At 39.8% G+C, this 288,358-nt stretch overlaps 4 protein-coding genes across 7 annotated transcripts in view; 2 read left to right on the top strand and 2 right to left on the bottom strand.

The window, feature by feature from the left end:
* sult1st6 (sulfotransferase family 1, cytosolic sulfotransferase 6) overlaps positions 1–10,433 on the bottom strand; it is a 14,041-nt gene extending 3,608 nt beyond the window's left edge. The window contains exons 1-6 of one of the 2 annotated variants that reach the window (XM_079388569.1): positions 9,801–10,433; positions 8,928–9,056; positions 8,717–8,814; positions 8,349–8,475; positions 7,889–7,983; positions 7,597–7,777 (exon numbers count right to left, since the gene is read on the bottom strand). In XM_079388569.1, the coding sequence (XP_079244695.1) occupies positions 7,597–7,777; positions 7,889–7,983; positions 8,349–8,475; positions 8,717–8,814; positions 8,928–9,056; positions 9,801–9,984 (814 nt within the window). In that variant the 5' untranslated portion in view covers positions 9,985–10,433. The remainder of the gene's footprint in view (positions 1–7,596; positions 7,778–7,888; positions 7,984–8,348; positions 8,476–8,716; positions 8,815–8,927; positions 9,057–9,800) is intronic. The other variant, XM_079388570.1, reaches the window with a different exon arrangement.
* Positions 10,434–67,160: 56,727 nt separating this feature from the next.
* On the bottom strand, positions 67,161–143,465 carry pkmyt1 (protein kinase, membrane associated tyrosine/threonine 1). The gene is made up of 8 exons (XM_079389378.1): positions 143,324–143,465; positions 142,166–142,629; positions 141,588–141,825; positions 141,209–141,506; positions 134,686–134,792; positions 117,409–117,581; positions 91,390–91,595; positions 67,161–68,572 (listed from the first exon to the last, which is right to left on the bottom strand). The coding sequence occupies exons 2-8, from the start codon at positions 142,529–142,531 to the stop codon at positions 68,287–68,289; spliced, it is 1,674 nt and encodes a 557-aa protein (XP_079245504.1). The 5' UTR covers positions 142,532–142,629; positions 143,324–143,465; the 3' UTR covers positions 67,161–68,286.
* A 4-nt stretch (positions 143,466–143,469) lies between these two features.
* LOC306852512 (elongin-B-like) lies at positions 143,470–146,283 on the top strand. The gene is made up of 4 exons (XM_079389413.1): positions 143,470–143,537; positions 144,916–145,050; positions 145,164–145,272; positions 145,487–146,283. Exons 2-4 carry the CDS (start codon positions 144,928–144,930, stop codon positions 145,597–145,599), a joined length of 345 nt encoding a protein of 114 aa, XP_079245539.1. The 5' UTR covers positions 143,470–143,537; positions 144,916–144,927; the 3' UTR covers positions 145,600–146,283.
* Positions 146,284–146,765: 482 nt separating this feature from the next.
* Positions 146,766–269,227, top strand: LOC306852500 (transforming growth factor beta-1-induced transcript 1 protein-like). 3 transcript variants are annotated; one of them, XR_013782617.1, is made up of 12 exons: positions 146,787–147,010; positions 175,304–175,458; positions 176,528–176,589; positions 198,807–198,943; positions 199,429–199,501; positions 201,423–201,507; positions 204,065–204,265; positions 207,841–208,014; positions 217,433–217,514; positions 236,104–236,252; positions 261,295–262,198; positions 268,217–269,227. XR_013782617.1 is itself a non-coding variant. In XM_079389392.1 (12 exons), the coding sequence occupies exons 1-12, from the start codon at positions 146,998–147,000 to the stop codon at positions 253,464–253,466; spliced, it is 1,428 nt and encodes a 475-aa protein (XP_079245518.1). In that variant the 5' UTR covers positions 146,788–146,997; the 3' UTR covers positions 253,467–253,912. The 3 variants fall into 3 exon arrangements, 2 of the variants coding, with proteins under 2 accessions (XP_079245519.1, XP_079245518.1); XM_079389392.1 differs by lacking the exons at positions 261,295–262,198; positions 268,217–269,227 and adding exons at positions 168,247–168,276; positions 253,200–253,912 and having other exon boundaries at positions 146,788–147,010; XM_079389393.1 differs by lacking the exons at positions 261,295–262,198; positions 268,217–269,227 and adding an exon at positions 253,200–255,083 and having other exon boundaries at positions 146,766–147,010.
* Positions 269,228–288,358: the final 19,131 nt, after the last annotated feature.

The following is a 288,358-nucleotide window of genomic DNA, read 5'->3' as shown; positions in this document are numbered from 1 at the left end:
ACCACTGATCAGCCTCATTCAGGACGGAGACGAGTCTGCTTACAGACAGGAGGTTAAGGAGCTGGCTGTATGGTGCAGCCTTAACAACCTGGAGCTTAACACGCTCAAAACTGTGGAGATGATCGTGGACTTCAGGAGAAACCCCCCTGCACTCCCCCCACTCACCATCATGAACAGCATTGTAACAACAGTGGAGTCATTTAGATTCCTGGGCACCACCATCTCTCAGGACCTGAAGTGGGACAATCACATTGAGTCCATTGTGAAAAAGGTCCAGCAGAGGTTGTACTTCCTTTGCCAGCTGAGGAAGTTCAACCTGCCACAGGACTTGCTGAAACAGTTCTACTCTGCCATCATTGAATCCATACCCTGCACTTCAATAACTGTCTGGTTCAGCTCAGCTACCAAATCTGACCTCAGAAGACTACGGAGGGTAGTCCGGACTGCTGAGCAAATCATTGGTCGGCGCTGCAAACGGAAACAAAGACGGAAACAAAAACTCAATCCGCATCGTCCAGCTCTACCAAGCATCTTCCTCGCTAACGTCGATGAGCTACGACTTCGGATCACTCAGCGAATGTTTATAGACTGCAACATTATGGTTTTCACAGAAACTTGGCTCAATAACATCATTCCTAATAGCGCGATTGAGCTAGAGGGGCGCAACATCTACAGGGCTGATAGAACGGCTGTGGACTCTGGTAAAAGCAAAGGTGGGGGTGTTTGCCTCTATGTAAACAGATCCTGGTGCTCCGATGCTATTATTACTAAATCCCACTGTTCTGCTGATATTGAATACATCTTTATCAAGTGCAGACCCTTTTATCTGCCCTGCGAATTTACAACTGCCATAATCGCTGCAGTGTATGTACCCCCGAATGCTAATGCTAAACTAGCCATTAAAGACCTATCTTCTGTTGTTAATAAACTGCAAACAACACATGCGGATGGAGTTTTTATTATTGCTGATTATTTCAATCATGCCAATCTGAGAACAACTCTCCCCAAAACATTGCTTGCCCTACAAGAGGAGACAATACTCTTGATCATGTTTATACAAACATCCCTGATGCTTACAGAGCAACTCCCCTACCCCACGTTGGACAATCTGATCACCTCTCCCTGTTTCTGCTATCCAAATACACCCCCCATCATCAAACGTGTGAAACCCACTGTGAGGACTGTTAAAGTTTGGCTGGAAGAAGCAGAATCTTCACTACAGCAGGAGTTCCTGAACACAGACTGGAATTTGTTTGCTTCTCGGGCCACACTGGACTCCCACACAGATGTTAACACCTACACCAGCTCTGTTCTGCATCATATCAACAGATGTGTTGACAAGGTAACCACCCATAAAGTAATTAATTTGGACCCCAATCAGAAACCCTGGATGAACAAGGAAGTCCAGCTCCTGCTGAAGGCACGTGACGCCGCTTTCAAATCTGGCGACCGTGAAGCTTATGGTTTATCCAGGTCCAATCTGAAGAGGGGAATTCAATCAGCTAAATACAATTACAAGCTGCGTATTGAGGACAGATTTAAAAACAATGACCTTCGGTGAATGTGGACAGGCATCCATGCCCTCACAGACTATAAACCAGCAAACAGTACATCCCCAAACAGCAATGCCACCCTCCCTGACGAACTGAACAACTTTTATGCTCACTTTGATCGTGGAAACACAGAACCACCCATCAAAGCTGTGCTCACGCCTGACGACCTGCCGCTCACACTTTCCACCAGTGACATGTGCGCCACCTTGCGTAAGGTGAACTCACACAAAGCTGCCGGCCCTGATGGCATCCCTGGCCGAGTGCTTAGGGCCTGTGCAGAACAGCTGGCTGAGGTCTTCACCAACATTTTCAACCTCGCTTTGGCCCAAGCCATTGTTCCCAACTGCTTCAAAACAGCCACCATTGTACCTGTACCAAAACATGCTGGTGCAGTGGCCCTCAATGACTTCCGACAAGTTGCTCTTACTCCCATTATTGCAAAGTGTTTTGAGAGGCTGATTCTTTCCCACCTGAAAACATGCTTGCCCCCAACACTGGACCCATACCAGTTCACCTACAAATCCAACAGGTCAACTGAGGATGCCATCGCCTCAGCTCTCCACTCTGCCCTGACACACCTGGACAGAACCAACATATATGTCAGGATGCTATTCATTGATTTCAGTTCCGCCTTCAATACAGTGATCCCATCCACACTGATCTCCAAGCTCATTGATCTTGGCATCAGCCACTCCCTCTGTAACTGGACCCTGGACTTTCTCACCAACAGACCACAGTCTGTTAGGATCAGTAACCACACCTCCTCCGTCCTCACTCTAAACACTGGGGTACCACAGGGCTGTGTGCTGAGCCCAATCCTCTACTCCCTTTTCATCCACGACTGCATACCTGTACATGACTCTAACTCCATAATCAAGTTTGCAGATGACACCACGGTGGTAGGCCTAATCAGCGGCAATGACGAGACGGCCTACAGGGATGAGGTCAAGCATCTAGCAATGTGGTGTGCCAACAACAACCTTGCACTCAACACCCAGAAGACCAAAGAGCTGATTGTAGACCACCGGCGGACTAAGAAGGACCACACACACACTCCCATCTACATTGATGGGGCCGAAGTGCAGCACGTGGCGAGCTTCAAGTTCCTTGGTGTCCATCTCTCTGAGGATCTCTCCTGGACCCTCCATACCTCCATACTGATCAAAAAGGCACAACAGCACCTTTACTTCCTTAGGAAACTAAGGAAAGCTCACCTGTCCCCCCACATCCTGCTGAACTTTTACCGTTGCACTATTGAAAGCATTCTCACAAACTGCATCACAATGTGGTATGGCAACTGCACTGTTTTGGACCAGAAAGCCCTCCAGCGGGTAGTGAAACCTGCCCAATACACCACTGGTGTCGTGCTACCCTCCATCAAAGACATTTACCACAAATGCTGCCTAAGGAGAGTGAAAAGTATCATCAAAGACTCCTCTCACCCCAGTCACAGACTGTTCACTCCTCTCCCAAAAAAAAAAAAAACCTGCACTGTTCAATAACCTGTCTGCACTCCTCACTCACAATGTTCTTATTGTTTCCTCTGTTATTTTGCACATTCCCTTGCACATTTCTACCTCCGGATGCCGTTAAGGTCATTGGCCATATATAAACATATGCTACTTACATACCTCACTTTATAATGCACCTTCTGTTTATACGTCCTTGCAACCTAAGTTGTATGTACAGTCATTTGCACTGAGCTAGTCTCTCCCCCTCTACCTCATAACTTGCACTATATGTCATAAAACTTAATGTACAGTTGGGAAAAAAAGTATTTAGTCAGCCACCAATTGTGCAAGTTCTCCCACTTAAAAAGATGAGAGAGGCCTGTAATTTTCATCATAGGTACACTTCAACTATGAGAGACAGAATGGGGGGAAAGAATCCAGGAAATCACATTATCTGATTTTTAAAGAATTTATTTGCAAATTATGGTGGAAAATAAGTATTTGGTCAATAACAAAAGTTCATCTCAATACTTTGTTATATACCCTTTGTTGGCAATGACAGAGGTCACAAGGTTAACAGCCTACGTCTACAGTGAAGTCTTCACAAGGTTTTCACACACTGTTGCTGGTATTTTGGCCCATTCCTCCATGCAGATCTCCTCTAGAGCAGTGATGTTTTGGGGCTGTCGCTGGGCAACACAGACTTTCAACTCCCTCCAAAGATTTTCTATGGGGTTGAGATCTGGAGACTGGCTAGGCTTCTTACGAAGCCACTCGCGGTCCTCCGGGCGGTGTTGCCCGGGTGGTGTGTTTGGGATCATTGTCATGCTGAAAGACCCAGCCACGTTTCATCTTCAATGCCCTTGCTGATGGAAGGAGGTTTTCACTCAAAATCTCACGATACATGGCCCCATTCATTCTTTCCTTTACACGGATCAGTCATCATGGTCCCTTTGCAGAAAAACAGCCCCAAAGCATGATGTTTCCACCCCCATGCTTCACAGTAGGTATTGTGTTCTTTGGATGCAACTCAGCATTCCTTCTCCTCCAAACACGACGAGTTGAGTTTTTACCAAAAAGTTCTATTTTGGTTTCATCTGACCATATGACATTCTCCCAATCCTCTTCTGGATCATCCAAATGCTCTCTAGCAAACTTCAGACGGGCCCGGACATGTTCTAGCTTAAGCAGGGGGACACGTCTGGCACTGCAGAATTTGAGTCCCTGGCGGCATAGTGCGTTACTGATGGTAGCCTTTGTTACTTTGTTCCCAGCTCTCTGCAGGTCATTCACTAGGGGTGAGATCTTGCGTGGAGCCCCAGATCGAGGGAGATTATCAGTGGTCTTGTATGTCTTCCATTTTCTAATAATTGCTCTCACAGTTGATTTCCTCACACCAAGCTGATTGCCTATTGCAGATTCAGTCTTCCCAACCTGGTGCAGGTCTACAATTTTGTTTCTGGTGTCCTTCGACAGCTCTTTGGTCTTGGCCATAGTAGAGTTTGGAGTGTGACTGTTTGAGGTTGTTGACAGGTGTCTTTTATACTGATAACGAGTTCAAACAGGTGCCATTAATACAGGTAATGAGTGGAGGACAGAGGAGCCTCTTAAAGAAGTTGTTACAGGTCTCTGAGAGCCAGAAATCTTGCTTGTTTGTAGGTGACCAAATACTTATTTTACTGAGGAATTTACCAATTAATTCATTAAAAATCCTACAATGTGATTCCCTGGATTCTTTCCCCCCATTCTGTCTCTAATAGTTGAAGTGTACCTATGATGAAAATTACAGGCCTCTCTCATCTTTTTAAGTGGGAGAACTTGCACAATTGGTGGCTGACTAAATACTTTTTTGCCCAACTGTATATACACATATTTTTTTATATTTATTTATATACTTTGTTATTTGCACTTCTGGTTAGATGCTAACTGCATTTCATTGGCTCTGTACTTTTACTCTGCACAGTGACAATAAAGTTGAATCTAATCTAATTTAATCTTGTCACGGAACACTGAGAGGAGCGCCGTGGAAAAGACGAGGGTCCAAATGCAGGTAAGGCTCTCTTTAATAATGAAACAAAAAGGCCAACAAGGCAAAACAAAACATATTAGGAACGGGATACATTAACGGCAACACAGTGCATGTATCCCCAGAGTTTCCACAGTGACAACGACTAGTACAATAAATTACAATTAATTAACCCAGACAGAGCAGCGGGAGTATGGTGTATAAATAGTCCATGACAATGGGGAACAGCTGGGAGTGTAATTTGTGACAGGTGTGTGTAATATGCGGCCGGTGTGTGGAGTTAGGGGAATGGAGTCCGGGAGGACAGGAAATGGTGACCTCTAGTGGAGAAAGGAAGAACTGCAGCCTGGACTCGTGACAGGACCCCTCCTCCAAGCGCCTATCCAGGGGGATGGCAGAGCGGGGGCAGAAACGGTGGGATCGCGGGGGGGGGCAGATCCGTGTGCTGGAGGGGGACCTGGGGCCTGAGGCAGCGCCGGCGGGGTGGAGACCCAGGGCAGAACCAGCGGCCACCACAGCGGTGTGTGTGGAGCTGCCATCTTGGAGCGGGTAATGGCGGGCTCCACCGCTTCGGGAGGCACATCAGCGGACACCGCCACCTTGAGGGAAATTTGAGCGGACACTGCCACTTCGGGAGATCTGTGAGCGGGAACCACCGCCTCGGGAGGCCCGTGAGCCTGCACCGCCGCTTCGGGAAAACCTAAAGCGAGCTCCACCGCCTCGGAGGGAACATCAGCGGGCTCCGCCGCTTCGGGAAGGCCTGAAGTGAGCTCCGCTGCCTCGGGAGCTTTGTGAGCGGGCACCGCTGCTTCGGGAAGGCCTAAAGCGAGCTCCGCTACCTCGGAAAGGCCTGAAGCGAGCTCCGCTGCCTCGGAGACAACATCAGCGGACTCCGCCGCTTTGAAAAGGCTTGAAGTGAGCTCCGCTGCCTCAGAGGGAACATCAGCGGGCTCCGCTGCTTCGGGAAGGCCTGAAGCAAGCTCCGCTGCCTCAGAGGGAACATCAGCGGGCTCTGCTGCTTTGGGAAGGCCTAAAGCAAGCTCCGCTGCCTCGGAGACAACATCAACGGACTCCGCCGCTTAGAAAAGCCCTGAGGTGAGCTCTGCTGCCTCGGGAGGTTCGTGAGTGGGCACCACCGCTTCGGGAAGGCCTAAAGTGAGCTCCGCTGCCTCGGGAGGATCGTGAGTGGGCACCGCCGCTTCGGGAGGATCGTGAGCAAGCACCATCGCTTCGGAAGCCTTGTGAGCGGGCAACGCCACCTCAGAAGGATTGTGAGCGAGCACCGCCGCTTCGGGAGGATCGTGAGCGGGCACCGCCGCTTCGGAAGCCTTGCGAGCGGGCACCGTCGCCTCAGGAGGACCGCGAGCAAACCACGCCGCTCGCACCGACATCAGCGGGGGTTCCTGAACGCTGCGGATCAGCCTGGGACGCTCCGGGAACGGGCGTGAGGTACTGGGTGCGGCCAATGAGGCCTCTGACGCCCCTTGGATCGCTGCGTCGGGAGAACTGTGAGCGGGCTCCGCGGCTACCTCCACCCTGAAGGTTGAGCCTCTCAAGTACAGAGCCCGATTGACATACTACTCCAGTGATTCCTCGGGGTGCCAGTAAGGCATAAGGGACTTGAAGGGCTCAGCTAGGCCTCCCCAGAAGAAGACCATGAGACAGGTCTTCTCAGTAACCGACCGCCGAGCTCCTCCAACGAAGTCCCTGGCATACTCCTCAATGCTCCGGTCTCCCTGGCGGATGTTGAGTAACCTCCCTGCTGGACCCATGTCTGCTGGGTTAATTCTGTCACGGAACACTGAGAGGAGCGCCGTGGAAAAGACGAGGTCTGGGTCCAAATGCAGGTAAGGCTCTCTTTAATAACGAAACAAAAAAGCCAACAAGGCAAAACAAAACAGATTAGGAACGGGATACATTAACGGCAACACAGTGCATGTATCCCCAGAGTTTCCACAGTGACAACGACTAGCACAATAAATTACAATTAATTAACCCAGACAGAGCAGCGGGAGTGTGGTGTCTAAATAGTCCATGACAATGGGGAACAGCTGGGAGTGTAATTTGTGATAGGTGTGTGTGATATGCGGCAGGTGTGTGGAATTAGGGGAATGGAGTCCGGGAGGACGGGAGATGGTGACTTCTAGTGGAGGAAGGAAGAACTGTAGCCTGGACTCGTGACAAATCTAATGTCGCAACACACAAGTATGAGTAACTGTTTTTATTACGTGATCACTATTGCTTAATCTGTTAAATAGATAATTTGATATGAAATTTTATGCGGTTTTACCTAAATCACAGCAGCGTCCATCTGTGAAGGACGTAGGCTGTCAAACATACACAAGTGTTAGCCAATCATAGCAGCGGGCGTTTACTTCCAGTATACAATCCACCACGCCTATTCAAAAAGAGCATTCCGATGAGGGCGGTACTTCTAAATTATATGATTATGATAATAAGTGGACCTCAGAGAACTGTGCAAAAAAAAAAAAAAAAAAAAAAAACAGATGTAGTTCATGACCCTTTTCATCTAATATGGGATATTTAGTATGGTTTTTAAATGAACCTTTTCTCATGAAGGCAGAAATTGACTGATCAAACACAGGTTTTGGGATGTAGGAGTAGTTAGCCATTGGATTGTCTTTCATGACTTGGAAGGACGTCAGCTGCACAATCCTCTCTATGATATCTTCAGAAACAGACAGGTCCAGATAGTGCATGATCCTCTTAATCTCTTTAAAAGGATTCTTGGAAAAAAGGAAAATATGATACAAGAAACTCAGAGAAGCAGACATAAAATAAAATAAATACAATTTTATTAAATTGGCACAACTAAAGATATGTGGTACTAAAACTACCTCCTTCATGTCTTCATAGAGTATGTAGAGAATATTCCTTTCCTTGCATTCCTTCCAGTAACCTTTTACATGGTCATACCAAGAGCCCCAACCTACTGTAAAAACATTAGAAGACAGACAGAGTAAACAAAGATTCCAGATTAAACATTTCATTCTACGTTACTGGAAAAACAAGTAACCTGAAAAGTTAGAAGAGTATTTATGTTAGTATAGGTATAGTTCACCCAAAAATGGAAGACTGCCTCACTTTTTGTCCATACAATGGAAGTCAGTGGGTTGAATATAGTTACATAGCATGGACAAAAACAGTTGAAACATTTGTCAAAATATTTGCTTATTGTTTCCCAAAGAAAAAAGTCAGTCACACAGGTTTGGAATGACTTGAGGGTGATTAGATAATAATAATAATAATTATTATTATTATTTGTGAATTACATTTAAATATATAGTTTTGTCTCACATTGTCCCTTCATGAACTTGTGAATGTATCCATCCCAAGGTCCTGGCTCTGGCTGGGTAAAGTTCATGCGATCAAAGTGGAAGTAGCTTACAAGGTTATCCTTAGCATTCCGGGCCATATAAATTACCTGGAAAAACAGGAGGACTAGTAGACATGATTTGCAGTACTCAGTGGTAAGATACAGTTCAAGGTGTTTTAACATCACAAGGCTGGGTGCATTTTATGACCAATACATTCCAGAGAGAAGTCATTTTGTTGTATCTGCTGTGTTGGGGAGGAGAAGTGAAAACCCAAATTTGACCTTTTGTTTGAAATTAATCATTTTTTTTCAATTTTTTGTTAAAAAGTTGTTTTAATTGAAATATAACCTTGCATTTATTTTCCCAGAATCCTTTAGGCACTAGCTGAATGGGCAGATGAGTTTTGATGACTCTCGGTGGTTTCATCTGTCTAAGTAAGTCAAGCCCTAAATAAAGGATAAAGATAAATGAATTGTGTATACACAGGTGCAATGACTTATTCTTCATTTTACAAAAACCTAGTATGAGATGAAACATGCACTGATGTGTTAATGTGTACCTGATGGTATGGGTGGAGGAGCGCAAATCTCCAGAAATGGAATACGAACAGCTGTTGGTGCTCTCTTGCACACCTCAGCATCTCCACTGTGCTGCAGAAGATCTACTATCTCTTGAGTCCAAGTTGTGCCTCAACACAGAGACAAATATTAGACCAATATTTCTTAACCAGGGGACCACAGCCTATTAGGGGGACTCAACAAACCTCTATGAAATTACTTAAAAATTTAAATGAATAAATTAATAATATGTTACAATATATTACAATTAATAATATGTTATTAGAGAGTAATATGTTTTTCTAATCCAAATTATGCTAAACAATTATTATAAATAATGGTAACGAAATATGCTTTATTTTATTCTTCTGTAATTGTTCTTAAAATATCAAGAGAGTTTTTTTGCTATTACAGCAGTTAGAAATCCATACGTGCTGGATATATAGGTCCGGGTCGCTAAAGACCAAAATATGTAGTAGTGATTGGCAAAACATTCATGGATTTAAGGGTTAATTTAATGCCATCATGTTCACATTAAATGCTCAACACAACATACTTCACTTTAGTTTTTTTATGGGATGCTATGTCAGGACATAGAATCAGCCAATCTAAAACAGATTATTTAATTTGTCTTAATCTTTAATTTGTATTCCAATAAGAGATTATAGTAATTTACAATGAGAGTGAGTAAATAATGACAGCATTTTTATTTAGGTTGGACTGTTCCTTTAAATCTATTGCTCAAACAATGTCAAGAGGGAGTGCAAAGTAAACATTTCATTATACAGTGTAGTCTGGTCATACAATAACTGCACATAAAAAAACCACATTTGACTTTAGGATTATTAGCAAGTTATTTTTTATCTGTATTTTACCTGCTTTGGGGTAAGTAGAGATGAGTAGGTCTGATGGGTCAGGACAGAATTCAGAAATTGATTTCCAGTTTTCAGCAATGGTGCTCATGAGAGGGACACTCTGGACATCTATTAGAGGAAAACGATGAATAGCATCACCTGCCCTCCAAATGGCTTCTTCATAGCTCAGCTGTTCCTTTTCCATCACCACACAAACGTCCTCTGGAATATCCTCTTATTCTTTTCAGTCCTGCTTTCTTAGGTTTTCCAACCTTTTTACTCTTGTTGAAATCTTTCTTTTTAGTATTCTTAAAGGATACTGAGTATGTGTTCCTGTCTTGTTCCTTTATCCTTAGGCTCTGCTTTTGAAATGTCACACATAAATTTTCTTAATTGAGCTTTTCCCAGTTTAGTCTTAAAGTTAGATGTTGTTTGTTTAACCTCCCTGAGTTCTTATCAGGTTTTGTTTGCTTTCCAAAGTTTCTTGCTACTAGACTTTCAGCATTCTTATTATCGGTATCCTTGTGATTTTTAGTGTTCTCTCTCAGACTTTGTCTAACTATGTCCTATAACTATATTTCTATCTACTCTGTGTTGGGCATTACTGTAATGAGTTCCTGAGGACCAGGGCACTTATATAACTCATGGACAGCTGGGGCTGAATTCCAAACTTTCAGCAATGTTATCTTAAGTTCAAGGGAGTGTCTGACAAGTATCACTTTAAATGGAAAAAAGGGACAGACCAGATTTCCTCTTAAAGCACTCAGAATCAGTTAAACTTAGTAAGAAATGCCCAAATTAGTTCAGCACAGCCATTATTTTATAATACTTGATTTAGGTGACCATTTAGAAAACTTTCTGTGTATACAGAGCTAAGTAGTTAATATTCAAATAAAATGTGGTGAGTTTAAATCTGTCTCTCTGTCTGTCTATCTATCTATCTTTGCAGTAGTTCACATAACTGCCCTTTAGCATTATGCACAGCTGCAATTTTAAAATAATGCTGCTACTGTAAGACACATAGGGCTAATGGTGTTTTAACATCCTGTTCAAATTTAACAAACATGAAAATACCCTCTGCAAATCAATAGTGTCGATTTATAGACACTCCCTCATCTGGCATGGGTTAACTTTGTACTGCAGGGTTGAGTTACGAGCTAAGCAGATACTTACGGTGGCCGAGAAGTGCAAAACAAATCACAATTCTGAAAACAAAATAACAAATTACAAACACAAATGCAAATCTAAAAAACTAAATATCAATTCAGAAAACACAACAACAATTCAAAAAACATATTAACAAGTCAGAAAACACAACGACAAATCCGAAAACAAAATAACAAATAAAAAAACACAACGACAAATCCGAAAACAAATTAAGTCAGAAAACACAACGACAAATCAGACAAACCGGAAGAGGTAGGTATAGTTTGAGACAGCGCCATTGGTTTGGGAATAGATTACTCCCCGCTGACTGGACGAGACATCTGTCAATCAAGGTGTGCAGGAAGAACGAGAAGAAGAACAACAGAGTCAACTATTGGAAGCATCAGCTCCAGTGGTGCAGATGGTAGATTGTGCGTCATCGTGTGTTTTGACGCTATCGACCCGGGTTTGATCCCGCCTTTTGCCAAACTTTTTTCCCTCCCTTTTCAAATCACATATCACATCGGAAAGGCATTTATTTTCAATAAAACTTAAGGAAATAATCAAAAAGTTGAAAATAAAGTATCGGGTAGGGTTAGGGTAGGTGTAGGGAGGGCTTTATTGTACCAATAAGGTGGCATCAATTTGAATTAAAATTATAATTTACACTCAATACGTTATTATTGCATACTGTTTTTTTTTACTACAATACTGAGGTGCAGATAATTGGCACTATTTGCAACAAGTAGTATACATAGCACAAAATCCTGCTAGCACAAAAACCAATGGCGCTGTCTCAAACTATACCTACCTCTTCCGGTTTGTCTGATTTGTCGTTGTGTTTTCTGACTTGTTATTTTGTTTTCGGATTTGTCGTTGTGTTTTCTGACTTGTTATAATGTTTTCTGAATTGTTGTTGTGTTTTCTGAATTTATATTTTGTTTTTTAGATTTGCATTTGCCTTTGTAATTTGTTATTTTGTTTTCAGAATCGTGATTTGTTTTGCACTTCTTGGCCACCGTAGATACTAGCTATAAGGAATGTTAAAAAGTATAGTCACCCAAAGTATAGTCCCACAGGAAAACAACAAGGCCAACCATAAACATATTGTACAAACTCATTCATTACACTTGCTAATTTTTAAAAAATATATTTAAGAAAACAAACAAACAAAAACAGCTTTTGGATTGTTAATCATCTAGTGCTTTATTAACTACAATCAAATGAACATCTTTGTCTCAGTAAGATATTTCTGAAATAAACACATCCACTATAGCTTATTGTTACCTGAGAATTATCATGTTAAAATGATAGTTTACCCAAAAAGGAAAATTTGACTCAAGACTCAAATTGACACAGGCAAAGTGAAAGACTTTTTTTTTTTGATCAGGTGAGGTATAAGTGATTTCAAAACATTTCATCCGGTTTATATATATTGTGTAGATATTATTTATATTGTATAAGATGCATTTGTTTGAATTAAGATGCAGTAAAGTGCTTCATTGTAGCACTACGGTGATTATCTCTTCAGCATGCAGCGAGAGCAGGACAAACAGCAATGCAGAATATTAATAACTATGACTGGGACTGTCATATACATAACATAAAAATGAGAACACGATTATAATAAAACAAATCCTGTCTATGAACTTCCGCTAACTCACCACCAGAGGTCACTCGCTCACCACATGGACTCTTGCACCACACTAACTGTTGCACGCCACCTCAGACTACAATTCCCATCATCCATTGCACTGACTTCACACTGCTGATGACTGATCACACACCCTGCATAAACCATGGACTTCCATTTCCTCTCTGCCGAGTATTGTATTGCGTTTATCACTCCCCTAGTGTTAGCTGCCTTACCGAGCTATTCTGTGTTTTTCTGTTTAGTTCCAGTATTGTTCTGCATTTATAACTCTCCTAGTTTTAGCTGCGATACGGAACCCTCTTTGTTGTCATAGTCTTGCCTAGTGTGTTTTTCTAGTGTTTTGATTCTTGCCTGTATTTCCTGGATTTACCCTTTGCCTTGCCATTTGGACTCGGTTTGCACCTCTCTTGGATTACTGCTCGTATACCTGGATTATCTCTCTGCCTTGCCCTGTTGGATATTGTTTGCCGATCGTCGACTCTCCCTAGCCCTAGGATTGTTCTGTGTCTTGCCCGTACCATACCTGTTTGCCGTTGTTTGACCCTGCCTATTTATTGACTATGTTTATAAATAAAAGCTTGAATTTAGATCCGCACGTCTCACGTCTTGTTCGCCCCGTTACAAAAACGCTGTGAATTTTTAGTGTTTAGTTGCCGTGTTTCTGCACATTCAGAGCAGCGCAGACACGTTCACTTGTACATTCGAGGCATTTTGTTCAGATAGCCTATAAGGCGTAATATTAATATTGTATAAATAACGAAGCGTGTTGTATATGAGATAAATTATGAGTTAAATCCCATTGATTAAAAACCTGCTATCAAATGCTTCACTCTACTGGTCATCTTCCGTGCGTGCAGCTGTTACGAGGCATGAGTCCTGGGGATCCATTTGCAAGCTTTTATTGGTAAACATGGTCAGTTCACAGGCTGGGTCAGACAACAGCAGACAGGATTGGCACAGGCAAGACACAAGGGTATTCCTAGGGCATGCGTGGGTTGACGATCGGCGTACAGTATCCAAAGGGGCTAGACAGAGGGGTACGAGAGTAATAATCCAATCGAGGAGCAAACAAAGTCCGAACGGCAAGGAAAAGGGGTAAATCCAGGAAACACGGGCAGGTATCAAACACAAGTAAACAGGCAAGGCTAGACTAAGACAAGAAACTGGGAAAGGCTTGGTAAAGTAGCTATCAGCAGAGACTGTGATAAATGCTAACCAATACTCGGCAATGACAGAGAGGAAGTCCAAGGCTTATAAAGTGTGTGTGATTGGGTGATAGTTCTCAGCTGTGAGTGTGATTAGTGTAATCAGCTGTGTGTGTCGTCAGTGCAATGGATGATGGGAAATGCAGTCCAGTGTGCTGTGTAGTGAGAGAGATGCTAGTGTACCTTATGTCAAAATGGTTGATTTATTACCCTCATAAAAATTCCACCCCCCTCCCATAACTGGACACCTGTTTGGACACCTGTTTTGGACACCCCCACCCCCGTCTAAGTGACCATCTGGTTATTCACCCCAGTGAACTTAAAGAATTTATGACGATGTGTTTTTGTGTGTGTGTGTGTGTGTGGCCAATGTTATGTGCTTTAAACTTTAAATGATGAATTTGTGTTAAATGGTATAAAAGGATTTTTTTTTATTAAAGTGTTTTCACATACATATCAAGAAAAAACATCAAACATGTACGTAAAACGTACAAAGACTGTTTATTTCCCTACAAGTCGAGACCTGCTAGTGTTGTTAAAACAGGAAAAACGTAGAAACTAAAACAAAAAAGCATTGACGTTAGTTAAACAATACGCTAGTTTTTTTCTATCATTAGAATTTAAAACTAGTTCGTTTGACAAAGTTAAATAGAAGAGGCGAGCACGTTCGTTTATCTAAAACAATAAGATATATTTATCAAAATCTATGTTGTGGTTTTTAAAAAGTATGAATTTATAACAGATACGAAGTTAAATAATATAGAATTGCTACCATGGTACGCCTGTTTTTCCCTACAAGTCGAGACGTGCTAGTGTTGTTAAAACAGGAAAAACGTAGAAACTAAAACAAAAAAGCATTGACGCGTTAGTTAAAACAATAAGATACATGTGAAAATCTGTTGCACTTTTAAAAAAGTTTGAATTTATAACAGATACGAAGTTAAATAATATAGAGTCGACTTCTCTTACCGTGGTGTGAAATAAAAATGTCAGACCGTTAAACAATAGTACAAGATACTTGTAAAAATCTTCTGACATTACAATTTAAAAGCTAACTTTTGTCCCAACTTAGAAAATTAAAAGAACAGACTATTTTACGCAGCGTCCGTCAGATAACCTCTCGCTTCTGTGTCAGACTCAGAATGAGTTTACGAGCACTGCGGTCAGACCACACCCACTAACCGCCCTCTAACGCCGGAGGAGAGACCGGCCTGAAGATTTAAAAAGTTAAAAGAATTAAACAAAGTAACGTTTTTAAGTTATTTTTAAATAAATATTTTACATTTCTTAAAGGTGCCATAGAATGAAAAACTGTCTTTACCCTGGCATATTTAAATAATAACAGGTCTGTACATGGAAATGACATACAGTGAGCCTCAAACACCATAGTTTCCTCCTTCATATGTAAATCTCGTGATTAAAAAAGACCACTGAAAAACAGGTGAATCAGAACATAACACCGACTGTGACGCAACAGATACGTATTACAGATACCGTCAGATTGTCCAACCATGTCTGACGGAGAAGCGGAGCGGGAACTGCGAACTGTGAAAATGGAGCTACAGTCTTTAGAAAAACAGATACAACAACTTCTTGACCGCCAAACCGCCCTCAACGAGCTAAAGGATCGCCTGGAAGCAGCGCAAATGGAGCACTCGACGAGCTTCTTCGGAGTCCGGAGCGGCGGTCCGGAACGCAGGAACACCGAGGCCATACTGACTTCAACCCCGCGCAGAGAGAGCCGAGACCGGCGAGCCAGGCCGCGACTCATCCCGGGCAATGTGCAGTTTACTCCAGCACCCGCGACGAAGGGAGTTTGGGAGCGTCAGCGCCGACAAGGGAGGCCGAGGCGGAAGCCTTCACCAATGCCCCAGCCGGTTTTTACCACCACTAACAGGTTTGAGAGTCTTAGTTCCCCCTCTGCTGCTAAACTGAACAGCGTGTTGGTCATCGGAGACTCCTTTGTCCGCAACGTCGATTTTGGAGGAAAAGCTGTTTTATCTTGTAACCCTGGAGGACGTGTTTTAGACATTGGAAAAATCATCCCGGCCATTTTTAGACGTCACAAGGACATAAACACTGTGGTGATTCACGTCGGAGTAAATGACATGAAAAATAAACAATCTGAAGTTTTAAAAACGCATTTTTCATCGCTGCTGAATACTATTAGAACTGAGAACGCTGCCACGCGAATCGTTCTATCTGGTCCACTGCCCACCTTCAAGAGGGGTGGTGAGATTTTTAGTCGACTCTTTGCATTGCATAGCTGGCTTAAAACATGCAGTGTGCGTGGTGATTTTGAATATGTAGATAACTGGAATAGTTTCTGGGAAAGACCTCGGCTGTATCGCAGAGATGGTCTGCACCCAAACCGCTATGGCGTCGCTCTTCTAACTGACCAGATCAGAGCGGTACTGGACAATAAGACGGAACTGTGACAAACATATCAAGGAGGGAACAGCTTAGACTCTAATAGATTCGATCTCAGCCTTATAGACTGTTTCTCCAGGATCCCCCCTATACAGGAACGTGTCAAGCATCGTACGAATAGACACAAGGAAAACAGAAGGAGACCCTCCAATCTCATTAGTATTAAGACTAATCAGCATCAGAGTCCACAACGCCAACAATCATGAAAACTCAAGATGGCCTTACTGAATATTAGAGCTTTGAATAGCAAAACGTTCTTTGTGAATAATTTGATAACAGATCATAAACTAGATGTTATGTTGTTGACTGAGACTTGGTTGAGTACAGATGGATCAGTATCTTTAATAGAAGCTGCACCACCAAACTATAGTTTTAATTTTGCAAATCGTAACGGGAAAAAAGGAGGTGGTCTGGCGGCTGTCTATTGTAATTCTTATAATTGTAAACACATTGTACTTGGTACTTTCTCCTCTTTTGAGTACTTAGCAATTGTGATGAATGCTCAGTCAAAAATGATGCTTTTAGTAATTTATAGACCACCTACATACTCAAATGCTTTTTTAACTGAGTTCTCAGAATTGCTTTCTATATGTATTACCACGTATGATCAGGTTCTATTAGTTGGTGATTTTAATTTGCATGTAGATAATGCTTCTGATGAGAACGCTATGGATTTTATGCAGCTTTTACGTTCTATGAACTTCACACAACACATCACTGGAGCGACACATAAACGAGGACATACATTAGATTTAGTTATCTCAAGAGGACTTAATGTAAACATTAGTCGTCAAGTTGATGTAGCAGTTTCGGATCATCAGTGCATATTTTTTGAAATTGAGACCCCTACTTCTAAATTAGAGTTAGAACCCAATTTCATTAAAAAACGCTACATTAATGAAGCAACTGCTGAAAGGTTTGCCATTGCTTTGAACGAATTGCCCGTTCCCCCTGAGACATTAACTGTTGATGAAAAGGTGATTTATTTTAACAGTAATATGAGAACTGCGTTGGATATAGTGACACCAGAAGTTATTAGGAAAAAATCAGTTAAAAAGAAAGTACCGTGGAAAAATGAGCATGTGCTAGACCTTAAAAGAGTTTGCCGTAAAGCAGAACGTCTGTGGAGGAAAACTAAATTAACGGTTCATCTTAATGCTCTTAAACAGTTGATTGGTAGTTATAACAAAACAGTACGCAGTGAGAGACAAAAGTATTTCTCAAGTATGATTAGAAATAATAATAATCCGAGAATTCTCTTTCGTACAATTAATCAGCTTTTACATTGTTCCCCTGCATCAAATGGACCTGTCAATGCATCTCTGTCTATATGTGAAGAATTTACTAAATTTTTTAATACAAAAATTACTGATATTCGATCTAGTATATCTAAGACATTAGGTCCATTTCACGATTCTTTACCTTTTAGCTCTCAATATACAATGAACTCTTTTAATAAAATAAACAAAGTTGAGTTAAATAAAATATTAAGTTGTTTAGGTAATGCCACATGTGTTCTTGATCCTATTCCTACTTCTTTTTTTTAAAGAAGTTATTGAAAATATATTTTTAACGGTTCTCGATATTGTAAATCTTTCATTAGCAACAGGTGTTTTCCCTGAAACACTTAAAACAGCAATTGTTAAACCCCAACTTAAGAAGCACAACTTGGATAGTTCAATTCTTAGTAACTATAGACCCATCTCCAATCTACCTTTCATGAGCAAAATTTTAGAAAAAGCAGTTTTTAAACAGATAAATGACTTCCTTATGGGAAACAATATCTATGAAAAGTTTCAGTCGGGTTTTAGACAAGGGCACAGCACTGAAACTGCTTTAGTGAAAGTTGTAAATGACCTGAGAATCTCTATGGATATAAATAATATTTCTATACTTGTACTCCTTGATTTAAGTGCTGCGTTTGATACAGTTGACCATGATATACTTCTAAATCGTCTTAAGGAATATATTGGTTTAACAGGGACTGTTTTAAATTGGTTTAAGACATATTTAAAGGGAAGGAAGTACTTTATTAGCATAGGGGACCATGTATCAGGAGTACATGATATTCATTTTGGTGTACCACAAGGTTCTGTACTTGGCCCCCTGTTGTTCTCTTTATATATGTTGCCATTGGGTAAAATTATTGAAGAGCACGGAGTCTGTTTCCATAGCTATGCTGATGATACCCAGTTATACATATCTGTAGGGCCAGAGGATCCCGGTGCGGTAAATAAATTGGTGAATTGTCAAGCAAGCATTGTTAGCTGGATGAATAGAAATGTTCTGAAATTGAATGAAGACAAGAGTGAAATTCTCCTTGTTGGTAATGAACTACAGAGAAAAAAGGTTCTTAATAGTCTGGGAAATCTGGCACTACAGACTAAAACTGAGGTTAAAAATTTAGGAGTTATTTTTGATTCTGAGCTTACATTTAAGGCACACATTGATAATGTTGTGAAAACTGCCTTCTTTCACCTCAGAAATATAGCTCGTGTAAGACCATTTATTAATCTTGAAGATGCTAAGAAGCTGACTCATGCATTTATTTTCTCACGTTTAGATTATTGTAATGCACTCCTCATAGGACTGCCTAAAAAAACAATTGAAAGACTACAGCTTGTTCAAAACGCAGCTGCAAGAGTTGTTACTCACGCTAGAAGATTTGAACATATAACGCCTATTTTAGCAGGTCTACACTGGTTACCAGTCTCTTTTAGAATTGATTATAAAGTACTTTTATTAGTTTGTAAAGCTTTAAATGGACAAGCACCTTCATATATTTCAGAGTGTCTAACCGAGTATATTCCAAATAGACCCTTAAGATCATCAGGCTCCACCTTGCTAAACATCCCAATGGCAAAATATAAGAAATATGGACAAGCAGCCTTTTGTTTTTATGCTCCTACGATTTGGAACAAGCTGCCCATAAATATTCGTCAGGCCTCCTCCCTTAATATTTTTAAAAAGCAGTTAAAGACACACTTTTATACTCTGGCTTATAGTTAGGGTGGTGCCGTTTTTGATTTTGATTTTAAATTGCTGTCATTTTTAAATTTGTATTATTCTTTTCCTTATTGCTTATTGTGTTTTTTGTAAAGCACTTTGAGCTACATAAAAATGTATGAAAAGTGCTATATAAATAAAGTTTATTATTATTATTATTATTATTATTAACAGTCGGGATCACTACGCCCCCAACATTTGCATAAACCCGCCCTTGTTCTAAGCCGGCCGAAACATCAGAAGCTCTGCAGGTATTGTAAATAAACCAGAGGTGGGGACAAGTCACACATGGTCAAGTCCAAGCAAGTCTCAAGTCTTAACCATCAAGTCTCGAGTCAAGTCTCAAGTCACAGTTCAGACAAATCAAGCAAGTCAAGTCAAGTCAAGGGTTCACCCTAAGCAAGTCAAGTCAAGTCGTGATAAGTTTCAAGTCAAGTCAAGTTACAGTACTAAAATAAATAGAGGTTAATTTTTTCGTTACATATTTATTTTTGCACAGAAAAGATTAACTTGTATACATATATTATGTATCTTATTCATTATACATTTGCTATATATGAATTATATGCATATGTGTGCTACATTAATATCTGAAAATAAAATTGTGTTGCTTACACAAAACTTTTAAAATCCAGTCTAAAATTTATAATCCAATCTGTCTAATTCAGTTTAATTGAAACAGTCTAAAATGTGTTGCATTTACAGAAAATAAGGTTTGCCAAGATGTTAGCACTAAGCTATATATATATATATATATATATATATATATATATATATCTTTTTTTTATTTTTATTTTTTTTATATGAAGGCCGTAAAACATGCGCTGTCCATTATAGGGCATCCTATAGGTATCTAGTGATGGGAATCTCAGATCATTTTACTGACGCGCATCTTTGAATCTCGTTAATCAAAATGAAAGGATCTTTTTTCGAGTCATTTAGTTCATTTCAGCAGAATATGTATGATAATAGCCCATTCACGAAGAAGTTATGACGCTTAATCGTCATCTCTGCGATGGACACGTAATACACGTTTCATACTGATTATATAATCTGAGAATATTTGTTTTCTATTTGAACTGGTTCATTATAAAAAATATCTCACGTTCTATATATTTATCCTGTTTGGTTTATTTTCATTATTTTACAGTGCACAACATTTTGTTGTTATTGTGAGTGTACACACACACACACACACGCACACACACAAAGTAGACACTTAATAGATTCGAACGATGTAATTATTCTTGTCTGTAGGTCCAAAAAAAAAACTTTTTAAGTGCAACCCAGACAGCACACATTAATCTCGATAATCTACCCAATGCGCCTCCATTAGCGCACTGCTATTCAGCTTCCACACGCAGTCCACACAAACACTTGAAAATGCGCACATTTAATATTGAATTATAGCCTACGTTACATGCCCGCTCATTTTAAGATGCCCCTCAACATTAAAATTCAGGCTACGCCACTGTTATAGTCAAATTCCCCACATCTACAAGACGTATCAATGATGATAATGATCACATCTAATAAGAAAAAATAAAACATAATATGCAACCAAGGCCAAATTATGACAAACATAAATTATTAATTCATTAGATGAATCGTTACTGACTAAAAAGAAATGACTTTCCTTGTGGTTCTTGAAATGTCGGATAAAATTTGACGTCGTGGTTGTCGTGTCGGATATTCTTGCGTTGCATACTCTGCATCTGGCAAATCTTTTTTATTGGCACGGTCCAGTTCAAAGTCCTTATAGCCAAACGAGACTATTTGTGGAGCTCGACTACTGTCTGCCATGTTTGACGCGGTTTCAATTGTGCAGCGTTAAAGGCACAGACGCTGATTGGTGCTGACGTCACAATAGTTATTTTTTAAAACGAATTTTATTGCTGTTTGTTTATTATAAATTCAAGTCATTGTCGAGTCTTCCACTTCAAGTTAAGTCAAGTCTCAAGTCAAGTCTCAAGTCACTTGCTATCAAGTCAAAGTGAAGTCAAGTCATTTTCATACTTTAATCAAGCAAGTCGCAAGTCCTGAAAATTGTGACTCGAGTCAGACTCGAGTCAAGTCATGTGACTCGAGTCCCCCACCTCTGAAATAAACAAGCGTGGACAACAGCGAAAATAACAAAATAAATTTTATGTTCCAGGCCGTGCAGGGGGTGTGAAGTACAGGGATGGGTTGGTGTCTGTATTCAGAAAGGCACAGAAAGCAAATAACGCAAGCCACTAAAGGGACATGGTTAGCTCCTTGCTAGCGGTAGCCTGTTACAGTACATAAGATTTCACTCTCAGTAAGGAGAGATGAGGATGATGGCGAATGACTTACAGATCCTGAGCACCACTGACAAGCATCTGATCTTGTGAAATGTGTGGTAAGTACTGTTGCTCCATAATGTAAACATAGTTTGTGTGATCGCGTCTCTTGAAAGTGAAACTATAACGCGATCGATGGATCATTCAAAAGCAGTTTCAATGCCTCGCATATTAATAACGGCTCCCTGATGCCCGCGTTTTATATACAGTATAATTAACCGACGATATAACTGCGAGAGAAAGTATTTAAATATATATTTTCCTCCCTGTGCTTCCTTCTTGCTGATGAGCCGTACTGTGAAACAGCCAATCAGAGCAGAGCTCAACATTGAGCAGCACTGTGAAACAGCCAATCAGAGTAGAGCTCATTATTATTCATGACCCTGCCAAATAAGCCAATAATAGACCGTTTCATTCTAGGGAGAAATCCTAGGGTTGTAAATGGACATGTAAAATCGTTTCTGGAGATTTTTTGCCCTTACCTAAGCCACATACCTTCTGTGTAGATATCAGAGAACAATTTAAAATACTGTATCAATGCATTCTATGGCACCTTTAATGAATGAAACCATTCAGTATTCATCTTAAAGCTTTTCACTTTAAAGGTTACACAAGTTTTCTTCTAAACAAACGCGCCGCAGGAAAAATGTTTGTTTTGTCTTATTTTATTTAAGTGCCATAAGTCCTTTATTTATCCTTTGATTTTTGTCAAGCTTAAGACTTCTGTCGTACTATATAACCCAGACTTTTTTCGTTTTAAAAATTAGTTTACACAAGTTTTCTTTTAAACATTCAACTCTAACCCGCAGGAAAACGTCTCGGTTACGTACGTAACCCTCGTTCCCTGATGGAGGGAACGGAGACGTTATGTCGTGACGACATTAGGGGATTTATTTGAGAGCCCCGACTGCCTCTGATAAGAGAAAACGCCAATGAAATTTGGCTAGTGGATTTTGCATACCTGAGCCACTCCCCGTGCATACGGGTATAAAAGGGCGACAGGTGCATCCACTCATCAGGTTTTCCGCTGAGGAGCCGAGAACGTGTCCCTGGCAACCAGCGATGGTTCAAGATTGTGGCATGGGGACATAACGTCTCCGTTCCCTCCATCAGGGAACGAGGGTTACGTACGTAACCGAGACGTTCCCTATCTGTCGGTCACTACGAGTTATGTCGTGACGACATTAGGGGTCTATGGAAAGCGCCACAACCTGAACCCCGTCACGACCTTGTGGCATGCAGATGTTGACAAGCTAGCGCGTGACAGACAAATGCGATGCGAAGGTCGCAACCTTCCCGTCGCCCCAGCGCAAATTCGCTAACCTTGGTGCCCGCAGGGACCACTGAGTACATTGCTGCTGGAGATAGCCAAGCCGCTGTTCCTTTCCCCAGAAATCGGAAGGGATTTCGACCTTCTATGAAAGACTGCTTCAAGTCTTTCCTGTTTGTTGTTACAGCCCGGCAGTAACGACGGGGAAGCGAGCCTTCCGGAGAAGGGCGCTACGGAGGCCACACCCTGCCCGAAGGGAGGTAACGTGTGGAGACACTGGTATGGACTGGCCCAAGCCTGGGGCAGTGCTACATACGCCTGGACCCTGGGGCAGATCCTACCTAGGAGAAGGGAGGAAGGCTGCCAGCAGGGTCTGACAGAGCTCTGTCAAAGGGAAGACACGGGTTTACCGTGAGGGAAACCGTACCGTGGATGAATACACATGTGGGATCACCCGAAGGGAATCAGGCCACACGGGCACCTAGCCGAGTACAGGGGCTGACCGGAGACCCTAGCTAAGTACTGGGCCTGGCGTCAGACTGCTCCGCCCAGCCTGACTGCCGGGGGTGCTGGAGGAACTCCGCCAGGGTTCGCCGTCCGGGGAACTAACTGGAGGAGAGAATAGGCGCTCGTATCCCCGGGTAAGGGGGAATGGCGCAGCAAGCGTGACACCGGCCAACTCTTCCCGCCACTTACCTGTTACCCAACACACGGGAAGAGACTGGCTCAACGCGGAGACTGTAAAATCTCGCCTTGGGATTGGTACGTCAAGGCGATGGCATCCACTATCCAGTGGGCCAACCTCTGCTTGGAGACAGCCTTCCCTTTCTGCTGACCTCCGTGGCAGACAAAGAGCTGCTCAGAGCTTCTGAAGCTCCGGGTGCGGTCCACGTATATGCGCAGCGCTCTTACGGGACACAGCAACGCCAAGGCTGGGTCTGCCTCCTCCGAGGGCAGTGCTTGCAGGTTCACCACCTGATCGCGGAAAGGCGTGGTGGGAACCTTAGGCACGTATCCAGGCCGGGGTCTCAGGACAACGTGAGAGTAGGCCGGCCCAAACACAAGGCACTCTTCGCTTACCGAAAATGCTTGAGGGTCCCCGACCCTCTTGATGGAAGTGAGCGCGGTCAGGAGCGCTGTCTTGGCCGACAGGAATTTCAGCTCGACTGAGTCCAGCGGCTCAAAGGGACCTCTCTGAAGTCCAGCCAGGACAATAGAGAGATCCCAGGAGGGCATCAGGGGTGGCCTAGGAGGATTTAACCTTCTGGCACCCCTCAGGAACCTCACGATGAGATCGTGCTTCCCCAGGGACCGGCCGTCCACTGCATCGTGATGGGCCGCAATAGCAGCCACGTACACTTTCAAGGTGGAGGGCGACAGCCCGCGCTCCAACCTCTCTTGCAGGAAAGAAAGCACCACTCCAATCGTGCATCTTCGGGGGTCCTCCCGCCGAGAAGAACACCAGTCCGCGAACAGACTCCACTTCAGCCTGTGGCAGGCCACTCAAGTCTGCCGCGTCCCATCCAGGAGCCGCACATGGCGGTTCCACAGAGCCGGACGCGGGTGCCGTATGGTGCCGAGCCCCTGAGAAAGAAGGTCCTTCCTCAGAGGGATGCGCCAGGGAGGGGCTGTCGCGAGGAGGGTGAGTTCCGGAAATCAGGTCCGGGTGGGCCAATATGGCGCAACCAACAAGACCTGCTCCTCGTCCTCCCTGACCTTGCACAGTGTCTGTGCGATCAGGCTCACTGGGGGAAACGCATACTTGCGCAGAGCCCGAGGCCAGCTGTGTGCCAGTGCGTCCGTGCCGGGGGGGGCCTCGGCCAGGGGGAAATACAGCTGGCAGTGGGAGGACTTGCGGGAAGCAAACAGGTCTACCTGAGCTTCCCCGAATCGACTCCAAATCAGCCGGATCGTCTCGGGATGGAGTCACCATTCTCCGGGGAAGTGAGCTGTCGTGAGAGCGCGTCGGCTGCACGATTGAGCTCCCCCGGAATGTGGACGGCGCGCAGCGATTTGAGCTGTGACTGACTCCAGAGGAGGAGATGGCGGGCGAGCTGTGACATGCGGCGTGATCGTAGACCTCCCTGCCGGTTGATGTACGAAACAGCCGCAGTGTTGTCCGTGCGGACCAACACGTGCTGGCCTAGGAGCAGTGGCCGGAACTGCTTTAAGGCCAGATGCACTGCCAACAGCTCTAGGCAGTTGATGTGCCAAAGCAGTCGAGGCCCCATCCAGAGCCCCGAGGCTGCCTGCCCGTTGCATGGAGCTGCTGAAACTGTTTCAGCGGAACCACTGTCCTGCCTCTGAAGGAACTCAGGCAGTTCAGCACTGATTGGGCATGCTCGTCCGAGAGACGTGCCGTCATACTCACAGAGTCTAACTCCACACCGAGAAAAGAGATTCTCTGCACAGGGGAGAGCTTGCTCTTTTCCCAGTTGACCCGAAGCCCCAACTGGCTGAGGTGCCGGAGCACCAGGTCCCTGTGACCACCCAACTGTTCTCGCGATCGGGCCAGGATGAGCCAATCATCGAGATAGTTGAGGATCCTGACGCCCACTTCCCGTAACGGGGCAAGGGCGCCCTCCGCCACCTTCGTGAAGGCACGGGGAGACAGGGAGAGCCCGAAGGGGAGGACCCTGTACTGCCATGCCCGCCCCTCGAACGCAAACCGTAGGAACGGCCTGTGTCGAGGGCGAATCGAGACATGAAAGTAAGCGTCCTTCAGGTCGATCGCTGCAAACCAATCCACGGAGTGAACTCATCTGCGTCAACGTCTTGAACGGGAGCTTGTGTAGGGCCCGATTCAAGACTCGCAGGTCCAGGATTGGCCGGAGGCCACCGCCTTTCTTGGGCACGATGAAGTAGGGGCTGTAAAACCCCTGCCTCATCTCGGCTGGAGGGACCGGCTCGATTGCACCCTTTGCCAGAAGGACAGCAATCTCCTCGCGCAGGACAGGTGCATCTCGGACTGCCACCGAAGTCTCGAGGATGTCGCTGAACCTGGGCGGCCGCCTGGCGAACTGAATCGCATAGCCGAGTCGAACTGTGCGAATGCGCAAGCCACGCCCCCAGATACCGTGCAAGCGGCACCAAAGGCCCAATCGACGTGCCCGCAGTGGTGCAGCGAGGGGGAGTAAGGTTGGATGGAACAGAAGGCAGTGCGTTCTGACTCATCCCCACAAAACTCCCTAAGTCCCCGGGGGGACTGGCTAGAGGTGCGCGGGGAGGCATCGCGTCCCCAGACCGCACTCTCTTGGCCACTGGCAATATGGGTCTCGGGTGAGAGTGAGGAGGCATTGCGTCGCACACTGTCAGCCCGCAGACCTGGGAACCCGGAGGGAAGGGAAATTGCTCTTTCTTTGACAATGTGGGTACCACTGGCCCTTGAGCCAGTGGCGGAACAGAAAGAAAAGAAAACACAGGATTCTCCACCCGGCCCTCCTCCGGGGGAAGGAGCGACGCTAGCCTCGTCGTCTCCTGGGAAAGAGCAAATTCCTCCATCTCCGGGTTGTGCGCGTCAGGGCCGCTTTGTCGTCTTCCTGGAGGACTTGGCGGCCGGCTGAGGCGCAGGGGGCGCCGCACTCCTGCGAGAGGCTCGACGCACCGGCCTAGGTGACGACTCAGCACGGGGCGGAGCAGCTCTGGAGGACGCAGGAGGGCACCCACGGCGACCAGCAGACTGGGGCCTGGCCCTTGGGCCAGCGGTGGCAGCTGGAGCATCCCGCCGTTTAGGGAGGATGTGCTGAATTGACTCCGTCTGCTTTTGTACTGTCGAGAATTGCTGGGCAAAACCCTCGACAGTGTCGCCAAATAGCCCCGTCTGGGAGATGGAGGCGTCGAGAAAGCGTACTTTGTCGACGTCCTTCATCTCGGCCAGATTGAGCCAGAGATGGCGCTCTTGGACCACTAACGTGGACATCGCCTTCCCGAGGGACCGCGCCGTGACTTTCGTCGCCCGGAGAGCGAAGTCAGTCGCCGTGCGCAGCTCCTGCATCAACCCCGGGTCGGGACTACCCTCGTGCATTTGTTTTAGTGCCTTGGCCTGGTGAACTTGCAGGATGGCCATGGCATGCAGGGCAGAGGCGGCCTGGCCCGCAGCGCTGTAGGCCTTGGCGGCGAGTGCGGCCGTCAGCTTACAGGCTTTGGACGGGAGACGCGGACGATTCCTCCAGGTGGCGGCGTTTTGCGGGCACAGGTGCACCGCAACCGCTCTCTCCACCTGGGGAATATCCACGTACCCCCTGGCCGCCCCGCCATCGAGGGTAGTGAGGACGGAGGAGGGAGACGAGCGGCTTCTGGCCGAGAAAGGGGCCGTCCACGACTTCGTCAGCTCCTCATGCACCTCCGGGAAGAAAGGCACCGGGGCAAAGTGCGGCCGCTGGTCGCGTTTTGCGCCGATGAACCAATCATCCAGCCGCGAGGGCTCGGGACTGGGCGGTCTGTTGACCTCCAGCCCGATACTCACGGCTGCCCGGGCAAGCATGGCCGTCAGCTCTGGGTCCGGATCGGCAGTGGCGACAACACCCGAGGGGGGCAGCCCCGCCGATCGTTCATCCTCAGAGGACGAAAGCCCATCCCCCGATGCCGCGATCGACATCTGATCCTCGGGCGGCGCACCGAATGAAATGCTGGCGGCCCCGTGAGGCGAACCAGCGAAATCACTCGGGAACCGGACGGAACAAGCGCTGCGGGAGGAGTAAGAGGTCCGCGGGGACGTGCCCGGCGGAGAAGCTCTTACCGTCACCCTCAGATCTCCCAGAGCGCCAGCCGGCGGTCCTCTGCTCGAGCCAGGGTGGCGGCAGAGGGTGCCAATCCTTTCAGAAAGGAAAGGCGAGAACGCAGCGTTGCCATGTTCATACGCCCACAACAGGCGCATGACTCATCCACAAACGCATCTTCAGCGTGCTGGATGCCCAGACACTGAAGACAACGCTCGTGACCGTCATCCGAGGACAGGAAGCGACCGCAACCAAGAGAACACGGACGGAACGGCATCTTTAAAAAGACGCGAACCGCCCAGTGTTTTAGAAATTTGCTCTTTCAGGTGAAGTGCCCAGGGGAATCGCTGCTGCAGGGACACCGCTGTCTGCACCGTAACGCCACCCAGGAACAAACTTCGAGGCAGACGGCTTTGTGGAGATCTGATCTGTTTTGAAGATTTCTCATCCACTCGGCTCCGAAGCAAAAATCTGATGAGTGGATGCAGCTGTCGCCCTTTTATACCCGTATGCACGGGGAGTGGCTCAGGTATGCAAAATCCACTAGCCAAATTTCATTGGCGTTTTCTCTTATCAGAGGCAGTCGGGGCTCTCAAGTAAATCCCCTAATGTCGTCACGACATAACTCGTAGTGATAGGGAACATTATTTGTTTTGTCTTATTTTATTTACCCCCTCGATTTTTGTCCATCTTAAAACTTCTAGGGTCAGTTAAAATACACATGTGCGAGAACAAACTGAAATGAAAGCAAATGTTTTAGTTAATTACCCGTAATTTAGACGGGGTAAACTTTTCTACAACATCTTACGAAATGTAAATATTTGTCTCACGCAGAGCTACCAAATGAGAAAGTGCGCTGTGAGTCTGGCGGCATGGCCACTGAAACATGGTTATCTGATCGACAAACTCGTTGTAAAATATCTAAAGTTTCTGGGGTTCGACTCATTTGCAATCTAATGAGTTTTTGAGGCGCTCTGGCGTCGTAAACTTTGTTAGAACGTGGTTCATTGATCAAAACAGATCGTCTTTCTAAGATGTTCAGCGATCAAAGGACATCCGTGTTAACCATTTTATGACGTGCACCTGCGCGTGTGAACTCTGTCGAAGGTTTAGGCAAAAGTTCGCTGACCGGTCAAAGGATGTGTGCCCTATTGAACCTTTTTATGACACATATCTGGTGAAGTTAGGTATAGTTGAGAATTGAGTATTTATAATGTATTTATAATCTATTCGAATGGCGGGGTTTAAACTGATGAGATGGATGAGATGAGATTGACAAAGAAGTCGATAACAACAAACTTAAATAAATAGAGGTGATTGTTTTAATAAGATGGTCTGCGCTGTTGGAAAATCTTGTTTAATTTACTTCATTTTACCTAGTTTTGTTATTTCTTTTTTTCACTCATATATTTTTCAACCGTCAACACAAACACACACACACACACACACACACACACACACTCAACACATCTACACATAAACATCCACATAAACAACCATACATTTAAATATTTTGACTTTTATGATGTCTCATACAAACCTTTTTTAAAAACTTTTAGAATCACACTGAGTATCTTTACAAGGTGATGACAAGTAGCATGATTAAACAATGATATAACTTTTGTTTTAACAAATAAGTTTTTAGATCTTTCAAACCTAAAACCACAATCCTTTAGACTAGAGCAAGGATTAGAAGCAGTCAAACGATCCTCTGAGTAACGCAAGACACTTACAGAGATTTTTCTTTAGGAATTGGACTTAAATTAGATAGATAAAGAAGGTAGGAATTAGATAGATAAAGAAAACACACACACACACACACACACACAAATACATTTTTTAAATACGAGCTAAATCATATATGTTGTTTTTACTTTTTGTTGTTATTTAAGAAATGTTTTCATTTTAATCTAGACTGTAGATAGTATGTGAACTGTAAAAGAACAAATGTACATTTCACTTAAAACTTCAGTAAAATAATTACATCGACAGTTTTAAACATGATTAAAAAGTTTTAAACACTTTATGTGTCACTAAAGTAAGTCATGATGTCAATTGTCTTTAAATTAAACTTTAGTTTTATTCTTCAATTTCTTTAAAATAGCTTGATGATAATGTGTCCCAAGTGGTTTTCTCACATGAGTAGATAACTCTTTGGATGTCTTTGTGACAAACACATAATTTTTTACTTCAGAAAAGTTTTCGAAATGTATGACTGAACTTTTACTCATTTGACAGACCTACGTTTCAAATTATTTACCCGAGGCGTTTAACAGCCAGAGGGGATACATGTTGTTTTCTAATGTTCATGGGAACCTTTATTGGTGTAAATTTCTCACCTAGAACACAAAACTTGTAAATTTTTTGGATTGTGTATGTTTTTAGGTGAAGACAGCTCTTTGCGAAAGACAGCTCTTTAAGTCTTGCTGTTTTAACCTTAAAACTATTACAGCTGAAACAAATCAAACTATTGCACTGAAAGCTGCACATTCATTCAAGTTTGAACATGTTAAAATTTCCGCACTCTTGTAAAGAGCATCAATAAATTTCATCCATAACCTTTCGTACATCCAAGAGACAAAATCACTAAGAAAGAGAGTATAGCAAGACAAGAAAATATTTATAATGCAGATAGAATTCAGAAAATCTGTTTCATAAATAATTGTGAAAGTTTGTTAAACGTGGATTTGTAAATTATATTTTTATTACTCCACCGGATTTAGTCATCTTGCTCAGATAGCAGATGGCACAATTCACATTTTTATTCAAACTCTCTTACGCACACCCACACACATATATAGTATAATAAAACATAAGCACTCACAGATGTTAAGTGTGTAAAACATATGCAAAGTTCAATATTACTGTTAAAAATAGTATAATAAAACACAAACACTCACATAAAACACACACACACACACACACTAAAACAGAACCCTATACAGTCAAACATTTAGACTATTATGATGTGTATTTATGTTTTCATCTCTACAAGATGAGGAAAACGGCATGATTAAACAATGATATAACTTTTGTTTTAACAAATAAGTTTTTAGATCTTTCAAACCTAAAACCATGATGCTCTAAAGCAAGGATTAGGAGCAGGCAAGACACTTACAGAGATTTTTCTTTATGAATTTGACCTATATTAGACTTAAAATTACTTGTCATAAGGTTGTCTGCAACAAAAGTTTAAGGTGCCACAAATGCTTCTCAGAATCTTTACAACAGATTAGACTGTCTTTCTCACTTTAAAAATGGTATTATTAACCTCAGGGTTTAAATGTAGCATTTTTCACAGTATAATGTTTTATTAAAATAAAAACAACTGGTCTACATAGGTTTATTTGACTAAGACTTGATCAAATAACTGATATAAGAAACATGCAAATATTCGATAAGTTCATCTTATCACACCACAAACTGACGTGTCTGATGGTTTGTGATAATATAAATATCTTCCTGATACAGATGTGTTAAGTGTCTGTAAAATAGTTTAAAACGTCATCCTTTTTAGCGTTCATGTAGGATTTGTGTCCACGCTCAAGTGGTTTTTGTGTAACAGTATCCTGAGACAAATGAAAACAGAATGTGTGAAAGGCTTTTCTCTTTAAGATATTTGTAATGACAGACTAAAAACTTTATAAAACAATTGTGTGTATGCATTTCTCTCGTACATGTATACAGTAACCGGTGAGTACACGAAGCAGTATTAATACATAACCTCATAAATTCAGCGTGATTCTATCATATTAATCAATAATAAAAGATTTAATTCATATACCGTATCTGGCTTTCTCTTCAAAACACGATAAACTTTCTTACGACTTTTTTAAATGTGTTGAACAACCGGTTTTGGGGGAAAACCGTATAGTGTTGTGTTTCTAAGTAGTTTATCATGTCTTTACCTAAAACATTTTTTATTCAAACTCTCTTACTATTACATTTCCGTGTTGTGACGATGTAAACCCTTTTTGTGGTTTCTGTTAGCGACGCGAAGTCCGATTCATTTTTGCGGATCTTGTATCTTATACCTGATACAATAATGTAACGTAAATGTCTCGAATGAAGACGCAATATTTTATTGAATCAAAAAAATAGCAGAAATATCAAATTATATGAACAGCAAAAAAAAACTAGCAAGCTTAAGGGGTAACAAATACAATTAGTCGGGGGAAAATAAGATAATGATGGTGAAACTGCGCTAAACAAATTCAAGCAGAAAGAGCACACAAAGTCATGGAAACTTAAAAATTGTTCTGGTTTCAAAGCTTAACGCTATGAAAAACTTTGCAGTTTATATCTCACAACGGCGTGAGGAGACCTAGAACAGTAGCGCCGTTAAACATGTAGGTAGAGGAAAAATGTTAAATATAAACTAGAATGCAGCTCTGATGTGACTTATCTCAGTAATAAACAGTCGCATTTGCTAACTAACTATTGGAATTTATGACGTATTAAAACGCATCGGTATACTGCAGACGAGGACAAAAACTGTTTACCACACGTTTTCATAAAAGAAGAACAAAATATTGAGACATCTGTTTTCTGGGGTTAGGCTTAAAAGACAGACGTCGAAAACGTGAGTATCAAAGCATTGGTGTGGACAAAATAAAAAAAGACATGAATCGCCCTGCCTTAAAATGACGTATCGCCTGTAAGTCATTTATCTAACTATTGTTTAGAGACATACGCAAAAGAAACGCGCATCTGCGTATGTACTGTGAAATGCGTAGCTTCAAGCGTAATAGTTAGAAAAGTTTGAAGTGAAATAGTTGTATGTAGCTAACAGAAAGACACAAACGTCCCGTTTTTCGTGCTCGGTTTGTCTTGTGAACGCACACATCTTAGACAGACCAGAAACATGTCCTAAAAGAAATATCATTTGTTTAGTCTTAAGCGGTGTCATGTAGAAGGACTGTCATTTAATCGTTGTTGTATTTCTTTTGAGAATTTAACCCTGTTAACCCTAATTACAGAATAATGCAATATCGGAAAACAATCAGACAAATCTGAATGTAAAACACAGGATTTCATTTTTTCCACTTAGAGAATTTGTTAAAATGTTATCAATTAAGGAATTTTCTTTAACTCTTGCAGGTTTATGATTGAATAAGAGGAAAATAACAACTAGAATAAAGAATGTCGCGAAAATCTGCAGTAAGGTATCAAATTTCTCGGACCCGGTATGTTATTGTGGCGAATAATAATAATAATTTTGTCCTCCCTCCCGATCCATCTCAGCTATCGTTGAGGTTTTGTCTGTCTGTCTGTCTGTCTGTCGGTCGTGTTTTTGATTGAATGTACAGAATACGTTAGATCGACGACATATTTTCAAGCTCGGCATAAGCATGTTTTTCTTTGAGAACTTGTTGGTAATTTACACGGTGGGAACTTGCAGACAACGTTCTGTTTGACGGTATTCGATTTTAACCGTTTTCATAAGAGGAATGTATTGAAGCAAGTTTATGCATTGTTTAACAAGTTTGAAATGTTGTAATGTTTCTATTTAACTGTATTACATTCAGCATGCTGTAAATAAAGCTCGTAGTAGGTTATTATTTCGATTAATACCGTGTTAACAAACAGTGCGTACTTCAGTGGTTCTTTGTGCGATTTCATAATAAAAGCATCTAAATTGTTAACAGACTATTACCTTTTATATTAAAACTTAATAAAAACGTTAAGTAACACGCAGTTGTGTAAGACACGTTCCAAAACATCACGTTAATATTTTATCCCACCTTTCACACGCATTTTGATTACAGCGAGATGACTTAATGAGACAACGAATTGGTGATTTGAACCGAATCACTGAACCGAACTGTGGGAAAGAATCGTTTCGCAGAAATGAATCGGACTTCGCGTCGCTAACAGAAACCACAAAAAGGGTTTACATCGTCACAACACGGAAAGGTGCGTGTACTTCACAAAAAGTGTGGAAATGCGTGTCTTTTTATATAGGCCATCTGAGCGCCCGTATAATCAGAAGTCCAACGGTTTAGAGCGCTATCACGCACAAGCATTTTGGGATATGGATCCCCGACGGCCACGTTTGTAGTCTGAGGTGTATGCTGGGTATTGTGGTTCGCTGACCTGAAAGGCCACAACGTTTGAATGAGGTATTAGTTACACGCGTTCAATTTAACATCTTTGTAAAAACAAAAACAAAAAGAAATGTTAAAACGTATTTAGCCTAAACAAATATATATATAAGAAGAATACGATATACTTAGGGTAAAACAGATTTGACATGTATATGTTGAAATGGAGCACCCGTTGTTGCGTTATTTCGTGAAATAGTGTTAGGATTTGGTTGTGTTCTTATATTTTTCTAGTTTCATCATAAACTATAAGCAAGGCCTTGTAATAATATGTTGAACGTCTGATAAGTCGATCAATATCACATCCGGAGTTTACTGCGGTGCTATAATACGTTTTCTGCAGCGGTTGTACTTGTTGTTAGAATGCTTCAAATCGGTTCCAGACTTGTCTTATGAGCGTACCCTTGTTTGTTAAACTAGTCATTAGCGACATTGTTCACATTTTTAGAGTTAAACAGGTTAATGAGCTCTTTATAAAACAATGCTATAATGCATAAAATAACTCCGTTATAGGGTTTTAGCTACAGCTGAATGATAAAACAAAGTTAAGAATTTGTTGCCAATTTGCAGCTGTCCGGCAAAGCTCTGTGTGTGTGTGTGTGCGTAAGAGAGTTTGAATAAAAAATGTTTTAGGTAAAGACGTGATTAACTACAAGCATCCTAACTTAGAAACACAACACTATACGGTTTTCCCCCAAAACCGGTTGTTCAACACATTTAAAAAAGTCGTAAGAAAGTTTATCGTGTTTTGAAGAGAAAGTCAGATACGGTATATGAATTAAATCTTTTATTATTGATTAATATGATAGAATCACGCTGAATTTATGAGGTTATGTATTAATACTGCTTTGTGTACTCACCGGTTACTGTATAAATGTACGAAATGCATACACACAATTGTTTTATAAAGTTTTTAGTCTGTCATTACAAATATCTTAAAGTCAAGTCAAGTCAAGTCAAGTCTGCTTTATTGTCAATTCTTCCACATGTACAGCACATACATACAGAGAATTGAAATTGCGTTACCCTCAGACCCTTGGTGTAAACAGTTAACATTAAACACATTCAAATACAGATAATACGGTTTAAACATATGTACATACAACTCTATAGCTATACAAGTAAGGACATTGTAGAAAAAATAAATAAAGAAATGGATGAAGTGGCATAAGGCGCATGGCAGATAGAGCATAAAGAGAAAAGCCTTTCACACATTCTGTTTTCATTTGTCTCAGGATACCTGTTACACAAAAACCACTTGAGCGTGGACACAAATCCTACATGAACGCTAAAAAGGATGACTTTTTAAACTATTTTACAGACACTTAACACATCTGTATCAGGAAGATATTTATATCATCACAAACCATCAGACACGTCAGTTTGTGGTGTGATAAGATGGACTTATCGAATATTTGCATGTTTCTTATATCAGTTATTTGATCAAATCTTAGTCAAATAAACCTATGTAGACCAGTTGTTTTTATTTTAATAAAACATTATACTGTGAAAAATGCTACATTTAAACGCTGAGGTTAATAATACCATTTTTAAAGTGAGAAAGACAGTCTAATCTGTTGTAAAGATTCTGAGAAGCATTTGTGGCACCTTATACTTTTGTTGCAGACAACCTTATGACAAGTAATTTTAAGTCTAATATAGGTCAAATTCATAAAGAAAAATCTCTGTAAGTGCCTTGCGTTAATCAGAGGATCGTTTGCCTGCTTCTAATCCTTGCTTTAGAGCATCATGGTTTTAGGTTTGAAAGATCTAAAAACTTATTTGTTAAAACAAAAGTTATATCATTGTTTAATCATGCTGTTTTCCTCATCTTGTAGAGATGAAAACATAAATACACATCATAATAGTCTAAATGTTTAACTGTATAGGGTTTTGTTTTAGTGTTTGTGTGTGTGTGTGTGTGTGTTTGTGTGTGTGTGTGTGTTTTATGTGAGTGTTTGTGTTTTATTATACTATTTTTATCAGTAATATTGAACTTTGCATATGTTTTACACACTTAACATCTGTGAGTGCTTATGTTTTATTATACTATATATGTGTGTGGGTGTGCGTAAGAGAGTTCGAATAAAAATGTGAATTGTGCCATCTGCTATCTGAGCAAGATGACTAAATCCGGTGGAGTAATAAAAATATAATTTACAAATCCACGTTTAACAAACTTTCACAATTATTTATGAAACAGGTTTTCTGAATTCTATCTGCATTATAAATATTTTCTTGTCTTGCTATACTCTCTTTCTTAGTGATTTTGTCTCTTGGATGTACGAAAGGTTATGGATGAAATTTATTGATGCTCTTTACAAGAGTGCGGAAATTTTAACATGTTCAAACTTGAATGAATGTGCAGCTTTCAGTGCAATAGTTTGATTTGTTTCAGCTGTAATAGTTTTAAGGTTAAAACAGCAAGACTTAAAGAGCTGTCTTTCACAAAGAGCTGTCTTCACCTAAAAACATACACAATCCAAAAAAATTACAAGTTTTGTGTTCTAGGTGAGAAATTTACACCAATAAAGGTTCCCATGAACATTAGAAAACAACATGTATCCCCTCTGGCTGTTGAATGCCTCGGTAAATAATTTGAAACGTAGGTCTGTCAAATGAGTAAAAGTTCAGTCATACGTTTCAAAAACGTTTCTGAAGTAAAAAATTATGTGTTTGTCACAAAGACATCCAAAGAGTTATCTACTCATGTGAGAAAACCACTTGGGACACATTATCATCAAGCTATTTTAAAGAAATTGAAGAATAAAACTAAAGTTTAATTTAAAGACAATTGACATCATGACTTACTTTAGTGACACATAAAGTGTTTAAAACTTTTTAATCATGTTTAAAACTGTCGATGTAATTATTTTACTGAAGTTTTAAGTGAAATGTATATTTGTTCTTTTACAGTTCACATACTATCTACAGTCTAGATTAAAATGAAAACATTTCTTAAATAACAACAAAAAGTAAAAACAACATATATGATTTTGATCGTATTTAAAAAATGTATTTGTGTGTGTGTGTGTGTTTTCTTTATCTATCTAATTCCTACCTTCTTTATCTATCTAATTTAGGTCCAATTCCTAAAGAAAAATCTCTGTAAGTGTCTTGCGTTACTCAGAGGATCGCTTGACTGCTTCTAATCCTTGCTCTAGTCTAAAGGATTGTGGTTTTGGGTTTGAAAGATCTAAAAACTTATTTGTTAAAACAAAAGTTATATCATTGTTTAATCATGCTACTTTTCATCACCTTGTAAAGATACTCAGTGTGATTCTAAAAGTTTTTAAAAAAGGTTTGTATGAGACATCATAAAAGTCTAAATATTTAAATGTATGGTTGTTTATGTGGATGTTTATGTGTAGATGTGTTGAGTGTGTGTGTGTGTGTGTGTTTGTGTTGACGGTTGAAAAATATATGAGTGAAAAAAAGAAATAACAAAACTAGGTAAAATGAAGTAAATTAAACAAGATTTTCCAACAGCGCAGACCATCTTATTAAAACAATCACCTCTATTTATTTAAGTTTGTTGTTATCGACTTCTTTGTCAATCTCATCCATCTCATCAGTTTAAACCCCGCCATTCGAATAGATTATAAATACATTATAAATACTCAATTCTCAACTATACCTAACTTCACCAGATATGTGTCATAAAAAGGTTCAATAGGGCACACATCCTTTGACCGGTCAGCGAACTTTTGCCTAAACCTTCGACAGAGTTCACACGCGCAGGTGCACGTCATAAAATGGTTAACACGGATGTCCTTTGATCGCTGAACATCTTAGAAAGACGATCTGTTTTGATCAATGAACCACGTTCTAACAAAGTTTACGACGCCAGAGCGCCTCAAAAACTCATTAGATTGCAAATGAGTCGAACCCCAGAAACTTTAGATATTTTACAACGAGTCTGTCGATCAGATAACCATGTTTCCGTGGCCATGCCGCAAGACTCACAGCGCACTTTCTCATTTGGTCGCTCTGTGTGATACAAATATTTACATTTCGTAAGATGTTGTAGAAAAGTTTACCCCATCTAAATTACGGGTAATTAACTAAAACATTTGCTTTCATTTCAGTTTGTTCTCGCACATGTGTATTTTAACTGACCCTAGAAGTTTTAAGATGGACAAAATCGAAGGGTAAATAAAATAAGACAAAACAAATAATGTTTTCCTGCGGGTTAGAGTTGAATGTTTAAAAGAAAACTTGTGTAACCTAATTTTTAAAATGAAAAAAGTCTGAGTTATATAGTACGACCGAAGTCTTAAGCTTGACAAAAATCAAAGGATAAATAAAGGACTTATGGCACTTAAATAAAATAAGACAAAACAAACATTTTTCCTGCGGGGCGTTTGTTTAGAAGAAAACTTGTGTAACCTTTAAAGTGAAAAGCTTTAAGATGAATACTGAATGGTTTCATTCATTAAGAAATGTAAAATATTTATTTAAAAATAACTTAAAAACGTTACTTTAATTCTTTTAACTTTTAAATCTTCAGGCCGGTCTCTCCTCTGGCGTTAGAGGGCGGTTAGTGGGTGTGGTCTGACCGCAGCGGTCGTAAACTCATTCTGAGTCTGACACAGAAGCGAGAGGTTATCTGACAGACGCTGCGTAAAATAGTCTGTTCTTTTAATTTTCTAAGTTGGGACAAACGTTAGCTTTTAAATTGTAATGTCAGAAGATTTTTACAAGTATCTTGTACTATTGTTTAACGGTCTGATATTTTTATTTCACACCACGGTAAGAGAAGTCGAGTCTATATTATTTAACATCGTATCTGTTATAAATTCAAACTTTTTTAAAAGTGCAACAGTTTTTGACGTATCTTATTGTTTTAACTAACGCGTCAATGCTTTTTTGTTTTAGTTTCTACGTTTTTCCTGTTTTAACAACACTAGCACGTCTCGACTTGTAGGGAAAAACAGGCGTACCATGTTAAGATAAAAACAATTCTATATTATTTAACTTCGTATCTGTTATAAAATCATACTTTTTAAAAACCACAACATAGATTTTGATAAATATATCTTATTGTTTTAGATAAACGAACGCGCTCGCTTCTTCTTTTATTTAACTTTGTCAAACGAACTAGTTTTAAATTCTAATGATAGAAAAAAACTAGCGTGTTGTTTAACTAACGTCAAAGCTTTTTTGTTTTAGTTTCTACGTTTTTCCTGTTTTAACAACACTAGCACGTCTCGACTTGTAGGGAAATAAACAGTCTTTGTACGTTTTACGTACATGTTTGATGTTTTTTCTTGATATGTATGTGAAAACACTTTAATAAAAAATATCCCTTTACACCATTTAACACAAATTCATCATTTAAAGTTTAAAGCACATAACATTGGCCCCACACACACACACAAAAACACATCGTCATAAATTCCTTAAGTTCACTGGGGTGAATAACCAGATGGTCACTTAGACGGGGGCGGGGGGGGTGTCCAAAACAGGTGTCCAAACAAAATTTTTTATGAGGGTAATAAATCAACCATTTTGACACAAGGTACACTAGCATGTCTCTGTAGTGTGAAAGTCCATGTGGTGAGCGGGTGACCTCTGGTGGTAAACGAATGGAAGTTCATGGCCAGGATTCGTGACAGCAGCTCAAAACAGTGTTTAGACTTTGCCAGAAAACATCTAAAAAGCCAGACCACTTCTGAAAAAGCATTCTTTGGACAGCTGAAATTAAGATCAACCTGTACCAGAATGACAGGAAGAAAAAAGAAAAAAAGTATGGAGAAGGCTTGGAATAGCTCATGATCCAAAGCATAGAACATCATCTGTGAAACATGGTGTAGCGGTGTAATGGCATGGGCATGCATGGCTTACAGTGGTACTGGGTTACTGGTGTTTATTAATGATGTTACAAAAGACAGAATCAGCCGGAAGAATTCTGAAGTCTATAAGGATATGCTGTCTGCCCAGATTCAGCAAAGTTGATTGGACGGCGCTTTGTAGTACAAATGGACAATGACCCAAAACATACAGCAAAAGCAACCCAGGAGTTTTTGAAGGTAAAAAGGTGGATTATTATGCAATGGCCAAGTTAATCTGATCTCAACCCGATTGAGCATGCGTTTAACTTCCTGAAGACAAAACTAAAGGCAGAAAGACCCACAAACAACAACAACTGAAGTCAGCTGCAGTAAATGCCTGTCAAAGCATCACAAAGGAGGAAACCCAGTCTTTGGTCATGTCCATGGGTTCCAGACTTAAGGCAGACATTGCCTGCAAAGGATTCTCAACAAAATATTAAAAATGAACATTTTATTTTTTATTATATGTATTTGTCCAATTGCATTTGAGCAAATGGGGGATTGTGTAATAAAATGGTTGTAATTCCTAAGCTTTCTATTTTTGTTCAATCCCTTGAATTAAATCTTAAAGTTTGCCCTTTAATTTCATCTTGATTGTTTCATTTTAATTCTATTCTGGTGGCATACAGAGCCGAAATTATGAAAATTGTGTCAGTGTCTACATATGGAAATAACTGTACATACTTACTAAGTTAAATGCAACTGGGCATCGCTGGTAGGCTTCTGTTGCCCCTTACAACTTAGTATTGACCTGGAAAGCCCAATATAGATACTAATTTATTGTCTCGCAGAGTGGTTGAAGACAAGGAAGATGAAAATTGGTTAGGCATATCAGAAATAGGTGTCAAATCCATATGCCAGAGGGTCTGTGCAGTCAACTGATAGTTCACCTAGATGAGTAGAGCAATTAGGGCCTAAGGGGCGAGGCCATAAATGTTTAAATGGGTGGGCCTACATCAGGGGTGCCCAACCCTCTTCCTGGAGATCTACTTTCCTGCAGAGTTCAGTTCCAAACCTGATTAAACACACCTGTCTGTACTTATCAAGTGCTCCTTCAGATCCTATTTAGTTGGTTCAGCTGTGTTTGATCAGAGTTGGCGCTGAACTTTGCAGGAAGGTAGATCTCCAGGAATAGGGTTGGGCACCTCTGGTCTACATAAAACTGGGTGGGCAAAATGTAGCGTATAAAAACTTTATATAAAATCCCAACAGAAAATACAGTGCAACAGATCAATACACAATGCTTATAAAGCAATGATTAACATTAATTTTTAATTTCACCATTTACTATAAGCCTACATTATTAAATTTAAATGTAGTGTCCTTAACATTCGTACCTGAGCTGACACAGATAACAATGAACAGCTGTATTTTTATTAACTAACATTAAAGGGGGCATAACACACACAGTTTCACCCAATTTCATCTTAATCTTGAGTACGTATAGAGTAGTACTGCATCCTTCATCTCTCCAAAAAGTCTTTAGTTTTATCATATTTATAAAAAAAAGATACAGCTTTACGATTCTCTCCGAAAAAAGCCGAGCTCTTGGAGGCGCACTGTGGGCAGAGCTAAAAAGTGACGAGCACTTGCGCTGATCGCGAAACAAAACAGAGACATTTGATGTCGTTTCACTTACCATCTGCAACTATGGATCATGACTGGGATCTTTTATAGCTGGGACTGCTCCATCTTCCAGCATCAAACGATGTGCAAATCCAGCATTGAACTGGGCCTTGTTTATAAAACGTTCATCAACAAACACACTTGTGAACTCCATTGCTGACCCGGAAAAAACAAACTGCATCCACTGTTTACATAATGCTGTGTCCTTTTGGGAAGCTGAACAAGGTTATCTTTCCCTTACAACCAGAAACACACTTCTTTTAGAGACTTTCTTCCCGAGAGAGTCCCGTGCAGTGCAATCGAATGAAGCGCGTTGATAGGCGCACTCTCGCTCTGGTCAATACATGCACGGGTGAGTTCTTCCGGGAGAAATGCCCAAATAAGGAGTTCCACCGTCGTTTACGTCAGCAAGAGCCATGATTGAAAAAAAAACTTTCTGAAACTTGTATGAACCTGGAAGGAAGATTTATGCTACAGAAATACTCAGTCATACTTCCAAATCGTTTTTTGAAACTTTGGCCATGCTTAGCATGAGAATCCAACTCTTTAACAGTGTGAATAATTCTGAATGGACGAAACAGCATTGTACCCCCTTTACCTTAATCCTTTACCTTAATGCTCTTTGTTGCATTAGTAAGATCTTGAATATTGCCAAAGATAGGATCTTTCATTATTTTTGCCTGCCTTTCAATGAAATCAACCACATCCAGCAATTTAGCTCTACTGTGTGTTCTTTCTAGACTGTCACATGCAGTATTTCTCCACTTTTCATGTAACTTTTATGGAAGCTTGGATATTATTTTCTTAAGGTTGGAAGGCAAGTCAAGATCAAACATGTTAGGGAGGTCTTCAGCAGCATTACAACAACCTCTCAGATAAAGTGCATAAGCTTGAAGCGCCTTTTCATCATCAGCCTTGATATTACTCCAACTTAGGGCCTTCTCCATATAGGCACTTGTGCAGTGGTGGCTGGCCAATAGAGGGTGCTAGGACGCCGCCCTCCCTGAACCACACACACAAAATAATAATTATATAAATGATTTAAATATATATTTGTATGATGTGATATATTAGAAAATCTTCTGTGAAAAATATATGTTTTCACCATCACCATACAGGGGTCGCAAAATTTCGAAATCCTTGGTAGCCCTTCGGGCAGGTACTCTTCAGATTTTGGTAGCCTGAAAATTTATTTAACTAGCCCAAATAAAATAAAGACCATAAATGTCAATCAGAAACATTTTCAATACACAAATATCAACGAATATCAAGGAAAGAGTTTTATTTTACTATTTACAAGGTATCTGCAGAATTCTTAATTTAAGGCAATTTGAAAAATTATTTCTTATACCATTTAATGTATTTAAAACTGTCTAAGGCCTAAAAAACTCTTCAGTTTAGTTGTATGAAATTTAAGGACCCGTGGGAGCAATGTTCCCTCTAATTTTTTTTCTTGCTGAGCAAAACTTTTCTCTATTGGGCGGACATTTCGGGCACCTGAGCAAAAGCATTCTTTATACCAGACCTGTACAGCATGCACACAAAAAAGTGTGTAACTTTTAACTTTAATGTGCTATTTATATTTGATTTGACCCTTGATGTAACTAAATGATGTACATTTTAGGTTACCTGAGAACACATTTTTACTGTACAATACACTGCAGTTCAAACGTTTGGATCAATATTTTTTTTTAAAGAAGTTTCTTATGCTCATCAAGGCTGTATCTATTTGATAAAAAATACTGAATATTATTTCACAAAACAATAATATTGTGAAATATTATTGCAATTTAAAATAAATGTTTTCTATTTCAATATACTTTAAAACTGAATTAATTCCTGTGAAGCAAAGCAGTATTTTCCTTTAGAAGTCATTCTAATATGGCTGAGTAGGCGACTGATGGCTGAGTAACGCGAGAACCCACGAGACCTGGTGCGTGATCTAAGATGGCGGCTCCCGTCTGCTAGATTGTAAACCTCCTTCTTTCTCTCGTCTTTTCATAAACTTCTTTCAACTCGTTTCAAAACTGGACTATACTGTTTTACAACCTGGATTATCTCGAGGAGTATATCGAAGCACACTACAACACACTCTGCTGCACCATGAACAGGGACAAACCAGATCACAACAAAAAAAGCAAAGGTAACCCCACTCCAATCTCCAAGAGACCTCGTCCCGATTCACCTTCCAGTCCAAGCAAAACACCATCCACATCACCTAAACCGCCGTGCTGCACTGAGGTAAGCGACATTCTATTCTCCATCGAAAATAAACTTTCCGGACTTGACACCAGGATCGCACTGATAGAAGTCATACACAAGGATCTCCAGGAATTGCGGCACAGTTTAGAATTCAGCCAAGAACAGATAGACACTCTCACTAAAGAAAATAACTTCTTAAAGGATTCAGTTCACGCACTTACCACTCAACTCACCTCCGTCGCCGCAGAAAACAAAATCATGAAAGAAAACAATTTGGATTTGCAAACGCACAGCATGAGGGACAATTTAATCTTCACAGGCATCCCGGAACAAACTCCAGACGACCCCGAGAAATCAGTCAAGGACTTTATGATAAAACAACTCAAATTACCAGCCGAATCTGTACAGATCATCACCTTTCACCGTGTTCACCGTATCAGATCTCAAAACAACAACAATAGACCACGACCTATCATCACAAAATTCGAACACTACAAACACAAAGAACTGGTTCAGAGACAAGGCAGACAACTTAAAGGAACAAACTATGGTCTCAATGAGCAGTATCCAAAGGACATTCTCGACCGTCGAAATCAACTTTTCCCAATCCGAAAACAGAAAATAAATGAAGCAAAAAGAGCAATCATTACAGTAGACAAATTATACATGGACAACTATATCGCGATAAGGACATTACTCCCTGGCTTTTCTGAACATTTCACTCCCGATAACTGTCATTAGGACAATCTCTCTCTCTCTCTCTCGCTCTCTCTCTCTCTCTCTCTAATATATAAGATGTGATTTTGTTTTTGCACCTAGGTCTCGTGCCCCCTCCCATATTCCACCTTATGTTTGTATTTAATGGTTTTTGTTTTGTTAGTGTTGTCCTGCTGTGTACATTCTGTCAATTATGTATCTGTAGTTTTGTCAGTTTGCCAACAACATTGCACTGTTATACACACACACATATGTACTGCTGTATCCTTTCAAATACATACACACACATTTATACATATACAGTACTAACAGGCCCACACATTAATATTTATTTCTGTTCACTCTCTATTAAAACATGTCAACTATCAATTTTGTAACCTGGAACGTTCGTGGTTTTGGCTCTCAGACAAAGAGGATTAAAGTTTTGAATCATCTAAATAAACTACAAGCCGACATATGCCTTCTGCAAGAAACACATCTATCAGAATCTGATCATAACAAAATTAAATCATCAAAGTACAGTCATTTATTCTCGGCTCACTACAACACAAAACAGAGAGGAGTATGCATTTTAATAAGTAAAAAAAATCTCATTTGTTCATAACACTACCATTATAGACCCCGAGGGACGTTTCATTATCATAAACATCTCAATTAATAATAGCCCAGTTACAATTGGCAATTTATACGGCCCAAACATAGATGACCCATCTTTCTTTCAGACATTTTTTTCCACCATTTCAAACTTTTCTAGCTGCCCAGTCATAATAGCAGGTGATTTCAACACAGTTCTAGACCCTACAATAGATAGATTTAACAGTTCAAATTCAAATTCAAATTTTATTTGTCACATACATATACATACATAGTACGACATGTAGTGAAATGTATTGTACGACTGTCCAACAAATTGTCCAACAAAATTAAGAAAAACCTCAAGTTTACAAAAATACAAATAGAAAAAGTATAGTAAACATATATATAGAAATAAACTAGCAATAAAATAAAATAACAAATAGATATGAGAATAAAATAGATATGAAGAATAAAAATAGAATATGATTCTATATAGATTCTATAAAAAGTAAAGTGTATGTCAGTGATAAAGTGTCCGTGTGCTGTGCAGTGCAGTAAAGTGTATAAGAGAGTAAAAGGAATACTAAAGACAAAAGACAAATGGTATGTAAGTCCCACTCATTTATCCTTACGTAACCTTCTACAAATTAGTGCAGATTGTAATTGAAAAATGTGCAAAGTGGAAGTGTGGGGTGATGTGATTAGAGTGGAGAGAGGTTAAGACTCCAAATGGCCTGCGGGAAGAAGCTCCTCCTCATTCTCTCTGTGTTCGCCTTCATGGAGCGGAAGCGCCTCCCTGAACGCAGCAGAGAAAAGAGTCCATTGTTGGGATGGCTGAGGTCCTTCACTATCTTCCTGGCCCTGGTCAGGCACCGCTTGCTGTAGATGTCCTGCAGGTCAGGGAGCTCGGTGTGGATGGTACGTTCCGCTGAACGCACTACCCTCTGGAGGGCTCGTCTGTCCTGCATAGTGCAGTTCCCGAACCAGGAAGTGATGCTGCCCGTCAGGACGCTCTCGATGGTGCAGGTGTAAAAAGTCTTAAGCACCCGAGAGGGAAGTCTAAAGTCCCTTAAGCGTCTCAGATGGTACAGACGCTGCCTGGCCTTCTTCACCAGGGTGCTGGTATGACAGGACCAAGTCAAGTCCTGCGTGATGTGAACACCCAGGTATCTGAAGCTGTCCACTCTCTCCACTGGAGTCCCGTTGATCGTGATCGGCTGGTATGACCGCTCCTGCTTCGTACTGAAGTCCATTATCAGCTCCTTAGTTTTGCTGATGTTCAGGTGTAGACTATTCACCTGGCACCAACTTTCCAGGTTCTTAATCTCCTGTATGTAGGCCGTCTCGTCGTTGTCTGAGATCAGGCCCAACACAACAGTGTCATCAGCAAACTTGATGATGGTGGTGGAGTTGGAAGTGGCCACACAGTCATAAGTGTACAGTGAGTACAGCAGGGGGCTCAGAACACAACCTTGAGGGGCTCCAGTACTTAGGGTGATGGAGGATGAGGTGTGTTTACCCATCCGTACGGCTTCCTGTCTGTCCTTCAGGAAGCTGGAGATCCATTGGCACAAGTATGTGCTGAGACCAAGGACCTCCAACTTGGAGGTGAGTGTGGAGGGAATTATGGTGTTAAACGCTGAACTGTAGTCCACAAACAGCATTTTTACATAATTCCCTTTTCTGCAGTCCAGGTGACTTGTTGTGGTGTGGAGGAGGTGTGAGATGGCGTCCTCCGTGGAGCGGTTATGCCTGTATGCAAACTGTAGTGGATCCAGTGTGTCTGGTAGTGATGCAATGATGAAGTCTCTGACCAGTCTCTCAAAGCACTGATGTGAGGGCTACAGGGCGATAGTCGTTTAGGCAGGTGGGCTGGGGTTTCTTGGGGACAGGAACAATGGTGGACTGCTTAAAGCATGAGGGGACTATGGACTGTTCCAGGGAGAGGTTGAAGATCTCAGTGAACACCGGTGCCAGCTGGTCAGCGCAGGCCTTCAGAACCCGACCTGTGATGCCATCTGGTCCTGCTGCCTTCCTGATGTTCACTCTCCTGAATGCCCTCCTCACGTCATGCTCCGTGATGGTGAACACGTTGTCCTCACCGGCTTCCTCAGCGTGCATGCAGTTAGCACTGCTAGCGCCGCTAGCGTGATTAGCTACAGCCTCGAAGCAAGCATAAAAAGTGTTCAGCTCGTCAGCCAGAGAAGCGTCCGCATTCCCCGATCTGGAGGGTGGTGTTTTATAGTCCGTGATGGTTCTAAGTCCCTGCCACAGGCTCCTAGAGCCGCCATGTTGGAATTGCGACTCTAGTTTCCTCCCGTAGCGCTGCTTCGCCTCCTTCACCGCTCTGCGCGCGCTGTAAGATGCAGCCTTGTAGTCATCCATGTTCCCGGTGATGAGCCCTGTGTTGTAGGCAGCGGAGCAGGATCTCAGGGCGTCGCGGATGGTTTTATCCACCCACGGCTTCTGGTTGGGAAACGTCCTGATGATGGTTTTCTGCACCGTATCATCCATTAGTTTCTCTATAAATCCCACAACCGCTTCCGTAAACAAGCTGACGTCATCAGAGCTGCGCCGGAACATGTCCCAGTCTGCGTCGTCTAGCGCGTCCTGCAGAGCGGCCACCGATTGGTCCGTCCAGCGTTGGACCTCCCTCTGCACCGGGGCTTCCTGTTTCAGCCTCTGTTTGTAAACAGGCATGAGGAAGATGGCGGCATGGTCCGATTTCCCAAACGGTGGTTGTGACTGTGCCTTGTAGCTGTTCTTGTATGGGGTGTAACAGTGATCTAATGTCCTTTCGCCCCTGGTGGGGCAGCCGATGTGCTGATGGAAGTTCGGCAGTGCACGCTTGAGGTTGGCACTGTTGAAATCTCCCAAAACAATGAATGCGGCGTCCCGGTGCTGTGTCTGGTGAAGGTGTAGTGTTTCATGTAAATCCCATATCGCAGTGTCCGTGTCCGCTTGAGGTGGAATATAAACGGCACTGACGATGACCGAGCTAAATTCCCGAGGGAGATAAAAAGGGCGACATTTGATGGTCAGAAGTTCAAGATTCGGTGTGCAGGAGCGTGAGAGGGGAACAATGCTCGCGCTGTCGCACCAGTGTTTGTTCACCATCAGACATACTCCACCTCCCCTAGTCTTCCCCGAGTCCAGCGTTCTGTCCATGCGGTAAACCGAGAAGAACTCGGCCGGCTGGATGGCGTGGTCTGGTCCCGCTGGGTTCAGCCATGTCTCGGTGAAGCAGAGAAGGTTGCAGTCCCGAATGTCCCTCTGGAACTTGACTCTTGCCCTGAGGTCATCGAGTTTGTTATCCAGCGACTGGACATTGGCGAGCACGACACTTGGTAAGGGAGCGCGGTGTGCGCGTGCCCTCAGCCTGTTCCTGACGCCGGCTCGTTTCCCTCGAGGACGCCGGTACGGGTCGCGTCCTTTGTTCCTCCTCAGGATCTCGCTCGGCCAGGATGGGTCCGGGTTCAAAAACGGCGAAAGGTGAGTGCATTGTGCACCAATAGAAATAAGAGTGGCCCTGTCGTATGTAAGAATGGCCATCTTACAAAAAGAAACCGGTGTTTATAGTTTACAATACGAAAAAATAACAAAAGAAGACAAGGTTTGGTCGGAGCAGTCGTGACGGCAGCCGATCTCACCGGCGCCATCTTAGCTGTTCAGACAATACACGTATCTGGAAATCTGCAGAAACCATAAAACAGTTCATGAGTGATTTTGGTCTTGGCGATAGTTGGCGTACACAGCATCCTAACGTTAAAGAATATTATTTTTTTCTCACCAGTCCACCGATCGTATTCCCGCATTGACTTCTTTCTCACCAGTAACTCTATCATATCAAATATTTCGGAATCAAAGATCCATCCAATAGTTATTAGTGATCATGCCCCAGTAACATTAAAATGGAACATAAATAGTCCACATAAACCCACTACTAGATGGCGATTTAACATATCCCTTCTGAGAGACCATGACTTCGACAGTTATTTTAGAAGAGAGTGGGCATGCTTTCTAGAGATGAATGACTCCCCAGAATTATCTCCTTCTCTTCTGTGGGAAGCAGGAAAAGCAGTACTAAGAGGAAAAATCATTTCATTCTCCGTTCACAAAAAAAAGAAAGAGAAGGAACAACAAGCAGAATTGGAACAAAAAATCAAAGAACTAGAAGACTCCAATATAAATAATCCAACTGAAAAAACACAGGACACATTAAGGAAATATAAATTTCAGTTAAACGAATTAATCAATAAACATACCCAATTCTTAATACAAAGGCTAAGACAAGAAAACTTCCATCACAGTAACAAATCTGGTAAATATTTGGCAAATCAAATCAAACAAAATAAGGAAAAAACAACAATAGCAGTTATTACAGACACAGCAGGGAAGTCCACCAATTCACCAGAAGAAATAAATCAAATTTTTCACAATTTTTACAGTAAATTATACTCTTCAGAAAAACACCCGACTCAGAAAGACATCAATTCATTTCTCAACAATATCAACCTACCTCAACTTAGTAAACATCAAATAAATACTCTTGAATCTCCTTTAACAGAACATGAATTTTTTAATGCCCTCAAACTTATGCCGAATAATAAAGCACCAGGTCCTGATGGATACCCTGCTGAGTTCTACAAACACTTTTGGTCCATCTTATCACCACTCTTTATCCGAATGACAAATGAATCAAAACAAAAATCAAAACTCCCAGATAATATGAACACAGCTACAATTTCGCTTCTTCTTAAACCCAATAAAGACCCAACACTACCGTCAAGCTATCGTCCAATTTCCCTAATCAATGTAGACATTAAAATCATCGCCAAAGCACTAGCCTATAGATTAGAAAAAGTCACACCATCTATAATACATCCAGACCAAACTGGTTTCATTAAAGGTAGACTTGCATCTAACTAACTTAATGTATTATTCATCAATTCACAAAGCCAAAACCATCATAGTCACTCTTGATGCAGAAAAAGCTTTTGATAGGAATTCTGTTTTCCACATTAGAGAGGTTTGGTTTTGGGGAGTCGTTCATTAATTGGATTAAAATTCTATATACATCACCTTTAGCCACCGTCATCACCAATGGACTAACATCACGTAGCTTCACACTGCACCGCGGGACTAGACAAGGATGCCCACTCTCCCCCTCACTTTTTACCATTTTCATTGAACCATTAGCAGCAGCCATCCGTCAAAACAGCAACATAAAAGGTATTCAAACACTAAATATACACCACAAAATAAGTCTTTACGCTGATGATATATTATTATATTTACAAGATCCTCCATCATCATTACAAGAAACGATTAAACTCATTGACTCTTTTTCAAATATCTCTGAATACTCAATCAACTGGAGTAAATCTGCTACACTTTCATTACATTCCACTAGTTTGGATGTGACATCCCATACATCACCAATTCCTCTGTGCACCGATCATATCAAATATCTAGGTATTAATGTTTCCCCCAGGCTGTCAGAGCTGTTTGGACTCAACTACACTCCACTACTTAAAACAATAGACGAGGATCTTCAACGCTGGATGAACCTACCACTATCTATTATGGGCAGAATATCAACAATTAAAATGACTATACTCCCTAAATTAAACTATTTATTTACAATGACACCAACACAACCCACCCTTTCCTGGTTTAAATCACTAGATTCAATAATTACCAAATTTTACTGGAAAAACAAGACCCCAAGAATCAAATTGACCACCCTACAGAAACAGAGAACACAAGGAGGACTGGAAGCACCACATTTTTACCACTACTTTCTGGCCAATCAGCTCCAAAATATACACAAATGGATTCAACCTAACTCATCAGAAAGCACATGGCTAGATGTTGAACAAACAATTTGTAAGGACATTAATACTTCAGATTTACCCTTCTACAATCAGACAATCAAAAAGCATCACTGTTTTAAAATGCCGACAATAGCAGCAGCTCTGACAGCCTGGTGGAAATTCCATCAAATCACAAACTCTCCTCTTGCACCATCTAAATACACCCCAATTTGGAATAACCCAGATTTTACAGCCAACAAGAAGCCACTCAATTTACGCACATGGGCAGAAAAGGGAATCACACAACTTCAGCATATCTTTCATAATAATAACCTGGCACCATTCTCCCATTTGGTTCAGCGATACGGCATTGGGAGCAATTGTTTTTTGGAATACTCACAAATCAAATCATCAATTCAATCAAAAATTGACACTAGGACAATTAATCTAGACCTCCCCCTCCCAATATCAGCGCTATTAAATGTTTCTTCTTCTAAAAAACTACTCTCCAAAATATACAGAATTATATAAAAATCAGACAATACATTAGGTATACCAAATGTTAAATAGGAATCAGATTTATCTATTGCCCCCGATGCCACTTTCTGGACACAAATCTGCAAAAACATTTACTTCATGACGAAAAATGCCAATCTTCAACTTATACAATATAAAGTACTTCATAGATTTCACCTTACTGGACGAAAATTATTTAAAATGGGTTTTACTTCAGAAACATGCTCACACTGTACACAAAACACCCCAGACACCTATCTTCACGCCTTGTGGCATTGCACCCCAGTTAAAGAATTTTGGGAAAATGTTACTGAGTCACTATCCAATCATATGGGATGTCACATCCCATTGTCTCCTTCCCTCTGTATATTAGGTGACACATCCATAATCAACTCAAACGATACAGATAGTAAATTACTCTTAGTAGCTCTAACTATCGCCAAGAAAACTATCCTCATGAACTGGAAATCAAGGAATAACATACAGTTGTGGTCAGAATTCTTGGAACCCTTGGTAAATATGATCAAAGAAGACTGTGAAAATTAACCTGCTTTGTTAATCCTTTTGATCTTTTATTAAAAAAAATCACAAAAAGCTAACCTTTTATTAGATAATAAGAATTTAAAATGGGGGGAAATATCATTATGAAATAAATGTTTTTCTCAAACACACGTTGGACACAATTATTGGCACCCCTAGAAATTCTTAAGAGTAAAATATCTCTGAAGTATACTCCCATTCATATTCACAATTTTGAGCACTCTAGGGTGATTATGAACATGAAATTATCCTGCCATGGCTTCCTGTTTCACAGAAATATAAATAGGAGGGAAAACAAAGCCCAAATTCCCTTAATCATCCATCACAATGAGAAAAAACAAAGAATACATTTCTGATGTGCAGCAAAAGATAATTGAGCTTCACAAATTAGTGAAGTGGCTTTAAGAAAAGAGCTAGAGCAGTGAAAATCCCCATTTCCACCATCAGGGCAATAATTAAGAATTTCCAATCAACAGAAAATGTAATGAAACTGCCTGGAAGAGGACGTGTGTCTATATCGTCCTAATGCACGGTGAGAAGGAGAGTTTGAGTGGCTAAAGACTCTTCAAGGATCACAGCTGGAGAATTGCAGAAAATAGTTGAGTCTCGGGGTCAGAAAACCTTAAAACAAAATTGTCAAACAGCCCCTACATCACCACATGTTGTTTGGGAGGATTTCAAGAAAAATTCTCCTAGCTCATCCAAAAACAAACTCCAGCATATTCAGTTATCAGACAGGACTGGCACTTCAAATGGGACTGGCTTCTATGGTCAGATGAAACTAAAAAATGAGCTTTTTAGCAGCAAACACTCAAGATGGGTTTGGTGAACACAGGGATAAAAAGTACCCCATGTGTACAATGAAATGTACTGCTGTATTTGTGATGTTGTGGGCCTATATTTCTGCTGGAGGTCCTGGACATCTTGTTCAGACACATGGCATCATGGATTCTATCAAATACCAACAGATAAAAAATCAATAAGTGACTGATTCTATTAGAAATCTTATAATGGGCCATGTTTGGATCTTCCAACCGTACAATAATCCAAACACAAACCTCAAAAACAACACAAAAATGGGTCACTGAGCACAAAACCAAGCTTCTGCTGGCCATTCCAGTCCTCTGACCTGAACCCTGTAGAAAATGAGTGAGGTGAACTGAAGAGAAGAAGCACCGTCATGGAGCTGTGAATCTAAAGGATCTGGAGTGATTCTGGATGAAGGAATGGTCTCTGATCTCTTGTCAGGTGTTCTCTAACCTCATCAGGCATTATAGGAGAAGATTTAGAGCTGTTAAACAGACAAATGCAGGTTTCAAAAAGTATTGAATAAAAAGGTGCCAATAATTGTGTCCAACGTGTGTTTGAGAAAAACATTTATTTCATAATGATATTTCCCCCCATTTTAAATTCTTATTATCCAATGAAAGGTTAGCTTTTTGTGATTTTTTTAAATAAAAGATCAAAAGGATTAACAAAGCAGGTTAATTTTCAGTCTTCTTTGATCATATTTACCAAGGGTTCCAATAATTCTGACCACAACTGTACATATTTCATCTTGGAAAAACTTAACAGACTACATCTCCATGGAAAACCTATCAACTTCCACTCAAAATAATACAACAGAATTGAACCCCTCTTTGTTATCTCTCATAAACTTCCATCAATCATGAATCCGTTGACCCTCTCTGTCTGAAGCCACCCTCAACAACACACCATTCATCAATATCTACATAAGATTTTGGGGGGGGGGGGGGGGGGGGGGGGGGGGTTAGGAAGAGGTAGCAACAAAGGCTAATATCAAACTAAATCAAAAACTTTAAATATTTTTCTATTATTAATATTATTTTTTTTTTATCTTTCTCTATCCTTTCTTACGGTCGCTTTCTGCTCTCTGCACTTTTTTTTTTTTTTCTTCTCTCTCTTTTATTTTCTCTTTCTCTTTTCACGCCTCTGGGCCTCGGTTGGCTGTGGCCTTGTGTGGTTGGGTTTAGTGGTTGGTGGGTGTGCTGTGGGGCCGGGGGCCTTGTATCTCCAACCTGTACCAGCTTTGGCCTGGTTTTCTTGCCTCTGGCAGGTCCAGCACTACATGCCTTGTTTCTTTTAATGCATCACTAGACGGTATACATACATCTATTTTAAAACAAGCAAGGGAAGAGGAGAGAGGAGGAAGGAGAGGAGGGGAGAGGAAAAAAAAGAAAAAAAAAAAAAAAGGGGAAAAAGAGAGAAAAAAAATAAAATAAAATGCATACATGTATATTAGACACACACGGGGTAAGTGGGACGTGAGCATGGGGGCCTGGGCTTTGCACTGGGCTGGCTCCACTCTGCACGTCACACTTTTTTAATGCATCATACACTTAACAATACATATGTGAGGTAAACATGGCATGTGAGTGGCGGCCGGGGGTGAGACTTTGGTCCTTGTGCCCTGCAGCTCCTCTCCTAGATGGCTCGTCCTGGGCCTAAACTATGCCTTGCCCACGGAGGGCCCAGAGGCAGCCTTACAATATCTTACTCTTTTTAGCTTTATTATTATTATTATTTTCTCTCTATTATTAATATTATTATTATTTTGTTATTAATACTATGATTACTACTATTATTATTATTACTATTTTGTCCTCGTTCTAATCCTCCAACTTTCCCCACATTTATTTTTTAATTAATTACTATCCTCTAATTTTTGTTATTAATGTTACTATTATTATTATTATTACTGTTATCATTACTGTTGTACTTTTCTTTTTTTTTGGATTAATTTATTTAATTTTTTTATTATTTTGTTTAGTTATACTTCCAAACCCAACACCCAGTCACACACACACACACACACACACACTCATACTCACACAAACCATGTTAGCTGTCATGTATGTTTTGTTGACCCTGATTACTCTGTATCTGATTTGTCACCTGTAAATAGCATGTTTGTTTGCATAATAAAAAAAAGAAGTCATTCTAATATGCTGATTTTTAATCAATGTTGGAAACAGTTGTACTGCGTTTATTGTATTTTTATACTATATTTTTTGAGACACGTGATATTTTTAAAAAATAAAAAGTTAAAAAGAATAGTTTAGTCAAAATAGAGATTTTGTGTTACAATATAAACTACTCAAAAGTTTGGGGTCAGAAATTTTTTTCTTTCTTTTTTAAAGATACTTAAAGATACTTTTTTAAAGATACTTTCTTTTTTAAAGATACAATAAACTTTATTCAGCAAGGATGTGTTAAATGGATAAAATTGATAGTAAAAACTTCTATTGTTAGAAAATATTTCTATTTTGAATAAATGCTGTTCTTTTAAACTTTTTATTAATCAAAGAATCAAAGAAAAAAGTAACGCAGGTTCCAAAAAAATATGAAGCAGCACAACAGTTTCAACACTGATAATAAATCAGCATATTAGAATGATTTCTTAAGGATAATGGGACACTGAAGACTGGAGTAATGATGCTGAAAATTCAGCTTTGATCTCAGGAATAAATACTATTTTAAAGTATAGGTATTAAAATAGGAAACCAATATTAGAAATTGCAATAATATTTCACTATAACACTGTTTTTTCTGTATTTTTGAAATGAATACAGCCTTGATGAGCAAGATACTCAAAGTCAAAGACTCAAAAACAAAGTCAATTTTTTATCAGGTTTATAATATAGCCCTAACATAATATATTATCAAAACAAACTATTTAAACTGATAGAATAGAATAGAATAGAATACAAACTGAAGCAAAACTTAAGCTGAGATCTGTAAGTTAAATATAAAAAAAACGTGAACATATGAATTCTTCTATAGCTGTCTAAACATCGTTATGAAGTACAGTTTGTACAATACTCTTGTGTGTGACTGTACATGTTTCAGAGTTTTGTTACTGTTCTTTGCCCATCCTCCGCTGGCACTCACTATTGTTATTCGTCATACTTATTTTCTTCTTCTTCTTCTTTATTCCGCCGAAAGTTTGGCGCGTAACTCCTCCCGCAGCTTTTGTCACAGACCCACGAATGAGGCGTCAAATCGTGAGGATTATTCGGGAATGGTGTGCTATGACTTTCATAAGCGATCGGGGGTACGGTGTTCGCCCCGGGGGCGAAAAAGCGGCCCAAAAATTCCATAGACTTAACATTGCGACAAACTTTGACAAGTCATAGCTCAGAGCGAGGAAACTTGTGATTTGCCACATTTGAAGAGGCTGGTAGGCTCTGTGAGAACATACCTTACAATGGGGTAAAAGTTGCACCCCTGGGGGGCAGGAGCTGCCCAAAATTTCCCATTGACTTACTATGGAGCAGGACGGCCCATGAAACGCATGCGTTTCACCTACTATGGTAAATTGCATAGGGATTTTGTATTGAACATGGATCACAGTGTCATAGAGACAAGGGGGTGGGCTCATTTTACTCAGATGACCAATCAATCTCTCAGGATCATTGTGAAGCTATCAAGCCACGCCCTAGCAACCATTTAGCGCACCTTAGCAACAAGTTCCATAGACATCCACTGAAAGAGATTAAAGGGATATCTCCGGACTGAATTGTCATAGAAACATGATGGTGGTCTCATTTGACTCGGGGCAGCAAACAGCCAATCATGAATCACCTCAACAGTTCCTCGCTAGCAACCATTGTCGAGCACCTTAGCAACCAAAATCCAAAGAGGGATATCTTTAATTCTGAATGTCACAGAGGCATGGGAGTTGGTTTATATCATTCATAGTGACAAGAAGCCTTTGCAGTTTCATCATTGGCAGCTACCAAGCAACTCCATAGCAACCAAACAGAGTAACCTAGCAACCAAAATCCAAAGAGGTATATTTTTAATTCTGAATGTCACAGAGGCATGGGAGTTGGTTTATATCATTCATACTGACAAGCAGCCTTTGGAGTTTCATGATTGGCAGCTGCCAAGCCACTCCCTAGCAACCAAACAGAGTACCCTAGCAACCAACATCCAAAGATTTGTGACATTCAAAATGGATATCTTCCATTTTGAATGTCACATAGAAATGGGAGTTGGTTTATATCATTCATAGTGACAAGAAGCCTTTGGAATTTCATCATTGGCAGCTGCCAAGCAACTCCATAGCAACTAAATAGAGTACCCTAGCAACCAAAATCCAAAGAGGGATATCTTCCATTCTGAATGTCACAGAGGCATGGGAGTTGGATTATATCATTCATACTGACTATATACTGATTGTATCTTTCTATCTTCCATTCTGAATGTCTAGGGTACCCAGGATGGTTGCTAGGGCCGTTGCTAGGGTACCCAGGGTGGTTGCTAGGGTTTTTCTATGTGGTGGCTAGGGTACTTGGGGTGGTTGCTAGGGTGTTGCTATGCGGTTGTTAAGGTAATCAGGGTGGTTGCTAGGGTACCCAGGATGGTTGCTAAGGTGTTGCTATGTGGTTGCTAGGGTACTTGGGGTGGTTGCTAGGGTGTTGCTATGCGGTTGCTAGGGTACCTTGGATGGTTGCTAGGACCGTTGCTAGGGTACCCAGGGTGGTTGCTAGGGTGTTGCTATGCGGTTGCTAAGGTAATCAGGGTGGTTGCTAGTGTACCCAGGATGGTTGCTAGGGCCGTTGCTAGGGTACCCAGGGTGGTTGCTAGGGTGTTGCTATGCGGTTGCTAAGGTAATCAGGGTGGTTGCTAGGGTACCCAGGATGGTAGCTAGGGCCGTTGCTAGGGTACCCAGGATGGTTACTAAGGTGTTGCTATGTGGTTGCTAGGGTACCCAGGGTGGTTGATTAGGTGTTGCTATGCGGTTGCTAAGGTAATCAGTGTGGTTGCTAGAGTACCCAGGATGGTTGCTAGGGCTGTTGCTAGGGTACCCAGGGTGGTTGATAGGGTGTTGCTATGCGGTTGCTAAGGTAATCAGTGTGGTTGCTAGGGTACCCAGGATGGTTGCTAGGGCCGTTTCAAGGGTACCCAGAGTGGTTGCTAGGGTACTTGGGGTGGTTGCAAGGGAGTTGCTATGCTGTTGCTAGGGTACTTGTGGAGGTTGCTATGGTACCTGGGGTGTTGCTAGGCAGTTGCTAGTTTCACAGATCGTTACTATGGGTTACTATAAGAGTGATATCTTCCATTCTAGCACATATAAATGCTACTTACACCCTAGCAACCGAGTGGCGAGTTTTGCCACTGCAAGCACCCACTCACATTTTCTTCAGGAAATGTACATTCTAGTTTTCTTCTTTATTCCGCTGAAAGTTTGGCGCGTAACTCCTCCCGCAGCTTTTATCACAGACCCACGAATGAGGCGTCAAATCGTGCAGATTATTCTGGAATGGTGTGCTGACTTTTATAAGCGATCGGGGGCATGGGAGTTGGATTATATCATTCATACTGACAAGAAGCCTTTGGAATTTCATCACTGGCAACTGCCAAGCAACTCCATAGCAACCAAACAGAGTACCCTAGCAACCAAAATCTAAAGAGGGATATCTTCAATTCTGAATGTCACAGAGGCATGGGAGTTGGATTATATTATTCATACTGACAAGAAGCCTTTCGAATTTCATCATTGGCAGCTGCCAAGCAACTCCATAGCAACCAAATAGAGTACCCTAGCAACCAAAATCCAAAGAGGGATATCTTCCATTCTGAATGTTACAGAGGCATGGGAGTTGATTTATATCATTCATACTGATAAGCAGCCTTTGCAGTTTCATGATTGGCAGCTGCCAAGCCACTCCGTAACAACCAAACAGAGTAAAGGAGCTACGTCCAGATCAGCCTGACCTCTTAAGCAGACAGCAGACAAGTGAAAAAGGGAAGAAGTACACGCAAAGCTACTCTTCCCATTGGTACACCAAAAAGGCCTGGCTATGTGGATGCATTTCTGCTAATGCCTTATTTTGTTTCCCGTGCTTGCTATTTAAAGCAACTGGAGCAGATCCAGCATGGACAGTTGCGGGAGTGAGAGATATGAAGCACCTGTCCGAGAAAGTAAGAACACTTGAGAACACCAGGGCACACATGGATAATTCCGTCAAACTAGCCATTTTGGGAAGAGTAAACACCCACTAATAATAAGTATGAGCAATAACAATAGTGAGTGCCTTGTCTTTGGCAAGCACCCACTAATAATAAGTATGAGCAATAACAATAGTGAGTGCCTTGCCTTTGGCAAGCACCCACTAATAATAATAAGTATGAGCAATAACAATAGTGAGTGCCTTGCCTTTGGCAAGCACCCACTAATAAGTATGCAAGATAACAATAGTGATGCCTTGCCTTTGGCAAGCACCACTAATAATAATAAGTATGTGAGATAATAATAGTGATGCTTTGCAGGGCTCGACATTAACGCTTGTCCGCTTGTCCGGGACAAGTGAATGTTTTGGACGGGCAAGTGAAAGAGAAATTTACTTGGCCAATCGGACAAGTAACTTAAAAAAGTCAATACCAAAAACAATAATAACTGCCTTTATTTATGATTTAGCCTTTGTTATAGGGGTGTGCGATATATATCGTTTGCGATAATTTCGTAATTGTTGTTTTAACGAGTGTATTGCAAGAATCAAACAAAACACATACAGAGTGCACGCGTAAAATCGTCTAGGTTAGACTAGCTCACGTGCAAGAGCGTTCTTTCGCTGCATGATTCAGTATTACAATGCATGAAGAATGATCAGAAAATTCAAGATGGGAGCAGAAAATGTATATTTATATAACTTCATACGGTTTCACACGAAGATTGAGCGCCGTTTTTTTGCTCCAAAAACCATCATGATTACGAATGTGAATTTATAACAGTTCAATAAACAAGAAGTTAACATTAAGAGACTTACGTTTTAGACACCCTATTGCCTGTTTTTGCGCTATGTCAACAACTCCAAACACAGCCACAGCACTGTGCTGCGTCTCTGAGCAACATGACCTTAATGAATCAACTGTTTAAATGATTTGGTTCAGTCGCAATGACTCACTTATAAACAGTGACTTGATGCCACCTACTGGTGGTTTTAATTTCACATTTACAGTATTTTTTATTTTTTAACTAATTTAAAATATCAGTTTTCAACGTTTTATTTCAGATGCAGTTTCTGTGTTTCCTCTGCATTGCAAAGATGACTTTTGTTGATACTGATTTCATTAGTTTGGTAACAGCCCAAATGTCTTATTATACTAATTGTCTGATTAAATTGAACTCCAATTAAAAAATTTAAGTTTGAAAATTCATATATAAAAAAGAAGTAAATATTATCATTTTATTTTTAAGTTTAATATAAAATAATTGTATTTGTAATTAATACTCACTTTTTATGTTAAAATATAACAGTATAATCACACTTTATTTTTTTTCATTATTTTATTTAAAAAGAAAAACTAACTAAATAAACTAAATTTGTTTTGTATAACCACAATAAATAATTATATTTATAACTCAATTTTTTTTTTTTCTCTCCGGGCAAGTAACTTTTATACGCGGACAAGTAAATGACAAATTTACTTGTCCGAAGGACAACCACACAAGAATGCTTAATGTCAAGCCCTGCTTTGCCTTTGGCAAGCACCACTAACTAGATATGTACATTTCCTGAAGAAAATGTGAGTGGTGCTTGCAGTGGCAAAATTCACCCCTCGGTTGCTAGGGTGTTTCTAGGCAGTTGCTAGGGCGATGGTAGGGTGTTCTGGGTGGTTACTATCGTGTTGCTAAACGGTTGGTAGTTGTCACACATCATTACTATGCAGTTTTATAGAGTTCTTAGTATGTTCTTAGCCTGATTTAACACTTAGCTAGTCACTATTAGCATGTAGCTTTTCACTGCTAGCATGTGTAGCATGCATGAGATAAGTCCTGTTTGTGATCATGAGTCAAAAGAGCAAAACCTGCATGTTTCTATGACATTTCTATGCAAATAAATCCTTTTTGATCTGTTTTCAATGGAGGTCTATAGAGTGGTGGCTAGGGTGCTGTAAGTGGTTGCTAGGTTGTGGCTATGAAGACCATAGGTCATTACTTATTGGTTACTTAAAGGATGAGTCAAATGAGTGTGGGGGGTTACAGAGAGAGAGAGAGAACGGGTTCTTAAGGGCCTGCGTGTGTGTGTGAGAAAGTGACAGTTGAGATTCAAATTCACGAACATTCCGCCACTGTAAGTCAATGGGACTTACAATGTGCGAACATCGTAGGTCCGATTGCTTAGAAAAGTCAGAGCACACCTGTCCTCAATGAGCCGGTCAATTTGACACCTCATTCGTGGGTCTACGACAAACGGTGCCATCATTGAATCCGTCCTCTGCACTTCAGTAACTGTCTGGTTCAGCTCAGCTACCAAATCTGACCTCAGAAGACTACGGAGGGTAGTCCGGACTGCTGAGCAAATCATTGGTACAACCCTCCCTACTCTCCAAGAACTGTACTTATCCAGAGTGAGCAAAAGGGCTGGCAAAATCACTCTAGACCTCTTACATCCAGCACACTCCCTCTTTGAACTGTTGCCGTCTGGTCAACACTACAGAGCTCTGTGCACCAGAACGGCCAGGCACAGGAACAGTTTCTTCCCTCAGACAATCCATCTCATGAACACTTGACAATACTTGTAGAACACACACTATTTATACACTTATTTATCTAACACACATACTTAGTCTACATTTCAATTTGCACATAATATACCTGTACATTCAAAACTGTCTATTGTAATATACCTGTACATACAATTGTCAATTTGTATATGGTTACTCCCTATTTACTTGTTCTATTTTTAATTCATCTTTTATTATCTGTGTTTTTGTTCTGTCACTGTCAATCTGTTGACCTGTGGATGCAAACAAAAACATGAAAACAAATTCTTTGTATGTGTAAACATACCTGGCAATAAAGCTCATTTTAGTCATTTTAAAGGCTGTTGTTGGCTTAGGTCTATTTTTATAACCACAAAAATATTATCTTAATACTTCTTTGTAATTATTATTTGAAGCAACAAAATCATGGTTAATTTGTGGTTACCTTGGCTACAAGAACCATGATGTTTTTTTTTTTTTTTGTTAAAACCATGGCTAATTTTCGTAAGGGAACATGGAAATTCAGAGAGAATATTAGATGCGTTGGTGGTGGTGAAATTATTACCGACATTAAAAGACTTTATTATTGTCAACAGCCAAAAAGGTTTCGCAGGACTTTATGAATGTACCTGAAAATGATGGACAGACTTCGATTTCATCTTTTTTTGCACCGGATTGCTGATGTCTTTTCACAAGTATAGTTGTCCATCAATCAGTAATATATTGGATCACTGTTACACAACAATAAAGGACGCATATCACTCGGTTTCACGAGCAGCTTTAGGACTCTCTGATCACTGTTTGGTTCATCTTATTCCATCCTACAGGCAGAAACTTAAGTCTGCGAAGCCTGTATTAAGATCTGTTAAAAGATGGACTAACGAAACAGAGCGGGATTTACAAGCCTGTTTCGACCTGACTGATTGGACTGTTTTTGAAGCTACAGCAAATGACCTGGACGAGCTCACAGAGACTGTAACATCTTATATCAGTTTCTGTGAGGACATGTGCATTCCTACCAGGACTCATCTATTCTACAACAATGACAAACCATGGTTCACTGCCAAACTCAGACAGCTCCGTCAGGCCAAAGAAGATGCTCACAGAAAGGGGGATAAAGTATTGTACAAACAGGCCAAATAGACACTGGAAAAGGAGATCAGAGTGGCAAAGAGGAATTATTCTGACAAGCTCAGGAACAAATTCTCTTCCAGTGATCCGGCTTCAGTGTGGTTAGGATTGAAGGACATCACCAGTTACAAAACACCACCCCCCAGCACTCTGGAGAATCAACACCTGGCAGACGACTTAAACAAGTTCTTTTGTCGTTTTGAACGATCACCCCACACCCGCCCAGAACACCCCTCCACACAACCATTCACACCTCCAGCAACCCCTCTCTCCCCCACACCTACAATTCAAATCAGCGAAGATGATGTGTGCCAGGTCTTCAGGAAGAACAAAAGAAGGAAAGCACCTGGTCCAGATGGTGTGTCACCAGCCTGCCTAAAAATCTGTGCTGAGCAGCTGGCCCCCATCTTCACACAGATCTTCAATAGATCACTGGAGCTGTGTGAAGTCCCCTCATGCTTCAAACGCTCCACCATCATCCCCGTCCCAAAGAAACACAAAATTACTGGAATTAATGACTACAGACCTGTGGCCCTAACGTCTGTAGCCATGAAATCATTCGAAAGACTGGTTCTGGCTCATCTGAAGGACATCACTGGACCGCCTGCAGTTTGCCTACAGAGCAAACAGGTCTGTGGATGATGCAGTCAACATGGGACTGCATTTCATCCTGCAGCATCTGGACAGACCAGGGACTTATGTGAGGATCCTGTTTGTGGACTTCAGCTCTGCTTTTAACACCATTATCCCGGAAACCCTTCAAAATAAACTAACTCAGCTCTCCGTCCCCACCTCCGTCTGCCAGTGGATCAACAGCTTCCTGACAGACAGACAGCAGTTAGTAAAGCTTGGCAAATTCACATCCAGCACTCGAACCATCAGCACTGGAGCTCCTCAGGGCTGCGTACTCTCCCCACTGCTCTTCTCCCTCTACACCAACGACTGCACATCTAAAGACCCCTCTGTCAAGCTCCTGAAGTTCGCAGACGACACCACACTGATCGGCCTCATCCAGGACGGTGACGAGTCTGCTTACAGACAGGAGGTTAAGGAGCTGGCTGTCTGGTGCAGTCTCAACAACCTGGAGCTTAACACGCTCAAAACTGTGGAGATGATCGTGGACTTCAGGAGAAAACCCCCTGCTCTCCCCCCACTCACCATCATGAACAGAACTGTGACTGCAGTGGAGTCATTCAGATTCCTGGGCACCACCATCTCTCAGGACCTGAAGTGGGATATTCACATTGACTCCATTGTCAGGAAGGCCCAGCAGAGGTTGTACTTTCTTCGCCAGCTGAGGAAGTTCAACCTGCCACAGGACTTACTGAAACAGTTCTACTCTGCCATCATTGAATCCATCCTCTGCACCTCAATAACTGTCTGGTTCAGCTCAGCTACCAAATCCGACCTCAGAAGACTACGGAGGGTAGTCCGGACTGCTGAGCGAATCATTGGTACAACCCTCCCCACTCTCCAAGAACTGTACTTATCCAGAGTGAGCAAAAAGGCTGGTAAAATCACTCTGGACCCCTCACATCCAGCACACAACCTCTTTGAACTGTTACCATCTGGTCGACGCTACAGAGCTCTGAGCACCAGAACGACCAGACACAGGAACAGTTTCTTCCCTCAGTCAATACATCTCATGAACACTCAATAAATAAACGTGGAACACACAACTAATACATTATCCATTCACCACACTCACATATTTTATTTTTATTTTCTCATTTCTAATTTGCACATACTTGACCTGTACATACATAGTCGCCTATATTATTAATATTAATATATTATATATTGTGTTTTTTTTTTTTTTTTTTTTGCTGCTTTGTACATTGGTTATTGGCTATTTCCTGTTATTTTGTTTCATTACCTGTGTCCTGTCCTGTTACTGTCTTTCTGTTGCACTGTGGAGCTTCTGTCACTATAACAAATTCCTTGTATGTGTAAACATACTTGGCCAATAAAGCTCATTCTGATTCTGATTCTGATTATGATCAACAACCGCAAACATGAGCTGCGAGCGGGCGCGGATGCAATGTTTTTTTTTTTTTTTTGAGCAACTGGCAAAGTGTCATAAAACAAAGTCTCATAAAGCTGACTCCAGCTTGGTAGTTTCAGTATTATATTTTGTACAAATAAATGATATAATTAAAACCATTTTGCAGTCTAAAATAATATACAATCTTCAATCAACATCTGTTGCTTTTGTATAGCAGAAGCAGTTTATGTGTTATCAAACGACAAAAAAACACAAATTTAAAGGTTTAAAGGCAGTAGAAGTGAAATTATGGTAAGAAAAGTAATCAATATAAGCTGACATAGGATATAGTAAGTTATATAAAGGGACACAAAATGTTCATCATGAGTTTATAATGATTTATGACAAGAGGAATAAGTTACTCCTATTTAGGTACTGAAAAAAGGGGACCAGGTTTGTTTGAAGGAATCAGTCAAATGTACAAATGCAGGTAATTTCTACAAACCCGATTCCAAAAAAGTTGGGACACTGTACAAATTGTGAATAAAAACAGAATGCAATGATGTGGAAGTTTCAAATTTCAATATTTTATTCAGAATACAACATAGATGACATATCAAATGTTTAAACTGAGAAAATGTATCATTTTAAGGGAAAAATAAGTTTATTTTAAATTTCATGGCATCAACACATCTCAAAAAAGTTGGGACAAGGCCATGTTTACCACTGTGTGGCATCCCCTCTTCTTTTTATAACAGTCTGCAAACGTCTGGGGACTGAGAAGACAAGTTGCTCAAGTCTAGGAATAGGAATGTTGTCCCATTCTTGTCTAATACAGGCTTCTAGTTGCTCAACTGTCTTAGGTCTTCTTTGTAGCATCTTCTTCTTTATGATGCGCCAAATGTTTTCTATGGGTGAAAGATCTGGACTGCAGGCTGGCCATTTCAGTGCCCGGATCTTCCTTCTACGCAGCCATGATGTTGTAATTGATGCAGTATGTGGTCTAGCTTTGTCATGTTGGAAAATGCAAGGTCTTCCCTGAAAGAGACAACGTCTGGATGGGAGCATATGTTGTTCTAGAACTTGGATATACCTTTCAGCATTGATGGTGCCTTTCCAGATGTGTAAGCTGCCCATGCCACACACACTCATGCAACCCCATCCCATCAGAGATGCAGGCTTCTGAACTGAGCGCTGATAACAACTTGGGTTGTCCTTGTCCTCTTTAGTCCGGATGACATGGCGTCCCAATTTTCCAAAAAGAACTTCAAATTTTGATTCGTCTGACCACAGAACAGTTTTCCACTTTGCCACAGTCCATTTTAAATAAGCCTTGGCCCAGAGAAAACGCCTGCGCTTCTGGATCATGTTTAGATATGGCTTCTTTTTTGACCTATAGAGTTTTAGCCGGCAACGGCGAATGGCACGGTGGATTGTGTTCACCGACAATGTTTTCTGGAAGTATTCCTGAGCCCATGTTGTGATTTCCATTACAGTAGCATTCCTGTATGTGATGCAGTGCCGTCTAAGGGCCCGAAGATCACGGGCATCCAGTATGGTTTTCCGGCCTTGACCCTTACGCACAGAGATTGTTCCAGATTCTCTGAATCTTTGGATGATATTATGCACTGTAGATGATGATAACTGCAAACTCTTTGCAATTTTTCTCTGAGAAACTCCTTTCTGATATTGCTCCACTATTTTTCGCCGCAGCATTGGGGGAATTGGTGATCCTCCTGCCATCTTGACTTCTGAGAGACATTGCCACTCTGAGAGGCTCTTTTTATACCCAATCATGTTGCCAATTGGCCTAATAAGTTGCAAATTGGTCCTCCAGCTGTTCCTTATATGTACATTTAAATTTTCCGGCCTCTTATTGCTACCTGTCCCAACTTTTTTGGAATGTGTAGCTCTCATGAAATCCAAAATGAGCCAATATTTGGCATGACATTTCTAAATGTCTCACTTTCAACATTTGATATGTTATCTATATTCTATTGTGAATAAAATATCTTTATGAGATTTGTAAATTATTGCATTCCTTTTTTATTCGTAATTTGTACAGTGTCCCAACTTTTTTGGAATCGGGTTTGTACAAGTTTGAGTGTATTACTAATAATTTGAGCCAGTGATTTATTCAGAGTTTTGTTCCATTTTTCCAATTGAGTAGGATGTTGAATTTTGGTACTGTCAACGATTAATAAAAATGGTTTGAGATTATTAGAAATATGTAATGTAGACAAGGACAAACTGGGATGCTGAGCCCAAGAATGTCTGACAGCCAGCTAATGACCTCCAACAAAAAGTACTGAAAAAATGGACACGCATTTATTTATCGATTGATTATTTAACCCATCCACTGAAGTATATTGTATGTTGTGATGTGTGTTCTATGGATATATATTGAATCATTTAAATTTTGGTATAGCAAGACATAGAACAAACATTATTGCAAACTTCTTGCCAGTTAATATTTTGGTCTGTACCTATGTAATTAGCTCATTGATGTATTGAAGTGACTAATTTTCAGTAGATATGAAGAATGTATATTTTTGTGTAGTATTTTATTTAATTTTATAGATTTAATAGTTTGGTTTATGGGGAAATTCTCATTTCTCTGACTACCAGAACCAATTATGACTTTATTTAACTGTATACTGAAAGTAAGTATGATAAATTGTTTTGATAAATTAGTAAAATGAAAGAAATTGTATTTTGACTGAATATGATCAAAGGTCATGAACAGGCCTTCATTGTACAAGTGGTCCAGGATCATTCTACCCTATCAAAGACCTTTTCTGCATCTAGGCATTCAATGAAAAATTGTATTTTGTTTGCGTTAGATGAACTGTTCCCTTTTAACAAGTATAGTTCCTGTTTCATAAATTTCACAGATAACTTTAAAGGATTGTCCAAAATAGTTTGTAGCACTCTGCTGGGAAACCATCTGACCAAGTGATTCTTTATTTGGTATGTGATGTCTATAAAGCACACAAATTACCATCATATTAAATCTGGTCATTGCATATTATATGAAAAATGATATAGACTCCACAGAAAATCATTTTTATATGCACTATCAATTTAATACTTTTTAATATTTTTTTATATTATATTCCTAAAACGTCAATTCAAATCTGGAAATATAAGATACAAAATGGATGCCAAATTAAAACATTATTCCATTAGCTTCTACACGAACATCACATCACCAAATACAGATAACCGAATAAACAATTTCATTCAACCTTACAAACTAAGTAGGACTGCAATATTCAGCAAAATTATAAAGATTTTGACAGATTTCACTGGTTAATAAAAATATTGCCCTTGATCTGCAAAACAAACTAACAAGTAATGTATTTTGTTAACAGGATATTCACACTTGATTCTTTAAAATAACCAATTCAGCCTTTTTCGGTGGCTATAAAATATAAATTAACATCTTTACTAAAATTGTTTTGTTTTAAATTGTGTAAATGTAAGCATTTTATTGGAAGTTTTAAAAATAGTTCTATAAAATAAAATGGTCCTGTCCATGTTCTAGGAAGATAAAGCAACATTGAAACAATAGTCCCCTGAGAAATTGTTAGAATTGAAGAGGCCAATGATTTATGCATATCATGAATTTGCAGACTTCAGTGATTAACAATAGATGTCAGCTGCCGCCATCAGCCCAGATGAGCATAATCAATCAAGTTGTAGAAACTGTTCAGCTCATGCACACCTCATATAACTTGGTTATTTTTTAACAAAAAACAGCAAGGTTAACAGAATGTTAATACAACTTATTATAGCAATGAATAACTTAGAAGTGGTGTATTGATGCTTTTTCCATAGATCCTTTTTAATTCAGTTTCAAATAATTGAACGAGTTGGTTTAGACTTACAGAAGTACCAACATTTTGAAAAACACGTTGCAAAATGTCTGTACAATTAACACAGGATATACTTTTCTCTTAAAGATATCATGTATCTCAAGTTTTCTGAGGTCTCGGCAAACAATTACATACTTGCACCAGCCAAAAAACCGAAAAACCAAAAAAAACAACAACAACAACTATAATCAAGCCAGGTTTAAATGCCTTTAAATGTTTCCGCAAATAAAGGAAAGTTATCTTACAAAAATTCAGATGGCAACTAACCTTGAAATTATACATTGGCTATATAATGATAAGAGTGTTGCATTCACAACTCAAGGCTTGCTTTCTAGGGTGGTCTCATCAAAGAGACTAAGCAAGTTCTTTGGCTCAAAGTTACTTTTATCAGACAGTTCAGCAGTGATCCAGCTTCTCTCTCGGCTGCAGGGTGAGTCTGTGATACTGTGCTGGGAGCTGTGATGAATCAGGCTCAAGCTGCTGCTGGAATGGATTCTGGAGGGGGAGTGCATGCGCTCGCTGTGCGATGATGTGTGTGTGGCGTTGATGTGTGCGGTTGGCATTGGCGTAGAAGTACTGCCAACAGATATGCGTGTCTGGACTCTGTACAAAGAAAACAGAAGATCAATAATGTTGAAAGCTGTTTTTATATTTTCTGAAAAAAATGTGAGTGTGCCTACAGTCAGGTCCATAAATATTGGGACATTGACACAATTCTAACATTTTTGGCTCTATACACCACCACAATGGATTTCAAATGAAACGAGCAAGATGTGCTTTAACTGCAGACTGTCAGCTTTAATTTGAGGGTATTTACATCCAAATCAGGTGAACGGTGTAGGAATTACAACAGTTTGCATATGTGCCTCCCACTTGTTAAGGGACCAAAAGTAATGGAACAGAATAATAATCATAAATCAAACTTTCACTTTTTAATACTTGGTTGCAAATCCTTTGCAGTCAATTACAGCCGGAAGTCTGGAACGCATAGACATCACCAGACGCTGGGTTTCATCCCTGGTGATGCTCTGCCAGGCCTCTACTGCAACCGTCTTCAGTTCCTGCTTGTTCTTGGGGCATTTTCCCTTCCGTTTTGTCTTCAGCAAGTGAAATGCATGCTCAATCGGATTCAGGTCAGTTGATTGACTTGGCCATTGCATAACAGTCCACTTCTTTCCCTTCAAAAACTCTTTGGTTGCTTTTGCAGTATGCTTTGGGTCATTGTCCATCTGCACTGTGAAGCGCCGTCCAATGAGTTCTGAAGCATTTGGCTGAATATGAGCAGATAATATTGCCCAAAACACTTCAGAATTCATCCTGCTGCTTTTGTCAGCAGTCACATCATCAATAAATACAAGAGTATTTTCCACTGGCAGCCATACATGCCCACGCCATGACACTACCACCACCATGCTTCACTGATGAGGTGGTATGCTTAGGATCATGAGCAGTTCCTTTCCTTCTCCATACTCGTCTCTTCCCATCACTCTGGTACAAGTTGATCTTGGTCTCATCTGTCCATAGGATGTTGTTCCAGAACTGTGAAGGCTTTTTTAGATGTCGTTTGGCAAACACTAATCTGGCCTTCCTCTTTTTGAGGCTCACCAATGGTTTACATCTTGTGGTGAACCCTCTGTATTCACTCTGGTGAAGTCTTCTCTTGATTGGTGACTTTGACACACATACACCTACCTCCTGGAGAGTGTTCTTGATCTGGCCAACTGTTGTGAAGGGTGTTTTCTTCACCAGGGAAAGAATTCTTCGGTCATCCACCACAGTTGTTTTCCGTGGTCTTCCGGGTCTTTTGGTGTTGCTGAGCTCACCGGTGCGTTGCTTCTTTTTAAGAATGTTCCAAACAGTTGTTTTGGCCACGCCTAATGTTTTTGCTATCTCTCTGATGGGTTTGTTTTGTTTTTTCAGCCTAATGATGGCTTGCTTCACTGATAGTGACAGCTCTTTGGATCTCATCTTGGCAGTTGACAGCAACAGATTCCAAATGCAAATAGCACACTTGAAATGAACACTGGACGTTTGTTTCATTTGAAATCCATTGTGATGGTGTATAGAGCCAAAAATGTTAGAATTGTGTCAATGTCCCAATATTTATGGACCTGACTGTAGATTGTGCAACACTCACCACCATTTTGCTAGCATGCTGTATAGTACTTGTAACAGTGATGCATTGCTAAGTGGTTGTTAGGGTGCATGGTTCCCACTCTTTTATGAACACCAGATTCAAGGACTGTTCCAGCATAAAAAGCCTCAATGATACTAAATCAAGTATTTCTGGGAATATGACTTATTTTGTATTAAATTAATCAGAAAACCATCATATATTATTGTAAACAACTGCACTGCATGTAGAATATGACAGCACAATTTCTAGTGAATAACACCATCCATGACCATGCAGTGTATAGAAAACTCCACCAATCAAAAGCATCACTGTTTACCTAAATTGATTTATGTTTGATAAAAAAAAAAAAAAAAAAAAAAAAAAAAAGTCACAAATCATTTTGCATTCTAACTATAGATTAGTAGTTCTCAATCTATTTTTTTTTTTTTTTAGGCCAGCACCCCCTGTTCTTATTTTAATTCTGTTTAGCACCTTGGGCCTGGAGAAACACTGTTTTATTTCACTGTATACTAACTATATAGAGCTAAAATAACAATAAAGCTACAGTGACTGTGCAATCCCTGATTCTATGATTCTATCCATCATCGAGGTCCCTTAGCACCCCCTACACAAAAAAGGGATAAATATCTTTGCTGAATAGTAATGTTGTTTATTACTCTGTTTTTACAACAACAATAACAAGTATGTATTTATGTTCTTCTTAATATATAAATAAAAATAGCCAAAAAGCACAGGCAATTTTGTTTAAAAAATGCTTTTGTTGTGAATTGCTTTAATTCGGAGGAAGAGAAGGAGAGAAAATGGCTTTATTGCTTTAGATATACGTCACATAATACATGTGTTGTTTTTATGTTACTGTTATTAATTTAGAACAATTTTTTATCATTTAATTACTTCATTTATTCACACACTCATTTATATAATTTATGCGTTCATTACATTACTTCTTTTCCTTGCTTCTGCAATGCTTGCTAGTGTTTTATCCTATGATAGTATAATTTATTGGGACATTTGTCTTCACAAGTTAGAAATAAGGATAATGCCACATCCAACAATTTTAGCATACAGTTAGACAACCAGTGTGCTTTTTACCGCCGTGGGTGCCACCGCTTCTGCAAAATACATTTGCAGCTTTTGACCGCTGAGTGGCGCTATATAAGCTATATAAGTTATCAAGCAAACGCTTCAAAGCGCATTTTCACAAACAGCCGTCAACTTTGCCTCACCGATGTGTTACATTTGATGGCTGCAGTCAGCAGGAAGTGAAAGAAAAACACGGTAGTTAAAATATGTCATACTCAAAGATGCAAATTTAGTACTTATGAAGTTATGTGCGCTTCTCATTTAGAACAAATTCAAGCAGGATAAATGTCAAGTCTATGAGCCTACTTATATTTATGCTAAGCTAAATATTACACCATATTTTAGATTTGAAACATTTAACAGGTGTGCAGCATTATTTATATAATATGAATCATGTGTTATATTACCTTAAAGAAATGTTTTTTCGGAGCATTAAAAGTGGTAGCCTATTTCAGTAGGCTAGGCTACATACATGGATTAATATGCTAAATGTCAATATTCCCCCATTACTTAATATTTGTCACAAATAAATTTTTAATTTAGTAATAGCAAATAGATGCTATTTACACTAAGACTGCCACTACACCTATTATTGACGGTCTTCGCCTTCTGATTCATACATTCAGCTTGAATTATCATGAAATAAGTCTAATTTTCATATTTTTGTGTTTACTCTAAGTTACATAAACAATTGCATAAAATATCAAATTTTTACAATATTTGTAATTTCATTAATAAAAAAATACATTTTGTGTCTGTCCCTACGTTCTGGTCAACTCAGTTACCTCAGTTATAAAAAGGCATAAAAATCTTTAAAGCATTTATAGAAAAAACGTGACTTGCACCAAGTGATGTTACTTCCTTCGGTAAGAATCTTTGGAAGGCATTGATGTATGTTTTTATTTTTATTCTCATTAATTTGTACAAAATGTTTAGGATACACCAATAGTAGATTAATTATTTGTCAAATCTGTTTTTGCAGTGAATCTCTCATTCACTTTTTAAAAACAATAAAATGATGGAAATCCATAAAATTCTGTTTTAGACATGCCATGTGGTATCTGGTTTGAGGGTTAGCATCTTGAGCTAAAGCACAAAATGGTGGAAAATGTCAACTCTGTTAGTGGTTTAAAAAGTTAAATGAAAACAGAGTTGACAATGAGTAACAGAGTCAAATGTTCCCTGTTTTGCATTATTATTATTATTATGTTTATTTTAGATTCTGGGTCATTTTACTGTAAATTATACATTTGTTTGATATCATTACAGGCTAAAGAAATTACATATACGATGAACATGTAAGAATTACATGTAAATTAAACTCTCGGCAGCAGAAAGGCAAGGGCAACAGAGGGCACAGCGACATGCTGACCCTGTAAGGAAGGCAGAAAATAGACAGATAGACGGCACAAAAGGAAAAAAAAAAACACCACTACTCAAAATACAAGCTTGTTTTGCTCTACACTGTAAGCCCGTTTTTATATCTAATTAAACAATTTAATTACAATATATCTAAATGTTTAAGTTTTACTGCATTACTTATAAGATATAAGCATATTCTACTAATTTGTAAAGATATTTGAACCTATGAAGAAATTTAAGTTAAATTGACTCATATTATGAAGTTTATCTCCTGACCACACCTCCCTCACACTGGTGCTGCAAGTCAGTTAACGACGCCATTTTCATTGACATTGTGAGTGAATTCAAGGAGCTGTGGATGAGGAGGTGGAAATTTTCTGCTATTTACCTTTTATCGTGCTTTTCTTTCCCTTGAGAAACTGTTTGTGATCGCCGAAAATTGTTGTTTGTCTAAACGACGGGACATTTCTCATCCGTTAGCTAGCTAGCTTTCTCACTCGCCAGTTTTATGTTTTATGGGGAAATGTTTTCAGGATATGAAAAATTCATGTTTTGTTGTGTTTTCAAATTAACATTTGGAATTGAATAAAAAAAACAGTCCCTTTATTTGTTTGCTTTTTTCTTAATTTTCAACAAAACTAGTTTAAAATTAGTTTAACATATTGTAAAAATAAAACAACTGATATAGGTTTAACTTGGAAAGTAGTACATTGAACTTAAATATACTAGGTTTAACTTGGAAAGTAGTACATTGAACTTAAATATACTAGGTGTAATAACTGCAAATGAACTGACATTACAAAACATATTAAGTTAAATAGACTGAACTTTTTAATTGATAGCACAAAACATTTTAAATTAAATCAACTTAATTTTTTTTAGGGCAACCAGTGTCATCAAATTTTTTAAGTAAATTCAACTTATCCGGGTTTACAGTGTAATGTTTATGAATATTAATGTAAATGGCTTCAAAGTAAATCTAAAATTCTTGAAAAGTGCTATTCCTTGAATCAAGAGCTCTGTCTTTTATTATGTCTACAAAAAACTTGCATAGTGCACATTTAAATACTAAATAAAGACATATGGGCAGAAATTGACAATAACTGCTTTGCATGCCCAGGGTGAGGGAGCAGCTATGTCGTTTTATTTTCCAGATCTTCGGACACATGAAGTTAATTTTCAATTACATGAAAGATCTGTAATTCACATGTATTTTATGAAATTAAATAGTTGTTACATTTAAAATGGTTTTATTTTCAGAATCTGTTTTTGGTGGTCAACTGTTTTCTGATATCAACTCTGTTTCCATCAATGTCAACTCTGTTTGTTTAAAGTTTTGCTTTAAAAATTATAATTATATGTGTTTCATTGTTAACAAATTGATCAGAAACTAATTAGCCTAATTAGAAAACAGCTCACCATGTTGACAACTTTTCAATTAAATGTGTTGATAATTTTACTTTTATTTTTACAAAAAGTCTATATATTCTTAGGTTTACAGTTGAATTAATGGATGAAGAGACAGAAGTTCTCCCAGGGAGGACAGGGTTTTAAATTGTGTTACATTTGTTAACTGTATATGTTTGACCCAATTTGTCTACAACAGAGTTGACCGACTTTTCTGTTAGTACATCGATTTTCAGAATAAACATTTAAAATCTTACAAGTTTATAGAAAATATTAAATTTAAAGTGTGTTCTATGAAAATAAAAAAAGTTCCTATTTTTTTGTTTTCTTTTTCAGCTTGAAATGTACCCGCGATTCTAGAATGAGCCACATACATAAAAAAAAAAATAATAATAATAATAATAAAAAAAAAACTATAAGGTCCTAGAAATGCGGTCCTGAAACTTCAGCTTCTGGTACAGCAGGTATACCCTTCTCACAACAAAAGCCTTATTCATTTTCTGCCAGCAGGAGGTACTTTTGGAACTGCTTTCCCGGTAAAGGCGGTAAAAAAAGCAGCTAGAGGTCTTCACAGGTCCAAAAATTCGTACCCAAACCCGAAGAGACCCGTAAACGTGCTGCGCCGGAACCGACCCAACCCCATATTTCATTTGAAAGTGGGACCCGAACCCGTGCAGACTCGAGGAATGCCTTAAATGTATTACCCGGACCCGACGATTATTCGAAAGTTGGACCCGAACCCGGCTGGGAAGACACAGACCCAACTGCACCCGATCGGCACATATTGCACAGCAAACTGCTATTAAGTCAATAACAAGTTGCGAAAAAAAATAAATCCCTTACTACTGTTATTAGCCTTCTCCCTGACTGTGACGCATACAATCCTCCTAGCCAATAAAAAATTCCATCCGTGGTAGGCTGTTTTTTTTTCTTTCTTATTTCATCTCGAGTCATCTTCAACTGTTGCGTTTACCCTACAATAACTTTTTGTTGGTTGTAATAAAGACTCGGAGCAATTATTTTTTAGCAAAAAAACGCACAGAACAAGAAGTGCGTTACACTTTACTGCATGCGTGTTCAATAACAAGTTCAGTTTTGTCTCAGCTTTTTTTTTTTCACATCACCAATGAAAGAATCCATGATCACCATCCGAGTGCAGTACTACTAACTCCGCCCGCGCTCTGCTTCCCTAAAGGCCCTTTCACACAGGATGCGGCATGCGCTGCGCCGGCCGCTGGGTTACGCTCAACCCTTCGATTTGCGCTACGCTGGCCAGAGCGAAGTATGCTGAGTTTTAAAATTTTTTAGTGGCAGTTCTATACGTCTAGTTATTTGATCGTTTTTCCACCTTTCGGTCAGCAGCAAAACAAGTATCTGTCCCATGCTAAGAAGCGAGCAATAGTAATAATAAGAGAGCAGCAAGAAAAAAAAGTGTATAAAACCGCATTATTTCAGCGAAGTAGTGGAGGAGGCAAGAGGAACGGCTTTTAACACAATGCTGTTGCTGCCCGTGTGTATTTCATGTGACAAACTGTTACATACTGCCCATCTACAATAAGCTACCTGACTTTAAACACACCTGACATGCCAACTTGAATGGAGATGTGTCTCTATGACATTTCTCCCGACCGCAAACTTATCGTATAGCTCTGGAAATTCGGACACAGAGAATCAGCTGTTCATCCATTTTTATTTCAGCGTTTGTTTGGATGCCCCGTTTCTATTGGCTGCGCGGGGAAACGTCTCAGAGCGCAGCGGCAAAAATTGAACTATCTTGAACTTTGACGACGGCGGCGTGAGCGCAAGCTCGCCGGTGGTGCGCTCCGCTGCGTGTGCGCTTTGGTCAGCGCAGCAACGAACCGCCCTCGCACGGCGCAAGCCATTGAAATGAATGGGTTTCATAGCGCAACGCGTGTGAAAGGGCCTTAACGCGTTTTTTTTTTCTTTCACATTTCACACTTTTCTCATCCTAATTTTACAAACTGCAAGTTACAAAACTGACTGACACGGATCACTGGCGGGTGCGGTGTTATTCCAATCGACTCGGGTATTACACACAATGTTAGAGGTCCTCCGTGAAGACCTCTAAAAGCAGCACAGCACTGGTCTTTGAAATGTGCAGCGCTCATGTTTATTTAATAAAATCATAGCCTTTTGAAGTTTAAGCATCACATTAAGCTGTATGCAATTTTACCAAAATTTAAGACCTTTTGAAATCATAATTGACCATTCGCAAAGAGCTTGATTGACAGGCCATCTAACCAATAAGAAAGCGGATATTATGTGCCGCCACTGTTATCCGCCATCTTGCCCGACATCTACGGCTGGTCTCCATAGAAATCCTTATTAAACCGGGGTAAAAATGATCGACTGAATTTAAACTTTTCAATATAACTAAATATAAATATGTGCAGAGTGTTAAGCTGTGCTGTTGTTGGCTGCCACACTAACGGCAAAAAGATAAGGTTTTCTGGTACCCAAAAAAAAGTACTTTAAAGCAATTCCTGTCATGCCCGGCGCTGTATGCATGACTTGCAGCATTATGATACTGAGTGTGAAATAATAAAATATGTTAAAACGTGTGCTCTTATCATTCAGTGGACAAAATCCCGTGAACTTCGCCGCGATCGGGAGCTGTTTATGCACGTGTGCTCATCTGTTTTCAATGCAGCTTACCTCGCGTCACTGCATGTAATCTTCCCACTCATCAAACTATGACAGGTCCTTTACTGCAAAAAGACGGTCACTGCGACACTCTAAAGTGATGAAACTAAGGCACCATGTACTTTTTTTTAACCATTTTCATAGGTTTCACGTTATATTGTTGGCTTGGAAATTATGTAAATGCGCAGCTGTATCCCTTCTAGCCTTTAACCACAAATCAGACAGAAGAGCAGATTAACTTCGGTGGACTTAGTCTTGAAAAATGGTGTGTTCCGCGGTTGACAATACTTTCTGATGTTTATTTATCTTCATTTCATTCATTAATATGAAAGGACGGTGGGTTCACGTGTTTGAACTGAAACAATACAGTGATCTGTCATGACACATTAAAGAGCCACAAAACGGTATTTATTGTTTTAATTTATTTAAAAATTACAAAATCTGAAAGCTGAGAATCCTGAGACCTTGTTTCATATCAGAAGTAACCCCGTGTTTACTCTGCCATTATGTTAGGGGAGCAACCAGTCCCCCTTGAAGGTCAAGTTAATTTTCTTTAATTATATTTTCTAGTGCCAGATCACAACAGAAGTCATTTAAAGTTACCTTTCCTATAGAACAGGTCTATACCTTGTTCGTTTATTAAACAAACTAAATAGCCTTATGTTATTTAATTATCTTATTTACACAAATCAAGTCAAGTTGAGCTTTATTGTCATTCCGCTACATGTGGGGACATACAGTGGACGAAATGTCGTGGGGGAAAAAGCTGTTGAGCAGTCTGGCAGAGCGGGCTCTGATGCTCCGGTACCGTCTTCCTGATGGTAGGAGCTGGAAGAGACTGTGGGAGGGATGGGTGGAGTCCTTCACGATGCTGTTGGTTTTGCTGGAGCATCGTGTAAGGAAAATGTCCAGGATGGAGGGGAGAGGGGCACCGATGATCTTTTCAGCTGTGTTCACTGTCCGCTGGAGGGTCTTGCGGTCAGCAGCACTGCAGTTCCCGTACCAGACACAGTAATGCAGCTGGTCAGCACACTCTCAATGGTGCCTCTGTAGAATGTGGTGAGGATGGGTGGAGGGAGACTTGCTCTTTTCAGCCAGCGGAGACAGTGTAGGCGCTGTTGTGCCTTTTTGGAGAGTGGTGTTGGTGGTCCTCTGTGATGTGCACCCCCAGGAATTTAGTGCTGCTGACTCTCTCCACAGTCGTGCTGCCGATGGTCAGTGGGGGGTGGTCAACGGAGTTTCTCCTGAAGTCCATCACAACCTCCTTTGTCTTCCCCACATTGAGGGACAGATTGTTAGTGCCACACCATTCAGCCAGCTGTGCCACTTCCTCTCTGTAGTGCGTTTCATCGTTGTTGCTGATGAGACCTACCACTGTTGTGTCATCAGCACACTTGATGATGTGGTTGGAGCTGAACTTGGCAGTGCAGTCGTGGGTCAGCAGTGGCATGTCATTTCAGTCTCTACCTATGATCGCGCTCTGTTATCACGCAGAGAGGAGTTCCGCAACAATGTGCGCGCACGTACATGAGCACACTCCCACTCCCACTAGTATGTGTAAATATTAAGCCGCAAAACAACTATTTAAATATGAATTCTGCATGTCTCTGTGTTAATGAATGGTGCAGACGCACAGTTTTGTGTATTATTGTTAGAAATTGCAACAATATAAAAATAGAAATAATACATTTAAAATTTTTATTAAAACATAATATACGAATATGAAAAATGAATAAATACATTTTAAAATAATAAATAGTATAATATATATATATATATATATATATATATATATATATATATATATATATATATATATATATATATATATAGTGGTGTGAAAAAGTGTTGACCCCCCCTTCCTGATTTTTTTTTTTTTTTGCATGTTTGTCACACTTTAGTGTTTCAGATCATCAAACAAATTTAAATAATAATCAAAGATAACACAAGTAAACACAACATGCAGTTTTTGAATTAAGTTTTTTATTATGAAGGGAAAACAAAATCCAAACACATATGGCCCTGTGTGAAAAAGTGCTTGCCCCCTAAACCTAATAACTGGTTGGGCCACCCTTAGCAGCAACAACTGCAATCAAGCGTTTGCGATAACTTGCAATGAGTCTGTTACAGCGCTGTGGGGGAATTTTGGCCCACTCGTCTTGGCAGAATTGCTGTAATTCAGCCACATTGGAGGGTTTTCGAGCATGAACCGCCTTTTTAAGGTCATGCCACAGCATCTCAATAGGATTCAGGTCAGGACTTTGATTAGGCCACTCCAAAGTCTTCATTTTGTTTTTCTTCAGCCATTCAGAGGTGGATTTGCTGGTGTGTTTTGGATCATTGTCCTGCTGCAGAACCCAAGTTTGCTTCAGCTTGAGGTCACCAACAGATGGCCGGACATTGTCCTTCAGGATTTTTTTGTAGACAGCTGAATTCATGGTTCCATTTATCACAGCAAGTCTTCCAGGTCCTGAAGCAGCAAAACAGCCCCAGACCATCCCATTACATATGGCGTAAAAGTAACACAGCATTTCAGAAAAAGAACATCATACCAACAGTCAAATATGGTGGTGGTAGTGTGATGGTCCTGAAGCAGAAAAACAGCCCCAGACCATCACACTACCACCACCATATTTGACTGTTGGTATGATGTTCTTTTTCTGAAATGCTGTGTTACTTTTACGCCATATGTAATGGGACACACACCTTCCAAAAAGTAAAATTTTTGATTTCGTCAGTCCACAGAATATTTTCCCCAAAAATCTTGGGGATCATCAAGATGTTTTCTGGCAAAACTGAGACGAGCCTTTATGTTCTTTTTGCTCAGCAGCGGTTTTCGTCTTGGAACTCTGCCATGCAGGCCATTTTTGCCCAGTCTTTTTCTTATAGTGGAGTCATGAACACTGACCTTAACTGAGGCAAGTGAGGCCTGCAGTTCTTTAGATGTTGTTGTGGGGTCTTTTGTGACCTCTTGGATGAGTCGTCGCTGCGCCCTTGGGGTAATTTTGGTCGGCTGGCCACTCCTGGGAAGGTTCACCACTGTTCCATGTTTTCGCCATTTGTGGATAATGGCTCTCACGGTGGTTCGCTGGAGTCCCAAAGCTTTAGAAATGGCTTTATAACCTTTTCCAGACTGATAGATCTCAATTACTTTCTCATTTGTTCCTGAATTTCTTTGGATCTCAACATGATGTGTAGCTTTTGAGGATCTTTTGGTCTACTTCACTTTGTCAGGCATGTCCTATTTAAGTGATTTCTTGATTGCGAACAGGTGTGGCAGTAATCAGGCCTGGGTGTAGAAGAAGAAACTGAACTCAGGTGTGATAAACCACAGTTATGTTTTAACAGGGTGGGGGGGGACACTTTTTCACACAGGGCCATGTGGGTTTGGATTTTGTTTTCCCTTCATAAAAACAACCCTTCATTTAAAAACTGCATGTTGTGTTATCTTTGATTAATATTTAAATTTGTTTGATGATCTGAAACAGTGTGACAAACCTGCATAAAAAAAAAAAAAAAAAAAAAATCCGGAAGGGGGCCAACACTTTTTCACACCACTGTGTGTATATATACACTCACCTAAAGGATTATTAGGAACACCATACTAATACTGTGTTTGACCCCCTTTCGCCTTCAGAACTGCCTTAATTCTACGTGGCATTGATTCAACAAGGGGCTGAAAGCATTCTTTAGAAATGTTGGCCCATTTTGATAGGATAGCATCTTGCAGTTGATGGAGATTTGTGGGATGCATATCCAGGGCATGAAGCTCCCGTTCCACCACATCCCAAAGATGCTCTATTGGGTTGAGATCTGGTGACTGTGGGGGCCATTTTAGTACAGTGAACTCATTGTCATGTTCAAGAAACCAATTTGAAATGATTCGAGCTTTGTGACATGGTGCATTATCCTGCTGGAAGTAGCCATCAGAGGATGGGTACATGGTAGTCATAAAGGGATGGACATGGTCAGAAACAATGCTCAGGTAGGCCGTGGCATTTAAACGATGCCCAATTGGCACTAAGGGGCCTAAAGTGTGCCAAGAAAACATCCCCCACACCATTACACCACCACCACCAGCCTGCACAGTGGTAACAAGGCATGATGGATCCATGTTCTCATTCTGTTTACGCCAAATTCTGACTCTACCATCTGAATGTCTCAACAGAAATCGAGACTCATCAGACCAGACAACATTTTTCCAGTCTTCAACCGTTCAATTTTGGTGAGCTCGTGCAAATTGTAGCTTCTTTTTCCTATTTGTAGTGGAGATGAGTGGTACCCGGTGGGGTCTTCTGCTGTTGTAGCCCATCCGCCTCAAGGTTGTGCGTGTTGTGGCTTCACAAATGCTTTGCTGCATACCTCGGTTGTAACGAGTGGTTATTTCAGTCAAAGTTGCTCTTCTATCAGCTTGAATCAGTCGGCCCATTCTCCTCTGACCTCTAGCATCAACAAGGCATTTTCGCCCACAGGACTGCCGCATACTGGATGTTTTTCCGTTTTCACACCATTCTTTGTAAACCCTAGAAATGGTTGTGCGTGAAAATCCCAGTAACTGAACAGATTGTGAAATACTCAGACCGGCCCGTCTGGCACCAACAACCATGCCACACTCAAAATTGCTTAAATCACCTTTCTTTCCCATTCTGACATTCAGTTTGGAGTTCAGGAGATTGTCTTGACCAGGACCACACCCCTAAATGCATTGAAGCAACTGCCATGTGATTGGTTGATTAGATAATTGCATTAATGAGAAATTGAACAGGTGTTCCTAATAATCCTTTAGGTGAGTGTATATATATATATACACATATACACATATACACACATATATATATATATATATATATATATATATATATATATATATATGTATGTATATGCACACACACACACACACACACACAACAGAAATATATTAAATGAATTAAACTATAAATTAAAATGATAATAAACAAACAAATATATATTATAAAAATAGACCGAGAAACAATAAATGCATTAAACTATACATTACAATTATAGCAAATGAATAAATCATACAAATGAAAAACTTCAAATAATGAATAACACACAAAACTGCGGGTTTCATCTAGCCAGAAGAGAACTGGCCCCCCAACTGAGCCTGGTTTCTCCCAGTTTTTTTTCTCCATTCCGTCACAGAGGGAGTTTTGGTTCCTTGCCGCTGTCACCTCTGGCTTGCTCAGTTGGGGGCACTTAATTTCTAGCAATTATCATCGATTTTGATTGCACAGATACTATTTAAACTAAACTGAGCTAGACAATGACATCTCTGAATTCAATAATGAAATGTCTTTAACTGAAAATTGAGTGTTTAATCTTATCTTTATACATTACTGACACTCTGTCCTCCAATTTGATACTGTTAAGTGCTTTGACACAATCTGTATTGTTAAAAGCGTTATATAAATAAAGGTGACTTGACTACTACTTGTACTGAAGCGTGCGTGACACTTCCGATGATATTCACATCTGCCTTCTCACTAATGAGGACATACATGTACAACATCTCCAGAACTGCTCTGAGAGTCACTTCATGAGCATTTGACCGTTTCATTTGAGTAAAACTGTCCTCATATCATATACACACAGAAATGTGACGGTATTCACAGCAACCCGTCAAAATAAAAGTTTGGTTTAAACTTGAAGGCATTGCGGCAGAAATTGTTGTTCAGTAGAATGTACAGACTACTACTGAAATTATTTATTAAACTTAAGGAATAATCATACAATATTTCTTCAATGTTTTAATTGTAATATTAAATTACCTTTATTTTCCCAAAAATTAAATGTTTAATTTTCGTTACTTAAAAGATAAATTCAATGAAATAATGTAAATACACAACACAGAATTTCTGAGGAAAAAATCATAAGGCTATTGTAAGAATAAATGAAACTTTTTTTATGCTTTCAAATAATTAAACATGCTAAAATAGAATTTGGTAAAAATAAAACAAATGTTGGAAAAAAATAAAACATTTCCCCATAATTTTTGTTAAACTTTTAATAAATAAATGCCAGTTTGCAGATAGTGGTGGGGGATTTCTCGCCACTGGATTCACCGCTGACACCCAAGCATGAATAAATGTTTTATTTATTAGGGATGATGACGACGATCAACGGCACAAAACATGTCTAAACAGCGCGCACACGAGAGAGAGAGAGAGAGAGAGAGAGAGAGAGAGAGACTGCCTGAATGACTGAGCGCATCCTCCATCAGGTTAAGTCATATATTCATGAAACAAATTAGTTTGCGATGTCCTAAGAGTAATGTTGTAGTAATATCCTAATATATTTTCATTGTTTAAGGGTAACGCACTCCCTCATGACTGAAGTGAAGTGACATTCAGCCAAGTATGGTAACCCATACTCGGAATTCGTGCTCTGCATTTAACCCATCCAACGTGCACACACACAGCAGTGAACACACACACACCGTGAACACACACCCGGAGCAGTGGGCAGCCATTTTATGCTGCAGCGCCCGGGGAGCATTTGGGGGTTCGGTGCCTTGCTCAAGGGCACCTCAGTCATGGTATTGAGGGTGGAAAGAGTGCTGGACATTCACTCCCCCCACCTACAATTCCTGCCGGCCCGAGACTCGAACCCGCAACCTTTGGATTACGAGTCCAACTCTCTGACCATTAGGCCACGACTTCCCCTGGTGTCAGTGCTATAAAGTGAAGCATCATCTTTAGCTTTTCCTCTGTCGTTTATCCCTGCGTTTACCCCTTACGTCACTAGCTCCACCCTTGCGCCATTACTCGTGACCGGAAGAGTAGGAGAGTCATTTTGAGGGCGAGGGTAGGATAAAGTTTTTTTTAAAGATTACTAGGGCACATGAATTAAAAAAAAATAATGAAGTGCACAGATAAATTATTATAAACACTACAGTATTCCATCAAAAAATAAGAATTGTCAATTTTGATTTAATGCTGAATTTAAAGGACCTGCGGTAACCCTGTAAACAAGAAACTAATAAATTAAACCAGGCCACGATTCACTCTATAGTGCTGTATTCTGTTTCAGGCTTTCCGCATCATAACATTTTAGAAATTAATTCATGCTAATAACTTTGTAAAAATTGCATTGTCAACGAGAACAATGCAGAGATTTAGCCCAAGTCTGCATTTGCTGAGCGGGTCAGAAATGCACAGGCGGACTGAAGGACAAATCATCAAAACTATTTTAAATGTCATATAATGTTCATTGTCAATATTATCTTATTTAAACCCTTTATGTGTTTCACATAACTTAATTATGTCGCTATCTGCGCTGCATTCATTCAGAGTGCAAGATTTGGTTGTTTGGCACGTATGCTGCTGAGTGCGACGCTCAAGAGATGTGCAGTGGGGCTATCATTTATTCTTATGTGTCTACATATTTTTTCTTCATTACAAATCTTGTTTGGTTTTATTTGGTATCATTGGATGTAAAAATAATAAATTTTGTTATGAATATGCAAAATGTGAAACTGCAATCTTATTCGCAGTCTATAGCATTTTACAGGCTAATTATTTTTTACAATATTTAACTTAACCTGATTTGTATCTTTATTATTTAATACAGTCAGGTCCATAAATATTGGGACATCGACACAATTCTAACATTTTTGGCTCTATACACCACCACAATGGATTTCAAATGAAACGAGCAAGATGTGCTTTAACTGCAGACTGTCAGCTTTAATTTGAGGGTATTTACATCCAAATCAGGTGAACGGTGTAGGAATTACAACAGTTTGCATATGTGCCTCCCACTTGTTAAGGGACCAAAAGTAATGGGACAATTGGCTTCTCAGCTGTTCCATGGCCAGGTGTGTATTATTCCCTCATTATCCCAATTACAATGAGCAGATAAAAGGTCCAGAGTTCATTTCAAGTGTGCTATTTGCATTTGGAATCTGTTGCTGTCAACTGTCAAGATGAGATCCAAAGAGCTGTCACTATCAGTGAAGCAAGCCATCATTAGGATGAAAAAACAAAACAAACCCATCAGAGAGATAGCAAAAACATTAGACGTGGCCAAAACAACAGTTTGGAATCCGGTTTAATTCAACCAGTCAGATGACGACTTCGACATTCCTGAAGTGTTTCCAGAAAAGTGTGCCATATGCATCAGACGTTTAGCCAACGGTCAGTAGGCGTGACGTCTGAGGCTGAGACTAACCCGCACCAGGACACCGGCGCACTGAACGCTCTTTGTTTGTACATGCCATTGTTTACGAATAGAATAAATGAAACTGGACAAAGTTAATCTTGACGATCTATATATCATTTGGAAGGTCTAAGCCTCAAGCTTTGATGATAGATTGCTGTTTTTTGATTGAAAACTTATAAGGAATGTATTTGCTAAATTTGTGTAAGCAGTACACATCAAAACATGCATAATAAAAATGCAGTACATAGCAGATTCGTCTTAACAGTCACAAATGCATCCATTTCTGAAATCCCGGTTTAGTTAGAAAGGCAAGGGTCCACAGAACAACATCCCATAGAGCACTTTTAGTCCAACGAAACAATAACGTTGTAATATGGATGGTAATTCCTTTGTTATTGTGACAAACTTGAACACATTACTAGTTGGGTTTTTCCCAAACGACAACATGATGAATGTTCACAAATAGATTTTAATAACGTACTAAACAATATTAATTAGTATCTCAGATATAAAATGTCTTTTTTTACGATAGTACAAAGCATGCGTGAGCCTATGGCTACAAAACACACACACACACATATATATATATATATATATATACATACAGATGATCCTGATATTAACATGCTCAATGTTTTTTTTTATATATATTTTATTGAATCAGATACCTGCACCACTGATGATGAATCCTGCTGACTTTCAGTCTCTTCCAACTGTTTTCCTCTGAGAGCACTGTACCAACATCAGATGTTCAACTACACTGACATTCTATGGTAAAACAAGCTACTTGATTACTGATTATGTTTTTTTCTTCATAAATCCATGGAAAGAAGCAGAAACACTTAAATAACACACATAAATATCAGGTATGATTTACTTGTTTCACTTGTTGAACAGAATCTGTTGCAGGAATGACTCAAAGTCTGTTCACATCTCTGTGGTTACCACTATGACCTTCATAATGTATGATTTGATTATACTGTGTTGTAAATAAAATACAAATAATTAAAAGAAAAAAAAAAAAAAATTTTTTTCAATCTCCTCACATTCTGTCTTATCTGCCTCAAAGTCACAATCTACATGACCTTGACCTTCAAGGGGGCCGGGGGGTGCGTTGGGAGGTTGGGCCACCCTCCTAAGATAATGGCAGGGGAAACACTGTTACTGCTTTTGCTGTATTTTGGATCAAATCAATGCAGGCTTGGTGAGCAGAAGATCATTCTTAAAAAATAAAACATTAAAAATCTTACTGTTCAAAAACTTTTGACTGATAGTGTATATATTCTTCTTATGAAAGTTACAAAAGTGATTTAGTCAAGAGCAGTGAGAGATTTTCTCTATTTTTTTTTTATTTTTTTATTAGAGGCAGGTTAGGTGATTTGGTTTCAAAAACATTATTATATTATAATGACATGATACATCATTAGCCCTTTCCAAAGAGAATGAAAGGCATGATTAATGTAATAATGTCTCTGTCACCACTGAATCTAGATCTGTCTTTGTCAGAAAGAGATGCATTAATGAGAACACTAGTGCGCTATTAATGAAGGCTATATCTTTAACACCAAGCATTTCTGCAGACTGTGTTGATCTTCTCCTGGATTCATTTAACTTAAAAGTTAAGAATGTTATTGATGATATTGCTCCGATAAAGGTCAGCAAGAAGACTGGCAGACAAATATAATTTTGGAGAAAATCAACAGCAGTTCAGAGTATGAAAAGACAAGGCAGAAAAGCTGAGCGGATGTGGTGGAAGACGAAACTCGAAATTATAGCATCTATAAAGACAGCCTTCATGCTTTCAATGTGGAACTAGCCACAGCTAGACAGACCTTCTTCTCAAACCTTATAAGCAGTAACTTAAACAACACTCGCACTCTGAAAATCCCCCAGATTCCAGATTGAAATGCTCTCCGACAGCAAATGCAATGAGTTTGCTTCCTTCCTTTCTGAGAAGATCAATAATATCAGAAAGGAGATGTGCACATTCTCAAGTTATGCAGAGGTCACACAGATTCGAGCGCAATTTCAAAAAGAAGTGACTATGTCTGTTTTTGTAGCAATTGATAGCAAAATTTTGGAAGAAATATTACAGCATCTTAAATCGTCAATCTGCTATCTTGACTCACTTCCCACATCTTTTTTCAAAAGTGTGCTTAACTGTTTAGAAGCTGATCCCTTAGAAGTGGTGAATGCCTCACTTCTTTCTGGGACTTTTCCAAACTCCCTTAAAACTGCAGTTGTTAAGCCTCTTCTGAAAAAGCGCAATCTTGATAACACCATATTGAGCAACTACAGACCAATATCAAATCTTCCTTTCATAGGTAAGATTATTGAAAATGTGGTTTTTATTAATCAGCTGAACAACTACTTCAACTCAAATGGATATCTGGACAAGTTTCAATCTGGTTTCCGAGCACATCACAGCACAGAGACAGCACTCATTAAGATAATAAATTATATTTGCTTTAATTCTGATTCCGGAAAAATATCAGTGCTGGTACTATTAGATCTTAGTGCTGCGTTTGACACTGTCGATCATAACATACTTCTAGAGAGACTGGAAAACTGGGTCGGGCTTTCTGGGATGGCACTCAAATGGTTCAGGTCATACTTAGAAGGGAGAGGTTATGCTGCGAGTATAGGAGCACATAAGTCTAAGTGGACGGCCATGACATGCGGAGTCTCACAAGGTTCAATTCTTGCACCGCTCTTGTTTAGCTTGTATATGCTCCCACTAAGTCAGATAATGAGGAAGAACCAAATTGTCTATCACAGCTATGCTGATGACACCCAGATTTACCTAGCCTTATCTCCAAATGACTACATCCCCATTGACTCCCTCTGCCAATGCATTGATGAAATTAACAGTTGGATGTGCCAAAACTTTCTTCAGTTAAACAAGGAGAAAACTGAAGTCATTGCATTTGGAAACAAAGATGAAGTTCTCAAGGTGAATGCATACCTTGACTCTAGGGGTCAAACAACTAAAAATCAAGTCAAAAATCTTGGGGTGATTCTGGAGACAGACTTAGTTTCAGTAGTCATGTCAAAGCAGTAATTAAATCAGCATACTATCATCTCAAAAACATTGCAAGAATTAGATGTTTTGTTTCCAGTCAAGACTTAGAGAAACTTGTTCATGCCATCACAAGCAGGATGGATTGTTGTAATGGTCTCCTCACCGGCCTTCCAAAGAAGACCATTAGACAGCTGCAGCTCATTCAGAAAGCTGCTGCCAGGATTCTGACTAGAACCAGAAAATCTGAGCATATAACACCAGTCCTCAGGTCCTTGCACTGGCTTCCATTTACATTTAGGATTGATTTTAAAGTACTTTTACTCGTTTATAAGTCACTCAATGGTCTAGGACCTAAATACATTGCTGATATGCTTCTTCCGCTACGCTCTGCTCACATGTGCTGATAATAGCTTTGCCAGGGTTTTTATATTTTTATACACGTTTACTTGATATTTCTTTACACAGAATCATCATTTCTATTAATTTCCCACTGATTTACGCGATCTGATGAGCATTAACTCATATTACGTGATCATATCTCTGTATGAATGAATGGCAGAGACGCGAGTTTTCCTTTACCACACACACACATACACTGAAGTGGCGCACGCGGTGATTTCAGCTTCTGCCGTCTCAATGAGGACATAAACACACAAACAACATCTCCAGAATTGCCGGTACATTGTGTGCACATGATCAGGATGGTACCACCTCTGCCGAATTTTGAGAAAGGAAAAACCGTTTGCAGGACTATACATTATTTGGATAATTAGTCACACAACAACAACAGTTATGTCTGATTCTGTCGCACAGAACTGAATAAAAATAATACATTGATATTTAATATTAATATATTTTCTCTCCAATTTTCCAAATAAAAGTGTGGTTATTTTATTGGCTTGTTTTTTAAATTCAGTGTCATTAAAATTGAGTTAAATTAAAAAAGTCTTACAAAATTACTTTATATTATTTAATAAAATAAATAATTATTACAAAGCATTTTCCGTTTTGGTTTTCGACCAAGCACATCCAGAATTCTCAGTTTCGGCCCAGGATTTTCATTTTGGTGCATCCCTACTATTTACTGTAACTGCATATGGAGCACTGTGTTTGCAACTACATGCTCCTTTAAAGGATTACACACACACCAGTATGCAGAGAGACATTTAAGAGGGTTCATTCTCCACATAACTTTAAATTCACTCTTGTTTTTGCTCCCCGTTAGCTTCCTGTCCACTAATTTTTGCCTCTTACAAAAGCCACAAAGCCTTCTAAGAATACAGAAAAGTCTTATGTGATGTCTGGGCTGTAGTTAGGCTGAAACTTGAAAGTTAAGTTTCACATTGTTTAGGTTTTATTATTATATTTTTATTACTATTATTTTTATTTATGTCGAGTTTTAGGTTGTACTATGTTTTTTTAAAGTAATTTGAAATTGATTTATATATATTTGTATTTGTATTTTGAATGTAATATGACAATTAAATGCACTAAATGGGTTTAGTTTTCACAGTTATCAATATATGCAATTTCAGCAATAAAAATGTTAATTTTTCTAAAAAGGAAACAAATTACTTGTTCATTGAAAGAGACCCATCTTATTTTCTCTTGTATATTTAGTATTGCTCTTTAGTAAAGAAAAAGTACTTCTTATCCGATTACTCGATTAATCTATGGAATTTTCGGTAGAATACTCGATTACTAAAATATTCGATAGCTACAGCCCTAGTTCACACAAAACAAGGGGAGTCCGCTTTTAGCTATTATGCTGCCCAGTTGGAACCAGCTTCCAGAAGAGATCAGATGTGCTAAAACATTAGCCACATTTAAATCCAGACTCAAAACTGTTTAGCTGTGCATTTGTTGAATGAGCACTGTGCCATGTCCGAACTGACTGTACTGTATTTTATGTATAATCATTTTCTCTTAACTGTTTTTAATTGATTTTAAATCAATTTCTATATCATTTTAAAATTCCTTGTTTTTATTATTATTATTTAATTCCTTGTTTTTATTGCTGTGATTATTATTTTAAATGACCATTTCACTTTCTTTTATGTAAAGCACTTTGAATTGCCACTGTGTATGAAATGTGCTATATAAACAAACTTGTACTGCAATGTTTTCTCAGCGGTGAATGAGATATGACGTAATCTGACAACGTTGCATTCAACCCTACACCAACACAGTCTCTCATCGTGTCGCTTGTTAGCAGATGGTCTGCCTGTTGGGGTTCATGTGTTTTGAAGGAGGTGTGGCTTTGCAGAGTGATTATTAGGACTGGGAAAATAAATCGATGCATTGCGAATCGAGAAATGATTCAGCATTGATTTGAGATTTTCCGAATGCATCGCGATACCTCTGGAATCGATTCTGAGCTTAATTTTTAATAGCAGATGGCACTACAAGCTTTAGAAACAGCCGTACTCTGTTTGTTTCCAAATCCTTACACACACTTGAACCTAAAATAATCATTCATAAAATTTGAAAAAGTTGAAGCAATTTACAAAGGTGTTCATAATAGGATGTATTTACATTAATCGTGTGTCATAAAAGCATTCTGAGCCGAGGTGAAATTACAGACTCGGCTGAACGCACAAGCACTCTTCAGCGCTTTTCTTCATGAGCATTTGAGTGTGTGGATAAAAACTAAATTAGAGCTCCATCTGCTGTTAAAATCTAAGCTCAGAATCGATTCCAGAGGAATCGCGATGCATTCGGAAAATCTCAGAATCGATTCTGCATCGATTTATCGTCCCAGCCCTAGTGATTATGCAGATAGGGTGGGAATCTTGCTTTCAAAGCTAGCTTGCTATTGCTAGCCTATCCAACCTTTAACATGATTGACAGACACTGCTGTCACTTTAAGAGCTGTCCGGATACAATACACTGTTACACATGTGTTTTCTTTCTCAGCTGTTTGCTTTTACTTAAGACCTACTGTGTTTATGAGGACACTTGCAAAGATGCATACTTGCAAAGTCAATTTTGAGATTCATACATCATCTGAAAGCTGAATAAATAAGCTTTCCATTGATGTGTGGTTTGTTAGGATATGACCATATTTGACCGACAACTATTTGAAGATCTGGAATCTTAGGGTACAAAAAGAAATCAAAATATTGAGAAAATTGCCTTTAAATTTGTCCAAATTAAGTTCATAGCAATGCATACTACTAATCAAAAACAGAGTTTTGATATGTTTATGGTACAAAATAACTTTACTTAATATCCTAATGATTTTTGGCATAAAAGAAAAATCTATAATTTTGACTCATACAATGTTTTGTTGGCTATTGCTACAAATATACCTGTGCTACTTATGACTGGTTTTGTGGTCCAGGGTCACAATTCTTACTTTTATAATAAATCAATTCACTAAAAACTTGATAATACAGTTGATAATATAAATGGATAAGCAATGCTAGAACCTTTATGTTGCGTGTTTCTTTCGTTCATTCAATGACATTGACACCGCAAATAAGCAAATAAAAATGTTAACCCAGAGTTTAGGAATGTACAATGTGAAACTGTACTTTAATTTGTCATTTGTGTGCATTGTACCTGTGGGTGAAGGTAGGAGAGTCTTCAAGACCGTCTGGAGGGAACACATAGTCAGGAAAGGGGCTTTCTGAGTCCGAGGAAATGTTGCTTATGACTGCATCTCTCTCCCATCTCTCTTTTGGGGGAGTACAGGTTGATGAGGACTTATAAACAGATGTACACAGCAAATTGAAAGATATGAAATTCCAACCGGCTGTAAGAAGGGACTGTTGGAGAAAAAAAAACAAAAAAATACTTGAATGTCTGTTCACACCAAGTACAAATAATTTCCACAAAATTCATCCAATGACAAAGCATTGACATTTTCTAATAGGAAAATAATTTTCTATGAATAATAATAATAATAATAATTAAAAACCTAACTGACTCACTTCAGACTTTGAAGTGTATAGAGGAAAGACTACAGCACCAAATAATTACAGTTACATTTTAAATTACAAAATGATCATTCATTACAAGTATCAACATTTAAAAAGTATGGTCATAAGATGGACAGATGTTGAAAGACTGGTTGATATTTTAGAATAAGAATCCCTTACCAAACTTTTAAATCAGCTACAGTCTACAGACTTTCCATCTACTGTAATGTAAAACCATCAAATTTGACAGTTTTTCAATTAATTTTCTTTCTTTTTTTCAATAATTATTATTATTATTTTAGTCCACTAATGTATTTTATTTATAATTTTTTTTCTGTCTCTCTATTTCAGTTAACACACAAGTATATGACTCAGCATATGGTGACTTTGTGTAATGTTTGAATTCAACTATTCCCTATTCAGTCCACACTACACTTGTGTACATAATGTACTGTATATCTAGGCTGACATACAATATGGTAACCAAGAAGGACTTGCTGACAAATATGGACATAATGCATCCATTTATTTTTTAACAGCACTGACTGAATGATGCAAATTATAATGTAATGTAAATAATACAGTGCCCTCCACTAATATTGGCACCCTTGGTAAATATGAGCAAAGGCGGCTGTGAAAATAAATCTGCATATATAATATAATATATTATAATAAAGTACTATAATACATTATAGTAAAGTACATTGGTATATAAATTGTTATTGTTATTAAAGTACCTGCCAAAAGTTTGGAAACATTACAATTAATGATTCTGAAATAAATATCTTCTGCTCATCAAGGCTGAATTTATTTGATTAAAGTAAAAATATAAATAAATAAATAAATAAAAAACAGCAATATTGTGAAATATAATTACAAATTTTAAAAAAAGTTTTCAATTTTAATGTATTATAAAATGTAATGTTATTCCTGTGAAGCAAAGCAGAATTCTCTTCATCATTACTCCAGTTTTCAGTGTCACATGATCTTATAGAAATCATTACAATTGATTTGCCTCAAACATTTCTGATTATTATCAATGTTGAAAACAATTTTGCTGCTTCATATTTTGTGTGGAAATGGTGACAGTTTATTTTTCAGGATTTTTTGAGAAATATAAAGTTTAATGAACAGCATTTATCAAATATATTAATTAAATTTGTTAATGCATTTATTAAATAGAAATCAGCATAGCTGATTAGCGTGTCAGACTACAGTCTGTTATATAATTACATCACAACCGCTGGGAGTTTTATGACAACATTGTCATATTGCTCCCATTTTAAAAAGTTTTTTTTTTTTTTTGTCTCTAAATTATGTCTATTTTTATATATATTTACTCAAAAAGGAAGCATTATAATTTATTCTTCTTTTTTTTGTAATTAATGTAGATATTTCATGGAAAATGTGTCATGCAAGGGGAAGATTTCTGCCGCCTGGTTGAAAAACACTTAGCAAAATGAAAATTACTTGATATTACCACTATGACCAGTAGAAGGCTGCAGAGGATCCCTCATTGGTACATTTGCCATTTCTAATACAGTTATTTTCACTGTTTCTTTCAGGATTTATATTTAGACATTAAAAAAAAAATTCACTATTATAACAAAAACAAAACATTTTTTGTCAAAGTTTAGCACTGTTTTGTACTAAAGGATAAACAGTATGAAGAGTTTTCAAAAACAGAAATGACCTATTTTGAATTCAAAATTTTCTACGAAATGGGACTAGTTGAGTGGGACTAGTACTCATTTTAATGCATTGTTTTCCCCCCTTTGTCTTTTTCTGTTCTGCACCCCAGAACATTTCCCTCCTCTATTAATTTTATTTAGGATCAGTGTCTGTAATGTCAAATAAGTGATTGATGCTCACTTGATAATAACACTTCTTTCATCTTTGTTTATTTGTAACATGTAATCTTTTGGTTATTTATAATGTTTTATTAGAGAAAATGTTCACAGCATGATTTCGGCAAAATCGATCTCATAGCCCATGAACACCACAAAAATGTTTGGTCTCTATGTTAATTGCATTGTGGTTTGCTTTGGATAAAGTACATGTAGCTTAAACGTAAGAGCCCTTGAGCAGATCTGATAAGACAAAAAGGGCTATTTGTGTTAGGCTATTTCTTTTCTTTTAGTAGGCTAGGTGCATTAAAAGATTTACCATGCTGTTATCAGCATTAAGACGTTAAATCTGTCATTGTAGCGTTTTGAAGCCCAAATTTTGTTTGGAAGTCTTAAAATAACAGTACATTTTAATCAGTTATTGTATCAATTATTCAGTCATACAGATAGAGAAGCTCAATAAGATTACATTTATTTGAATGCATTTGTGAGAGCGCAATTACATTAGTCCCGCACGTCTGTGCAATGTCTCTCCAGTGAAGCTGGAGTTAACGGTGAGTTTCCACTACAGCATCAAATCTGCGCTCAGTGGACTACAACTCTACAACGCCACTGCTTTAGGGTGTGTCAAGTTTAGGGCAGGGCATGCCTCTGACAATGTTTACACCCTGCTTGTGTTCCATATTCTTTTAACAGCGATTGGTTATCACCTGGCGTTTTTTTGCTCGATATTTGCATACAGTTGAGGAATGCCCAACCTATTTGATGCTCTCGGCCGCTCTCAATGCTTTCATAATGTATCACGTGAGCGTTTAACCCCTAGGAATGAATTGAAAAAGCTCACTTTGCTGCACTCGCTGAGTGCCAGTTGAAACGCACTGTTAGATTTATAAGCATTTAGTGGAATTCTCTCTTAAATTTAGCTGTTGCGTAATGTTGTTATATGAACTAGAGGGCTGCATTGGGTTTGGCAAATCTCGCGGGAGCGGGCGGTTTTACCTTTGCTGCGGTGTGCGGTCAGAAAATTTCGCGGGAGACCCGCAGGGAACGGTGGGATTTGGTGTGTAATAGAAATGGAGTAAACATATTGAGTTGAAAAGAAAATTAAAGTGGCTGTTTACTTGACAAAAGCAAAGCAAAGCAAGGCAAGGCAAGTCAGACATCTGGAAACAATTCTCAATTGTCACAGAAAAAAATGGGAGTTAAACTTCGTAAGTTGCGATAAATGTGCACAAGGACATAAACCTGGCACCTCTGCCCTGAGGCGACATACCTATTTTCTAAGTTCTATGTGTTTATTTACTTAAGTTAAAGTTATTTCATATTTTGCTTTGGCTTATTTAGCCTACTTAAACTGTTTGTTAACAAGTTAAGGTCATTGCACACTGAGTCTGAAATCTTATCGTGCGTTTTTCCAATTTTTCGTATTCCTCATCCTTTCCTATCAAAATGCATGCTACGGATGCGAAAACACAGAAACTCGAACCTGATCCGGTTTTGTTTTTTTTTTAATGATGGACAAAAGTTTCGGAGGCAGTGTGTAAACGTGTTTATTTTTTAACGTGTGAAAATTTCGGACTGGGTGTGAAATGACCTTTAAACTGTTTGTTTGGTAAATCGTTCGGTGCTTGTGTATCAAGCAGTAGGCTACTTTTAAAAACTGAGGTGTTGCTATTTGTGCTTTTGTTTCAACGGTTAATGTTTTATAACGCTAATAAAAAAATGCCCAATGTCTTTGTCAGGTTTGGTGCTTTGGTTTAGCATTACTTCATCTTATTTAAACGCAATCATGTTTAAAGCCTGTTATTCTGGATGTTAAGTTGAACGAATATTTGAGTATTAGTGTAGCCAACATTTCTTACAAGCTCTGAGAGAAAGTCTGCGGGAGCGGGCGGGAATGGACACAAACATTGCGGGTGTGGGCGGGAGTGGAACAAGCAAGTAGGGCTGTCGCGATAACTGCAATATCGCAATACCACGCTATTGACGAGCATAAAAGCAGAGGAATGCAACAACCGTAGCAACCGCAATATTTCCGTGTTTTCTTTTTCTTAAGGTTACACCCTTCCCTTATTACATTTCGTGCATGTGTACTGGATATTAGTAATGATAACAATGTGTACCATGTTGAACCGCAACAATGAAACTGCACTGACTCACAGCCCGTCTAGAACTCGCAGGTGATATATCAACAGAAAAAGTATCTTGTCAGTCAGATTCGAGGATCAGAACTAACTGTTATATAGGCTAACAATAGACTAACGATCTTATTGTCAGGTTTATGTTTTGTTATGTGGACTGTTATTTTGTCATTCTCGTTTACTTCACTTCCTGTTTCAACGCGATTTAGTTTGGGTTTCATTGGTTTTTGAAAATGACCTTGTTACATCGTAACACATACACACACAGATTATATATATATTAGTGCTGTCAAACGATTAATCGCGATTAATCACATCTAAAATAAAAGTTTTTGTTAACATGTGTGTGTACTGTGTATATTTATATGTATATATTTAAGAAAAATTTTATATTTATATATTAAGTATATTTTTATATAATATCAATTATATGAACATAAATATAAACGTAAATACATGTAAATATTTTCAAACTATATACTGTGTGTGTGTCTCTTTATATATACAAATATTGTGCCAACAAAAACTTTTATTTTGGATGCCATAAATCGCAATTAATCATTTGACAGCACTAATAAATAAATAAATAAATAAATATATATTATATATATATATATATATATATATATATATATACCACATACCGGATTACCGCAAGGAAAATTCCTTCACCGCAACAGCCCTACGCGCAGGTTGCGGGAGCGGGCGGTCCTGGGGCAGAAATTCAGCGGGAGCGGGCGGGTGCGGGTTTAAGAAAACAGTCTCTAGTAGGGCTCTAGTATGAACATATATATTATTACGGTTTTAGATCTTGTCCAGTGTGATCAGCCTCATTGGAAGTTTTAACAGACTGGATCTGATATTATTTAAATATAATGAAATAAAATCAATGCCCTTGTTTCTGTTTTGCAAACAATTTGTTTTATCAGCAATTGAGTCACGGTTAAACTTAAGACTAAATGATGCAGGTGCATTATATTTATTGAAATATGTATTTTAATATATACTATATTTATTGTCATACCTAAAATTTCACAAGTTTAATTCCTTTTAAGAACATTAAATGTAATGAGATTACAATAATCCCTTACATGATTTACAGGAAAAATAAATAACAGTAGCATGTTAAAGGTCCCATGGCATGAAAATTTCACTTTATGAGGTTTTTTAACATTAATATGAGTTCCCCTAGTCTGACTATGGTCCCCCAGTGGCTAGAAATGGCGATAGGTGTAAACCGAGCCCTGGGTATCCTGCTTCGCCTTTCAGAAAATGAAAGCTCAGATGGCCCGATCTGGAATCTTCCCCTTATGTCGTCATATGGGGAAAGGTTTCCTCCCCTTTCTTTGCTTTGCCCGCCCATGAGAAAATGAGCTACGACCGTGCAAGGCGAGCAGGAGACATCATGGCTTGCAAACGAGCGAAGCATTGTTTTTTGGCACTTCAGATCGGTTCTACTCTATGAACTGTCACATACTGTAATACAACTGAATGCCCAATAAAGCTGTTCACATTTACATATTTTCTGTTGTCATGCATAAAACAAGTATAATTAGTAAATGCGACCAATTAATAATACATGTTAACCCTGAATACAATGACAATGACAATATTTTCATATTATTTTACAGCTTTTTGTTTGCCACATATATTTGTGAAAATAATTAGGACATATTCTATGTTAAAATTCTTTTTAATATGCCAATAAAAATGTACGACAGGCTTTCTCCAGGTGTTTATCAATTCATTAAAATTATGTAAAACAAAAGGAGAAATGTGTACTATCACGAGCCGTCATACATTTGCGAGCTTGTGGCAGGAATCTCTGAAGCGAGATTGAAAAATGTAAAGCTTACAGGCTTCCGTATATGTTGTCCGCCTGCAGCATCTTCTGGGATTTCTAATGGTTTGATTCTCTCAAGTCTGCATTCAATGCATCCTTGTTATCAAGAACACACCTGGGCACTTTCATGCTCATCCTCTGTACTTGTGTTCTTGAGTATTGGAATTGAACTTCGACAGTTAAAGGGATAGTTCACCCAAAAATGAATATTATGTCATTAATTACTCACCCTCATGTCATTCTAAACCTTCATTCATCTTCGGAAGACAAATTAAGATATTTTTGATGCATTTTGAGAGCTCTCTGACCCTCCCATAGACAGCAATGTAATTAAGCTTAATCATAATTAAAAGCATAATAAGTATTTAAGAAAAATAACCATTTTATTTTATAGTACCACTTCACTACTAATATTTACGTTTTAATTTATTCATTTACAGACGTTAATAAGCGAAGCAGAATTATCTCAAACAGTTTGGAGATTAAAATACTTGCGAAATAATTGTAAAAAATAATAAACAGATGTCTCATTTTAAATAAACACTAAAAACCAAAATTACACATTTACTTCAGCCAGAAATTTACTTTTGTGAGGTTAAATAAATGTTCAGCTATATCTTTAAAAGATTTTTTAACTTTGGCACATTTTTATTTTCCTCTATATAGTGATGATATGGCAAGGAAAAAATAGTAAATTTTGTAAATTCTGTTATGCTAGCATGTGGAAATGTTTGTGTGGTGTTACAAATAACCCCGCATTTGTGCCCCACTCAACCCGTACATGTGAAATGCTTTTTACAGACAGTTTATGGATTAACCCTATAAAACCGACGGGAGCACCTGCGCTTCGGTTTGCATGTCTCTGTTTAAAAGCCAATAGAAACCGAAACCAAAATGGTAGCACAATAATTATTTTTGCATACAAAATCAGAGACGTTACACATTCAAATCAAGCCTACAACATGCTCCTGTTGCATTTTTTTCACCCTCTGCACAAATTGCATAAAATGCGCTTTCAACAAAAACACTAACAAAAACATTGTACGTCTTTGCACACGTTATATAGACCTGAGGTTGCTCGTTACCTTTTCCTACGACTACTATGACGTAATCACGTTCTGTGCACTATGACCCCAAGGTTTGTCGCATGTGGTGACGTAACAAGCCGCGACATTTGACTTTCATTTGCTGTACATAGCCTACTATTCTATGCATTCTATTCGTCCCTCTCTCTCTTTATCATTGCAATCTGTTGCTTCATCTTTTATTTTTCACTCATACACACAAATGCACCTTTACAAATGCAAGCACAATCACGCACTTGCGTGCATAATGTTGCAACTGCATGAAAAAAAGAAGTACGTGGACGCAGAGGTTTTGGCACTACTAACGTTACTCACCTCCGACGACGAGGAACTCTCCGAGTGCTCATCTGCTCCAGATTCTGTTTCTAGTGGGGTTTATTTTTGTTTATATATGTTTTATGTATTTATTTTTTTTATTTTTTTTACACAAGAATAACTGAGATGGAGATCACGTGACCCACCGATGGCAATGGCAGTGTAGTTCGACAGCTCCCTGACTCGGTACCCTTAATCTGTTTTTTTCTCAGTAAAACTATCAGTATTCGGTTAGCTTTTGACTGTTTTCTAAAGGAGCTACGAATGAAGATGGCAAAACGTCAATTGACACTGGCTTCGCCAGAAAAAAAGCGAGTTAAAGATCCTAATTATGTTCCTGAAGAGGAACTTCGGGCCATTGTTGCCGACGAGTTAAAGATGCACCTTAGTCTCGTCAGGGAACTGTTTAAGGAAGAATTCGCTCCAATTGCGGATAGACTTGGAGTTCTGGAAGAAGATGTTCGTCTGATAAGAAACAACTTTGACAACATGCAAACAGCTCTTCGTCACGCAAAAAAAGACACCGTGGAGGTCAAGCTGGCAGTGGACTCTCTTCAGGAAAAGTTGGCGAGAATCGAAGATAAAAGTCGCCAGTCCAATATCCGTCTAGTGGGGCTGAAAGAAGGAGTAGAAGGAGATGACCCTCTGGGATTTATACAGAATCATCTTCCTAAATGGATTCCCTCTCTTGCTGGCAAAGAAATGGAGATCGAAAGAGCCCACCGTATTTACAGCGGCGAACGTTCGAAATTAACCCCTCGTACATTCATCTTCAAGATGCTGCGTTATCGAGACCGGAATGCTGAATGGAGCCCGAAGCGCTGGACAAATTCTTCATATGGGAGCGCCGCTGCTTTTTTTCCCAGACTATAGCACTCACACGGCGTCTAAAAGGAAAGCGATGGCATCGGCGAGGAAGAAACTAACTCAGCTGGGGATATCATCCTTTGTTGTTTACCCCGCGGTAGTGAAAGTTACTCACCGAGGGAAGATTTCTCACCTCGAGACACCGGCGGAGGTTGAAAAGTTCGTTCTCAATCTGGATCCCGCCACAAAGTCTTCTTTGAAGAAAGATGTAGCGGTTGCGTCACGAGAATCCGAGGTGAACAAGGATGAATCTGCAGTTCCTATGGAGGACTTTACTGAGAAAATTTGACAGTCTCTTCATCCTAAAAATGACCGAGTCAGATGTTGACGGACGAGCCGGATGGCTAGGGTGGCGGCGTATGCAAAGGCTGTTACTTTGAGGTCAGACAGAAGAGTGTGTTCTAACTCTTTGTTTACTGCCCATTTTGTTTTTGTCATTGTTCTTATTTTTGTTGTTTTGTTCTATGCCCGGGACTGCCCACGTAAGTTTAATTGGTCTAGTGTATGCCTATGTATTAGTTTGCGTAATATTTGTATGTCCAGATGCATATGCATATGCTCTGATCACCGTTATCTTTCTGGTGGATTACTTTCTGGTCGATTACTTTCTGGTCCTCCCGTCTTAGTGGTTGGTGTGAGTTGCTTTTCTGTTTTTAATATATGGCTATAACTATTTTTTAATATATGGCTATAACTAACTATTTTTTAGTTTGTATAGGTTTGATTTTGATATATTTGATATATGAGTTGCTTTTCTCTTTTTAATATATGGCTATAACTATTTTTTAATATATGGCTATAACTAACTATTTTTTAGTTTGTATAGGGTAATATTTATGTGAAGCATTCGTATAGTTGTATTTTTTTATCCTTTATTCTTTTAGTTTGTATAGGGTAAATACTTATATATAGTATACTTCTAGTTAAATCTGTCAGTAGGTTAGTTGTGTATAGGTTTATAGTGTTTTTTACTTCATTGTTGTATGTCTGTATTTATGTAGCACCGTGGTCCTGCGAGACACGACATTTCGTTCCACTGTATGTCCCCACATGTAGCGGAATGACAATAAAGCTCAACTTGAACTTGATAAATATTTTGTCATGGAACGTCAATGGGTTAAACAGCCCTGTTAAGCGAACCAAATGCTTAGATTACCTAAGAAGCAAAAAGGTCTCTATTGCTCTTATACAAGAGTCACATTTGAAATCAGTGGACGTGCATCGCTTTCAAAATAGATATTTTAAAGTGATATCTGCCTCTTCGGCTGTTAACAAAACTAAAGGGGTGCTGATCGTTATTAAACGTAATAGTGGTTTTTCAATGATAAGAACCGGTGGAGATACAGAAGGCCGAATCACTTATGCTGTTGTTTCCTTAAATAATACTAATTATGCTTTAATGTCTATATATGCACCCACCGAGGGTGATAACTCATTTTTTCAAGAATTACTACGTTTAGTTGTGAGTTTAGAGGACTGTCTTGTGGTGTTAGGGGGCGATTTTAACGCGGTGTTGGATCCCCAGTTGGATAGATCTCATGTCTCTAAGTCTGATTCAGTGATCTCTGGATGTTTTAATTCCTTTTTGCGACACTAATATATGCGACGTTTGGCGTTTACAAAATGATGGGGCTAGGGATTATACATTCTTTTCAGCTCGTCATAAGAGTTATTCAAGGATTGATTATCTACTTATGTCCCCTTCACTGATTCCCTATATTAGTAAAGTTAATATTCTACCGATTCTTTTATCTGATCATTCTCCGATAATTACATCTTTAACCCCCACATCATTGGGCACTAAACGCAATCGATGGAGATTTAATACCTCCTTGTTACAGGACTGTACATTTGTGTCTGAGTTACGCAGCTCTTTGATTGAGTTTTTACAGATTAACAGAGATTCAGCCTCTGACCCCCAAGTATTATGGGAAACCACTAAATGTTTTATTAGAGGTAAATGTATAAGTTTTTCGTCCTTTAATAAAAAGCGTAGGGAGAGCCGTAAATTTGAATTAGAAAAACAAATTGATCTACTAGAAAAGGAATTAAAAAATAACTTTTGTGAGACCAAAACCAAAATTGTAAATGTCCTTAAATCGGAATTAAAATCCATATATTTACATAGAGCTGAATTCATCATACATCGTACTAGACAATCATATTATTTCCATGGAGAACGGTCTTCCAAGCTGTTGGCTTTGAGGTTGAAAGATAATGAATCTAAGACTAGTATATCAGCTATTAGACATGAGGGCTCAGTATACACTCAACCTAAGGATGTAAATAGGGTATTTGGAAACTACTACCAACTTTTGTACACTACAGAATCCAACACTGACCCAACAAACTTTGATTTATTCCTTAAACAGTTAAATCTATCCAAATTAAATGACTCTCAGCGCAACATATTGGATAGCCCTTTGACAATCGAGGAATTAAAATCCGCCTTGGATTGCATAAGTAGTAATAAAGCCCCTGGGCTAGATGGGATTCCCCCAGAGTTACTGAAGATATTATGGGACATAATAGCGCCTTTGATTCTTAATTCTCTTAACTTTGCGTTAGAAAAAGGGACTTTACATAGGGACCAAACTACAGCTTTAATAACTTTGCTACTGAAGAAAGGTAAGGATCCACTTGAATGCTCTAGCTACAGGCCAATTAGCCTTCTATCCACAGATTCAAAGCTGTTGGCAAAGGTCCTGGCCTTAAGATTGGATCGATGTATAGGAGATTTGATTACCTATGACCAATCAGGTTTTCTAAGGGGGAGGTTTGCTGCAGATAATATACGTAGGCTTCTGCATATTATTCAACAAGCAGACTCATATACAGCTTCCTCTGCAATCCTTTCTCTGGATGCAGAGAAAGCATTCAACAGAATCGAGTGGAGATTTTTGTGGTCTGTCTTAGAATATTTTGAGTTTGGCTCCTTTTTTCTACAAGCAGTCAAAACTATTTATTCTAAATGCTCAGCCAGAGTAATCACTGGTTCTTCTATCTCCCCTTCCTTTTATCTTGGCAGGGGCACTCGTCAAGGCTGTCCCTTGTCACCCTTGCTTTTTAATTTGTCATTAGAGCCTTTGGCCCAAGCAATCAGACAATGTTCTGCAATAGTTCCAATAAGTTGTATGAATACATCCCATAAAATATCACTCTACGCAGATGATGTTTTGTTGTATATATCAAACATCACAGACTCGGTTAAGGAATGCTTAAAATTATTTGATACATTCGGTAAACTGTCTGGTTACAAGATTAATTGGAACAAATCCATACTTATGCCCCTTAATTTAGCTGCTAAATCAGAGATTCAGAATTTACCCACTACAATTCCTGTCAGCGACCAATTTAATTATCTTGGAATCAGAGTTTTTCCTTCATTATCTCGCATTTCCAAGTGGAACTATCAGTCTCTTCTGGACAAGATTAAGAGCGATCTTCTGTGTTGGTCTCCACTCTGTCTGGCTCTTCATGGAAGGATAGCCACCGTTAAGATGAATATACTTCCGAGGCTAAGCTTTTTATTTTCAGTGTTACCTCTGACACCACCTACTGGCTATTTTAATGAGATCAATAAAGTAGTATCCAAATTCTTGTGGAATAATAAACGGCCTAGAATTCGTTTTAAATCGATGCACCGGCTAAAACCTCATGGTGGCTTATCCCTACCAGATTTTTGGTCCTATTATTTATCATACCAGATGAGACCACTTAGGACATGGCTAGATGTTGACTCCCCTGTCCCATGGCGGGCTTTATAAACTAATATTATTTACCCATTGCGTCTACAGGATTTACCCTTTATGGGAATATTGAAGAAAGTTTTGGAAAAGTTTGGTCCAATTATATGCCATTCTATCAAAACCTGGAAAGCAGCAGAGAAGATTATGGGAGCTTCAGATTCTTACAGTGACTCTACCCCCATTTGGCATAATAATAATCTTTGTACTGGCAACAAACCGTTCGTTTCCAAATGCTGGGCTGAATGTGGTATCTACACTTTAAAAGACCTGTTCAACGATTATGGGCTTAAGTCCTTTCAGATCCTAAAGGATGAGTTCTCGCTGCCAGGATATTCCTTTTTTCTGTATTTAAGATTAAGATCTGCACTGAAAGCTTACGGAGTACCCTGGTCGATTAAAATATCTCCTCATCCTATGGTAAATTGGATAGATTCTAGTATGGCTTCCAGAGGTATTGTGAATATAATTTATACATCACTTGTAGTACGACAGTATTCAAACATTCCGATTGAGGGTTTCTGGGCAAGAGAACTTGACACTGTGATTGATTGGGACAACGTCTGGGGAAATTGTTTTGCTACCTCTAAAAACCCAGCTCACCAAATGGTCCATTATAAATTAATCTATAAGGCATATGCCACTCCTTGTTTATTATATAAAATGAAAAGAAAGTCTGACCCCTTCTGTCACCTGTGTAATAGCTCTAGTCAAGGTACATATATACATATGTTCTGGGACTGTCCCCGAATTGCCTCGTTCTGGGCCTTGGTACAGGACTTATTGTCGGATCTTCTGAAGACTCAGATCCAAAAGGACCCACTGCTTTTTGTTTGCTGGATGATTCATCACTATCGTTGTCTGTCAATCAAAAAAGGATTCGGTCTGCTGCTCTTACTGCTGCTAAAAAGGTTATTTTAAAACTGTGGCTGGATCCATCTATCCCAGTTAGATTGATGTGGATGTCATACTTGCTGGACATTGCCCGTTTGGAGTGTACCACGGCCAAAATACATGGTGCCACCAGAAAGACAATACAATTTTGGTTAGACCTTATTGGCAATTTATCAGACCTCTCGAAATCCTGAGATGACATACAGGTCCTTCTCAAAAAATTAGCATATTGTGATAAAGTTCATTATTTTCTGTAATGTACTGATAAACATTAGACTTTCATATATTTTAGATTCATTACAACACAACTGAAGTAGTTCAAGCCTTTTATTGTTTTAATATTGATTGATTTTGGCATACAGCTCATGAAAACCCAAAATTCCTATCACAAAAAATTAGCATATCATGAAAAGGTTCTCTAAACGAGCTATTAACCTAATCATCTGAATCAACTAATTAACTCTAAACACCTGCAAAAGATTCCTGAGGCTTTTAAAAACTCCCAACCTGGTTCATTACTCAAAACCGCAATCATGGGTAAGACTGCCGACCTGACTGCTGTCCAGAAGGCCATCATTGACACCCTCAAGCAAGAGGGTAAGACACAGAAAGAAATTTCTGAACGAATAGGCTGTTCCCAGAGTGCTGTATCAAGGCACCTCAGTGGGAAGTCTGTGGGAAGGAAAAAGTGTGGCAGAAAACGCAGCACAATGAGAAGAGGTGACCGGACCCTGAGGAAGATTGTGGAGAAGGACCGATTCCAGACCTTGGGGGACCTGCGGAAGCAGTGGACTGAGTCTGGAGTAGAAACATCCAGAGCCACCGTGTACAGGTGTGTGCAGGAAATGGGCTACAGGTGCCGCATTCCCCAGGTCAAGCCACTTTTGAACCAGAAACAGCGGCAGAAGCGCCTGACCTGGGCTACAGAGAAGCAGCACTGGACTGTTGCTCAGTGGTCCAAAGTACTTTTTTCGGATGAAAGCAAATTTTGCATGTCATTCGGAAATCAAGGTGCCAGAGTCTGGAGGAAGACTGGGGAGAGGGAAATGCCAAAATGCCTGAAGTCCAGTGTCAAGTACCCACAGTCAGTGATGTCTGGGGTGCCATGTCAGCTGCTGGTGTTGGTCCACTCTGTTTTATCAAGGGCAGGGTCAATGCAGCTAGCTATCAGGAGATTTTGGAGCACTTCATGCTTCCATCTGCTGAAAAGCTTTATGGAGATGAAGATTTCATTTTTCAGCACGACCTGGCATCTGCTCACAGTGCCAAAACCACTGGTAAATGGTTTACTGACCATGGTATTACTGTGCTCAATTGGCCTGCCAACTCTCCTGACCTGAACCCCATAGAGAATCTGTGGGATATTGTGAAGAGAAAGTTGAGAGACGCAAGACCCAACACTCTGGATGAGCTTAAGGCCGCTATCGAAGCATCCTGGGCCTCCATAACACCTCAGCAGTGCCACAGGCTGATTGCCTCCATGCCAAGCCGCATTGAAGCATTCATTTCTGCAAAAGGATTCCCGACCAAGTATTGAGTGCATAACTGAACATAATTATTTGAAGGTTGACTTTTTTTGTATTAAAAACACTTTTCTTTTATTGGTCGGATGAAATATGCTAATTTTTTGAGATCGGAATTTTGGGTTTTCATGAGCTGTATGCCAAAATCATCAATATTAAAACAATAAAGGCTTGAACTACTTCAGTTGTGTTGTAATGAATCTAAAATATATGAAAGTCTAATGTTTATCAGTACATTACAGAAAATAATTAACTTTATCACAATATGCTAATTTTTTGAGAAGGACCTGTATATTTATGTAATTTTATTTATCACTTTTTTTTTTTTTTTTTTTTTAATATGGGCAGATCTAGGGCACTGCTGTAAAAAGTTGTAAATCAAAAATCTGTAATAAATAAAGAATCAAAAAAAAAAAAAAAGAATAACTGAGATAGTCTTTATTTATTTATTTTTCAATCAACATTGCTCTCAAAAGCAAAATTATGTATTTTTGACCCCACAAATTCAAATGCACTCCATTCATCTGTGAGGCATGCCACATGCCCCTCTGCATTATTCTTTTTATTTCTGATAAATTACAAATTTTAGAGTAGTGTAACTTATTATTTTACATAGTCTTTTTTTAGTTGTTCAATCAACATTGCTTTCAAAAGCAATATGTTATCGGTTTGACTTCACAATGCACAATGTTTATAAAAATTTGTGTATCTCACAAGCAAATTTATGTAATCAGTCCAAATCAATTGTATGTAGTTTCAAAGTGCTTTATGCAAGTTTTTTACATTGACAAGTTTGAGGTTGACATTTGTGATATTTCTGTATTTAGTCAAATATGTTGATTTTTTTTTTTTTTTCTGTTTTCATTTTTTTGTTGGTTTATTGCACTTATGAGCTATTTATCTAGTAACTATGGATTTCTTACATACATATCCTTCAAATTGGGGGTCTAAGGATTGTATTGATATAAGACATTTGAAAATACTCAAAAGAATGACAGCACAGCATGTACAAATATTAAGATATACTCTGGCGGAATTGTTCTATGGCAGGTCTTAAAGGGTTAAATGTATATGAAGGAACGAAAACAACAAACTCTTTACATCTCTCGGAAAGATACAGCGCCGAGTTCAAACAGACGATAGAAATGCATGAACATAAACATAGGCTACCTGAAACCGTTTTCACAACATTTGAATTTCCCGGTGTATGCAATTTGATGCAGAACACATCGCAGTGAAGTGAGTGAGTTTCTTCTCATTAATAATGCGGACAGAGTATTTTAATAATGAACCGTAGCTGTGGGTCGCAACCCACAGTTTGAAAACCCCTGATGTAATAAATGAGAATGAAAATACAGGTGTAATGGTAAATTGGATCCGTGCAGCTCTTAAAGGCATTTCCACACTGAGCGCGATGCGAAAAGGCGAGGCTCAATATACAGCATTAAATTAAGATAAATAACTTGTGTTTCTTCATCAGAAACACAAAATATCCATAATGCTTACAAGAATACATCTGAAATAATTAGAGGTACAATTAGCATCACGCTACATTGAAAATGTATGTAATTAACGTTTTTGCTCAAAACCCACTTTAAATCATCAGAGTGCTTGTAATAACTTCCGATTGTGATCTAAAATGGATTTTGATTTTCTATAATAGGCAGACATGCACTCTTTGCACGTTTTATATTGGACTGATCGCTTGTCATGTGTCATAAACATCCTTTATTGTTAAAATAAATACCACGAACTGCATAACAACATATACAGAAAACTTATCTTCACAATTATAGGTCATATTTCATGTGTAGAAAAATATTTCTCTTTTTTTTATATACGGAAGGGCAAGAGATACGATTACATGATTGACAAGTCTAGATGAACGAGCTCTGACTCATAAACACTCGCGCTCGTGGAAGAAAATGGACGGTGCTCTTCAGATCACGATTCATTGGAGAATTAATATGTTATTCTGTATAAAGAACATGTGAGAATAGTCTGTTATTAAATATCAACAATAACAAGAACTCTGCATTCACTCTTCTCTCTTGCGGAAAAAGTCCTCTACTTCTGTGTCTTTACGCTCGTGCTCAATACAGTCTTCTGAGCATTTAGCGCAACCGTGTCGACCATTTGGGTAACAGGAGTTGCTCTGATCATGTGATGTAATGCTCAAATCTTATTGGACGGCCAGTGCTTTCGCTTTGCGAAACTCAAAAGAATCGTCTGACCGGCCAAAAAAAATATATAATTTGCATTTTCGGTGCACGAATGTTTGCGGTCTGTGGGGAAGCATCCATAGGAAGCAGTTGTTTTATTCCCGCGTGTCATCACGTGCAAAATTTGTTCCGCTTTTTCGTGCTCAGTGTGGACACAAACACTTAAAGGAATCATGGTGTTCATGTGTTTCTTTTAATGACAGCAGTCCATATAGCAACTGAACAATTATTTTCCCCAAATTCAGTTAAATTTTTTTTTTCAAATTCCATTTTTCTTTTTAATGCTTAAATTACATTTTATTAAACAAAAAGCATTAAATAAAATCACGAAACTTAAACATCAATTTATTAAAAGTTTAACAACAATTACATGTTTAGGGCCCTATTAAATGTTTTATTTTTTCCAACCTTATGTTTTGTTGTTACCAAATTATGCGTTTTAGCATGTCTTACTATTTGAAAGCATAAAAACAAGTTTCATTTATTTTTACAATAGCCTTATGAATTTTTTTCCTCAGAAATTCTGTGCTGTGTATTTACATTTTTCTGTTTATCAAATTAAGGCATACAACATTAATTTAATTTATCTTTTAATTAATGAAAATTTTTTTTTTTTTTTTGGCAAATAAAGGGGATTTAATATTACAATTAAGACACTGAAGAAATATTGTATCATTATTCCTCAAAAATAAGGTTTTAATCATTTTAGTAGTAGTAGTAGTAGTAGTAGTAGTAGTATTACGTTCAATACTGAACAATAGTGATGTATTTCTGCCACAATGTCTTCAAGACAAGTTAAACCAAACTTTTATTTTGACGGGTCACCATGTGTATATGATATGAGGATAGTTTTACTCAAATGAAACTGTCAAATGCTCATGAAGTGACTCTCAGAGCAGTTCTGGAGATGTTCATGTATTTATGTCCTCATTTAGTGAGACGGCAGACACTAATATCACCGTGAGCGTCACAAGCACTTCAGTACGAGTAGTAAACAAAACCGCACGTCTGCGCCATTCATTAACACAGAGACACGCAGACTTCATATTTAAATATGTGGATTAATGTTTACAAATACTACTGTTGAAAATAACTAAAAATATAATAACACCTAACTACATAATACTATTATTGTTAGACATTGCAACAATATAAAATAGAAATATAATACATTTATACATTTAAAATTTTAATTAAAACAATAAGTAAACAATAAATAATTAATAATCTCCTGGCCAGAGGAGAACTGGCCCCCCAACTGAGCCTGGTTTCTCCCAAGGTTTTTTTTCCTCCTTTCTGTCACAGAGGGAGTTTTGGTTCCTTGCCACTCTCGCCTCTCGCTTGCTCAGTTGGGGACACTTAATTTCTAGTGATTATCGTCAATTTGATTTCGCAGATACTATTTAAACTAAACTGAGCTAGACAATGACATCTCTGAATTCAATAATGAAATGCCTTAACTGAAAATTGAGTGTTTAATCTTACTTTTATACATTACTGACACTCTATCCTCCAATTTGATATTGTTTAGTGCTTTGACACAATCTGTATTGTTAAAAGCGCTATATAAATAAAGGTGACTTGACTTGACTGTTCTTGGACATTGCAAACGAAATATAATATCCCTAATATAATGGCAGGGTAAACACTGATCGTGATTATGATTTTTGCCATAATCGAGCAGCCCTAACCTGCAGATGATTCCACCTGTGACCAGCTGACACTTATTTTGTGCTTTTGTTTCTATTTATGCTCTATAATCTTTTTTACCCCTAGTAATTTTTCCCCTAGTAATATAAAAAAAAAAAAAACTGAAGCCAAACTTCTACATTCATTAATCAATCAATTAATCAATCCCTTTTTTGATAGCAAATAGTAGATTAGTCCTTGTGGAAATTTCTAATATACTGCTCGCATCTCAGCTTGTCTTGCTGACATTTCTTGCTGGATAAAGGACCATCACCTTCAACTCAACCTTGCCAAGACAGAACTGCTTGTGGTTCCATCAAACCCATCGTTTCATCACAATTTCACCATCCAGATAGACACATCAACCATAACTCTTTCAAAAACAGCCAGAAACTTTGGAGTTATGATTGATGATCAGCTGACTTTCTCAGATTGCATTGCTAAAACTGCCCGGTTCTGCAGATTTGCTTTATTCAACATCAAGAAAATCAGGCCCTTTCTTTCGCAACATGCTTCACAACTCCTTGTTCAAGCTCTTGTTCTGTCCAGACTGGACTATTGCAGTGCTCTCTTGGCAGATCTTCCAGCCAGTTCTATCAAACCTTTACAATTAACCCAGAAAATGGCAGAAAGATTCATTTTTAATGAGCCAAAAATAATGCACATCACACCTCTGTTTATCAATTTGCACTGGCTACCAAGGCATTAATGTTTTCCTACAAAACCACAACTGGCTCTGCACCCCTTTACCTAAATTCATTACTTCAGACTTATGTGCCCTCTAGAAGCTTGCGTTCTGCAAGTGAACATCGCTTTATTGTGCCATTCCAAAGAGGCACAAAATCACTTTCATGGACTTTTAAATTAAATGTTCCCTCCTGGTGGAATGACCTGCCCAACTCAATCAGAGAAGCTGAGTCCTTAGCTATCTTCAAGAATCAGCTAAAAACCTCTTCCATCTTTATTTGAACCTCTTAACTCCAGCACTTTCTATTCTAATTCTATTCTTTAAAAAAAAAACTTGCCCCTTTTAGACATGCACTCTATTCATTTACAATCTGCTTGTTTTCTTAATAAAAAGAAAATAAATAAAAAAATAACACTAGCTTCTCTATTTTTTTTTTGTATTCTATCTGTTTTCTTTTTATTTATTATACAATTAACAAAAAAGGCCTCTAACACTAGCTTGCTCTATTCTTTTTCTATTCTGTTTTTTTATTTATTTATCATATATTGCATATCATTGCTCTTTTGTTGATTTTGATTGCTTCCATTGTCCTCATTTGTAAGTCGCTTTGGATAAAAGCGTCTGCTAAATGACTAAATGTAAATGTAATACTCCCCCTTACCCACCATATCAAACTGCACTGAAACCATGACCCTAAAACTGCAATACATACAATAAAAAACTTGAACCGTTGCACCCTTACTGTCGACTCCGGTCTGATCAGCAGGTTATGTGTGTGTCTTTTTGTATGCGTTTGTTGTTGAGATCACATGAGTTTGTTTGACTGTTTGCCATGTGCTCGTTGTCTTCGTGGTTCCCCTCCCCTTCGTTATCTCGTTAACTACTTTAGCTGCCATCACACCTGTGACTAGTTAATCCATCTATTCTCCTTCTACTTAAGTTCCCCTCGTGTGTAGTCTGGTGTCTGACCGTTGTGGTGTGAACACGCTACGCTTCGCTCGTGACCTTTTTCTAGTTTTGGTCCTGCCGTGTTTTCCTAGGCTCCGAGTTCAGTTTAGTTTTTTAAGTTTTATTTCTCTTCTGTCCCCTCTCTGCCTCTCGTGCTCCAGTTCTCTGTTCCCCAGTTCCTGTCCTGGAGTTCCCGGAGCTGTGTTTGGTTGCTTCTCCACTCCTGCACCCCTCTGCGTGATTGGACTGATTTCCTCTTCCTGTCTCCATTCTTTGCCCTGATTTACAGCCCCTGGCCTCCTGTTCTGGCTGAGTTTTGTGTTCCGAGACTTTAATAAATATTTGAGTTGAACCTGCAATTGAATCCGTGTTTTTCCCTGACAGAACGGTCAGACCAGAAATGGATTCAGCAGGGGCTGACCCAGTCAGGACCGCTGTGACACAACAGGGCATTCTCCTTGGCCAGCATTCCACCCAGTTAACAGCCGCCTTAAGGGAAGTTGACCTATTGACAGCCCAGGTAGCTGAACTCAATGTCCGGGAGCAAGAACTCCAGCAGGAGGCCCTGGCCAGTCGGTCTGCTGCCTCCCTCATCTGTTCTCCACCCCAGGCTGAGCCAGAACCCCATGCCAACAGTCCTCCGCCCTATGACGGAGACCCAAATTCGAGAACAGTAACCACTAGGGTTGGGCTGTCTATCGGTCTATCGCTGATGGCTGACAGACATCACGATGTCGAGCCGGCGTACTGCGGAATAAATCCGAGATGGGAGGAAAGAACGATATTTCAATACTTTCTCTCACAATTATATAGTTGGGTAATTATACTGTACAGGTGCATCTCAATAAATTAGAATGTCATGAAAAAGTTATTTTTTTTTCTTTGTAAGTTGTTTCAAAAAGTGAAACTTTCCTATATTTTAGATTCATTGCATGAAAAGTAAAGTTTTTTTTGTTTTAATTTTGATGATTAGAGCTTACAGGTGATGAAAGTCAAAAATCAGTATCTCAAAATATTAGAATATTTACATTTGAGTTTCAATTAATGATCATCCCTACAGTATAAATTCCGGGTATCTCTTGTTCTTTGAAACAACAATAATGGAGAAGAGTGCTGACTTGGCGATAATCCAGAAGATGAACATTGATGCCCTCCACAAAGAGGGTAAATCACAGAGGGCCATTACTGAAAGGTGTGGCTGTTTACAGAGTGCTGTATCAAAGCATATTAAATGCAAAGTTGACTGGAAGGAAGAATTTGGGTAGGAAAAGGTGCACAAGCAACAGGGATGACTGCAAGCTTGAGAATACTGTTAAGCAAAGCTGATTCAAACACTTGTGAGAGCTTCACAAGGAGTGGACTGAAGCTGGAGTCAGTGCATCAAGAGTCACCACGCTCAGACGTCTTCAGGAAAAGGACTACCAAGCCACTTCTGAACCAGAGACAACGTCAGAAGCGTCTTACCTGGGCTTTGGAGAAAAAGAACTGGACTGTTGCTCAGTGGTCCAAAGTCATCTTTTCAGATGAAAGTAAATTTTGCATTTCATTTGGAAATCAAGGTCCCAGAGTCTGGAGCAGGGGTTTTCAACCTTTTAGGACATGCACCCCCCCCCCCAAGTTTGTCTAATTTCACTCGCAACCCCTGGTCTGGAGGAAGAGTGGAGAGGCACAGAATCCATGTTGCTTGAAGTCCAGAGTGAAGTTTCCATAGTCAGTGATGATTTGGGCTGCCATGTCATCTGCTGGTGTTGGTCCACTGTGTTTTCTGAAGTCGACAGTCAATGCAGCCATCTACAAGGAAATTTTAGAATTTTAGCTTCTTTCTGCTGACAAGCTTTATGGAGATGCTGATTTCATTTTCCAGCAGGACTTGGCACCTGCCCACACTGCCAAAGGTACCAAAAGCTGGTTCGGTGACCATGGTGTTACTGTGCTTGATTGGCCAGCAAACTCGCCTGACCTGAACCCCATAGAGAATCTATGGGGTATTGTCAAGAGGAAGATGAGAGACACCAAACCCAACAATGCAGATGACCTGAAGGCCGCTATCAAAGCAAACTGGGCTTCCATACCACCTCAGCAGTGCCACAAACTGATCAACTCCATGCCACGCCGAATTGAGGCAGTAATTAAAGCAAAAGGAGCCCCTACCAAGTATTGAGTACATATACAGTAAATGAACATACTTTCCAGAAGGCCAACAATTGTAACAGCACGGCCAGGCTCTCATCCCACTCAACTCCCACGATCAGCCTCACCTGCATTCTTAATCACTCACACCTGCACCTCGTCACCACCATCATCAAGGACACTTTAAAATCACTCACCTCAGTCACAGTAGCTGTCCGATCTCGTTGCTTCAACGTGGACTCCTCTACAACACACCACAAGCCGATGAGTATACCTTCTGACTACTTACCTCTTAGACTTACCTTCTGTTCTCCGTCCTGTTGTCTCCCTGTCTGCAGACTCGTCTCGGTTGGGAATTACCTCATCTGACTCCGGCTCTCTTCATCTGTCTTGCTCCGTTAACCTGTGAAGCAAAAGGTCAGTATAAGTTCAGTTGCCTGACTCTCAGACGTCAAGCCTCAAGATATAGTACTCACCTCTCATCACGATCTCCTGCACCTTCACTTTGGAAATAAAGTCAGTGTTATCACTTACCTTTGTGTCCGGCTGCTTCTGTGACAACAATTCACTAAAAATGTTTTTTTTTTTTATTGGTCTTAAGTATTCTAATTTGTTGAGATAGTGAATTGGTGGGTTTTTGTTAAATGTGAGCCTAAATCATCACAATGAAAAGAACCAAAGACTTAAACTACTTCAGTCTGTGTGCATTGAAGTTTCACAATTTGAGTTGAATTACTGAAATAAATGAACTTTTCCACGCCATTCTAATTTATTGAGATGCACCTGTATATAAATTGTGGTAATCAGGGAGCAGCAATTAATATGCAGGGAATTTAAAACACTTTTGAATGCACGCTCTCTTTTTACTTTCACTTTCGAGATTCGCGATCACATGTACTCTATATTACAGAGCGGCAGTACTTACCATACATTTTACAAGATTAGATCTTTGTCAGTAGTGCTCAGGATCTGAACATCATTCAAGCCCTGAATCACTAAGCCCTGCAGAGTTTAGCTCCAACCCTAATTAAACACACCTGATCCAGCTAATCAAGTCCCTCAGGCTTATTTGAAAACTACATGGTTTGTGTGTTGGAGCAGGGTTGGAACAAAACTCTGCAGGGCTGCGGCTCTCCAGGAACTGAGTTTGACACCCCTGATTTAGGGTGCTTTCTCACCTGCCTCATTTAGTTCGGTTGAATCGCACTAGAGTTCGTTTTCCCTCTTGGTGTGGTTCGTTTGGGCAGGTGAGAAAGCAGCAATCGCACTCGGGTGCACACCAAAAGCGGACCAAACAGCGGATTTCAAACGATCCCTGGAGCGGTTTGTTTGTGGTGAGAAAGCAATCCGACCCAACGAACCAAGTGGTATCATAATTCATAATGGGAAACATGTTATATAAAAAGCAGCAGTCAGTGTCTTTTGTGTCTAGCAGTCAAGCGCTTTGAGTACCCAGAAAAGCCAAGTCAAGTCACCTTTATTTATAGCACGCTTTTAACCATGTAAATTTTGTCAAAGCAACTGCACAATATCAAAAAAGGAAAATAGTGTGTCAATAATGTAAATGAAAAGATTTGTAAAAAACCGCTATATAAATGTAATAAATTATTATTTTGTGAATGCAAGTGAGAATTTGTGAGAAACTTTGATTTTGTTAGTGAGAATATGTTATTGCAGTTGAAAACCAAAGAGCACCTCTTCATATTAAAATGTTGTGTAATTAATTACTCTTCTCCGCGCATTACAAGAATGCTGTATGAATGCTGTAAGAATTTTATATATATATATATATATATATATATATATCTATCTGTGAAAATATAATTATATATAGATAAATATATTAGAGAGGAATGACAGCTACATTAGTTTTGCGTTTGCCAGGACAGCTATAAAGCCGCAATAAGCCCGCGGAGCAAACCTGTCAATCCATCTTGATGAATGACGCAGAGGAACGTAAACAAGTGAACTCTGACCAATAAGAGGACAGCTTCACTCACATGTGACTTGCATAAACACAGTTTGGTACGCTTTGCAATGTTGCCGTGTGAAAGCGAACCGAACCAAGAAGAAAATGCAACAATGTAACAAATGAATCCCTGTTTCGGAACAAAGCAAACGATCTACAGGTCTGAAAGCACCCTTAGAGGCTCCATAGAACGCTTTATTTGTTTTTCATGCCTTTCTGAATACGGATTCATGCTTCGGGCACACCCCTAACCCCACCCCCACGTCATCATCCATCGTGATGCTTCACGGTAGACATCGTCCGATGTCAATTTGGAAGACATCGCCCAACCCTAGTAACCATTGTAGCACGAAAAAAAAAAAAACCACAACAAAAATTTTGGAGGGTTACAGCCGTCAAAAAAATTGTAGGAATTGTTGAGGCCCCTGCTTTAAATGACTTCAGCACATCTGCAGCCTCTGAATATCACTAGTATACTGTGCTGGTATGATCTTGGTCCACTCTTCTTCCAATCTCTTCCATAGTTTAGTTACTGTTGGGTTTCTTAGCCATAACTGGTGGTGGTGGTGATGGCGCAGTGGATAAGACACATGCCTTTGGTGTGAGAGACCCGGGTTCGAATCCACTGTGAGACACCAATGTGTCCCTGAGCAAGACACTTAACCCCCTAGTTGCTCCAGAGGCATGCGACCTCTGACATATATAGCAATTGTAAGTCGCTTTGGATAAAAGCGTCAGCTAAATGTAAATGTAAATGTAAATAACTTTGTTGCCAAAGATTTTCTGTTGGGTTTAGATCAAGACTCTGGGCTGGCCATTCCATTATTTCAAGTTTTCAGCATCAAGGAACAGCTTTACCCATTTTGCAGTGTGGCGGGAGCATTGTCTTACATGAAAATTGCTGGCTGATTGGGGACGGAACTGCATGTTGCTGAGGGAGGTTCTGATAAACATTTGCATTCACTCTGCCAATAAGAGACCCAATTACTGCTTCAGAAAACATGCCCTAAACAATGACCCTTCCTTCTCCAACTTTCAGTGACTTCTTTACACACTCGTGGTTCAGTCTTTCCCCAGTTTGATGCCGAACTTAATGTTTCCTATCGGACCCAAATAAATTAAACTTGCTTTTATCACTGAAGTGAAGTGACCATTTCTCTTCTTTTCACACAACATGCTTCTCAGCAAAGCTGAGGCTAGCCTTTTGATACTTTTTGCTGATGAGATGCTTCATCACTGCAGAGTGCATTTTCAGTCCGACTTCTCTTAAATGTGTTGTGACGGATCCATGCCCTGTTCATTGCTGAACTGGTGAGCAATTCCAGCTTCAGTGTTGAAGTGATTCCCAATTAAGAGTCTCTGCATTATCCTGTCTTCTCATGCATTTGTCTTACGTGGATGACCAACCTTTTTGGGGGACTTTTTTTTTGACAATCAGACAAATGATGCTGCCAGTTAAATAGGGCTTGTCATATAATGAAGGAAATTAGCACCAGGTTGGCACCAGTAATTTGGAGTTATCTATAAGTGTTCTCTAATTTTGATCAGTGTTCTCTTTCCAATATCTCAATTAGGTTTTTTAAACAGTGCTTTAGAATACAAGTAATTTATGAAATATGATTAAAAACTGCCCTTCTACTCCTGTTAGGATAGCTTCAAATAGGACTGAACAGTGACCTTGAAATATAGGAAATTGTAGGTTGTTCTCTAATTTTGATTTCCACTGTATATACTGAAATTATGTGATTCTTACCTGACACCACTGGAATAAGGACAGAAAGCTCTCAATGATGCAGAGGGAAAGCTGTCGTCTCCACTTGTGTTTACACACAGAGGGCAGAGAGAGCAGCTGCTGTGCGGTGGCTCTTTTGCAGGGCTCTGGGTTTAGCATAAGCCGTAGCATATACTGCATGTCTTCTGAAAGTGCTGAAACACACATATACACACATAAATGCTAGCACATAGGGTTAAAATATTTGAGTAAATATTTAATTAATTATTTTAATGTATTCAAACAATATTAAACTTTATTGACCTCACCATGGCTAAACCATTCAATTTAAATTATTATAAATTATTATCTCAATATTTTTGGGGATTTTATTTAACGATAATCAGACGATATTTTGACGAGTGTGTTATTGTGCTGATATCTGACTACCGTGGACAGCTGCAGTTTTTGATATTCTTCATATTCTGTATGGTCAGTTCACATCAGTGATAGAAATGAATCTTTTCATATAAGTTTAAATAAATTTTTACCTTTTATGGGCAATTTTACCTTTTAGCCATTTGTTTCTAAAAAATCTTTTCATATAAGTTTAAATAAATTTTTACCTTTTATGGGCAATTTTACCTTTTAGCCATTTGTTTCTAAAAGTGTGCATCTTTTGAGTCAAATTGTTCCATTTAATCAGTCAATTAGAATAATAAGACATTTAGGCTGTTACCAAACAAATGAAACCAGTATCAACAAAATTAATCTTTGCAGAAGTTGCATCTGAAGTGGCATTTAGATATTTACACACTGTTTAATGCAGCTCGGAGTGCTTTAACCTGCAGTTACAAATGCATAATGTTTTGATATTTTAAACATAAAACACTGAATGATATTTGAAATTATTTTAAAATGAAAAGATACTTTGAATGTGAAATTAAAACTGCCAGCTTGTGTTATCTTTGATTAATATTTAAATTTGTTTGATGATCTGAAACATTAAAGTGTGACAAACATGCAAAAAAATTACAAATCAGGAAGGGGGCCAACACTTTTTCACACCACTGTACATATATATATACACATATACACATATACACAGGTACATCTCAGAAAATTAGAATATGGTGAAAAAGTTAATTTTTTTCTTGTAACTTATTTCATATATTTTAGATTCATTACATGTAAAGTAAAACACTTCAAAAAGTTTTTTTTTGTTTTAATTTTGATGATTAGAGCTTACAGCAAATGAAAGTCAAAAATCAGTATCTCAAAATATTAGAATATCAGTTTTCAATATTAGCCTACTGCACATGGCTACATTTTCATATAAATGTTATATCTTTTTTATATACATAATATAAAAATATATATTATTTTATTTTATTTTTTTATATAAGCAGGCTACTTTTTAAAACAATTACTTATTTAAAATAAGTGTTCTTTAAGTATCCGAAAGTTTACAGGCAATAGTTATGGGTTTTTTCTTTCCTCAGCATTACTGCTGTTTGATTAAGCTACTGATGAGATCATAGACAGTAGCGGCAGCTTTAACAGGCTGCATTCACATTAATGCACAGATCTATTTTGATATATCAGATGTTTTGTCCTGCTCTGAAAACATAACTGTGTGTACATCAATTTCATATAAAAGTATTCAAAAATGCAAGTGCATTTAACCACAGCCACAACTGAGCTTCAGGACAAACAAACACATACAAAGCACATGTGAAAGTCTGTCAGTGCGCGGGTTTCGTGCACCTAATATTACTGCATTCCATACGGTATAAATGAAAGCATATCTAAAGTAAAACACGGCGGGTGGAAGCACACACTGTCAAGCAATGTGCATGTGTCTCACAGCGCAAATTCTGTGCAATGAAGCCAAAAAAAGAGATTTAACTCAGACTGAAAAGTAAAAAATTACTACATCTCCGCGAGAAACATTCAAAACTAATGCAATACAGAAAAAGTTAAGACATGACCAATAGACAGCAAAATGCTCATTGGGTCAGCGGGGTCAGGAGAAAAATTAAAATAAAAAATAAAAAAAAGGTGGAGAAGAAAAGCCACGTTAACTGCAAAAGAATTAAGAAATAATGTTAAGAATTAGGTGTAAAACAACCAGGAACCATTTAGTCTCCAGCACCACCATTTTCCAGAACTGCAACCTACCTGGAGTCTCCAGAATTACAAGGTGTCAGGTTCTCAGAGACTTAGGTTACGTAAAGAATCCTAAAAAAATGACCCTCACTTAATAAGAATAACATGTTGAATTGTTGTGAAAATACATGAAGACTAATTTTTTATAGGCTTTATGGACAGATAAGTTGAGTGACTCTTGAAGGACCAACATCACATCCTCTTTATTTTTAAATTCTGAAAGGATTTATCTTCCAGAATCTGGCAGTAAGATTTAGGAGCTAATTTTTAGTCAATCTCTGCCAAACAGACTTTTCAGGATAGGAGATGGAGTATAAATGAACTCCCAAAACTTACTGTCAGATTCTGGAAGATTAATTCTATAAACAGTGGTAAAAGAGGATATGGTGCTGGTGCTTCAAGAGTTACTCTCAACTTTTTACTTTACTTTTAGTCATTTAGCAGACGTTTTTATCCAAAACTACTTACAAATAAGAAAAACTAAAACTAAAAGTCAAAACTCTGTAAATACTATATACACACATTTAAGAAAATTAAGAAATTAAATAAAATTGACAAATGCATACAACATTTTAATACTAAACATTTAAATGAAAACAATAAGCTAAAAACAATTCAAAATATTAAAACAACAAAAGGTATGAGTATAATAATGCTTCTAACATAACACTAAGCTAAACACCAAAAAACAACTACATGTGTATGTACAGCCACACACATATACATGCTGAATTATATATATTATTTCATTTCCATATAGTATGAAGTACTAAAGTAACTCAAATTAAAACTAAAACGAATAAGCAACCTATACAGACATCAACACTGAGCCAAGCACACGTTTTAAAACAACAACAACTTACACATAGTAAGAAATGGTTATAAAAACTGAAACAGAAGTGAAACAAGTAGTAGGAAAGAGGAAAAATAAAAAGTGATACCGGTGTCCCTGTCCGGTGGAGTCGCACGGTAGAGTCGATGGTCTTTACACTCTTCGGTCTTCACACGATGGCTGTCGCGGTATAACAACCTTTTTTATACCCATCTAACAAATCACTATTTGAATTCAGCTTATCTGTCTATAAAGCCTACAAAAAAACCTGTCTTTATGTATTCACAACACTTCAGCATGTTATTCTTATTAAGTGAGGGTCATTTTTTAGGATTCTTTACCCAAGCAAAGTCTCTGAGAACCTGACACCTTGTAATGCTGGAAACTCCAGGTTGCTGTTCTGGAAAATGGTGGCACTGGAGACTAAGGGTGCTTTCCCACTTGGTTCGATTGCCTGGTCTGAATCAGAGTTTGTTTGCTCCCCCCTCCCCCTGCCCCCACTGGACTGCGTTCATATTATTTTATTTGGGTCCAAACCACAGTTTGTTTGCGTCATCAAGCCAGCAGCTGTTCACCCCGTTGCTTAGTAACAACGGTACAGGAGAAGGCGGCAAAATGCATAAGATTGCTCTCTGCACAGTATATTATATATACCGTACATTTTGAACCGTTCGTTTTGTTTACAAAGCTTCAGTGTATAAACCACTTATGTCTGTCTTACGAATGTACTGCTAATGCTCTAAAGAACGCTGAAAGCGAACAGAAATGAGACATACAGCTTCCTGGTTGCAGCGCGTCAATCACGCTCGTCAGAAAAGTGAGTGAAACACACACAAACACAAATTTTTATCAAATAATTCTATCTCATGTTTAATTACTACAGAGGCATCAGAGCCAGCGGCAAATGTCGGAAGGACTAGGCAAGCGTAAGGCTGCTCGAGGCGACCCGTCTCATGACGGGTCTGCAGAAGTGGTGCACGGCTTGTCGTGATTGTCAGTTGGTAAACCCACCGGCCTCCCCAAAAGCCCTTTTGCGCCCCCTTCCTCTTATGTCTGTTATAAACAGACAGTCTGGTGGAACGATTTAATAGCACGTTGAAGACCATGATTCGTAAGTTCGTTCACGAAGATGCCAAAAATTCGGACAAGTGACTAGTACCCCTCTTATTCACTCGCTGCGCGATGTCCCGCAAGCCTCCAAGGAGTTTTCCCCCTTCGAGATTCTCTACGGCCGTCAGCCCCGCCGGGTGTTAGATGTCCTAAGAGAAAGTTGGGAGGTGGGACCTTCTAACAGTCGAAATGAAGTTCAATATGTGATGGACCTGAGAAAAAAAACTTTGGGGCGGCTCTCAATGGAGAATTTGTTACAGGCCCAGGAAAGACAAAGCCGGCTGTATAACGGGGGAACTAAGCTGTGTAAATTTGCACCGGGAGAAAAAGTGCTTGGATGACCTCGTGCTAGAAGTGAGCACCAAAATACGATCTCTCACTCTGGCCCCAGGAGGGGACCACCTCTCACCCTCGCAGCTCACTGACGTTGCCGGTTGCAAGTGGAGTTTGCAGACGTGTTCTTGCCCCTGCCCGGACGAACAGACCTTATCCAGCACCATATTGAGACATAGTGGTGCGCAGCCGGCCGTATCGTTTCCCTGAACACAAGAAAAAGGTTGTTCAGACAGAATTAGAGGCGATGCTAGATATGGGGGTAATAGAGGAATCTCACAGCCATTGGGCAAGTCCAATAGTTTTAGTTCCTAAAACCGACGGCTCTGTTCGATTCTGTGTGGATTATCGCAAGGTGAATGCTGTGTCGAAATTCGACGCATATTCAATGCCGCAGGTGGACAAATTGCTTGATCGGCTTGGCACAGCTCAATTTTATTCGACACTGGATTTAAGTAAAGGATACTGGCAGATCCCTTTATCGCCTCTAGCCAAAGAAAAAACAGCCTTCACAACGCCGTTCGGTTTACACCAATTTGTCACCCTTGCCTTCAGCTTGTTTGGGGCTCCGGCTACTTTTCAGCGCTTCATGGATAAAATTCTCCAGCCACATGCTGCATATGCCGCTGCCTATTTGGATGATATCATAATTTATAGTAATGACTGGTAGCAACACACTTTGCGGGCGGTTCTGGGGGCGCTGAGGGGGTCTGGTCTGACGGCGAACCCAAAGAAGTGTGTGATTGGGCGTGTGGAGGTACAGTATCTGGGCTTCCACTTAGGTCACAGGCAAGTGCGTCCCCAAATGAATAAGACTGCAGCAATTGTAACGTGTCCGAGACCTAAGACCAAAAAGGAGGTGAAGCAGTTCCTGGGGCTGGCGGAATATTACAGAAGGTTTGTACCTAATTATTCGGACCTCACCAACCCTCCGACTGACCTCACTAAAAAGGAAGCACCAGACCCGGTCCAGTGGACGGAGCTGTGCCAGCAGGCTTTCAACCGAGTGGTTTTCTGCTCTATGTGGTGGACCGCTATTGCATGCTCCTGACTTTTCTCTCCCATTCTTGTTACAGACAGACGTATCGAGCTGAGGGCTTGAGGCGGTCCTGTCCCAGGAGATAGAGGGAGAGGAGCAGCCGGTGCTGTACATCAGTCAGAAGCTCTCCAAGAGAGAGACGATGTACAGCACCATTGAAAAGAATGTTTAGTGATCAGGTGGGCGGTTCTCACCCTCCGCTATTATCTCCTGGGACGGGAGTTCACTCACTGTTCAGACCACGTGCCCCTCCAATGGCTCCACCGCATGAAGGATACCAACGCGTGGATCACCCGTTGGTATCTGGCTCTCCAGCCCTTTAAATTCAAGGTGGTCCACAGGCTGGGGCCACAGATGGTAGTGGCGGACTTCCTCTCCAGGATTGGGGGGAGGCCGCAGGCCAGAGGGCTCCTCGGCCTGAGTCGGGCGGTGGGGATATGTGGCGAGGTAGGCGTGGTCCTGCGGAGTCTACGGCGAGAGAGAGTCGGGAGACTAGCGGTGAGTAAGTAGGTCAAGTTCAAGATAACAAACACCTGTGTCTTATTACAGTAATTGGCGTGAAGAGATGGGATAAAGCCTCCAGGAAACGGGACTAAGGAGAGAGACCTGAGATAGAAGACTTGTGTGCTGCTGTGACCACTGATTTTGTTTATGGACTGTTTGGAAATCTGTTTGTAGCGCACGTTGTGTGCTTTTGTTTTGGGTGTTGCCCCACCGTCCCGTATATACGGGACACCTAAATTTACTTCACTATATTACAATTAAATCCTAATGTACTCATGGCAAACTATATATCATTGGAAAGGTCTAAGTCTCCTAAATAGATATTTTACAATTTATGTAGGAACAGTAATAGAGTCATTTATGACAAGAGTGCACCAAGAGTCTATGATAAATCTACATCATAACAGGAGTTCTGACCTTTGTCACAAAAAGTCTTTATTTCCTTGCCTTTTGACCTATTACATGTTTTAGCATTCATCATAAGTTAAACACCATTTGAAATCTCAAAATTCATCCTGTGAAAACAATTTTGAAATCGGACATTGCGTTACCATAGAAATGGTACTTCAAAATGTTTTAGCGGTCTTTTAGAATCAAAACTTTTTACAATCTTGACAAAATACATATCGTTGGAAAGGTCTGAGTCTCAATATTCCATATTTGGTGGTTTTTATATTATTTATTTTGTTCTAGATATAATATTGAGAGAGAAATTGATAGATTTGTGACAGAAATGCATAAAAAAAAATTAAATGAAGTTTGAAAGGCACCCGGTGGCTGTTTTTGGTATAACGCCTAAACAAAATTGCATATGAACCTCAATTTTTTCTATATCAACTTCAAATTTGGAACAACTTATATACACATATGGCTTTAATTTTATAGCAATTTTGGATTTTTAACTATTTTTTTATATTTATTTTATATAAAATAAAATAATAGTATAATACATTTTTTGTACAGTAAATTTACTTTAAAAATTACTTAAATTAACTTTTTAATACTTTAATTTTATTAAATGATTTCACTTCTGAAATAAACTGCTAACTATTTTCTTTAAAAAGAAACTGACCTTAGGTCTGTATTCAAAAGCGTTCATGAATTATAATAATTTAAGTTTGCATAGTGCACTTTCTCGTGAATTTTCAAAAATGGGGATGACAGTTAAGGGGTTAATAAAAAGCCACAAGGCTCACTACCTCGACCCCGTCTTCTTCCTTCCAGCCCTGTTTGAACTAAGGGTGGAACGGTTTGCGGAAAAAAAACGAACCGTACGGTTCTCCACATACGGTTCGGCACACGCTAGGACCTCAGAACGTATGCAAATATTAAGCTCTCTCTGAAGTATTGTGTTTGAATGGACAAATTCACACAAAAATTGTCAAAATGCCCATCTTGGGAAGTATCCTAAAGCAGACATAAGCAGCTGAATGTACAGTATCAGTGCACTAGATCAGTGCATTCTCTTAAAGTGACAGCACTTTCTTACAGCAACAGCAACAACAAAGAAATCACTCACTGCTCTTGACTGAATCGCTTTTGTAACTTTAATAAAGATTAATCTTTAATTTATACAGTCAAATATGCAATGCTGTTTTACATTTGATTACTTTATACAATTTCTGTACCTAAAAACTAATGCTATAGACCTACCTAAAAAAAAAAAAACCCTGAAAAAAAAAAAAAAAAAAAACACTGATTATTTTATTTGTATCTTTATTGTATTTTTATTTGTGCTGTTGCTTGTTAGATAGATTATTCTTATTTTCTTTATTATTATTTGACCGTATAGTTTTTCCCTAAACATACCAAACCGTACCAAAACGGTGATACAAACCGAACCGTGAAAAAGTTGAACCGTTCCACCCCTAGTTTGAACCATATCACACACATTAAAATGTGAATGCAGGAATAGTTAAGCTAGTCGACTAGCTAGTCACTAGTCACTTTTTTGGAAAAAAAGTCACTAGGGGGGTCTGAAAAGTCGTTAAATCTAGCAACAAAATCGTTAAGTTGGCAACACTGACCCAATGAGCATTTTGCTGTCCAATGGTCATGTCTTAACTTTGCAATTTCTGTATTGCATTAGTTTTGAATATTTCTCATGGGCATTTAATAATTTCAGTTAAATCTCTTTTTTGGCTCATTTTATCTGTAAACGTCTAAAAGTAAATGTGCTTAATAATTCTTCACACCTGAATAGAAGTTTTTCACTTCCAGCCTTCATTGACAATTATTATAAATGATTAAATACAAAATGAATAGTAGTTATTAAGAATTATATGGTTTGGAATTGGTAAAATGTGCTTGAAAAAAAAATATGAGATCAGAATATCAATGTGCCTAATAATTATGCACACACTGTAGATGTGAATCTGGCTCATGATCGCTGTTGCATGTGATCCTCTCAGCGATCTTGTCTTGTCACTCTATATGTGCAAGTATTTACTCTGGGTTCTTAATGGCCATTCACACAAAAGGTGTCTTTGTGTCTAAAATGCAAGATGCAGTTCTCAGTAATAGTTTGAAAAAATAAGCATAGCGCAGAATGCCTACTCCGACACGTTGCGGTCAAATGCAAAAGTTGCCATGCCAACCAGCTACTGTAAACAAAAGCTTGAAATGCTTGCCCCACCTCCGTGGTCTTCTGATTAGTCCATGGTTTTGGAACTGACATTGATGAGTTATGATGTGTTAACTTGACACCAAGTCTTTCGGTTTCAATTACTTTTCGATTAATCGTCCAGCCCTAATATAGTTATACAAATTATAATACTGATATGCAAAAATACTTCACAGAACAAACTCCCATATTATTAAAAACAACATCCTAGAAAAAGTAACTAAATCAAATAATTGTTGTTCTGTGGGTGCTTCCGAAATGGTGTCAGGTCATATGAGAATACGCTCTCTATGCTTACTCGTATGCTTTACATTCTAACACATAAGTGTTTGATTTATAGAGAATGGGAACGTGACGTCAGCAACGCACGGCATTCTGAGACTTAGGGGCACAGACATGGACACTACAGTAGAGACTGAGTAATAGTGGAGGTAGATGTTAAAATTAATATTAAACAGGGAAAACCACATTAGAATGGGGAACGCTTGCTTTGTTATGAACGGTCATATTTGCTCTCATGACCAAAGTGGAAACAGATCTAAAATGAAGAGCAATTTTCTGCTTTTCAGCTTAAAACAACACAATGGTGAAAGCAGCAACTTGACCAAAATTTGGCTTTGTCATTTGTATTTAATGTTTATTACAGATTCATAATTTCTGGTCCACTTCAATTTATAAGAGCTCATGTCATGAATAATGTACGAAAACATGTTTGGAAATGTCATGCGTGACACCTATAGTTCGTTACGATCACTCTCCGTGCTCATAAAGCAACCGCTGATTCATTCAGCAACTCTTCGTGAGAAATTGCATTTGTTTCATTTAAGTCCAGTAAAACTTTTGGTGTAGTGCTTTCACAATATAATTAATTTCAGAGCTACGTTACGGACGGTCATATTAGGGCGATATGATATGTATTGATTAAATACAATAGTTTTCAGTTCCAGTCCTCGTGTAACATTACCCCCGCTATGCATATTTTGTGTCTCTCTTAGTTAACACACGATTCAGATACCAGCTCATTAGAAGAGAGCTCCATACATGAACTGTGTTCCAAACTTCCGATTGACATGGTCCCTACACAGTGTTCTTTGCTCCCTACTCCCTGAGCAGGGGAAATCCAGTAAAGTATACTTCACTTCGAAACATTCATTCATGGAGAAGTTCATTTAAAAATAAAGATTTTAAAATGCAGGCTAAGTGTCACTAATGCCCCGTTTCCACAGCAGGAACTTTCCCCAAGAACTAGGGACTTTGGGCCAGTACACGGTGTGTTTCCACCACAGGAACCAGGATCTAAATAAAGTTCCGGGTTAAAATTTGCCCCTCAGAAAGTCCCTGCTCGTGAGGTAGTACTTTTTCAAAGGTCCGGAACTTTCGGGAGTAGGACTTGGGCGCCGAACATGCTGATTGGTTGAGTTTACGCAGCATTGCATTTCATCCACCATCTATTCGCATACATTTTTTAAATATTACTGTTACGGTGTCATGAAATGTAGTTTTAATAGTATTTCAGGCGAGAATGTAGTAGTTTAAAACTCAAATCTGCAGTTTATTTATAAAGACAGCACCTATTTGAAATTGTGCTTCGCTGATTTCGGAGACGTGAGATCCACGCGATCACCGGGGACGCCCAGTACTCATGTTTCCCAACAAGAGCAGCCTCAACTCGGCTAGTCCTTCTGACATTTTCCGCTGGCTCTGATGTCTCTGTAGTGGTTAAACATAAGATATAATTCGTTTTGGGTAAATCTAACAGGTAATCTTTGGTCTTTATTCAATTAATCTATAAATAACGTTAAAATGAAAATGATAGACGATGGGCCGATAGACGATGCCACCCGCAATCTGCCGCATCCTAGTACCGTGTTCGGAAAGTAAATGCCGTGTAGCTTACTACGGGACCCCAAAAGGGAATAAATATACATGATGGGTGGAAAATATATATTTCAGTAGCCTAATTTCTCTCGCAGTTATATCATTGGGTAATTATACTGTATATAGCCTAATTGTGGGCATCAGGGAGCCACTATTATGCCTGGCACTGAAACTGCTTTTTGCGCGATCGCTTTTTAGTTTCACTTTCACTTTTGAGATTCACGATCGCATGTACTCCGTTTATACTATGGAGCGGCAATACTTACCACACATTTTACAAGATCAGATGTTTATCAGTTTGCCAGTGCTCGGGATCTGCAAATCATTCGCCATCGTCTCAAGCTGATTGCACACTGGATGAGAAGCTCAGCGCCGCGCCACGTCATGTCTTTACATTGTTTTAAATCGTTGGAGCTGGAACAGATGCCGAATGGCGCCACCGGTGTGCGTACACTCATAGAAAAGAGGTGTGTTCGACTTGAAGTGGCTCTGCGCAGAATGATCAGTGTATGACATCAAAGTACCGCGAGAGAGTGATGATCATTCTGCACAGCGCCGCTTCAAGTTGAACACAGCACACCTAATGTGTTTGAATTTTAAAGATGTGGCGCGACACGGCGCGAGCTGCTCTTCTCGTCCAGTGTGCGACCAGCTTCAGTCATCTCTCCTTACTCTGTCTGTTTATGTGGTAAGTGAAATTTTATGTACTGTAACAGGCAACCGTTGGCAATCGTTATTTGTTTTCCTTGCCGTTCTGAATACATATTTACGCTTTGGGCACTCCCCCACCCCGCCACCTGATGTCATCGTCCATCGTGATGTTTCACTGCAGACATCGTCCGATGCCAATTTTGTAGACGTCGCCCAACCCTAGTTTGATATCATATTTAATTTGACTGATGTAATCAAGTATGCTGTTGTTCCATTTGCAGAATTACCGGACTTGCGTTGTCCTGTCTGTGGGAGTTCACACTCCCAAGTCAAACTCGCAAAGACCGAACTACATCCTCGAGGATGCGTACTTGGTATTGAGTAATGTGCGCAGACCTAAGTCACCAGACTATTTGCCTAATCTTCTCGGTATTTAGACCGCGATGGAAACGCACACAGCAACAGGTCTGGGGGAAAAAAGTTCCTGGGACAAATGGTTCCAGGTAATTTCGGTGGAAAACCAGCTTAATTAAATAAGTATATGTTCAGCTAATTGTCAGCCTCTTACATGTATGCTTCTTGAAAACAATTAGTGAATATGCATATAAACAGCCTTTTAATTAACGGAGTAGAATAATCATGGCTGATAGTAAGACATGCAAATGTAAAAGAAAACCAAACTGGAGGAAAAACACCTGTTACTTCTTGCCCACCTGGTTAATGAAAACAAGGATATAATCAAAGGAAAATTTGGAGTTGGGATAACCTCCAAAACTAAAGGTGATACCTTTATAAAAGCTCATTTTCAAATATTTCTAAAATGTTTACATTCCTAGGCAGATTGCTGGAAACAGCCATTTTAGGATAGTCTGTGTCTTGGTCTTAGTGACTTAGGAGTCCTCTTCACTACTCCTAACATTTCAGATTTAGGAGATAGTTTTAGCGCTAAAACGCTTTGTGAAATACTTTTAGAGCAAAAATTTCACGCCCATTATTTTTAAGATTTTCTCCTAAATCAGCGAGTTATGAGCTACTTTTAGCCTTAAGACGTTTTGTGACTACGGGCCCTGAAGTGATTTGAGAAACGTACTAAATATGCAGACTGTTATTGAAAACCACTGAAATACATGATCAACTGGCTGAGGTCAAGCTATAGTGGGTTTATTTTGTCTGGCAGATATATCAATGCCACCTAGTTATTAAAAACTGCAAAAGAAATAGCAATTTGGTCCTGTGTGTAGTACGATAGAAGGTGGCCATATGATTTCAATGAGTGTGTATCATATTGTTGTTGAACGCGGCAGGAAGATTCATTTTTAATGAGCCAAAAAGAATGCACATCACCTCTGTTTATCAATTTTCACTGGCAACCAATAGCTGCTCCCATAAAATTCAAGGCATTAAATTAATGTTAGCCTACAAAACTACCACTGGCTCTGCACCCCTTTACCTAAATTCATTACTTCAGACTTATGTGCCCTCTAGAAGCTTGTGTTCTGCAAGTGAACATTGCTTTATTGTGCCATCCCAAAGAGGCACATACGGAGCCTGGCACGTAGAGCTGCACGATTAATCGTTAAAAGATCGCAATCTCGATTCAAACACCCACATGATCTAATTTCTCAATGTCAACGATTCGCCCGTGTCTATTAAACCTTTGAAAAAACCTTACCGGAACATTCAAATCTGCGTTCGTGCTGCCGCTGGCACAGAGAGAGCCGTTATCATGTAGGTAAGAAACAGCTTCAAAAACAGTTTCTCTCAACTACACAGTATTATTTCTGTCTTACAATTCATTCATATTATCACAGAAATATGATATGAAAGTTTATAGTTTTGATATAAACATTGATATCTATAGTAGCGATCAAAATAGAGCAAATCACCTTTTAGAAGTAATTTGCGCTTCAAATAACGTTTGTGTAGGTTACACTGTTTAGCCACTAGGTGGAGACAAGTGGCTGTTAAAAATGTATTTGTTATTGAATCATTCATTCAAGAGATTTGTTCAAAAATGCTGATTCCTTCAGTAATGAAACAAGTGAAGTATTTGAGTGAGTCATTGAATCATTCATTCAAACCCATTTTTCATAATTTTAATATTAAAAATTGGTTTAGTTAAATATATTATTTTAAATAAATATTTTATATATTTAAATTAAACACTCTTAAACTGGCTGCAGCAATTAATATTTTGTGATTCATAATTTAACCAGAATCGTACAGCTCTACTGGCAATTTGTGAGTACGATTTGTAAACTCAGGGGACGGATTGCAAAACATCACCACAGATTGTTTTTTTTCTCCTACAGGTGACGTAACAGGCACAAAATCACCTTCACTGACTTTTAAATTATATGTTCCCTCCTGGTGGAATGACCTGCCCAACTCAATCCGAGCTGCTGAGTCCTTAGCCATCTTCAAGAATCGGCTAAAAACACATCTCTTCCATATTTATTTTACCCTCTAACTCTAGCACTCTCTATTCTAATTCTATTCTTGAAAAAAAAAATGTCCCTTTTAGACATTTCCTATTTATTCATTTACTAACAGATTGTTTTCTTAAAAAAAAAAAACTAACACTAGCTATTGCTGTCAAACAATTAATCGCATTAAATCGCAAAATAAAAGTTTGTTTACATAATATATGCGTGTGTACTGTGTATATTACTTATGTATACAGGGGTTAAAGCAAAAAATAAAAAAAATCCTGAGCCTGAAATTTTTTCCCAGGTGTCCCAGGTGAAAAAAAAGTGCACTTCCATAATGTACTTAAAGTGCTCTATTTTCGCCACTAATTTTGTACTTAATACACTAAAAATGATCCTTTAATACTCCTTAAGATAAACTTAAGATCATCTAAGTGTACTCAACTGTGCTATTTTGAGACACCATGAATATGAACTAAAATGCACTTTTAGCATACTATCTTTGTATTTAAAAAATGTATTTAGCTATCACTTGTAGTACACTTGAACCCATCTTTCATACACTAGTACACTCAAGTGTACTACAAGTGGAAAGAGTGGCCTTTTATTGTGGCCAGCCTAAGGCACACCTGTGCAATAATCATGCTGTCTAATCAGCATCTTGATATGCCACACCTGTGAGGTGGATGGATTATCTCAGCAAAGGAGAAGTGCTCACTAACACAGATTTAGACAGATTTGTGAACAATATTTGAGAGAAATAGTCTTAGATCTTTGAGTTCAGCTCATGAAAAACGGGGGCAAAAACAAAAGTGTTGCGTTTATAATTTTGTTCAGTGTATAAATACAAACACATGCATGTATATATTTAAGAAAAATATGATGTTTATATATTAAATATACTTATATATAATATAAAAGAATATAAATATATAAATGTATATACCTGTAAATATTTTCAAAATACGTACATGCATGTGTTTGTATTTATACATAATGAATATACACAGTACGCATACAATACATATATTATGTAAACAAAAACTTATTTCGTTTGACAGCACTAACAATAGCTTCTCTAATCTTTTTGTATTCTATTTATTTTCTTTTTATTTATTATACAATTAACAAAAGCTAAAAAGACCTCTAACACTAGCTTGCTCTAATCTTTTTCTATTTTATCCGTTTTCTTTTATTAAAAAAAACACCTTGCTATGTGTTAAGCTAACTGAGACTTGTTATAGCACTTGCATATCATTGCTCTTCTGTTGATCTGATAAAAGCGTCTGCTAAATGAGTAAATGTAAATGTTGTTTATGTGTTGTGTCCTGGCTACACGACATCAAGTCCCCATGCCTCACACACACACACACACACACGAGCGTGATTTTAGCACTATATTAACAACTTTCAGACCCTTTAGCTGTTTTTTTGTTTGTTTGTTTTTTACATGAAAGGTACATACTGACAAACCTAGCGACATTTTGGATAAATCTTAGTTATCGTTCAGTTGGAAGATATCACCAGTAATGCGCCGAAAGCATGAGGTCAGACTCTCCTGGCGCAGTATCGCCTCTCTCTGCGTCTGTCCCGCAGCCGACTCGTCAATAGATGAGTACAAAACAGGCTTTCCAACAAGCACCTGTCGCTTATTGACGGTTTTAAATTATAATATTGAATTATTATATTGAATGTTTGGAATTATAAATGAGCATAGTTTGTCTGTTAATATGCACTTAGTTTGTTACTCAGACGCAGGCAGTGTGTTGCATGAGTCAAAAAATAATATAGCCAAACCCGCCGCATACAGTTGTGGTCAGAATTATTGGAACCCTTGATAAATATGATCAAAGAAGACTGTGAAAATTAACCTGCTTTGTTAATCCTTTTGATCTTTTATTTAAAAAATTCACAAAAAGCTAACCTTTCATTGGATAATAAGAATTTAAAATGGGGGGAAATATCATTATGAAATAAATGTTTTTCTCTGATACACATTGGTCACAATTAACGACACCTTTTTATTCAATACTTTTTGAAACCTCCATTTGTCAGTTTAACAGCTCTAAATCTTCTCCTATAATGCCTGATGAGGTTAGAGAACACCTGACAAGAGATCAGAGACCATTCCTTCATCCAGAATCACTCCAGATCCTTTAGATTCACAGCTCCATGACGGTGCTTCTTCTCTTCAGTTCACCTCACTCATTTTCTACAGGGTTCAGGTCAGAGGACTGGAATGGCCAGCAGAAGCTTGGTTTTGTGCTCAGTGACCCATTTTTGTGTTGTTTTTGAGGTTTGTGTTTGGATTATTGTACGGTTGGAAGATCCAAACATGGCCCATTATAAGATTTCTAATAGAATCAGTCACTTATTGATTTTTTATCTGTTGGTATTTGATAGAATCCATGATGCCATGTGTCTGAACAAGATGTCCAGGACCTCCAGCAGAAATATAGGCCCACAACATCACAAATACAGCAGTATATTTCATTGTACACACGGGGTACTTTTTATCCCTGTGTTCACCAAACCCATCTTGAGTGTTTGCTGCTAAAAAGCTCATTTTTTAGTTTCATCTGACCATAGAAGCCAGTCCCATTTGAAGTGCCAGTCCTGTCTGATAACTGAATATGCTGGAGATTGTTTTTGGATGAGTGAGGAGAATTTTTCTTGAAATCCTCCCAAACAACATGTGGTGATGTAGGGGCTGTTTGACAATTTTTTTTAAGGTTTTCTGACCCCGAGACTCAACTATTTTCTGCAATTCTCCAGCTGTGATCCTTGAAGAGTCTTTAGCCACTCAAACGCTCCTTCTCACCGTGCATTAGGACGATATAGACACACGTCCTCTTCCAGGCAGTTTCATTACATTTTCTGTTGATTGGAAATTCTTAATTATTGCCCTGATGGTGGAAATGGGGATTTTCACTGCTCTAGCTCTTTTCTTAAAGCCACTTCACTAATTTGTGAAGCTCAATTATCTTTTGCTGCACATCAGAATTATATTCTTTGTTTTTTTCTCATTGTGATGGATGATTAAGGGAATTTGGGCTTTGTTTTCCCTCCTATTTATATTTATGTGAAACAGGAAGCCATGGCTGGATAATTTCATGTTCATAATCACCCTAGAGTGCTCAAAATTGTGAATATGAATGGGAGTATACTTCAGAGATATTTTACTCTTAAGAATTTCTAGGGGTGCCAATAATTGTGTCCAACGTGTGTTTGAGAAAAACATTTATTTCATAATGATACCCCCCCCCCCCCATTTTAAATTCTTATTATCCAATAAAAGGTTAGCTTTTTGTGAATTTTTTTTTATAAAAGATCAAAAGGATTAACAAAGCAGGTTAATTTTCACAGTCTTCTTTGATCATATTTACCAAGGGTTCCGATAATTCTGACCACAACTGTAGCTTTTTAGTGTAGATTCATGTTGATTCTATAAGACATGGCATTCTAATTTCGTGGCATTGATTCTATAAGATGTGGCATTCTAAGTAAATCTAGTATGAACTAGATTGACTCAGTATTTCCTCTCTCAATCAGTAAAAAATGTTGTTAACACCCGGTCATGCATGTAAAAAAAATAAAAATACCATCATATAACGTGAAACCAGTATAATTTTTAAAAATACCGTGATACAAATGTTTGGTCATACCGCCCAGCATTACTATATAGAAAATTGTCTCTTCAATTTAAATCGGAACATTTGACAGATTTATCTGTGAAACCAATGTACAGTACCATTAGTAAATTCTACTGGTAAGTGACCCATTCTGAGCTGCTGCCAGTCATCTCCTCCTTTAGGAACCTCAATGTTACAGGCCAACTCCAGGATAGAAACACCCAAACTAAAAGTGAAGAAAATAAAGACAGCTCTTTATACAAACCACAATATAACTGATTTAGTTTTCACTTTTGACATTTAAATATTAGGGGTGTAACGGTACACAAACATGACGGTTTGTTAAGTTTTGACATCACGATCTGGTATGATTTCGGTATAGCAGGGAAAAAAAAAATAGCTTTTTTATTTTAACAATGGTTTACTGAACAAATTGCTCTCTTTAAATAAATTCAATTATAATTAAAATTTCCTTAGGGATACAAATCTACCGCAGCTTCTGCTCTAAATTATAGGGAGCCCTTTTACATTACTATAAGGTTACAATTAACAACAGAGCTCAAACTTAAATTGAATTACTATTTATTTTTAACTATAATAATCAACACTCAAATAAAAAATAAAAAAACATGTAAATTGTTTTTAAATTAACTTACAAATTATACATTTTCTATTTGTTAAAATATAATTTACAGAGTCATAACTTGTTTCATAAAATATTTATTTAAACATATAGCCAACATTAAATAATTAAGACATCACTAACATGTAAAGTAAATATAATGAAGTAGGCCTATAGTCTAATATTTCACAAAATGCACATCATTAGACTTCATTTCTCTAACAAATAACTAGCTGTAGACACTGATGACTTACCTGAGGTAAATTAAATGCTACGTGACATTTTCTTTTTCTTTCCTGATTGAGCGATTACATGAGGAGTGAGATGTTCATCAGGGCTCACAAAATCGCTAGCCCGACGTCCCGGGGCTATTTGTGTTTTCCAGTCGGGCTACCAAAATGTATCACTGCCCTGCCCGACGGGCTACCTTAAATGCAGGGCTCCCATGCAATGTTCCCTCTAAGCTGAGCGCGCACGAGACCACGCTCTTCTTCCACCGCGGCCGCGCAGAAGAAATAATGTCCCTCGCGCACACAAAAATGAGCTGGGAAGCCATTTGATTGAATGCCGCAGTAAAAGGGAAAGAATAGCAATGCTCGGGCAAATCGCTATAGAGCTGATGTCACGACAGAGTTAGAACCGGTTTATGCACCAAATGAGTCGCTGTAGAAACTGAATACTTCAATGGTTGCTCAACACGAGAGACGACGCAAACGCAATGACGTGAAATAAAACGTCCTCATGTATTAAAGAAGAGTGGCTTGATTAAGTGCTGGAAATAGCGGAGGATGGGCAAAGAACAGTAACAAAACTCTGAAACATGTACAGTCACACACAAGAGTATTGTACAAACTGTACTTCATATCGATGTTTAGACAGCTATAGAAGAATTCATATGTTCACGTTTTTTATATTTAACACAGATCTCAGCTTAAGTTTTGCTTCAGTTTCTATTCTATTATATCAGTTTAAATAGTTTGTTTTGATAATATATTATGTTAGGGCTATATTATAAACCTGATAAATAATTGACCTTGTTTTTGAGTCTTGAGCTCATCAAGGCTGTATTCATTTAAAAAATACAGAAAAAACAAGTGATATAGTGAAATATTATTGCAATTTCTAATATTGGTTTCCTATTTTAATACCTATACTTTAAAATAGTATTTATTCCTGTGATCAAAGCTGAATTTTCAGCATCATTACTCCAGTCTTCAGTGTCCCATGATCCTTCAGAAATCATTCTAATATGCTGATTTATTATCAGTGTTGAAACTGTTGTGCTGCTTCATATTTCTTTGGAACCTGCGTTTCTTTTTTCTTTGATTCTTTGATTAATAAGAAAAGCATTTATTCAAAATAGAAATATTTTCTAACAATAGAAGTCTTTACTATCAATTTTATCCATTTAACACATCCTTGCTGAATAAAGTTTATTTAACTTTCTTTAAACTTTTTAAAAGTATCTTTAAAAAAGAAAGAAAAAAATTTCTGACCCCAAACTTTTGAATAGATTATATTGTAACAAAATCTCTATTTTGACTAAGTACTGTTCTTTTTAACTTTTTTTTTTTTTTTTTTTATATCACAGGTCCCAAAAAATACAGTATAAAAAACATTAAATAAAAAAAGCAGTACAACTGTTTCCAACATTGATTAAAAATCAGCATATTAGAATGATTTCTAAAGGATTGTGTGACACTGACAATACTGCTTTGCTTCACATGAATTAATTACATTTTAAAGTATATTAAAATAGAAAACATTTATTTTAAATTGCAATAATATTTCACAATATTATTTTGTGAAATAATATTCAGTATTTGTTATCAGAAAGATACAGCCTTGATGAGCAAAAGAAACTTCTTTAAAAAACTTTATTGATCCAAACTTTTGAACTGCTGTGTATTGTACAGTAAAAGTGTTTTCTCAGGTAACCTAAAATGTACATCATTTAGTTACATCAAGGGTCAAATCAAATATAAATAGCACATTAAAGTTAAAAGTTACAAACCTTTTTGTGTGCGTGCTGTACAGGTCTGGTATAAAGAATGCTTTTGTTCAGGTGACCGAAATGTCCGCCCAATAGAGAAAAGTTTTGCTCAGCAAGAAAAAAAACACAAGGGGGAACATTGCTCCCACGGGTCCTTAAATTTCATACAACTAAACTGAAGAGTTTTTAAGGCCTTAGACAGTTTTAAATACGTGAAATGGTATAAGAAATTTTTCCAATTGCCTTAAATAGATTTTTAAGAATTCTGCAGATACCTTGTAAATAGTAAAATAAAACTCTTTCCTTGATATTCGTTGATATTTGTGTATTGAAAATGTTTTTGATTGACATTTATGGTCTTTATTTTATTTGGGCTAGTTAAATTAATTTTCGGGCTACCAAAATCTGAAGAGTACCTGCCCGAAGGGCTACTAGGGATTTTGAAATTTTCCGAGCCCTGTTCATTTATGTATATTTCAATTTAAAACTAGTAATAAAGATGGAGGGGTGATCAAGCTCATTTGCGCTGTGCTGCCGTTAGAACAGAAGTGTTAAGGCCTTTCCACACTGAGCGCAAGGCGAAAAATCGAGGCTAATCGCCCGCGAATGTTGCTCATACCAAGCGTGAAACGAATGTTCGCCTTCTGCTAATTCACGCCTGCATGCTAGGTGGCGCCGACCAACAATGCATTTTTTTCTTCACATAGCGTATGCATCTCGTGTGGTTTACATCGTCTGCTGCTCAAATCATTAAATTAAGATAAATAACTTGTTTCTTCATCAGAAACACAAAATATCCATAATGCTTACAAGAATACATCTGAAATAATTAGGTATATAATTGAGGTACAATTAGCATCAAGCTACATTGAAAATGTAATTATTAAAGTTTTTGCTCAAAACCCACTTTAAATCATCATCGAGTGCTTGTAATAACTTCTGATTGTGATCTAAAATGGATTTTGATTCTATAATAGGCAGACATGCACTCTTTGTATGCTTTATAATGGACTGATCGATACCTGCTTGTCATGTGTCAAACATCCTTTATTGTTAAAAAAAATTAAAATACCATGAGCTACATAAAAACATATAGTTTCATAATTATAGGTCTATTTGCTTTCATATTTCATGTGTAGAAAAATATTTCTCTTTTTTTATATACGGAAGGGCAAGAGATATTATTACATGATTGACAGGTCTAGAGTGAACGAGCTCTGACTCATAAACACTCATCCTCGTGGAAGATAATGGATAATGGAAAATATATGGAATATGGAAGATAATAACCACACAAGATACACGCTCTTCAGATCACATAACTCAGTGGAGAATTAATAGAAATGTTATTCTGTATAAAGAACATGTGAGAATAGTCTGTTCTTAAATAACATAGACTGTAAAAAAAGATGGACGACGCGTCTCCGCTTCATTCCATTATACAAAAGTGAAGCGAATACATCTCAGTATGGCAGCTGAAATCTTGCGTAAATGACGGCATTTGGAGCCCAAGTCTGCGCAGTAGAGATTTGTTTGGAGCCCGAGTCTGCGCAGTAGAGTCGTGAGGTGACGCCGCGGAATCAAACTCCTACAGCGCAGACTCAATCAACCACAACCCCTGAACTTCTCATTTGACTCCCCGAAGCAGGCTTGCTAAAATAAGGTAAATACAACAACTAACGACATAAATTTAAAAACACACAATAAAATACTATATATTGAAAAAGAGTAGCGAGGTAGGCTATTTTTATAATTATTTAAAATGAACAAGTAGTGTACCACAATGTGTGGGACAGCAAAATCAACGATCTTTAGTTAATTCAGGCTAGTTGGTTAGTAAAAAAATAGTTTTTAAAAGTTAGCATCATACAGTTTACTGCTGAACAACCCATTTTGTCGGTGTGAAATAACACAGAAATCGAAAATTATTAGTTGGCTATATCTTCAATCTCCTCTCGAAGCTCCGACAGTCCGCTCAGATAAGATGTCAATCACAGCTGTCAATCATAACGACGCCCCGTTTTTATAGCATCAAATTACTAGCTAAAATCAAACTTATCACAAAAACGAACGATTGAACATATATCAGCATGATAACAAGTACATTAAATGACCAAAATCATCTTTCGGATAATTATATTGGAAGTGTAATAAATTTTTTTGTTATGACTCAAGTCCCATTCATTTACATGGAGAGGGCGGGGTTTATCACCTGTACTGCAGCCAGCCACCAGGGACCGATAAAAGAGCCCGCAGCTTCACTTTTCATGACATGTGAGACACACTTGTTAAATACCAACAATAACAAGGACTCAGCATTCACTCTTCTCTCTTGTGGAAAAAGTCCTCTATTTCGGTGATTTTACGCTCATGCTCAATAGTCTTCTGAGCTTTTAGCGCCACCGCATCAACATTTTGGGTAACAGCAGTTGCTCTGGACATGTGATGTAATGCTCAAATCTTATTGGACAGCCCGTGTTTTCGCTTAGCAAAACTTTGCGAAACTGAAAAGATTCGTTGGAGTTAGGGATGTAACGGTATGAAAATTTCTAATCACGATTATAGTGACCAAAATTATCACGGTTATCAGTATTATCACGGTATTGTTAAAATGTACTGGAGATGTTCAAAAAGTACCGAAACATAAATCACTTCACCAAGTTTCATACTTAAAAATCAACAAACAGCAAATAAAATGACTTTTTGTTTGCATAATCACTAAAACAATAACATTACCAATGAGGTCTGGATTTTAAATGACAATTTGACTGACACCAGTTTAATAGCATGTTCAAATAAATAATGTAAATGTTCTAATAAAGCTTTGAAAAAGTTTAACATAAAGGTAGACCACACATTTCAGCCTTTAAAGAAAAGGGTTAAATTAAAATGATAATTAATAAATGATTATATGTATTTTATCGGCTCCATAAATAATCCTATATAGCATATCTGAATTGTTTAAATGTACATAAGTTTGTTTTTCATCAACCGGTTAAAATTTACAGCAGGTCATGCAAATTTGGTCAATTTTTTGGCCAGACAGAAACTGCACACAGACTGAATGTAAATAAGTGTCTGTAAATCCACTCTCTGACAGCAGGTGGCGCTTTATACGGAAAAGCTGAATTACAGCTGATTCCTGTGAACTCCGCGAACACTTCCTTTAGGTATTACATGGAGCGAAGATGAAAACAAAATGCCATCGAATTGTTTCTGAAGACAGTCAGATCCTTCAGAGGTACATTCATATGATTAATTCATTGATATATTAATTTGTATAATTCCCTTAGCACTCTTTTAAAACCTCCCAGCTTTTCCGCCCTATTTTCACTCAGAACGAAACTACTGTGCTGCTGTGCGCTCGTGAGACTGTTACTGAAAACTCTGCTTTATGCCGGACAGTATTTATTTATCGCGAGTTGTTTAAATCACGGTAATCGAATACGGTTTTAATGATAATTAAAATATGAAACGGTAATACTAACCGCGGGGAATTTTATCATGATTTATCGTCAAACCGGTAATCGTTACATCCCTAGTTGGAGTGGACGAAAAAAAAAAAACTTTCACATTTACGGTGCGCGAATGTTCACGGTCTATGTGGAAGCATCCATAGGAAGCTGTTGTTTTATTCCAGCACGTCATTGCGTCCAAAATTCATTTAGCTTATTCCTGCTCGGTGTGGAAAGACCTTTAGTATACACCGATCTGTCGCACCACATCAAAGAGCATCAAAACGGCATTTATTATCTGAATTTCCTGAAATAATGGAACGATTTGCGTAAACCTGCGTACCAACCTGCGTACCAAACCGAAAAAGCCATACCAAAAATTTTCGGTATGAATATGTGTACAGTTACATCCCTATTAAATACAGTAGGCAACATATGAAGTGGATCAAAAAAAGTTAATCAAAGTTGTCCTAAGACAAGAATGCATTTTGGTTTTAGGTTAACTTTAATGAAAGGTTTTGATCTACTTCAAATGGTTGACTCCTGTATAACCAAGTATAACATTCACTAACCTAAAGATGTCTGCGGCAGTCCCATACTCTCCTCTCAACAGTTCAGGGGCCATATATCTGGGGTCTCCTTCCTGTAAATCAACCTCCTCTGCCTTCATTTCTCTCTTTCCCTCTATCACTTGTTTTTGGACGTCTGTAGGAAGCTTGATCAACAAGCCAAAGTCTCCAAGTTTGAGCCGTCCAGACTTTGTAATGAAAATATTTGCTGGTTTGATGTCCAGGTGGGCAAACCCATGAGTGTGCAAGTGGTCAAGTGCTGAGAGCATGTCACACAGGTATGTCCAGGCACTTGTCTCACCTGGCATAACACACAAACTTTACTTCAGTACCATACATCTGCCAAAAAAACAGAGTTTTTCTTGTGTAGTGTGCTGTTTACCAGTGTGAAATGGTGTTTCCTCAACATATAGCAGTAGGCTGGTACAGCAGAGTTCAGTCTGGATGTAGAGGTGACCAGCCTCCTCCCAAGCTGCAATGAAGCACAGTATGTACGGGTGTGGGTGCAGTCCCTCATGATTCCAAGCCTCAGCAATGCTTCTCGCTCGTTCAACCTCACCACGGAAACGCTGCACTGAACGTTTGACAGCATACTGACAGCCATCCAAAAGACTCACCACCTGACAGACATGACGATCACAGTATTAGTGTATTCGTTGATGATATTGAAATTGCTTTGTCTTGAAAAATCACCATTATCTGAAAATGCACTTATTTCATGTGTATCAGTTTCTCTGTACATCTGTAGTTCACATTTACGTAAAGATATTATAAGTCTAGAACAAAGTCTAGTTAGCATTTTTAAAAGTAGTTACACTTACTTCAGTTAAACCAATTCTGTGTAAAAATGCCCAGACATTTTGCAGAAAAAGATGGTGGCTGATATTTATTTTCACTAGAAATATAAAGGATGATATGGTATTCCATATACAGCCTCAAATGGCATCTAGCATGTCTCACCTTGAAAACTTCACCAAAGGAGCCTTGTCCAATTAGACCCAGGTTGGAAAAGCACTGGTCGAAAAAGGTCTGGTGACGGGATGGGTTATACACAGAGCGAGGAGGGGGTGACTCTATAAGCGAGCGTGACAGGGGTGTCCATGGAGTGGGGCGGTGGTGGAACACTCGACTGAGCGGAGGGCATCCTTTAGATGGAGGCCGTGGTGGTAAAGAATGAGATAATAAAGGAGGGGACAGGGAGGAAGATGATAAGGAAGAGAAGGGAGGTCTCCGTTTCTTTATTGAAAAGGACTGCTGGGCATGAGAGAAATGAGTGGGTAGAGGGAGAGGGGTGCTGACTACTGATGTCTGATGGGGAGCCGACATAGGAAATGCAGTCTAACGTTGCAGGCTCAATTAATTTTCAGAAGACATTTCAATTTAAGGAACTGGCTCGCTGATGCTCCACATCAATATGCATTAACCTATAAAAGAACACAAGATGGCGTGTTAATCATTATGATATAAAATGTAAAATAATGAAAATCAAAATGACTTATACTTCCAGCACTATTAAGTTAACAATATCATTAAAGTACCCTTATAAAAATACTGTGGAAAGTAAAATGGCACTTTGATGGTATCAGATGGTATTGTGATACTGAATAATGCCCATTACTAAAACATGGTCATAGCATGGTATTTTTGTGAGCAAAAAAAAAAAGATTGGAAAATAATTTTTCTTTATGATAACCATAATGGTTACCATTTAACAATTTTAGTTTTACATTTACATAGAACACTAACACCAAAGTACATCAGAAAAATCTCATGTGTTACTGTGATAAATGTCCATAATATTAGGAAATATAAAACAGTAACGTTACTCAGTGGTACAAATTACAGTATCCATTGTGTACGTTATGCCATCTGAGTAAGTTAATCATTTAGGAGAATATTTCAACTAATATTTACAAAATGTGCATTCAAATAATAGACATTAGTATCTAATGCAGTTACGAGGAATAATTGTTTATTTAGCAAGTATCGTAACGTTAACCCTAATGTCTTATGTGTGGTATGACACTCCTTCAACGGGCTCTTCCACCACAAACACTCTTACATCTGCATTATGTTCATAAATGTTATAAATATACAAATGTTACGTTATATACCTACATTATGTTTCGCTCCTGGTCATTCCGATATCCTTTTCTATTAATTACCCAAGCATATTATTATTATTAATCCTACTATTCGTGATATCTCGCGCCACACACGTTCAAATGCTTCTGGAGCGGGCAATGACGTGGCACAATGCGCGTTCTTGGTGCATTGTGGGATAGTGGAGGGTTGTGAGGTGGTGAATGGTGACTACAGAATCGCTGAAATTGTGAGAAAAAGTATTTTTGTTGTATGCTCACCTTTTATTTTTTACCCATGGGTAACGGTCTTATATAAGATAAAATAAATGTAGTATTTGTCGTTATGTTATTCCTCTTATTGTGAAATAAGTGGTAAGACAGGGAACAGCTGACTATAATATACAGTAGCTAGCTATATATAATTGTGTGACGATTGTTCAGTAATTTCTCGCATTCATTATTTTTGATTCACTGTCGCTGTTTGATCGTCTTTTACAGACTGTGTTTGGATTACGGGTGTCAGATAACTCTCAAAAGTTGCCTTTTGTAAACAAGGCCGCTGGTGAATATTAATTTGAGATAAGCTGGAAGTGAGAAGTTATAATACCAGTTGCAGTCCTGAGATCTTATTGGTCAGTAAGCGCTCCAGCCGTGGTAAAATCCACAGTTTAGTAATAGCTATGTAGCAGATGCTGCAGATATGTATATAATAATAATTCAGTATCATGGCATATTAAAATACTGTAATATTGCATTCTGATATTTTTATTGCACCATTGTACCACGCTATACCACACTACTTGTAAGCTGTTACAGGTTTTACACAACTATTGAATATGTTATTTAGCCTTAAATGCCAAATTGCAGTAAGTTAAAATAGCTGTATTTTCTTAGTAAATAGTGTAGCCAGATGCTATTATGTGTAAGTAGTGTTAGATGCTGTTTATACTTGTGAAAATAGTATTAGATACAGTTTGCACCTCAGTGTATTGTATTATGTTGTAAAATAGTATGCAAGAATATTTTATTCATATTCCGTGTATGTGATTATATTTATTATAATCATAAAACAATACTACCTTATTAGGACCTTACATGTCTCTTTCCCTAAAGCCCACCCCTACACCTGCCCCTAACCATACTGAATTTGCTGATCAGTAAAGGTGTCCCTCAAAGGTCAAGGAAAGAAGCCACATAACTAAATGAGCATATAGTAACAATATGAGCTGCACATGTTCTGGCTGTTGTTTGAACCTTTGAATCTGATCAATGATCAAGAACACCACATCAAGTTGCAATTGTAGGTCTTTTAAATACCTTTTAACTTTATTTCCACTTTTTGGAAAAAAAGGAGAGGGATAAGAAAAAGCTGAATTTGAACCCATGGATGACACAGTTGGAGAATCAGACACAGGATCATAAACAGAGAAATTTCTATACAGGTCTGGCCCCACATACAGGTCATTGCCCAACTTTTAAAAATGCTTACAGCGGGCACAGGAATAATTATTAATTTTTAAAGATTCATGCCTTAAATGCATAGTCCCAGCAAGATGTAAATGCATAGTCAAATCACAGCTAGATGTTGTTGGAAACTGACTAACTAATCCCCACACCATTGTCTAGGATGTATTCTTAATGATCAGGCGTCATAAAACCACAATCTTCAAAGACGCCAAAGAATCCACAACCGTCTATGAGTTGAAACAAATTGTGGAGGGCATCCTGAAGAGGTCTCCCGAGGAACAGAGACTATACAAGGTTTGGACTCATTGAGTCATGGACTCATATGATAGTTATATTAACCTTCAAATATGGTAGAATGACTGAAATAACTGGTGTGTCTGTACTTGTTACATTATTATGTGTTTCAGGATGAGCAGCCTCTAGAAGGCAATAAGACACTAGGAGACTGTGGCTTCACGAATCAGACAGCTAGACCACAGGCTCCTGCGACTGTAGGACTGGCCTTTCGTATCAGTGGTGTGTGTCACAAACTATGGAACTTCCAAACAAGCTCATAGTGGATCCCCATCTTAACAAATATCAATCTCTTTTCAATTACAATAAAAAATTTATTGCCAGTCGCAATAATTACTTTAACAATTTATTGATTTTTTGCGGGGGTAAACTGTATTTATATATTCTAAAAAAACACACCCCACTTATTCTGTTTTCCCCCACCATCCCTCCACAGATGATGCATTTGAGCACCTGCTGGTGGAACCATTTTCCAGCCCTCCTGAACTTCCTGATGTTATGAAGCCACAGGACTCTGGCAGTACAGCCAATGAACAGTCAGTGCAGTGAGCTGCACCTTGATGACTAGAGTATGAGGAGTATACTAAAGCCGAGCTAGGTGTGGACATACATGACGTGTAGATGCTGCAAATGAACATTTGAAGTCTGGCTACCACTCACCACTGCCAGTTATACATTTCCACAGAATAACTAACAAATAAAATTATTGTTATTTATGTTTACTTTATTATCTGGGCTGACACACATTTTCTTCTCAGTTGACTGACCTCATTTTGTACATGCTTCTTGTTTTCTTTGACTAAACGACATTTGACGCATTTGAAAGTGGACTTTTTTTTCTTTAAAGAGATTGTTTTCATAATTTATTAGAAAAATAATTGTGGTTTAATAGCACAAATGGCACATGGTGTGATTTTATGTATTTATTTTATTTTTTTCTTGCTTCAGTTTATGGTTTTTGTATTTGCATTCAGACCAAAGCATACTTGGGGTTGTGTAACAACACTTGTTTTAGTAACATTCACCGCTGTGTGCACTTTTGATGGGTTTGTTACATAACTACCAGAAAGAAAATGTTCTTAGACCAGTGGTCTGTGAAAGGCTGCACACTAAAACCATGGCCAAAACATGTATGTGTTGTATGTTTTACTTATTTAATTATGTGAAATATGTTTCTTAGCGAATGCACATGCTAACAGTTTTATAGTGAGGTAAATAAATTGTAGTTCTAGTCTTGAAGTGTAGCTTTGTTTGCCCAACAAACTAGTACTGTGGTGGTACCATAGTTCTTTAACATATGTACCATGGTACTAAATGGCTACCATAGTCAATGTTATGTACATTCTTCTCCAATCTTATTCTTCTATTTCTTTGTCTTTTTTAATATCATGATACACGTTTAAAAAGGCAGTTACTGTCCTTACATTTTTATTAGCAAGTAAGCTAATTAATTGGGCCAACTGTGCTAAGCTGTTATGAGTAAAATAACACTAAACCAATACATTTGTAATGAATTAACAGTAATTACTTGTCACGTAAAAAAAAAAAAAATAGCATTGTTTTTTTTTTCACATCTGTTGGTAAGAGGATGCGTACTGTTGTTTCATTTTACAGTGCGTACTTTATTATTGTAATCGTAGTAGTTATCAACATTATGAACAACAAATGCGCACTTTTCAGTCCCAAATATGGGCTGGAAATGTAACTAGTTCCGCCCCTCGAACCGTTACGTCCTCTGAAATAAGAAAACTGTAGGACAACTCCCAGCCTGGAAACTTCTGGGCGAGCAGGAGAAAGATATTAGCAGACATATTTCTTAGATATAATCCCTTTTCCTTTCATCGGGAAGTCATGCTAATTTGAATTTTTATTTATTTATTTTTCTGATTATTTTTCTGATCCTGATCATTTTTTATTGTTATCATTTTTATTTTATTTTTTTAACCGATGGACGATTTAGGTATGTAATGTCTACTTCTTTATGGCACGTTTCCGAAATTTTCCTTGAATACATCACTTAAGCATAGACAATGTAACTGATGGTTGACCGGGAAAGCTTGGGAAAGGGCGTCGTATCGTTTTTCGGCTAGAAAATATATCCACATACATTAGATAAACTCGAGATAAAGATTAGCAAGATAGAGACGGATACAAACTCCTGTCTGCAGTTTGAAAACAAACACACATCAGTCCAAAAGAATTATAAAATAGGTATATCCACATTGATTTATTTATTTTTTATTATTCTTTTTGGCTGTTTTCAATGGTCACGTATGTTTAATATGCCGTGAGAGTGGGCATCTCCCACATCTGCCCACATCTGGTAACGTTTAGGACTATAATGGATCCTATGAAGAAACACCCGCGCTTTCACTTAGTAGACAAACTTGTTGTAAAATTGCTACCACAAAGCTTTCATTTAGATAATTCATTCTGAGGACTGGAAATGTTTTATATTCTTAGAAGTTCTCATCTGTTCAAATTTGGATATAAACAAAATGTATGTCTGATATAATATGGTATTATTTAAAGTATAACAGAGTATAATGATAAATGAGTATGTCAATCATTATACTACTACTGTTGCTATAATACTAGTATATTTTCATAACATTCACATCTGATGCCACTACATAGCCAACTACCACAACATTCTTTTCCTACAAAAGTGCTCAGCAAATTTAAATTGTAATGTTGAATATGACAGTATTGACTTATTTATGGGTTAAATAACTTCCACTCTTGTGTGTGTGTGTGTGTGTGTTTGTGTGTGTTTTAGAGCTTTTGAAGGTTATTTGTCAGAGCATAACACATGAATGTAGAGTGGATTGCTTTGTTGCAGAATTAAGCCAAGCCAAACAGACATGCAGCTCTAAATATGGTTAGATTTTCCAGAGAGAGGAATTTTAGCTCCTTATATGAGCACAGTGGAAAAACCATCTGGATTAGAATGAGTTGTTGAACTGGGTGATGAAATAACTTCTACATGGACTAAGTTCTGGGGAGAACAAAATGTTTTGATCTTTTAAGAGCACTTTTTAAGGACCCACAAAAAAGTGTTCCAGAAAAATTCATTGTCTTCTTTACAGAGATAAAAATAATAATAATAAGCTCCAGCATACATTTTTACAGAATAATTAGTGCTTAATAATATTAAATAATTAGCAACTAGCAATTTGTTTTTTAGCTCCTTATATGAGCACAGTGGAAAAACCATCTGGATTAGAATGAGTTGTTGAACTGGGTGATGAAATACCTTCTACATGGACTAAGTTCTGGGGAGAACTAGTAAAATGTTTTGATCTTTTAAGAGCACTTTTTAAGGACCCACAAAAAAGTGTTCCAGAAAAATACATTGATCTTCTTTACAGAGATAATAATAATAATAATAATAAGCTCCAGCATACATTTTTACAGAATAATTAGTGCTTAATAATATTAAAGAATGAGCAACTAGCAATTTGTTTTCTATAATACTAATGTTGCTACCTTTGACCTTAGTGTAGGGTCAGTAATAAAGTGACAAAAATGCCCCAGGTATTTAATTATTTTATTTGTATTTAATACAACACTGTCTAATATATGATTGTAGTGTCTGAATGTGGATTACTGAATTCATCCAAATAGTCTGAGGTAGTAATACTATATTTAGTATATTTTATACTATAGTGTTACATGTCTGTGTTTTATCCTGTGACCTAGTTTTGCCAATTTTGTTTAATTAGCTATTGAGTTCACCTGTTGAATCCTCGTTATCTGCACTATATTAGTTCCTGTCTTTTGAGTTCGAGTTTGGTGGTTATTGTTAATGTCTACATGTTGGTGCAGCCTGCTTCTAAGAGTTCCTTGTATCCTCTCCTTGGACTATTATTAAATTTGTGAATTTAGATGTTTCTCCTTCGTCGTGAGCCTTCCTCTGCACAACACGTAACAAATAGTATATTTATTTGTAATTATACAAAATTACATTACATACAATTATGACTTCATTGTTTGTGTCGAGTGTTAAATGTGTAGTAATAGTATGAAGTGTGTTTAGATTGAGAAAAAAAAATACAGAGATTACATTAAAATTCATTCATTCATGGCATTAGAGCAGTGTTTCTTCACAGTGGGCATTCAGAGAACACTGTGGCGCTGAAAGCAATGTTTCTGAAAGGGGGCAATAAAGTGCTCTTGGGAGCATTTGTTTAAGGCAAGCTTACACAACAATAAAAATAAATAATACATACTGTATTTTCATATATATGATTTTTGTTATATAATAGTTTAATTTCTCGTTATATTAATATAGTAAAGAGATAATGAACTAGTATATGTGTTATTATGGCGACATTTCCACACCCCGAAACGTGATGCTGAACGAAACGAACTGTGATTGGTTGTTTGACATGTCAGTCAAACGGCCTCATGGGCAGGCCTTGGCCAATGAAAGCTCCCATGGATTCCAGACCTTCGGCCGTCACTCATAGCAGACTAACGGTTGGAGGGGTGTGTTTAAGGGTAATCTGCCCAAGCCATCAAACTGACGTAATCAGAGAAGGAATGCCATTTAAGAGCGGAAGCAAATGTTCAGATTTGATTAAAGATTACAAAAACAAACAATTTTTTTCAGCGGATTAACTTTCACGGATTAATTGTTCACATCAAGACTAACAATGTGCGCTAATAAAGTAAATTTTGATTTCATGTGTACTTTAAAAGCTGAAGAATTACAATGTTCCGTTATTTTGACAGAAAAATACAACAAAGAATATTGTTTACATGCAGTGCATAATTCTGCATGTTATGTAAGACTCTCTCGCTCTGTCTTTGCGTGTGTGAGACAAAGCGACGACGAGACATGCGCCTTCACACTACAGTTTACGGTACGTAATACAGGTATGCTGCGCATTCATTTAGATGAACTAAAAAATAGCACAGGGCGCTTCTCATTTCTTATTTGTGCATCCTCCTTTCCTTTCTACCTTTCCTCGCGTCTTAGCTCCACCCCTTAGGATACGAGGGAAGGATGCAAGGAAAGGAAATGAGGACGGAGGAATCAAAGGATGAACATTGGAATATTCTAGAGCACTCAAGCATCACTTAAGCTGTGTCCGAAATCGCACACTCGTTCACTCATTCATATATGGTATGGCAGTTGAGTGCACTATATCAGAAGGAGTGAACGAAATGAAGTGAACGGATTCGGACAGTGACGTGTACACTGCGCGTGAGACTTGGCTGTTGCAAAAACATCTTCGTCACATACAGTCCTTTCCATAAGTATTGGAACAGTAAAGACAAAATTGCTCGGTTGCCTGTGGAGTCAAGATATTTACATATATGATTAAAAGATGAATATGAGACAAAACTACAGAATGTCACATTTTATTATTAGCCGTTTCAACACATACATGTTTTACCAAATAAAAAGAACAGCACTTTTAGAGTTCATCCCACTCATTGATGTGAGCATAAGTATTGGGACAGTTGAACATAAGGCAGATATAAAAGATTAAAAGCTATTATTTAAATGCAGATCCCTTACGCACAGTCACAGCAGTGAGTCTGTGACCCCTAGACATCACCAGACTCTTGGTCTCATCCTTTGAAATACTTTTCCCAGCCTTTAATGCATCCAATTCCAATTGTTGCTTGTTTTGGGGAGTTTCTGCCTTTACTCTCCTCTTCAGCTGGTGAAATTCATGTTCATTTGGATTTAAATCTGGAGATTGACTTGGGCAATCTAAGACTTTCCATTTCTTTGATCTTATAAATTCCTTGACTGAACTGGAAAGGTGTTTAGGGTCATTGTCCTGATGCAATATGAAGTACTTCCCAATGAATCTGGTGGCATTTTCTTGAATATTGGTAGGCAAGATGGTTTTGTACCCTTCCAAATTTATTCTACTACTGTCATCATACATTAAGTCATCAGTAAAGTTAAGAGGGCCTGTTCCAGAGACAGCCATGCATGCCCATGCCATGACACCACCTCCACCATGCTTTACAGATGAGGCTGTATGCTTGGGATCATTTGCAGTTCTCTTTTTTTTTCTCCACATTTTTGCTTTCCCATCACTTAGATAAAGGTTCATCTTTGTCTCATCAGTCCATAAACACAGTTCCAAAACTCTTCTGGCTCACCTTTGTGCTTTTTTGCAAACTCTAATCTTGCCTTTCTATTTTTGGTGCTGGTCAGAGGTTTGCATCTTGCTGTGTAGCATCTGTAATTCTGTGTCAAAGTCTCCTGAGGACAATATATTGTCAGAGCATCACTCCAGCTTTCTGGAAGTTGTTGGTGATTTTACAGACACGTCTTTTAGGGTTCATTTTCACAGATTTTATGATTTGTCTGTCATCAACTACAGTTTTTTTTCTCAGCCGATCAGGTAGTAGTTGGTTGCTGGTGTCGCTGGTGGTTTCCAAACTCTTGATTTCTCCATGCCCTTTGTTTTTGCTATAGCTCTAATTGACTTCCTCTTTTCTTTTAGCATCCAAATTGCTTGCTTTTCTCTCAAAGTCAGCTCCCTCATCTTCATCCTGGTTTGTGTGTATCATCATCAAATGCAAGATTCAGAATACAGAATTAATGGATATAACTGATACGACACATTCCCTGCTTTTAATATCTGAAGATTTAATGCAACAGGACATAGCTGATCATTTAGAAAGACCTGTGAGGCAACTGTTCCAATACTTATGCTCACATCAGATAGGGGGATGAAACTCAAAAATGCTGATCTTCTTAGCTGGTAAAATATCTGTGTGTTGAATCACCAAATAATAAAATGTGACATTCTATAGTTTTGTCTCATATTCATCTTTTAATCATATTTGTAAATGTCTTGGCTCCACAGTCAACAGAGCAATTTTGTCTTTACTGTTCCAGTACTTTTGGAGGGCACTGTATGTATTTTTATATTACATGCACCTCATTTTCGAAAATAATATTAATGAGCAACTCACATAAGCACGTTCATAATTTTATGTATTTATTCGTTTATGTATTATCGCCGGTTCTCCGCATTGGATTGTGGAATAGTGCTTCAGCAAGTGTACATCGGTTGTACACTCGAAATCAGAATGCATTGTGGGTAAAAATTAGTGAACGAATGTAGGGAATGCAAGTAGGGCTCGCTGCAGGGGGCGTGGTTGGATCCACATCTAGGGGGTGGAGATTGGTAGGTTTAGGGGTGGAGATGGGTGGGTTTAGGGATCAGGGGGTGGAGATGGGTAGGTTTAGGTATATGTAAGGTGGGAGGAGTTGGATCTGGATCCAACCATGCCCCCTGGATCTTGTGGGCTGGAATGAAGTCGTTCACTCAGAATTCAGACAGCACTACAAAATGGCTGACACCCGATATAGTGCACTATACAGTGGATAGGGAGAGGTTTCGGACACAGCTTTAAAGTCGGCATAAAGAAGTTGCGATTGTCTTTTCTTCTCTACTGTGATGTATATACGAGTGAAACGGCATCTGCAATGAAAGGTCGGGACGTGATTTTCGAGGGGGGGTGGCGTTTCATTTCCAACTTAGGTTTATTTGGAAATCAAAGTGATTTCTATATTTTATCCATTTAAAAGACTACAAAAGCAAACCCAGTTCTGCACATAAACCTAGCGCAATATATTTGTGTCTATGGTTCGCTACGCAATGCAGTCTTTTGTGATTGGCCATAATACCTGCTGACTGCAGCCAATAGAAATGCTTCTCTATCGGTGTGCCGTGCGTGCGGCTCCTCACAGCACAGATCGTGAAAGCACTAAGCATAGTCAGTTTTGTCATTCATTATAACAAACGAAGTGTAGAGACGATGTAAATAATAGATTCAGTGTGCAATATAGAGAGCTTCATTAATTAAAATGGAAGTTTGTGAGATTACGATGAGCTAAGACAAGTGACAGCTTTTAAAGGGAGTTGTACGACAGTTTTATACATTTTTGATTTTATGCAAAAGTTAATATTAAGTGACTTACATTTTAGGAACACTATCATCTGATTGTGCTCTATTTCGTCAACGAAAATAGTTCCAAACAAATCACAGATGAGCCGCTGCGTATCTCCAAGCAAACACAGTGCTGTTTTGTTTATGAATTAATTTTTGCTTTTGAACAAATATAGTGAGTCAATGATTCAATGACCCATTCATAGAGAGAGTCACTTGCTTCGTTCCTAAACAAATCAGCCGTTTGAATGAATCGATTGAATGAATTATTCAGTGACAAAGACAGTGACTTGCTGCCACCTACTGGCGGTTTCAGTTTCATTTTGAAAATATAAATTGAGTAATTTAAATCGTTTAATATTTCTATATTCAAAACCTTATATTTAAAACATTAATTTCATAACATTGTTATTATGAAATGCATTAATACCACCTCTGAGTCTTGTCAAAAAATCTGTGAATATTCATTAATGCCACATTTGTGCTCTTCTGTGCCGTGCAGAGATGAATTGTTGATGAGGATTTCATTTGACTAGTGACTTATTCTTCCTGATTGTATCTTATTATTTTAATTTAATTTATTGTTTAATTAAGATTTTCGATAAAAGTTTATAAATCTAAATTTTTTTGGCACAAAAGATGACATACTACATTTAATAAAGTTAGAGGCATTACAAAGGTGAAAAAATAAGGAGTCAAATATCGCCTTTGGGAACGTCAATTTCTGTCATTGATCAGAAGGTGTTCCTTATTTTTATTTTTAAGTAGGAGTACAAGTGCTCCTAAAAAAAAGGTAAGCGGCGTAGAGTCCATAAGAATGTAAAGTTACCTTTTAAAAACTAATTACTTACTTACTTACTTTTGTCATTTAGCAGACGCTTTTGTTCAAAGCGACTTACAAATAAGAAAAAGTAACTAAAACTAAAAGTTACAACTCTATAAATACTATATACCTACATATTTAAGAAAATAAAGAAATTAAATAAAATTGACACATGCATATACCATTTCAATAATAAACAAATAAATGGAAAAACTAAAATAAAAAGCGATACTTCTATCCCTTGCCGGTGTCCCTGCCCGGTGGAGTCGCACGGTAGAGTTGATGGTCTTTACACTCTAGCTTCACACGACGACTGCCGCGACTGCTGCCGTGGTATAATAACCTTTTTTATACCAATCCAACAAATCATCATTTTAATTCAGCTGGACCCACTTTCCTGTTAATCAACTAAAAATGGCCAAGCAAGTGCACACACTGACAAGATACGCGATACAGTACGAGACCAAATGCGATTTCAGCAAATTGAATGTAAAGTTACCTAATAAAAACTAAATTAACTTTAAATTTAATATTATTGTCTTAATATCCAAGAAGGTTTAGAGAAAATATGAAATAAGATTAATGTTACAGATTATAAAGTGTTTTATAATTAAATACTCCCGAAAGGTCATCTAAAATTACCATTATCCCCCCTCCCCCACTTCCAAGCTAGAGTCCCCTCCAGTGAATTTTGGCCATTTGCACCACTGCGTACTCCCTCATAACTGGTGTCAGTGCTATAAAGTGAAGCATCAGGGGCACGTTCGGGCTCACACCAGTGCCCAACGTTTTTCTACGGTTTCCGGGTTGAATGACATGTTTCCAGGAAACGGTCTGCAATGGTGTTTGAGACACGTTTTCTCTTGTTTGGTGGGTGTGTCAAAATTGTCAGCCCAATCAGCAGCAACATGTATATAAACCACGCAGTATTAAAGAGCGGAGTGTCTATTTACACTAAGTGCAAATAGCCCATCTTGTTGGCAAAGGCTATTTACACTAACTCCGCCCACTAACGTGTGATTGGGTTAGTCAACAATAAAAAAAGAAGTTAGTTCAACATCAGTTTCAGTGGTGTAGATGGTAAGGCGCATGCTTTTTGACACGATCAACCCGAGTTCGAGCCCACCTTTTGCCAAACATTTTTTTCTCCCTTTTCAAATCTCATATCGCATCAGAAAGGCATTTATTTTCAATAAAACTGAAGGAAATAATCAAAAAGTTGAAAATAAAGTATCGGGTAGAGTTAGGGTAGGTGTAGGGAGGGCTTTATTGTCCCAATAAGGTGGCATCCATTTAATAAATTTGAATTAAAATTATAATTTACACTCAGTACGTTATTATTGCGTACTGTTTTATAATGTACTACAATACTGAGGTGCAGATAATTGCCACTATTTGCAATAAGTAGTATAAATAGCAGAAAATCTTGCTATTTTAACATAGTGTAAATAGAATCTATAGCTATTTGCACTTAGTGTAAATAGCATATTGTTAAAAAATACTGCTATTTTCACTTGGTGTAAATAGCATCTGTCACTAAAAAAATATGCTATTTGCACTTGGTGTAAATAGAATCCATTGCTATTTGCACTTAGTGTAAATAGAATCCATTGCTATTTGCACTTAGTGTAAATAGAATCCATTGCTATTTGCACTTAGTGTAAATAGAATCCATTGCTATTTGCACTTAGTGTAAATAGAATCCATTGCTATTTGCACTTGGTGTAAATAGAATCCATTGCTATTTGCACTTGGTGTAAATAGAATCCATTGCTATTTGCACTTGGTGTAAATAGAATCCATTGCTATTTGCACTTGGTGTAAATAGAATCCATTGCTATTTGCACTTGGTGTAAATAGAATCCATTGCTATTTGCACTTAGTGTAAATAGAATCCATTGCTATTTGCACTTGGTGTAAATAGAATCCATTGCTATTTGCACTTAGTGTAAATAGAATCCATTGCTATTTGCACTTGGTGTAAATAGAATCCATTGCTATTTGCACTTGGTGTAAATAGAATCCATTGCTATTTGCACTTAGTGTAAATAGAATCCATTGCTATTTGCACTTGGTGTAAATAGAATCCATTGCTATTTGCACTTAGTGTAAATAGCATCTGTCACTAAAAAAATGTGCTATTTGCACTTAGTGTAAATAGAATCCATTGCTATTTGCACTTAGTGTAAATAGAATCCATTGCTATTTGCACTTAGTGTAAATAGAATCCATTGCTATTTGCACTTGGTGTAAATAGAATCCATTGCTATTTGCACTTAGTGTAAATAGAATCCATTGCTATTTGCACTTGGTGTAAATAGAATCCATTGCTATTTGCACTTGGTGTAAATAGAATCCATTGCTATTTGCACTTGGTGTAAATAGAATCCATTGCTATTTGCACTTGGTGTAAATAGAATCCATTGCTATTTGCACTTAGTGTAAATAGAATCCATTGCTATTTGCACTTGGTGTAAATAGAATCCATTGCTATTTGCACTTAGTGTCAATAGAATCCATTGCTATTTGCACTTAGTGTAAATAGCGTCTATCGTCTATCGCTATCGCAACACAGTGCATGTATCCCCAGAGATGAACATTGACTAACACAAATAATTAAGCCAGACAGAGTAGTGGGAGTGTGTTGTATAAATAGTCCATAACAATGGGAAACAGCTGAGGGTTGAACACATTGAATCGGAATATCAGATTGTCCATGACATAAGCAAGTTTGTGAATATATTAAATAAAAAAGGAAAAACGGAATAAAAGAGATCCATCTGTCATACAGTGTTATTGTGACCACGGTGTGTCAAGTGACCATGGAATTTTGTCGCGTCGCCATGGAAACAGTCAGGGCAAATGTTCAAAAATAACACCTTAAAAAAACTCACTCTGGGGGGACTGCTAGAATATTTTAAACTCACCACTGAAAGGATTAATAAACGTTTTGCACCGTTTTGTCAGGGTTGAACACAGGCTTGGTCTTTCACACCTTAGATTTGAAAAAGACTCCAGAAATGGGCGTGTAAAACTGTTGAAAAGTGGGAGTGTAGAGGGTGGGAAGAGGGGAGAAAACAACCAATAAAACAGATCTACAAACACACTCATTATACAGACAGATGAATATGAAAATATATTTAAAACCGACAGAATAATGGCATAGTTACTTTTTGTTTACTCTTCTTTGTATTTTCAGTCTATATCATTGTTTGCTGTGTATCACAATAAAATCCGTCGCGTCATCGCATTCATGATCGAGCTTCTTTCTGCGTGCGCGAGTCCGCTAGGTCCGCTATGTTATGCGTGACGTAAAAATCGTCATCGGAGGGTGTGTGCGGACGGTCCGCGCGCCTTCCATTTTTTTCATGCTACAAAAGCACCAACTGCGCATGCGCAGGCTGTGCGAAGACGCTCGTTGCTACCCGCACTTCTACAATCCGTCGTTAAAACAATATAAAGACAGCCAGATGTGCAATAACTCTGGACAATTGTTTGTTCACATGTTTGTTTACTGTTCAAGCCGATCTACTGTACATGTATGGAACACGTCCGCAGAGCGGACCACCAGCACACGCTTTCTGTAGTATAAATACTAGTAGTCTGCGTCCGCGCTGTCCGTGTAAGTCCGGGTTGCACACGTGGAAAGTATAACATCGGCTTCAGACGTACTGCTGTATCAGGGCCCTTATTCGCGCATATTTCATTTGAAAAAGACATGATATAGGCGCGCGCTCCACATATTGTCATATGAAATATTGTTGCGGTCATGTTCACAGAAATGAACCTACAGCGCGAAGCTCTTTCAAGAGAATTAAATTATCCGCTGTAAAACGACCTCATGCATAATACAGCGCAGTGATTGCATGGTAAGAGTTCATTCTCATGAATAATACTGAGAACAGTGTTGCTGTAACGGAACAGTCAACACAGAGGTAAGTAAAACAATCGGTGCTTTATTCAGGTGCTCAGTCACACAACAACGGTGAGAGAATTCCAACCCAGGTGAGTAACACTTCGTGTGGATAATGGTGATAGGTGATCGGTGATTCTTATAATGTCTCTCTTGTCTTGGCAGGTCCCTAGAGATCGATGTGCCAGGACTGCGGGAGGTAGCGGACAGCCACAACAGCCAAACAGGATCTGATGATGGAGAGGGAACGAAGAAGGACAAGGCAGAAGGTAAGTAGCAGGTAAGTAATGGTAAGAGAGGTATACGCAGCACTATGGCTTCGTAGAGCGTCGGTCCTTGTCGCAGGTACAAGATCGGACACTGAATGATCTGGTGAAGGTGCTTATATGTGGCTGGTGATGATGGTAATAACGAGGTGCAGGTGCTGGTGATTAATAGTCTGGTGAGGTGGAGCGAGGTAATTGGCTGGGAGAGGAGCCTGGTCCTTCTGTGACAGTACCCCCCTCCCCACGGGCCGCTCCTGAGGGCCGACCTCGGCGTCGTGGTGGTCTGCCTCGGCCTCGAGGTGCAGGACAATCTGGATGAGCAGCTTGAAAGTAGGCTGGGATCAAGAACATCATCCCTGGGGATCCAAGACCGTTCCTCCGGGCCGTAACCTTCCCAGTCCACCAAGTACTCCAGTCTGCCACCACGACGCCGGGAGTTTAAGATGTCACGAACCTTGTAGATGGCCCCGTCGTCGATGATAAGCGGGAGAGGGGGTTCCTCGTCAGGACCAGGCTCTGGAGAAACAGAGGGATAGTATGGTTTTAGTAGAGAGACATGGAATGTGGGATGGATTTTGTATTGTGCCGGGAGTTGCAATTTGTAAGTGACCGGGTTGACCTGTTCCAAGATGGTGAAGGGGCCAACGAATCTGGGACTCAACTTGCGGCTAGGCAGGCGCATTCTAATGTCCCGTGTAGAAAGCCATACCTTTTGACCCGGCAGGTAAGTGGGAGTTGGAGATCGACGGGCATCTGCGGTGATCTTTTGCCTGCGCACAGCCTGCTGCAAGTGATGGTGTGCGGAGTCTCAGACTCCCTCGCTCTCTTGGAACCAGTGATTCACTGCAGGAACATCCGAGGGTTCCCCGGACCACGGGAACAGGGGAGGCTGGAAACCGAGTACGCACTGGAAGGGAGTGAGTCCAGTAGAGGCTTGCCGGAGAGAGTTCTGGGCGTACTCGGCCCAGCCAAGGAACTGGTTCCAGGAGTTCTGGCGGCTATGGCAGAAGGTTCTCAGGAATCGCCCAATTTCCTGGATTTTTCGTTCAGTCTGCCCATTTGACTGAGGGTGGTATCCGGAGGTTAGACTGATGGTCACACTTAGGAGAGAAAAGAAGGCTTTCCAGACACGGGAGATGAATTGGGGTCCTCTGTCGGATACAATGTCTTCGGGGAGACCAAAATATCTGAATACGTGGTTGAAGAGGAGTTCAGCTGTTTGCATAGCAGTAGGTAACCCAGGCAGAGGAATGAGTCGAGTAAACTTGGAAAATCGATCTATAATAACCAGGATGCATGTGTGGTTGTCGGATGGTGGCAGGTCGGTTATGAAATCTACTCCTAAGTGTGACCAGGGGCGATTAGGAATGGGTAGAGGTACTAACTTGCCAGCAGGAAGATGTTGGGAACTCTTGGCTTTGGCGCATCTCTGGGCAGCCCTGAACGAACCTTCTCACATCCCTAGCCATGTTAGGCCACCAGAAGCGATCTTTTAGCAGCGAGAGAGTTGCGTTGGCCCCTGGGTGACCAGTAATAAGAGATGTGTGAGAAGAGTGAATGAGTGGAGTGCGCTGTGTCCGAGGAACATATTGGTGGTCTGGAGGACAGCCCGGCGGATTGGCAGGAGGAGTGTCTGAGACGACTGGTGGAGAGGACCAGGCAATGGGGTTCACAATTATGTCGGTAGGTAGAATACGTTCTGGCTCATCAGCAGGTTCATCTGGAGAATGAATTCGTGATAATGCATCAGCTTTGATATTCTGAGTACCTGGGCGATATGAAATCTGGAAGTGGAATCGGGTGAAGAATAGAGCCCAGCGTGCTTGACGGGGGTTTAGACGTCTGGCCTCACGGAGGTATTCTAGGTTCTTATGATCAGTGAGTACAGTGAATGGTTGAGATGCTCCCTCTAGCCAGTGTCTCCACTCCTCCAAGGCTAACTTGATAGCTAGTAGCTCACGGTTGCCGATGCCATAATTCCTCTCCGCCGGGCTGAGTTTTTTGGAGAAGAAGGCGCATGGATGGAGTTTAGGAGGTTTCCCCTGCTGCTGGGACAATACTGCACCAACCCCAGTGGTTGAGGCGTCAACTTCCACTATAAACGGTAAGTTAGGGTCTGGATGGACTAGGAGTGATGCCGTGGTGAAGGTCTCTTTGAGACGGTTAAAAGCATTGGTTGCATTGATATCCCAGGATAGGGTCTTCTTACTGCCCCGCAGGAGATCTGTTAGAGGACTGGTGATGGTACTGTAATTTGAGATGAAGCGACGGTAGAAGTTTGAGAATCCAAGAAAACGTTGCAGCTCTTTGATGGTGGTTGGACGTGGCCAGGTTGTGATGGCTTCCACCTTCCTCTTGTCCATGCGAATGCCACTTTGATTAATGATGTAACCGAGAAAATGGATTGAAGACTGGTGGAAGAGACATTTTTCGGCTTTGAGGTACAATTGAAATTTCCTGAGTTGTTGGAGGACCTCCGCAACGTGGTGGCGATGTTCGGCCAGGCTCCGGGAATAAATGAGGATGTCGTCGATGTAAACGATGACGAATCGATGTAGAAACTCCCGGAGCACCTCATGCATAAAGCCCTGGAAGACCGAGGGGGCGTTGACAAGCCCATAGGGCATAACCCGATACTCATAGTGGCCAGTAGGGGTGATAAAGGCTGTTTTCCATTCGTCCCCCTCTCTTATGCGGATGAGGTTGTACGCGCTGCGGAGGTCCAGTTTGGTGAAGATGGTGGCACCGCGGAGTTGTTCGAGAGCCGCCGGGACAAGAGGAAGGGGATATCTGTATTTGACGGTGATTTGGTTTAGTTTACGGTAATCCATGCAGGGTCTTAAGCCTCCATCTTTCTTGGCGACAAAGAAGAAACTGGATGCAGCAGGGGAAGTGGATGGTACAATATATCCCTGGTTAAGGGCCTCCTCAATATACTCCTCCATCGCCTTCTGTTCAGGAAGAGAGAGGGGATAAATCTTACCCCGTGGTACTGGTTCACCCGGAACTAGGTCTATTGCACAGTCCCATGGCCGATGAGGTGGTAAACGTGATGCGCGCTTAGGGCAGAAAACATCGCGGAATGCTTCATAATCTGGGGGAATTTCCACCGACTGCTTCTCCACAGGGCTCTCGATACTGGTAGTCAGGACTGGAAGATCTTGGGCCATGATTGTGGTTTGGGTAAATGTGGGAAGCAACGAGGAAAGCAATTTGTACCCCATCTTAGGACCTCTCCAGAGGTCCAGGATAAAATGGGGTTATGTTTCACCAGCCAGGGCCGACCTAAAACAATATCTACGGTGGATTGTTCTAAAAGGAGCAAATGGATGGATTCGTGATGTAACAGTCCAAGACGAAGTAACAGGGGACCTACACTATATCTCACTAGACGACGGGTGAGTGGCGTACCTGTTATGGCTTGGATTTGGTAAGAGGTCTCGGTCGCAACGGGAGTGAGGTTGAGCTGACGGCAGAGCCTTCCCGAGATGAAGTTCCCCGCTGAACCGGAGTCAAGGAGGACTGTCACGGGCATGAGGTGAGTATTGAGGACAATATTAGCACAGGTAGATAAGGGATTCATCTTGTCGATTTGCGGTTGAACGCCAATCACCAGAAGTCTAGGTGGTCGAAGGGTGCAGGACTGGATTATTAGTTTATATATTTGCTCGCCAACCGTAGAATCACCCGGGGAGTTGCTGAAGACTTCTTTAAAGTGGGCGAGGAATTGAGGATATGACTGCGTAGCGGGTCCAGCCTGACTTAGGATCGTCTCAGCCCATCTCAGCGCCGGGCCCGTGAGGGAAGTGATAATGAAGGCTATTTTGGCTTGATCAGTAGAGAACATCTGCGGGTGTAAATCAATAGTTAATGAACATTGAAGCAGGAAACCGTTGCACTCCTCCGGATCACCTGAATAGGGCACTGGTCGGGCCATGGGACTGGCGAACATTATAGGCGAAGAAGAGGTTGTTGCGGAAGTGACTGAGGTAGGTGCAGAGACCGGTCGTGGTGGTGAAGAAGGACGGACAAGTATCCTCTTGAGTGTGTCAACCAATTCCTGAAATGGGTCGCTCGTACTCATCCTTTAAGCCTTCTTGGTCCGATCTTCTGTAACGGAACAGTCAACACAGAGGTAAGTAAAACAATCGGTGCTTTATTCAGGTGCTCAGTCACACAACAACGGTGAGAGAATTCCAACCCAGGTGAGTAACACTTCGTGTGGATAGTGGTGATAGGTGATCGGTGATTCTTATAATGTCTCTCTTGTCTTGGCAGGTCCCTAGAGATCGATGTGCCAGGACTGCGGGAGGTAGCGGACAGCCACAACAGCCAAACAGGATCTGATGATGGAGAGGGAACGAAGAAGGACAAGGCAGAAGGTAAGTAGCAGGTAAGTAATGGTAAGAGAGGTATACTCAGCACTATGACTGCGGGAGGTAGCGGACAGCCACAACAGCCAAACAGGATCTGATGATGGAGAGGGAACGAAGAAGGACAAGGCAGAAGGTAAGTAGCAGGTAAGTAATGGTAAGAGAGGTATACTCAGCACTATGGCTTCGTAGAGCGTCGGTCCTTGTCGCAGGTACAAGATCGGACACTGAATGATCTGGTGAAGGTGCTTATATGTGGCTGGTGATGATGGTAATAACGAGGTGCAGGTGCTGGTGATTAATAGTCTGGTGAGGTGGAGCGAGGTAATTGGCTGGGAGAGGAGCCTGGTCCTTCTGTGACAGTTGCCAACTGCTTTCAATTTAAAGTAGCTAATAGCTAAATGTCACTAGATTACATCATAATGGCAAATTCACTGATCTATATAAAGATGAATATAGATCAGTGGGCAAGATAAAACCTTAGATAAGGTTTGTCCAAGAAGTTGCTATATTTGTCCCTAAACTTTTGAAAAAAAAGTCTCAAAAGGGGTGGGGAAGTAGCTAAATCTAGCTACAAAATCCTAAATTGGCAACACTGACTGAGAATAGCTAGGAAATCTGATGATAGAAACGCATACTCATTAGCCATGGCAACCAATCACCACTCCAGATTAAAGCATATACAAGTGATATAGGCTCAACTTTTCTTTTTGAACCGGAACGAAATTGCTCAAAAAAAAAAAAAAAAACCTTTTTCCTTAATAGACATAATCAGTGCCATTTCTTTCACAGATGTGCAACCTCTTCATGTTAACATCTCAAAAAATGTGTTTTAGGGTTTCATGACCCTTTAAAAGCGTCATCAGCTGCGCTAAAGGGATCTGCCCTTATGTTAAGTTCGTAAGGCATTCATAATAAATTAATAAAGCAAGATGCTCTGTTGAAATATGACATGTATGGTTTACTTAAACCGCAAAGGTAAAATATAAATGTAAATTATTATGACAGATGGGAAGGGGGAGGAGAATTTATGTGCTTCAGTTTTTTGCCGAAAAAGACTTCTGCATAGGATGCACCTGTATCCTCGCTCATGACTCCTCAGGAAGCCTCCTCACAGTGCAATTAGAGAACTGAGATGACCTACAAGATGGTAGCAAAGAACTTATACTGACAAAAAGTGAAAGCCAATAAAATGTTCCATTGGAAATGTTTAACTGGGTGGGCCAAATGTGTAGCATATGAAAACTGTCAAATTGCCAACAAAAAATACAAGGTTCATTACACAGTACTTCTGAAGCATGCATTAACATTAGTAATTTGTTATGTTAATGTTCATTTCAAAATTTACTAATAAGACACTATTAAAATTAAAAGTTGTATCTGTTAACATTTACCTGAGCTAAGGTTAAGAAAGATGAATAAACACAACAAATGTATTGCTAAGGTTAGGTAATGCATTAACGACAATGATCTAGCACAACGTTTATGTGCTTTCCACAAAGGAAGTATCTGTTTAGCGGATCAAACGCTGTACTTATGCTAATATGATGCTTCAAACACACTTGGTTCAGAAGTTTACGATCGATAAATCCAGCACCTGCAGGTGATCTGTCGGGTTTCATTTGTAGACCGAATAGACTTTTACTTTTTAAAGAATTGATCTGATTTATGTTTGCTTCTCTAGGCTATTTTCAAATTTAACTTCATAAACTTGTGCATTTTACTATTATATCCTTAAGTCGTAAACATAACATTGTGGGTGAGACTAACAGAAATGGACGAATCATCATTTTGACAAGTGTGATGTACCTATAGGAAGAGTAGGAAAATTAACGACCTGCAACTGACCATGAAAACGAGCATTTAATATTTTTATTAAATATATAAAGTTACAGTGAAATAAGACGTTTATTATTATCGTTTAATAAATTACATCCATTTGGAAAATTACCAGCTTCTCATTGGGTGGGCCACAGATGAAAGTGGGTGGGCCCGGGCCCACCCAGGCCCACCCATATCTACGTTACTGATTTGCGAGTAAAATGGAGCTTCCTGAAAACTTTCTTCCGGATTCACAAACGCTTCGTAAACTTCCGATTTGATAGTTAAACAAGCATATGTTAATGAATTCCAATCATTCGTAAATCGGGCACTCATTCACAATTAGCATAATCTCTATGAATTACAGCTTTGCAAATAGAGTGGGGGAACTATGACATTACTTTGTAGGCGGATCGGCTGTTAGCATGAAACTGGTTCCCTCGACAAAAAGCCAATACGATTTTTCCATAGGCTATTGGATTATTGCAAAAAATAAGCTCTGTGTTCAACCATAGTTCATGAAATTTACTCGTTTTGCCCATCAAGATAATCTTCACAATATAATATAACTTTGACGAATTTTGAAGCCTAAATAAAAGCGCCAGAACTTAAAAGTTAAACTTAGGCTATAAACGAACTACGGCACCATGATCGCTCGCCTTCAACGTCATGACCACCGCGCTCCCGACAACTTTTTCAAACTTATTTTTAACATGTTCAGTGAAACGCATTTACTCTGTATATGAATTTTAATCCACGAACCTTTTCATATAAACTGGAATAAATGCAAAACTAGAGCCAAACTGAAATGAGACATTAGTAATTCAGCCATCAGTCTGAAGGTCTGGCTACGCGAGACTACCACCAAAGAGTATAGAAGCCCAAGAGGTGAAACGCTGATGCTTTTTTGGTAACAGCCACTAGGTAGCGCTTCGATAGTGCGGCCACCATTTTGGAGTGAAAATTCCAACAGCACAAATACACAGAAATAGACAGAATAACAATGAAGGAGAGGTCAAAGTGAAATAGAAGAACTCAATGTTGGGCAATCCACTGCAAATCAGTCCATCAGTGTGACAGTAAAAATCTTGCCTTTCATAATTTTTTCAAAGACCCTGACAGGTGATTATTCACAAAAGTGTAAAAATATTGTGTGTTTTGAAGTGGAACGTAGCGCTATCTTATGCACCTGCTAACTTTAACTGTTTTTAGTCTAGTAGTAAACTTAATTCCTTTTAGGAACAGGAACAATATTTTGCTGAGTGTGTTATTGTGCTTATATCTTAAGGACTACTGTGGACAGCTGACGCCTAAAGTTTTTGATATTCTTCATATTCTGTGTGGTCAGTTCACAGCAGTGATCGAAATTAATCTTTTCCAATAAGATTAAATTGAGTTTTACCTTTTATGGGCATTTTTACCTTTTATAAAGCTATTTTTTCTAAAAGTGTGTATCATCTTTTGAGTCAAATTCTTACATTTAATCAGTCAATTACAATAATACATTTAGGCTGTTACTAAACAAATTAAATCAGTATCAAGAAAATTAATCTTTGCAGAAGTTGCATATGAAGAGGCATTTAGATGTATTTATACATGTTAATGCAGCTTACAGGGACATGGAATGCTTTAACCTGCAGTTACAAATGCATAAATAATGTTTTGATATTTTAAACATGAAATGTTGAATACTGATATTTGAAATTATTTTAAAATTAAAAGGCACTTTAAGTGTAAAATTAAAACCACCAGTAGGTGGCAGCAAGTCACTGGTAAGTGAGTCATTGCGATTGAACCGAATCATTTAAACAGTTGATTCATTCAGGAATCCACAAAGGAAGTATCTGTTTAGCGGATCAAACGCTGTACTTATGCTAATATGATGCTTCAAACACACTTGGTTCAGAAGTTTACGATCGATAAATCCAGCACCTGCAGGTGATCTGTCGGGTTTCATTTGTAGACCGAATAGACTTTTACTTTTTAAAGAATTGATCTGATTTATGTTTGCTTCTCTAGGCTATTTTCAAATTTAACTTCATAAACTTGTGCATTTTACTATTATATCCTTAAGTCGTAAACATAACATTGTGGGTGAGACTAACAGAAATGGACGAATCATCATTTTGACAAGTGTGATGTACCTATAGGAAGAGTAGGAAAATTAACGACCTGCAACTGACCATGAAAACGAGCATTTAATATTTTTATTAAATATATAAAGTTACAGTGAAATAAGACGTTTATTATTATCGTTTAATAAATTACATCCATTTGGAAAATTACCAGCTTCTCATTGGGTGGGCCACAGATGAAAGTGGGTGGGCCCGGGCCCACCCAGGCCCACCCATATCTACGTTACTGATTTGCGAGTAAAATGGAGCTTCCTGAAAACTTTCTTCCGGATTCACAAACGCTTCGTAAACTTCCGATTTGATAGTTAAACAAGCATATGTTAATGAATTCCAATCATTCGTAAATCGGGCACTCATTCACAATTAGCATAATCTCTATGAATTACAGCTTTGCAAATAGAGTGGGGGAACTATGACATTACTTTGTAGGCGGATCGGCTGTTAGCATGAAACTGGTTCCCTCGACAAAAAGCCAATACGATTTTTCCATAGGCTATTGGATTATTGCAAAAAATAAGCTCTGTGTTCAACCATAGTTCATGAAATTTACTCGTTTTGCCCATCAAGATAATCTTCACAATATAATATAACTTTGACGAATTTTGAAGCCTAAATAAAAGCGCCAGAACTTAAAAGTTAAACTTAGGCTATAAACGAACTACGGCACCATGATCGCTCGCCTTCAACGTCATGACCACCGCGCTCCCGACAACTTTTTCAAACTTATTTTTAACATGTTCAGTGAAACGCATTTACTCTGTATATGAATTTTAATCCACGAACCTTTTCATATAAACTGGAATAAATGCAAAACTAGAGCCAAACTGAAATGAGACATTAGTAATTCAGCCATCAGTCTGAAGGTCTGGCTACGCGAGACTACCACCAAAGAGTATAGAAGCCCAAGAGGTGAAACGCTGATGCTTTTTTGGTAACAGCCACTAGGTAGCGCTTCAAAAGTGCGGCCACCATTTTGGAGTGAAAATTCCAACAGCACAAATACACAGAAATAGACAGAATAACAATGAAGGAGAGGTCAAAGTGAAATAGAAGAACTCAATGTTGGGCAATCCACTGCAAATCAGTCCATCAGTGTGACAGTAAAAATCTTGCCTTTCATAATTTTTTCAAAGACCCTGACAGGTGATTATTCACAAAAGTGTAAAAATATTGTGTGTTTTGAAGTGGAACGTAGCGCTATCTTATGCACCTGCTAACTTTAACTGTTTTTAGTCTAGTAGTAAACTTAATTCCTTTTAGGAACAGGAACAATATTTTGCTGAGTGTGTTATTGTGCTTATATCTTAAGGACTACTGTGGACAGCTGACGCCTAAAGTTTTTGATATTCTTCATATTCTGTGTGGTCAGTTCACAGCAGTGATCGAAATTAATCTTTTCCAATAAGATTAAATTGAGTTTTACCTTTTATGGGCATTTTTACCTTTTATAAAGCTATTTTTTCTAAAAGTGTGTATCATCTTTTGAGTCAAATTCTTACATTTAATCAGTCAATTACAATAATACATTTAGGCTGTTACTAAACAAATTAAATCAGTATCAAGAAAATTAATCTTTGCAGAAGTTGCATATGAAGAGGCATTTAGATGTATTTATACATGTTAATGCAGCTTACAGGGACATGGAATGCTTTAACCTGCAGTTACAAATGCATAAATAATGTTTTGATATTTTAAACATGAAATGTTGAATACTGATATTTGAAATTATTTTAAAATTAAAAGGCACTTTAAGTGTAAAATTAAAACCACCAGTAGGTGGCAGCAAGTCACTGGTAAGTGAGTCATTGCGATTGAACCGAATCATTTAAACAGTTGATTCATTCAGGAACGAAACACCGTCATGTTGCTCAGAGACACAAAACAGTGCTGAGCCTATGTTTATGTTTTTTTGTTTGTTTTGTTGGCGAAATAGAGCAAAAACGGCCAATATTGTGTCTAAAAGGTAAGTCTCTTGATTAACTTTTTTTTATTTATTGAACCGTTGTATAAAATCACTATCACATTTGTAACCATGCTGAATTTTTAAGAAAAAAACTGCACTCTTCGTGTGATATTGAATAACTATATGAATTTATATATATAGGCATGTGCATTTTCTGCCCCCTTATCGTGAATTATCTGATCATTCTTAATGCATATTAATAGACTGAATCATGCAGTGAGAGAACGCACTCTAAAGTACGCGCACTAAGTTAGTCTAACCTGACTTCATATTCTGTGTGTGTTTTGTTTTTGCAATATAGAGCTTGGCAAACTACGTCACGCCGAGTCAGATTCCGCCATGTTTTATGTAACGCTCAGGAGCACACAGTGTAAACGCATGCAAATCACCACAGAAAAAAGCAGACCGTTTACTATTAATATTTTTTTTTTAAAACCATCTAACATGCTCTTAGAATAAAACGGACTAATAAGTAAATCTCTTTAAATAATAAAAAAAAAAAACGCTCTGTGGTTTGTCTGAGAGGCTGCATATATTTATTATTCAGTCTCCTTCACTACAGTGGTGCTGATATAGGCTAACTGCTAAAACACTTTGATTAGAGCAGCAAAACCATGCCTATTTTTTAAAGGGGATAATACATAGCTAGATCTTAAACAGTGGATCGTTTAGCATTGTTATATATCACAACATTGCCCAGTAAATCTGCTCAGTGTAAAGAATTAACCCATTATAGAGGTAACAGAACTTACTATAAGCTGCTTTGAATCAATGTTTATTGTGGATTCTGTGCAAATAAATAATGAACCAAGTTGAAGATTCCTTATTATTAGAGATGCCGAACAATGATAAACGATCAAATAAATGAATGAAACTTAATCCTTACAAACAAGTGGCCTGGGATCAAAGAGCTGCCACAGATAATATTTCCATATATGATTTTCTTTTATTTGTGTTACGGGGCTGACGAGACGTGAGACATGCGGATCCATATGCAAGGCTTTATTATAAAACATGGTCAGAAACAGGCAGGGTCAGACAGTGGCAAACAGGTATGGCAAGGGCAAGACACAGCAATCCGTGGAGCAAGCGTGGGTCGATGATCAGCGAACAGTATCCAAAGGGGCAATGCAGAGAGATAATCCAGTAGCGAAAGCAATAGTCCAAACGGGGAGCGAACAGAGTCCAAACGGCAGAGGTGAAGGGTAAATCCAGGAAACACGGGCAGGGTCAGACACGGCAAGAAAGACAAGACAAGGCAAGACTAAGACTAAGGCTCCGTAAAGTAGCTATCCCTGGGAGAGTGATAAGTGCTAAACAATTACAGGAACAAAACAGAAACACGGAATGGCACGGTAAAGCAGCTAGCGCTAGGTGAGCACTAAATGCAGATCAATACTCGGCCCTGAGCAAGAGCAAGTCCCAGGCTTAAATAGAGAGTGAGTGATTGTGAAATGAGCATCAGGTGTGTGTGATGTGTGAATGGTGACAGCTGTGATCTGTGCAATGCATTGTGGGAAATGGAGTCCAGTGTGTTGTGAGTGAAAGTCAATGTGGTGAACGGGTGACCTCTGGTGGTGGTTAACCGGGAGAGCATGGACCAGATTCGTGACATAGCCCCCCCCCCCAAGGAGCGGCTTCCAGACGCTCCTAAATAATCCAGGAGGGCGGTGGAGCGGAGGCGGAACAGGGGGAGGGACGGAGGGCCAGGTCCTTGAGGAAGTGGGAAGACCGGGGATCGGGGCAGAGCAGGACATCCAGCCGGAACCGGAGACCAGGACAGAGCAAGAGCCCACCAGGGCGGAGCAGACGGAGCAGGAACCCACCAGGGCGGAGCAGATGACCACCAGACCCGAGCAGAAGACCACCACGGCGGAGCAGACGACCACCAGACCCGAGCAGAAGACCACCACGGCGGGTCAGACGACCACCAGACCCGGGCAGAAGACACCCATGGCGGAGCAGACGACCACCAGACCCGAGCAGAAGACCACCACGGCAGAGCAGACGACCACCAGACCCGAGCAGAAGACCACCACGGCGGGGCAGAGGACCACCAGACCTGAGCAGAAAACCCTAGCCAGGAAGCAGACTGGGCAGGAAACCATGGCAGAGTCTGAGATCTGGGGGAAACAGAGACAGACAACACAGGGAGAGCAGAGACAGACAATACAGGGAGAGCATTCATGATCACAGAGGGCGTGGCAGGGCAGGACGAGGATTCATAGAAAGTGTTTTTAGCCGTGACAGGACAGGGCGAGGGTACACAGACGGCCTCTTTAGCCGTGACAGGACAGGGCGAGAGCTCACAGACGGCCTCTTTAGCCGTGACAGGACAGGGTGTGAGCTCAGGAACGGCCTCCATGGCCGTGACAGGGCAGACCATGAGGTCAGGAACGGCCTCCATGGCCGTGACGGGGCAGACAGCGAGTTCAAGAACGGCCTCCGTGGCCGTGACAGGGTAGACCATGAGTTCAGGAACGGCCTCCATGGCCGTGACAGGGCAGACCGTGAGTTCAGGAACGGCCTCCATGGCCGTGACGGGGCAGACAGTGAGTTCAAGAACGGCCTCCGTGGCCGTGACGGGGCAGACCGTGAGGTCAGGAACGGCCTCCGTGGCCGTGACAAGGCAAACAGTGAGTTCAGGGACGGCCTCCGTGGCCGTGACAGGGCAAACAGCGAGTTCAGGGACGGCCTCCGTGGCCGTGACAGGGCAAACAGTGAGTTCAGGGACGGCCTCCGTGGCCGTGACAAGGCAGACAGTGAGTTCATGAGTGGGCGCCACCACCTCGGGAGGTTCTGCAGTGGAAGCTGCCACCTCTGGTGGTTCTGCAGTGGACGCCGCCTCTTCTGGAGGTTCTGGGGCAGACTCGTGGACTGAAGAGGCCTCAGGAGCAGACTCGTGGACAGGAGAGGCCTCAGGAGCACAGTGTGCAGCCCACACACTCAAAATGGCGACCGCCATAACGGGAAGCACTGAGGTCAGGGGAACGGTCTCTGTAACAGCCAGGGTTGAGGCCCTGGGAATGCCAGCTACTCGCACCGACATCAGTGGTGGGTCCATCATACTGGATATCAGAACTCTAAGGACTGACCTTGAATCTGTGGTAACAGCCTCTGGCAGTTCGGCGGAGGCGTGAAGAGACTCTGGCTGAGGAGCTGAGGCGTGAAGTGACTCTGGCTGGAGCACTGAGACGTGGGCAGACTCTGGCTTGACAGCGACGGCGTGAGCAGACTCTGGCTTGACCGCGACGGCGTGAGCAGACTCTGGCTTGACCGCGACGGCGTGAGCAGACTCTGGCTTGACCGCGACGGCGTGAGCAGACTCTGGCTTGACCGCGACGGCGTGAGCAGACTCTGGCTTGACCGCGACTGCGTGAGCAGACTCTGGCTTGACCGCGACTGCGTGAGCAGACTCTGGCTTGACCGCGACTGCGTGAGCAGACTCTGGCTTGACCGCGACTGCGTGAGCAGACTCTGGCTTGACCGCGACGGCGTGAAGGGGTGTGGTTGTTACCACCATTTCGCGAGTGAGTGCGGTGTCACGTTCCTCCGCGACACCCACAGTGAACGGAGAGCCCACACACAGCAAGGCATAATCCATGAACTGCGCGAGTGACGAACGCGGACCCTCTTTAAAGAGTTTAGTTCTGAGCGGTTGATTAAGGCCATCCCCAAACAGATCGATCAAAAAACAGTCCGGCAAATCAGAGTCATTAGCTAACGTTAAAAATTCCTCGATGCACTCCTCAAGTGATCGGGTACCCTGCTTAAACCGTAACAAAAGAAAAGCGATGTCCATACCATTCTCCTGATCTTCTGAAAAGCCGCTGGATCCTTGAGTGGCCGAGTATTCTGTTACGGGGCTGACGAGACGTGAGACATGCGGATCCATATGCAAGGCTTTATTATAAAACATGGTCAGAAACAGGCAGGGTCAGACAGTGGCAAACAGGTATGGCAAGGGCAAGACACAGCAATTCGTGGAGCAAGCGTGGGTCGATGATCAGCGAACAGTATCCAAAGGGGCAAGGCAGAGAGATAATCCAGTAGCGAAAGCAATAGTCCAAACGGGGAGCAAACAGAGTCCAAATGGCAGAGGCGAAGGGTAAATCCAGGAAACACGGGCAGGGTCAGACACGGCAAGAAAGACAAGAGAAGGCAAGACTAAGACTAAGGCTCCGTAAAGTAGCTATCCCTGGGAGAGTAATAAGTGCTAAAGAATTACAGGAACAAAACAGAAACACGGAATGGCACGGTAAAGCAGCTAGCGCTAGGTGAGCACTAAATGCAGATCAATACTCGGCCCTGAGCAAGAGCAAGTCCCAGGCTTAAATAGAGAGTGAGTGATTGTGAAATGAGCATCAGGTGTGTGTGATGTGTGAATGGTGACAGCTGTGATCTGTGCAATGCATTGTGGGAAATGGAGTCCAGTGTGTTGTGAGTGAAAGTCAATGTGATGAACGGGTGACCTCTGGTGGTGGTTAACCGGGAGAGCATGGACCAGATTCGTGACAGTTTGTAGTGTAGATTTAATATACAAATCACTGTATATTAAATCTACAGAGATCAATTATTAAGCCATATCTTATTTGAGATGTTACCGAGTTTGTTTAACTTAAATTCCGAGTGTGAATGTAGACATTTTAAAGGCTATTATTTTATGTTTATGTGATTCAACTTAAGATCGCGTTGAATGATTAATGCTTACTGTATTAACAGCGTTAATCAAAAGCAGAGGTATTTCATGCAGACACTGATAAGGGCTAACTTATGGCATCTATTAATGTTTGCAGGAAATACCTCTGCTTTTTCAGCTTTCTAAGACCCCCCCCCAACCCACCACCACCACCCTTGACCGTAATTTTGCAATCATGAAAAGATTGGGTCTAAGGAACAGGTTGTAAGACAACTGGCACAGAGAACTTTTCGAAGACCTTGTTTTCCATGAGAAGAAAGACGAGAAGAGTGGAATGTATTTGGGTAGAAGTTGGCTGTGAGTGCAAAGAACTGGTTGCTAAAGGTTGCCAGCTTATCGATGACATAGCTGGCAGTCATCAGCAGTCAGAGAGGAAGTGAGAGTAAATGGAGGGGGACAGAGAAGATAGGAGAATATGAATTGTTTTCAGGTGTTTATGATCTTGTTTCGTTAGTATTAGACCTTGTCAGTAGAAACACAAGAAATTAAAAAGATGGCAGGACAGGATGATACATGCTCAGTTCGGCTGGATCTTTTACCTTGCTCCAATTATTCTCAGCAGCTCTAAGCCTGGTTCTGTGGTCACAAAGAACATCTGTTAGTTAAGGGCTGCAGGGTGTTGCAGGTACTGACCTGGATGTGAGAGAACAGATATTACCAAAGAAGGATGTTAGGGTGGAGTATAGATAGATTTAAGTGACTTTGAATGTGGAATGGTTGTTGGTGCCAGACGGGCTGGTCTGAGTATTTCAAAAACTGCTGATCTACTGGGATTTTCATGCACAACCATCTCTAGGGTTTACAGAGAATGGTGCGAAAAAAAGAAAATATCCAGTGAGCGGCAGTTGTGTGGACGAAAATGCCTTGTTGATGTCAGAAGAGAATGGGCAGACTGGTTAAAGATGATAGAAAGGCAACAGTAACTCAAATAACCACTCGTTACAACCAAGGTATGCAGAATACCATCTCTGAATGCGTCGAACACGTCGAACCCTGAAGCAGATGGCTACAGCAGCAGAAGACCACACTGGGTGCCGCTCCTGTCAGCTAAGAACAGGAAACGGAGGCTATAATTTGCATAGGCTCACCAAAATTGGACAATAGAAGATTGGAAAAACGTTGCCTGGTCTGATGAGTCTCGATTTCTGCTATGACATTCAGATGGTAGGGTCAGAATTTGGCGTAAAGAACATGAAAGCATGGATCCATCCTGGCTTGTCTCAACTGTTCAGGCCATGTCCATCCCTTCATGACTACAGTGTACCCATCTTCTGATGGCTACTTCCAGCAGGATAATGCACCATGTCACAAAGCTCAAATCATCTCAGACTGGTTTCTTGAACATGATAATGAGTTCACTTTACTCAAATGGCCTCCACAGTCACCAGACCTCAATCCAATAGAACACCTTTGAGATGTGGTGGAATGGGAGATTCACATCATGGATGTGCAGCCGACAAATCTGCAGCAACTGCGTGATGCTATCATGTCAATATTCAGATTGATGTTTCTGTGTCTGTAAAGGCATCTCTCTCACTGATTACTTACGATCAGATTCAAAATGGTCAAAACATGATCTACATATATATGATCTACATATATATGATCTACACATATGATCTACATGTTCTCTGATCCTTCCATTTATGCCGATCGTCTTGTATTCGGCCCTGTAAGACCCGGAAGTCCCGTAACTCATTCAGGACATGCGCTAGGGCTTTCCTTACCGTAATATACCTAGAACACGGATTGCCGTAAAAACTCGTCAATGGTGGTGAAGCGTTGTCTCTTAATTGATGAGATATCTCGTCAGTGGCGGGGAAAGAGTTAAATGCATATTGCTGACCATGTGCTGTTTTCCTAAAGACTTTATTATTATTATTATTATTATTTATTTTTATTTTCTTTTTTTGCAGTTCTTCATTGTAAAGATATTTGCAAATTAATTGCTTTGGGACAATATAATTGTCAGTTTTCTTATTACCAAGCAAAAAAGAACAACTAGACCTACATCAGAAACCATCATGTGACACTTACAGTTACTGTGTGAATGGAGTTGTATAATTCAATATAATAATTCAGTAATAATAATATAGTTTAATATATTAATGTTTTCAGGTGACCTTGAAATAATTGTTGGGCTGAACACTTTCAGAAGGTGCAGCAACAAAAGAAATGATAGCTCAGTTTTACACATTTTTTAGTATGGTCATTTTCAGGTCCCAGTTCTATTTCCCCTTCTGTCAGTTTTGTACTACCCGGTGTAATAAACTCTCTCGAAAATGAAATAAGCCAGTAATGATGATCTTTCTCTATAACTCTTTGTAGATGCCCTTCTTGCTGATCTGGAAAATTCAGCCTTTCCTCTGGGTCGCTATCCTGTTCTGCTCACCTCTGACCCTCCAGTAAATTCTGATCCCTCATCCAGTCCTCAGGATCCTGCCCAGAACCGGCCACTCCCTCCAGCATACACCCCGAAACAAGTATGCCATGAGATGAACACAAATCAAAAACAAAAACACATCAGATATGATTTTTCTAAGCAAAATGTGTGACCTGTGCTGGCAAAATGAGTCACAATAAGCAAAAAAAAAAAAGTTTTAATTATTTTCACATTAATTCCATTAAAAGACCTTCAAAATTATATGATTTGTTGGAATCGGACGAAAAATGACTGAGCTACACCCGTTTTAACTTGACAAAGTCAGCAAAGTCAGTTCTGAGAAAAATCAAGAAGTTTTCTAAAAGGTTCCAAAGCAAAATAACCTAGCAATGTTGCATCGTTTCCTCCACTTCCTTTCTTAATATTTATTATTATTTATAATCACAATATAGCCATTTTAACTTTGTTATTAAATAGAACAGATACAAAAAAACCCAACAACAACAGTAGAACGAATATAAGAAATAAACAAGTAGGCCTTGTGCATTACTTTTTCATTTTACATCTAAACAAAATAATTCAAGTAAGTAAAACAAATAAAAGTAAAAAATAACTTCATTGTGTTCATTATAAATAAATTGATTAATAAAACTACAAAAGCAGTTCAATCAAGAGCTGTGATTTTTTTCTTTTATTGTTAGATTAAGTCCTACTGTACTTCACGGACCTAATATAATGTTACACATCAGATGTTTTCCCCAACAGTTCCCCAAACGTTCACTTAAGACATAAAAGCCTGCTTAAATACTGTAATTCTGTGTATACAGTATGTATATATTTATCCGGATTGTGTGTGGGCGGAAGCGCCTTTATGTGTGCGATTCATATATCAGTCAGTGGCAGCGCGAGAAGCGAGCGGAGAAAAAGAAAACATACAAATAAAGATAATTTTAGATGTTTAATTACTATTTGGAGCATTAGGATTGCTAGAGGAGGGTTTAATTAACTAATTTTTGTGAACCTGAAATTCGATCAAAATCGACATTTTCACTTGTTTTGTCCGTAGCTCAGAATTAACCTGTGTGCATTCCGACACATTTTACCAGCATAGGTCATATATATTCATTCACTTTACAGGATCATGCAATTTCTATTCATCTGTTTCATAGACTGTTTCTGCTGCGATGAAGTCGAACGGCTCTCAAAACTCTAACCAAGACAAACTTTACAGGTATTTTAACTCTAGAGAAAATGATGCCCTAAATAAAAAATTGGTTTTCACATAACGTATATATACCCAGAAGAAAGAAAAGCAAAATCTCTTTACCATCTCAAATGTTTCTCCTATGAGATTACATGAACAACAAACGTAGACTTTTGCCAAAATCTCCTGCTTCTTTGTCTTTGTGTATGTATATGTATATGTATATGTATATGTATATGTGTGTGTGTATATACACAACCCGAATTCCGGAAATGTTGGGATGTTTTTTAAATTGGAATAAAATGAAACGTAAAAGACTTTCAAATCACAGGAGCCAATATTTTATTCACAATAGAACATAGAGAACATAAAAAATGTTTAAACTGAGAAACTTTACACTTTTATTCACTAAATGAGCTCATTTCAAATTTGATGCCTGCTACAGGTCTCAAAAAAGTTGGGACGGGGCAAAAAAGGGCTGAAAAAGCAAGACATTTTGAAAAGATTCAGCTGGGAGAACATCTAGCAACTAATTAAGTTAACTGACATCAAGTCTGTAACAGGATTAGCTATAAAAGGAATGTCTTAGAGATGCAGAGTCGCTCAGAAGTAAAGATGGGCAGAGGCTCTCCCATTTGTGAAAGACTACTACTAAAAGATCGTGGAATACTTTAAAAACAACGTTCCTCAATGTCAAATTGCAAAGGCTTTGCAAATCTCATCTACAGTTCATAACATCATCAAAATATTCAGAGAAACTGGAGAAATCTCTGTGCATAAGGTACAAGGCCGAAGACCTTTATTGGATGCCTGTGGTCTTCGCGCCCTGAGATGACACTGCATCACTCATCGGCATGATTCTGTCATTGACATTATTAAATGGGCCCAGGAATACTTCCAGAAACCACTGTTGGTAAACACAATCCGGTGTTCCGTTTTGGTAAACACAATCCGGTGTTCCGTTTGCAGATGCCATATGTGAACATAGTCCAGAAGCGCCGTCGTGTCCTGTGGGCTAAAGCTCATTTAAAATGGACTGTTTCAAAGTTTAAAAGTGTTCTATGGTCAGATGAGTCCAAATTTGACATTCTTGTTGGAAATCACGGATGCCGTGTCCTCTGGGCTAAAGAGGAGGGAGACCTTCCAGCATGCTATCAGCGTTCAGTTCAAAAGCCAGCATCTCTGATGGTATGGGGGTGCATAAATGCATACGGTATGGGCAGCTTTCATGTTTTGGAAGTCACTATGAATGCTGAAAGGTATACAAAGGTTTTAGAGCAATATATGCTCCCCTCCAGATGATGTCTATTTCAGGGAAGGCCTTGTGTATTTCAGCAGGACAATGCAACACCACATACTGCAGCTATTACAACAGCATGGCTTCATAGTAGAAGAGTCCGGGTGCAGAATTGGCATGCCTGCAGTCCAGATCTTTCACCTAGAGAGAACATTTGGCGCATCATTAAACGAAAATCGATCATTAAACGATCAGGCAAGAATGGGACCAAATTCCAAAACTCCAGAAACTCGATAACCTCGATGCCCAGACGTCTTCAAACTGTTTTGAAAATAAGAGAAGATGCTACACCATGGTAAACATGCCCCCATCCCAACGATTTTTTTTTTTTTTTTGTGAACAATTATTTTTATTGAGAAAAAAATAAATAAATAAAAACAAAAATAAAAATCCCCTCCACCCATCCAACAGGCAGACCCACACCATATATAAATTCAAAATAAATTATACATCAAAAAGAAGAAAGGTTTAACAATGTCACAAGTGGCACTCCAGTTCTTCAAAGTTTTTGTTTTTGCTCCATGAATACAAGCTGTAGATAGTTCCATAGAAACAATGTCCAGCAAAGATAAACCCCATGCATGTCTGGTCATTGAATGGGGAGGAACCCAGCGACTGACTAACATTTTCTTTGCAGCAGTGAGAGCAGCTAAAAGTAAGTTTCTCTGTTGCCGAGACAGAGCCAGTTCAGAAAAATCATTTAAAATGAAAAGATCTGGAGTCAAAACCACATCCTTTTCTAATAGGAATTATATGTCATGAGCAATCTGAGTCCAGAAAAGAGGAAGTGCAGAGCATTCACAAAAAAAAGTAAATATGTACCGAGTGCCCCCTGCGGATATAAATTGCAATTTGGGGAAGGTGACACATGCATATAGAAATGTTTTAAAGGGGACAGATATAGTCTATGTAGTCATTTCCAATGGATCATCTGATGATTTGGGTTTTTTGAGGATGATGTGATTGTCTCCCAAATTTGGTCAGAAAATAAAGTTTGTAAGTCACCACTGATATCCTTATACCAGATAGTTATGGATAATGGTTTGTATGATTATTTAAGGAGAAAAGAGTAAATAACTGAAGCAGAAATAACAGAATTATCAGTGGGAAGAATTACATTCCGCAGGGGATGTACAGGTAATTGTGCATCCCAGGGAACTCCATATGCGCGAAGCGCTGACCTAATACGAAGATACATGGAAAAAGGAGGTTCCTAGTAGATTAAAGAGCCTTAATATCTTGAAATGATTTCAGGCCTTTATCATAAATGTCACCAAAAGACCCCCGTCCCAACTATTTTGAGACCTGTAGCAGGCATCAAATTTGAAATGAGCTCCTTTTGTGCATAAAACTGTAAAATTTCTCAGATTAAACATTTGTTATCTGTGTTCTATTGTGAATAAAATATTGTCTCATGTGATTTGATGTACTTAAGTGTACTTCATGTGTATCTATACTGTACACCTTATCCAGCGGTACCTTAGTACCAGTACACAGTTTAAATACATGTAATACCTTTCTAATTACATTAACATTACATAGGATTACACAGGCATAAGCTACTTAAAATAAAGTGTATCAAGATTGTACTTAAGTGTACATGTAGCTGTGTAACAGACTCTGCCTGTTAGATATGTGTAACAGTAGCTGCCTATTACATCTACATAATTACAAACTGTAATTACAGGTTGTTCCATAGCTTAGTTACATGGTAAGTACATTTTATTTCATGTAAGTACAACGGCTACTATTAAGTAATTAATTAGATAATTACTGTAATTACTCTGAAGTATGTTTGTGTACTATTATGTAATTAGAAATGTATTACATGTATTTTAGCTGTGTACTGGTGGGTTAAATCAAACTAAGGTGTACAGTATAGATACACATTTAGTACACTTAATATAGTACATTTAGTACATCACAAAAGTGTACATTTAGTACACTTAATCTTGATACACTTTATTTTAAGTAGCTTATATCTGAGTACTTTTAAAATTGCGTTGTATAAAGTCTGTTGTATAAAGTTTACATAAGCAGCTGTTTAACAGGCTCTGTCTGTTACATATGTGTAACAGTAGCTGCCTATTACATCTACAGGTAACACTTTATAATAACTGCAGACTATGAATCATTAGTTAAGTATTAGTAAATAGGCAATCCTTCCTTTTATAAAACATTGTTCCAGCATTAATATGCATTAGTAAGCATTTTATAAATACAGCTATAAATGTTTTGTTCTTGAGCATATATATATATATATATATATATATATATATATATATATATATATATATAATGTTCAATAATTGTATTTTCATACTTTATTGATAATCAGTTTAACATTTCTAAATTATTACTTTATTTACAAACCAGTTATTTAGGAGTTGTCAGTGGTTCATAAGATCATTTAGAAAGTGTAAGTAAATGATTAATAAACTATTTAAATGTACATTTATAAATCTTATTATTTAGACACATCATAATAATTGCTCAGTGTGTTAGTAAATGCTTTATTAACACATATTCCTGCTGTAATTCATGATTAATTCAGGCAGTTATAAAACATTTAGCAGTTGCCAGCCATCTATTTGTGTGAGCTCATCTAAAGTGAGGACTATTTATACCTTTTATAAAGCATTTACACAGGAGAGTTAAAGGCTCATTTATCTCACAAACAAAAAAGCTAAACAAACACAACACAGAGGGATACAGAACACATAAATATTTTTTCAAGATGCAAAAAATGAAACCGTACACTTGATAAAAAATATAATAAAAAAAATAATAATTAAAATAAACCTGAAACTTCATTGTAAAGCATAAAATAATAAAATTCAAGTGTACAGGTTCATTTTTTGCATCTTGAGAAAAATATTTCTGTTTTGTATCCCTCTGTGTTGTTTGTTTATTTTTTCTTTTAGGAAGATAACTGACCCTTTAAATCTAATTTGTAATAGATATGCCTTATAAATAAAGAACAAGGCATTTATAGCTGTATTCTTGAACTACTTACTAATGACTATTAATGTTGGGACGATGCTTTATAAAGGATGTTTTCCATCATCTTTTGCATATTTTAACCTTTTTTTGACTGTATGATTATGAGATCCACCTTTTCACACTGAGGAATTGAGGGACTCAAACACAACTATTAAAAAAAGGTTCAAACATTCACTGGTGCTCCAGAAGGAAACACAATGCTTATTTTAATAATTTCAGCTATTTTTTTATTTATTTTTTTTTGTCTTGTGGACTAAATGTAAACATCTTTTATGTAAAATATCTTATTCAGGACAGTACTAAATAATAAAAAAAAACATGCATTTTGTATGATCTCTCTTATTTTGTTAAAATTATTCACAGATTCTGCAAGGGGTTCCCAAACTTTTGCATGCAACTGTATATAGTATTTATTAATGTTAGTTAATATTCAAAACTTAAACATTAAAATTTAAAGTTTTATCTGTTAACATTAGTTAATGCACTGTGAATTAACGAACAATTTGATTAACTAACATCAACAAACATTAATAAATGCTGTAAAAACAAATATTTTCATTGGTAGTTCATGTCTGTAGCCAAAGCTAACCCCCCCCCCCCCCCATTTTTGACAAAACGTGGCGCTATAGAGTGCCTCCACCATGCCTGTTTATGAGCTTTTTCCAGTGTCTAACTATCATTAATACTGACATGTGTGTTGAGTTTCATAACATTCTAAACATGTTATCTGCCTCAATCACCAGAAAATAATTTAAGTTTGACAAGTTGCCATGGCAACAGAATTTTAGATATCAATATTCCCTTCATAGTTTTACATCAGCCGTGTTTTGACATTATTCTGATGAAGTTTGAAGCAAATCGAGGAAAAATAAGATGCTGAATTCAAAGCATTTTGAAAACGACACACTTCCTGCAGCCAGTTGGTGGTGCTGTAACTTTGACTCCTAACAGTCACATCTATGCGATCGACATTATACAATGAACAAAACCCTGAAGTTTGATCAAAATTAGACAATGTATGTGGATGTTATTAGAAGCTTCCTATCTCTCATTTTTTGCCATAAATTCATCGCCTCGCCACAGGCAAGCCATTCGAGATATCAAAAATCCCTTCACAATTTAGCATCCCCAATGTCTTGAGATCATGTTCACCGCATTTGGAGGCAATCGGTTGGTAATCCTCACAGGAGTATATCAAATTCCAGAGCATACGCTTTTTAAACAGCCCTGAATAGCCGACTTCCTTTTGGGCGGAGCCTATGACATGCAGCGTGAAATTTATTCAGCTCATTGAGTTCTGTGTACCAAGTTTCATATGAATCCGTGCAAGTATGTGTGAGCTAGACATAAAGTTTTCTGACAGTTTTCCAGGGGGTGCCGTAGAGCCCTTGTGCCACACCCGGGTCTCAGTCTCTGTGGCGTCCTAATGGCCGCGGATTCCAATGTGTGCCAATTTTCAAGAGTTCTTGAACACGTTAAGGCCCCCAAAAACCCCTGGATAGTCGAAATAATTTATATATATATATATATATATATATATATATATATATATATATATATATATATATATATATATATATAGCTGCAAGCAGCGATGACGGGCCCAAGCCATCAGTGCAAACGCCACCCCAGTGGCATCAGGAAAATGGTGCACAGCGAACACATGCATTACAGTAACCCTCTGGCAGTTTGGATTTGAGGGATTTTTCAGTCTTGAGGGATCAGCAATGAAAGGGTTAATTCAAACTGACATCAAGACTGTGAAACATACACACACACACACAACAATACATAAAACTTCGGTAACACTTTCAATAAGGTTTCAGTTACTAACATTAATTATATTAATTAACAAGAACAATAGTTACATAGCATTTATTAATGTTTAACATTATTAAAATTTAAAGTTTTATCTGTTAACATTAGTTAATGCACTGTGAATTACCATGAACATTTTGATTAACTAACATGGTAACACTTTATAATAACTGCAAACTATGAACCATTAGTTAAGCATTAGTAAATAGGCAATCCGTCCTTTATAAAGCATTGTTCCAGCATTAATAGCCATTAGTAAGCATTTTATAAATGCAGCTATAAATGTTTTGTTCTTGAGCATATATGTAATGTTTAATAATTGTATTTTCATACTTTATTAATGATCAATTTAATATTTCTAAATTATTACGTTATTTACAAACCAGTTATTTAGGAGTTGTCAGTGGTTCATAAGATCATTTAGAAAGTTTAATAAGTGATTAATAAACTATTTAAATGTACATTTATAAATCTTATTATTTAGACACATCATAATAATTGCTCAATGTGTTAATAAATGCTTTAACACATATTCCTGCTGTAATTCATGATTAAGTCAGGTAGTTATAAAACATTTAGCAGTTGCCAGCCATCTATTTGTGTGAGCTCATCTAAAGTGAGGACTATTTATACTTTATGAAGCATTTACAAAGGAGATTTAAAGGCTCATTTATTTCCCAAACAGAAAAACTAAACAAACACAACACAGAGGTACAACTGTACGCTTGATAAAAAAAAAAAGAAAAATAATCCTCTGAAACTTCATTGTAAAAAATTTAATTAAATTAAAAGTTAAAGTGTACGGTTTCATTTTTTGCATCTTGTTTATTTTTCTGTTAGGAATATAAATGAGCCTTTAAATCTCCTTTGTAATAGATATGCCTTATAAATAAAGAATAACGCATTTATAGCTGTATTTATAAACTACTTACTAATGACTATTAATGTTGGGACAATGCTTTATAAAGGATGAACTAACTATTTACTAATGCTTACCTAATGATTCATAGCGTGCAGTTATTATGAAGTGTTACTCTCTCTCTCTCTCTCTCTCTCTCTCTCTCTCTCTCTCTCTGTCTCTCACCAACCCCCTCAGTCACACTCACACTCAACACCCCCCCCCCCCCCCCCCCCACACACACACCATATTTCCTCAGAATGACTTTTTCTATTTATGTAAAAACAATATATAAAACTTTAGTAACACTTTACAATAAGGTTTCAGTTTTTAACATTAACTATATGAATTAACATGAACAGTAAGTACAGTTGCATGCAAAAGTTTGGGAACCCCTTGCAGAATTTATGATAATGTGAATAATTTTAACAAAATAAGAGAGATCACACAAAATGCCTGTTATTTTTTTATTTAGTACTGTCCTGAGCAAGATATTTTCAATAAAAGATGTTTACATATAGTCCACAAATAAAAAAAGTAGCTGAAATTATTAAAATAACCCCATTCAAAAGTTTGGGAACCCTTGGTTCTTAATACTGTGTGGTCACCTGGATGATCCACGACTGTTTTTTTTGTTTTGTGATGGTTGTTCATGAGTCTCTTGATTGTTCTGAACAGTTAAACTGAGCACTGTTCTTCAGAAAAATCCTCCAGGTCCTGCAGAATCTTCAGTTCCCTGTCGATATTTCACTCGTACTGCATCGTAAGACGCTTGTATGGGAAAAACTCATTTTTTCCTCTTCACTGAATCCTTTTCAATCACGCAGTGAAACTGCACGTCCATTGGTTCGGGCAGTGCTATAAAATCGAATACCCTGCACGCTGATGACGGTCACGCTGAGTGCGTGTTATGCTTGGGGAAATCCCACGCTGATGCTGTGCTCAGCGGGACTGACTGCTCACACTCCGAGTCTTTCAGTCTTGCTTCTCTGTGCTCGCGGATAGCTTTCTTTTCAGAAAGTGACTCCGCCCCTCGCGCCCTCCTGTCTTCCTCCCAGGGACCTGCGAGGAAGAAACAGCGGGGCAGAGGACTTGAGCGGCCGGAGACTTGCGAGCTCACATTGCCTCAGTGCCCGTGTGATGGACAGACTTTCCCTGGCGACTTCGGATGCGGTGGAGTTTTCAGGCTCAATGTCTGACCCCACCCTCTTACCGCCGTGCTCTCGCAGCGCCAGACCCAGAACGGATGAGGAGCTTGTTCGTATCATGACTGAGGCTGTCATTGAGCTCGGGCTCGAGTGGTCTCCGCCTGAGGAGCTGTCTCGCAGCAGGTTGGATGAGTGGTTTCTCCCGGGGCGCCAGCAAGCCCCCCCGCCAACGCACGTCCCCCTTCTTTCCAGAAGTCCACGATGAGCTCATTAAATCGTGGCGCGCCCCCTACTCCTCTCGCATCAGATCTTCTGCTTCCTCCGCCCTCACTTCCGTTGACGGCGCCGAAGAGAAGGGATACGAGCACCTGCCCCTCTGGATGAGGCGATCGGATGGAAGGCGAGGGAGAACCATCCGTCCAAGCTGTGCAGAGCCACGTCTGCACTCGCTAAACACGCCTACTCGGCGGCTGGACAAGCGGCTTCGGCGCTGCACTCGGTGTTAGCTACAGCTGATTGATAAAACAAAGTTAAGAATGTTGTTGGCAATTTGCGGGTGTCTGAGAAAGCGGTGTGTGTGTGTGTGTGCGTGTGCGTGAGAGAGTTTTAATAAAAAATGTTTTAGTTAAAGATGTGATTAACTACAAGTGTCCTAACTTAGAAACACAACACTATATGGTTTTCCCCCAAAACTGGTTGTTAAACACAATTAAAAAAGTCGTAAGAAAGTTTGTGTTTTGAAGAGAAAGTAAGATATGGTATATAAATTAAATCTCTTTTTTAGTTTTATTATTGATTAATATGATAGAATCACGCTGAATTTATGAGGTTATGTATTAATACTGGTTCGTGTACTCACCGGTTACTGTACACATATACAAGAGAAATGCATACACTCAGTTGTTTTATAAAGCTTTTTGTCTGTCATTACAAATATCTTAAAGAGAAATGCCTTTCACGCATTCTATTTTCATTTGTCTCAGGATTCTGTTACACAAAAACCACTTGAGTGTGGATACAAATCCTACATGAAAGCTAAGCTGGTGTGATGAGATGGACTTATCGAATATTTGCATGTTTCTTATATCTGTTATTTGATCAAATCTTAGTCAAATAAACCTATACAGACCAGGGCCCGTATTCCTAAAGATTCTAAGAATCCTTTTAGAGAGCTCCTAATTTATCTTAATTTCTAACTAGGAGTCTTATCTTAAGTGATTCAGGATTAATCTGAGAGCAACTCTGCTGACCCCGTTGCTAGCTATGACACATTCTTTTGAAGGCCAGGATTGGTTGGTTGTCAAGAAGGAAATTAAAGAGCGCTTGAGTAGGGTATATTATAAGCCTTCACTTTGAAATTACAGGCGTAATTTTTCCTGTTTTACCGTACTCACTCTCTCTCTCTTTCTCTCTCTCACACACACACACACACACACACACACACATTATATATGTATATATGTTCTTTATTTTTTATTTACCATGCTGTCATACTTACCGTATTTTATAGGAAATGAGACATAGCCTAATAAGTGCTGTAACGGACCCAAATTATCACTGCTGCATAGTTGCATTTTTCCAGTTGCCAAATATGTTAATGTAGTGATTACGTCTATTTCTGGTGCTATGGCATTTCAGCACGGTGTCGGAGTTGTTAGCGTGTCTCTAATAAGATCGGTCACAAACATGATCCCTGCACGATCCAATGTGTAGCGTCTTATTAACTCACTGTCATGCATTATGTGCAACACATTTCTTCTCCCTCTTCATGTTTCGTCCATTTTCTCCACTGCTAAAGAAACTCTTAAGCCCCTTAAAAGTCCTCGTCCGTACTCCTAACAATTTTAGACATTAAGACCTCTTTTAAGGGTTAGGATGCTTTCTGAATTACTTTTTTCATTATTAGGATCTTTTCTTTAATTTTAAGGGGAAACACTCACATTTCTAAGAATTTTCTTAGAATTTTGTTACTAGGAGCAACTCTTAACACTTAAATTCTTCATGAATACGGGCCCAGTTGTTTTTATTTTAATAAAATAAAACATTATACTGTGAAAAAGTGCTACATTTAAACCCTGCGGTTAATAAAAAAAAATTTAAAGTGAGAAAGTCTAATCTGTTGTAAAGATTCTGTGAGACATTTGTGGCACCTTATAGAATTACTTTTGTTGCAAACAACCTTATGACAACTAATTTTCAGTCTAATATTAGGTCAAATTCATAAAGAAAAAGCTCTGTAAGTGTCTTGCGTTAATCAGAGGATTATTTGCCTGCTTCTATAATTCTCATCATGGTTTTAGGTTTGAAAGTACTAAAAACTTATGTTAAAATTAAAGTTATATCATTGTTTAATCATACTGCTTTTCATCATCTTGCAGAGATACCCAGTGTGATTCAGTGTTTTTATTTGTAAACTGTTTGTATGACACATCATAAAAGTCTAAATATTTAACTGTAGGGCTGTTTGTTTGAGTGTTTTTAACTTCACCAGATATGTGTTATAAAAAAGGTTAAATAGGGCACACATCCTTTGACCCATGCCTAAACCTTCGACAGATTTCACACGCGCAGGTGCATGTCATAAAATGGTTAACACGGATGTCCTTTGATCGCTGAACATCTTAGAAAGATGATCTGTTTTGATCAATGAACTTTTTCCCTAACGTCCTAACAAAGTTTACGATGCCAGATCCCCTCAAAAACTCATTAGATTGCAAATGAGTCGCATCCCCAGAAACTGTTTTACAATAGCCCTCTTGATCTGGTACATACAGTTCAGTAATCATGCGTCCAGACATTCAACGCCTTTCTCATTTCGTCACACTGTGTGAGACAGAATATTTACATTTCGTAAGATGTTGTAAAAAGTTTAGGCGTCTAATTACGGTTGAAAATCCAAAGACCCTGCCAAAACATTTGCTTTCATTCCAGTTTGTACACGCATATGTGTATATACATTTTAACTGTTGTGCCCCACCGCATGTTTTAAGATTGGCAAAAATCCAAGAGTAAATAAAGGAATTAAGTGTGATTAACTAAACTAAAATAAAACAACATTTTCCTGTGGTTTAGATGTGAATATTTAGAAGAAAATCAGGCTAACCTAATTTTAAAATGAAAAAAGTCTGGGTTATATAGCATTGCAGAATTCTTAAGATTGGCAAAAATCCAAGAGTAAATAAAGGAATTAAGTGTGAATAACTAAATAAAATGAATAACAAAACAAACAACATTTTTTCCTGCGATTTAGGAGATGTGATTTTTTTTTTTTTTGGAGAAGTTGTGTAACCTAATTTTAAAGTGAAAAGCTTTAGGATGAATGCTGAATGTTTTCATTAATTAAGAAATGTAAAATTTATTAAAAAATAACTTTCGTTCTAATGTTAAAACGCGCAGAGCTCATACACTCAGTCTGAGTTTTGACACCGCCATGGGAGCATCACCGCTAGATGTTTTGGTTCTTTTTTTATTTTTGTTTAAATTTCTGTCAATGTAGCTAATGATAGACCACAAGATATGATGCGTGACTGTTTTCATACGCTGACCCCTTGGCGCAATATGACTCTGTATCACCGGGGTGTTCGTATTGGCCAAGTGATCAGGACAAAGAATGCTACGACAGATGCATCGAGCACGGGCTGGGGAGCCGTATACGATGGCAGACCAGCCTTTGGGACATGGTCAGAAACGGAGAAGTCATGGCACATAAACTGTCTGGAGCTCCGTGCTGTACACCTAGCACTCGAGTGCTTTCTCCCAGACATTCTTCACCGTCACATTCTCATCAGGACGGACAGCATGATAGAACTAGCATTTATAAATCACCAAGGTGGTGTGAACTCGCAACCTCTGCTCTGGCTGGCGAGAGACCTCCTTCTGTGGGCAGATCGACACCTCCTCTCCATCGACGACTGAACTATGGCGCGGATTTACTGTTGAGGGGCAGAGTAATCCACGGGGAGTGGAGATTACACCCTCTGACAGTCAAAATGATTTGGAGTGTATTCGGCAGGGTGGAGGTGGATCTCTTCGCATCAGCGGAGAACACTCACTGCCCTCTGTTTTATTCACTGACACACTCTCCCCTGGGAATGGATGCACTAGCTCACAGCTGGCCGAAAGTGAAACTTCTGCCTCGCGTGCTGTGCAAAATCAGAGAGGAAAAGGAATCTGTTCCAGTGGCCCAATCAGCCGTGGTTCCCAGAACTGGTGGAGATGCTGGTAGCCCCCCCGTGGACTTTCCCACTGAAGACCACAACACAACACCAACACAAAACATTCTCGGTTATTCACGTAACCTCGGTTCCCCGAAATGAGGGAATGAGACATTGCTCTTATTGCCATGTCACCGAGCTCAGGATCTTAGAATGCCAAGTTGCTTCAGTCAAAGATTCTGAATTTATGACGTACAAGCACTGCCTTATATAGAGTGGGATTCCCGCTCATATTTCGTGCGCTTGGACACCATTGGCCAGTTTCACTGGCATGATTCAATAGTATTCGAGGAAAAGGTATTTCCCCAAAGCAATATCTCGTTCCCTCATTTCGGGGTACCACGGTTACGTAAATAACCGAGAGCGTTTTTTGTTGGTGTTATTTGCTATTTATCATTTTATGGTATCGTTTTCTACTATCGTTTTCATTAACAAACTCCATACACTCACACTCTGGATTTTGTTTTTAATTATATCTTTGAGATTTTGATGGGTCACACAACTCCGGGAATTCCAGTAGGATTTACAGCGATCTTCATCATGTTTTCAACACTCCGACATGAGCTCAGTGAAATGTTACAAGTGGTTGTTAATAATTAGTTCTCTGATTGGTCGAAACCGACGCCGCTGCTGCTGTCGCTCACAAAAGGCCTGTTTACATCTGGTCACTTCATGTGTTTTCTCTGATCGGATATCTATCTGATTTGTTAAAACGTTTCCATTTACACTTGGCCACGTAAATGTGTCTTTGCAAAATGGATATAAATCCGTTCTTCAATTCCCGCGCTATATGCAAATTTAACAGAGTTCACCTCAATGAAAGCAATAGATATGTGCTGCATTTTATTCATTATCAGCTAATTTCAATACCAGAGACCACAACAAGAGAGCGCACGGCATCAGCACATGATTGTCTGTTGAGCGTCTGCGACTTATTTTCAGTTTCATTCGTGTCAGTTTGCGACTTGCTTAGGAGATACTCAGCTACGCATCCACGGTGTTACTTGTTGCATTAGCTCTGTCATATAACATACATACCATATAGTTATAACATACCATATAGCCTATAAAACACTCTCACACGTTTATTTTACAATTAGCTAAAATTATGTACAATTATTTAGTACAATTAGCAGCCCAGACCACCTCCTGAAGTGTCTCGAATGCGTTTCGGAGGGCATTTACACATTTCACGATCGGATTGCTATCAGATCAGAAAAAAACGCATGTAGTGACCAAGTGTAAACAGCCCCAAAAAGATAAAACATTTTTATCTTTGACGGCGCATGCTGCGATGTGCCGTGCTCGTGGAAGCGGCAGGATTTTGGGTGCACGAGCACCGCTTGTGCTCCGCCTCCCGCCGCCATCAAAACCACCCATGTTTTGCCGCTTGTCGCATTCAGTACCGCCGTTCCCTATAGTACGCAGTTTGCCTAGGGCACCAACTCCCAGGGGGGCACCATCCCAGTTGACAAAAAAAAAAAAAAAAAGTGACGCGCCACTCCTGCATTCGCTCCCGCGCCCGCTCGCACCTTATCTTTGCGGCTGAATGCAAATGGTCATAATTGATGAACAACTATGCAAGTGAAAATACATCAAAAATCCAGTACCGAGAAAAAAAAATACATAAATAAATGAAAATGAAGCCTGTGCATAACTTTCAGGTAGGCTACATTCATAAAACCATAATCCTGTGAAACGTTTTTGGGGGTTGAGGTTAATGTTTTAATGTCGGTAATAATTTCACCACCACCAACGCATCTAATAATCTCTCAGAGATTCCACGTTCACTTATACGGAAGCCATGCTTTTAGCCACGAAAAAAAAAATCATGGTTCTTGTAGCCATGGTAACCGCAAATTAACCAAAAATCAATTAATTTTGTTTCTTCAAATAATAAGTATTAAGATAAGATAATATTTTTTTTGTGGTTATAAAAACAAACCTAAGCCAATAACAGCCTTTAAAATGTCTTCAAATGCATTATATAAAAACAATGAGGCAACCCTGCTGAAAAAAACAATAGAAAAAAAACAAAACAAAAACAAATAAAAAACAAAAGAACCATCACAGAAAATTCTAATATCATCACAAATGAATCACAAATAAATCACAAATACCATTACAAACATTACAAACCATTAACTTGTAACCATTAAAAAAACAATGCTTTTCTTCTGTAGTGTGTTTTGGGACATATTCCATTAGGATTTATTGGTTTTAACAATGCACCAATAGAACGTGACCAATTACCAGCAGAGACCAACGGGGTCCATTATGTTTCCATTAAAACCAATACAAGTCCCATTATAACCAGTAAAAATATTTAAAAAAAATTTTTTTTTCAACATTACATGTTATAAATGCCTGCAAAGGGAGCCAAAGTCCTGGTAATTGCTGTTGTTACACTTACAGGACAAACATTCTTGTTTACCTATTGACCAAACCTTTAATTCAAACATCCACTTAATCTTTCATTTTTGGCCACCTTTTTGCGATAGATGACACAGCCTCTATAATTTCTTCAACAAAAAACATGTGGACATCACAACCCTTACAAAAATTAACCATGGTTTTATCGTAGTAACACTGCTTAATTTTCTTTTGCTTGATTTCTGAATTCTTGAGACCATAAAATGAATCAGACAACTGTATAAATAAAATGATAGCCATAGGTAACTGTCTAGAACTACAATTTGTAAATAATACAATTTAATTACAATTTAATTACAATTTATTTACTTTTATATTTTATTAAAGTTCTATCTTGACCCCTATAGTAGGTTTTTTTTTTTTTTTTACTTCCGTAATAATTGAGGGAGGGGGTACAATACAGTCCTGCTTAGGGCACCCATTTGGTCAGCAGCGGCCCTGGTTGCATGTCTCCCATTGAAAATGAACTAGATAATCGCGACTGCCGCGTCCTGTGTGAAAGCGCCTTAAGTCTGGTAAAAGTTTTAGTAAGGCTAACATTGCTTACGGTACGTTTAATGTTCTGCAACCTAAAAGAAAAGTAAATTCCTCTAAAACCTGTATGTCTTTTTTCCATTAACAACAAAAATGTTTGTTCTGTTGTTTACCAAATTATGTTTTATTAACAGTTCAGGAGGAGCGCGTCAGATACTTAGCCTAATTAACACAGGAGGTTCGCACTCAAGTTAATCAATGCACTGCTATAAATACAGCTGACCTACCTCTATTCATTTGACGGATAATCAGCAATCGGTTTGCACCTTTTACCACTACATCTCAGACTCAACGCGTCCCATCCAAACAACGAGACCTATACTGAGGATTTTTCGGATCCTCCGGCCAATCTGCTGGCCCCATGATCGGTCTTTCTCCGCCAGACACGGCCGCTGAGCTCCAGTGCTTTGTCGCGGCCGCTGCTCTTTGCTCGACGCCGAGGCTACCTCGCCTTCACTGGCTTCGCTTCCATCCTCTTATCATTCGGACGCAAATATCCGTGCCAACAATCCCTCCAATTGGAAAGTGGTTCGTATTTAAGCCTGAGGCAAGCGCTGATTAATTCTGACGCAACGTCCTCGCGGAGGGTAAACAAAGTGGATTTACACGATCTATTCTTCACCGCGCAAACAAGCCAACCTCACTCCTAAATCCACTCCAGCCGCTAAGGCGGCCAATAGATCGAGAAAAGCTCCAAACTCGCCTCGCTCAACACCACCATCGTCTCCACGAGTGTTGGGTCGCAGCAGCATGCCTTCAGCGAGTCGCAGCAAAGTCTCACTCGCTTCCCGCTTCGGCTCAGCCTTCACCGCAGTGCTCCCGGCCGCAGCGCCGTATGCAGCCGGGCCTCTAGCTTCTGTTTCCAGATGCTAGTGCGAGGCGGCCTCCGCTCTAGCGGCACAACCACCAGTGTTGCCAAATAATTCTCAGGTAAAATCGCTAAAGGCAGGTAATTTGTTGATCAAAGTTTGTTAAAGGACGCTGCGACATCATTGGATGTTAATGTCACTATTTAACCATGAAGCAAGTGCTCAGGATACACACTGGAATTACTCAAACTTGACTTATTTTTTCACCAGCATTTTTACCTATAATTAATTTACACATTGCATTTCAATAAATGGACATAAGATGGATAAAATTTATTTTGTTTTATGGTTAAAACCAACAGTGGAAGAGGAAAATTTCACAGTGGACCAAGAGTAAATGATTAACAATCATAGGTACAAACCAAAAAATTAAGGCAACAAGCGCAAACTGCAACTTAAATCATATGTGAAGTGTGTACTGCCAGGCACCTCTCCCAAAGTGTGTAACGTTACCAGCCGATGTGCCACTTGGCTGGCTAGCTGTTTCAATATTTTTCTTCCATGTCTGATTTAAAAAAAAAAAAAAAAAAGAAGCCTTTTATTACTTTGCCAAATAATTTAAATCACCACATTTGTTGCTAGTTGCTTGAAAAACAAGTTACTGGGTAGTGCAACAAAATGGCTAAATCAGCAACACTGTAGGCTATCTGGACATTCCAGTATATCCAGCTAAAAGTCTCAAACCATTTTTCCGTGGCCTACAGCTACAGCAGCAGAAGCAAGCACGAGGCTGCCTCCGCTTGCAACACAGGCCCACACATCTTTCTTTTACTCCCTTTTCTCTTTTGCTTCCATCAGTTTCCCACCTCAAGCCCCAGAGGCCAATAATACGCGTGAGGCTGCCTCTGATGGAAATTAGGGCCCCTGCTCCTCTCCCTCTCAGCTCTCTACTTTATTTAAAGGTGCCATAGAATGCATTGATGCAGTATTTTAAATTGTTCTCTGATATCTACACAGAAGGTATGTGGCTTAGGTAAGGGCAAAAAATCTCCAGAAACGATTTTACATGTCCATTTACAACCCTAGGATTTCTCCCTAGAATGAAACGGTCTGTTATTGGCTTATTTGACAGGGTCATGAATAATAATGAGCTCTGCTCTGATTGGCTGTTTCACAGTGCTGCTCAATGTTGAGCTCTGCTCTGATTGGCTGTTTCACAGTACGGCTCATCAGCAAGAAGGAAGCACAGGGAGGAAAATATATATTTAAATACTTTCTCTCGCAGTTATATCGTCGGGTAATTATACTGTATATAAAACGCGGGCATCAGGGAGCCGTTATTAATATGCGAGGCATTGAAACTGCTTTAGTTTCACTTTCAAGAGACGCGATCACACAAACTATGTTTACATTATGGAGCAACAGTACTTACCACACATTTCACAAGATCAGATGCTTGTCAGTGGTGCTCAGGATCTGTAAGTCATTTGCCATCATCCTCATCTCTCCTTACTGAGAGTGAAATCTTATGTACTGTAACAGGCTACCGCTAGCAAGGAGCTAACCATGTCCCTTTAGTGGCTCGCGTTATTTGCTTTCTGTGCCTTTCTGAATACAGACACCAACCCATCCCTGCACTTCACACCCCCTGCACGGCCTGGAACATAAAATTTATTTTGTTATTTTCGCTGTTGTCCGCGCTTGTTTATTTACAATACCTGCAGAGCTTCTGATGGTTCGGCCGGCTTAGAACAAGGGCGGGTTTATGCAAATGTTGGGGGCGTAGTGATCCCGACTGTTGCATCACAGTCGGTGTTATGTTCTGATTCGCCTGTTTTTCAGTGGTCTTTTTTAATCACGAGATTTACATATGAAGGAGAAAACTATGGTGTTTGAGGCTCACTGTATGTCATTTCCATGTACAGAACTGTTATTATTTAAATATGCCAGGGTAAAGACAGTTTTTCATTCTATGGCACCTTTAAAGTCACAATATCCTCTTTTACAGCAACATCAATGCCCGTCCCACCAAATGCTGTTGCCTCGGAGCAACCGCTAGTGGCTTACAACATCCGGGCTCGGATCCCGGCAGAACTCTCATCCAAGGCCATCACTAACGAGCAATTGGGTAACCGATGCATTGCAGGCCATAATAATCATTTTGAATAAAGTATCAAAAGTAACTTATGGTTCCGTTGAACAAACTTAATAAAATGTATCAAACAATATAACATGCATACGCATTACATCAAAGCCAACAGAGGACTCAAATGGCCCGACAATCGTCTACTTGTCACTGTGCGATCTAATCCCCATTTGGCTAAACAACTCTTAATTCAAATGTCCACTTAATCTTTCATATTTGCCATTTTTCTGAGTTTTTTTATTACGTTCAGCCGTTTCACCATTATAATCTGTTCAGCTTTTCCCCTATAGGTGGCACAATTAAGCCAGACTAAACCATCCAGACTAAACTACCCTACCCATTTTACGGTCGGCGAGACTTACCCGTCCAACACAGCGAGTCCTGATCTCCCGTCGGACGTCGGCGAGAGTCTCCCGGTCGAGCAAACCTCGCCTTTTCCACCTGACTACCAGCTAAACTTATCTGTCCGATGCCGCGAGTATTGAACTCCCGTCGAACGTGGCAAGAACCTTCCGAAATATGTTTTTCTTTCAACAACCGGTGATGCCTACCCACTTGTGCCATGAGTATTTAACTCCCGTCAAACGCTACAACAGCCTCTCGGTCAAGCAACCTTGGCCCTTTAGTCGGTCTACCGGCGAGGCTCAACCATCCGACGCAGTGAGTATTGACCTCCCATCGGATGCTGCGATAGCTTCCCGGTCAAGCAAACCTGTCCGGCGCCGCGAGTATCGAACCCCCGTCGAACTCTTCAACAGCCGTCCGGTCAAGCAATCTTGGCTTTTCAGTCTGTCTACCGGCGAGGCTTAACCATCCGATGCAGCGAGTATTGATCTCCCGTCGAATGCGACGAGCCTTCAGAATGTGTTTCTCTTTCAACTACCGGTGACGTTTGCCTACTTGTGCCGTGAGTATCGAACCACCGTCGAACGCTAAAACAGCCTTCCGGCCAAGCAATCTTGGCTTTCAGTCTGCCACCGGCGAGACTTAACCATTCCGATGCAGCGAGTATTGATCTCCCATCGGATGCCGCGAGAGCGTCCCGGTCAGACAACCTTACCTTTTCCATCCTATGGCCAGCGAGGCTTACCCGTCTGACACAGCGAGTCTTGATCTCCCGTCGGATGTCGGCAAGAGCCTCCCGGCCACTCATCTTTACCTTTCTGTCTTACCTGTCCGATGCCGTGAGTCTTGATCTCCCATCGGACGCCAGCGAGAGCCTCCCGGCCAGACAACCTTAACTTTTCAAGTCCCATGCTCAGCGAGGCTTACCCATCTGACACAGCGAGTCTTGATCGCCCGTCGGACGACGGTGAGAGCCTCCCAGCCAGACTAAACTACCCTATCCATTTTACGGTCGACGAGACTTACCCGTCCGACACAGCGAGTCTTGATCTCCCATCGGATGCTGCGAGAGCCCTCCCAGTCCGGTTTTCCTTTTCTCCCTACCTACCCGTCTGATGAAATGAGTCTTGATCTCACGTCAGACGTCGGCAAGAGTTCTCCCGGCTGGGCTCCTATACTTGACGCCCGCAAACGAGGCTCATCCATGCGATGCCGTGAGCCTTGATCTCCCGTTGGATGTTGCAAGAGTCCTCCTTGTTGGATGTCCCAAACTCTCTTTACCTGTCAGGCCGATAGGACTCACTCGTCCGACGTCCGGAGTCTTGATCTCCAGTCGGAGGCTTCATGGGCTCTCTCGGTCAGCTACCCGCCCTCTGTCCTCTGATTATCAGGGGCTAACGGCCAGCAGGGCCCGTACGCCGACTCCGTGAGCTGCTCCACTCAAGGCAACTCGGGCCCCCTTGGTCAGGGCCACAATTACGCTGCTCCTCCTCCATCGGACGGTAGGGCTCACTCGTTCCAACCCAGTGAGCACACTGTCGAGCATTGGTTCGAGCCCTCCCGACCGAGCGCCCAACCACACAATCCACCAGCGGCCGGTCGGGCCTACCCATCCTATGCCAAGCCGCTCCCACGGAGCACGCAAACTTCGGCCTATCATACAAGCGATTTCTCAAAACCAGCTCCCGCCAGATCTCAGTGCGTATTTGGGGGGTTCTTAGTCTGGCGGCTGTCCAACAGAATTGCTTTTTGGGGGGTACTCTGGGTTCGGGACATTCCTGAGCCAGGAGCCCTTCCCCAGGACAGCACGCCAACTACGCATTACTATACTCGCCAAATACGCATTACCTTACTCGTATTAAATATATGGAAGTGTGAACTCATGAAATTGTTTTATTAACAAAGTTCGGGAGGAGCGCGTCAGATATTTAGCCTAATTAACACAGGAGGTTCGCACTCAAGTTAATCAATGCACTGCTATAAATACAGCTGACATATCTCTATTCATTTGACGGATAATCAGCAACCTTCCATCACCCCTTCTCCACTCAAGAGGTGTGCCTAACACCTAACCAAAGGGACAACTATGAGGGTCTGTGGACCCTTCCCCCAAAATTCATCTAACACCTAAAAAGGCAGAACAGGCCTCTGGTTCCATGGCAACCCATCTGATAACACTTTTATTGATCAAAGGAATGCGGGCAGAGCAACTCACTTCCTTTCCCCTTAGGAAAAAGACCATAAAAATGGACTCTTCTCTAATTAATTCATAGAAAACCCTTCTTTGAATGAACACACATATCTTTAGGTCATTGTGTATATTATTACTGTTCTTGAATATGTTTTTGTGTATTGTACACCATTTTCTGCATGCTTATGATAGATCACTAGTTATATCACTTTAGCTGCATCATGTTTAGTCTCTATCAATTCGTCTTCGGATGATCTAATTGAGAGTGAATATTACATGTCGATACCTATGCAACATATTAGTGTCCTAATAATCTTTAGAAGTTTGTGCATTAACCCAGGCGAATTACCGATGCAAATTACCATGTTCAGAGACAAAGGGTCGTAAAACTTTCCCTCCAAAAATCCAGGACTCCATTGGGTATTTGACACCCCAAAAGTGTGACCTCTATAGCAGATAAAGCTCTCACTTCAGAGATGCCCAGGCAGTCTGCGGTTCTGTTAGATCCCAGGAGGATGTGAGCTAAAACTCTTCTGGACACTTAAGTTTTGTGCCAGGCCTTGCGGCCTTGTCTTTCCATTCAGCCAAGCTCCTTGGACCTCAGCAGATCTCTTTCTTGGCTCTTTTTCCACTCACTACTCGGAAGAACATTTCTACCTCAGAACATCTTTGGAATTCATCACTCTTCAACCCGGAAGAACGTGATCGGGAGTCCAAAACTTTGAAACCATTAAGACTTTCATTTGAGATTGCATTCCGGACACTCGACCCGACCAAAGGCAGTGCAAGTATAACATTTAACTAAACGAAACAGAGGTTTAGTATAAGCTATAGACCCCATTATAAAGGGTACTGATGGTTTTACTCAGGTGGTTAAATGACTTTCTCCATAACTGCATTCTCTGGTTTTCCTAATGGTTTCATCCATCAATTCTCATTAGCCCTTTCCCATGTATGAGAGATTGTATGTTTGTTTGTTAGTTTGTTTGTTAGACTAGTCTGCGTTAGTGATAGTTAATAAAAGTTGTGTGCACAAATTACATGAGTTTCTGATTCTGCCTTGCATATTAAATGTCCCTTTATGATTTTGACCCTCACTACATGCTCTAATGCATCAATAGGAAAGTATTTTCTGTGGCCAAGTAAATATCCTTTCTTAGCGTTGATACGAACTTACACTGAATGTTCGCTGGACGGATAGATCAGCTGATGGCATTTTAATTCTGCGACCGTTATTTCTGTCAGCTGATATAAATCATAATTAATCATAATTAATTGTAATTATTAATATACAATTCCCTTTTGAGCTTATAAATTGTTACAAAGTCATTTAAAATAAAAGATAATATTTTTCATTTTCAGTGTTGCGTTAAGTCCATAGTGATTGTTTTGTAACTTCTTTCCTCAGTACTGTATGTAAACCGCGCTTCCCGTGTACGGCAGACCTTCCTCCTGCTTTCTCCTCATCCTCAGTTTTGGGAGGAGGGCTGAGTGAGCTTGATCACTTGCTACAGGAGCTTAATGCCACACAGTTCAACATCACAGGTGAGTGCTGAGCTCTTAGAAAGCTGTTTAGCGTTTGTGCAAGGACTGAATAGGACCCTGCAAACCCCTGGCAGTCATTGGCCCAGTCATAAAATATGTCCTTGTCTATTGTAAACCTTGTCAGTGTGGGACTTCCGAATGGAATACCTACTATTTACAAAATCAACAGCAATAACAAACATGCATGCAGTATGTATAATATGCACAGTATACAAATGATTTGGAATATCAATATTACCTGTTTATATTTGCTAAAATGTGCCAAATACAACTAGAGCATAATGCATGCAACACTGTATGCCATGTGACACTTACACTTGACTGATATTCCTGACTGCCAAAAGAAAATTTGTATAAAATGTATGAAAACTACTCAGAATAGTAGGCAGTATATGCTATATAGTAAGCAGTATGTAGTAAGCAGTACCCTAGAGTTTCTTTAAAAAAAAAGAACTCCCCTGATGCATTTATTCTTCCTTTGTTAGATGAAATTTTGGCTCAATTCCCCAGCACCAAAAAAGATGATAAGTCTTCAAAGACTGGTCCATCCTCTACTGGGTTAGTGCACTGATATATACTGTGATGTTTATTCGTATGTATACTCATTTTCCTGAATATGCTCATTCCACATCTCTTATAATAGATAAGAGATTACATACTAGTTACTAATTAAATGATAGTATATTACTGACTGATAACATATAATATCCCTGCAGACATCTTCATTTAAATAAATTGTTTTGTTTGTATTAATGGAAGATACATAATAGAGGAAAGACAGACTCATAAATATCAGATTACAGTTTATATACTGTCATGGCCAAAAATATCGGCACCCTTGGTAAATATGATCAAAGAAGCCAGTGAAAATTAATCTGCATTGTTAATTCTTTTAAAAAATCACAAAAATCTAACCTTTCATTGGATAATAAGAATTTAAAATGGGGGAAATATCATTATGAAATAAATGTTTTTTTTCTCTAATACACATTGGCCACAATTAACGGCACCCTTTTATTCAATGCTTTTTGAAACCTCCATTTTCCAGTTTAACAGCTCTAAATTTTCTCCTATAATGCCTGATAGAGAACACCTGACAAGAGATCAGAGACCATTCCTTCATCCAGAATCACTCCAGACCCTTTAGATTCCCAGCTCCATGTTGCAATTGCATTCTTCTCTTCAGTTTACCCCACTCATTTTCTATAGGGTTTAGGTCAGTGGATTGGAATGACCTTAGCAGAAGCTTGGTTTTGTGCTCAAATACACGTTGGACACAATTATTGGCACCCCTAGAAATTCTTATAAGTAAAATATCTCTGAAGTATATTCCCATTAATATTCACAATTTTGAGCACTCCAGGGTGATTATGAACATGAAATTATCCAGCCATGGCTTCCTGTTTCACATAAATATAAATAGGAGAGAAAACAAAGCCCAAATTCCCCTAATCATCCATCATAATGAGAAAAACCAACTAATATATTTCTGATGTGCAGCAAAAGATAATTGAGCTTCACAAATCAGTAAAGTGGCTTTAAGAAAAGAGCTAGAGCAGAGAAAATTCCCATTTCCACCATCAGGGCAATAATTAAGAATTTCCAATCAACAGAAAATGTTACGAAACTGCCTGGAAGAGGGCATGTGTCTATATCATCCTAATGCACGTGAGAAGGAGAGTTTGAGTGGCTAAAGACTCTCCAAGGACCACAGCTGGAGAATTGCAGAAAATAGTTGAGTCTCTGGGTCAGAAAACCTTAAAACAAAATTGTCAAACAGCACCTACATCACCACATGTTGTGTGGGAGGTTTTCAAGAAAAATTCTCCTAGCTCATCCAAAAACAAACTCCAGCATATTAAATCATCAGACACGACTGGAACTTCAAATGGTACTGGCTTCTATGGTCAGATGAAACTAAAAAAATAGCTTTTCCAATTAGGCCATTCCAATCCTCTGACCTGAACCCTATAGAAAATGAGTGGGGTGAACTGAAAAGAAACACCAACATGGAGTTGGGAATCTAAAGTGTCTGGAGGGATTCTGGATGAAGGAATGGTCTCTGATCTCTTGTCAGGTGAACTCTAAGCTCATCAGGCATTATAGGAGAAAATTTAGAGCTGTTAAACTGGAAAATGGAGGTTTCAAAAAGTATTGAATAAAAGGGTGCCGTTAATTGTGGCCAATGTGTATTAGAGAAAAAACTTTTATTTCATAATGATATTTCCCCTCATTTTAAATTCTTATTATCCAATAAAAGGTTAGATATTTGTGAATTTTTTTAAATAAAAGATCAAAAAGATTAACAATGCAGATTCATTTTCACAGACTTCTTTAACCATATTTACCAAGGGTGCCGATATTTTTGGCCATGACTGTAGGTGTACAATTTATATAATTGTATTTATGACTGCCAGACAGTAATAAAATGTTTTGTGTGTGTGTGTGTGTGTGTGTGTGTGGCTTTTTCTATTTATAGCTCAGCAAAACCTTCAGCTACATCTGCTACTTTAGAGCTGGACAAACTAATGGCATCTCTATCAGACTTCAGAGTCCAAAGCACAGTATGTTTGAAACATACTTTTATGCAGTTACAGATGTGTGTAATGTTTGCACCACTAGTGTCAACAGATTGAAATGCAAAATGAATAACTGTTTTTAAACTGCTTTCCCAAACACTCTCCTTGTTGGCCAATAGTTCACCAAACAGATTTGGTGACAATGTTACAATGTTAAACTCAGAAGTTGGTAGGAACAAACAGTGCATTATTGTGCATTCTCAGAGTTTAAAAGATCGTAATAGTAGTACCAACTATTGGCTTACTGATAGATAACTCATAGGCTGCATTTACACTGCATGTCTTGATGACCAATTCCGATTTTCAAGTTCAAGTTTATTTGTATAGCGCTTTTTACGATACAAATCGTTGCAAAGCAGCTCTACAGGAAATTAAGTTTCCACAATATATTTATATATTGCAGAACCTTAATATATTTAACTTATGGCAAAATTTGGTAATTCTGTTTGTTGTCTGAGCGTTGGCATCCTCTGAGGTCCTCTGAGGGGTTGGCATCTTTTCTCAGGCATTCGGTCATCTCAGATCTTTTAAGGGTTGGATCCAGACTGAAGCTTCTGTAATTCCTAGTTACCATGGGATGTTAATCCCGTGGCAGAAACAGAGAAACAAATAGAGACATAATTAGCGTAGCTGCTGTTCCATCTAAGCAAAAATGATTTGTTCAACCCAAGCTAAAGAATAATAATAATGTACATTTGATCAGATATAACTGCAGTACAAGATTATAAGATGCATTATGTGAATGCTTGGCTAAAGAGATGTCTTTAATCTAGATTTAAACAGATATGGTCTGAACCCCGAACGTTATCAGGAAGGCTATTCCAGAGTTTGGGAGCAAAATGTGAAAAAACTCTACCTCCTTTAGTGGACTTTGCTATCCTAGGTACTACCAAAAGTACAGAGTTTTGCGACCTTAGGGAGCGGGTTGGATTGTAGCGTGGTAGAAGACAAGTTAGGTACGCAGGAGCTAAACCATTTAGGGCTTTATAGGTAAGTAATAATATTTTGTAAATGATACGGAACTTAATAGGTGCAGAGACTGTAAAATTGGGGTAATATGATCATATTTTCTTGACCTGGTAAGAACTCTAGCCGCTGCATTTTGGACTATCTGTAGCTTGTTTATTGAAGATGCAGGACAACCAGCTAGCAGTGCATTACAATAGTCCAGTCTAGAGGTCATGAATGCATGAACTAGCTTTTCTGCATCAGAAACAGGTAGCATGTTTCGAAGCTTGGCAATGTTTCTAAGATGGAAGAATGCTTTTTTTGTAACATGTTGCTGTCTAATATAGCACCCAGATTTTTGACTTTAGAGGACGTAACAGTGCATCCGTCTAGTTGCAAATTGTAATCCAAGAAATTCTGTGTACTGTTTTTTTGGTCCAATAAGTAATATCTCTGTCTTATCTGAATTTAATAGGAGGAAATTATTGGTCATCCAATCACAATCTATTAGCTTAGATGGTTTAGAAGTTTGATCTGGTCTTGTTGAGATATATAGTTGAGTATCATCAGCATAACAATGAAAACTAATCCCGTATTTTCTAATAATATTACCAAGAGGCAACATGTATATTGAAAATAGCAGAGGACCTAGGACAGATCCTTGTGGTACTCCATATTTTACTGGTGATAATTGAGATGACTCCCCATTTAAATGAACAAAGTGGTAGCGATCGGACAGGTAGGATCTAAACCATCTTAAAGCCTGCCCTTGAATACCAGTATAGTTTTGTAATCGATCTATGAGTATGTCATGGTCTATAGTGTCGAATGCAGCACTAAGATCAAGTAATACTAGCAATGAGATGCAGCCTTGGTCTGAAGCAAGAAGCATGTCATTTGTAATTTTAACAAGTGCAGTTTCTGTACTATGGTGAGGCCTGAAACCTGACTGAAATTCTTCATAGAGATCATTTTTTTGCAAGAAGGAGCACAATTGAGGAGACACAACTTTTTCTAAAATTTTAGACATAAACGGAAGATTTGAAATGGGTCTGTAATTTGCCAGTACATTAGAATCTAGTAGTGGTTTCTTAATAAGAGGCTTAATAACCGCCAGCTTGAATGGTTTTGGGACGTGACCTAAAGATAACGATGAGTTAATAATATTGAGAAGCGGTTCTTCTGCTACAGGTAACAACTCTTTCAGTAGTTTAGTGGGTACAGGATCTAATAAACATGTTGTTGGTTTAGATGCACTGATAAGTTTATTTAGCTATTCCTGTCCTATAGTTGTAAAGCACTGCAGTTTTTATTTGGGCGTGATGAATGAAGCTGAAATACTACGATTTTGTGACTGTATCCGATTTTTTTGGACGACGTGCTTACATTTGCCACCCCGGTAGATCCGTGGGACGAGGGCCATATCCGATCTGTGCCACATGGGAGGAAAAAATCAGAATTGGGTCACTTGAAACATGCAGTGTAAATGCGGCCATATTGAACTGGGTTAGGAGTGAATTTATAAACATTTCACTTTTAATTAATAAATATTAGTACTTTTGTGTAGCTGTTGAGTTTTTTCTGTTTGTATCAGCCAACAGCACCTGCGAGTCCTGTGGCACCGTCACCACAGCAAACAGCTTCCCCACCACCTGCAGTTTCCCCACCCCCTGCATTCTCTGGTGGCTCATTGGACAGCATGTTGGGTCTTCTCCAATCAGATCTAAGCAGGCAGGGAGTGCCTACCTCTTCTAAGGGAAACTGTTCTGCCTGTCAGAAACCAGTTGTAGGACAGGTAAAATTCTTTGATAAATCCTGAATTTAATTTATAGCATGTAGTTTAATTAGTCATCAATAGCCATGCTTTTTTTCTCATGTTTTCTGTGGTTTTCGTATTGAAAGTAGTATAGAAGTACTGTTTAAATAGGTCTGTAAGTAAAAGTATCATTAATTTTCTTAACAGAAAACTAGATTTTTAGCGATATGTAACCCTATGAAGACAGACCTAACATATTTGTTACGGGGCTGACGAGACGTGAGACGTGCGGATCCATGTGCAAAGCTTTATTATAAAACATGGTCATACAGGCAGGGTCGGGAGACAGCAAACAGGTATGGCAGAGGCAAGACAGAGCAATCCGTGGAGCAAGCGTGGGTCAACGATCAGCGAACAGTATCCAAAGGGGCAAGGCAGAGAGATAATCCAGAGTTGAGAGCAATAATCCAAACGAGGTGCAAACACAGTCCAAACGGCAAGGCAAAGGGGTAAATCCAGGAAACACGGGCAGGGTCAGACACGGCAAAAAAGACAAGGCAAGACTAAAACTAAGACTATGGCTCTGTAAAGTAGCTATCCCTGGGAGAGTGATAAGTGCTGACAATACTCGGCCGAGAGCAAGAGCAAGTCCCAGGCTTAAATAGTGAGTGATTGGGTGATGGTGATTGCGAGATGGATATCAGGTGTGGGCGTGATAATTGTGAACAGCTGTGCGTGTCGTCAGTGCAATGGATTATGGGAAATGGAGTCCAATGTGCTGTGTAGTGTGAAAAGTCCATGTGGTGAACGGGTGACCTCTGGTGGTGAATGAGTGGAAGTGCATGGCCAGGATTCGTGACATAATTTAGTTAAGTTTAATTGTTTACATTTAATTACATTGAAGTAAACAAAATTACTACCCATAATTCCAAAAAAGAGATCCCCTAATCAGCAAAGTCACTGTAACCATGGAAAAACAACCATGCCCTAAAAGAGCTCAGCAGTGGCCTCCTGCCCCATTTGAGTATTTTGTGATAAAAATTTATGTTTAAACTAATGGACTTTACTTGTTCCTCTTATTTACCTATTTTTCCCCCAGATTTCATATTTATTATTTTAAATCCTAGTTTGTAATACTGTGTTTCATCTTTGAAATCTTAATTGGTTTTTTTTAAAGGGATGTTGTTCTTCTGTGGACTACTAGGTTGCTGTGGCGCTTATCCACACTATTACATCATAGAGTTGCACATTCCAAACCGTTTTGGCAGACTGCCTTCAATATAAGCTGTTTTTAGACTAACGACAAAGATTTGAGTTCTGAAACTCACTGGATGTTTTTATAGTACAATGAGTACAATATAGTACATATAGTACTTACAGTGCCCTCCAAAAGAATTGGAACAGTAGAGACAAAATTGCTCTGTTGGCTGTGGAGTCAAGACATTTACAAATATGATCAAAAGATGAATATGAGACAAAACTACAGAATGTCACATTTTATTATTAGGTGATTCAACACATAGATGTTTTACCAAATAAAAAGAACAGCACTTTTAGAGTTCATCCCACTCATTGATGTGAGCATAAGTATTGGAACAGTTGCCTCACAGGTCTTTCTAAGTGATCAGCTGTGTCCTGTTGCATTAATTCTTCAGATATTAAACAGCTTCCAGAATGCTGGGGTGATGCTCTGACAATCTACTGTCCTCAGGAGACTTTGACAAGGAATAACAGATGCTACACAGAAAGATGCAAACCTCTGACCAGCACCAAAAATAGAAAGGCAAGATTTAGAGTTTGCAAAAAAGCACAAAGGTGAGCCAGAAGGGTTTTGGAACTGTGTTTATGGACCGATGAGACAAAGATGAACCTTTATCTAAGCGATGGGAAAGCAAAAATGTGGAGAAAAAAAGGGAAGTGCGAATGATCCCAAGCATACAGCCTCATCTGTAAAGCATGGTGGAGGTGTTGTCATGGCATGGGCATGCATGGCTGTTTCTGGAACAGGCCCTCCCAACTTTACTGATCACTTAATGTATGATGCCAGTAGTAGAATGAATTTGGAAGGGTACAAAACCATCTTGCCACCAGATTCATTGGGAAGTGCTTCATATTGCATCAGGACACCCTGCCAGTTCAGTCAAGGAATTTATAAGGGCAAAGAAATGGAAAGTCATAGATTGCCCAAGTCAATCTCCAGATGTAAATCTGATTGAACATGAATTTCACCAGCTGAAGAGGAGCGTAAAGGCAGAAACTCCCTAAAACAAGCAACAATTGGAATTGGCTGCATTAAAGGCTGGGAAAAGCATTTCAAAGGATGAGACCAAGAGTCTGGTGCTGTCTAGGGGTCACAGACTCACTGCTGTGATTGTGCGCAAGGGATCTGCAACTAAATAATAGCTTTTAATCTTTTATATCTGCCTTATGTTCAACTGTCCCAATACTTATGCTCACATCAATGAGTGGGATGAACACTAAAAGTGCTGTTCTTTTTATTTGGTAAAACATGTATGTGTTGAAACGGCTAATAATAAAATGTGACATTCTGTAGTTTTGTCTCATATTCATCTTTTAATCATATATGTAAATATCTTGACTCCACAGGCAACAGAGCAATTTTGTCTTTACTGTTCCAATACTTATGGAGGGGACTCTATATGATCTCTTTTATGTTTTTTAGTTCATGACCCGTTTAATCCTTTCACTCATCAGTTGTAAATGTTTTACAAACCTTCCAGGTTACAGGTTGTTTGTGAATATATATATATATTTACGCACACACGACTGGAAACCATAAAGTTTGTAAAACATTTACAACTGATGATTAGTTTACACTTTAGATTAGGGGATGCAGAAAGCTTTGTAAATGATTTATAATGTTTATTGAGATAATAGTACAATGTTGACATTTCAATGATCTATAAGTGATTAATCATATATTAACTATTAACTATTAACCATTAAGGATCTGTTTGATTATTTCATGATGCTATATTTAAAGATAACTTATGACAGATTTATAAATTGTTAGCATATACTTAATCATTTGTGAATGTATAGTTATGTTTTGTAAATGATTAGTTCATCATCATCTAATCACTTGTAAATGATTCAAAACTTATTCTACAAAACATAGATAAAAATGTTAACATATCAATTATTAATCATCTATGAATGCATAGTCATGTTTTGTAAATGATTAGTTCATCATTAGCTAATTACTTGTAAATGACTTTTAAATGAATTAAGAAAACATACACAAATTGTTAGCATATCACTTATTAATTGCTTATGAATGTTTTGTAAACGATTAGTTAATCATTAACTAATCACTTATAAATTACTTATAACTGGACGTTATTATAAAGTGTTACCCAGATCTTATATATGCACGAACAGCTTGTAACACTCCATAGACAAAGGAAAACTTGAAATCGCATCATACGACCCCTTTAATGCCTATGGAGAAGTTGAATGAGAACCAAAATAGTTGACGGTCACTGTTGTGCTGTATTTATGTGTTCCACTGAAAGCAATTTTTTAAAATAAAGGATTCTGGTTTCAAAAGTGATTTTAACTTTAGAAATGGATCTTGTTCCCTTGTCTCTTAGGTTGTAACAGCTCTTGGACGGGTTTGGCATCCAGAGCACTTTGTTTGCTCTGAGTGTGAGTGTGAGCTTGGCAATTGTAATTTCTTTGAGAAAGATGGTCGACCATACTGTGAGCCTGACTACTTCACCCTGTACTCACCTCACTGCGCACAATGCAACAAGCCCATACTCAATGTAGGTATACATTTATGTGTCCTATTCAGAAACTCACAGGTGTACTGAAGCTGAATGAAAATTCTATGACATCAATAAACAAAAGTTCTAGAGGAGCATGTTCATTTAATTTGACAAATCACAACACTAAAGCAAGCATTTATAAATCACTGCTTGCCGCACTTCTTCAACAACTTTTAGGCAACCCAGATCCTTCCTTATATTTTTTATTATATCTTTTATTTAAAGGGGACATCGGATGCCCATTTTCCACAAGTTGGTATGATTCTTTAGGGTCTTCATGAAAAGTCTATAACATACTTTGATTAAAATTTCTCAATGGTAGTGTAAAACAACACCCTTTTTACCTTGTCAAAAACAGCTCTGTTCACAGCGACCCGTTTCGATGCATGTCCCTTTAAATGCTAATGAGCTCTGCTCACACCGCCCTTCTCTTCCATGCGGTGATGAGCAGTTCTCGGAGACTGTAAACTTTTATCCACATCCGTTGTGGAACTTGCTAACTAGCAAATTATTAGGAAGGGTGATTTGCAAAGATTCATACAAAAACTTATACTCACTTATTCTGTAGGTGAAGCTGGACACGAATCCCCAGTGAAGACCTCGACTAAAAATACAATAAAACTAAAAATAAAACAAAATAACTAAATATAATAAAATACCTAACTACATAATACTATTATTGTTAGAAATTGCAACAATATAAAAATAGAAATATAATACATTTATACATTTAAAATTTTAATTAAAACAATAATATACAAATATTAAAAATGAATAACTACATTTTAAAATAATAAACAGTATAGTATGTATGTATGTATATATGTATATATATATATATATATATATATATATATATATATATATATATATATATATATATATATAAATATATATATATATATGTATATATATATGTATATATGTGTGTGTGTTATATATATATATATATATATATATATATATATATATATTACACACTATAAATTAAAATTATAATAAACAAACAAATATATATTATAAAAATAGACCAAGAAACAATAGATGCATTAAACTATACATTACAATTATAGCAAATTAATAAATCATATAAATTAAAAACTTCAAATAATGAATAAAACACAAATATAACAAATACATTAAATCATAAATTACAATGCCCCATCGGGACAAGACCACGGGAATCAGATAAGCCACTTGCACAATCTGACATGGCTGGGGTTGGAATTGAACTGCGGGTTTCGTCTGGCCAGAGGAGAACTGGCCCCCCAACTGAGCCTGGTTTCTCCCAAGCTTTTTTTCTCCATTCTGTCACAGAGGGAGTTTTGGTTCCTTGCCACTGTCACCTCTGGCTCGCTCAGTTGGGGACACATAATTTCTATTTGATTTCACAGATAGTATTTAAACTAAACTGAGCTAGAAAATGACATCTCTGAATTCAATAATGAAATGCCTTTAACTGAAAATTTAGTGTTTAATCTTATCATTATACATTACTGACACTCTATCCTACAATTTGATACTGTTAAGTGCTTTGACACAATCTGTATTGTTAAAAGCGCTATATAAATAAAGGTGACTTGACGACGAATGATTCACGTGAACTTAGGCACATTTAGGTAGATCGGGGGGCACATTCTCTTCAAAAACAAGTAATTCTCTGCATCTTCAGTGGCTCAGATGTCAGGAGTAAATTATGACTGTTATGTTCATTATTACCTCCAACAACAAAACACCTCTATCGCTTAGAAGACATTCTTGTCTACACGTGTGGTGTATTCCAAAAAGCACGCTTAACTTACCATCAGCTAAACCCTGAACTTTGGGTTGATTAACCCCAAACCTTGCTTACTCAAAGTATGTGGTTCCAAAAACGCATCCGGGAGTAAGTTCATTCAACCCAGAGTATGTTCCTGGTTCCTCAAGACATTCTCAACAGAGCGACGAATCGACGAGTCACTATGGAAACGGACTCTAAGAAAAAGCGCGCCATGCTGTTTCTTTCAATGGTTGTTTACATGCTTAGAGCATATTGCCACCTAATTAATGGTTGTGCAATAATTTTTTTCCCCATTTAATCTTTAATCGTTGAGAATATGACTTATATTTTTTGTTTGATGCTAATTATATATTGTCATAGCAAACATTTATTTTCATTATAGAAAATGCCAATCCATGTGTGAGATGGTAATATAAAATGTAATAAATATATAATAAATTAAACATTACCTTGTCATAGTGTTTTATAACTTATACAGATAACTGTTATTGTTATGTAAACTGCCGGACACAGAGGTAGGTGTAAAACACAGTGAGTTTATTTACAGGTTCAGTGCAACAGTGAAGAATGTTAAGGTGAAGAGGTGAGTTCGTGATCTTCAGATATCTTGCTGGTAACGTGACGTGATTCTGATTGTGGCTTTGTCGTAAACAGGAGCGTGACGTAGAGAGAGCTTGGAGCACCGGGTGGCAGGAGTATCCACCACAGCGTTGGACGATCTGGAGACGAGGAAGATACGAGGAGGAGAACAGGAGGTGAGTACAACAGGTAAGGATTTCAGAGGTAATACTCAACATACGGAGTCCGTTGGGAGAGAGTCCACGTTGCATGAATGAGATCGGACAACTGAGTGAACTGTGGTGAGTGCTCTTATGTGGTTCTTGATGACAGTGGTGATGGGGTGCAGGTGCGCGTGATTAGAACTCAGGTGAAGTGGATCGTGGTAGTTGACTGAGGGAAGAGCCTGGCCGTTCTGTGACGGTACCCCCCCTCTCCACGGCCCGCTCCTGAGGGCCGACCCCGGCGTCGTGGTGGTCTGCCTCGGTTTCGTGGGCTGGACGATCAGGATGGTTGGCATGGAATTCTTCCAGAAGTGCTGGGTCTAGAATGTCCTCCCTGGAGACCCATGAGCGTTCCTCTGAACCGTAGCCCTCCCAGTCGACTAGGTACTCCCTGTTGATGGCACCTTTGTCCACCATGAGAGGGAGAGGGGGTTCCTCGACCGGGCCAGGCTCTGGGGACACAGAAGGAAAAAAACAGTTTTAATAATGAGACATGGAATGTGGGATGAATCCTGTATTGTAAGGGTAGCTGGAGTTTGTATGTGACCGGGTTGACCTGTTCCAGAATGGTGAAGGGACCAACGAATCTGGGACTTAGTTTCCTGCAAGGCAGGCTCAGCCTGATGTCCTGTGTGGATAGCCATACCTTCTGCCCGGGATGGTAAGTGGGCGTGGTAGAGCGGCGGGCATCCGCTGTCTGCGCACTGCCTGCTGCAGCTGATGGTGTGCTGCGTCCCAGACTCCCTCGCTCTCTCGGAACCAGTGATCGACTGTGGGTTAGGTATAGGTAGAGGGATAAGTTTGCCGGAAGGAAGGTGACGGGGACTCTTGGATATGGCACAGTCCGGGCAGCCCTGAACGAACCTTCTCATGTCCCTGGCCATGTTGGGCCACCAGAAGCGATCTCTTAGCAGCGAGAGAGTGGCATTGGCCCCTGGGTGGCCAGTACCGTGAGAAGTGCGTGGAGTGAATGAGTGGCATGCGTTGGGTTCTGGGTACATACTGATGGTTAGGGAGGCAGCCTGGCGGATTCGCTGGTGGAGTGGCGGAGACAACTGGTGGAGAGGTCCACTGAATGGGGCTCGAAATGATTTCCGCCGGTAAGATGCCTTCCGGATCCTCCTGATTCTCCTCGGAGTTATGGATACGTGACAGAGCATCTGCCTTGACATTTCTAGGTCCAGGGCGATAGGAGATCTTGAACTGGAATCTAGTAAAGAATAAGGCCCATCGGGCCTGACGAGGGTTGAGTCGTTTCGCATCACGTAGGTATTCAAGATTTTTATGATCTGTGAGAACCAGGAAGGGTTGTGCAGCCCCCTCCAACCAGTGTCTCCATTCCTCGAGGGCGAGGTTGATTGCAAGCAATTCACGGTTGTCGATGTCATAGTTTCGTTCCGCCGGGCTGAGCTTCCGAGAAAAGAAGGAGCATGGATGAAGTTTGGGAGGCGTCCCCTGCTGCTGCGATAGGACCGCACCTACTCCCGTGGTGGAGGCGTCTACCTCTACGACGAAGGGTAACTCTGGATTGGGATGAACGAGGAGAGGTGCGGTGGTGAATGCTTTCTTCAACTGATTGAAGGCCTTCGTGGCGCAGGTGTTCCAGGACAGAGACTTGGTTCCTCCCTTGAGAAGATCGGTGAGGGGACTGGTTATGGAACTGTAGTTGGCGATGAAGCGGCGGTAGAAATTGGAAAAGCCTAGGAAGCGTTGGAGTTCTTTGATAGTGTTCGGGGGTGACCAGGAGGTGATAGCTTCCACGTTCCTCTTGTCCATGCGAATGCCACCACTATGGATAATGTAACCGAGGAAATGGACCGAGGGTTGATGGAAGATGCATTTTTCAGTTTTGAGGTATAGCTGGTATTTCCGGAGTTGTTGGAGGACCTCCGCAACGTTACCCCACTTCAGGACGTCTCCAGACCTCCAGGACAATACTGGATCATGCTTCACCAGCCAGGGCAGGCCTAAGATGATGTCTATCGTAGAACCCTCCAGGACCAGCAAATGGATTGACTCATGATGGAGTTGGCCTATACGGAGCTGTAAGGGTCCTACACAAAGCTTAACGTGGCGTCGAGTGAGTGGTGTACCTGTTATGGTCTGGATCTGATAGGTGGTTTCTGTGGCGGTGGTCGGGAGGTGGAGCTGTTGGCAGAGACTTCCGGCGATGAAGTTCCCCGCGGAGCCGGAGTCGAGGAGAACGGCGACTGGTAGGGTAGTGGTATCCGTAATCAGTTGAGCACAGGTGGTTAAGGGATTCATTTTAGGAATGTATGGTCGGATACCACTCACCATCGGCCGAGGAGGGCGAAGGGGACAAGTCTGGATCTGGTGACCATCACCTCCACAATACAGACACAAACCGCTCATTATTCGTCTTCGTCTCTCCGAGGGCGCGAGTCGATACATCTGTTTGCATGGTCTCTGAAGGGTCTCTGGTCTCTGGCTGGTGGCTAGGAGGAGTGACAATGGCGGTAGTTGTAGCTGGATCTGACGGGCATGCTCGTATCCGATTAGAGCATCTTATGGCTAGCTGAATGAACTTCGAGCCCATAAGTGTCATCATATGCCGCGAGATGTAGTCTTAACCGAGGGTTCAGCCCTTGGCGAAATGCAGTGAGTAAGGAGGGCTCGTTCCAACCGCTCGCGGCCGCGAGGGTGCGGAATTTCAGCAAATATTGGTGGATGGTCATCGAACCCTGCCGCAGCTGATACAATTGTTCTCCCACAGATGAATAATCAGGTGAACTGCTAAAAACCTCACGAAAATGGGCCAGAAATTGAGCGAAGGATTGGGTAGCGGGGCCAGCTTGACTCAGGATAGTTTCTGCCCACTTAAGAGCGGGACCCGTGAGAGAAGTTACAATGAAGGCGATCTTGGCTTGGTCTGTGACAAACATCTGCGGATGCAAACCAATGGTGAGAGAACATTGCAAAATAAAGCCATTGCACTCCTCCGGATCACCTGAGTAGGGCGCTGGTCGGGCCATGGGACTGGCGAACATCACTGGAGAAGAAGAGCCAATGGTTGTGTTGACGTGGAAGCCGGGGGTGACGGTGCTGAGGGACGTGTGAGGATTCTCTTGAGGGTGTCGACAAGTTCCTGAAATGGGTCTGAGGCACTCATCCTGTATCTGTGATGATCCGATCTTCTGTTACGTAAACTGCTGGACACGGAGGTAGGTGTAAAACACAGTGAGTTTCCACCACAGCGTTGGACGATCTGGAGACGTGGAAGACACGAGGAGGAGAACAGGAGGTAAGTACAACAGGTAAGGATTTCAGAGGTAATACTCAACATACGGAGTCCGTTGGGAGAGAGTCCACGTTGCATGAATGAGATCGGACAACTGAGTGAACTGTGGTGAGTGCTCTTATGTGGTTCTTGATGACAGTGGTGATGGGGTGCAGGTGAGCGTGATTAGAACTCAGGTGAATTAGATCGTGGTAGTTGACTGAGGGAAGAGCCTGGCTGTTCTGTGACGGTTATATATGCCAATAAAATAAATAAAATACATATTACCTTATTTATTACTTATATTAGCGCTTTATATATATATATATATATATATATATATATATATATATATATAATAGAAAGAATAGGCTATATTACGTAATCTAATATTATATAATGTCGTGCGCTGTCTGTCATGCCCACTGAAGGCTCGTCAGTAGATCACGCGTGCACTGATAGTGCTGAAGTGAAGTAACCCTGGAACATAACCTGCTCCGGAGCAGGTTATCTTCAGAGAGCAATTTACTATGGTTACTTACATACCCTGAAAGTAACCTCCGATTTTGGAACCAAAAGCTGAGGTTATCCACTCGCTTATCCTCAAACTTACCCGGGTATGTCACATAACCTGCTTTCTGGAATACACCCCTGCTCTGACATCAAAACAATAGTGGACTGTAGACAGCTCACTCAGGGTGGCTCTGTGCTAAAACTGCAGTATTCGTGAATAGTCGTGGGAGGGGCCTGCCAAAACTATGTCACTCTGCCAAGAATGTATGAACAGCTTGCTCTGAGACAGTGCTTATGATTTTTGGGGATTAAAAAAAAAAAAAAACACTGGGTAGATTTGTATCATTATAGGGTGGTTGTGTACACACACTGCCGACACAAATTTATGTTCAAACACCATGTAAAAGTGAATTTTATATCTGATGTTCCCTTTAAGGTAGGATGAGGAATGTAAAAAAAACTACTTTTAAAGCATTCATTAAATTTAAGGGGCCCTATTTTAAAGATCTAAGCGCATGGACTAAAGCGCAAGGTGCAGGTGTACTTACTGCGTGTCCGAATCCACTTTTGCTAGTTTCACGACGGGAAAAACAGTCGGAGCGCCATGCGCATGGTCTAAATGGGTTGTCCCTATTCTCTTAATGAGTAATGGGTGTGTTTTGGGCATAACGTGCAATAAACCAATCACACTCTCATCTCCCATTCCCTTTAAGAGCGCAAAGACTGAACTCCATAGAGGAAATGTAGCTGCTTGTGCGCAAGCAAATAGGTAGCCTAATTCTGATACATGCAATGACTATCCATTATGACATGTAGGCCTTTTCATATTTATGTAGCCTTCACAATAATAATCTTTTACATTGTAATCCTTTAATTTTAATATTTGGCATGTTTGCGTGCTGCTGCGCGTCCCTGTGTGTGTAATAAGCAGATTGTACAAGAATTGTGGACTCTCCTATAGGCACATATTGCTAACACACTCTTTAAATAACAAAAAAATACTGCTCCATTGACTTTAGACCAGGCTTTAGTTAGTCAATGGCCCAGTCTATTTCAGCAGCCTCAAAATAGCAACGCACCAAAAATGTGCCTGAACACACCTCGTTTTCAGACCAGCATGCCCATGAGCACACAAATGGGCTTAAGTGCATTTGCTATTTAAACAACGTGGCGCAGGATGTGAAAATGATAACTACGTCAGATTGAAACTAGCAAAAAACATTTGCGTTGTACCTATCGCCGCATTGCGCCAGGTGTATGATAGGGCCAGTTGTCTCAACATTTATTAATACATTATTTAAATCAAACTTTTAACATTAGTTAATGCACTGTGAACTAACATGAAAAATAAAATTTTTATTAACTAACATTAAGTTTAATAAATGCTGCAAAAATGTTTCTTATTATTAGTTCATGTTAGTTAATGCATTAACTGATGTTAACAAATGAGACCTTATTGTATAGTGTTACTTTTTTCTTTGTTGATAATGTTCTATTTCACGCTGCAGATGTCAAGTCTAACTATATGGGACAATATACTGTACATACAGCCCAGATGCTAAACCATTAAAACAAAGTTTCAGAATTAATTATAGAGGTCTAGATTTCGAGCTTCAGCCAATATAATCATATTATTACCAAATGATTAGAGCAGTGGTTTTAAAATTTTAATCCTGGAGAACCACAGTACTGCATATTGTTTACATCTCCCTTATTTAACACACTTGCATCATATCATCAATCAGCTTGTTAACAGAGTTCCATGAAATCAACTGTGTGCTCTAGATAAGAGAGACTTAAAAAATGAGCAGTGGTGTGGTTCCCCAGAGAAAAAGACACCAAAAGAATCTAAATTAACTTTAGTATGTGCTGAGCCCTTCTTATGATGCACAAGATGAGCACTATGGGACCACAGATCCTTAATCCAGTGTTTCCCAATCTTGTTTCTGGAAGTACTCCACCACCAGTCAAGTCGAATCAACTTTGGTTCTATAAGGCTTTATATAATACATATTGTGTCAAAGCAGCTTCACAGAGAAAATCAGGAAAAAATGCAGGAACAATTCTGGAAACTCAACTATGGAGACAATTCAGATTCTCCTATAAAGCAGCTCTAAAAGACAATAGTGTCATTATTTAGCTCAGGGGTCCATTCTTCGTATGTCACTAACTCAGTTAGCTGGATTTGATTGTTGATGATTTCGCTTGATCTTGGATTGGTTGGTTCTTCAAAGGTCATCCCGGAGTTGTTGTCATAGCAACAGGTCCGTAAGCTTAAACCTGCTCTTAAAATCTGTCCCAGTGAATATAAATAATATAATATAATATAAATAATTGGGAATCATGTAAAAATAAATAAAATTCATTAAAACAGTGCACATTTCATTTATCTATTATATAATTTATGTAGTTTTGTTCACTTGGCTGTTTCCTTATAAAAGTCCAGAAATTCGTCAAGTTTTTCGTCAGGTGTCTTTTTTAATTATATGATGTCATTACGTTGCTGTCTGGCCGCCAGCCAATCGCTGCATTACTGATCATGGTTTCGAGTATCGATACATCTGCCCTTTTCGGGGAACACGAGAACGCGCAGTAATCTTAGACAACTTAATCCAGATATTTTAATCAAATCCACAAATTAGTTTGAAGAGCCAAATTAGCCCGAGATCAGTTATCACGATTAAAAGATCTGGCATCTTATCACTTAAAGACAAGGGTCTGTTATGTCTCCCAAGACGTATAACTGGGGGCCTCGCAGAATTATGATCCAAACCAGACAGTATATATCAGTGTTTTTCAAGTGATTGTATGAGAAAGACAGGATCAGCTGATTTTAATGTGAACTTACATTTGTATCACCTGCATTGTACTCAAAATGCCACAGCTAACCTTAGCACTTTCAGCATCATAATAGAAAAAAATTACAGATTTATTTTCTCATACAGTAGTTGAGGAATTCTTGCCAAAATTCTCCCTACATGTGTAGTTTGAAGTTGTTCATCTTTGTTTGTAACTCAATATCAACTCCCATAGCTTTATACTTTATATGATCTTATTGTATTGTATTGTGTATTATTATTACCTTACTGTGTTCTCCTTCAGAAAATGGTGACTGCGCTGGATAAAAACTGGCATCCAGAATGCTTTAGCTGTGTGAAATGCAGCTCAACATTTGGAGATGAAGGTATGGGCTGATGAAGGAATCTGATTTCTGGCCATATTTAAGATCAACTGAGCAATGAATGAATTAACTGAAATATCGGCAAATCAATCAATGATCATGTGGATAAATAGATAATAGATAATAGTTATTCAAGATTAATATTATGGATTTTACAATATTAATTAATGGATTTTAAAAAAAGAGTCCTAACAAATTTATGATTCATTATCAGTTATTTTAATAGTGTTTTTTTAATTAGATTATTTTGCTTTTATTGATCCTTCAAGATTTTTTTCCAAGTGACCTATTTATGTTTAAGTCCACGAGACCATAGTGTCCCATTTCATTTTTTTTTTTTTTTTCAAAAGGGTGCTTGTGATCACCCCCTTTTCAGCTGCTTTGCTCTAACCTGATAAATATCACTGACATACCTGATATACAACACCTCCACTAATATCGGTAACAGCATTGAGGCAGCAGAGAAAGCCTCCAAATGCATTTGGATCAAGAAAGAAGATCTGTGCTGCTAGGGCCCAAGCTGAGGCTTGATCAACCTCAGCTGGATCGCCCGAGAAAGGGTGTTTGATGACCTTGGGAAACATCACTGATGATGTGCCCTAGTAAAGCATCAGAAGATGTTTCATTACAATTTGTAAGAATGGAGCAACCAGTGACCACCAGGAATGGGCTGATTGACAACCAAGAAAGGATGGTAACATCTGGAGAGACAGATGGCTGCTCAAAAAGATGGCAACCGGGGCGGCATGGGTCAGCACCCCTTACCCGCACCTTCAGTGAAGGACTCAAATAAGCTACGCTATGTAATAAGCTAATAAGCTTAGCTATGACTAAGTAAGAAGTCATACCCCCAGGGGAGTGAGTGTTGAGTGTTTGTGTGGTAAGATCTGCAAGAATGACAGAGGCCTGAAGATCCACCAGTCGAGGATGAAGTGTGTGAAGTGAATGCAGGCACCGCAATGCACAGGTCGAGTACCTGGTGAGACAGAGAAGGATCAAATCGCCTCAATCCTCTAAAACAACAGAGTGGCAGAAGTTCGACAAATGCTGATAGAATGCAACAGGTAAAGGAGATGTGGAGAAGCAGCTGCGTACTATGACAACCGTTATGGTGAATATGGCTGCTGAGAGGTTTGATGTTGAAGAGGTTAAGAGTGTGAAGAAACATTACACTAAGAACCAAAGGGCTGTTAAGATCCATAGTATCAGGAAGCAGTACAAGGAGGCAGGTGAGGAGGAGTGTGGGCCTTTGGCAGAGCTTTGGATCATGCTTAGGAAGAGGCTTCTAACCCTATGGAGAGATGAGCAGCATAGGGGAAAGGGAAAGGGAAGTGGTGTGTGGCCAAGTATGGTGACCCATACTCAGAATTTGTGCTCTGCATTTAACCCATCCAAGTGTACACACAGTAGTGAACATACACCCGGAGCAGTGGGCAGCCATTGCTGCCCGGGGAGCAGTTGGGGGTTCGGTGCCTTGCTCAAGGGTCTCACCTCAGTTGTGGTATTGAGGGTGGAGAGAGTGTTGGTTATTCACTCCCCCACCTACAATCCCTGCCGGGCCTGAAACTTGAACCCACGACCTTCGGGTTACAAGTCCAACTCTCTATCCATTAGGCCACGACTGCCTAAGGAGGTGGTGAAGGGAGAGGGCCAGGAGGAAAAGACTGGGGAAGTTCTTTGACAGTAGCATTAAGGATACAGCGTCCATTAAGAACACCTGTGAGGAGCTGAAGGGATGGCTGAAAGAAGTTGATAAATCTGGTCTTCCTGAAAAATTCAAGGTGTGGATTTACCAGCACGGGATTCTACCAAGGATATTGTGGCCATTGCTTCTGTACGAGTTCCCTGTCTCCACCCTTTCAGAGCTGGAGAGGAGAATAAGTCACTACTTAAGGAGGTGGCTATGTCTGCTGAGGAGTTTAAGTAGTAAACTGTAAATGAGTAAATGATTGTAAAAGTGGAGAGCAGAGTTAGCAGTTGAGCAAGCAGAATCATGGCTATGCCATAGAGTCTTGGTGGGAGAAGTGGCCAGAGGAAGAGATGGGCTACGTAAGCAACCCCCCAGTACAATAAGGTACAAGGAAAAGAGCAGAGGCAACTAGTCCAAAACGAGGTGAGCTGTGGGAATGAGGCAGCAAGGTGCCAGGACCAGGTGGGAGCAGGCTGTGGAGAAGAAGATCTCATGGACAGACCTGTGGTGGTCGGAGCCGCACCGTATTAGATTCCTGGTACAAGCTGTCTATGATATTCTTCCCAGCCCGTCCAACCTGCACCGCTGGGGCCTGGCCAACATGCCACTCTGCCCCATGTGCCAGAGAAAGGGGACACTGGAGCATATTCTATGCTGCTGTCCAAAGGCACTGGGGATGGTCGGTACTGCTGGTGGCATGACCAAGTGCTCAAGACTATCGCAGAAAGCATCAGTAGTCCCATTACCAGCTTTAGGGGGCCAAGACCCTCAAAGAAAACCATCAGCTTCATCAGAGCTGGAGAGAAACCAAAGACAATATCTAAAGCAACAGCAGAGCTTATATATACAGCTCAGGACTGGCAGCAGACAATGGACTTAGGTTCCCACAGCATGTCGTCGAGACCCACCTCAGACCTGACATCGTTCTGGTGTCAGAGGCATCAAAGAATGTTGTCATGCTGGAGCTCACAGTGCCGTGGGATGATCAGATGGAGGAGGCCAATGAGCAGAAGAGAGAGAAATATGAGGGCCTTGTCAGTGACTGCCATGCACAAGGATGGAAGACAAGGTGCTTACCTGTGAAGGTAGGGTGCAGAGGTTTTCCAGGACAGTCTTTCTGTAGGACTTTTACTGCACTCAGCATCACAGGTGAATAAGACAGGGTGTCTGATGTTTCAGAGACCCAAAACACCCAATGACCTTGGGAAACATCACTGATGATATGCCCCAGTAAAGCATCAAAATATGTTTCATTACAACAGCATTCTTGGTCAATATGAGCAAAGAAGGCTGTGATTGGTTGCTGTGTGTTATTGTGTAACCTTTTGATCTTCTATTCAAAATATTTACACACACACACATACACATACACAAAAAAAAAACTCTGCTCTCAAACACTATGTATAAAAGCTCTTTTGTTTCATCTGATCATGACTGATTCAAAACATCTCTAGTTGACTAAAACTTTTTAACTGTTTCTTTGGAAATGGAAATATAAATTTTCTTTGCTTTTGCTATTTTCTAATAGCCACTTCCCATTTTGTGAAGCTCAACAACAACAGCCGCACATCAAATCTACATTCCTTGGTAACTGGTTACTTATGGCGCACTTGAAAAGCGTGCTATGTAGCCACCAAAATCTGCACATCAACCACTTTCTGTGTTTGGGGCACACGATCAGTGATGAAGAAATGTGAGTCTAGACTCACAAGCCATCATGAACTCATTCGCTTGACACTCGGGCTCAATGTGCATCTTAGTGACTCGCAAATGCCTGATGGGTCAAGTGTGCAGGCGTAAAGTGGTAACAACGGAAAGGTTACATGCCTAAAGTGCTCTCAACACCATTCAAAGCCCAGGTGATATCTTTCTAAGCTTTCACCCCAGGAGAGAACCCACTGTAGGAGAGGATCCTCTTCAGCAACCACTCTGCCCTGTATGCACTTTGCATGTTTGTATTTAATGCACTAGACAGTTTAGACTCTCTGATCAGCTCTTTGTGTACTTCAGTAGACACACCATGGGCTGGCCTTTATTGAAGCAGAGGCTATTTCATTGGATTGTGGATGTGATAGCCCTGGCTTATGAGTCACAGAATGTAACCTGCCCTATAGTTGTGCAAGCCCACACTACAAGGGGTATGGCCTTGTCATGTGGGGCATATGTGGTCATATGTTCAGTGGCCGGATGAACTTCCCAAAACACATTTGCCAAGTTTTACAACTTGGACGTCTCTTTAATAGCTTCTCAGCATAAGTTCTCTGTCACTGCTTGTGCATTGACCTGGGATGGATGGGAAGCTGATAATTATTAGTGGTGTTTCTCACTGCTTTCTATCTCCTAATTGTACTATGAATGTGCTAACCTCACTGATAGTTATAAGCACTGTTTTTTCACTGCTTTCTGTCTTCTACATTGTGCCATGTGTGTGTAGGCGGCATACCCCCAAGGTCTGCAGGGATTCCCACTAGGTCTGCTAGTGAAGAACTAAAAAGTCTCCTCTGTCTTGATGATGACCTGATGCTATGTAAATTCTGCTTATGAAGGATTTATGGGTTTGGAACGACATGAGGGCGAGTAATTAATGACAGAATTTTCATTTTGGGGTGAACTAACCCTTTAAGGACCCATTATAAAACAATAAAAAATACAGTTCATGACCCATTTAACCATAGGCTTCAACAGGTTATTAAGTGAACCTTGCCTTGCCAATGGGATAGTTTTTACTGATGCATTCAGTGGATAATCTAAGAAAAAGCACTGTATTTAAACTTTACTGTACATACACTGCACTGTACTTAAAACTTAAAGTATAGTATGCGTTTTTATTTCAAACAAATTCAAGCAGCATAGTAGCCTAAGGGCCAGATTTACTGAACAGGACACTTTTATGGAATTGCACTCTAATGCTAATTTGCCCTGTTTAGTATATCTGGCCCATTTTGGTTTACTTTGCAGGGGAGCATTAAAAGTGGTATCGTAATACATGGTTTTATATACACTCTTTATATACTATACAAAAACCTTTTGGTTTGTTTTCATTATTATTATTATTATTATTATTATATAGTTTTTCTCTATCAGCCTGGTCTTATAATATGTTATAGCCTCTATTAGGCCTTGGCCTTAAAATATATATATAAATAAAAAAATGGCAAGTTGTGTCAATTAGGTCCTTTTATTTATTAATTGACATGGGAAATTGTTGCAAAAAGGACAGTGCTCTAACAACAGGTATTAGCTGAATACATCAATCAATAAAAAATAAAACAGATAAAATAGATGCAATGAAGCATGCAATCAAGATCCTTTAAAGGGTTAGTTCACCCAAAAATTGCTGTCATTAATTACTCCCCCTCATGTCGTTCCAAACCTGTAAGACCTTCGTTCATCTTCGGAGCACAAATTAAGATATTTTTGATGGAATCTGAGAGCTCTCTGACCCTCCATAGACAGCAAGGATATTACCACGATCAATGCACAGAAATGTAGTAAGGACATCGGTAAAATAGTCCATGTGACATCAGTGGTTCAACCATAATTTTATGAAGCTACGAGAACTTTTTTAGTGAAAATGTATGCAATTAGGAAATTATTATATGTAAATTTGTATTTGTGCATTTGTGTTGACAATATTTTAATGTAGTGAAAATATTGACATACAGTATATTCTAAAAAAGATGGCTCTTTTACACTTAGATCTATTTAGAATCATATCGTCCTGAACAACCCTTTTGCCAAAATGTTTCTTTGTGTTTTAAATTATTATTTGGTTTAAGCATAAACATGCCCAGCTAAAGATGCTGCTCCATAGCCACCCGATCAGCAAGAGATCGGCAGATGGCATGGGCTTCTTGCTTGGTAGCCCAGAGGGCAAGAGAGCTCCAGTACTGTATCTGGATCTACACCCCCACAGCAATCAGCATCCTTTAGTAAATCGGCTTGGTTACACCTGCAGTACCGCCATGTTGTGCAGGGCACCACCAGCCTTGCCCACCAGTTTTGTTCACTAGTTTGGATGTAAACTGACAGGGCTTAGAGGGCAAACTGAGAGCCTTCAATGAGGAAGCCATGCCAGAAGAAACGTAACCTTTCAAGGGCTGACTGAGGGTACTCCGCTCCTAAACAAATAACGCACAGACTGTGTTTAATGTTAGGCATGATATAATGATTACACAACAACACATTTTTGTAAACTTGTTCACTCATTTTACTTTTTCTTGTTGAAAAGAAAGACCAAAATGAACAGTAGTGTATGTCAGGAGACTAGACAGGTACACATCGGATTTAGAATTTTTGGAAAGGGGCTCCAATCAGATGACAAAAAATCCAATCTCTAATGCCTGATTCAGACAGTAATTGTTTCTCATGGGGACTTTCAACATTTAAAGGGATTAGTCAGCAGCGATAACCCCCCAAAACAAAACCATAATAGCTAATATAATAATATGCTAATATCCCCAACACAAAATGACAGAGAAAATTTCAATACCTTAAGCAACCCTTACCTAATGACCCGGTGAATCAATGAATATGTTGTCAAAACCAGCATACTTAACCAGATGGCATAACAAGTATGTAGCCAATACCTGAGAAGCTTACACAACAACAACAACATTCTCAATAACAACCAGCTTTTAGAACAAACATGTTCCCAACAGAACCAGAAGTCTTAAGAGCAAGCATGTGCCCGATAAATCTACAGCTTGAAGAACAAGCATGTTCCCAATACAACTACAGCTTGAAGAACAAGCATGTTCCCAATACAACTACAGCTTGAAGAACAAGCATGTTCCCAATACAACTACAGCTTGAAGAACAAGCATGTTCCCAATACAATTACAGCTTTAAGAACAAGCATGTTCCCAATACAACTACAGCTTTAAGAACAAGCATGTTCCCAATACAACTACAGAGCTTACAGAATAAGCATGTTTCCGATACAACAAAATAGAACAAGCTTGTCAGATACTCAAACAGAATCACGCTGAGCTGACTTTAACTGAACAACAACTGATAACGCATATTGCCAATGATTGCGCTAACCTAGCATGAACATTTTACTGAAAACGACTAATAGCCAAAGCAACATGGATAGCCTTAGATGAATGGAGAGTGAAACAAAGCTAGCTGTGATGTGGATGCTTAATCTCTTGATATTCTTCTGAATAAGAGGAGTGTAGATCCCATCTAAACTTGTCCTTGAGTCAGTCACATTACTATAAGTCATGCAGTCCATGTGAATAATATAGCGATGCTAGAAGCAATGGATTTTTTGTAATATTTTTGCTATAAAATCCGACTCAGTCACCTCCAATCAGGCAGATTAGATCAATGCTGCGAATTCGCATGTTGAAGTTCAAAAACTTGAATGAATTTGAGGTGAAGTCCATGGGGGGGAACGAATTCCTTTCGCTAAACTCCCGATTGCACAATTTCTAGTGAGATGATAGGATTTGCCTGTTGAATTCACCATTTAATTAGCTATTGAACAACATGAAAGCCGCTGATAATACTGAAGAACATTATATATTGGTGCTATGATAGGTGTCGAATCCCTACAGGTAGACACGTGATCAACCTTTGATTAAATAAGTGTGCGCTGCAAATGTGAGCATTTCTGACGATCGTTTCTGTCCACTCCACTTGTTTTATCGCGTTTAACCACAGCTGTTGTCATTTTGTTTTTGTCTGGGACAGTGGCAGCAGCAATAAAATTTCAAATTGGAACCTGTACTACATCGATTCTGGCACCCAACATCACAACAAGATAATATTTTAAACTCCATTTATACCCGAATCTGTGCTGGTTTGAATTGGCCGCTTCCAGTTTTCTCTTTGTTTTGCCTCCAGCTAGCTCTGTGACATAATTATGACATTGACACTAAAAGGGTCTATGCAGGTAACTTACTAAATTAAAGTTCATTGAAAGTATTTTTATATATAAAAAGTTTGTTTTATAGCAAAAGCAGATAACTCCACACTTCATGTTTCAGAGTGTTACGTTCCCCTCTATAGTCTAGGGGTTTCAGAGCGGAAGTAACAAAGTCAAAAGATGTGATTAAATAAGTGAACGTTGAGAAATCTCCTTTTCCTCCATCCCAGCTCTTACCACTTTCACCCTAAACACTTCCAATAAAGGTTCACACAAAACCCTCTATTAAACATCATGATGTAAAAGAATATCAAATGTCGGAAAATAGATTTAAATGTTTTATTAAGAGCTTAACAAACCAAAAAGAATACATATTGAAAATATACAATATCAGAGTAGTTAATCAACTTAAATAACCAAGTCGTCAGGAGAGAGCAAATGCCAAAATAACAAACAAAGCAGTCTTTCTAAAGGTTATAACAAAATAACTTCCCTAGTAAAAGAAAACAAAATAAAAGACAACAATCTTACCCCTCTCCCTGACTAAAGAAAAACAGGAGAAAAGTTTAGAAGAGGATAAACCCAAATAAATCGGCGCCCAACTCCCTACACGGTTTCACAAATCTAGACTCACACAGAGTCTCAACAGTAACGTTGTTGTAACCACACTTTAAGTTTACAGATCACAGATTGCTCAAGAGCAACTAAACAAACAATGTCTCTGGGATAGCGGATAAGGGACTCCTCCCGAGCTGTGTCTCTCTGCTCCTTTATATCCGTTGCACACTGTGTAACAGGGAAACCACGTTGCCGCTAATTGCAATCAGCTGCGGATGATTTGGAGCGCTGCTTAGCAGAGAGAGAGAGAGAAAGAGGGAGGAGAGAAAAACATGTGACCATCTCCCAACATTTACGTCATGGGACGCAACACCCCCACCATAAAAATCATAAACAACAAAGGTTGTTTATAATAAACAATCACCGATTCACTAACACTCACATATTGTCCTGACAACAATCAACTACATTTAAGATCTGGACAACACGTCAGCAATGACATTTTCTGAGCCTCTTTTGTAGCAAATGTCAAGATTGAATTCTTGAATAGCAAGAGACCACCGCATAAGTCGTTGATTTGAGTTAGACATGCGTTCAAGAAAAATTAGCGGCTAATGGTCTGTGTACACGATTATAGGGGCCACACTACCACCTATGTATACCTCAAAGTGTTGTAGTGCCATCATCATTGCCAATGCCTCCTTCTCAATAACATTGTAGTTCTGCTGGCACTTTGAGAACTTTTAAGAGAAATAAGAGACCGGATGCTCTACACCGAATTGATCCTCCTGCAGCAGGACCGAACCCGCTCCTGTGGCTGAGGCATCAATTTGCAATTTGAATGGGGCATCAAATTGAGGAGCTTTGGGTATGGGTGTACTACATAGTAAATCTTTTGCAGCATTAAAAGCATGTCCACAACTGGGTGTCCAGATAAATCTTTTTGCAGTGCTTAACAAATCAGTTAGTGGTGACACAACGGAGGAAAAGTTTGAGCAGAAAGCACGGTAGTATCCACACATTCCTAGGAACCATCGCAGCTCTCGTTTATTAAAGGGAACAGGGTACTCAAGTATAGCTGTTATTTTGGCTTCAACAGGTTTGACCATCCCCTGGCCAACTTGCTTACCCAGATAGGTGATCTTTCCCTTCGCAAACTCACACTTGGCAAGGTTCAAGGTCAATGAGGCATCAGCCAAATGCTGAAGTACCTCATTGAGGCTGGATATATGTTCTGACCATTTAAGTGAATGGATAACCACGTCATCCAAGTATACCTCACAATTCTCCACATCTGCCAACACGGTATTCATCAAACGCTGGAATGTGACCGGAGCATTCCGCATCCTGAAAGCCAAGACAGAATATGGCAGCAACCTATCTGGAGTAACAAAAGCTGATATTTCTGATGCACGCGGAGTCAGAGGCACCTGCTAGTATCCTTTCAGAAGATCTAGCTTCGTTACATACTTAGCGTTACCCACCCTATCCACACAATCTTCCATCCTAGGAAGTGGAAAGGAATCAGCCTTAGTTATATTGTTAACTTTACGATAGTCAGTGCAGAAGCAATAGGTGGAATCAGGTTTTGGTACCAGTAAGCAGGGCGAACTCCAGGGACTTTGACTGGGCACAGCAAATCCATACTTCAGCATATACTCCACTTCAGCCTTCATTATCTCACACTTGTGGATTAACTCGATAGGGATGCTGTTTAATTGGGCATGCAGCTCCAACCTCAATGTCGTGGGAACAAATTGTCGTTTTTCCGGGGACATCTGAAAACAGATTAGGAAATTCATACAGCAATTCAGTCAGTTCTTTACCTTGACTTTCATCAAGATAAGCAAGTAAATTCTTCAAATCTCGGTTACACAGTCCATCTTCCATGGTGTAGCTGGTAAACATAGCAACAGTGGAAGTAAACACTCCCCGTCTCACACTCTTCTTCACTTGTAACCTTGTCACATTCTGGTTCACTTTTACACTGTGTAGTCACATACTTTTTTAGCATATTGATGTGGCACACACGGCTTTTGCGCCTACGGTCAGGTGTGTCAATTATGTAATTTGTATTACTTTCTTTTTAACGATGTAGGGACCAGTAAACTTCGCCTGGAACACAGAACCAGGGGTGGGTAACAAAGCCAGAACAGAATCGCCAGGCTGGAAAAACCTGACAACAGACTTCTTGTCATAGCGTGCCTTCATCTTGCCCTGTACTGTTACAAGGTGTTGTGCTGCCACCTCACGAGCGCATTGTAGTCTCTGACCGAGAGACTGAATATAGTCAGGGATAGTCATAGGTGTCGGATGTTCAGTCAGCAGTTGTTCACTCAACAATTTTAATGGTCCCCACACAACATGACCGAAGACAAGCTCCGCTGGACTAAATCCCAGCGACTCTTGCACTGTCTCTCTTACAGCAAAGAGAAGAAAGGGAAGACCCTTGTCCCAGTCTTTTCCCGTCTCAACACAGTAACTTCGCAGCATCGTTTTCAGAGTTTGATGGAACCTCTCAATCACACCCTGCGACTCTGGATGGTAAGCACTGGATAGCTGGTGATTTATCCCAAGCTCCTTCAAAATTTGGTCAAACATTCTTGACGTAAAATTTGTGCCACGGTCTGTCTGAATTATCTTTGGCAAGCCAAAAGTAGAACAGAACTTAATCAGTTCTTTCACGACTGCTTTGGCTTTCAGATTACGTAAAGGAATTGCATCAGGAAAGCGTGTTGCAGCACACATAATAGTTACTAAATATTGATGTCCTGCCTTGGTCTTCGGCAACGGGCCAACACAATCAATGACCAGTCGTTCAAATGGCTCACTCATGACAGGTATTGGATTAAGTGGAGCAACAGGAACTATCTGGTTCGGCTTTCCTGCGAGTTGACAAACTTTGCAAGATTTACAAAAAATAGACACAGCTGATTTTATACCAGGCCAGTAGAAGTATTTGGAAATACGATAGAATGTCTTTGTCATGCCCAGGTGACCGGACATTACGTGTTCATGAACCAGTTTTAACACATGAGTGCGATAGCCAACAGGCAAAACTATCTGCTGTACCTCCTGACAATTCTCATCATCAATGTCTGGTTTCCATCTGCGCATCAGCAGTCCATCATCCCAGAAGTACATCACCCCTGATTTAGGTGTTTGCCGAAGATCTGCAGCTTTAACACACTTCACTAGCATTGAGTCTTCTCTTTGTGCCGTTGCTAAATGTTCTCTGCTCACTTTTAAGGAGGTTTTTGACTCTGAACTGGAATCAAACTCAAGCTCAGGCTCTACGGACAGTGTGCATTCCAATGGGGCAGATTCAGGAACTAGAAAAGAGTCAGTTAGATCCACCACTTCCTTGAATTTTTGTGCCTGTGCACGAGTCACTGCACATGCAGGAAAAGCTGAAGGATACAAAGTAGAAAGGTTAGTCAACTCTTTTACAACAGGAGTATGCGTCACAATTGGGGAAGGGAAACCTTCACCACCTGCTAAATCATTCCCTATGATTAAGTCTATACCTTCCACGGGTAACGGTTTACGGACACCCAGTTTAACAGCTCCACTGACAAGATCTGATTTCAAATGAATCATATGCAGAGGCACATTAACACAGCCCATTTCAATACCTCGAACTAGTACATCACAACCAGTGTAGGTATCAGCAGAAAATGGTAAACTATGCTGAAGAATAAAAGATTGTGCAGACCCTGTGTCTCGAAGCATGACCACTGGCTTAAACTCAGCATCAGGAAAAATAGAAACCATGCCCTCCAACAGAAATGGCTGGTAACCTGCTACATCAGCTGTGCTTAGTTTTGATAAAGACTGAGCAAGTGCTACACTCTTAGTTTTTGAATTCTTCTGCTTCCACAACTGACAGTCTGCAATCAGATGTTCAGGGCTCAGACAGTAGAAACATTCTCGTCTCTCATTCACAGGTTGAATTTTACGAGTATTCTTAGAAAAGTTTTCCACCCTAACAGGGCGCATTACACGTGGCATCACATTTGGGGAATCGCTTGAACTCTGAGTAAATTTTAACTGTCGCACTGTGGGAAAAACTGTACGATGTGTCAAAACAAACTCATCAGCCAAAACAGCGGCGTTAGACAAGCAAGCGACTTTCTGTTCGTTCAGATGAACCACCAAATTCTCTGGCGCACAATTCTTAAAGTCTTCTAGCAAGATTAACTCCTGTAACTGTTCCAGGGTCGTTATCTTGCTAGAAAAACACCACTTATCAAAAATAATTCTTTTCTCCCTTGCAAACTCAACGTATGATTGTCTGGCTGTTTTCTCATATCGCCAAAATTTTTGCCGGTATGCTTCAGGAACAAGCTCATACACGCGTAAAAACGCTTCTTTAATTGTATCATAGTCAAGAGAAGATTCAATTGGCAGAGCAGAACAGACTTCTTGTGCTTTTCCTGTGAGACTACTGTAGCGTTCTAACCACATATTATCTTTAGTCTAGCTTTTAGGGAATCACTCTTAAGAGGATTACATGATTTATATGATTAATTGCTATTAATCAGAATGTCCAACTTATACCTGGTTAACGATACCTTATTAACGGCACGTTATTTCTTAACCACTTGTTTATCTTATTCGCTGGCCAACGATAAAACAACCCAAATAGTTAACTTTAGTTATCAAGCTCATGAGCATAGGTAACGCGATCTTTTTGGCAAATAATTAAGCTTTGAAGAATCACATAGCAACAGACAAGAGATTTCTTAATGGAATCAAAGTTTATTTACTACTCTAACACACTACTACATTAGACAACACAAAACAAAAGACATAAACACACACATTCGTTGCAATGGATTGTTCTGATCTGAAGAGAGTCTTAGGTTCTAATGCTCGTTTCAACCTGAGGGAAATCACACGCAGGAACTCTTTATCCTTACTCTTAAAAGATAGATATAACCAGTTTCAGCCAATTTAAGAGATTTTGCCTTACTTTGCCTTTTGCTTTCGGTCGAGTTCAGGCTTTTCTTCGGTTCAAGGAGTCTCTGCTTCAACTTTGCTCTCAGTCGAGGTCAGTTCTTTCCGGGTTCGAGACGGACCGTGCGCGGATTGGCGGCTTGGGAGGTCGTCGTCACGAGGGTACTCTTCAGTGGTTGGAGGGCTTCGTTCTGACTCGATGAAGCTCTCAGGAAGTCGTTCGATTCTTGGCTTCAGATGTTAGTTTCTTTCAAAGTTGAACTTTGATCGCGGTGGCAATGCTCAGCCGTGATGTTAGTGGCCAGAAGCGCTTTGCAGCGCGTGAGCAGAACGAGAGACGAGCGAGGCGAGCGTGAGCTCTTCCTTTTCAGTTTTCAACTCCAACTCTTTTTCAGTTGTGCATCTGGTTTTTAACGGGCCGATTTGGGATCTGCCCACGGGCGCCTGATCCAATCGGATTCTTCCTGTGGGGTGTTTGATCCAATCGCAAGTGTTTCTGTGGGGCGGAGCCCCGCCCTGCACAGCTGCGTGTCTTTCTATGCATAAATTGTCTGTTCAGTTATTTATCACATGAAAACTTATTAACAGCAGATTTCTATTCATATTATGATCATACCTTGCAGAGAAAAGATCATTTTCATTCACACCATATTATTATTCATGAAATCAGCTTTTATCTGAAACCAAACACTTATATTTTTGATATGCACAAAAATACATATATCCTTTGTATTCATTACGCGGTTAAAGCCATAGATGAAATGATCCTAAATTCTAAATAAACACATCGAGCATGTGAACTGAACATCTAGTGATCAGTTAAAGTTATACATTCTGAAAAAAGATTACCATAAGTTCAAAATAACGCAACAAGCTTATAAATGTCACAAACAAAATCATTCTTCATATAGGTTGTACCTATATTGTCTATAGTGTTTTTGTTTTCGAGTATAATTTGTTTCAGTAGCAGAAACTAGTATAACTTTGTCCCTTTTAAAAAACACACAATATCCTTAAGCAAAGGTGTGGCTATCTTTGCCTGTTTCGATAGCCGGAGAAAAACAGGCGCGTTTCCCCCCTCCTTTGGGAGAAGCGCGAGGTCTTAAAGGTCACTCCTTCAGCGATTACTTACTTGAATTACGGCGCTTAATGGAGTTAGGTTTAGGGGAGTACGTGGCGCCAATGTAAAGTAAAATCCGGGAGTATGAGTTCTGGGTTTTTTCAAAAGTGACAAAAAGGGAGTTTTCTTCGTCTGACTTATTTATGATAAAACCAGCCAGGCGCTTAAAATTGCTCCTCTTAAAAGCATCCAGATGTGACTGTTCCATATATCCTGGTTTTATGGTCCCAGGAGAAAAGGGGGTTTTTGGAGCGATGGGCTGGAATGCGAGCTTTGATCCTTGTTTCAGGAATGTGTTGAAAATAGGTGTGTGTGTGTGTCCTAAGTAAGACCAATTCTTACACTACATTGCAACAATAAAAAGTCCACATATCTTTTGGCCACCCTAACTTTCCTGCGACTCGCTCAAACGCAACAAAGTAAGAATCCACCTCTGCTTGTCTGAATGGTGGTACAAGTTTAATATATCTACTGGGGTCAAACAAGACATCACAAGATGCATGGCTATTTCCTTCAGCCAAAGGACTAGCTACCGTCGATATCGGAGTCGAAACTGATTGGATTTTGGTATGTGATAAAGGAACTGGTTGTGCAGCCACTCGCTGAGCTTCTAAAGCCAGTTTTTGCAATGTAATATCCCTATCAGCTTCCGCTTCAACAGTTCTCAACTTAATAATTTGAGCTTCACACTCCTGCTTTATTTCCAGATCCAATTCTCTTAACCTCACTGCTATTCTAGGGTCTTGCAAAGCCATAACGTTAGTGTCATATAAACCCACACCATCCAATTCTTTACCTACTGCAGCTTCAAATTGTTCAATCCCTTCACTATCATCACTTTGTTTTGGTAAAATTCCCTCGTTTACTAACTTGTCGTATAGCTCTTCTTTAACGACCTGTTTGGTAGCCTCTCTGGGAACATTAACATTAAAGAAATCTGCTATCATCAAAAGATCACTCTTTCTACAGCGATTAAAAACCTCATTAGTCGGCGCAAGAGTAAACGAGATCAAATCAAATTCCATTTTTACCCTTTACTACTAACAGTCTCCTCTCTCACCGAAGAAGAAAACAGCCAGCAATCAAGAAAAAGTAATACTCACCAAAACTGCGTTGCATGCGACCAAATTCTGAATTTAGCAGTGACATTCATACAATTGTCACAGGGCAGTGAGGGAAAATTTCACAATTTTGTACGAAAAAAAACAAAAAACAAAAATTTAACAAACAAGCTCCCATTTATTCTTTCAGAGACGGACGAGCCCCCATTTGTTACGTTCCCCTCTATAGTCTAGGGGTTTCAGAACAGAAGTAACAATGTCAAAAGATGTGATTAAATAAGTGAATGTTGAGAAATCTCCTTTTCCTCTATCCCAGCTCTTACCACTTTCACCCTAAACACTTCCAATAAAGGTTCACACAAAACCCTCTATTAAACATCATGATACAAAAGAATATCAAATGTCGGAAAATAGACAAATGTTTTATTAATAACTTAACATAAACCAAAAAGAATACATATTGAAAATATACAATATCAGAGTAGTTAATCAACTTAAATAACCAAGTCGTCAGGAGAGAGCAAATGCCAAAATAACAAACAAAACAGTCTTTCTAAAGGTTATAACAAAATAACTTCCCTAGTAAAAGAAAACAAAATAAAAGACAACGATCTTACCGCTCTCCCTGACTAAAGAAAAACAGGAGAAAAGTTTAGAAGAGGAAAAACCCAAATAAATCGGCACCCAACTCCCTACACGGATTCACAAAACTAGACTCACACAGAGTCTCAACAGTAACTGGATTCGGGATCGGCACTCCTGGCCGTAGTTTGAGAACTGGATTCTCGGGATTCGGGATCGGCACTCCTGGCCGTAGTTTGAGAACTGGATTCTCGGGACTCGGGATTGGCACTCCTGGCCGTGACATGGTAAACAGGGAGTTCGGGAATGGCCTCCGTGGCCGTAACAGGGCAGACAGTGAGTTCAGGGACGGCCTCTGTGGTCGTGACAGGGTAGACAGTGAGTTCAGGAACGGCCTCCGTGGCCGTGACAGGGCAGACAGTGAGTTCAGGGACGGCCTCTGTGGCCGTGACAGGGCAAACCGTGAGTTCAGGAACGGGTGCCACCACTTCGGAAGGTTCTGCAGCGAAAGCCGCCACCTCTGGAGGCACTGGAGCAGACTCGTGGACAGGAGAGGCCTCAGGAGCACAGTGTGCAGCCCACACACTCAAAATGGCAACCGCCATAACGGGAAGCATTGAGGTCAGGGGAACAGTCTCTGTAACAGCCAGGGTTGAGGCCCTGGGAATGCCAGCTACTCGCACTGACATCAGTGGTGGGTCCATCACACTGGATATCAGAACTCGAAGGACTGACCTTGAATCTGTGGAAACAGACTCTGGCTGAGGAGCTGAGGCGTGAGCAGACTCTGGCTTGACAGCGGAGACGTGAGCAGACTCTGGCTGAGGAGCTGAGGCGTGAGCAGACTCTGGCTTGACGTGAGCAGACTCTGGCTTGACGTGAGCAGACTCTGGCTTGACGGCAATGACCTGAAGGGGTGTTGTTGTTGCCGCCATTTTGCGAGTGAGTGCGGTGTTGCGTTCCTCCGCGACACCCACAGTGAATGAAGAGTCCACACACCGCAAAGCATAGTCCATATACTGAGCGAGTGACGTACGGGGACCCTCACGGATTAAACGTGACTTGAGAGGCTGATTAATGCCTTCACAGAAGAAGTCTATGAGTGCACAGTCCGGCAGATCAGAAAAATAGGCGAGGTCTAAGTACTCTTGTACATATACCTCGAGCGGTCGCGAGCCCTGCTCGAGGGTTAATAGCATCCGTGCAATGTCCTTACCTGGCCAATATCCACAAGTAAAGCCGCTGGATCCTTTGTTGGCCGAGTATTCTGTTACGGGGCTGACGAGACGTGAGACGTGCGGATCCATATGCAAAGCTTTATTATAAACCATGGTCATAAAACAGGCAGGGTCAGAGATCGGCAAACAGGTATGGCAAGGACAAGACAGAGCAATCCGTGGAGCAAGCGTGGGTCAACGATCAGCGAACAGTATCCGAAGGGGCAAGGCAGAGAGATAATCCAGAGTCGACAGCAATAATCCAAACGGGGAGCAAACACAGTCCAAACGGCAAGGCAAAGGGGTAAATCCAGTAAACACGGGCAGGGTCAGACACGGCAGGAAAACAAGGCAAGACTAAAACAATGGCTCTGTAAAGTTGCTATCGCTGGGTTAGTGATAAACACTAACAATACTCGCCCCAGAGCAAGAGCAAGTCCCAGGCTTAAATAGTGAGTGATTGGGTGATGGTGATTGCGAGATGGATATCAGGTGTGGGCGTGATAATTGTGAACAGCTGTGCGTGTCATCAGTGCAATGGATTATGGGAAATGGAGTCCAATGTGCTGTGTAGTGTGAAAAGTCCATGTGGTGAACGGGTGACCTCTGGTGGTGAATGAGTGGAAGTGCATGGCCAGGATTCGTGACACCAACATTACACAACATTTACGTCATGGGACGTAACAAGAGTTAAACAAAAACACTTAATCTTTGTAATCTCCTCTGCTTACAATGTAGACGCCTGGCAAATGCTGCGGTTATGATTCCACACAACACACAGAGCTTTTCCCTCACCACAGTAAGGTGCTGCTTTTGCAAGGTTCCGTGAAAAAGTTTCAGCTATTATTTTCCTTTTACAATGCGCCCTGAAGAAGATATCTCGGGTTTATCAAGTTTGTTGAAATTATCCATCCTCAATCAATTTTGTCCGCTTTGACGAAACTCCTCTCAGCAAGCACGTCTCTTCGAAGTGACTAGCAGTCTTGTCACCTGACCTGAATACAATGAATACGATGACTTGAAAGTGGACAATACCAGCTTTTTGACAAAACGTGTTTGGGGTTCAGATCGCGCTATATGTGGAGAATAATACACGGCAGTCAGTTCTGTCACTGAGGTGCCATGTAAATTATTTTTTACAGATGTCCACATTAGAAACAATTACCATCTAAATAAGTCTATAGACATGAATGAGATGAATTATGAATAAGATTTTTTTAACCATATACTGACTGAATTAACTGATATTCTTGTATTTTCTAATGCTTTATTATATAGGACAGTTCAGGATAGTGTGTTGCATTATAAAAGATATTATATATCTTGCTCAACTGTGAAGCTGTGTGCACAAACACACATTTACATTTAGCAGACAATTAAAACATAAATTAGTACAAGCAATTTATCATACATTTTCTAGAGTAAGTAGAGGGATACAAAAGCTATAAAGAGGCTTTTTAACAAGTGTCTTAGTGCCAAATGCTTGTAGGTCTCAAAGATGACAAATAACTGTATGCTTCTTCTCCTCAGGTTTTCACGACCGTGAGGGGAAGCAGTACTGCCAGAAGTGTTTTCTGGCTCTCTTTGCCTCTCGTTGTCAAGGTTGTTCCCAGCCCATCATGGACAATTACATCTCAGCTCTAAGTGCTCTGTGGCATCCACAATGCTTTGTTTGTAGAGTAAGTAGATGCTGGATTCATTTCTGAGGTACAATGAATATGATTGTGTTATACCACATATGAAGGGTTGTGATGTTACTTTCAAGGCGGTCTTAAGACACATGTTGCAGTATAGTACAACAAAACCTTTTATAGCTCACTCAAACTTCTTTAGGAAGACCAGGGCTAGTGCTAGAAACTCTAGATGGTGCAGACTGATGGGTATTAACGTAACTGATGATATTCACAGCATTAAACGACTTGGCACAAGCTGATTGGTTCATGTTGCATACGCAGCCAATGAGCTTGCTACCAGGGCTGCATTATTAATCGAATCTGATTGTCATGCATATCTTCTTAGTAAAGCCGGTTCTGTGATTAGTAGGAAATCTCCATCACCTGCTTTCAGATGGAGCAGCATTTACTACACAGAACCGTAGTTCTCTGACAAGCTATGCAAAAAAATCACTGACAATATAATTGTACGATTATGAAATCGAAGAAAACGTTCACGATAATGACAGTGAACTACAGCTCTGTGTAGTAAATGCAGCTCCATCTGAAAGCACGTGAAAATACCATATTTAATAAAGTTTTTACTCCTATTCACCACATCATTTATTTCAAAAAGTGAGTTTGATGATGTGGCTTCTTACGCAGAATAAGGCACGCAACATATTTCATAGTATTCTAAGCAGTGATAATGTCGATTAGCATTGCATTATAGATATACTTTATTATCATGAACATTATAATAATAATAACTCAGATAAACCATATATTGTCATAGTCGTGTGTTTATTAGTCACGTTGAATCAATGAAAGCATTTAAAAAAAATTATTCAGTAACCACTATAGGGATTTCATGAGTTTCTGTTGCGGGGAGTATTTTGACTTTCCACGCCAGAGTGACCTCTGGCCTTCAGATGGAGATTTACTGATCACAGAACCGTGCTTCACTGAAAGATACGCATGACAATCGCAGCTTATGTCTAATCGCGATTTCGATTTAAATTTCGATTTATTGTGCAACCCTACTTGCTACTTTACATTAAAATGGCTGGTTAGCATTCACTTTATCATTTGCAGTGTGCTTTCACAGTTCCTCTTAAACCTACCACCTTCCCCAGCTCCACCTGTATAGATCTGCTACGGGTTATTTTATATGTTATTTGTGCTGCAGCAGTATGTCTTAAATACTCACAGCACTGTATCGCCGTATGCATTGGCAGTAGCAATTCCCATACTTGCTTGCAGCAGCAGCAGCAATAATCTGCCACTGCAGCATTATCCAGAAGTAGCAGCAATTCAGCAGCAGCAGCGTAGCAGATCTATTCCACCAAGACCAAATACATTAACATTGTCATAACTATTACCATGCTAAAATCTTCAGAGAGTTGTCATGATTGAAATGTGTGTGTGTGTGTGTGTGTATATATATATATATATATATATATACACACACATTTCAATATATATATATATATATAGTGACGGGGTGGAAGAATCACGCGACAAGGAGAGCTCAAATAAATACCCCGGAGGGTGGATTTATTAACAAACGTGGGGTGCAGAGTGAAAGAGTGGCTTGCTGAGGTCGTGCGGTGCTCTCTGTGGCTATCTCCCTTGGCGTGGTGATTCGGTGCTGTGCTCGTGGCAGGGCTGGCTCGGTCACACGCTCGTTTCTGGAAGACAATAACAGCAAGAGACGACACATTAGTTCTCAGCGTTTGAGACACCAGTCTGCCTCCATCCAGCCTCACGCGGCTTATCTGGCCGCGGGCGAATGGACGACAGGTGTGGCCGATCCAGCCGTGATGAGCGGGTGCAGGTGATTCGCTTCTGTCTCCAGGGCAACGCTGATGAGTGTTCGGGACGCTCGTCACTATATATATATATATATATATATATATATATATATATACAGTGCCCTCCATAAGTATTGGAACAGTAAAGACAAAATTGCTCTGTTGGCTGTGGAGTCAAGACATTTGCAAATATGATTAAAAGATGAACATGAGACAAAACTACAGAATGTTACATTTTATTATTAGCCGTTTCAACACATACATGTTTTACCAAATAAAAAGAACAGCACTTTTAGAGTTCATCCCACTCATTGACGTGAGCATAAGTATTGGGACAGTTGAACATAAGGCAGATATAAAAGATTAAAAGTTATTATTTAGTTGCAGATCCCTTGCTCACAGCAGTGAGTCTGTGACCTATAGACATCACCAGACTCTTGGTCTCATCGTTTGAAATGCTTTTCCCAGCCTTTAATGCAGCCAATTCCAATGGAGAGTTTCTGCCTTTACTCTCCTCTTCAGCTGGTGAAATTCATGTTCAATTGGATTTAAATCTGGAGATTGAATTGGGCAATCTAAGACTTTCCATTTCTTTGCCATTATAAATTCCTTGACTGAACTGGCAGGGTGTTTTGGGTCATTGTCCTGATGCAATATGAAGCACTTCCCAATTAATCTGGTGGCATTTTCTTGAATATTGGTAGGCAAGATGGTTTTGTACCCTTCCAAATTCATTCTGCTACTGTCATCATACATTAAGTCATCAGTAAAGTTGAGAGGGCCTATTCCAGAGGCAGTCATGAATGTCCATGTCATGACACCACCTCCACCACGCTTTACAGATGAGGCTGTATGCTTGGGATCATTTGCATTTAATTTTTTTTTTTGCTTTTTTGCTTTCCCATCACTTTGACAAAGGTTCATCTTTGTCTCATCGGTCCATAAAGTTGTCCAAATGAAGTTCTTAGCAATGCATATTACTAATAAAAAATTTAGTTTTGATATATTTACAGTAGGAAATTTACTAAATATATTCATGGAACATGATCTTTACTTACTGTCCTAATGATTTTTGGCATAAAAGAAAAATCTATAATTTTGACCCATACGGTGTATTTTTGGCGATTGCTACAAATATAGCCCAGCGACTTAAGACTGGTTTTGTGGTCCAGGGTCACATATCTCTTTATTTTCTTGCTGCAATCTCTATCAAGACTCCATTATAGGAATATTTTATTGCTCAGAGGTTGCTCTTTCTAACCTCAGAAGTCTTAGTTGTGATTCTCATGTATTTCTCATTTTAGTCTCAACAGTGTCTCAGATGTTCCTCCTAAAAATCCTTAGGAGAAATAAAAGTAGACACAACTGAGACCTGAGAAAGTTCTGAAAGAAAGGAATCCAAAATGACAATGGGAGAGAAACGTGTGAGAAACAAGGGAGATCTCTTTATTGTCTTGCTGTAATCTCTTGCAAGACTCCATTCTAAAAATGTTTTACTGCTCAGAGGTTGCTTTTGCTTTTTTTATTGCAATGGGTTTTTTCACCTTTAATGGTCAGGATAGTAGGAGTAGAGATAGGAAACAATTGGACAGGTGAGAATTGAACAGGAGCAGGAAAGTACCTTTAGATGAGGTGCAGTTGTGTCTTCACGTCGATGTGCTGCAAACAAGGCTATGACTCTGACAGCAGTTACTCTACGCTCAGGATACTAAGGGGTGATTCTCTTATACGTCTCATTGAGATATAAGCTTTGTCTTAAGATGTCTTCAGTTTTATTTTAGGAGAAACGTTAAACTTTTACTGATATTGTAAATACTAAAACTATCATTTAAATAGCATTAAACATTTCAGAATATCAGGGGTTACTAGATGTTTAAATTTATCTTCAGTGTCCAGCATTGTATACACCACATTTTCCAAACACACTAGAAAGACCTTACAAGTGCAAGATGTTTAGTATAAGAGCAATACATTTTTTTTTCTAAAATTTCTAGTATACCAGTGTTTTTTTTTTTTTTTTTTTTTGCTTTGTTTAGTTTAGTATTACAATTTTGTATGTATGTAAATATAGGTTATGGTTTCCTCTGTTAAATCACTGTGCAATAAAAAGTCTACATAAAACAACTTCAAATATGACAATGCATGCAATGCAGATAAATTACATTGAAGCTAACCAGAGGGAAGAAAAATAAAATAAAGAGATCTCGTTAACATTTCAAATATTTCTCCTAAACAGAAATTAGGTTACCTTAAGATTGAATGGAAGCTTTTGTTTGAGTCTCCTGCTTCTCAAACTTGTCTCCTGAGACAAAAACTCTAACACTCTTCTTTAAAGCTTTAGAAGAGATCTCAACAATTTTACACACTGTGCTCAAATATTTCTCTTTAGCTAGAGACTGGATCTCTCACATTTGTCTCCTCAAAAATTTAGAAAAGATCTTAACATCACACACTATACTCAGATTTTTCTCCTAAGCTAAAGACTCTGGATCTCTCACATTTGTCTGCTCAAAAGTTTAAAAAAGATCTCAACAACATCACACACTATGCTCATATATTTCTCCTTATAGCTTGACTCTGGATCGCTCACATTTGTCTCCTCAAAATTTTGGAAGAGGTCTCAACAACATTACACACTGTGCTCAGATTTTTCTCCTTATAGCTTGACTCGAGAGCTCTCACATTTGTCTCCTCTAAATTTCAGAAGTGATCTCAATAACTTTACAAAGTGTGCACCAAGTCAAATGCCTCAATATGAGCTCAAACAGTTCTTCCATATAATATGCATTAATAATCAAATTAGTCAATTAATAATCAAGACTGAGTCATAAGCCATTTATGTGCCTTTCAGCAAAGAAAGCTCCAGGGTTACATTTCTGTAAATGAGTTTTGATTAAGGCATCTGGTACATTACTATCTCCAACAACAAATTATGTGGCTAAGTACATAAACGTTGTCCTATAAAAAGTAACATTATCCTTATTTCTGCCTAATTTCTCTCTCAATATTGCCTTTAACTCTGAATTTATGACCCCCCCACCCCTCCTTATTTAGGGCCTTTCAAGTACTTCACTTAATGCACACTTTGTAAAGTTGTTGTGATCTCTTCTAAAGCATTGCAGTCAAATATGAGACCCCCACACTATTTAGCTAAAGAGAAAAATCTGAGCACAGTGTGCGATGCTGTTGAGATCTTGTTTGAAACTTTGGAGAAGACGAATGTGAGACCACCAGACTCTCGAGCTAAGGAGAAATATCTGAGCACAGTGTGTGATGTTGTTGAGATGTGTTCTAAAGCTTTAAAAGAGACAAATGTGAGAGATCCAGGGTCTCTAACTACGGAGAAATATCTGAGCCCAGTGTGTGATGTTGTTGAAATCTTTTTTTTAAAGCTTTAAGGAGACCATTGTGAGAGTGTTAGAGTTTTTGTCTCAGAAGACAAGTTTGAGAAGCAGCAGACTCAAGCAAAAACCCCCATTCAATCTTAAAGTAACCTCATTTCTGTCTAGGATAAATATTTGCAGTGTAGTGGAGCAGCTATTGCTACATATAATTAGAATATTAGAATTATCTTAATTTACCACAGTCTAGACTTAGATGTTTGAACATACATATGCCAACTGATAGTATGTTTACAGTATGAATTATATTATATAATGCATGATACTGTTACGGGGCTGACGAGACGTGAGACGTGCGGATCCATGTGCAAAGCTTTATTAAAAAACATGGTCAGAAAACAGGCAGGGTCAGAAATCGGCAAACAGGTATGGCAAGGGCAAGACAGAGCAATCCGTGGAGCAAGCGTGGGTCGATGATCGGCGAACAGTATCCAAAGGGGCAAGGCAGAGAGATAATCCAGAGACGAGAGCAATAAGTCCAAACGGGGAGCGAACAGAGTCCAAACGGCAGAGGCTAAGGGTAAATCCAGTAAACACGGGCAGGGTCAGACACGGCAGGAAAACTAGGCAAGACTAAGGCTAAGACAATGGCTATATGGCTCTGTAAAGTTGCTATCGCTTGGGGAGTGATAAATGCTAACAATACTCGGCCCTGATGCTGAGGAAGTCCATGGCTTAAATAGTGTGTGTGATTGTGAAAAGAGCATCAGGTGTGTGTGATGAGTGAATGGTGACAGCTGTGATCTGTGCAATGCATAGTGGGAAATGGAGTCCAGTGTGCTGTGTAGTGTGAGAGTCAATGTGGTGAACGGGTGACCTCTGGTGGTGGTAAACCAGGAGAGCATGGACCAGATTCGTGACAGATACATTGTTACAAATTAAGAAAAGAAAAAAATATGTCTACTCTTTCTTTTGTCCTCACAGGTTGCACACAAAAACAGACAAACAACAATAGTCCACTTCATGAATAAATGACTGAGTTATTTTTTAGTCAATTAAAAATGTACGGAACAACCAAAAGAGTCAGATTAATAAACAAATGATTCTTATGAACTAGGTCAATCTAATAAATCCTTGACTTAATAAATTTTGTCAGAGAAGTTTATAAATCAACATCTGACTCCATGAAATGGAGCTCCTTAACAATTTTTAAAGAAGGAGCTTTCCCATCTGATTTGCCAGTGATTACCTCACTCTGCCATTCTTCTGGTATCTGTGTATGAAATGTTTAATTCTTTGAAGATCTAATTATTTCCTCGAACAAGTTCTCCTGACCTCCAGAGTCTCAGCAGTCACCTTTGGAGCCCCATCTACAGCCATCTAGTTGTGGAGTCTTCTTTGTCTGACAAGCTCAGCATTCCACTAATCGTTCTCCAAAATGTCATTCCAGAAGATTTATTTTCCCTTTCCTGGCTAGAATGCCTTATCTTTCCACAGCCTTTAGTCCCCCAGATACTCATATTCATTGCCATCTTCTTCTTTTCATTCCTTATTTAACACACTTGATTTAGATCATCGATTCAAGAGGAGAGAGCTCCATTAGCTTAAATGAAATATGTAACATTATATTAAATATTTTTATATTAATTAAATATTAAATAATCAAATATTTTACTCAAATAAAATAGTTACTGCATTAACTTTAGAATTTAGAGTAAAAAATAAAAATAAAAACAGGAGACAGTAGAGATTTTCTTATTTTAGTATTTTTTGTATATATAAACAAACAAAAAAAAAAGCTTTGCAAGAAAACCTCTCAAAAAATCACTATATAAATACACGCTATGAAATAGCGCAAGCCTATCAGTGGTCACAAGTGGACAAAAGAGACTAACTAAAACCCCAGGTGTAAATGAGAACATGTCTTCCTTGTCTACCTGTAATACGATCGACCAATGCACATCTTACTAGGTGTAGACAGGGCCTAAGGAAGGGATACATTGTAATTTATAGTCATTCAGTGGGCAGCCCTTATTCATATTGGCGTTACACCCGTTGTTGAAACAGAGGTGAGAAAATCTCCGCCCAACAAAGATCAAAAATACCTACTTCTAACATTGCATGCAGTTGAAATCAGCCACACACATTTAGCATAGCTGTGTGAAAACAAACCAGGAAAGACATGTGAGGATTTGGGCAGAAAAAAACCCCCAGAGATTCTTAGTGCATTCCACGTAATTAATTAATCGGGTATATCATAAATTACATTGGAAGAGCAGACCACAAATGTGGAGTATATGTTGTCATTTTTCATATTGTTACATCAGAATACTAAGGAAAAGACTAAATAATCAGGACGAAAAGAATGCAATGGAGTGAGAAGAGCTCTTGCCATAGATTATACAATGGCACATTAAAATACTAAGTGTTACAATATTCTTATGACATCTGAAAATAGACAATGAAGGACAATTTTTAGCTCATTCCATCAAATGTACTGGATAAGGATTATTTGTAGTACAACCTTATGATTTGAAATGAATTGTTTCAGTCAGTAGCGTAGTATGCTCACTAGGAAAAAGGTGGATACAGCGTGAATGCTTTTTTCTTATTTATTTTTTTTTTTTTTTACTTTAATCTGTTCTCATATCCATAGCTTAGTTGGCATATCTTTACAGCAATACATTATACTACTTCTGCTGCATAAATACAGTTGCATAAACGGTGCTGCTCATTTACTTAGTAATTCTCTCCTACTTTGAATGCAAGACTTAAATATGACGGTTAGTTTAAAACTTGTTTATGATTATTTATTTGGAACTTAATAGGGCAGATCATGCAATATGCACAGTGATATGGAGTAAAAGAGTGTTTACTTGATATGATTTCAGATAGTGTCTGAAATTGCACTGCAAACTGCTACAGCAGACTGCACCATGTAGATAAAGATGTGATAACTAACAGATTGAGTTAAGGACCTATCAGCCCACACCACCTAGAGTAGAACTTTTATGGTAGAACTTTGAAACTTATGTGAGCATATTTTTAATTTAATTTAATTTAATTTAATTGTTTATTTATTCATTCATTCATTCATTCATTTTTTAATGGTATTTACATTAGGATAAAGAACAAATTTATTTATTTATTTTTAATCAGTGAGGAAAGATTTAAGTAATGATATTAATGTGTTTTGTCCTTTGTCTATATGAAATTGTAGTGGAGTAAAAAGTATATTTTTTCCTTGTATGTGTAATAAAAAAGTATTTGGTTTTAACAGACCTCGAGTAAAGTACAGGTTCCCTAAAATAATTAAAAATACTTTTCACCTCTTCCACAGTGCTTGGTGGGTAGTGCTTTTAATGTGCTGCATAAAGTTCTCAGTTGATTTGAAGGCTACATTTTCACAATTATTAATGATAGTAATCTTTTTGCAGCTTTACAAGTAAAGGTTCTTGTTTACTTGCATTGCAATGAAGTAATTTTGAGTGTTAATTCAAAATGTTAATTTTGAGTGAGCCATACTAATAGAACTATTTAATTTATTTTACTGTTTACATGCTACAAAATATATTACAAATGTAAGCTTTTTCACAATAAAATAATTGTAGATTTTTCTAGATGACATAAATCTCTACTGGTAAAAATATTTTAGATGTTTAAAAATAGAAGTTATGTCACCTTTATTCAGAGGTAGGCAGAGTACCCAAAAACTGTACTCAAGTAAAAGTAAAAGTACTTATAGAAATATTTACTCAAGTAAAAGTAAAAATCATAGTCTGAATAATTACTTGAATAAGAGTAAAAAAGTATTGGATAAACTACTCAAGTAGTTAGTTACTAGTTACTTTGGGTCATATAATGTATACCTATAGTCTATTTTTATTTAGATATATAAATACAATTTATGTAATGTGTGTGTGTGTGTGCGTGCGTTTTTGTCACAAATGAGTACATAAATTTGTATAATGACACAGGTATGACATAGGTATTACAAGGTGAAGGTGACTTTTCAGGACATTGACCCATGTCCCCACTTTTCAAAATGCTTATAAATCATACAGAGTGAGTTTTTTGGGGGGAAAGTAGAAATGCACAGTCTCCTGTGAGGGCTAAGTTTAGGTGTAGGGCAATAGCACATACAATTTGTACAGTATAAAAACCATTACGCCTATGGGATATCCCCACTTTTCATAAAAACAAACATGTGCACACACACAGCCGTTCAAAAGATTTTTTTTTTAATGTAATTTATGTCAGCCTTTATGACAGTCTTCAGTGTCACATAATCCTTCAGAATTTTTTCCAATATGTTGATTTATTATCAATGCTGTTCTTTTTAGCTTTCTATTCATCAAAGAATCCTGAACAAAATGTCACCGGTTCCAAAAAATATTAAGCAGCAAAACTGTTTCCAACACTGGTAAATCAATATTTTAGAATGATTTCTGAAGGATCGTATAACTCGAGTAACAGCTGATGAAAATTCTGATTATATATATAAAATTATAAATATTATATTATATTATATATATTTATAAATATAAAATCTGATTATATATATAAAACCTCTGACACGGAGAAGAGTGAAAACGTCTCGGTTACGTATGTAACCCTCGTTCCCTGAAGGAGGGAACGGAGACGTAACGTCAGTGTGACTGACTAATGGGAACTCGCTCGAGAGCCCAATCATCTTCGAGTGTTAACAAAACAAGCCAATGACAGTTGGCGTGCGTGTTTCGCCACGCGCACCCCGCCCCGCAGTGCGGGTATAAAAGGAGAGCGCGTGCAAACGCACATCAGTTTTTCGCTGAGGAGCCGAGACTGTGTGCCCCGGCCGTACAGCGGTGGTACAGCAACTATGGCGACGGGACGTTACGTCTCCGTTCCCTCCTTCAGGGAACGAGGGTTACATACGTAACCGAGACGTTCCCTATCAGTCAGTCACGTTCGACGTAACGTCAGTGTGACTGACTAATGGGATCCCTTGGAAAACGCCACTATTGCTGACCCCCTCCAGTGCCCTGCGGAAGCCGGCAAGTCCCCCCACACCAGTTGGGGTGGAAGATAGGACAGGGCTTAGGCAGAGATGACAGCCACTGCTGTTCCGTACAGTGGTTATGGATAACACTGGGAAAGCGTACCACAAGTAGAGGAACGCTACGGAAGCCACATCCTGCGTAAGGAGGTACCACGTGGCAATTACACATATGGACTGACCAAGGGCAGTACTACATATGGAAGTCTCTGAGGTAGACTCAGCCATCCTGGGGTGAGATAACAACACAGCAGAGACGGCAGAAGGTCTCTGCCAGGGAAAGACACGGGCTCACCGTGAGGGGAACCGTACCGTGGAAGAATACACATGTGGGACCACCCGAAGGGGAATCACTACACACGGGCACCTAGCCCAGCACAAGGGCTGACCTTGGGCAAACACACGAGTGCTGGACCTGGCGTCTGGCGTTCCGCCACGCCTGACTGCCGAGGGTGCGGGAGGAACTTCAACAGGGTTCGCCATGGGGAACTGAACTGAGAAGCAACAAAGCGCACGTATCCGGTCCGTAGAGGGGAATGGCGCAGCAAGCGGGATTGACACCGAGCAGTGTCCCAGTGCTACTGGCCGTCTGAGCCAAGTACACGGGAGGACACGGGCTCTACACGGAGATTATAAAATCTCGCAAACGTGTTAGGTGCCGCCCAGCCGGCAGCTCTACAAATGTCTGCTATCGAGGCGCCCCGCGCCAACGCCCAAGAGGAAGCAATGGCTCTTGTAGAGTGTGCTCTCACACCGAGGGGGCACGGTAAGCGCCGGGCCTGATAGGCCAAGACTATAGCCTCGACTATCCAGTGGGCAAGTCTTTGTTTGGAGACAGCCTTCCCCTTCTGCTGTCCCCCGAAGCAGACGAAGAGCTGGTCTGAGGTCCTGAAGCTCTGCGTGCGGTCCACGTAAGTGCGCAAAGCGCGGACGGGACAAAGCAGAGCAATGGCTGGGTCTGCCTCCTCCCGGGGCAGCGCTTGCAAGTTCACCACCTGATCCCTGAAGGGTGTGGTGGGAACTTTGGGCACGTAACCAGGCCGGGGTCTCAGGACAACGTGAGAGTCATCCGGCCCGAATTCTAGGCACGAATCGTCGACCGAAAATGCCTGCAGGTCCCCTACCCTCTTGACCGAGGCCAATGCAGTGAGGAGCGCTGTCTTCAACGACAGAAACTTAAGCTCTACTAACTGCAGAGGCTCAAAGGGCTCCTCCCTCAAGGCCAACAGGACCAAGGGGAGATCCCAAGAGGGTACCAGATGAGGGCGCGGAGGATTTAACCTCCTCGCCCCTCTGAGGAACCTGACGACCAAGTCGTGCTTCCCTACAGACTTACCGTCTACTGCATCGTGATGTGCGGCAATAGCGGCGACATACACTTTGAGGGTGGAGGGAGACAGCCTTCGCTCCAACCCATCTTGCAGGAAAGAAAGCACGACCGCGATCGGGCATCCCCGGGGGTCTTCCCGGCGGGAAGAACACCAATCGACGAACAGGTTCCACTTCAGCCTGTAAGCGTGTCTTGTAGACGGGGCTCTAGCTGAAGTGATTGTGTTTACTACCGATGGAGGTAGCCCACCTAGAACCTCCGCGTCCCGTCCAAGGACCATACGTGGAGATTCCACAAGTCTGGACGCGGGTGCCAGAGGGTGCCCCCTCTCTGAGAAAGGAGATCCCTCCTCAGAGGAATTTGCCAAGGAGGGGCTGTCGCGAGGAGCATGAGTTCTGGGAACCAAGTCCGACTGGGCCAGTACGGCGCCACCAAGAGGACCTGCTCCTCGTCCTCCCTGACTTTGCACAGGGTCTGCGCGAGAAGGCTCACTGGGGGAAACGCATATTTGCGTAGGCCCCGAGGCCAGCTGTGTGCCAGCGCGTCCGTGCCGAGGGTACCCTCGGACAGGGAGTAAAACATTTGGCAGTGGGACGTGTCCGGGGAGGCAAACAGGTCTACCTGAGCGTCCCCGAAGTGTCTCCAAATCAGCTGGACTACCTCGGGGTGGAGTCGCCATTCTCCCGGAAGGGCGGGCTGACGTGAGAGCTCGTCGGCTGCACGATTGAGCTCGCCAGGGATATGAACGGCGCGAAGCGACCTCAGATGCTTCTGACTCCAAAGGAGAAGATGGCGAGCGAGTTGCGACAGGCGACGGGAGCGTAGACCACCCTGGTGGTTGATGTACGCAACGGTCGCAGTGTTGTCCGTACGGACCAGTACATGCTTGTCGTGTAGCAGCCCTTTGAAGCGGCGCAGCGCAAGCCATACTGCTAGCAACTCGAGGCAATTGACATGCCACTGCAACCGGGACCCTGTCCAGAGCCCTGCAGCTGCATGCCCGTTGCACATGGCTCCCCAGCCCATGGCAGAGGCATCTGTTGAGACAACAATGTGCCTGGATACTTGCACTAGGGGAACTCCTGCCCGAAGAAAAGCAAGATCCGACCACGGGCCGAAGGTCTGACGGCAGGACGGGGTAACTGAGACCCGGTAAGTGCCGCGTCGCCATGCCCATCTCGGGACCCGGTCGTGAAGCCAATGCTGAAGCGGTCTCATATGAAGCAACCCGAGCGGCGTGACAGCGGCTGCGGATGCCATATGCCCCAGGAGCCTCTGAAAGTGTTTCAGTGGAGCCGCTGTCTTGCGCTGGAAAGACTCCAGGCAGTTCAGCATCGACTGAGCACGCTCTACTGAGAGACGTGCTGTGAGGTTGACCGAGTCCAACTCCATACCGAGAAAAGAGATCCTCTGCACAGGGGAGAGTTTGCTCTTTTCCCAGTTGACCCGAAGCCCCATCCGGCTGAGGTGGCCAAGCACCGTGTCCCTGTGATCGCACAACAGTGCTCGAGACTGGGCCAGTATGAGCCAGTCGTCGAGGTAGTTGAGAACGCGAATGCCTGCTTCCCTTAATGGAACAAGGGCTGCCTCCACGACCTTGGTGAAGACACGAGGCGACAGGGATAGCCCGAAGGGGAGGACTTTGTACTGATATGCTCGTCCTTCGAACGCAAAGCGGAGAAACGGTCTGTGTCGAGGCAGGATTGAGACATGAAAGTACGCGTCCTTCAGGTCGATCGCTGCGAACCAATCGAACGGACGGATGCATTGAAAAATGCGTCTTTGCGTCAACATCCTGAACGGGAGCTTGTGAAGGGCCCGGTTCAGGACGCGCAGGTCCAAGATTGGTCGTAACCCACCGCCTTTCTTGGGTACAATGAAGTACGGGCTGTAAAACCCCGACTTCATCTCGGCTGGAGGGACCGGCTCTATCGCGTCCTTCGCCAGCAGGACCGCGACTTCCGCACGCAAGAGAGGGGCATCCTTGCTCAACACCGAGGTGAACCGAACGCCCCTGAACTTGGGGGGACGCCGGGCGAACTGAATCGCGTAGCCAAGTCTGATGGTTCTCATGAGCCAGCGAGACGGCCTGGGGAGCGCTAGCCAGGCCCCCAGAAACCGTACAAGCGGGACCAAGGGAGCCACGGACGTACCCGCGGCGGGGCAGCGAAGTGGAGCACAGGGGCCCGCCTCGGAAGGCAGTGCGTTCCGAAGTGGGGTCTGAGTGTGCAGTGCGACACTTACCTGGCTCCAAGGCTGAGCAGGGGGCGCGGGAGAAGGCATCGCGTCCTCGGACCGGACCCTGCTGCTCATAGGCGAAAGGAGAGGGGGACGGGAGTGTGGAGACGGGGTCTCGTGCACTGCCATCCTCGCCCTCTTGGGACCCGGAGAAAAAGGAAACTGCTCTTTTTTTGAGGTTTTGGGTACCACTGGCTGGAGAGCCAGTGGCGGAACAGAATAAAAAGGGAACAAAAGATTCTCCACCCGGCCCTCCTCCGGGGGAAGGAGTGGTGCAGTCACCATCTCCTGAAGAGCAGGATCCAGAGACTCCGGGTCGCCCGTCTCAGGGCCGCCGCTTGCCCTGGCGCTTCGCAGATTTGGCAGGGGCAGAGACGGGCTGCGCCGCTTTCCTGCGGCCAGCTCCCCGCTGCGGCCGTTGTGAAGGCTGCTGCTGGGGCCGAGCTGGAGCGGAGGTGGAGGCCGCAGGAGGGCGCCCTCGGCGACGAGCAGACGGAGGGGCTGCAGCCGGCGGTGGGGTGGAGACAGCAGCGGACCGCCGGGGCAGGATGTGTCGAAACGCCTCTGTCTGCTGCTGTGCGGTGGAGAACTGTTGGGCAAAGCCCTCCACCGCTTCGCCGAATAGGCCGGCCTGGGAGATCGGGGCGTCTAAGAAACGGTGTTTGTCAGACTCCCTCATATCCGCCAAGGTCAGCCATAAGTGGCGCTCCTGGACCACCAACGTGGACATCGTCTGACCCAGGGCCCGCGCCGTGACTTTCGTCGCCCGTAGGGCAAGGTCCGTCGCTGTGCGCAGTTCCTGCAATCCGGCTGGGTCAGCACCACCCTCGTGCAACTGCTTTAACGCCTTGGCCTGGTGGACTTGCAGGAGGGCCATGGCGTGCAGGGCGGAAGCGGCCTGTCCAGCAGCACTGTAAGCCTTGGCCGTCAGAGCGGACGAGAACTTACAGGCCCTGGACGGAAGGCGTGGATTACCCCTCCAGGCGGCAGCGCCCTGCGGGCAGAGCTGCATTGCAATGGCGCGCTCAACTGGGGGGATCTCCACATACCCTTGGGCCGCCCCACCGTCGAGGGTGGTGAGGACGGAGGAGGCACTAGGTCTGTTTCGGGCAGAAAAAGGTGCCCTCCAAGACCTAGTCACCTCCTCATGCACTTCCGGGAAGAATGGAACCGGAGGCGGTTGCCTGCGATCGGCCTGCGCCCCCAGGAACCAATCGTCCAGCCTTGAGCGTTCGGGAGAAGGAGGAGGCCTCCAGTGCAGCCCGATGCTCTCAGCGGCCCGGGAAAGCATAGCAGTCAGTTCTGGATCTGACTCGGTCAACGCCACTCTTCCTGATGGAGGCAGCGCAGCCGAATCATCATCTCCAGAACCTAGCTCATCCCCCGATGCAGTGACCGACATCCTGTCATCTGCTGGAGCTCCGAACGAGATGCTGGGCCCCGCCCTGTCCGAGGACTCCACAAACTCGTCCGGAAACCCCAGACGGTGCGATGTGCTAGAGGAGTGAGAGGCCCGCGGAGACGCACTCGACGGGGAAGCTCTCACTGTGATCCTCAAGTCACCCTGACCATGAGCCGAAGTAGCCCTCCGAGAACCGGAGGAACTAGAACGGGGCATGGCAAGGGGGATACCCCCCCGCTTGACGAGGAGGTATCTGGAGCGCAGCATCGCGATGGTCATGTTCCCACACAGAGAACATGAGTCATCCACGAGCGCTGCCTCAGCGTGCTGAAAGCCCAAGCACGAGACACAGCGATCGTGACCATCAGATGAAGCCAGGAAACGGCCACATCCAGAAACACACGAGCGGGAAGCCATCTTTAAAAAGACGCCCGTCGCTCGTGGAGCTCTTTTAGAATTTGCTCTTTTTTGAAAAGAAATTCTCTTTCAGAAAAAAAGTGTTGAAGCGCCCAGGAGAGGTCGCAGCGCGACCGCAGAATGAGAGCTGCAGCACGCCGAGATGAAGCAGCAGCACTGGACCGCAACCTCCGCTGACGCGCCGTAACACCAACACTCGTCAAATGCTGTCTTGTAGCACACTCTCGGAGATTCGCTGAAAGGCTCGGCTCCGAAGCGAAAAGCTGATGTGCGTTTGCACGCGCTCTCCTTTTATACCCGCACTGCGGGGCGGGGTGCGCGTGGCGAAACACGCACGCCAACTGTCATTGGCTTGTTTTGTTAACACTCGAAGATGATTGGGCTCTCGAGCGAGTTCCCATTAGTCAGTCACACTGACGTTACGTCGAACGTGACTGACTGATAGGGAACTCCTCACATGACCGCTACCGAGCATCTGAACATAACGAAACAAATGCACATTGACGGATCTTCTTCCATCTGTTTTGAAAAATGTAAACAAACGTATATTCATGCAAGAGTAAATATTGTGAAAATATCAATATTAATTGTGTCTAGGCAAAGGTATTCCCCCTGGAACAGGTTGCATGCCACTGCGCAGCTAGCTAAGACGGGTTTGGCGGGTGTTCATTTCATACTCTGTGACAGCTTATTTAATGTATAAATTACACATTGTATTGTAGCCTAGCGATACCTGTGGAACCGTAGACAGCACACACGTTGTTCATCTAATAAAGATCTTCATAGCTAGCAAGCAATAGCGTTTGCAGATTTGCTTTCAATTGACTTTAGATCCAAAGCCACGTCTTCAACGCTCTTGATATTTATATATTTTCTGTTACTACTCTGAGGGAGAACTGCTTCAGATGACTCAGCGTGTGCGCCAGGGAACTGAACGAATCATTCAAATTGGTTCACTGGTTTGCCAACTGGTTTGATCAATCCCTTGAACAGAATTGACTTAAAAGGATGAATCATTCGCAAATGAGCATCACTCATTGCACAGAGAAAAATAGACAGCACGTTTGGAATAGATTGAAGCATTTTTAACTTGTATTGCATTAAGATAAAGTAACGAGAGGAGTGTCGCCCACAGTAACGAAGTAAAAGTTTTTTTCACTAAAAATGTACTTGAGTAAAAGTACCGATCTTTAAATATACTCTTTTAATATTAGTTACCCAAAAAATGTAACTCGTTACTACCCACCTCTGCCTTTATTTATATAGCGCTTTATACCATACAGATTTTCCCTATATACAGTGTGTATGTATATATATATATATATATATATATATATATATATATATATATATATAAATTTCTTGGTTTGTAACTGTCTTGTAATTTTCTGCAGGAATGCTATAGCCCATTTGTGAACGGGAGTTTCTTTGAGTATGAGGGGCAACCATTGTGTGAAGCTCACTACCACGAGTCCCGGGGAACTGTGTGCCAGGCATGCCAGCAGCCCATCCAGGGGCGCTGTGTCACCGCAATGGGTGCCAAGTTTCATCCACAACATCTGGTGTGCCACTTCTGCCTGAAACCCCTCAGCAAAGGTTGCTTCAAAGAGCAGGACAACAAACCATACTGCCACCCCTGCTTCATCAAACTCTTTGGCTGAGGAGAGTGAGGAAAGATGATAACGCAGATTACTCAACTGCCATCCAGCTTTTCAAAAAAAAAAAAAATAACTTGCCAAATATACATTGTATGGACAAATGTATTATATGTGGACACACCATTCTAATTAACAGATATAACTATTCTTAATTTTAAAGGTGCACTATGAAGGATTTTCCCAAAAAAATAAAGTATTGATATGACGTATAGTATAGTATAGTAAATAAATATATCTCTTTAAATCATTACTTATGATCCACTAATGTGTGGTGGTGTTTGTGCATTTCTATGCTACAATCTTTTTACAAGATGCTGCTGCGTGTGTTCTTGAGGCTGATCATGTCAGGGGCATTGAGGAGCATTTTGGTCATGTTTGGTCATGGCCAAGTTTGAATACTATAATTAAACAAGAACTGAAAATCCTGCACAGTGCACCTTTAATGCTCCACCATACAATGTTCTACAAAGGTTCTCTGATTTGTTGCCATTTAGAACAAGATCAGACTGTCTGTGAGGTCACGGAAAAACAAGAGGATTCAATTGCAAGTAAACAGTTTATTAAACCAGCAGCGAAATCAGTACAAGTGCCGGTGTAATTATCCACTGGTAGCGCAGACACAGCACTGAATACAAATAGAGTCCAGAGCAGGAACAAGGAACCAGGCTGGGTAGAGAGTGCTTCCAGGATAGACTCCAAAACAATTTAAATGATCTGACCAAACATGGTAGAATGCAAGGACATTAAATAGCAAGGCTGATGAGCCGCATAAGCAACTGATCCGCAATCAGCAGGGCAAGGATACACACTCGAGGGTGAGAGAGAGATACAGCAAACCTGTGAACCGTGACAGGTTTGGCCTGTGGTCAAGTCTACACCAGACTGAGAAAAGCATTTTTATATTAACAGTGCTTTGTGCACAAATGTATTGTCATGCTGTAATAGAAAAGGGCCTTCCCAAATTCTCTAGAACGTCACTGAATGGCATAGCTTTAAGATTGACAAAATATAGGAGTAGTCAAACCAGGTAATTATAAGTTCTTTGCATATTTTTAAGTGTTTTTTAAACCTGTCTTGGTGTCCAATAAAGGAGACATCCAAAATGTACAAGGATGGGGCGACTCTATCCTCTACTATACTGAAGGAATAAGCAAGATGATTTTCACATCATTTTGACATGAATATTCTAGCCTACAAGACTGATTACTCAAAAGTCTTATTCAGAACTATTTAGTATGTGTTTTATGGCCTTATTTCAGCTACATGTTTTCCCCAAAACTTACCAACCATGCATAATCTTTTTTTTCTAAAAAATGCAAACATGTACATCGGTCTTGCTCACATATTATTGTAGCACAGTTTAAAAAATACATGTTGGCCAGTAGTATGTTATAAGTAGTTGAAATAAGCACAAATGTCAGGGCATGTCAAAACAGCTCAAGGGCCCCAAAATCACCTCAGACCCCAGAGGGCTAGGACAGGTTTGAAAAGCATTGATGAATAACAGTGATTGATGAACGAATAGAGTTTAGAGGGAAATTCTGAGCCCTATCAATCATACTGACCAGCTCAAGTCATGGATATGTCTATTGGTCAGCTGACGACTAATTTATCTGGGTTAAAAAAAAAGAAAAAGAGAGACATCCAAAATGTGGAGTACTGGGGAGGGTCTAGGAATAGTTTAAAAACCTTGGACTACAAAAATAAAAACTACAAAAATAAAATACACATTATACATATTATAATAAGTTCAGTAATAATTTTAGTTATCAAAACAACTTATAATATAGGTAATAATGTTGTATACATAAATATTTTATAAATATAAATATTTGGTGCAATGCTCTGAAAGATTAAGTTGTGGTAACACTTTATGTATAATGAATTATAAAAGTAGTTTTAATGCATTAATTAAGCCTTGTAATGCACCTTATAATGCATTGTACAATCTCATGAATAATTGAGGATTTATCAATTCATTGTTACACTATGCATTTTAAATTTGGTTATAATTATATATCATATTGTATGTTGCTAACAGGGTTAGAAGTTAATGTGGGCAACACCATCAGTTCAATAACTAATTTGAAGGGTTATGATTATATTCTATCACTTTGCAAGCTCCTACCCTAAAATGAGCCTCCAAGATTAGGGAAACAAAGGGTAATGTTCCGGTACAGTAAAAGGGTAGAAGGAAAGCAATTTAAAATATGAAGGAAAATAGAAAAGGGAAAAAAGGAAACAATTTGAAATATAAAACGTGTTACCAAAATAGACCTACAAAATATAGGCTTTATAATTTATTTTTTTTTCTTTATATGTTTCTTTATTATTAAAGTTAGTCTGATCTAACTTTATCTGGAAAATGACATACCCAAAGACAAATCTCCATTACTGGCCCAATCACGGCCTTTTTATAAAGAAACCATTTTGGAGTTTGCAGTATACCAAACAATATAACTGAAATTAAAATAATATTATAGAAGTTACTATGAACTTCTTTATATATATTTGCAGTGTTTATTATTATTATATTCCGTGTACATCATTATATAAAAAAAGACATTTTATTAAAAACATTCATGTACCCACCCCCTTTGCAATTTCATGTTTTCAACGATGACGTGTACAGCGATGCAATAGCTGGGAAATAAGATTGTTCAATAGCCAGATGAGTTTCAATCCTTCTCCTCCAGCAACCCATCACTCACATGATACAGCTGCATCAATTAACCAATGTCAGTGGGCCAATAAATTACTGATGAACAAAACCAAGTACTGCCCTATTGTAATGTTTCAATTTGATGTAGGTCACAATAGGGAAATACCACAACCGCAGTGTCTGTTTCATACCCAATTTACATTTATTTTACACAAAGTTCACACTTCAACAGAAACCACAGCGTTTCATCCATTTCAGTTTAGAGCTTTTTTTCTGCTTCTCTAGTGCACCTGAAATTTTGTTCTTTGTTTGTTTCTTTTGCTGCATATGTTGTGCTAGCCGAATAACTAATGTGTAAAGTAGCCATGCTATCATAATTGTCATGATATAGGCAGTGTCTAACACAGGGATCTCCAATCCTACCCCTAGAGAGGAACCATTCTGCAGACTTAAGTTCCAACCCTGCTCAAACACAATTAGCAATCTTCCCAGGATCTTATTTTCCAAAAAGTATTTTTGCCTTACTTGTTTTTTTTAATAATGGAAACTTATAATAATTTATAATCTTTTAGAGCTGTCGGGCGAAGAGGAACAGGCAGTGAAATGTGTCATAGTAGCTTGAACAACAAATGAACCTTGAACTGAAAGGAGTTTGCATGCCAAAAGAGAAAGGGACAGTACTGTAATAAAACCAGATCAGTATAGTTTGTATAGTAATAGCATCACATTTGCTCTTCTTTGACTATGTTCACAAAACAATGTTTATGTTACAGTGTAACAGTGCCAATCTCAAAAAACAACTTTGGTCTATTTGTTCATTTTGGTCTATTTGCGTATAAATAGCTTAAAGAAGTTATAATAGTTTTAACCATATCTGATATGAATAGGTGTCGTTATGTCTTAAATCAGCATTGCTAATCTGTTATTTAAAAAAAAAAAAGTTTTCAACAAGTCAAAACAACAGCAGAATGAAAACCTGTTCATAAGCTGTATTTTTGGATATCTGTCTTTTATTAGTTATTGAGGAAGTTTTGATACTAGTGACTAGTGACATTCTCATTGATAAGGCTATCACCTGTAACCATGGGGACAACTTCAGATTCATGAAACCCAAACAAAAAATGTTATTCTGCAGGTAATATGAAATTACTTTACCTGTGCACACCACTTTCTTGTTCTAGCAATGCATAGGGTAAAGCTGTTTTTGAAAGCTGATCTTTAGAGAACCACCAGATGGCAGCAATTATGATATACTCTATGGAGGACCAAACCTGCATAAATTAAATATGAATAAATGAATGAATGAATAAATAAATATATTAATGAATAAATAGATAAATAAATGTGATAATAGGAAAATAAATACATGAATAAACGACTTGATAAAATAAATGATTAATTTGTAATAAAATTATTTTTCCCCCTTAATTTATTTTCTGTTTTTATACATTTATACATTTTTAAAATAAAATTCAACTTTTATTTTTTCACTAATTCTTTTTTAATGTATTTTTATTATTTATACATTTATTTTTAGATTTATTTATATATTTATGCATTCATTTTTTTAGAATGATTCATTCCCACATGTATTTATTTTTAGATTTATTTATTTATTCATTTATTTTTACTTTTCCGTGTGTAACATGGAAATGAGGAAGGTGGTCCATGTGTAGCTTCAGTGCATCATTGGTTGAGAGCTCACCCATCGAATCGTCAGGCCAGCTAAGCGATAGAGAGGAGAGTTTTCAAAGAAAATGGCAGCAAGTAGTAATTCGTTGTCCAGTTTGCTACGGGATGTGGCAGATCAGCTGGAGAGCTGCAAGTTATTTTCACCTAACGTTATTCGCATTAGTGCCGAAATATTTAAAATATTTTCCGTAAATAAAAACAGGAAGCTGAAGCTACTTATGTGATCTCCCACAGCATCGTCGCCCTCGAGTCTGGAACCGTCGACATCAGACCCTAGGGTGATGACACCCAGAGTCAGACACTCAGTGGATGGTTGGTTTCTAATAACTGGGTGTCATCACCCTAGGGTCTGACGTTCCAGACTCGAGGTCGACAATGCTGTGGGAGATCACATAAGTAGCTTCAGCTTCCTGTTTTTATTTATGGAAAATATTTTAAATATTTCGGCACTAATGCCACATCCCGTAGCAAACTGGACAAAGAATTACTACTTGCCACCATTTTCTTTGAAAACTCTCATCTCTATCACTTAGCTGGCCTGACGATTCGACACGTGAGCTCTCAACCAATGATGCACTGAAGCTACACAAGGACCACCTTCCTCATTTCCATGTTACACACGGAAAAGTAAAAATAAATGAATTAATAAATAAATTTAAAAATAAATACATGTGGGAATAAATCATTCTAAAAAAATTAATGCATAAATATATAAATAAATCTAAAAATAAATGTATAAATAATGTAAAAATACATTAAAAAAGAATTAGTGAAAAAATAAAAGTTAAATTTTTTTTTAAAATGTATAAATGTATAAAAGCAGAAAATAAATTAAGGGAGGAAAATTTTATTTTATTACAAATTAATCATATTTATTTTATCAAGTCGTTTATTAATTAATTTATTTTCCTATTATCACATTTATTTATCCATTCATTAATATATTTATTTATTCATTGATTCATTTATTCATATTTAATTTATGCAGGTTTGGTCCTCCATAGCATTTATGATATACTCCCTATTGTTTATATAAATAAATAAATACATACATACATGCATACATACATACATACCAGTATATACGTAATTAGTGGAAAACCATAATTTAATAACAAAAACAATACAATGTTTTTTCAACGAAAGATGATAGACATTGTGTTAAAGAATAAACATAAATTACTAGTGTTGAAAAAGTAATCAATAATATGCACACAATTATTCGTCACTGGACACTCTTAAAACTTAAAATTGTTTTATTGTCATGCACTTACTCATTAGAATATATTAACCATTTATGGGTTTTTTTTTTGTTTTTTAAACACATTGGTTTTATACTGCAACTTAATGTCACAGCATTTGTTTTTTAAAATATTGTCTATTCCAGCTGTCAGTTTGAAATCTTGTTTTTGTAAAGCTATATATTTTGATTTTGCTGTATTGCTTACCAAAACAAGTCAAGTCAAGTCACCTTTATTTATATAGCGCTTTTAACAATACAGATTGTGTCAAAGCATTTATCAGTATAAAATTGGAGGATAGAGTGTCAGTAATGTATAACAATAAGATTAAACACAAAATTTTCAGTTAAAGGCATTTCATTATTGAATTCAGTGATGTCATCGTCTAGCTCAATTTAGTTTAAATAGTATCTGTGAAATCAAATTGACGATAATCGCTAGAAATCGAGTGTCCCCCACTGAGCAAGCCAGAGGCGACAGCGGCAAGGAACCAAAACTCCCTCTGTGACAGAATGGAGAAAAAAACCTTGGGAGAAACCAGGCTCAGTCGGGGGGGCAGTTCTCCTCTAGCCAAACAACCAAATAGTAAAATGGTATGCGTGATTGTTTATATTATTACTGTACAATATTCCCAAAGATTAAGCGGTAGACATTTTTGTTAGGACCCTAAAGATACCATGCCACCTAATTATTATCTTATGTGAACTGGCTACAAAATGCCTGTGGGGCAATGATAACACTTTTTTTCTTGTTAGATTTCCACAGTGTTATTTAATATCGGTCACGTGTGTTCCTGTTGTGTTCCTATCCTGTCCTTATTTGGTAGTTCCTGCTTGTTATTGGTTCATTTCTGTCCAGCTGTGTTTAGTTATCTTGTTTAGTTTGAGTAGTATTTAAGTTCCTGTCTGTCCGTTATTCTGGGTTCCGGTATTGAATGTCTCATCCCTGTTCCCAGTGTTATCATCATTAAAAAGTCATGTTGATTGTTCTCCTCGTCTCCTGCATTCTCTTTGCTCCCCACGAAGCGTGACAATATCTCAACACTCATTCACTCATATTTGTTAGATTTCCACAATGTATTTATTTAATAGCTCAACACTCATTCCCAAATCATATTTCTGGAGATCCACCTTTCTGCATATTTCAGGGCCAAACCTGCTCCAACAAACTAGGATGTTCGTCATAAATCTGTTCACAATACCCTAGAGCCAGCCAGTTTGAAGCAAGCCTCTTTCACAGAAAAGCTTACAACATTGACACAAAGAACACATTGATAATCCCAACTCAGGAAGGAGATTGTCAAATTTGGGGCAAGTAATCAAGATTGATTGTCAAAGAGATGCACAGCATGGCCATCACATGTAAATCCATGATAGGAATCATGAGCTTCCTTAGATTGACATCTCCCAACCAACTAGCAGACAAGAACCAGACTAAAATTCCTTCCAAAACCTTTCTTGAACCTGTGTAGCAAATTAGCTTAAAAGGGGAATATTTATAATTAATTATAACTGGTTATAATTAATAATAAATATTTAGATTAGATCTTAGAATTAACTGTAGCAGAATCGATATTACAATTACTTGATCTGTCCGTCCACCGAGCAGACAATAATTCAATTCCTACTTATACAGTGCTAGCAGTAGTGTAGCATGTAGCAAGGAGCAGCATCAATTGTGCAAGGAGCAAGGAGACAATCAATTGTGAATATAAGGGATTTAATAAATTAAACTATAGCTAACATACAACTAAACAAAGCATATACAGTATATATATATATATATATAGATAGATAGATAGATAGATAGATAGATAGATAGATAGATAGATAGATAGATAGAATAAAGGAAAGTAAGGAAAAGAGAGCGAAGAGCAAGAGAATGGCAGTATCTTAGATCAATTGACCACAACTGCGTGTTTTGAGTTTGAGCTCCATCAAATTGATTCTTTATCGTCTATTTACTATCTTAAAACAATTTTATACACTATCATTTTCGTTTTTATAATGTGTGAATATATCTCCTATAGCATTCTAAAACAAAACCAATCAGAGTGCCTTGTTATCACTAGTTTTATTTTGATTTCTCGAGTCTGCTATTAGCTTATAGCCTGTTAGCATTGACAGCGTGGCTGCCGCTAATCTCGCTTACACTGCTAATACTCTATTCACACACATTACCATTGTTTCACTGTTACTTGCTTAAATGGCGGATTTGTGTCTACCTTTGAGTGCAGGTGAGGACACATTCGAGCTGCATTCGGTGCAGCTGGAGGCCGTGGAGAAGCAGATCCGTGACCTGGTGGAGAAGCAGGCCCAGCTGAGAGAGCGGAGAGACATGCTGGAAAGCTGGAAACATCCCGGGCTGATGCTCACAAGTCCGGGGTAAGTATACAGCACGCTGCTAACACTCCCACCACCTCTACTCCGTGTGTTTCTCTGCACAGGCCCTGTGCACCCAGGACGCGATCTTGCCAGATGTCCTTCACTCCGGTGCTGGGACGCCACGGACCCTGGGTGCACCAGCAGCGGAAGACGCGAGCCAGGCCCTGGGCGATGACCTCTCCCCCTCCGCTGCCTCCGGTCTTCGAGATCTCCACCCGGAACTGCTTCGCTCCCCTCCGCGAGACGGAATGCGACGCTGTGATTGTCGGAGACTCCATCATCCAGCATGTCCGTGCTACGTTAGCTGAAGGTAAAGTGCACACTCACTGTTTCCCCGGTGCTCATGTTCTCGATGTTTCTGTGCAGATACCCACGATCCTGAAGGGCGACGAGAGCATCGGTGCTGTCGTGCTACACGCGGGGGTTAACGACACCAAGCTGCGGCAGACGGAGACACTGAAGAGGAACTTCAGGAGCCTGATCGAGACGGTACACAGCACATCGCCCGCGACGATGATCATCGTGTCAGGACCGCTTCCCACGTATCGACGAGGACACGAAAGGTTCAGTAGACTGTTTGCTTTAAACGAATGGTTATTGTCATGGTGTAAAGAACAGAAACTGCTCTTTGTTAATAATTGGAATCTTTTCTGGGAGCGTCCTAGGCTTTTTCGTGCTGATGGCCTGCACCCCAGCAGAGTCGGAGCGGAACTCCTGTCGGACAACATCTCCAGGACGCTACACTCCATCTGACTAGTAAGCCAATTCTCAAATAACTGCTATGATGACTTTTATTCTACCCACTTAAATGATAGAAGTACTTGCGTTGTCCAATCTATACAGACTGTGTCTGTTCCCCGAATAGGGAGGTCAAAATATAAATTTAATGCAAGATCTAGAAAAAATCTGATCGTGATTAAACCAGAAAAACGCAAAATAAATGAATAAAAACTATTTTTAAAGCTTGGGCTCCTAAACATTAGATCACTCGCACCCAAAGCAGTTATTGTAAATTAAATGATCACAGATAATAATTTTGATGTACTCTGCCTGACTGAAACCTGGCTTAAACCAAATTAATATTTTGGTCTAAATGAGTCTACTCCACCAAGCTACTGTTATAAACATGAGCCCCGTCAGACTGGTCGTGGCGGCGGTGTTGCAACAATATATAGTGATATTCTCAATGTTACTCAGAAAACAGGATACAGGAGGTTTAATGCATTGGAAATACTTCTGCTTAATGTTACACTGTTAGATATGCAAAAGAAATCTCTCCTATCTCTTGCTCTGGCTACTGTGTATAGACTGACAGGGTCATATACAGATTTCCTAAAAGAATTTGCAGATTTCCTCTCAGATCTATTGGTTAATGTTGATAAAGTGTTAATTGTCTGAGATTTTAACATTCACGTTGATAATACAAATGGTATGTTAGGACTTGCGTTTACTGACCTAATAAACTTGTCACGAGTCCGGGCCCTGCGCTTCTCCCTGTCGCCACCAGAGGTCACCATCTCCCTTCCTCCCGGACTCACCTCACGTAATAACATACACCTGCCACATCACATGCACCTGCCTTACCACACACACCTGTACACTATTAACCCGCAGCTGTTCCCCATTGCCATGGACTATGTATGCACCACACTCCTACTACTCTGTCTGGTTGAATTAATTGTATTTGTCATACTTGTGGTTGAACTCAGGGGATACATACATTGTGTTAATGGTATTTGCCGTTTGATGTATCCCATTTCTTTTCTGTTTAGTTTTTTGTGCCGTGTTGGCCTTTTTGTTTGTTATTAAAAGCACCTTACCTGCACTTGGACCCTGACCTCGTCTTTTCGCGGCGCTCCTCTTAGCGTCCCGTGACAGAATCCAACCAGCAGACATGGGTCCAGCAGGGAGGTTGCTCCACATCCGCCAGGGAGACCGGAGCATGGAGGATTATGCCAGGGACTTCATTAAAGGAGCTCATCAGTCGGCGACGGAGAAGACCTGCCTCATGGTCTTCTTCTGGGGAGGCCTGGCTGAGCCCTTCAAGTCCCTGGTACCATACTGGGACCCCGGGGAGTCGCTGGAGGTGTCGGCGGCCGTGCCCAGTGCCTCGCACCCGCTTCCGGAGCATCCTGGGCTGATGCGCAGCGTGCGGGAACCCTCGCTGATGTCGGTGCGAGCGGCGTTGGCTGCTCACATTCCTCCCGAGACAGCTGTGCTCGCTCACGTTACTCCCGAGACAGCTGTGCTCCCTCACGAAGCTCCCGAGACAGCGGTGTTCGCTCACAAGGCTCCCGAGACAGCTGTGCTCGCTCACGTTCCTCCCGAGACAGCGTTGCTCGCTCACGAAGCCCCCGAGAGAGCGGTGTTCGCTCACGAAGCTCCCAAGGCGATGGTGCCCGCTCACGTTCCTCCCGAGACAGCTGTGCTCCCTCACGAAGCCCCCGAGAGAGCAGTGTTCGCTCCCGAGACAGCTGTGCTCGCTAACGTTCCTCCCGAGACAGCTGTGCTCGCTCACGTTCCTCCCGAGACAGCTGTGCTCCCTCACGAAGCCCCCGAGAGAGCGGTGTTCGCTCCCGAGACAGCTGTGCTCGTTCACGTTCCTCCCGAGACAGCTGTGCTCCCTCACGAAGCCCCCGAGAGAGCGGTGTTTGCTCACGAGGCTCCCGAGAAAGCGGTGTTCGCTCACGAAGCCACCGAGAGAGCTGTGCTCGCTCACGTTCCTCCCGAGACAGCGGGGTTCGCTCACGAAGCTCCCGAGACAGTGGTGTTCGCTCACGAAGCCCCCGAGAGAGTGGTGTTCGCTCACAAGGCTCCCGAGGCGATGGTGCCTGCCCACGTTCCTCCCGAGAGAGCGGTGTTCGCTCACGAAGCCCCCGAGAGAGTGGTGTTCGCTCACAAGGCTCCCGAGGCGATGGTGCCTGCCCACGTTCCTCCCGAGAGAGCGGTGTTCGCTCACGAAGCTCCCGAGACAGCGGTGTTCGCTCACGAAGCCCCCGAGAGAGCGGTGTTCGCTCACGAGACTCCCGAGACAGCGGTGCCCGCCCACGTTCCCCCCGAGAGAGCGGTGTTTGCTCACGAAGCCCCCGAGAGAGCGGTGTTCGCTCACGAGGCTCCCGAGACAGCGGTGTCCGCTGATGTGCCCCCCGAAGCGGTGGAGCCCACCATTGCCCGCTCCAGGGTGGCAGCTCCACACACACCGCTGTGGTGGCCGCTGGTTCTGCCCTGGGTCTCCATCCCGCCGGCGCTGCCTCAGGCCCCAGGTTCCCCTCCGCTACACGGGCCTGGCCCACCATCCCTCCCCCTGGAGGACTTTTGGGGGGTTTGGTGGAACGTCTGGAAGCCGTTCCTTAAGGGAGGGGTCATGTCACGAGTCCGGGCCCTGCGCTTCTCCCTGTCGCCACCAGAGGTCACCATCTCCCTTCCTCCCGGACTCACCTCACGTAATAACATACACCTGCCACATCACATACACCTGCCTTACCACACACACACCTGTACACTATTAACCCGCAGCTGTTCCCCATTGCCATGGACTATGTATGCACCACACTCCTACTACTCTGTCTGGTTGGATTAATTGTATTTGTCATACTTGTGGTTGAACTCAGGGGATACATACATTGTGTTAATGGTATTTGCCGTTTGATGTATCCCATTTCTTTTCTGTTTAGTTTTTTGTGCCGTGTTGGCCTTTTTGTTTGTTATTAAAAGCACCTTACCTGCACTTGGACCCTGACCTCATCTTTCCACGGTGCTTTTCACGGCGTACCGTGACAAAACTCTTTTGGAGTCAAGCAAAACGTCACCGGCCCACTCATCGTTTTAATCATACGCTAGATTTAATTATATCGCATGGAATTGATCTTACCGATATAGATATACCTCAAAGTGATGACTTTACTGATCATTTCCTTGTATCATGCATGCTGCGTATTACTGATATTAATTATATGGCTCCGTGTTATCGTCCGGGCAGAACTATTGTTCCAGCCACCAAAGACAGATTCACAAATAACCTGCCTGATTTATCTCAATTGCTCTGTATACCCATAAATACACATGAACTAGACGAAATGACTAGCAACATGGGCACTATCTTCTCTAATACATTAGAAGCTGTTGCCCCCCTCAAATTGAAAAAGGTTAGAGAAAAACTTACTGCGCCATGGTACAACAGTTATACCCATTCTCTCAAGAAAGAAACTCGAGCGCAAATGAAGAAAAACTAACTTGGAAGTTTTTAGAATTGCGTGGAAAAACAGTATGTCTAGCTATAGACAGGCTCTAAAAGCTGCCAGGGCAGAGCATATCCGCAAACTCATAGATAATAACCAAAACAATCCAAGGTTCTTATTTAGCACAGTGGCTAGATTAACAAATAAACAGACGCCACCCAATCTAAACATTCCCTCACAGTTTAATAGTAATGACTTTATGAATTGCTTTACTGATAAAATAGATAACATCAGAAATACAATAACAAATGTATATTCTACTGCGTCTAGTATTTCAGCTTCATTCATCGCACCCAAAGAAAAACTGCAGTGCTTTACAACTATAGGACAAGAAGAGCTAATAAACTTATCAGTGCATCTAAACCAACAACATGTTTATTAAATCCTGTACCCACTAAACTACTGACAGAGTTGTTACCTGTAGCAGAAGAACCGCTTCTCAATATTATTAACTCATCGTTATCTTTAGGTCACGTCCCAAAACCATTCAAGCTGGCGGTTATTAAGCCTCTTATTAAGAAACCACAACTAGATTCTAATGAACTGGCAAATTACAGACCCGTTTATGTCTAAAATTTTAGAAAAAGTTGTGTCTGCTCAATTGTGCTCCTTCTTGCAAAAAAATAATCTCTATGAAGAATTTCAGTCAGGTTTCAGACCTCACCATAGTACAGAAACTGCACTTGTTAAAATTACAAATGACTTGCTTCTTGCTTCAGACCAAGGCTGCATCTCATTGCTAGTATTACTTGATCTTAGTGCTGCGTTCGACACTATAGACCATGACATACTCATAGATCGATTACAAAACTATACTGGTATTCAAGGGCAGGCTTTAAGATGGTTTAGATCCTACCTGTCCGATCGCTACTACTTTGTTAATTTAAATGGGGAGTCATCTCAATTATCACCAGTAAAGTATGGATTACCACAAGGATCTGTCCTAGGTCCTCTGCTATTTTTAATATACATGTTGCCCCTTGGTAATATTATTAGAAAATACAGGATTAGTTTTCATTGTATATATCTCATACATATATATCTCATATCTATATATCTCAACAAGACCAGATGAAACTTCTAAACTATCTAAGCTAATGGATTGTGTAAAAAATGTAAAAGATTGGATGACCAATAATTTCCTCCTATTAATTTCAGATATGACAGAGATATTATATATATTATTATATATACTTGGACCAAAAAACAGTACACAAAATCTCTTGGATTACAATTTGCAACTAGACAGATGTACTGTTACGTCCTCTAAAGTAAAAAATCTGAGTGTTGTATTAGACAGCAACTTGTCCTTTGAAAATCATATTTCCCATGTTACAAAAACAGCATTCTTCCATCTTAGAAACATTGCCAAGCTTCGAAACATGCTACCTGTTTCTGATGCAGAAAAGCTAGTTCATGCATTCATGACCTCTAGACTGGACTATTGTAATGCACTGCTAGGTGGTTGTTGTAACGGGGAGTCGGTGACGTTAGGATCCATGTGCAGCTTTATTAAAACAGAATGCAAGTCAAACAGGCAGAGTTCAATCACGGGCTTCAAACACAACGTAGATAAGGTAGAATCAAAGTCAGAGTTCAGGCTAGAGATCAGGGCAGGCGGCAAACACGCAGGATAATCAAATGACAAGGCAGATTGAATCAGAATAGGCAGGTGGCAGAGAATCAGAGTCCAGTAAACCGTCCAGGTCATACACGGGGAATCACACACAGAATAAACGCTCGGAAATGTTTGCATGGCAAGACAAGACTTCACAATGAGGAAGCTGGGAGAACAGTTTAAGTAGTTGAGAGTCAATGGGAAACACTTGTGAGTGAAATCAGCCACAGATACGGGGCATGTGGGAAATTAAGTCCAGTGATGATTAGTACTCAGGTGACGTGCCCTCTGGTGGTGAGCGGAGGGAGCCACAGAGGCTGAATTCGTGACAGTTGTCCTGCATCTTCAATAAACAAGCTACAGATAGTACAAAATGCAGCGGCTAGAGTTCTTACCAGGTCAAGAAAATATGATCATATTACCCCAATTTTACAGTCTCTGCACTGGCTACCTATTAAGTTCCGTATCATTTACTAAATATTATTACTTGCCTATAAGTCCCTAAATGGTTTAGCTCCTGCGTACCTAACTTGTCTTCTACCACACTACAATCCAACCTGCTCCCTAAGGTCGCAAAACTCTGGACTTTTGGTAATACCTATGATGGCAAAGTCCACTAAAGGAGCTTTTTCACATTTGGCTCCCAAACTCTGGAATAGCCTTCCTGATAACGTTCGGTGTTCAGATATACTTTCTCTGTTTAAATCTATATTAAAGACACATCTCTTTAGCCAAGCATTCACATAATGCATCTTATAATCTTTTACTGCAGTTATATCTGATCAAATGTACATTATTATTATTCTTTAGCTTGGGTTGAACAAATCATTTTTGCTTAGATGGAACAGCAGCTACGCTAATTATGTCTCTATTTGTTTCTCTGTTTCTGCCACGGGATTAACATCCCATGGTAACTAGGAATTACAGAAGCTTCAGTCTGGATCCAACCCTTAAATGATCTGAGATGACCGAACACCAGAGAAAAGATGATGCCAACCCCTCAGAGGACCTCAGAGGATGCCAACGCTCAGACAACATACAGAATTACCAAATTTTGCCATAAGTATATTAATGTTCTGCAATATATAAATATATTGTGGAAACTTAATTTCCTGTAGAGCTGCGTTGCAACAATTTGTATCGTAAAAAGCGCTATACAAATACACTTGAACTTGAACTCAAATGACAATCATCAGAGAATCACAATTCACCTTAAAAAGGGGTTCAAACTTAAACACGCATCTAAACAGTTGTAAACGGTTACTTGCTTTGGTTTTGTGGCTGCAATAAGAGTCTTGATGCGGTAGGCAAGAGGTTCTTGATGATTTCTTTAGGAGTGAGCTGAAGATTTTCCTCTGGTTCTTCTGAAGATAGGAAGGTCCACAGCAAGTCCATAAAGTTACTTGAAGCTAAAACTGCCAGAAGGTTAAACTCAAGAAGAGAGTTTGGAGCGTGTCCATCCCGTTTTTTGAGCACCGATTAGTCTGAGTTCGGAACTTTTGATAGTTTGTAGCCGCACCCACTTTTTGGGTGGAGTGGCCAATCACAGGCATGAATTTTTAGTGGGAGAGACTTTCTTTGTGTCCGTTTATTGACCATTTGCATTTTTATTGCCAGTCTGGAGAGTTAGTGCAGTTTTACGGCAAAGCATAGTAAAAATTGTATGATGCATTTCACTATCACATAGTGTACATAATTGTTCGAGGAATAAAAAGAAGATAATTTTGATACCAAGAAAGTAACCTATAGAACATATTACAGCAGAGATACACTCATACACTTGAATACAGAGTCTAATTTAGAGTCTAATTAATACAAGTAAACGGTTGTAACTAGGTTAATATAATGGGGGAATATACATACAACACATGCATATACCAGATACATTTATAACTGCTTAATTATGGCCTAAATAAAGCAAATGTCTTTATGTGTGTGTGTGTGTGTGTGATGTGTATTTGAAATTGTGGAGACCACTGGTCTACTCAGGCCGTTGGTGTCTGGCCCGCGGTGGGGGGGGTGTCATTCACTCCTCTTCGGAATGTGTTTGAAGTTTGATAGGGAGACCAGAGAGTGGGGAAAAACCATTGGCAATTTAGCACCCATATAAATGTAAATGGTGAGGCCAGGTCAGTAATTTATATGCAGATGTCAATAGGCTAAAAGAGTCTCTTAAAACCAAGTCTAATTAACCATCAATGAGCTTACGCAGATGCTACACCTGTATTCCTCAGAACACATTCTCACGTCCACAGAATGGCACAGAAACTGTGTAGATGCACCTAAAATCATCTTAAAAGACTTATGAGCAACTCCATATTATGTATGTAACCCACACATTTGACTGGATTTACAGTTAAAACCCATGGACCAGGTATGATGAACAAAGACCATGAGTCAGAGATGTGATTAATTAAATAAAAATTTACTGAAGAAAATAGTTTGCAGTTTCATCAGCAGAAGTCAGCTTCAACACTCGCGATGGAGTTTGTAGGCCGCTCTGCTTGCAATTCAAAATCCTCAACAATTATACCCTGACAGAGGTTGCTAATGTCAGCAATGCATATGTCAGCAATATTCTGATTGGTTCTAAAACCTAGATAAACTTAGACAATTTCCACATATGGACTTCCACTCACAACAGGGCGTTGACGTCATCCTTCGTCAGTTGTTGCAGGATGTTTGTCAGCTTCAGTATTCGCATCTCCTCCTCCATTGGATTCACAGTCCTGCAGGCAGATTTAAAAACAAAGCACAGACAACAGCGGACCAACATCCACAAGTAAGCTTAAGACAAGCAGTCCTACAAATCCTCCAAAAGCGTACAACACACATTTTATTACTCTCATAATCACGTCCTCTGACGCTGCAACAAAATCGTTCCAGGCTTCTTCCACAAATTCGAGCGGAGAGGGGAGGGGATGAGGGGCGTCAGGCTTGGCAGAGTACAGTTCACCTCTCCCAAATGAAGCGGACAAGGAGGGGGGCAAAACTATGTCAGTGACACCTGACTTTCTTACAAATAACGCACATTTCATTAAAAATATTTGAAACACAGATCAATAATTTGCACATTTTTTTTTATTTATTTAATTGTGTGAAATGGCTAATAAAAATAGGTAATAAAAAACGATTATGATGTGGAGGTGAATTGGTTTAGTCTTGACTTCTGGTCGTGAGTGACAGCGTTGGGGGATGGGAAATCTGTTGATTGCCGATTACTTAGTAAACACAGCGATGGAGAGAAAAAGGCCAAAGCTGTCAGGTGCCCAATTTAGGAAAAAAAGAAAAGAAGATGAGGAGAAACGGGCAAAAGATAAAGGTATGCAACAATATTCTCTCTGTATGATTAAGGTATTCATGTCATTGTGTTAATTAGTGGTATAACGTTAACTCTTAGGTTTGTTAGCCTTCTTGCTTATGATGCATGCTATGCTTACCTTGCTAAAAAAAAAAAAAAAACACAGTAAAAGCCTAATATACAAACCATCACAGAAATTCTAATGGTTTCTATTAAATACCATTGTGAACCATTAACTTTTTTGCAGTGCAACTATTACAAAATTCCTTATTGTAGTGTGTTTTGGGCACTTTTCCAATAGGATTTACCATCCCACCCACCAATAGAATCCATCATATACCAGCAGACACTGTTAAGGCCATTGCACACTGAGTCCGAATTTTTCGTCCGAAATTTTCGCACGTTGAAAAATAAATACGACCTCACGTTTTGTCAATCACGTTTGCACACTGCCTCCGAAATTTTCGTCCGTCAAAAAAAAATTCGGATCGGGTTCGATTTTTTGCGTTTTTCGCATCCGTATAAAGCATTTTGAGATGCTTTGAGAAGGTGTTTTGACCATTCAGAGCCACCGTACAAGCGAAATCCAAAATAGTGTCCGACAAATGAATACACTTCGTCTTGCAGCACAGAGCACTTTATGACAAACAAATTGCGGAATACAGAATATAAAGAACTGCTGTAGCCTATTTTTTTATGCCTGGCGCGCACCTTTCCGATGCCGCAGTTTGGTGTGTGTGTGTGTGTCCATACCTCAGACAGTCTCTGTTCAGGATAAATTGGTTCACGGAAATTGGTGGTCTTCTTTTTATTATGTGGATTCAGTATAGCTAGCAAAGTATCAAACTGAGGCACTGACATCCTGAAATAAACTTTGAATCTCTCGGGATAATCCCGCAGCTCTTTGATAAGGAGGTGGAACTCTCCTTCCTCTCTGCGCAATCTAAGGATTGGATGGACCCAATATTTTCTTTTTCTTTTTTTAAAAAGAGAGAGGACAACAAAATCATCCTCACTACTTAAAGACATTTTGTATAGTTTTGCGAATTTTTTCGCAACGGATTAATTAAAACGCATCGGACTCAGTGTGCAAGGTCTCTGTGCGTGACGAATTTTTAAGATTGCGAATGCGAAAAAACGCATGCGAAAATTTCGGACTCAGTGTGCAGAGACCTTTATACTTACCATTAAAACCAATACAATTCCCATTATAACCATTAAATCCATTACATTTTCTGTTATTTTTGGGCAGGGTTCTATTGTTTTTTCAGCAGTGTATACAACACGAGGTCTAATTAAATTTAACCACAAAATTATGCTTTGCAACAAAACTGTTGCAAGTACAGTTATTATTTATTTCCATTGTTTGTGTTGGCTACTGTAAATAGCCAGTGTAATTTACATATGTGTAGATAGTGTAAAAGACAAACATTTTCCATTTGCTATAACTCTGTTACGTGACAAAGCATATAATTTGAGGCAGTAAATTAACCAAGGAGCTAATTGTTCCGCCCTTAGATTAGATTATATTGTATACATGTTAGGGCATGTTTATTTAAATTTGCAATTTTTAAGAGTAATATTGTAGCCAACAGTCTTTTGATGTCAATTTCAACTGCGTCCTGTTTTAGGGGCACTTCTAAAATATTTTGGAGCATCCTCTGCCACTTGTCAGGATGAGCCACCTACCTCCCCCACTACACAGGACTCTGCTCTTCAGGATGAGCTACCATCTGTGTCCTCAGCAAGTCATATGTCTCCACAAACATCTAATATTGAGGATGAAGACATCTTTGCCTCTACTTCTACCCAGCATAAGCCTGCAGGTGGGTTTTTGCATCTCTCTCTCTCTCTCTCTCTCTCTGCGCATGCGTGAGCGTTTGTTGAGCGAGTGTGAGGAGCGTGCGGTGAGTCTGAGTGTGATTTCTTCCAAACTTTTTTGTGTTTGTTTGTTTTGTTTTGTTGTGTGTGGTTACTTGTTGTTAAAGAGTAAATCTCGTTGTTAAAGAAGGTTGTGGGAGTCCGCTCCCGGCATAATTGTTTGCCGGGAAGCATGGCCACTTCAGGTGCAGTGAACTGTGATTGTTTAACTCGACGCCATGGAATTAAAGTTATGTGTAGGGTTAGTGTGGAGGAATGTGTTTTGGCAGTTGGTGGCGTGGTGGGTTGTGATTCCATAGTCTCTGCGTCTAGGATGAACAATGCGATTGTTCTGTTTCTGAATTTGATCGAAAAAGCGAATGAGGTTGTTCAAAAGGGAATTGTAATTAACAATGAACTTACACCTGTACTTCCTCTTAGCAGTCCGTCTAGAAAGATTGTGATATCGAATGTCCCTCCTTTTGTTTCTGATGAATGTATTGCTAAAGAGTTGTCTTCATTCGGTAAGCTAGTATCACCTATTAGGAAAATAGCTTTTGGCTGTAAATCACCTCTGTTGAAGCATGTAGTGTCTTTTCGGAGACAAGTTTACATGATCTTGAAAAACAACACTGATGAATTGAATTTGTCTTTTAATGTTAAAGTTGAGGGTTTCAACTACACAATCTATGCAACATCTGAGAGCATAATGAAGTGCTTCGGCTGCAATAAAATTGGTCATCTGATACGTGCCTGTCCTAACAAAATGGATGGAATTGATGCTGCTCAGACAAACTCTCAGAGTAATGTTTCTGAGGTTGTGTCCGTCACAGATGTTGTTGCAGCATCTATTGCTGATGAATCAGTCGCTGACTTGCCAGTTGTGAAATCAAAAAACCTCACTATGGCCGAGGTGGTTGCAGGTACTTCTGCTGTAGCTGATTCAATGAGATCTGAGATGACTGGCATAAAAGGAAACACCACTGTAGTTACAGATAATATATCTGAAAAAACTGTCTGTGAGGTTGGTGTTGAATTGGAGATGGAAACTGAGTCGATCTTCAAAGTCCCCACTAAAAGGAAAAAAGTTTGTCAAAGTAAGGTGACCAAACAAATTAAAAAAGACAAAAATGAGACTGAAAGTACAGTATCAGACAATGATGGTGACTCGACGGATTCTAATGCTTCTGGCTGTTCATATCTTTCATCACAAAATGAAAATGAATGTGAAAATCAGCCAACAGTTCATAAAGCTGAAGAAATTAGTAAGTTTTTGAGAGATACAAAGGGGCTGCCAGGAGTTCAGGTTGAGGACTATTTTCCCGACTGTTCTATTTTCATTAATGATGTAAAGATCTTGATGAAAGAAGGTGCATTTGCTGATAAGGAAGTATACCGTCTGAGTAAAATCAAAAAGCAAATCCTTAAAGATGGAAAACAAGATATGGTGTAATTCCTTTTTGATCTTAGTTTTGTTGACTGTTTCATTTTTTTTTAAAACACCATTAATTATGAGAGATTTTAAAATTGGAACTCTCAATCTGAATGGTGCTAGAGACAGTCAGAAGAGAATGTGTTTGTTTGAGTTTATCAAATTAAAGCGTCTTGATGTTACCTTCGTTCAAGAAACACATGGTGATTTAGTTAATGAGATAGACTGGAAAAAGGATTGGGATGGTCAAGTTTTTATGAGTCACTTGTCCTCCAATAGTGGAGGCGTAGCTGTTTTGTTCTCAAGACAATTATCACCAATTTATTGTGAAGTAGAGGAAATAGTTAAAGGGCGCTTTTTAAAAGTGAAAGCAAAATTTGAGGGTGTTATAATGACTTTTTTAAATATTTATGCTCCTACGAAGGGGGCTGAAAGGGTTGTGTTTTTTGATACATTTAGTGCTGTCATTAAAGATGTAAGTTCAGAAGAATTACTATTCTTAGGTGGAGATTTTAATTGCACAGTAAATGAAAAATTGGACAGAAATCACTTGGAGCCGCATATTGCCTCACAAAAAGCACTCACACAGTTAATAAGAATGTTTGATTTATGTGATGTGTGGAGGAACATACATAATAAGAATAGACAATATACTTGGGCACATAGCAGAGACAACCTAATTTCAATGGCACGACTTGATAGGTTTTATGTGTTTAATTTTCAAGTTAATTTTGTTAAAGATTGCAAAATAATCCCAGTTGGTTTTTCAGACCACTGTTCAGTCATTTGCAACATTTTTGTTAATTCTGTGAAGTTAAAGAGTGCTTATTGGCACTTCAATACATCACTTTTAAATGATGAGAATTTTCTTGATGTTTTTTCTGCGTTTTGGGGAAATTTTAAAGAACAAAAACAGTTTTATAGTTCATTACAGCAGTGGTGGGATTGTGGTAAAGTTCAGATTAAGCAATCATGTCAAGAGTACACTTTTAATGTTACTAAAGCAATGATTCAGTCAATGAAAGAGTTAGAAAACGAAATAGTAAATAACTTTAATACAACAGCTGTTACAGGGGATAGTGATGATTTTGAAACTTCCAAATCTAAAAAAGATTTACTTGCAGATTTATTAGGTGTGAAAGCACAAGGTGCATTAATTCGTTCACGTTTTCAAAGTATTACACAGATGGATGCACCTTCTAAGTTTTTTTTCAATTTAGAAAGAAAGAATGGTCAAAGTCGCATTATTCACTCGTTACGATCTAATACAGGAAAGTTACTTACTGAGTCAAGTGAAATACGTAAACATGCTGTTAATTTTTATTCAGAACTATATAAATGTGAAGTGCTTCAAGGAGAAATTGAGGACTTTAGTTTTTTTAAGGATCTTCCAAAGATTGATGAAGAATCTAACACTATGCTTGAACATCCTTTGTCACAAAATGAATTGTATACAGCTATGATGAGTATGGAAAATGGGAAGAGTCCTGGTATTGATGGAATTCCTGTAGATTTTTATAAGATTTTATGGCCAGTGATTGGTGAAGATCTCTTTTTGGTTCTTAATGATAGTCTAAATAATGGCTTGCTGCCATTAAGCTGCAGAAGAGCTGTTATCGCTTTGTTACCAAAGAAGGGAGATCTTCAAAAAATAAGTAATTGGAGGCCAGTTTCTCTCTTGTGTGCTGATTATAAAATATTATCAAAAGCTCTAGCCACAAGGTTAAGCAAAGTAATGAGTCAAATAATACATCCTGACCAAAATTATTGTGTACCGAATAGATTAATATTTGATAATATCTTTTTGGTTAGAGATGTTTTGGAAGTTGCAAAAATATTAGGTATTGATTGTGGTTTAATTTCTTTGGACCAAGAAAAAGCTTTTGACCGTGTAGAACATGCATATTTGAGACAAGTTTTAGAGGTTTTTGGTTTTAATCCAGTTTTTATAAAAATGATTGAAGTTATGTACAGTAACATTCAGAGTGTACTCAAAGTCAATGGTGGTTTGAGTGCTACTTTTGAAGTACGAAGGGGAGTCCGACAGGGGTGTGCTATGTCAGGAATGCTGTACACCCTGGCCATTGAGCCTTTACTTCATAAATTAAGGTCTGAGTTGAATGGTTTTTCTATACCTCACTGTAATGTTTCTTTGCACCTTTCTGCCTATGCTGATGATGTTATTGTTTTTATTTCAAGTCTTGATGATGTTAAGAAAATGGAATTTATTGTTAATGATTTTAAAAACATTTCTTCTGCACAAGTCAACTGGGGAAAGAGTGATGCCCTACTTTTGGGTGATTGGAGTGGGAATCCCCCCAAATTACCTGGGGGTTTGATCTGGAAGAGAGGTGGTTTAAAATACCTTGGAATTTTTTTAGGTGATGATGACTCTGTTCAAAAGAATTGGGATGGTATGTTTGAAAAGATTAAAGGACGGTTGCAAAAATGGAAGTGGTTACTACCTCAATTATCCTATAGAGGACGTACACTTATAATTAATAATCTGGTGGGATCCTCTATATGGCATAAGCTTGCTTGTGTTGATCCACCTGTTGGACTTTTACCAAAGCTTCAAGGAGAGTTGGTGAATTTTTTCTGGGACAACTTGCATTGGACCCCTCAAAGTGTTCTTTTTCTGCCAAGAGATGAAGGAGGTCAAGGCGTAGTTAATCTTGTGAGCAGAGGAGCAACCTATCGATTGCAGTTCATTCAGAGACTATTGTTTGGACCTCAAGGTCTAGTGTGGAGGCCTTTGGCACAAAGCATTTTACGTGAAGTGAACAGATTGGGACTTCATGCTGCACTTTTTTTAATGGATTATGCTTTTTTAGATTTGAATGGACTGCCATCTTTTTATAAAAGCCTTTTTAAAGTGTGGAGGCTTTTTAAACATCAATGGACAGAGTCGGCTACATCCCTTTTTTGGTTGCTTGAGGAGCCAGTGATTTTTGGGAGTCGTCTTGATGTGTCGGGAGATGATACCCCAGGCCTAAAAGATTTACTTGTGTCTAAGAAAATGTTACAACTGAGAGATATTGTTGACAAAGCAGGATTTGGACTAAATGATGCTGAAAATGTTGCTGCATACATGGGGATAAGATCAGTAAGGTTTGTTAAAAAATTTCTGAATAAACTGAATGGAATGTTGAATGTAAAAGAAAAACATTTGCTTGAGAACTATATACGGGGTCTTTTTTTCCCCGATGTTAAGGATTGTTTTCCTGAAGTCAGAATTGTACCTGACCTTGAGAATTTCAGGTCTAATAATCCTCTATTATGTTTGACTGAAAATGAGAATGTTGATTTTTGTGATGTTAAAGGAAAGGTGATATATAGATGCATTGTGAAAATACTTAATAAACATATATTGAAAGATAAAGTAGATACAGTATGGAGAGATAAATTGGAAGTGGCAGAGGGAGTGAAACCAGAATGGAGAATATTATACAAACCACCATTGACTAAAAGGGTAGGGGACTTGCAGTGGAGGATATTACACGGTGCCATAGCTGTTAATGCTTTTGTGTGTAAAATGAATCCCAATATAAATGATAAGTGTCCTTTTTGTTTAGAGAGAGAAACAATATTTCATTGTTTTATTGATTGTAAACGACTTTCTCCACTTTTTGACCTTTTAACTTTTTTATTTTCATTATTTGGAGTTTTTTTCACAAAACAATGTTTTATATTTGGTGTCAAATATACTAGACTACAGAAATATAAATGTCAATTGATGAATTTTGTTGTTGGTCAAGCTAAATTAGCAATTTATATTTCCAGGAAAAATGAAATCGAACAGAGAAATGGAAAGCATATTGTGTCAGTTTTTAAAAATATGATTAAATCAAGAGTTGTTGTTGATTTTAATTATTATAAATTGATGAATGCAATTGATGTTTTTAAGATTGAATGGTGCTGTGATGTTGGGTTGTGCTATGTACTTAATGATGAGTTGTTTTTTATTAATGAGTTGAGATAGTGTTATAAAGTTTTGTGTTAATTGTTAAAATAATTGTTAATAAAGAGTTTGTAAAAATCAAAATCTCTCTCTCTCACTCTCTCTCTCTCTCTATCTCTCTCTCTCTGTCTCTCTCTCTCTCTCTCTCTCTCTCTCTCTCTCTGTGTGTGTGTGTGTGTGTGTGTGTGTGTGAAGGGGGTATGCCTAGGCTACAAGACAACTACAATTTAATGGAATTTTAACATTTTTGATCATTTCTGAATATGCCTATGTGTTATGTTCCACTGCTATGTTTTTTGAGTAATGTGCCACTATGTTGTCTTATAGAAATGCCTGGAGCTGAACCCCCACTCAGCCCCACTGCTGAGGATGAGCCTCTGTCAACTGACTCTGCTAACTGGCCCTCACCTCTGACTGACAGGATTCGGACTGAGCTGGTTCGCAGAGGACCAAGTAGGTTGCAAACTGACTTTGTTTTCCAGAGGAATGAGAGTGATGGACGAAGTTGCCATCACCAATATTTTAAAAAGACATTAGTTAGTGGTGAAAAGATGGCAAGAAGTTGGCTGATATATTCCATGAAGAACAACAGCCTCTTTTGCTTCTGCTGCAAATTGTTTTCCAAGAGGAACATTCATTTAACAATTTCAGGAATGGCAAATTGGAAACATGCGAGCACTCACCTCACATCACATGAAAACAGTCCAGAACATCTCAATTGCATGAAAGCATGGAAGGAACTGGCAGTGAGGTTAAGAAGTGGACAAACTATTGATAAGCAGGAGGAGGCACTACTTGAGGCTGAGAGGGTGAGATGGAGAGCAGTGCTGACACGTCTCACTACTATTGTACAGTCACTGGCGGTTCAAAATTTGGCTCTAAGGGGACACACAGAAACACTGTTCACACCATCAAATGGGAATTTTCTCAAAGAGGTCGAACTTATGGCCAAGTTTGATCCCATTATGAAAGATCACCTTAACCGTGTCGAAAGAGGAACAGCAAGTCACAACAGCTACCTAGGGCATCATGTGCAGAATGAGCTGATTGATTTGTTAAGCAGCAAAATCATATCTGATAGTGGATGACATCAAGCAGGCAAAGTTTTTTTCAATAATTCTGGACTGCACTCCAGATATAAGCCACATAGAACAGTTGTCAGTGGTCATTAGAGTGGTGTCACTGATGGAGAAGCCCCATATCAGGGACAATTTTATGGGATTTTTGAAGGCAGAAGAGTCCACAGGGCAGCACTTGGCATCCATGATCCTGACAAGACTTGAGGAGTTGGGAATTCCTTTTGACAACTGCAGAGGACAATCATATGACAACGGGGCAAACATGAAGGGCAAAAATAAGGGAGTTCAAGCCAGGCTCTTAGAAAAGAATCCCAGAGCTCTGTTTGTGCCATGTGGGGCGCATACATTAAATTTAGTTGTGTGTGATGCTGCTAAGGGATCTGTGGATGCTATGAGCTATTTTGGTGTACTGCAAAAGCTTTACACATTATTTTCAGCCTCCTCCCAAAGATGGTCCATTCTGAATAACCATGTGAGCATCACCTTAAAGATGTGGGCAGAAACAAGGTGGGAGAGCAAGGTCAAGAGCGTTGAGCCCATGAGGTACCACGGAGCTGCCGTGAGAGAGGCTTTAATTGAGGTGAGAGACAACACCAAAGACCCTGCTATAAAGGCTGAGGCCCAGTCTTTGTCTGAGGAGGTGGGGTCGTACCGCTTCAGCATCTGCACGGTTGTTTGGTATGACATGCTATCTACAATACAGTCTCATTCAAATGCATCCACGCAGGGACATTATAGACCATCGAGGGGGGGCTATAACACTTACTTTCGAGATGGCCGTGTAGTTACTCCATTTTGATAATAGATTTGTTAGCTAGTAGCATAGCAATCTCATTTTGTAACAAAAACATCTACAAAATTAGCCCAAAAACATATGGCACATTTTTCTCAACTCCTATGATTATACTTCTTCAATGGCTGAAACAATTCTACATCAGTCTACAGCCTCTGCAACCCCTGCAAGTATAATTAAATATTTTTTCCTTTTAAGGAGAAACTGGAACTGAATATCCTACAGAGCACATAGTGCATTGGTGGCCTTCATGGCCTTAGATGAATGTCTTAGGGGACAGGAAAGGGAAGTGGTGTGTGGCCAAGTATGGTGACACATACTCAGAATTTGTGCTCTGCATTTAACCCATCCAGGTGTACACACAGTAGTGAACATACACCCGGAGCAGTGGAGAGCCAGTTGGGGGTTTGGTGCCTTGCTCAAGGGTCTCACCTCAGTCGTGGTATTGAGGGTGTAGAGAGTGTTGGTTATTCATTCCCTGCCGGACCCGAGACTCAAACCCACGACCTTTGGGTTATAAGTCCAACTCTCTATCCATTAGGCCACGACTGCCCTTACCTGTCTTATAGAGCCATAATGGCTTTTGGTTAACTTGGTCATATCAGAAAATTAACTGATAACAAGAAAACTACATATTATTCTCTGGAAGCCAGGCTAAATGAATATTGTATTCCTGACATGGGTCAGACCCTCAGTCACCTCACAGATACCGAATACAGACATTGTCTATAACCTAGATAATAGGACTGGTTTTACAAAAACTATTATTGCCAATCCATAGATGAATCCTAGATTAGTTCCTTATATTTACTTAATATCCCTTTTATTAAGTTTTGCCTTCACCACAGATTAATTTGCAATCGTCATAGCCCACATACAGTACTGTTTAAAATAACTGAACATAAACCTAAACTTGTCAACATTTGGTCAAAATGACATTGTGTCACGAATCTGGTCTGTGGACTTCTGTTTACTCACCACCAGAGGTCACTCTTCCATCACATTGACTCTTGCACCACACTACTGTTGCACTTCACCCACAAACTACAATTACCATCATCCATTGCACTGACGACACATATACAGCTGATTTCACTATTCACGCTCACACCTGAGAACTATCCCACACCCTACTTAAACCATGGACTTCCTCTTTCTCTCTACCGAGTATTGTATTGCGTTTATCACTCCCCTAGTGTTAGCTGCCTTACCGAGCCATTCTGTGTTTTTCTGTTTAGTTCCAATATTGTTCTGCATTTATAAATCTCCTGGTTTTAGCTGTGATACGGAACCCACTTTGTTGTCATAGTCTTGCCTTGTGTGTTTTTCTAGTGTTTTGATTCTTGCACGTGTTTCCTGGATTTACCCTTTGCCTTGCCCTTTGCCTCTCTCTGCCTTGCCCTGTTGGATATTGTTTACTTATTGTCATGCATGTATGTAATTTGATTTGATTTGACAGGTGTTCATGAACTCCATAACTCCTATTACAATTTTGTTGTTCATAACATTAATTTTAATTGCTATATTTCATTTCATTATAACTACTCATCACTGTATTCCTCCATCAACTGGTTAGCCAGCAGATCCAAAAGTTTTTGTTAACTTATCTCTGTTCTACATAAACCAAAATAATACGTCACTCAGACCTTGAGGACACACACAGACAGCCTTATAGCAGCTTTTGACTGTAACCCATATTACCTAAACAGGATTCACTACTACTTTGTTTTCCCAATAGCCTTTTTTTGTGTGAGGGCTCTCTTTCTCTGGATAATTTGGTTAGTGACTTAGCTTATGTGTCTCTGTTTCTCTGCCATCAAGTCTGAAATATTTACCTTTAACCATTCAAATTACAAAGCATTAACTTGTTTAAATTAAGACCCTCAGTTGAATTTAGACATGGATTTTTAACCCATTGTGGACGGCAATCTTCAATTTCACAAATCCAAATTACATAAACACTCTTAAACATATTAATCCAGAGAGTGATTCAAATCAGCATTATAAGGCCAAAAGAAGTCATTATTGCCCATAGCAGACAGAGCTGGATAACCAATCCACTTACAGCTCGTCCCATGGTCAGCATTATCTTTTCTTTAGATTCAATTCGTTAGATTTCTGTAAAGCCATTTCACTTAACCCATCTGTAATGATAAAACACTCATTCCAGAGGTTAGTGACACAATATACACACACACAAAAATATTCTGATGAAGTTTGAAGCAAATAGAGTAAAAATAAGATGCTGAATTCAAAGCATTTGAAAAATGACACACTTCCTGCTGCCAGTTAGTGGCGCTATAACTTTCAGTCATAAAAGTCACATCTATCAGATCAGCATCATACAACGAACGAACCAGTGAAGTTTGATCAAAATCAGACAATGTACGTGGACATTATTAGGCATTTCCTGTTTCTCATTTTTCGCCATAACTTCATCGCCTTGCCCCGGGCAAACGGTTCGAGATATCAAAAATCTCTTAGCAATTTAGCGTCCCCAATGTCTTGAGATCATGTTCACCGAGTTTGGTGGCAATCGTTTGGAAATCCTCAGAGCTTTTTAAACAGCCCTAAATAGCCGACTTCCTGTTGGGTGGAGGGCGAAAGTTTTTCAGCTCAATGAGATCTATATGTGTACCGAGTTTCATATGAATACGTGCAAGTATGTGTGAGCTATACATCCTTAGGGGAAGTCAATCCTTAGGGGAAGTCGTGGCCTAATGGTTAGAGAGTTGGACTCGTGATCCAAAGGTTGCGGGTTCGAGTCTCAGGTCCGGCAGTGAGTGAATGTCCAGCGCTCTCTCCACCCTCAATACCACGACTGAGGTGCCCTTGAGCAAGGCACCGAACCCCCAACTGCTCCCCGGGCGCTGCAGCATAAAATAGCTGCCCACTGCTCCGGGTGTATGTTCACGGTGTGTGTGTGTTCACTGCTGTGTGTGTGCACGTTGGATGGGTTAAATGCAGAGCACGAATTCCGAGTATGGGTCACCATACTTGGCTGAATGTCACTTCACTTCACTACATCAAGATTTTTGACTGTGTTCCAGGGGGCGCTGTAGAGCTCCTGTGCCACGCCTGGGTCCCAGCCTCTGCGGCTATCCAATGTGCGTGCCAATTTTCAAGAGTTTTTGAGCACGTTAAGGCCCCCAAAAGTGCCCAGATAGTCAAAAAAAAAACAAGAGGGCCCTGTGCCTTACTGACTTGGGCCCTAATAATCCTTAGGAAAACAAGAGGGCCTTGCGCCTTACTGGCTTGGGCCCTAATAATCCTTAGAAGAACAAGAGGCCCCTGCGCCTTAGTAGCTTTGGCCCTAATAATCCTTAGGAAAACAAGAGGCCCTGCGCCTTAGTGGCTTTGGCCCTAATAATCCTTAGAAGAACAAGAGGGCCCTGTGCTTTACTGGTTTGGGCCCTAATAATAATCCTTAGAAGAACAAGAGGGCCCTGCGCCTTAGTGGCTTGGGCCCTAATAATAATCCTTAGAAGAACAACAGGCCCCTGCGCCTTAGTGAGTTGGGCCCTAAAAATAATAATCCTTATAAGAACAAGACAACCCTGCACCTTAGTGGCTTGGGGCCCTAATAATCCTTAGGAAAACAAGCGGGCCCTGCACCTTACTGGTTTGGGCCCCTAATAATAATCCTTAGAAGAACAAGAGGCCCCTGCGCCTTAGTGTCTTGGGCCCTAATAATCCTTAGGAAAACAAGAGGCCCCTGCACCTTAGTGGCTTGGGCCCTAATAATAATCCTTAGGAAAACAAGAGGGCCCTGCGTTTTACTGGCTTGGGCCCTAAATATCTGGGAAACTAGTAAAAATAAATAAGGGGATAATGGACACCTAATACCACGTGACAAGTAAAATCTAGGAGAAGTACCATATTTTCATTTAATTGTGCTACTACAGTTGTAATATAGAGTTCTTACCGCCTTACAAAAATATTCACCAAAACAAATTTTTTCCACTGATTTAAATAGAAATTTATGTTCAACTGAATCAAAAGCTTGATAAAAATCCAGGAAAAGAATAAAACTATTATGTTCCAGCAAATAACTATAATCCAATAAGTCTAAAACTAATCTAATATTATTCATTATATGTCGGTCCCTCATAAATCCAGACTGAGTCTCATCTATGGGTGCTTTCACATCTGTAGTTCGGTTCATTTGGTCCGGACCAAAGGCAAAAAATTGCAGCAGAGAGCACACTGCTATTTTGAGGCTCCGCACCTCCTCACAACCCCAAGTTTGTCCGCGACCTGCCATGCTAAACTGCAAACTGTCAACCAACACTTCCTCATCCTATAATGCACAGCGCAGCTGACTACGGCAGCTGGTTTAGTCCAAAAATGCACAGCTCTTTTTGCGGTTGGGTCGGTTTAAGGTCGGATCGCGTTTTCACCAGAAACGAACCGCTCCAGGGTCTGTTTGAAAGCGTACCGAGACCACCTCTTCAAGGAGGTCTCGGTACGCTTGTTTGGTCCGCTTTTGGTGCGCACCCGAGTGCGATTGCTGCTTTCTCACCTGCCCAAACGAACCGCACCAAGAGGTAAAACAAACTCAACCGAACTAAATGAGGCAGGTGAGAAAGCACCCTATAACAGTGTAGGATATCAGAGACTGAATCAGACAATTTTAAGATGCATCAGAACATTGAAACCTGAGGAGCTGGAATGCAGAGAGGCCTTAAGGAACAGGACGTCATAAATCTAGTTTGAAGCAAGCAATCCCAACTGGCAAGCCTCTTTCACCAAACAACTTGCAACACTGAGGAAAAAGAAACACTTATTGATAATTCCAATTCAAGAAGGAGACTGTCAAATGTGTTGCAAATAATCAAGACTGATTGTCAAAGAGATGGCCATCACGTGTTCCACGATTGTATTCACAAGCTTCCTTAGACTGACTTCTCCCCCACATAGAAGACAGTCCAACCCAACATTCCTTTTCTAAAGAACATGTCGTCATTCTCCTTAGAACTGCACAAAGACTTTCTTCTCCATATGCACATAAAATCATCCTAAAAGGACATTTTCATGCAGAACCCCATATTATGTTTTAATCAAATATTATGTATGTCTTTTTAATCATTATCGAATAGCTGAGGGATTCCAATTCATGTTTAGTATCTATGAGTTTGAAAATTAATGCTTTAAATGTTTCTTCCAATCAATTCTTTGTCAAATGCATCATAGTCTTATGGAAATCAAAAGGTTTACTTTGCAAGAGCCTGTAAAGTTCAGACCTCTGAATGAACAGATTTATTAGAGGGGTGGAGAAACAGAGCAACACCCCAAGCAAGGACAGTATCTAATTGGTCAAGACGTCCAGAGGGGACGGTCTGGAAGCTGAGTTTAAAAACTCAGGACATCGTAAAATTCACTCTCTTTTGTTCTCTCTTTTACACTTTCTTGGTCTCCTCTCTTCTTCTCTTCTGCCACCGCGTGCTGCTCTTTGAGCGTGCTCTGGCCCACGTGCCATAATGAGAAGGAAAGCAACATAGTCTCGTCACATCCTTTTAATTTTATTCTTTTACTTTAGTTTCTTTTCTTTCCGTGGATTTTCGTGTGTTAATGTAAGTTTGATACAAAGTCCAGCTTCGACTGCACTCGCTTTAAACTTCCAGCAGACCCAACTCCGCATGTTCAGCCAAGACGTCACTTCAAAGACTACTGAACTTCCAGCCAATCAGACACTTCGGGAAACCCCCTGTCTGCAACGACGACACAAAGGAAACCCCCTAACAAGGCAAAGCACGCAAGCTACACCTCCAAATTCTAACTGAATCAGGTGCAGTTAATATAAATCTTAGCCTCATTGAGAAACTCAAAACGAGGGTTAAATAAGTGATTGATGGTTGTTCAGGTCTATGCAATTGAACATATTGCTGTAAACTTGGGATTTCACATTTTCATTCTCTTAAACTCATCCTTTCCTCACTTTCTCTCTTTCTGCAACGTGTGAATGTGTGAATGCTTGTGTTCATATGTTAGATTAGTTTATGTCTTAGGTTTATATAAATAAATTGTAATTTATATTGAAAAGAGAAGTATCTTGTGTTTTCTGCTCACAAGTTAATGTCTTAATCTGCCGATCTTGTTACAATGCTGTTTAAAAGTGTTTTCACTATATTTGGATTTTAATATCCAGTGCAGAGTTTGTAATACGGCTCGTTCAGTGAATCGCCGTAACACTGATTCTGTTCAAATCCCTATAAAATCATAAATGATTCCCTTTGAGCTAAATTAAACTATTGCTTTAAATTACATATTAATATTATAAAACGTATAACCCCTACAACAGTATCCAAACACTCTGTAAATATTATGGCGAAAATTTTATAGTCATTGTTAAGGAGTGTGATGGGTTGCCAGTTGTCTAAACTGGTAAGATCTTTCTTAGGTTTAGGAATTGAAGTTATGATACCTTGCATCAATGTAGGAGGTAAAGCCTCTTTTTCAATACTTTCTCGAAAAACCTGAGTTAAAAAGGGAGTAAGTTCATTAGCAAATAATTTGTACAGCTCAGCTGTAAATCCATCACACCTTGGGCACTTATTGTTTTTCAAACTGTTAAATATAGCTGCAAGCAGCGATGACGGGCCCAAGCCGTCAGCATACGCCACCCCGGTGGCATCGATAAAACGGTGCCCAGCGAGCACAAGCATCACAGTAACCCTCTGGCAGTTTGGTTTTAAGGGATACGGCAATTAAAGGGTTAATCCAAACCATCAACTCTGTGAAACACACACACACACACAGAACAACATATAAAACTTTAAATTCTGTGAAAATATATTTTTCATTGGTATTTGATGTTAGTTAATGCATTTACTAATGCTAACAAATGAGAAATTATTATAGTTACCAAAGCTTTTAATGATTTATAAGCATTTTTTAATTATTTATTTTTCCATTAACTAACATGAATAATTTTTTCTAACACAAATTAATAAAGTAAAAAATATATTGTTAATATTTAATGTTATTTGTGAATTAACCAATGTTAAAAAACAACATTATTTAACTGTTGTTAATTTACATCATTAATAAATATATACCATTTAATGTTGATCAAAATCAATTCCAAAATGTGTTAATATATTATTACATTTTAAAGGTTTATTTTTTGAACATGACTATTTTTCTAATATTAAAAATATTTTGTTCATTGTAAGTTCATTGTAAGTTCATACTATCAATGAAGAATTAACATGCTGTAAAAAATATATTTTTCATTGTTAGTTCATGTTAATTAATGCATTCCCTACTGTTAACAAATGAGACTTAATTATAAAGTGTTATCAAAACCTTTAATGCTTTATAAGCATTTTATTGAGAAGTTTAAACAGACCCTCTCTCTCTCTCTCTCCCCCCCCCCTCCACACTCACTGAACTCACACAGTCAGTCACTCACCCAGTCACCCACCGCACACATTAGAAGCACAGTGACAGGAGAACTCTGATAAGTTTGAAAATTTTCTTTTCGCCATAGTGTATTGTAAATTCATGAAATTAATCACATATCCTCAGACTGTCTTGTTCTGTGTATGTAATTTTTTATGAAGTGTTTTGAAGCTGCTCTTAAAAGATAAAAAAAAAAAAAAAGTGTTCTTTTTTACTGTAACTTTAATAAATTGCCATTAAATCACCGTTCAAGATGTTTGGTGTGAATTGTTGGTTTCTGCTTGGGAGGAGTATGAATTTGTTTACAGCCCGTTTAAAAAAAAAAAAAAACACATTAAAAAAAAAATAGCCGATTTCCTGTTGGTCGTAACTAATGACTGTAAATTAGAAAGTTGTCCGGATTAATAAGAACAATTTATGTACCGAGTTTGGTGTCTGTAGCTATCATTATATATATAATCATTAATAATTATATACCATTTAATGTTGATCAATATTAATTCCAAAATGTGTTTATATATAAACATAAACATATCAAAAATATCTTCGCAATTTAGCGTCCCCAATGTCTTGAGATCATGTTCACCAAGTTTGGTGGCAATCGTATGGAAATCCTCAGAGGAGTATATCAAATTCCAGAGCATGCGCTTTTTAAACAGCCCTGAATAGCCGACTTCCTGTTGGGCGGAGCCCAAGACATGCAGCGTGAAAGTTGTTCAGCTCAATGAGTTCTATATGTGTACCGAGTTTCATATGAATACGTGCAAGTATGTGTGAGCTATACATCAAGCTTTCTGACAATTTTCCAGGGGGCGCCGTAGAGCCCCTGTGCCACGCCCGGGTCCCAGCCTCAGCGGCGTCCTAATGGCCGCAGGTTCCAATGTGCGTGCCAATTTTCAAGAGTTTTCGGGCACGTTAAGGCCCCCAAAAGTGCCCGGATAGTCGAAATAAAAAAAAATAAAAAAAAATATAGCTGCAAGCAGCAATGACGGGCCCAAGCCGTCAGCATACGACACCCCGGTGGCATCAATAAAACGGTGTCCAGCGAGCACACGCATTACAGTAACCCTCTGGCAGTTTGGTTTTAAGGGATACGGCAATTAAAGGGTTAATCCAAACCATCAACTCTGTGAAACACACACACAGAACAACATATAAAACTTTATAACTTTGTAACACTTTACAATAAGGTTTCAGTTTTTAACAGTAACTATATTAATTAACATGAAC

Source organism: Barbus barbus (genome assembly GCF_936440315.1).
Source record: "Barbus barbus genome assembly, chromosome: 32".
Classification (NCBI taxonomy): domain Eukaryota; kingdom Metazoa; phylum Chordata; class Actinopteri; order Cypriniformes; family Cyprinidae; genus Barbus; species Barbus barbus.
Note: the sequence above shows the minus strand (reverse complement) of the source record. Positions and strands in the feature narration are given on the sequence as shown.

Bases quoted from the DNA above. Each gene is read 5' to 3' on its own strand.
- LOC306852500 (XM_079389392.1), top strand. The intron at 176,590-198,806 runs GTATTTTAACTC...TTCTTTCCTCAG, and splicing joins AACCAAGACAAACTTTACAG to TACTGTATGTAAACCGCGCT. The intron at 236,253-253,199 runs GTAAGTAGATGC...AATTTTCTGCAG, and splicing joins CACAATGCTTTGTTTGTAGA to GAATGCTATAGCCCATTTGT.
- pkmyt1 (XM_079389378.1), bottom strand. From the start codon at position 142,531: ATGTCGGCTCCCCATCAGACATCAGTAGTCAGCACCCCTCTCCCTCTA. The intron at 134,793-141,208 runs GTTAGTGAATGT...CTTCACTTTTAG, and splicing joins ACTGCCGCAGACATCTTTAG to TTTGGGTGTTTCTATCCTGG. The intron at 117,582-134,685 runs GTACTGTACATT...TGTGTGTTTCAG, and splicing joins ACCAGTAGAATTTACTAATG to CACTTTCAGAAGACATGCAG.
- LOC306852512 (XM_079389413.1), top strand. From the start codon at position 144,928: ATGATCAGGCGTCATAAAACCACAATCTTCAAAGACGCCAAAGAATCC. The intron at 145,051-145,163 runs GTTTGGACTCAT...TATGTGTTTCAG, and splicing joins AGGAACAGAGACTATACAAG to GATGAGCAGCCTCTAGAAGG. The intron at 145,273-145,486 runs GTGTGTGTCACA...ATCCCTCCACAG, and splicing joins ACTGGCCTTTCGTATCAGTG to ATGATGCATTTGAGCACCTG.